The sequence below is a fragment of the Anas acuta genome, chromosome 21 (genome assembly GCF_963932015.1).
Source record: "Anas acuta chromosome 21, bAnaAcu1.1, whole genome shotgun sequence".
Lineage (NCBI taxonomy): Eukaryota > Metazoa > Chordata > Aves > Anseriformes > Anatidae > Anas > Anas acuta.
Window position 1 is genome coordinate 1,374,209 of NC_088999.1, and position 283,445 is coordinate 1,657,653.

General features: G+C 44.2%; 12 protein-coding genes and 1 non-coding gene across 29 annotated transcripts; 4 read left to right on the forward strand and 9 right to left on the reverse strand.

Moving 5' to 3' along the window:
• Positions 1 to 12,477: 12,477 nt before the first annotated feature.
• HNRNPR (heterogeneous nuclear ribonucleoprotein R) lies at positions 12,478 to 38,157 on the reverse strand. 4 transcript variants are annotated; one of them, XM_068658120.1, is made up of 11 exons: positions 37,998 to 38,157; positions 31,763 to 31,928; positions 29,404 to 29,522; positions 28,865 to 28,972; positions 28,092 to 28,205; positions 20,188 to 20,364; positions 18,303 to 18,438; positions 17,024 to 17,229; positions 16,197 to 16,346; positions 13,929 to 14,050; positions 12,478 to 13,740 (listed from the first exon to the last, which is right to left on the reverse strand). In XM_068658120.1, exons 1-11 carry the CDS (start codon positions 38,070 to 38,072, stop codon positions 13,128 to 13,130), a joined length of 1,986 nt encoding a protein of 661 aa, XP_068514221.1. In that variant the 5' UTR covers positions 38,073 to 38,157; the 3' UTR covers positions 12,478 to 13,127. The 4 variants fall into 4 exon arrangements, with proteins under 4 accessions (XP_068514221.1, XP_068514220.1, XP_068514224.1 ...); XM_068658119.1 differs by having other exon boundaries at positions 31,763 to 31,931; positions 37,998 to 38,155; XM_068658123.1 differs by lacking the exon at positions 31,763 to 31,928.
• Positions 38,158 to 45,189: 7,032 nt separating this feature from the next.
• ATP5IF1 (ATP synthase inhibitory factor subunit 1) lies at positions 45,190 to 46,075 on the reverse strand. Its single transcript, XM_068658053.1, has 3 exons — positions 45,915 to 46,075; positions 45,715 to 45,827; positions 45,190 to 45,486 (listed from the first exon to the last, which is right to left on the reverse strand). Exons 1-3 carry the CDS (start codon positions 46,005 to 46,007, stop codon positions 45,345 to 45,347), a joined length of 348 nt encoding a protein of 115 aa, XP_068514154.1. The 5' UTR covers positions 46,008 to 46,075; the 3' UTR covers positions 45,190 to 45,344.
• A 138-nt stretch (positions 46,076 to 46,213) lies between these two features.
• Positions 46,214 to 61,916, forward strand: DNAJC8 (DnaJ heat shock protein family (Hsp40) member C8). Of its 2 annotated transcripts, XM_068658050.1 has the most exons (10): positions 46,214 to 46,369; positions 47,243 to 47,344; positions 49,950 to 50,006; positions 51,713 to 51,779; positions 52,382 to 52,476; positions 53,315 to 53,386; positions 54,567 to 54,658; positions 55,609 to 55,684; positions 60,752 to 60,787; positions 61,136 to 61,916. In XM_068658050.1, the coding sequence occupies exons 1-10, from the start codon at positions 46,301 to 46,303 to the stop codon at positions 61,256 to 61,258; spliced, it is 789 nt and encodes a 262-aa protein (XP_068514151.1). In that variant the 5' UTR covers positions 46,214 to 46,300; the 3' UTR covers positions 61,259 to 61,916. The 2 variants fall into 2 exon arrangements, with proteins under 2 accessions (XP_068514151.1, XP_068514153.1); XM_068658052.1 differs by lacking the exon at positions 60,752 to 60,787 and having other exon boundaries at positions 46,215 to 46,369.
• Positions 61,917 to 68,672: 6,756 nt separating this feature from the next.
• On the forward strand, positions 68,673 to 102,689 carry PTAFR (platelet activating factor receptor). Of its 5 annotated transcripts, XM_068658115.1 has the most exons (5): positions 72,656 to 72,793; positions 77,015 to 80,975; positions 86,818 to 87,733; positions 89,084 to 89,238; positions 102,593 to 102,689. In XM_068658115.1, the coding sequence occupies exon 2, from the start codon at positions 77,073 to 77,075 to the stop codon at positions 78,117 to 78,119; it is 1,047 nt and encodes a 348-aa protein (XP_068514216.1). In that variant the 5' UTR covers positions 72,656 to 72,793; positions 77,015 to 77,072; the 3' UTR covers positions 78,120 to 80,975; positions 86,818 to 87,733; positions 89,084 to 89,238; positions 102,593 to 102,689. The 5 variants fall into 5 exon arrangements, with proteins under 5 accessions (XP_068514219.1, XP_068514216.1, XP_068514217.1 ...); XM_068658118.1 differs by lacking the exons at positions 72,656 to 72,793; positions 86,818 to 87,733; positions 89,084 to 89,238 and adding exons at positions 68,673 to 68,793; positions 99,914 to 100,005; XM_068658116.1 differs by lacking the exons at positions 86,818 to 87,733; positions 89,084 to 89,238 and adding an exon at positions 90,545 to 90,649.
• EYA3 (EYA transcriptional coactivator and phosphatase 3) lies at positions 80,923 to 140,990 on the forward strand. Of its 6 annotated transcripts, none has more exons than XM_068658106.1 (18): positions 80,923 to 80,975; positions 102,593 to 102,687; positions 106,050 to 106,093; positions 109,041 to 109,123; positions 111,010 to 111,076; positions 111,857 to 111,999; positions 117,888 to 118,025; positions 122,618 to 122,700; positions 124,204 to 124,387; positions 128,320 to 128,459; positions 130,168 to 130,251; positions 130,784 to 130,873; positions 132,634 to 132,692; positions 133,619 to 133,779; positions 135,822 to 135,936; positions 136,348 to 136,469; positions 136,741 to 136,841; positions 137,670 to 140,990. In XM_068658106.1, the coding sequence occupies exons 2-18, from the start codon at positions 102,655 to 102,657 to the stop codon at positions 137,748 to 137,750; spliced, it is 1,728 nt and encodes a 575-aa protein (XP_068514207.1). In that variant the 5' UTR covers positions 80,923 to 80,975; positions 102,593 to 102,654; the 3' UTR covers positions 137,751 to 140,990. The 6 variants fall into 6 exon arrangements, with proteins under 6 accessions (XP_068514207.1, XP_068514209.1, XP_068514210.1 ...); XM_068658108.1 differs by having other exon boundaries at positions 109,044 to 109,123; XM_068658107.1 differs by lacking the exon at positions 80,923 to 80,975 and adding an exon at positions 99,962 to 100,005.
• A 1,499-nt stretch (positions 140,991 to 142,489) lies between these two features.
• On the reverse strand, positions 142,490 to 145,879 carry XKR8 (XK related 8). Its single transcript, XM_068658113.1, has 3 exons — positions 145,520 to 145,879; positions 144,450 to 144,646; positions 142,490 to 143,570 (listed from the first exon to the last, which is right to left on the reverse strand). Exons 1-3 carry the CDS (start codon positions 145,810 to 145,812, stop codon positions 142,831 to 142,833), a joined length of 1,230 nt encoding a protein of 409 aa, XP_068514214.1. The 5' UTR covers positions 145,813 to 145,879; the 3' UTR covers positions 142,490 to 142,830.
• A 2,323-nt stretch (positions 145,880 to 148,202) lies between these two features.
• On the reverse strand, positions 148,203 to 154,308 carry SMPDL3B (sphingomyelin phosphodiesterase acid like 3B). Of its 2 annotated transcripts, none has more exons than XM_068657766.1 (7): positions 153,866 to 154,308; positions 152,318 to 152,415; positions 151,619 to 151,762; positions 150,868 to 151,040; positions 150,540 to 150,720; positions 149,841 to 149,974; positions 148,203 to 148,728 (listed from the first exon to the last, which is right to left on the reverse strand). In XM_068657766.1, the coding sequence occupies exons 1-7, from the start codon at positions 154,177 to 154,179 to the stop codon at positions 148,348 to 148,350; spliced, it is 1,425 nt and encodes a 474-aa protein (XP_068513867.1). In that variant the 5' UTR covers positions 154,180 to 154,308; the 3' UTR covers positions 148,203 to 148,347. The 2 variants fall into 2 exon arrangements, with proteins under 2 accessions (XP_068513867.1, XP_068513868.1); XM_068657767.1 differs by lacking the exon at positions 153,866 to 154,308 and adding an exon at positions 153,279 to 153,612.
• A 135-nt stretch (positions 154,309 to 154,443) lies between these two features.
• RPA2 (replication protein A2) lies at positions 154,444 to 158,934 on the forward strand. Its single transcript, XM_068657769.1, has 9 exons — positions 154,444 to 154,597; positions 154,726 to 154,820; positions 154,916 to 155,017; positions 155,132 to 155,245; positions 155,991 to 156,065; positions 156,694 to 156,807; positions 157,130 to 157,240; positions 157,415 to 157,509; positions 158,277 to 158,934. Exons 1-9 carry the CDS (start codon positions 154,582 to 154,584, stop codon positions 158,359 to 158,361), a joined length of 807 nt encoding a protein of 268 aa, XP_068513870.1. The 5' UTR covers positions 154,444 to 154,581; the 3' UTR covers positions 158,362 to 158,934.
• Positions 158,935 to 160,858: 1,924 nt separating this feature from the next.
• Positions 160,859 to 168,466, reverse strand: THEMIS2 (thymocyte selection associated family member 2). Of its 2 annotated transcripts, none has more exons than XM_068657765.1 (5): positions 168,247 to 168,466; positions 164,554 to 164,694; positions 164,236 to 164,436; positions 162,819 to 164,042; positions 160,859 to 161,053 (listed from the first exon to the last, which is right to left on the reverse strand). In XM_068657765.1, exons 1-5 carry the CDS (start codon positions 168,338 to 168,340, stop codon positions 161,022 to 161,024), a joined length of 1,692 nt encoding a protein of 563 aa, XP_068513866.1. In that variant the 5' UTR covers positions 168,341 to 168,466; the 3' UTR covers positions 160,859 to 161,021. The 2 variants fall into 2 exon arrangements, with proteins under 2 accessions (XP_068513866.1, XP_068513865.1); XM_068657764.1 differs by lacking the exon at positions 160,859 to 161,053 and adding an exon at positions 162,053 to 162,261.
• A 9,699-nt stretch (positions 168,467 to 178,165) lies between these two features.
• PPP1R8 (protein phosphatase 1 regulatory subunit 8) lies at positions 178,166 to 203,492 on the reverse strand. The gene is made up of 7 exons (XM_068658048.1): positions 203,337 to 203,492; positions 189,019 to 189,079; positions 183,659 to 183,812; positions 182,825 to 183,045; positions 182,068 to 182,212; positions 181,467 to 181,531; positions 178,166 to 180,867 (listed from the first exon to the last, which is right to left on the reverse strand). Exons 1-7 carry the CDS (start codon positions 203,396 to 203,398, stop codon positions 180,514 to 180,516), a joined length of 1,062 nt encoding a protein of 353 aa, XP_068514149.1. The 5' UTR covers positions 203,399 to 203,492; the 3' UTR covers positions 178,166 to 180,513.
• On the reverse strand, positions 185,742 to 185,907 carry LOC137843212 (small Cajal body-specific RNA 1). Its single transcript, XR_011089405.1, has one exon. It is a non-coding gene; the product is annotated as a small Cajal body-specific RNA 1 (non-coding RNA).
• Positions 203,493 to 204,487: 995 nt separating the features above from the next.
• Positions 204,488 to 219,388, reverse strand: STX12 (syntaxin 12). The gene is made up of 9 exons (XM_068658049.1): positions 219,184 to 219,388; positions 215,534 to 215,603; positions 213,358 to 213,457; positions 211,390 to 211,527; positions 210,490 to 210,533; positions 208,515 to 208,620; positions 207,944 to 208,016; positions 207,691 to 207,773; positions 204,488 to 205,926 (listed from the first exon to the last, which is right to left on the reverse strand). Exons 1-9 carry the CDS (start codon positions 219,293 to 219,295, stop codon positions 205,834 to 205,836), a joined length of 819 nt encoding a protein of 272 aa, XP_068514150.1. The 5' UTR covers positions 219,296 to 219,388; the 3' UTR covers positions 204,488 to 205,833.
• Positions 219,389 to 237,577: 18,189 nt separating this feature from the next.
• CITED4 (Cbp/p300 interacting transactivator with Glu/Asp rich carboxy-terminal domain 4) lies at positions 237,578 to 239,819 on the reverse strand. 2 transcript variants are annotated; one of them, XM_068657849.1, is made up of 2 exons: positions 239,680 to 239,819; positions 237,578 to 239,467 (listed from the first exon to the last, which is right to left on the reverse strand). In XM_068657849.1, the coding sequence occupies exons 1-2, from the start codon at positions 239,812 to 239,814 to the stop codon at positions 238,841 to 238,843; spliced, it is 762 nt and encodes a 253-aa protein (XP_068513950.1). In that variant the 5' UTR covers positions 239,815 to 239,819; the 3' UTR covers positions 237,578 to 238,840. The 2 variants fall into 2 exon arrangements, with proteins under 2 accessions (XP_068513950.1, XP_068513951.1); XM_068657850.1 differs by having other exon boundaries at positions 239,676 to 239,751.
• Positions 239,820 to 283,445: the final 43,626 nt, after the last annotated feature.

Consider the following 283,445-nt stretch of genomic DNA (forward strand, 5'->3'; position numbering starts at 1 on the left):
GAGTATACATCCACAATGCACACCTTCAAAACCAAAAAGCAAAGACACAGTAGGGAGAAACAAGTCACTGTATAACATAACAGCTGGGTATGTAAGAGCAGTAAACAATGCTGCTCACTGCAGTTTCCTTGAAAGCAGGTGGGTAACTAAAGAGGCGAGCACGATGTTCCTGCAGAACTGCAGTAAGGTACAGTTTTACTCACTTCTGAAAACTTTCCCTCACAAGAGAAAGGTGATAATTCTACAAGTTGAACTGCTCAACACATGCTGCTTTCACAGTGCTACCTTCCAGTGACAACATGAAAATGCAATGCAAACAAACTTGCCATATACCTGAATTAGCCATTTTCACATCTTCACTGATTTGGGAAGGATTTATTCACAAACTGAAATTTTCTCCTTGAGAATTACACAGAGTCCACTTCACACTGGACAGAACACAGCAGAAGGAAGAAAGTGTCACAATGAGTGGCAGGATCCAACTATCATGGCAACTATCGTGGTCCTCTGGAAACTCTCCTGGAGTTACCCAACTTGTGGGTCTCTGGATCGCTCCATATGTACCCGGAGCTCTCCACAACATGGAATTGGATAATAAGCCAGAAAGGCCGGACACTATTCTCCTATTTTGTATCTTTAAGAATTACTGCCATTCTCTATGTAAAGAAAGAGTTTCCCATTGCTAGTGAGAAATGAGTGTACTCAGCCTTTCTTCAGAATAATTTAGTGGAGAAATTTCCTCGCCAATTCACCTTAACTCTTCCCCCTCCTGCAAACACTGAAAGAAGCCTAAATCAATAGAAAATATTCACACTCAAAATGCTGTAGTTAAAGACATGTGCTTTCAGTTATAGCTGCTGCTTCATACAAGAGAAGCCTAGCAAAAAAAATGAGCAATTTTTCCTCAATCTGACAAAAAATCTCCACCTTGCAGTAAAAGTAATCACATAAAGCTATATTACCATACCTCAATCCCAATGCATTCAAATTTCTTGCTTTTATATAGTTAGAGAACAGAGAATTCTGAATTTTTATAAAAAGCTTGGCAGAAAATTAGTAAACTAAAAGGAACAGACACTCTAAATATTGCCTCTGAGAAGGATGGTGATTCTAGCTACAGAATTGAATTCTAAGCCATCAGTGTTAGACTCTGTAACACTAGAGCAATGTTTATTATATTTCTGAAATTCAGATTTAGTTAAAAATCCATTATTACTACTTCCTGGTTGAAGGAGTAGGAGGAGCACAGAACACAACACTAAGCAAAAAGTATTTATTGCTACCTGGGTTCCAGCATCCCTTGCGTCAGTCATCTCACTCTATAAGTGTCTGATGGCCTCAGGAGGTTCTCAGACTGAAATGAGTAACACAACATAACTGATAGAGCCTAGTATATGTTTCAGAACTAACAAATTTTGAAAAGCAAGTAGTAGGAGGCTCAACCATGCAGGAAAACAGAAATACTAGACAGCGGAACTAGGTGGTAAGACAGCTAATCACAGTGACTAGTAGTTGAACAACTGCATTATTTTTCTTCTGTGCATATAAAAAATGCTGCATTTCTGCAGTGCCCTAAGATCTTGTCATATACTTTAAAATCACTTTGAGATACTCAAGTACTAGCACGTTTGCATCTCATCTCAGCAAATTCTATTGATACAGCCAGTAATTTCATGTTCTTTAGCTGTTTCTATTTTAAACCTCAGTTCAGTTGCTAAAATGATTCTTGAAGCTATTTCCAATGAAATTGTGAAAGAAAGATCCACATTCTTCAAACTGCCTCTCACACCTGAACAGCCCTTTGAATTCTGGAAGATGCAGTTTTCACTGCATGTATCCTTGCTTGGTCCAGTGAAATAGATTTATTTATGACCTTTAGATTTTACATGCTACGCTGCCCACCTTTTGAACACACCCAAAGCACACAGCTGAAGACATCTGTTTGATCTATGAGGAAAGGCTAAAACTATACAACTAGGAGTGAAGCAGAAAATAAAGGGAGTGGGGAGCACATGTATTCTCTATTGACTTTAATCAGGTCTTTCTGAAAAAGCCTCAAGTACACTTCGGATATGGTTCTCAAGAGAACCAACACTGCACCACAGTGCCTATGTCTGCATAAATAGGGAAAAAAACAATGACTCTTATTCTTCTTGAAGAGGCATAAAGCAAGGTTTGTGTACAAGAGAGACCACAAGATTTATGTCAGAATATAGCCATCCTCACCAGTTAATAACTTTTATTGAAAGGGGATCAGCTGTATGTATGCTCTTGAGTTGCTACATTTCTCATTATGGAATGGTCCATAAATCTGACTAGCTAGCACCTAGCTGCAGGACCATTAATGCAAATCACTCTACCCTTCACATATACAGAAGGTAGTAATGCCCAATATGATTTGTGGTAGCCATGGCCATCCTGGCTTTTTTTTTTTGATCCTCCTTCTGTTGAAGAAGGCCTTTAAGCACGAGATTTAATTAGCTTGTAAAGATAACTAGAAAATAATCCACTGTCTATATGACATCCATGGCCAAACATCACTTACAAAATTTGATCCAACGGCACAAGCTGGGTCAAGATCTAACTTTTTGTGAACTGTCACATTTTGAAACAGGAAAAAAAAAAAACAAAAAACACTGAAAAAAGGTTAGATTAGAAGAAGCATTTTGGAGTAATCCAGCACTGGTATGACACAGTAAAGGCTGTATTCTCCCCAGCAGTGTACTCTCCTCTCTCACCAAGTCCTTCAAGACCCCCTTTTTCTAAATTAGAAATTTTGGTTCACCTAGTTCTTTCTGAGGGCACTAAAATTCTCAGTAGCCTGTTTTGATTACTGATGCAAACTATTAACTGGAAAACAGATCTGTGCAAAAAAACTGCACAAATTAACTGAGGTAGATCCTTTATTTTTTAACATGAAGTCTTTTTTTTTTTAATAAAAATATATATATATATTTTTTTAAAGGCACTGTTCATATAGTGCTGCCAACAAACTTGAGAAATTGGTTAGCCATAACTAGGGAATATTTTCTATAAGCAAGAATGGAAAGCTTTATAAAAGTATTTCAATGAGGATCACTGTGTAAACAAAAGCCCCACTCAGTCCACCACAGTCACTGACACCCACCTGCTCCCACACACAACCCCACAAGGAGTTCTCCGAAGATAACGTTTATTGCTGTGTAAATGCAGTGTACTTTGGAAAAAAAAGGCAGAGATCATGCCTGTAATCTCTCTGGGAAGCCTTTGAAACAGCACTTTTTAAGCCTTCACTTGTCCAAGGGAATGTAGCCTTTATTTCTGTCTCAGTATACCAAGGTATGGAAAAGTGTCCTCTACTGACAACATACATGGTCTGTTCTGAAAGTAGTAGGACTCATTTTAAAAAAAAAAAATATTCATGAGAATAGAACAAACAATTAGAATTTTTCAAAGTAGCACCCTTCCTCACCTACACACTGCTGCCAACGAGTTTTCCAGTTTTCATATGCCTCCAGGAACGCCTGGACCGGAATGCTGTTTAGCTCCCTCGTTACAGCCTCTTGAAGCGCCTCTACCGATGCGTGATGCTTCCCCTTGAGCGTCGATTTTATTCTTGGGAATAGAAAAAAGTCTGACGGGGCCAAGTCAGGGCTGAGGCAGCGTTGCCACCTTGTGCTGGGCAAGATACTCCACTACGTAGAACGCTGTGTGGCTCGGTGCGTTGTCATGGTGCAGCCGCCAATTGTTGACGATGGCTGGGTAGACACGAGCAATGTGTTTTCGCAGTCTTGTGAGGACTTCCACGTAAAAAAACTGCATTAACTGTTTGTCCGGGTGGTACAAACTCTTTGTGGATGACTCCATGTCGATCAAAAAAACAAATGAGCATGGACTTTTGCTTGGATTTGCTCATTCGTGCTTTCTTGGGGCACGGGGAAGCAGGGGTGTGCCATTCTGTGCTCTGCTGCTTACTCTCCAGGTTGTATTCAAACACCCACGTCTCGTCACCGGTCACTACATTGTCCAAAAAGTCGAGCTCCTCATTCACATGATGAAGAAGATCCTGGCAGATCGCTTTCCAGTTGGCCTTTTGCTCCTCTGACAACACTCGCGGCATAAACTTCGCGCACACTTTCCTCATGGCTAAGTTTTCTTTCACCATCTCAAAAACTTGGGTTTGAGGAATGCTCAAGTCATCAGCAATCATTCTGATACTCATTCTGCGATCACGGTTCAGTAAATTTTTCACTTGTGACACATTTTCATTGGTCTTGCTGGTCGAAGGGCGTCCGGAGCGGTCGTCATCTTCCACTCTTTCCCTACCTTCTCGGAACAGCTTGTGCTACTCAAAAACACCCGATCTACCCATGGCAGCATCACCATAGGCCTCCTTAAATCATGTTTTGAGTCTCTTTGGCCGTTTTACCAAGCTTTACACAACATTTGATCACGTATCGCTGCTCCAGTAAACGCTCCATGATTCTCTGTGACGAGGCATTTCGACAGGTGTTCACAGTACAAGCGACCTGCTCTCTTCAATGGCCAACAGCCGATTTTTCCCAGCATTCCCAATATCCCCCTCCACCGATCCTGCACGCACAGACCACCTCTCGTCCGCCCAGGAAAAAGCCAGTCCTACTACTTTCAGAACAGACCATGTACACAACCCGACCTACATCTCAACTTAATTCTTAATTAAATACATTAATAGGGTTCATATTCAAAGCTTTAAATGCAGAAAAGTGAGGCAAGAATCATTTCTTTTCTTGTATCTTTAAATGGTTCTGAACATAACTTGCCTCTTGCCTATCTGAAAACTCCCCAAGTTAACTTTTCTAGGTAGCTCCATGCCATTGAAAATGCCTACACAATCCAGCATACCAAGACACTGCTCCCCTTTCTCTCCAACACACTCAAAAGTATTCAGATGGAAGCTCTGAAGCTTTTGAGAAGTTAGTAGACAACTATCTATTAGCTCTTCTCTATCATGAAGGTGAACATGATTAGCAGCCGGAGAACAGGCTAACTAGTCTGTCTGAAAAACACCAAGCATGCAGCTTTGATTTTCTCAACACAGTGCTCACAACAGACTGGAAAGATACGCTGCAATCAAGTATAGCAGGGTAAAAGTCTAGTTTCAGGATTTCTTTAGTTCAATGCAATTTGTCACAAACACGACAGATGTCAAAAGCACATACACCCCTTTACAGAAATCAGAGTTGAAATGTCTCAGTGTACTAACACATGCCAGTGTAGCCTGAAGTTGTATCTTGTCAAACATGAGGGATTTCCTGTATTTCCAAAGGAAAAAAAAACTATGTTGAGGCATCACATGCAAAAGTTCATCCATAAGTTTATTTATAGATTTGCCTCTTCTGTACAAATGATTCACTAACATGGAACATTTGGATCAGGTGATTTTGTTAGGCTTTGGAAAGAAACATGTAGAATTGCCTAGCAGACTGCACAGCTGGCTCACAGACTTATAATGAAGTTATTCTCATTCTCCTGATGTACAATACATAGAACCCACAGAAAGACAACCACAGAACAGTTTGTTTTGAACTTAAAAATAATTTATTCCTTTGCACTAAAAAAAAAATCCACCTTCAGGTGTGCATCCCAACCTTCAGAGCAGAAGTTTCCAGTACATTTCTTATTCAGAGCAAGATCACAGACAAGCTTTGTAACAAAGACCTGGTGAGATCAGTGCAAGCATTTCTCTAAGGTTTATATGAAAGCAGGAAAGATTTTTTTTTTCCTTTAACCTACAGCAGGACCTCTCACAGCATCTGGTAATGAGCTGCAGGCTTAAACTTCCTCAGCTTTATCGCTTCTCTACCTTTCCTAGAGGACTGGACCTCTTCTCTATTACCTTCAGAAGAAGAAAAAAACATTTGCTCCTACTCCAACTGCAAACAACCTGAGTGCGCAGTCACAGCCAGCAAGAATGAAATTTCATGCCTCATGACTGGCAAAGGGGTAAAATAAAGTGATAAATATTAATTAATAGGTTAGACCTGCTATCTCACATGAAAAATCATTCACAGATAAACAAATATTACAATGTGAATATTTTTTGTCAAGGTGCTCGTAAACAGCTTATAAGGCTTGTTTTAGATTGTTATAACATCTTCCAACTGTTTAAAGCAGAATACTCCACACTGAATGTCTGACCTCATCCAGATTCTCTGGGAAAATCACATAAACTAAGATGGCTTAGCTATTGAGAAAAATAGTATTTCAACATAATGGCATGTTAAATTCTTGCAGATAAGTTGCATACTGGCGTGAGTAGTTGTACATTTTAGAGCAGAAGTAAAATTTTACCTAAGAGTAAAGAGCATTGCAATGTTTTTTTTCCAGCTGTGACAATTTCATAGACACAGCTGCACAATGCTGAGAAGGAAGAATTTCCTTCCTGTAATCTCAGTGTTGCTACTGCCAGCACCAAGCAGAATGACAAGGAGGAAAAAGCTCACCAAAAACAATAGGAAGAACAATGCAACTGCAACTAATTTTGTCTGAAAATGCACTTGAAAACATCTGGTTTTATAAAATTCACGTCTGGTCTTATAAAAGCAGACGTGATACTTAAAGTAGGGTGCCATCCTTTTTGGTGTTCGCTCTATAGGTGCTACCAGGAACAAGTTCCAGTTTTAACCAGTGAGGTTCTCTCTGAATGATCTCTGCCTCACTCGTTCAATAGACTGAATTTTCAAACTGGTTACTTAAAGTAGGATTCAAGATGGCACCTAACAACATGATTCAAATAATTCTTTAAAAGGAAATAGACCAGTTCCTAACCAGGAATTGGTTAAAAAAACATAGGAAACATCAAAATCACTGCCTGTACAACTTTTATTCAGTTCTGCATGCATACATCACAATACTGTCTTCAGTTCTACACTTGAACTATTTTTAATCACAGCACTTTTAGTCTACATGGTGTTTCACTTCCCCTATTTCTACAGGCATAGAAGCAGCGGAGCAGTGAATTTTAAAAAACAAAAAGACTGTTCATTGTTAAGATAGCTAAGTGTTCTACCAAATAAGTTTTGTGACAGGAAAAAATCTAATGTTATTTCTACATCTTCTCTTAAATTTAAGTTAGATATGCATTTTCTGCATGTTCAATTTGTAAAGTCTCAAGGTATGTTTGAATAATGTCATGTAAGCAGGTATAGATGCATTTGATACTCACTCCTTGAAATTAAAATATGCATATAATCACTTCTCTCAGTCTGCTGTTAAAGTTGAGGGAGGAGGGCTAATTATGTATCCCAGTTACAAAAACACTACATAAAGCTAATGAGCAAAACAGTAAGCTCACTTGTACTAAGGAAGAAAACTGAAGCTGTACTTGAAGTATATGTGCAAGAAGGGCAGAACTAAAGCTAGGTCTGCTCCTCAATCTTGACTTTTTTTCTTCATTTAATATAGTTTGTGATTATAGATCAGACATACATTTTGAATCTGTATTTTGCAGTCATAAACCTCACCAGAAGCTGATGTTTCTGCTTTCTGATAGGAATACTGCCTATTGTGTATTCCTACAGTTATCCCTAAATCCCACATATGCAAAAGCTAATTTTTTTTCCCTGTAACAACCTGCCATTTGCTTCAGGCCACCTGTGCATTTTTATGAACAGCTATTACACTTGTTACTATCAGTACTCTATGCGATTATACATCCTAAATAATTCTTAATTAACAGAAGAGATGCTCATTTGTTTAAAATCTTTAGAGTGAAACTACATCAATGACTTGGTGTGATCAAGACCGTCTTCAAATCAAGGTAATCCATGCAAAATTCACCTGGGATTAAGTAAATACTTTTTTTGTTTCTGAAATCCTTATTGATACCTCTAACTCAACCGGTTAGATTTCTTCAGTATTGGTGTCAGTGCTACAACTGGCATGCTCATCAGTTTCACAGTAAAAAATGATTGAACCAGAAATCACCTATAGCTTACTAAGCTCTTTTAACTTCTCTGGTCATTCCAAACTACTGTATTGTGCACTCAGTAAAACAAAGATCTTGGTGCAACTGGCTGAGCAAACATGCTATCCTGAGGGACTCAAAGATATCCAAGTATTTTTAAGTTTGATCTGCAATCCTTCCAAAACTTGATCTTCAGCTTTTGACATTTGTCTATAGTTCACATAATAAACCTTCCACAAAAAAAGTTCATTACTAAACTCCAGTGATTTTAACATGGCCAACTACAACTCCCCCTTGGTTTAGTGACAATTCTTTTGCAATGAATGCCTTGTAAGGGTTGTCAGAATCAAAAGATTAAAAATCCAAACCTGTGATATGCCAGTTTTGTGGGGTTTTTTTTGTTTGTTTGTTTTTCCTCCAAGATAAAGCTTTTGTGTGTGTTTTTTGTTTTTTTGTTTTTTTGTTTTTTTTTTAAAAAGACACAAACCTACTTGGACACTTTTACAGCATTTAGACTTCAAATAAACGTGCTGTAAGTTCTTCACTTTTTCATCACAGGAAAAAAATATCTAGCTTTGATTACAGAAAAAAATGTAAGCATTTAAAACCTTTTATGTTTCCAGCATCTCAAAAATAGCATCCATTTTTCTTCTGAAGTCACCTTTATTTTCAAACTAGTTTCAGTTGAAAGAACTTATGCCATGTGCCTCTTGACCATGGATGAATTTAAATTCAATCATTACCTTCTGTGCTTGGAAACTCTCCATGGTATTGCAGATTTTCAACAAAATTCCAGTGATCAGGTCTGTGGAGGTCATCTCTTCCCTCCCTCCGCCCCCAAACCCTTTAATCTTATTGAAGTAAATTAGAAAGAAAGTTGTCTTACCGATAACTCCAAGGTTAATGTCCCTTGCGAACCCCACCTAGCAAGTCGACATCATGACATGTCAGGTCAGCCTCAATCACGCTTCCCTGATAGTCAGGTAAAAGGAAGGAGTTAAAATACAAAATTGACACTTGCACATCTCTGGACATCAGAAAATGTGATGTAATATAGTCTGAACCAAGTTTCAGAGCTTCTGGTAACCTCCAATGTTCAAACATTTCTTCAGAGGGATTCTCCTATTCTAAATTTTCAGAAATTCCTGATCAAATATTGCAGACACACATTGACTGCTTTGTTTGAATGAGAACAAAAATTTAAGATTCTCTTTAAAGCAAGTGATTTTTTTTCCTACTTTACAAATCTTATCAGTCAAAGTATGCCAAACTAAGCCACTCAGTTTCAAATTATGTTCTAAGCCGATACATTACATCTAAACAGCTTCATTCAAATTTTAAGTTAACAGAAGCTCCAAGTGTTTTTTTTGTTTGTTTTGTTTTTGAAAAGCTAAACAGGAAACACAACTTGGTACACTCTTTCTATAAGGCTCTAAGTTATTTAAGTGCTTCACATGAATGACAATCCAATCTGGCAAACTTTCATTATGCAAGTAATCCTTAATCACACAAATACTTACACATGATCAAAGATCACTCATAAAAGATTTGTAGGACTGGGTTCTTGTTGTTCCACATATGGGCTGATCTCATGGTTTCTAGATTACTATTAAGTCTTGCTAAGAATTAATACATATGCATTAGGGTCTACATATAGGCCCAATACATATGCATTAGGCCTAGGTGCCAAACATGCCTTACTAGGGAGTCGAAGCTCAAATTTTTGTTCAATACCTCAAATTTGTTCTCCTGCTAGCCTTATAATAAGAGTGCTTCTGTATAGTTCAAAATACAGAAATGGGCTTCATGTCCAAATGCAGAGGGTACAAAAATTATAGTCACCAAAATCATATGGTGATATTCTACTTAGACTTCTAAGTCTGTTTTGAAAATGCTTTAAGCAATGCAGATATTCTTTCTAATAAAGAGATAATATAAATTATGGGTCCTGAAAACAAACAATGCTACAAAAATAAACTTTGTAATGCTTTGAAAAATGCAGATTATATTTAATGAATTAGTAAAATTAAAAGCTGAGTTTAGTAAATTGATTTTGTTAATTATGTGCAAGTAATCCTATAACATAATAGCTGTAAAAATCTTTTGCTCAATAGTTTTGGAATTGCTATAGATCTGGCAACCTACTTTTATTTATAAATCAAACACCTTATCAATACAGACATTTAAGCAACTGCAATAAATGAGTGATCAAATGATTAGTAAAGTCCCATTTCATGGCTCCTCCTCCAATGCAAGCAGGACACTCAAAAGTTTAATATTGGTTTGCAAGTTGAAATCCATTCTCAACATACTTTGTAAAAGGATTTTTGCTAAGTTATACTGAAGAAAAGATCAAAACAGATGCACGAGAGTAAATTTAAATTTATTTTTGCTTTGACTACGTATCAAAACTGTGCCGAGAAGGTTCTTCCCTTGAATATCTGTCACCAGGCATAGTAGATTTTTCCACTGTGCTACAGTATTTTTGTTCCATGTTTTTATCAATAATTTTGTTAAGTTCAAGTTCACTGTACACCACTACTTGTCTAAGCCATAGTACACATTACGGATTCAGTGGAGCACTGTTGCAAATTTAAACGGTAAATTTATGTATCCATCAATCACATAAATTGCAGAACTTGTTATAGCTTGTAAATATAAACTTTTACTGATTTTCATTTTCAGTTATAAGGAAGTATAGCTCACTTGTCATACTCAAAAATATTAGGATAATTAGTGTTTTTTGGCAGACACAAATACAAGATGTAGCTTTACAATTCTTGATGAAGACATTTTTTGTTACTTAGTTGTCTTATAAACATTAGAATTGGAGTTTTTCACTCCCTCACCCACCCCCCAGCTCCCCCTTCCCCTTAAGCATGCACTGGGACTTTATCTCTCCTGGGCTAACATTCAAAAGCCGCTGTATATGAGTTACTACCTTTCTTCCAGGACAGACGGTACTTTAGATTTGATTCCAATTAACCTCCTCTAAACCATATTATTCCCTGTACAATGATTAATGAAATACAAATACTTATTGGAACTACAGGGTTCTGCTCAACACCACAAAATCTATAAATTACTATAAATTCATAGTGATAGAACAGCAATCCCTTGTATTAAAACAAAATTACAAGCCAGATCCTTACCACAAGAAAAAGCCTGAAACGCATACCCAGGCAATACCCCTCTGACTTCACTGCTCAAGTAAGGAACAGAGAGGACAGGATTTGGCCCCATTAACTTTATGAAATAAAAAAAAACAAGAACAAAAAGAAAAGCTTTAACATACTAAAATATGAATTTTGGAAAGCATTTTAAATTACTTAATGACCAATATACTAAGTTGAAAGGAAGAGAGCCTGACAAGGGGGCAAACCCATTTTTGAGAACCAGATATACATCCCAATTTTAATTCAGCTCAGAAGTCAAACCATGCAATTATATACCAGGCCCACAACAATAAAGCGTGGGAAGGCTTTTTTTTTTTTCCACTAACATCCTGACATAATACAGTTAAAAGACACCAGACAGGAATAGAAGACAAAGGGAGGAGTACGACCGTTGAAGTTTAATTTCCCCAATAGCCTGTGTTTATAATGCTGTAATCAGGTATAAGCAATGTATTTGATTTGGATATTTAGAGGTCCAACAATAGTTTTCTTTAGAGAAAGTTTTAATCCTTTTTGTTTCTCTTTCTTGAGAAGCAAATGTTCTTCATTGGGGTACAGAATGGCTCAGATGCAACAGAAGAATAATGTCATAACTCGCCAGTTAAAATTGACATCTGGGAATGTCCAATACAAGGGTCCATAAAAGCAACACATAATACCCCAATAATGTAGCTAGTAGTCTCCACAAAAGATGTATTTTTTAAACAGCCTATGTTACAAGGCATGAGAATTCTACGGCAAATTGTTCATCATGGCAGAACATCAAATTAAAATGTCAAGACAGAATTAGGTAGAATATGGAGAGTATGTTTGTGTTATCTATAGCGAAAAGTTAGTTTACTGTGCCACAGCACTTAATTTGTTAGTTCTTATCCCTACTCAAACACTACCTTAAGTTAAACTAACATGCTTGAGATCAAAACCATTTCCCTACATGTTTGTACACTGAGTAATACAATGGCTGTATTCTAACAGAATACCCTCTAGAGGGACTCCATAAAACATAGCAAAAAGGAACAAAATTAACGCTATTGTAGGCTCTGCTTCCTTCTCCACGTTACATTAACAAATTATATTTGAATTGGATCTCCATGAATGTTTGGATACATTTCAACAAATAAAAAGCAAAAAAAAAGATTCAAAGTTAAATGCTGGTAAGTTACTGAACATCAATTAAACAGAGTGCCCTTTGGGCTATCTGTAATTTCTATCTGTAAGTTCAGACTGATGTCCACAGTGCTATGTTGGAAAGCACAAGAAATTTTGCATGAATTTGATCACTCACATAGGCAGTTATACTTTGAAAACAATGTTTTTCGCAAGAATTACCAATGAAATAATGTTTTAGGACACAATTGAATTTGAAATAGGTAATGTTTTGAATAGATTTTTGAGTTTTATTGAAATCTTACATGAACAAGAAATTGGAAATACAATCACATCAAGGAACAAATTGCCACGGCTTTGACGTTTTAAGCCAAACAAATTTTGTAGGGCAGATTTTCAAAAAGGTGTGAAGTTATAACAATTTAAAAACACAGTTAACCTACTTCTAGGAATGCAAAACATACAATCATGTTATTTTCAATACAAGAAAACTTAATTTGTTGTAATTTCTTAAAACTACTAAGACAAAGCACTAGCTTTTACTTTTATGTACAGCATACTCCTATGTAGTCTATCCCAAATCCAAAAAAACTGACCAAAACCAGAGGTTCTGCAAAATCATGATTGAACAGTGTGCCATTCCTGCTTTTAAACTGCTAAAATGAAGCCTAAAATGATAAAAGCATTGAAACCCCTTATGGAGTTCAGGAATTCTGCAAGCCCAATAATGTCCAAGTGCATTTATGAAAAAAGAAAACTAAGAGACTCGAGTATATACACAAGAGTGATTCTTCAGCCCAATACAAATGGCAGCCAATCGCTACTGAAGGATGAAACGTTAAGCCAATTTTGTTTTGAAGGATGTAGAGCTATAGCCAATTCTATGTTTCCAAAATTCTCAATCCCTCCTCACTTGTCTACTTCCACTGCTGCCCATAAGTATCCTGATAAAATTCCTGGTTGTCATTATTGTAACCATAGTTACCGGCATAGTCACCACCTTGCTGGAGCGGCTGTTGAGCGATGGGTTGGGAACCCCAGTTCTGCTGGTTGTTGGTCTGACGGCGCTTGGAATCAGGCTGGTTGTACCCATCTGCCTTTCTCTTGCCTCCTACGTTGCCCCCACGGTTGCCCCTGGCTCCACGAGCACCACGTCCTCTCTGCTGCTGTGCAGGACCCCCTCTCCCACCCCTGGCTCCTCTTGGTGGTCCCATGGGTGCCCCCCTCTGTGAATAGCCAGCTCTACCTCTTGGTGGTGGTGCTCCCCGCCCCCTAGGTGGTGGAGGGGCACCTCTCCCACCCCTTCCTCCTCCTCCTCTTCCTCTTATAGCATAGCCATCATCATAGCCGTAATAGGGATCTTCATAGCCACCACGGTAGTCATGATAGTCATAACCATAATAATCATCATAATAATCTTCATAGCCATAGTAATCTGGGGGATAGCCATATCCACCTCTCCCTCCACGGCCTCTGCCTCTAATAGGAGGTGGCATGCGAGGTGGAGGGTAGTAATAATAGTCTTCATACCTATTAAGAAAAAAAAAAGTGCATTAATTTATCTTGAAAAATCTCCCAAAATAAAGTACATGTTTTCCCTTGTTAATAAACAATACACAACATGGAAAAAAATGATTCAGTTTCTTCTGAACTAACTTGTATTTCACAGCAGAATTTCACTCTGCAGTTATTACAGTATTGCAAGAATGAACACTCACGCAGTACTTCTGGAGGCCTGCCTGGCAGCCTGACGTTCTTTCCTTTTCTTATCCGGTGGCTTTGCTAACACTATTTCAATTTCTTCCCCTTCTATTTCTTTTCCATTCATTTCATTCATAGCCTATATAAAAATTAGAAGAAAAATATCAAAGACTTATTTCCATTCCAAAGGAAACTAAAACTTTCTGAAAGAAACCAGTTGGTTGGGCTGTTGCAGACTGAACTATGTTCTGTACTTCATTCTCTGTGCTCCTTGAAAGCATAACATGGAAGAACTCTGTTTAAGTCCCTCTTTGCTCACCATATATTCTGAGGCAGCATTTCTTTAAAGAATATTTTCCTTGTACCATAAGGTAAAGGAATCTCAAGCCATATGGAACATCATATTTAAGAAGTGATAGTGTTGTCTGATTTTTATGTTCCTAGATTCCCTAAAAATAATTCAGAGAAATGCTGAGAAAAGTTCTCACTACAAACACTGACACGAGTATTCAGTGTACTTGCAAGACAGGTAGAACGTGCACATGCACAGGAATATGTTGTTTGTATGTGGTCTTCCTAGCTAGTTGAATGTGCTGCATGAGTGTCTCTGGGGACATCAATTATTTTGACACTCAGCTGACTGAACAATTAAGAGATTTGAGGACAAACTTAAGGGGGAAAAAAAAAGCAACACTGAGAACTGTTTATCTCAAGTGAGGCAACAATCCTCAAGAAAAAGTAATGGGCAACACACAATTTGCAATTCTTACTTGTATGTACAAGAAGAACTTAATATACATATACAAAGTGCAATTAGGCATATGCCTTCCTGTTCTTTGCCTGGAGTTACATACCTCGCATTTAATATTTCTGGGTACTAATACATGCATTAACAAAGACTTCAAACATCCTCAAAAACATTAAAGATAGTGGTTTATTTACTTGAAAGGAGCTATGATTCCAGTGCCTACTGTACTTTCAGTGAGCCAATTCCATGCATTCTATATCGTAATTCTTTCATTAAAAAACAGATGGCACACCCATACACAAAAATGACCCACAAAATTCACAAAATAATTTAGTGGCCATAAACTGGAGCATGACAGGGCAGATGTAATAGTATTCTAGCTTATTTCATAGATGCTCAACTCTACTTCATTTGGTCTATCTTCTCATGTGCCACAAGAAGTTTCTAGACGCTCAAATGTAAGAAAAGAACATTCAGAAGTAAGACCTAGTGGGATCAAGCTGGAGGTTGCATAAAGACATACTATATTAAAACATGTCAGTAGGTGTCACCAACTTACCCCTCCTGTCATAGAATCAGGCTTCCTTACCTTTTCTTTGACATGGTCTAAGACTATCCAAACTGACTTCTATATCATTAAATGAGTGACATTGATTCTAAATCCAAAGTCAGTGTATCCTAAATCCTATTTTGGTAGGCAGGAAATTTGTAAGCAATTAAATGGTTACCAGATGCTTAATAAAGTTGAGCAAGGAAAGATCCTTTGAACTATGCAACCACAGACACAATATACACCATACCATTCAGACTCCAAGGTGTAAAACACTTCCTCCACTACCCTGTTGCCTCCATGTCCTATTTCTTTCAAAATTAAAAGGAGTAACTTCTATAGAATTCAAGCCAATGAAGTGTAATCAGTATAGACTAATGTATCTAAGACCAGTTTAGAAGGTCAAAGACAGACACCTTCAAAACTTACATTAATCACCTCTAATGTTTAAAAAGTTATTTAAAATAAACCTTCTAGGGAGCATGCGGAGTTTGTTGGTGGCTTTTTGCCCCCTCCCTCCCCTTCTTTTAAAATAGTCTACATCAGGGTTGCAAGTACCATTCTTCTCCCTTTTGCAAGATACTGCACAGAACTTGCAGGGTATTTCAAAGTATTTGTCATCCCAAGAGCTACGCACAGCCTTTAAACAGGGGTCTTTGAGAGACAACTGATACCTTCTGTCAGTGTTTCCTCAGAAAAACTGTCTAGGTTGATCTTTTTTTTCCTCTTCTCTAGTCTAATCTTCTGCACTGGTCTATACCTCTTTTCCAGTCTACTTGTAAACGTGCTACAGTTTTGGCAAGTTTCACATCCTCCTAGCTAGTGAAATCATAGGAACAAAATTATTAGTGTTAAAATTCTCACAATGGAAACCCTATTACATGGGCTCTACAAAACATCTTAAGATATTTGTTAATTAAATTTCTGAAAGCATCAGTACATAAACTGCTGATATCTAATTTATTTAGGGAAGAATAACCAACCTACCTTCACTGCTGCACCTCTGTCCTCAAAATGAACAAAAGCATAGTCCTTTAATTTCTTTACTCTTTCCAGCTTCCCAAATTCAGAAAAGGATTTCTCAAGAATTTCTTCCGTCACAGTAGTGGCCAAGTTTCTTACAAATAAAACTTTCACCTAGTGCATAGGGAAAACAAAAGCTATAATGTTTAAAAGCCAAACATGAAAGTAAACTAACATTAACCAATAAGATGTTATTCCTTATTCTATGCGTTAAGGATTTTTGTCCAACCCAACAGTAAATTCTGTACCCATTTCCAAAAAAAAAAAAACAAAACAATAGTTTTATGCATTTACCTGTATAAAAATCCTACAACTTCTCTCCTTCCACACTTCCCCTCCATGACCAGAAGGATATCAAGAATATCCAACCATGACTTCCTGCTTCTGGGATGCTACAAGTCCCAGTAAAATTTTAGTAATAGACCTCAAGAGTAGTGAAGAATTATTAGCAAATCTTAGGGAAAAAAGAGCACAATGCTGCACTTCAGCTTCACATCGCTCCGAAAAATAGTCTTAAAAGATATCCACCTAGTAGACATCAGCATAAGCAGAATGTAGAATAACCATGTACACTATTAATTTAAAACATGAACAGAACAGCATGTTCCTAATGTGTTACACAGGCAAGTGATTTACAGTGACCATACCAGTTTTGATGGCTTACTATGAAAGTGTCCTCTAACTTCTTTCTGTTCCCCAAAACTAGCACTGCTCAGCTGGACCAACTCCACTGCAGCATAAAAATAATTTCTCCCAAAACAGAAGAGAATTCAAGTCCAGGTTTTACATACCTTTGCCATGACTTCTGGATCAGGTTCCTCTACTGGATCAGCCCACTCCACTGTCACAACATTTCCCCAGACTTTTACTTTCCCACTCATCAGGCGACGTCGAGCTTGTGCTGCTGACTTGTGATCTTCATATTCCAAGAAGCAGAATCCTCGATTCTTCTTTTTATCATCAGGTTGATGATACAAGATTACATCCACCAAACCCTCTGAAAAACATGTCTTTAGTATTGAGCTTTAAAAGGCAAGAAGAAAAACAAGTAATCTAGAGTCTACTCTCTAATGCATTCACTTTTTTTTGTAGCACACATCCTCTGAACTTAACACCTGAAAGAGATGGGGCAGGGGCACGAGAAACAGGGAGGAGAAAAATACATATCCATCCAATTTACCAAGAAACAGGTTGCCTACTAAATGAAATTCTCCAGAACAAACTTACCTCAAAACTATGTCCCAAAAAACATCAACATGAACAGTTCAAACATTGTCAATTTTCTATGTTTTGTTTTACCATTTTTACACTTGTGAAAAGCAGTAACATGTGGCATCTCCCATGTCTCAAGGGCAAGATGGAAAAAAATTCTTCCATCTCTCTCCAAAACAAGAGGAGATAGCAAAATGAATATTCACCTTCTGTTTTCACCACTTCCCTGCAGTACTTAAAAATAGTAAACCTAAAAAAGAAGCAGTAGGTTAAAACTCTCCTACAGGGCAATAGCAGAAGATCAAGATTTCAACCTCTCAAAGCAGAAGCATCCTTCTTGTGATAAACTAGATTGTTTTCTTCCTACTTGCTGCAGAAGAACTGGGACAGAAATTAATCTGTTATTTCTACAGTAGCATTCTCTCAAACACTTTTGTATTCCCTCCTCTATCATTCTTCAACATTTGGAGGAACAATGTTTGAGGCTCTCCAGAAACTTCTCAGCCGTGAAAGTAGAACCTACTGTAGATCCAGTTACAAATGCAGAGTCTTCAACACTAACCTAGAATGGATGACAGATTTAGGACTTCCACCACCATCTTTCAGAGTTCATTTATGCTGTTACCATCCCAAATTGTAGTCTTATATCATTAAAAGAGCAGTAAAACAGACATTAGTCCCTTTACACTCCACCACAAAGTACACGTGATACATAAATTTTTCTACCAGATATAAACTTGGAAAGTAATTTAGGATTAGATTAAATGATACCTGAGTAAGTCATGTAATAGAGATGCAAGAGAAAGGTTCAATGGTATTTCAGGATCAGTGTGACCAACTTATTATGAAGTCCTTTACCTGTGACTTTACTAAACTCTTCCAATATGTTTTCCTTAGTCTTGTTCTTTGGAATTGACCCAACAAATAATCTGTTGTTTGCCACAGAGATGCATACTCCAAGGTGCTTCCCAGGACGAATTTCATAGTTGTCACACTGAGAAAAGAAGCAGCCATTCACTTGCACTACCTGATACAAAGTGGATGAAAAGATCCCGATCCCCCAAACCATAAAATCAGCTGTTTCAGTATCTGCTATCTTTATACATAGCATATTGAATTCACATTCAATCAAGTATTGCAGTCTTAGAAACTTTTGTTGTTTCAATGTTCACTTAAGAAATTGATGTACAAGAACAATGTGCAACGTACAAGCTGCATGGGGTAAATTAATTCACCTACTGTTTATCTCAGACTTAAAAGCTATTCCTAGACAATGAATGGTGACTGTTTCCTGTGCTTGGAGTCAACATCAGTCATTGCTGCTGTTACTAAAAAAAAAAATGCGTAGAGTTACAGGTATCATGAGTTCTTTCACTTCAATTGCTTTCTTAAACATTACGCACATTTGCTTCAAGACACTCTTAATCACTGTGCCATCCCCCCCCCTTCCCACGCTTACAGCAGAGATTTTTCGGGCCCCGTAAGTGCTAGGCCTCTATAAATTTAACTTCTGAAGTTTTATTTCAGAAGCTTCCCTTGAAAACCAGGTTATTCCACTTGTTCATCACACTTGTACCCACAGTTGTATTACTCTGAACAACAATCCTGATATATGTTTAAAGGCAGGAAAGTTCAACATTTAAAAGAAATTAAGAATTCAAGCAATCTTTATCTTGGGTAGGATTTTTCAGACAGGACCTAGTGAGACAGAACGCTGATCGCTAGCCAGCTTCTGAAAAATCTCATATACTTCTGCAAATTTTTCAGCCATTTTTACCCTACATGTGACTTTGGCATACAGCTAGTAGTACAATATCCTCAAAAACCTTCATATTCAAGAACTAGAACAATGTTAAGGTACTACAGGCTATCAAATGATCACTTCAAAGATATTTTTTTTTTCCCTTCAGATTTTGCTTCAGATACAACAGTGATTCATATCACTACAAAACTTTGTGTTCAACTGCCATGAACTTTATCTGAATCTGTTTTTCAACGTGTATTTTATAAAGCCATTTTACCTAGAATCAACTCCACTCCCATTGATACCTACACATCAGAAGCAGCAGAACCCCTGATGCAGAGAAGCTAAACTTCAAAATTTCACGTTTATTTTCAGTATTAAAAGAATTCTGCTCTTCCTATCAAGGCTTAGTTTTCTTACAAAGTTTATTACACCCCATTTTCCTTTCTTCCAGTAACCTGTGGAAAATATTTCATCTAAATACAAGTCTGACCCCATTACCAGACAATGTTAAGGTAGAAGATGCATGGGTGAAGGGACTCCAGATACAAGGAATATATTCACAAATTCACTTAATTGGTGTACTGGAAAATGGAGGCCAGTTTTTCATCACTGGTGCATCACTTGATACATCTCCTGTCACTTCAGGATCTTCCCCTTCATCTCCCCCAATCAGTAGAAATTTAGAGCAACAACTCTGAGCAGCTTCAACCTAAGAGTTAAGTTTCAGAACACCTTTTTTCTTTCTTCAGTGTCAATAACTCATATCCACCATGTTCAAACACAAATTCAGGAGTAATCCATTTCAAAACCAGTAGACTACATACAAATCTAGTTTTAGGACTATAGTTTGATACTCTAAATCAAGCCAGGAGACAATTTAGGAAAGAAATATTATGAGTCCATCAATGAATGCTTTACAAACACCTCACTATCTAACAGATTCCCAACTTGCTTACAGTTTACATTATCTCATCCAGTCTGAAATAAGTTACTCACCAGTTTGACTGCTTCCTGAGCTGCATCTTTGCTACAAAAGGTAATAAAAGCATAACCTCTGTTTTGACCAGAAAGAGGATCCATCATGAGGCGCAGATCCCAAATTGGACCAGCTTTCTCAAAGAGTGGTACCAATTCATCTTCATACAAGTCTCGAGGAATCTTACCAACAAAAACCTAAGAAGGAAAAGGACACAAAGCTTTTGCAGAAATCCAGATTTATTTTTAGTACTTCAAAGTTCCTGGGAAGGAAAGTAAGTAGGTTGCAGCAGAAATCATCACAGCAGAAATGCTGTAGCCTTCACTAGGGACAACGTTATTGTATCTCCTACTAAAGTCTTCTGAAGTCACAGCGTTAGGACTAGATTTTGCATATGGAAATGTGCTTTGTAATTTGTATATAAAAGGCTGTACATCTCTACCAGTGACAAAAACAGTTCTCACCCTGTCATAATTCTGGCAACTAAAGACCTTACAGTCAGGTGTCTTGTCCAGGTGTCTCCAGGCCAAGTTTTCCTTGCTCTTGAAATATTTTCATACCATTCCCTAGTCCAATCTTGATTAAGAAGTTAGAGATTGAAAAAAAGATCTTAATAAATTACCCCAATGCACAATTTCAATTTTAATATACACTGTAGTCTTATTTCAACTTGTTTCAGCTTACACTAGCTGAATGCTATACTTGTCTAAGAAAAAGTTGAGAATTCTCATTTTTGTTCCTCATAGAGTGATGACTATTAAACTTGGCAAAAGTTTGTTAAATATTTTAGTCTGTTCAGCTGAGATATAACTAAAAAGATTTTTTTTTCTAATTCCAATATTTACAGATATTTTCTCATTTGATTGTTTTAATCACTAGTGTACCAATTACGGTGCATCCCAAGCATGGCACTACACTAATTTCTATCCAAGCTGACTTAATAAACATGTAACATTGCTTCTTCTCAAATGTACTCTCGAAAAAGGTTCTAAAGACATTTTAGAACACTGGACATTAAAGTGTGCCTTGTGTTGGTAAACAAAGTTGTCCATTTTTGCACGTCTTGGTTTTAATTGCATCACCTAAGCATTAGTTGGGCCTTCAACTTTCATATTAAAAAAACATCTCATAGAAGTTAACCTCATCCATCTAGGTAAAGCCTTGCCATAGTCTCATCCAGTAACATCTGTACTGAAGGCTTAGCAGACAATTTCAAAACTGAAGAAACTAAGAATAGCCAGAAAAGCATTGATATGGACAAACCCCACAAGGAGAAGGCAGTGACTGATTCAAGAAAAGCAGAAGGCATGATTTTCTTCCAAAGGAAAGCTAGATCCCATGTTTCATGGGATCCCATGATCCCATTCACATGTTTCTTTACATTACACAGCTATTGTGCAATTCAGTTACCAGAACATTCCTTTAACATAGCTTAGGCTCCCCACTTCAATATAAATGCCAACTGGCTATGGTTAATTTGCTACTGAGGAAAGAGAACAGATTTATTATACTGATCACAAGCTTAAATCCAGATTCAATAGGCCTCCTTTTCAGAAAAATTCAGAAATCCCTGCAATAGATGTTTCCATTGGCATTACCTAGAGCATTTCACTCCAAAACGTGTGCTTCCATTATAGTATCTCTTTCATGTCTTTAAAAATGGCACAAAACAGGACCTCCAACTTGCTATTAAGACTGTGAAACTATCAGTTGAGCTGTCCAATCTACCACACTGAAAGCTTCTCTATCCCCCTTTCCTTCTAGTTTCTTTGACTCAGTCTCTTATTACCTCCAAAAACTTGAAACCAGCATCAATTCAACAAGATTGCTACAACAGTTCAGGTAATACTCTCCAGTAGCTAAGATGATCAACAGAATTAATGATTTCCTTCTCTTACATTCATACTTGACCTATATTCTGGAATAACTTCACATCTGTATCTGAGTAACTAGATGTCTCTATGGAAATAATGACAGGAATTTAAATGAATTTGCCTTGAGCCTGTAAACTTTAATGCATTAACAAACTAAAATCAGACATACACCAGGTGAACATCTTTCAAGTGTGAGAAGAAACAAAAAAGGTTACTTTAAAAAGTTAAAAATTGGTCAACAAGCTTGGAAAGAGATTCTGAAATACTAAAGAATATAAGTATCATGCCTTATTTCATTTTTCAGTTCTACAAGACTGCAACAGAAAAGCTTCAGAAAGCAGCATTACTGTTGAAACAAAATAGGAGATCTTGTGTAAGCAGGATGCAACTGCATTGTTTCCATGCTTCCAAGATCACTGACCATTGGGCAACGTCAAGCACAAATACAGGCTGGGTGAAGAATGGGTTGAGAGCAGCCCTGACGAGAAGAACCCATGAATGCTGGTTGATGAGAAGCTCAACATAAATTGTTGATGTGTGTTTGCAGCCCAGAAAGACAACTGTTCAGGGCTGCATCAAAAGCAGCATGACCAGCATGGCAAGTGGGGTGACTCCCCTTTCACTGCTCTTGTGAGATCCCACCTGGAGCCTGTGTTCAGCTCTGGGGCACCCAGCACAAGAAGGACATGGACCTGTTAGGAGCCCAGAGGAGGCCACAAAGGTGATCAAGGGGCTGTACCACCTCTCATGTGAGGACAGGCTGACCTCACAGCAACCTTCCAGTGCCTAAAGGGGGCTACAGGAAAGCTGGAGCGGGACTCTTTGTCAGGGGGTGTGGTGACAGGACATGGGTAATGGCTTTAAACTAAGAGAGCAGGCTTAGTTTAGATATCAAAAAGAAACTCTTTACTCTGAGAATAGTGAAGCACTTGAACAGTGTGGATATTCCAGCTCTGGAGGTGTCCAAGGAGCTTCTTCAAAGCTTCATCACCCTTTAACAGTGCTCTTCATGTGCTTTGCAGTAAATCATTTCCAAATGGCAAATTTAAGTGCAAATTAATGTAGGCTGCATGACTGCTTCAACCCATCCATATCTACAATCATCATTAAAAATATACTGAAGTAAACAAAATTTAGGGTGGTGCAAGGGCCTTTGAGCCCCAACAGTTTTTCCAGAAGAGCAACATTCCATTTGCATAACACATCCTATAGAAGTTTTTTCTAGTTCAACTCCTGCTGGAGTTATTTTACCATTGGTTCTTACATTAGAAAGTTACTATGTTACCTGATTCTTCCCATTCAATTTATTACAGACAAAAGGAGTTTTAATGGCTCCTACATCCCCACTAAGGCAACATTTTGCAGACTACAAGATAGCCTCACAACCCTTCCCTAGCATTATACAAATATTGACCATGCATCCACAGCATAGCACATGGAATACCAATTTACCTTCAGAAAGCTAGAAGTAATTTTACATTTTTTTTTAAAGACATTCAAAGATTGTGTCCATCATATTTATCCAATAAATTTCAGCTCTGAAAAGGATATGTAGCTACTCCTATATAAGGATGTGTTTATGAAACAGCTTATATGCAATTGTCTTAGTATATTATGAAGAAAAAAATCTACTTGCAATATTTTTGAATTTTTATTTAATATCATTGAAAAACACTGAAATAGAAGTCTGAAGTTAGGAGTAAGGCTTACTTCACCTGGATATCTGTCAGTAAAACTAAAATCAGTGCAGCAATCGGTATAGACTCAAGTCAATTACTCCTGCTAGAAGTACTGCACTAATTTCAGGGGTGGGAGGGAAGAACAGGGTACTTTCTTCTTATGGCTATCACAGTGGAGTAGAGAGCTGGTATTTTACAGTTATCAGTGAACAGTGAAGTCTCCTGTTCTTCTAATCATGCCTTAAGATAGTACATTCATTTATACCAACAGCTGAAGGATGGAGATGAAGTCACCAGTCGCTTCCTTATTTCATTTTTTTTTAGGTGTAACATTAGTCTGGACAGGCAGTATGCACAGATTTTTATTGTTGTGGTTTTGTTTTTTGTTGTTGTTTGTTTTTAAATGCTGTCTTTTATAAAAGATTACAAAGACTTTTCAGTTTTCCTGAGTTTAACAGACAGCTAAAAGATCATCCATCAGTACACTGAAAATCACCAGAGAAAACGTATTTGCTTAACAGGTTAAAATATGCAACTCAATCTAATTAGATACTACCCCCATATTAGACAACAGAAACGTTTGTTTTACCACCCAACATTAAGCAATGAAAACACTGAATGCTTGTCTCATTTGCATGAAAGCATCATCTTGAAGTAATGGACAAATGACTAAAATTCCTTTTGTTCCTCATACTCTTAATAAGCTCCTACTTACAAGCTTTTGCTGCATTGGAAAATAAATATTTATAACATTTACTTTTCTTGTCTGCACTTAACCTCAAAAGTTACTGAAATTACTACTACGTAGGCATCCTCCTATTTTGCTGAGCATCTGGCTTTTAGCCACTTAAGAGTTCCCAATAAGATAACTTAAAATTCTGGTTATTTATACAAAACTACCCTAAAAATACTGGAAAATATTTTTTTCAGCATCACTTGTATATACACATCAGTGAAATGATAAACTACAACTAGCATGGAGAAGGCAGGCTTAAGACAACCCTAATGTACAGTCATCAGTTACTACCTTCCCATTTAAGGATCCATTCTATTTCTTCATCCCTTCAAATAACTTTTTTTTTTTTTTTACTTCTCAGAATATGCAGTTTTGCCTTTAGAAACCATCCTTCCTGTGACACTAAAGCATCTTCTTGATGGTAAACAAGTTTCAGAATTTACAAGGATGCAAAAATAATCTATGCACTGAAAAACAATGAAGAATTTAACCATTTTCTTAAACCTAATCTGATGGCTCCACAACAACTCCTGTATCAATGGTTAGTGAAAAGAGCATGGTCAAGAGTTTAGAATGAACTACAAAACAGCCTGCAAGTGACCAAAGCCTTGCCCTGCAGAGAAGGGCTTGGGGAGTCTGCTAGACATGAGCTTGACATAAGCCAGCAGTGCACACTGGCATTCCAGAAGGACAACTAAATCCTGAGCAGCATCAGAAGAGGAGCGGCCAGCAGGGAGGTAATCATTCACCTCTGTTCTGCCCCTGTGAGATCACCCTTGGAAGTACTGTGTCCAGGTGTGGGGACCCCAGCACAAGAAGGATATGGATCTGGTCCAGAGGAGGGCTATGAAGATGGTCAAGGGGCTGGAGCACCTCTCCTACAAAGAAAGGCTAAGAAAGCTGGGAATGTTCAGCATAAGGAAGAGAAGGCTCCAGGGGGACCTCATTGCAGCTTTTTAGTAATTCAGGGGGGCTTATAATAAACATGGAGAGTGACTTTTTGCTCAGATAGGACAGGGGGAATGGTTTTAAACTAAGAGGGGAGATTTGGATTAGAGATTAGGAGGAAACTCTTTACTCAGAGGATGGTGAGATACTGGAAAAGGTTGCCCAGAGAAGCTGTGGATGCCCCATCCCTGGAGGTGTTCAAGACCAGGCTGGAGTGGCCCCTTGCCAATCTGATCTACTGGGTGGCATCCCTGCCCATGGCGGGGGTTGGAATTAGGTGATCTCTAAGGTCCCTTCCAACACAAGCCATTTCAATGAAATGCACAGCTCATGCACTTGTGTAACCAAACTAAAGTCTGCCTGTAGCCTGTTAGCAAGATGCAGATTCATTCATGACCCTGAATTTCTGGATTTGTGTAGTGACTAGATTGCATCCTTTATATATTAAAAAAAATATTTAAAATCCTTCTGAACATCTTGTCTATCAGAAGAAAAAGCAGAGAAAAAGATCTTACAAGTTTTAAAGCAGAAACAAAGCAGCATAATATTGATAAGCAATTGATATCAAATATTGATAATTATCAATATTTTCAGATGCACATGACAAAGCCAGTATAAGCAGAGAAGGAAACATTCATGTAACTGCCTGAATTCTCAAATAAATGCCTCCATAAATGTCGAAGTACCAACATTTACTGAGTTCACTTTAAGCAAAACGTTTTACATTGAAACAGCAAGTCTTTAAATAGATTTTTTTTTATTAAGTTACATTATTTATTATTTTCTTCCCCAAGCTTCCACACCTTAACTACTTTGTCTCTGTTGCACAATCTCATCCCCAAAAGATCCAGCTGCTCTTAAAGCCCACCCACTTGAATACACTGATCAGGCTCACCCACATAATCCCTTCAGCAATTCACTGTGACAATCTGTAAGTGTGAATGTTTGACGTGCCCAACATCCAGTTACTTATCAATACCTCGATTTTACTGCACTATATTCAAATACACCATGAAAGAGTCAAAATTAGTTACCATGTAAAGAATTCCACTTTAAAAAAACACACAAATTATTCAATGCATAAATATTTACAGTAAAAAAGACTTGATACATCTGTTGGAAAAAAAGGTTACTTAGTAAGTATTTTCTTGGTTATCAGTAGCAATACTTGGGTATACTTAAAAAGAGGTTTGCCATCATCATCATCAGTGACAACTCTTTGGAATTGACATATCTGAGCAGGCAAAAAGCTATGAGAATTTTATTCATTTTGTTTAAAATAAGTTTCCAACACAAAAAAAACACAGTCCTACAGAATACATGTGGTATCTTTGCATATTTTTACCCACAGTATTAGAAGAGAGGCTTTTATACTCCTATATAGGCAAAATTTAAGAGTAAAAATATATATACGCGCACACACACCCCACCCCACACTTTGTTCTGGAAAGAAATGCTATAATAATATAGTCATTTTTGTTAAAAACAAAAGTGGTTTGTCTACCAAATCAGAAGATCACATTTAAAATCTTGATTACGGACCCTCATAGCCCAACAGCAACAGCAAAAGACTAAATTAAATTGCTGGATGCTTCATTAATGCAAGGTGTTCAGCATCTGAACAAGTCAAGCTGAGCAGTAATCAGTCTTAAAACCCTTCAAAATGCCAGCATTAGTTTGGTCAAGGCATGATACTTGTAACTGGTTGGCTGGGCTTTGCTACAGGCTCTCATGCTGATTCACTGTAGAAGCATTTACATTACCTTACCAGAGTTTCCTCAAGTTAACCTTTCTAGCAAGCTTCAAGAAACTTACAAGTAGTAAAATATATCCCTAATACAATTAAACACAGCCAACTTTTCAACTTTCTTGTGACTTCCTAAAGAGACTAACCACCACCAATAGGACAAAATACTCAAGTTTCCAATCAAGTATTTTCAATCATTAGACACTGCAATTAAATAACATGAAAGAAATATCATAATGTAATCACCCTAAGTTGGTTAAATGGACTTCTAAGCAACCTTTATGAATATAAAACTGTAAAAATTTACAAGAAGAAACAAGCTACTTGAACTCTTAGTGTGGTAGTTTCACTATCATACCATGAAATTATTAAGTATGCTTTTGTATAGATTGAAGTGAAAGCAAATAAACAAATACTAAGCTAAGTTCTTCTCTTCAAAATAGGTAGTTGTATTGAATAAAAAAAAAGTAAAGGTATTGAATAAAGATACTCCAAAGTCCTTTCTGCTTTTAGTACATTGCATGAAAATCTTTGTTACTGACACTCAAATTCTATTTAAGTTGTAAACAGTCAAACACTTTTCAGTCATGCTTTTGCCTATACATTCAGCTAATACCTATGTTAGTTACATTTTAAGCCATGAACCATAATCTTTAATTTGTATAGTGAAGTCCAACAATTTCATCAGTTATTTTATATTTTAATAAATTGGACATGGCTTTCCCCTGTATATTCCACCTGCTTCTTCCTCTCAACCTATTACTCTTCTTTCCTGCAGAATACCAAGGCCTAAGACTGATCAAGACACACAAACACAGAAGTAAGCTTTCTTCTACAATGCTTAAAACTTTCCTTTATGATTTCTTTTATTTTCCAGTATATCTAATATATTACTTTGCATAAACATACAAAATAATCAGGTTAGTCTGTATATACTAACCTCTGTTCCAATACCAGGCTGAACACCAGAATATACAGTATCTGGAGGAGGGCCCCCATATTTCCTCTGTCCTGTAGTTACATCCAAAGTGTAACCAGTCCTCTCTAGCAAAGCCTGAAAAAAATTGTCACATTAGTTGTATGAAGGAGGGTAGTGGGTTGAAAGTATAAATAATGAGATATCATAAGAAACATTTCCTTATTTGCTTCTTGCCACACTTGATATATACCACAACATAGATACGGACATACAGAGCCTACCAAAAAGTGTTATGTGGGAAGGGTTAAAAAACAACCACCACAAACAAAATTTCATACTGAGGTCACCAGAAACAACTTGTTTTCCTTTTCCCATTTCACTCTACTAGAACATATGTAGTACCACAAGAACTTCAGAACACCAGGCAATTCTTCTCACCCACTTTGTATTTAGGTTTTGCACAATAGAGAAACTGAGTCTCAGTGTTAGTGTATTAAGACACTAGCTTGTTGAGATGTCCAACTAGTCTCGTAGTAGCTTTGAGCTTGCAAAAGCTTTAAAGTAAAAAGACAAGTAAGAATTCTCAGATATCAAGTTCATGCGTTTTGGTAATTGTGTAATCAGGTAGATCTGCATTTCAAACAAGTACTCTTTTCAGTCTTTCTTTCATACATTCCTTGAAGCAAAGTATGAATATACTTCTCCAAGAAGTATTAATGCTTCTTAAGTACATTAAAATTACATCAGCCTATGTACACGTAGTACAAAATAAATCAGTATTTTCTAAATGTTACCTTGATCTTTGCTTCATCTGGTCCCTTTGTTGATTCCTGTACTTTGCTGCCTTGTTTCTCTCTTTGCCTGTAGGTCTTCATAACTCCACATAAAAATGCACTTTTGTTCTGTAGATACAATTTACAAAATCATTAAATCGTGGGTATGAAAAGCCCTGGAAATGCACCGAATCTTACACTCCATACTGTGAAGTCACTATATCAAGCCAATGCAGTAAACAACGTATCAAAAGAATCCTCTAGAAAAATAAAACAATTAATTGAACAAGTTTGTAAGACTGGAATTTCAAGTAGTATTTTAACCTCATTTTCTCAATAGCACTCATTTTTATTATCTATCAGCTTTTGTTTTGCACTCAAATATCCACACATTTAGGGCTTTTTTTTTTTTTTTTTTTTTTTTACACAGGCCTGTGATTTGGGTTTGAAACATTAGAATACAGGAACAAAGAATTTCTAAGTTTTAACTCTCCTCCTGCCAGTAGTGCCAGAACACTATTTATACTTATGTGCTCACATTCTTGGAGCTCTCACCTTACCTGTACATGCGACAGGTCACTTTCTTTAAACTGCTGTAATACAGAGAGGGCTCCTTCTTCATTAAATTCCCTAAGAGCATCAATTGCTCTTTCATCAAGATCGACATAAGCTACCAACCCTAAAAGTTAAAGATAAAGAAGTTACAGATTTCTATTAAACTTCATACAAACTAAGAACTATGCAGTCTGCTTTTAAAGTCAAAAAGTTACGTTCCATAACAGTTATACATTTAATATAATTACATATACCTACACAAGCATATGAAAGAATATGAGTACAACAATGAAAAAAGTTAAATTAAAATGTATATACCTAAGCATTAATTGAAGTGCAAGATTACATCCCATGTGTAACAGCTTTCTAATGTTTGAAAATCCAACAGTAAACTCTGTGTCACTTCTAATGATTTGGGTTTTGTTTGTTTGGCATTTATTTTAAGTTTCACACTTCATTCTCTTGAATAGAGCTGTTCTACAGTAAGCTGACATGAACATTACATGTATCCTACAGCACGTAAAAAGTGAGCTACCTAACTGAAGGTTAAACACGAAGCACTACAAAATATTAGTAGAATAATTTATTCACTCTTTCCTCCCAACGTTAAAAAAACAAATCAGTAGACTTCCTGTGTCTAAAAAATTATATTTTTTAATACTCATTTTGTTGCTCTAAGCAGCTTAAGAGCCAGAATTAAAAAAAAGGTATTATTTTGAGCCCTGCTGTGTACCCGAAACAGCTAGCATTAATTTTACAGGTACAGACTCCCCCAAGGAACATTGGACCAGTTCTGAAGCACTTTTTCTGTTAAAGGATCTTTACAGGTTATTTTTTCCCTTTTACAATGCACTTGCATAAGCTGTGGAGTGTGAGAACTATAGATATTAACATTTGCACTTTTAAAACCACACACAGCAAAAAATACCAAGAACTCCACACACTTTGCAACAGCTTGATCTCCAGAACACACAATTATTTAGTTACTACTTGATTTCAAAAATGCAAAGTAGTGCCAAGCCCAAGGACTACATTTCAGAAGTGATCCTGCATATTGGAAGGCACCTGTATCTTTCAGGTAAAACCTCAGCAGATTAAAAATCTCAAACTTCAACCCCAAATTTAGCTCTAGTGTCAGAAGTAGTTTTGTTCACTGACAAACCCCTGCACAATACAAGTATCTTCAGTGCATTTAAGGAAATATGAATATGTGTTTTCAGGTCACTCATGCAATGGAATTATACTAGGTAGTCAGGTTCTGGGCTGAAAAGCTTTTAAACTCCCTTGAGAACTCCTCACAACACAACCTAACATACATATTAGAGCCCCACAAGTTCCTCTGCCCAGGCATTTACACCTTCTCTCAAACCATCAAGTGCTCATCATCATGACCCATAGTTAGAAAGTGCATATCTAAAAGCTGGTAAAGTCTTGATGAAAGCTCACTGTGAATGACTTCCAAAAGACATCATCCACATGATCCAGAATGTCATACTGATGATGGTAAGATATTGGTTTTGAACTGCCTTCATTTAATCAGTGGAATTTTGACTCTTTTCAAGAAAAACTATCATATTGCCACCAAGGCATTCAAGATAAGCTCATAAAGCAGTTCTATTGCTTCTTGTACATCTGTTCACAGAACACACTCTAAAGAGGAGAAGGAAGTTTCTGTCTAAAGGACAAAATAATAAGGGTGGACAGGATGCTACAAAAATAAAATAGAAAAAAAAAAACATTGCATATAAAGAAACCTTCTCTATAGCAGTTGCAGAGACCACTTGCTACCAGCAAAGCATTACTCCATTTGCTAGATAGCTTAGTCCTTGATTTTGTTAAAAAAAAAAAGTTAGTATCAATCTGAACTTTTCAATGTAGTAACCAGCATGGATTAAAATGTCCACTCAGAACAAGAGAGAACACAAAATCCACAGGCAGACTCAATTCAAATGTAGTCCCAGGCAAGACAAGCTAGTTGCTTCCCTCACTAGGTCACCTATCCAGCCTTTGAGTGTTTAAGAACCACTGTGAGGAGTTGACAGTAGAAAAGTAAAAGCAAAATGATGATTTGGATTGAAGAAAAAACGTACAGTTTAGTATGTTCAAACATACATCTTTATTAGATAACTAAGAAACTAGTGTTCTGTGCCCTAAAGCAACTAAGATAACACATACAACGCTAAGGATGTGTCAAATACTTAGTCAATGTAAAACCCAATTTGCCTTTAGGGAAGTCAAAGTAGCAAAACATTCAGAGCTACACAGATCAAAACCAATGTATTTTTAAACCTTAATCTGTAAAAATTTGAAAATGGTATGCCCTCACTTTCATAACCAGTCAGAAACAAGAAATGCATATTATACCTGTCTGAAATATTTCATCAAGTCTCTCTGCCACCTTCTGTGGGAGGCCTGCCTCTATCAGTGTCTTGTAGTGTTCTGTGTGAGTTACACTGGAAGTATCCATTGGTTCTTCCTCTTCTTTTAACTGTACCGCATTACCATTCACCTGATTAGCCATTTTATTATGCTGCTGGAAAAAATTCAGGAGCTATATTACAATAAGCCAGGAAAAAAAAAAACTAGTTTGTAGGACAATGCATGATTTATCTAAACTAATTTGTATACATGCTGCAAATGACCTCTATCAAGTTTTATTTAGTACTTTTTGGATGCAGCTGATCTAAGTTGCAAAATAAAGTACAACCCTTAATACTGCAGAAAATGTACATGGAAGAATTTACTTTTTTTTTTTAAATGTACTTCATGTACATAACAATGTCTACACTTCAGATTGTCAGCAAGTTAACTGTTTACCATAGCAGCTAGAATGCACTGGGATACGATAACATCCTTCAGAGAAGAATCAGAAGAGCTAGTTCTATTTTCATTTCCCATTCCTCTACTTTTAAAACAATCATTTAAAATTCAGTGAACACATAACCCTGCAGGGTAGCTTAATGTATAAAAATGTCAATACTTGTTTGCTAATTTTCACTTTCTTGGCTTGTTGCCATGCCTTCCTTCAAACCCAACATACTGCGTAAGACTAGCCAAACACTTTCTCACAACACTGTCAGAGCTCTGAAAAGGTAGGAAGAGAAAAATTGCACTAACAAGCACATTAAAATTTCAAGCTGCAGAGCTGTTTCCATGCTTTCAGTTTTACTCAAATAAGAGCTCTAAAAATCACAGTACTTTTTTAGAATATATAACTTATTGGTTTAAAAGGAAGCCATGACCGCAGCATCTTCATTTAAAGACTTGCTTTCAGAATTAACAAACTGATTGCAAATATGTGCACTGAAAAATGCACAGCTATGTTCAGACAATTCCAGTGGGCTTTGCCCAATTCATTAAAAACAGTTTCCATTTCTCAATTAGCCAGCCAGCGGATGTTTAGTACTCTCAAATAAAAAGGCTGACAAAAGACAAGTCAACTACCCAGCAGAGAACATTAGGATGATCAATTTAAGTTCAGAAATTAGATGAGCCTCAGGGTTTGAAAGATAAGAAGTAGATGATCAGCAGTGAAATGATAACCAGATAGACATATGCAGCATGGCAAGAGCAATGCAATTAAGTACTGGAATACAGATAAGAAGATTCAAGAACAGTTTTGGTTGTTTGTTTTTTTTTTGTTGTTGTTTTTTTGTTTTTTTGTCAGGGTATGGGTTAAAAGGTGTTAGACTCTGAAGCCCTAAGCTATTTACTATCCTGAAAAATAAAAAAAGTCTCCAAAGACAATCACACCTACAACAGTCCTTCGTATACCCATCCCTTCTAGATGAGAACTAGTGAACTTTTTGGAAGATATCCTATGATGACTTACAAGCTCAAGCAAGAAAAAAAAGTTTTCCTTCAGACAGAAAAGTAATGATTTTTACTAAGACTGTCTTGCCTTGAAGGGCAATTTTAAAAAGAGATAATACAGCCTCATGTTGTTTCTTTAGCAGTTGTCACTTCTTTATGTGATTAGCAAAGAACGGATACAAAGTCTTTTATAGCTACATGGCATATACAGACGCATCCTGTTTCTTGACCCAGAGAAATTGCTTTCTAACCAATTCAGTTTGCTTCAAAACAAAGTTACTTAAAAGCAACCATGAATATAGCCTAACTACAAAATAAAAAAATGCTACCTGTGGACTACAGCAATGCTTACCTATCATTACAAGTGTTGACTAAGCACTCCAAGCACTAACTGAAAAACAAGTTTCTATAGGTATGCATACAAAAATCATGGAAAGAAGAAAAAAAATCAACCATGCCTGCGCTTGATAGACTGCCACTGTAGTAACTTAAATTCGAAACCATACAGGGCAAAAGGGGTTTAGTTAAACTGAAAATGCTTCAGGTCAGTCATTCTAAATCCCTCTTCTCAAAAGTGAAGATGATACAAAAAATACACACGCAGATTTCTGTTTTCACCTCCTATTTGCCTTATAAAAATCTGTTACACACACACACAAACAAGAATTGTGAAGCTAAGCAAAGACATTAACACAGAAGTATTTAAAACAATTACAAGTGACTTAAGCTGCCTGAAAATTTGCCTTTTTTGTCAAACAAGATTGTTTACAAGTGGCACATTCCCATAAATTTAGCACTGCTGAACACATTCTCGTACTTGCCTATAACTGAACAAAAGGTTGACAATGATAGCATGTCAGGTAGAAAAGCCTTATCTGCAGTTCAATAACTCATACCCATGATATACAAGATTTGCAGCCTAATGGCATGAAAAGATTATCTACCTTCATCACAGAAGAGTGTGTGGAGCTGTATCTAATGCCTAAGCATCAGATTAATACACAGCACCACAGGTGATCAAATTATTTTCTAATTAGGTTTTTAGACACAAAAATTAAATCTTGGCATGTTAATTCACTTTTTGCTTAAGAACTAGTATCCTTGTGAAGAACTAAATTCAAACGTATTCTGTGTTCACCAGCCATTAAAGTTCAGTTTAGCTGTTCAAATTTCAGCAATTTCCTGTCCCAAAAACTTAACTTAAAAAGACTTTCTTAAAGGAATTTTCTCTGGGAAGTTTTTAAAGTGACATAGCTGTCAGAATATTTGGGTCCCACCAGCATCCAGAAGAAATGTATTTTTCACAGTTATAGTAAGAAGTTCCCTGCTGGCTTCACAAGCTGGGCCAGAAATCTGAGGTTAGGAGGACTTCACACATCCTGTATGATTACCAACAAACAAAATTACATCTCTTACACCACTGAAATCCTAACTCCGAGTTCCTCAGAGATGCATGAGTGAAAGTCATAGCTGTAGTCATCTTTTTCAAGATCACTTTACTCTCCCGCTAGAGAGCATCAGCTACATGTAGCCATCAAGTTGTTTTTTTTAATTGACTTAATTAGTAAGGAAAACACAGAATGATTTTAACACTTTTTATTCTCCTCTAAAAAATTTTAAAAGTATATTTAATAAAGAGGAGCATTATCTATGTTTGTATATGCAGTGTTATCCACGTGGCTCAGCCCACCCAAGCCACACAGAAAAGCACATACATGCAGGTAAAAGTGACAAATACTTTACTCTGATATACATTAAATAACTCAAAGAAAAGATGGAGACTGGTTGAATCGCAAAGATTTTAAGTGTTGATAATAAGCAAAGAATTATGTGTATTAGTATGTGTGGGATATACATTTATTTTTAAAAACATGCAAAAAAGGATGAATTTAAAACTGCATACACAAAAACAGGCTTACCAAATAAGCAGCAGTAAAGACATATTGTGGGCAACTTTACAAATGCAAGGAGAGTTCCAGTGGTACCTGAAACAATGCCTAGCTTCACCTTCTCAGAGCTGAAGAACTGTATGTGCAAGTGGGGGGTGTTGTGAAGGCTGTCTTGTTTTAAGCTTCACACAATTGTTGACACATCATTGTCAACAATGTTTTTCTGAAGTCCATGAACACTCAATTATATCAGAGGTACTTTTAAGCCATCTACTAACTTTCACTTGGAATTTCTGGATCCTGCATCTCAAAAGACAAATCTACCAAGTGACTAGACTGTTTTTCTTTTAAGCATATTGACAAGCGGAAGGTTAAAAACTACAGATGTTTCTCAATTAGCCAGAAACAAGCTTATTTTCATGCCTAAAACAAATAAATAATATAAAATGGCTCATATTTATTTTTTCCATTTGGAAAAGAAAATCTAACTCAACACACACCTGAGCCTGGCAGCATACAGTGTCTTGAAAACAGAAGCTTAGCCTGAGAACAACAATCACTGGAACAGCCACGAGGTTACTATTTCCTGTATTTCATACCACTCCTCCAACAGAGGTTGCCACCCACAGACTAAGTATAACTCTAGCCAATTAAGTATTAACTGCAGTCTAGTTAACTGCAAAAGTGTTTAGTAACAGCTTAAATGAGCAGAAATAGCAACTTCTGGCAGAAGAAAGATACTGTAAACTACCATAACCAACTTCACAGTGATTATCAATACTGTTTTCAGCCTTCTGCTATGTAACTCCTGATTTCATGAAGTAACTGAACTGTACTTGTTTAGCTCAGGTGCACTGGAAGCATAACTAAGTCGTGCATAAAACTGCACCAAAGTAATTCCAAATTGCTTATGTTACTATTCTGCTATAGAATACGTAATTTGTAAGCCTGTAGTATCTGTAGAATCTATAAGAAATTAAAAATAGAATTGGGGTATTACTTTTTTTGAAAGTTTTGTTTGTTTAAGTGAACCACAGGAAAATGTAATAGCCACTATAAAGGTGTCTTATGCTTCAAGAAGATTCTTGCCAAAACAGGAAGAGAAGAAGCACACAAGCAAGTGGAAGGTAAGAACTCACACTAAAAATACTGAACTGGGAGCTTATTAAAACCTCACTTGTTCATAAAAAGGGAGCATACCAGTAACTTTTATATGAAAGCACTATTGCCATTTCTTTCGTACCATAGTTTATTCAACCACAGAAAGTACATTTTTACAGCTTAATCATGATATGTTTATCAGCATTAATTATGAGAAAACTTGTTTTGAAGTTATCGTCCCCTGAAAAACTTTTACATATTAGCCAGTTTCCAGACCAGTATTTCAGTGGCAGACGACCTCTACAATAATGAGTAGTTAGCACCCTCATCCCTCCAGCACTGAGTTTTCAGCCCTTCCCAATCCATAAACTATGGAATGAAAAAAAAAAAAAACGGAGAACCTCCATCATGATGCTGACCAAAAGACTAGCACAGCCCCGACAGAAACTATGCTTCATCTACACAAGTATAAGCAACCTCCCCGTCAAGAGATAACTTTACCACAGAGGACAGCAATGCACACATCTGTGCCATTAAAATACAGCTGCATGAGTAGCTACAACATGTTGCTAACCCAAAGTATAAAGCCTCACACATCCTCGTTTTTAACTGGAGTAGGTCATTTATAGCTCATCTGGTAGGTTGGGCTGTACAGAACAACATTCATGGCACTCCAGTTCAAAGTAACATTTCAACAAAAGTGAGCGTTGTTCTCACGAGTTTATCCTCAAGGAATTTTTCAGACCGTTGTCTAAGGAAGAAGGAAACATTGCTTCTCCTGACAAAACTACTAAGTTCAGTGTTAGCAGGAGGCTCAAGTATTATACCAAAACAATCGTATTTCAACAGAAAACTGAGAATCACTACTGCTGGGATCCTCTAGCACTGTGTAAGGTGCCAAGAGAATCCAAGCAACTTTTTTCAAAGAGTCATCTAGCACAGCTCGTGCATATGATGAACCAATTCAAAAATCGATAGGTAAGCATGTTGTTAAGACCCCGTAACTGGAGCCACATTTACAAAATGAAAATAACAACAACATATTTCAAGATATCTAAGGGAAACTTCTGCAGTTTTGGTAAAGACCTCTCTTAAAAGATCGTTATAAGAAAAACAACGTCCTAGCAACACACTTCTGGAGAATTTCTCCTTCACGGCATTAGCTGAGTGGCACTCTCTGAGAGTATTAAAGAGTGCACCCGAGAGCTCCGAGTGCAGGGCAGTTCTCATTCCCCACAGCCCGCTGTATCGCAACAACCGCTACCCCAGAACCGGAGCGTGCTGCGGCACCGACGGGTTTTCTGTCAAGGCCTCCTTCAGCCTCCCTCCCGCATCCCGGCCGCCAGGGCGCCTCAACCCTGACAACTTCGGCAGCCAGGAGGGGACGGGAAGGGCCCTGCCCGCGCAGGGGACGCGCCGCAGCCAACCTCGGCAGGGGCGCAGCGGGGGCAGCCTCCCCCCGCCACCGCGATGCGCCTCCCGTGCAGGGCCCAGGCCGGGCCGGGCCGGGCCGCTCCCCCCCCCCCCGCCAGGCCCGCCCCCAGCGCCACAGCCCGCGCGCGGCCCGCCCGCTCCTCCCTCCCCCGGGCCCGCCGCACAGACAGGGCCGCTCCCGGCGCCGCCCCCGTCCCGCTCTCTCCTACGCGGCGCGAGCGCCCCGGGCCCGCCTCCGCCAGCGCCGGGCCTAACCGGAGCCCGCCCGCCCCGCTGCCGGCCTCCCCCACCCCCCCCCCCGGGAGCCCTCGCCCCCTTTTCGCGGAGCCCCCCCCGCGCGAGGCGGCCCCCCGGGGACTCACCGGAGCGGGGCCTGCGCGGCGCAGCTCGGGCCCAAGCAGCGACGGCAAATGGCGCGCGCTCCTCCTTCTCCTCATGGACGGCGGCGCGACCCCGGCAACACGCGGGGTTTCCCGGAACTGTTTCCAGGGACCGCTGCTTCACCCACTCAGAACCTCCCGCTCGAGACGGGCGGCCGGGCTCGCCTATAAAAAGCGGGAGGCGGGACCAGGCCTCGCCGCCGGAGGCCAATGAGCGGGAGGCACCGCGACCAATCGCGCGGCGCCTTCAACCCGGCGCGCCGGCAGGGCCGGAGCTGGGAGGATTTAAAGGGGCAGCGCCGCTGCCAGCCGCCGAACAAAGGGAGTGCGGGGAAGGCGCGGGGCTGTCCTGCCCCTGTCGTGCGGCGGCGGCCGCCAGGCTCCGCCCGAGCAGCGGGGCGGGCCCGAGGCTGGGCTCCTGTGAGGTTGGCGGCGGAGGCCCCCAAGGGCGGGAGCGGGGAGGAGGAGGAGGAGGAGGAGGAGGAGGAGGAGGAGGAGGAGGAGGAGGAGGAGGAGGAGGTGGCAGCGGCTGGGGCGGTTCTCCCAGCACGCGTGGTTCTGGTGCCTGGCCCCGCTCAGTAACCTGCGATGAGATGGAGCTTGCTTACTGCGCAAATTGGCTTGGTCAGGCTCTTGGTGGGCACAGCCTCACAGAATCACACAGAATCTCTAGGTTGGAAGAGACCTCAAGATCATCGAGTCCAACCTCTGACCTAACGCTAACAGTCCCCACTAAACCATATCCCTAAGCTCTACATCTAAACGTCTTTTAAAGACTTCCAGGGATGGTGACTCCGCCACCTCCCTGGGCAGCCTGTTCCAATGCCTCACAACCCTTTCAGTAAAGAAATTCTTCCTAACATCCAACCTAAAACTCCCCTGGTGCAACTTAAGCCCATTCCCCCTCGTCCTGTCACCAGGCACGTGGGAGAACAGGCCAACCCCCACCTCACTACAGCCTCCTTTAAGGTATCTGTAAAGAGCAATAAGGTCGCCCCTGAGCCTCCTCTTCTCCAGGCTGAACAAGCCCAGCTCCCTCAGCCGCTCCTCGTAGGACTTGTTCTCCAGGCCCCTCACCAGCTTCGTCGCCCTTCTCTGGACCCGCTCAAGCACCTCGATGTCCTTCTTGTAGCGAGGGGCCCAAAACTGAACACAGTACTTGAGGTGTGGCCTCACCAGAGACAAGTACAGGGGGACAATCACTTCCCTAGTCCTGCTGGCCACACAGTGATGCGATAAATACGCAGTTCTGTAGGAAGACCTCTTGTTGGAGTTGATAGTGTTTCCCATAGGCCACAAAGTGTTGCAGGGTCTTCCATCTTAGCCCGCAGCTGCACAACGCAAAACTGAATTTGTGCTTGGCTGGGTCAAGCTGAGTCCCGGGGCATTGTGTGGAGACAGTCCATCCATCCAGGTGGACAGGCCTTACACCTGCTAAAGAAACAGCAGTAGCTTTCATACCCTTGGAGAAGGGCCTTTGAACTGTACAACAACAAAACAACTCTTCTGAAGGCTGCGTGCACCCCTACTGCATATTAAGTATGCATATTTCCATCGTTATTAACGTGGAGCAGGAATAAAATTATATGTGTTAGCTGTTGTAAATAAAAGGAACTTTTTGGTCCAAAAATCAGAGGCAAACTCAGGTATCAGAGGTGTTCAGTGTATCTTGCTGAACCTGTCTGGTGGCAGGCAGATGTGCTGCTTCTCTTGTGAAATCTGCACTACTTCTAGGGCTTCCAACTCCAGGTCTGGCACTATTGACAGTTCCTTGCTGATTGTAGGGTCTGTTGTCATCCGTTCTTTAACAGGATCTGGCACTATTACTTTTTCACTGTAATGTGATGCTTATACTGAAATTATTTCAGTTATAATACTGGTTCCATTAAGCAGTCTAGCTTTTTGTTGTTGTTGTTTTCCCTGGCAAGGTCAATTCATGGGACAATAGTATCAGTATTACACTGGAAAAAACAGTGTGAAAATCATCTACTGCGCACCGCAGACTGCACATACATAAGCTGTAATGGGGCTGACCAAATTCTGATGTGAAGCAAGATCTGTGTCCTTGTACGTATGTGGTTATCTGCCTATGCCACCTGGGTATGGATGACTTGGGTGAATGTCTTTGTCCCCAGCTGAAGATCTCCTTCTATTTCCATGCTTGGATGTTCTTGCCCTCCATGTTTTAGGGTTTTGCAGTCCCTTATTTCTGTAAGCAAGCTCAGCTCTGCTCTTATCCTCTTGGTGCTTCACTGTTAAAGGCAGCAGGATATCAGAAGAAGGTATCTTCTATTGTATTTTATGTAGTATAAAGGTGCCAGAGCTCCATGCTAACAGTGGAGCTCAGACATTTGGCTTACTGACCAAGTTCTGGTAGATCACTCCTGTATATACATGTATGCAGCTACTACCACCCTAGCTTCTGCACCTGCTTTGGCAGAAACTCTTTGTTCTCGTGCTCATACAAAAGCCTCAGCCTAAAATGATCTGAACATGGAATACCTTTAGTCAGGAACAAATTATGGCCTGAAGGTAGTAGCTTAGTCCAGTGTGAGAAAGGTGAGTATATCCACTAGCAGCCAAAGCAACTTCCCTGCAAACGAGGTAAAGGAAGCAGGCTTTTCATCAGGAAGCAGGCTTTTGAGCAGCTGTATGTATTTACCCTGCCACCTGTTGACATTTTCCTATTTTCTTACTGTCTGAGGGTTGAGATTTATAGAGACTCAGCCTGTTCCCATCAGTGTACTACTCCTCTTCCAAGCTTGCAGTGAAATTTGTTTCCCTATCAGTAGCAAGATAACAGAGTTGATTCTGCTGTATCTTGCATGTGAGCTGTTAACGTATACTGGAAAAAGGGATATTTCATATGCTTTAAACTGCTTTAAACTTTTTATTCTGACCAATTATCAGTGTACCCTTCATTATGTGCCATGCATGATGCATGTGCCTGGCTCCAGGAAACATCTCATAAGCTGGCATTCTGTAAGTAGCTCTTTTGTGTTTGCCCAAGCCCAGACTTCCAGGTTTAGCCCGGCTGGCAGCTAAACACCACGCAGCCATTCGCTCACCCTCCCCCTCCCTCTCTGGGACAGGGGAGAGAAATGGAAAGTGAAGCCCATGAGTTGAGATAAAGACAGTTTAATAAGACAGGAAAATAATAATAACAATAATAATAACAATAACAACAACAACAACAACAATAATAATAATAATAATACAATGGTGATAATAGTACTACTACTAATAATGTGTACAAACAAGTGATGCACAATGCAATTGCTCACCACCCGCTGACCGATGCCCAGCCTCACCCCGAGCAGTCCTACCCCCCTCCCCCGGCTAGCCACCCCTATATATTGTTTAGCATGACGTCAGATGGTATGGAATACCCCTTTGGCTAGTTTGGGTCACCTGTCCTGGGTCTGTCCCCTCCCAGCTCTTACTGCACCCCCAGCCTGCCTGTTGGCAGGACAGAGCAAAAGGCTGAGATGTCCTTGGCTTAGTATAAGCACTGCTCTGCAACAATTAAAACATCGGGGTGTTATCAGCACTCTTCTCATCCTAAGCCAAAACACAGCATTCCACCAGCTACTAGGAAGAAAATTAATTCTGTTCTAACTGAAACCAGGACACAGTGAGAGGAGGTTTGCCAAGAAAAGAAAAAAAAAAAAATAAAGAAAAAAGAGAGAGAGAGAGAAACCTACAGGCTTCATCTACCACTAAGGAACTTTCTGAAAGTCCCCAGTGTGTTCTGCACCCCATTAAAATAGAGGAATGCTGAGGAAAATTTCTAACTGTGGAGGCTGTGCTGTTTATTTTGCATTGCACAGAGCCAGTATCTTTGATTTTGAGGGAAAAAAAAAAAAAAAAGTATTTGATTTGATTTGTCTTTAATATATCTCATCCCCTTTGTCTGCTTTGGAGTGGGTAGGACTAGTATGATGAAAGGGCACAGAGAGACCAGACCAAGATTGGACAACCTGGGTAACTTGCATTGAAAATAGCTTTAGAAGAGAGAGAAAGAGTGAGAGTACAAAGGCAGACAACTTCATTTACTCAATTTATTAAATCCTATGAACATAAGTGGAGTGAGGAGGTCCTGCCAATTCATAGTTTCAGACTTTTGTCTCTTGTCATTTTTGTCCGCATTATTCAGCCAAAGTTTCTTGGCAACTTCCATCATTTTTGTGCGGTATACAGCAGGATACAATTCTTGGAAAGTAGCTTCCATTTGCTGCAGCAATAGTTACCAGGTTGGTTTTAGCTGAAAAAGTGTTATTCGCTTGCTTCTGCAGTGGTGTTGGGCAATTGACCTACAGGAGCAAGATTAGGACAGAGGATTTGGGGGCAGGGAAGAATATGCATCTCTAAGAAGCGAAGCTTTTTCTTGATGAATCCATGCTGTAGGTGACTGTTGAATATTAGGATGTTATGGATCGGATCAGTCCTACCCTGAGGAACAATAGAATAAGACGAATGCATCAGTACTAGCAGGAAAGAGAGAAGAATTCCTTCTGTTTGCACCCTTGTGCCTGCAGAACAGAAGGAAGGGCTATTCATGCCATTAGCCATTCCAGAGCAATTGAGGAAACCCTTAATAAGCCCTTCCATGGCCTGTTACACAGCTGCAGTTTGAAGGTGATCCGAATTAAGCATTTATGATACCAGACACTGTTGGTGAAGCATGCATGGGAACAAACATAATCATCTTAAATGATCTCCGCTTTCCAATAGCTGAAGTACCTCTGCTGGGAGGTCTGTCTCTAAGTCACAGACAGACAGATTTCACATTTACCTCTCTTATGTTTTTAGTAAAGCAACCCAAATACAGTACCTCCACAAAACAAGAAAACAAGATGATTTATCATCTATTGCTAAAACGCAGAGGTATTCCTGAAACATTTAGGAAACTCCAGAACCAACTTTTCTACTGGTCAGACACTGCTCAAACTCATTCTCCTTCCCCAGGAAAGAGGGAAATAAAGTTCTGCATTTAAATCTGCTTGTAAAATGTTTTAATGAGCAGCAGAATCAGTGCAAGAAAATGGATGAGGTGCTATAGTCAGGACTACAGTACAGTATGACTGCACACCTGAGTTCCAGGGGACTTCAGAAAGTCTGTAAACCTCTCCCAGAGACACAGGAGGAGATGATAGTGGTCCACATCAGAACACTCTCACCATCTCCCAGCAAATCCCGTCTAGCACTAAAAGTACATGGGCAGAGGCTCTGTGGCTGAGCTATAGGACATATACAAGGCATAGCAGTGGTTCAGTTGTAAAACAATGATGAATTCAGACCATCAGAATGACCCCATGTAGTGATTCCTAACACACCTGTCTCTAGGACTTCACACAGTTTGTGGTTTTCACCTCCTTGGGATGCCAGTGGAACGTGCTCAGAAGACCTTAGAATACAATGTTGGCCTAAAATGTCTTTCAGCTATTCCATAATCCACTGTAGCCATAATGCCAAGAAATTGTTTTTCAATTGTGACATCTCACTAGTGACTCCACAGCTTTTTGGGGAAGCCAACCAGCTCGCAGATACAGAAGGAAAAAGAGGATTTTTAAGGGGTTAAGAACTAAGATTGATAGCATACTGTTTGTCATGACACAGTTCTTCCCAGCAGGTTTCATATTGCCAGGGAGGTGGGGAGGGAGAGACACCAATGCTTCTGGCTCAGGTCAATCAGCCCCAGCTACAAAGGTGGAACCCTGCAGGCAGCTGTATGCACACCCCACGCACTGCTAACACCACATCCCACAGACTGAACAAAGCAAGACAGTTGCATACTTCACAGTGTGCAGCCTCTCTTCTGCAGTTGATCATCCAGAGTATGTTTTCATTACACAAGAGGTCATGGACTTTTCATTAGCACTACAGTCATTTACTCTGGCAATAAGGCATACCACTTTGCTGCAGCGTTTCTCTGGTGGAAGAGTGGCCCAAGGGGAAAACAGCTGATTGAGGACAAGAAGCTGTGACATGGTCAACCAGCTGGCTCTACCTTTGTCTAAGCACCTTCTATACCAAAGGCTCCCATTTGCCTTCTGCTGTTCCAGAAAAGATGGAGCTAGCTACATAATCCCCTAGTCCAGCTTCATTGCAACACTTGACAGTTTAATTTACTTTAACATAGGGGGGCTTTTTAGCAGTGATAGAAATTACAAGCCTGTTCAGGCAAATTTAACAGGGAAGGCAGTAAAGGTGAGGAAGGAAAGCCTATTTTCTTACTCATCCATTCTTATTACATACAATCCCCTTATTTTCAGGGCTCAGTGAAATAAGACCACATTGTTTCAGTAGGTATCTTGCTGATTTCTTGTAAGGAAATCTCATGTGACTGAACCTGTGTATGATGCACCTTAATCCATCTTTGTTTGAAAGAAGACTTGTATAAGAAACACCCAGAACTACAGAAAGAAAACCACCATTTGGAAAAAAAGTCTTTGGAGAAAGTAACATTTATGTAGAAGTATTTCAGCTGCGTTGCTCCAGAAATTTGCACAACCCCAAGTCAAATCACCATGATTTAGAAGTGTTTTTTTTTTCCATTTGTTTATGGCGCTAATCACTAAGTGCAACAAAATAACCTTTTATTCACACTCTGCTACTGTAGTAGAGCACTGTCTTCTCCCTGCACAACCATAAATGAATTTTCTTTAGAAAGTTATTTCTGTGTTAACAAGTCTCTACACAAATACCTTTTCACGTTTTTCTACTTTTCTTGCAGTTTTAACAGTAAAGTTAGCGCACTAACAACCCATGGTCATTTCTTTAAAAATAAATAAATAAAATCGTAAAGTTATATACAGGACTGCCTACTTAAGAACAGAAGAACAATGATGGTTTTTGTCTACTTTAGGCTAGACATCAGGAAAATGTTCTTCACCGAGAGGGTGGTCGCACACTGGAACAGGCTCCCCATGGCAGTAGTCACTGCACCAAGCCTGTCTGAATTAAAGAAGTGTTTGGACTGTGCATTTAGTCACGTGGTCTAGAATTTGGGGTAGACCTGCGTGGTGCCAGGAATTGGACTTGATGATCCTTATGGATCCCTTCCAACTCTGGATATTCTGTAATTCTATGCCTATACTTTTTCAGAAGAACTATGACGTTTAAAATCACACAGTAGATTTTTTTTTTAATTAAACAGTTACTGAGCAGAAGAGAGAGACTGAGTAGTTTATTTGACATTGTTGCAGACCACAGTACAATAGGACAAATTTGGATCACTTTGGCCAAAGCATACAGTCTTCGATGCTGTTTTACACCATAATAAGTAGTGGCCATACAAGGCAAACAGAACTCAGCAGTAGCGACAGCTTAGTCATCATCTTTAAGCTTCTTGATCTTATACTTATGACGCTCGATTTCTTTCTGCAGTCGCTCTATCTCTTTCTTGTGGTGATCGATCTCTTCCTCATGGTGCTTCCTCAAGGCAGCGAGCTGCTCCCTCTCCTTTTCCCTGCAAGAAAGCACGCCACGAGATGCCCGGCAGCTCCCGGTCACGGCAGCGCACACCCGTGGGCAGCACAATGCCCCGGCGCCGTGCTAGGAGTGTGTGTGTGGAGGGGGGGGAGGGCGGAGGCCAGGCTTCGGCCTCACACACGGCCGGTGACCGACCGGGCCGGGCCGGGCCGGGCCGTGCGGGGCGAGGCAGACCCCCGGCAGGCCCGGCCGCACCCGCGCTCACCTGAAGTACCGCTCCTCCTCGGCCGCCTGCTTCTTGCCGAAGGCGCCGCCGGCCTCACGGATGGCACCGCCGCCGCCGCCGCCCTTCCCGGCGCCTTTGCCCAGCTCGCCCAGCTGCGAGGAAAGACAGCGGTGAGGGGACGGCGGCCTCGAGACCCCGGCGGCCTCGAGACCCCCGCCGCCCCGGCCCGCCGCCCCCACCTGGTCGGCGCCCGAGCCCGAGCTCCAGGCGCGCTGCTGCTGCGCCACCAGAGCCCCGCGCAGGCCGCCCCGCAGCGCCACTGCCGCCGCCATGGCCGCCTGCCCTTGGGCCGCCGCGCGGACGAGGCAGCGGCGCGCGGGGGCGGGGCCGACGCCGCGCCCGGCCCAGGCACGTCCATGGCACCCCAGGAGGGAGGGGCCGGGCGCGCCGCTCGCGGCCGCCTGAGGGAGCTCCGCGCGGCCCCGCCCCCCCTCCCCCGCCGTGCGCGGGGCGGGGCCCGTCGCCATGGCTGCGCCGCGGCGGTCACGTGCCGGGGGGCGCCGCCTTCGCCGCTCGGCCTCAGCGTCGCGCTCGGGCGCGCGCGTGGCGTCACGCGGTGCTGGCCATGGCGGCTCCGGGGGAGCGCGGGGCGGGGGGCGCCGCCGAGGAGGCGTTCCTCACCTTCTACAACGAGGTACCGGGCCCTGCCCGCCCCGTCGCCGCCTCGCGGAGACGCTCTCCTGCCAGCGCCGGGGCATTGGCGGCGCGGCGGCGCCCGCCTGACGGCGGGGGGGGGGTGGCTCGGCCCGGCCCGGCCCGGCCCGGCCCGGCCCGGCCGTGAAGGGAAGCGAAGCGAAGGGAAGGGAGGGGCTGGGGGCGTCGCTGGGGCCGGGCCGGGCCGGGCCGGGCCGGGGGGGCCGCGCGGGGCGCAGGGAGTGCGCGGCCCTGCCCCTGCCCCTGCCCCTGGCCCTGCCCCTCAGCCTGTGCTGCTCCCCTTGGCCTGTGCGCGACTGGCGTGTGTGGAGCTCAGCATCGCCCACGGAACGGTGCTGCCGATTTAATGGGGGTTATTTGGAAAAAAAAAAAAAAAAGTGGATTAACGGGAAAAAAAAAAAAAGTAAACTGAACTAAATTAAATAATCGCTGGTAGAATGAAGCGTTTGTATGCTTGCACTGGTGTGAGTAAACGTTTAATGGGCTCTCCTGCAGATGTTGGGTTAAAATTTTGCAGCAGGTATCTGAGGGATCACGATGACAGTGCTGGTGAAGTGTAGGACTGAAATGAGGTGACAAAGCCACAGCAGTTGAGCATAAGATATGTAAGAGGTGGACAGAAGTGTTTTTTTATTATTATTATTTACCTTTAAAAGGTAACATTGAAATCACTGTCATGCTGTAGAATATGCTGAAAAAAATGTCCTGCTTGAGTAAAGTAACTACAGGTTTGGGAGATCCAAGAGGTATTATAAATTGTCGCACTGGATGGTGATTGGTATAGTGATCACACAGGAAAGCAGGTGAGCATGTTGTGATAATAAAGTTAATAAAGGTCTCTTCTGCTCTTCAGGTAAAACAAATTGAAAAACGAGACTCAGTTTTAACATCAAAAAACCAAATTGACAGGCTGACCCGACCCGGATCTTCCTATTTCAACTTGAATCCTTTTGAGGTTAGTCTGAACATTTTATCCTCCTATCTGAACATAGAGTACCAAATCCTATATCTAACAGGTATTTGATTCAGTAAAGAGACGAGCATCGTAAAGACATAAATTTCTAAATGTAGATTACAGTGCTGAAGCTTTGTAGAATACAGGAGGGTAGTGCATATGTACTTGCTCTCTTTACTGTTTTATGGCAGGTAGAAACTATTCTTTTCACATGCTCCTCTTGTGTAATGGCACTGGAAGATTGGGCAGATTAGTGCTAAGTACTTTCTGAATGAGAGTATAACAGCTACAGGTGTTATGCTGTCAGGTTCTTTTCTGACCACTCAGCATTTACAAGTGTGTCTTTTATTATGGGAGTTCATTCCACTGAACTTGTGTAGTGTATATAATGATAGCAGGGACTCTTATTTCTTATACTAGCGAGCAATTTTGGAGGGGTTCTTGTAAAACAGGTAACTCCATTGCACATTGTATTGTTTCATTCCAGCTATAGTCAGTTACAAATAAGTTTGAAAGCTTGAGGAAGACAGTGACACTTGGACAACATGGACAGCAAATGTGGACTACATTTAAATTTGATTTCCATGTAAACATTGCTAAGATTTGTGAGAAGTCTTACTTGCCTTTGTCTTGTACTTCAGCGTTTGTTTTTTTCTGTTTTGGCTGAAGTAACCATTACCAATCAGAATTTTAGTACATTTCACATCCCTGAGTCGTAAGTGTTTTCTTGGCCCACTCTGTAATAGCTGGATAGAAACATTACTGTTACAAAAAAATGTGTATATCCACAGTATTGAGAAAAGTTGCATTTCTGTACCTTCAGGAAATCACTCTGTTTTACATTTGCATTGTATGCAGTAACATTTTTCTGGTTTGGAAAAGAGTATTGTGCATACAGTTTTCTAACAACTTTTTTATGCTGCATTACTTTTGCTATAACCTATGCTGATGGCTGCTAAGTTAATGTATTTGTTTTCCCCTTTCAATAACAATGATATTTTTATTTCTGTTGGTTTTGCTCATGTAACAGTGATGAAGAATCTGGGAATATGACAATGGTGGAATAAACATTAAAAAAAATTCCTTGGTAATTTTTTTCTAAATTAAAAGTTAGGCTAGATGATTTTAGAGGTCTTTTTCAACCTAAATGATCCTATGATTCCATAAAATGCAACATATTCTGGTGTTCTGGAATAGGATTTTCCTGTGGGTATTCAGAGAATCATGGAATGGTTTGGGTTGGAAGCAACCTTTAAGGATCATCAAGTTCCAACCTCCCTTCCATGGGCAGGGACACCTTCCACCAGACCAGGTTGATCAAAGTCCCATCCAGCCTAGCCTTAACAAATCCAGGGATAGGGCATCCCCAGCTTCTCTGGGCAACCTGTTCCAGTGCCTCACCATTCTCATACTAAAGAATTTCTTCTTTGTATCTAATCTAAATCTACCCTCTTTTAGTTTAAAATCATTACTTCTTGTCCTATCACTTCACTACTTGCAGAGTCCCTCTCCTGCTTTCTTGTAGGCCCTCTTTAGGTACTGGAAGGCTGCTGTGAGGTCTTCCCAGAGCCTTCTCTTCTGCAGGCTGAACAACCCCAACTCCTTCAGCCTGCCTTCACATGAGAGGTGCTCCAGTCCTCTGATGATCTTCGTGGCCTCCTGTTGACCCACTCCAACAGGGCCCCAAAGCTGAACACAGTACTCTGTGTAGGGTCTCATGAGAGCAGAGTAGACTTCCCTCAACCTGCTGGCCATGCTTCTTTTGGCACAACACAGGTTATGTTATTGGCTCATACTCTCTTTTCCGTCCACTGAATGAGCTCCTTCCTGATATTGTCTTCATCTGCTTCTTTTTTTTTTTTTTTTAAATCTACTCAGGTGCTTTTCAAAATCCTAATTTAAGGCTGGTCAGCCAGATCAGGATCAGTCAATTTATCATGTTAGTACTTGACTTGGAGAATAAGTCATGAAGGCCATTTAAAAGTAGACGGTGGCTTTTCTGTGAAAGTGCTTTTCATTTACAGATTGTTAATGTCAGATCAGTGTGCATATGCAGTGAGGAGATGCAGTTGCTACTTAGTGCTTCTTATCAGTAAACTGATTGTCACATCCTTAAAGATCAGTAGATCGTGGGCTTGTTCACAGAGGCAAAACAGTAAGACTCTCTTGTCTTCTTTCAAAATGACAAAATAAGTAAATTCTTACAAAGTAGTGTGTTTCCTGTCTGATGTTCTCAGTTATGCATTGTCTGACAGTGTCCCAAACCACCATGTTCTTCGATTTCTGCTAAGCTAAACAACAGGTCTGATTGAAGGTTTAGTCCAAAGGTGGCTGTTCAGGGATGGCAGATGTCTGCACAACACTTGAGTATGGAAAGTACTGTGGCATAATCAATGGAATGTAGCATTGCTAAAAGCAGAATGTTCCAAATGTGGTTTCTCTTAAAATGTTTGTTTTACTAGGTGAAAATTCATGTCCTGAGAAGCGCTCTGATGGCATGTGTTTTCTGGCATTGTGTCTGTATGGCAATGTTTAAAGCTTGCTGCAAGGAACCCGAAACATGGGGTGTACCATTAAACTTCCTGTGCTGTTTTGGTCTCTTTAGGTACTGCAGATGGATCCTGATGCCACAGATGAAGAAATAAAGAAAAGGTTTCGGCAGGTATTTGGCTTTAACATTTGAAGCCTATGGAAGGAGACTAGAAGCTCTGTAGAGATTTTGCGGCTGTGCTTGGGGACGAGGAAGGTGGTAAAGTTCTATCTGACAAGTAGCCATTTTGTGAAAAAATGCATATAACAATCTTTGTATAAGTAAGGGGAGAGCTGCAGAAGGGTGCCTTGTCCATACATGATATTCTTCTCTGTAAAATGTGTGACTATGCTAATGTAAACTGAAATGCCCTCATATAACCAGTTTATTGAAGTTTACTCCAAAGAAAAGGTCAAAATCTGACAAATTAAGATCTGAGAAAATCTTTTTTTTTTCTCAAATGTATTGTCCTTGATCCAGAAGTTACCTGACTATATATAATTATTATTCCTTTTTTTGGTCATTTTTGATGGTTGGGCTACCTGGGACAGCAGCAGCTCACTGACTTTTCTTCGTTGCTCCATGCAACACAGGAAACATCCCAGATTTATTCTGCTGCCAAATCTGCGGGAGAAATTTGAGTCAGTATGTGCAACAAAAAGATGTGATATTCAGAGGGTTGCATCTTCCCACCTGATAGACATGAAGAGCTGACTTTAGACAGGAAGCTGCGCTGGCTGCCTTGTCCGGACAGAGGAACATAATGTGCGAAAGTGGTGATAGGATGTAGCCTACTCTTCATGGGTAATGGGAAGATAACCTATTTGTTGCTGAGTTCTCAATTCTGCATATTAATAAACTGGGGCTGTCAGCTTTAGGCTGATAAAATACCACAAATAAATGTTTGTAAAAAAAGTGCATGGAATTTTTTATTGAAGAAATCAAAGATATACGTGCAGAACTTGGAATAGCCAACAGAAGGAGAAAGATACTGGCTATTGCAAATCACAGAGTAAATCAGCACTATGCTCCTCTTGGGGGACAGGACCTTTTACCTGTGAAGTAGCAAGTGTTGTGGGTAAAGTTCAGGAAGTAAGTATTTTATGTTCTTTGTCACCAGTGTAGCATTGTGAGTGGTTTTGAATGTTATAGTAGGAAAGATGCAGATAAACTAGAGAGTCCGCACATCAGTGGCAAAAATAAAAGGTACAGAAAAAAGAATGTCATATGGGGAAATTTTGAAAGAGCTTTTTCATCCTTTGAAAAGGGAAGATGGAGAATGTGTTTTTTCCAGTCCATTTAAGGTTGCACTAAAGATGGTAGCAATCAGTGTCCTATCTCGGAATAGCACAGGAAGAGTACAGGAGGAAGTTTCCTAAATTTTCAGTAAAGGAGCCTAAGGAAAATCTTACCATTCTTTTAAGTAGTTTGATATTTGAATAATGTTAGGAATGCTGGAAAACTTACTGGGAGATACTGAGTGAAAGATAAACTTTGGCTGATCTTTGTAGATTTCTTTCTTCTTAAGGCCAACAGGTCACCCTATCATCCCTATGCTACTGCAGCTGAAAGGTGTTTGCGTGGTTCTGTATAACACAAGCCACTTTCTCAGATAGGCTATTTACTACAGGAGTTGTACTTGATTTTCAGTCAGAAATCTTTATAAGCTTTTACTGATGCATACCTCTACATGTTGTCAGCTGACTTGCATGTATGCAAAGGAATGTGATCCCCTGTGATTACTTCTGTCTGAGACTATTTCTCTGCTCTCACAGAAATCTCTGAAGTAGTCTTTATCTTTTACAATGATCTTGATAGCAAGATCCTTTCTCTTGCAGTTGTCAATATTGGTACATCCAGACAAAAATCAAGATGATGCAGACAGAGCACAGAAGGCATTTGAAGGTAATGCTCTCGACCTCTTCTGGGCTGGTGTGTGAGAGTAGTTGGACTGCTATTTTTCTGTAGCTGGTTTAAATGTGTATAAGGTCTGAAGGCCCCACTGAAGAACAGAAGTATTGCTGTAGAGATAGATGAGGGAACAGATATGTGGGTTGGCATTTCAGCAGCAGAATTTCACTAGGTGGCAGTAATGGCGTTATCAGATCACGATGGGGACAAACATCCATGTGTTTCCAGGATTGTTCAAGAAAAAGCTGTTTAATTTGTGCATTAGATTTTGTTAAAAAAAACATACAGCAGAAATAAGGTGTTAATTTTAGGCATCTGCTTTGCATTAACCGTGAGGATTTATGAACCTTAAACTTAACCTCATGCCTTGTAACTAAATCACTTGGTAGGACTGATGCCTTAACCTTACTAACTCCAGAGGTGTCTGACAGTCTCTGCCATTACTTCACACAAAATCCAATTTGACAAATAATATCGCTCACCTAGATGTATTGAAAAAAAAAACAACAAACGCTCCAAAAGCTTTGTAAAGAGCAATCTTGTGATGCCTTTTGAATTTGACTACTGGTGCTATTAATGTTGATGCTTTTTGTTAGCTGTGGATAAAGCATACAAGTTGCTGCTAGATCAGGAGCAAAAGAAGAGAGCCTTGGATGTGATACAGGCAGGAAAAGAATATGTGGAACATACTGTAAGTATTCCATAGCTAGTCCTTTTTAATTTTATTGTTTGTATACCTGCTATATGTTTCGGTCATTAAAAGGTGGGCTGAGCAAAATTCATGGTGCATCTGTGCAGGTGGACTCTGAGCAAGTCAAGGCATGAACAAATGTGCTTTGTCCAAGACTGCTGTTAAGCTCAGTGTGGGATAATTCAGTGAAATTCAGTACTTGAAATAATTAGGTCAGACCCCGTGATCTGACCTAAATATTTCTTTTTGAGTCTATGAATGAATGATGCAGTTCAGATATGTGTAGGTGAAAGAAAATAGGTGTTGACAACTGGAGACGGAGAGGTTTTGGGGAAAATGGCCTATAAGATAAGGAAAGTAGCTCCGATTGCATTGACCAAGAGGTTAGTTGAGTGATATGAGCATACTAAAACACAACAAACTTGAGAAAGAATATGATACGGGAGAACTCAGATACTATAAATCAAGGAACATTTTATATTCTGCTTGTTGTTGTTAGTCTTTCAAATATTACAAAGCAAAATAAACTTCCTGCTGGTTTGAATTGTACATATTGGGTATAAATATATCTTAAAAACAAACTAACTGGAAATGAAACAAAGGAATTGTGTTGGATGAATAGTATCTAATATAGTATTTTTAATTACTGCAGTTCATATGATAGTGATAACGTGTATGTTTATCTGGGCATAAGGCTGTGACGTTTTGATCTGAAATAAATCCAAATCAAGAACTTACTGTCATCTGAAGTTCTTCTACAGAATACAGAACTATTTAGATACAATTATGGAAGCCCTGTAAAATTTTGTAGATTCTTATTTTCATTCTTAATCTTAAGGTGAAAGAAAAAAAGAAGCAGTTGAAGAAAGATGGAAAACCTCCCAATGTAGAAGAGGATGATCCTGAAGTTGTAAGTTACATTCTGTTCAGAGAGACTGGGGAGTACAAAAGGTGTTTTGAGAAATTAAGAATCAAAACTGGTATGCAAGTATTTATTAGACTTGCTAGAGTGTTGCAAATTCTTCTACTTACAGAAGAATAAATTAAAAAGTCACTGTAGAAGTTCCATATGTTGAGAAATATCTAATGTCTTTAAGCAAATAGGATGACTGTAATCTAAAGAGGAAATACATTATGAGACTGTGTAGCTCAAGGTATCCAGTACTTTCCTATGAGCAAGTCTTTATTGCTTGTCCATCACCCAGTGTTTTTGAATTGAATATCTTGTATTCTGAATGCTGGAACTATGACACTCTTTACTGTTAGTAGAGGAATGTATGAGAACCCATTGCATGTTTAAAATGGACTTTTAGTGACAATATGTGGTAAGAGCTGTTTGGTCTGTTTCTTGCATATAGTGTGTGAGGACAGATTCAGTGTTCTGCAACACATCATTTATGGCGTGACATAATATAGCTGCTCTTAGCTGGTTTCTAGTCTGAAAAAGTCAAGTGGTATTTGAGGCTTTAATAGTCTTAAACATGATTTAGATGTTTCTCAAACAATGAAACACATTAGTCTTACTGTATTCACCCCTTTTTTTCCTACAAAGTGTTTTTTTTTCCACTTGGTATTGTCACAGTAACCCCAAAGCAGTCTTATTTTCTATTGGTTGTCTAAAGTCTCTTGCTGTTCTTTAATAATGAAGGGATCTTTTGTTTTAAAGTATACTGTTATGTCCCACTGGAAAGTCAGTGCTAGACTTACTAAAACACATTAAGAAGGCCTGCTGGGAAATTACCATCTGTACAGTGACCATTTTTTGTCAAATATCATGACGTTAAAGGATTCAACAGAAGACGTAAAAGAGCTTGAAATGAAAAGTTCTGTTTAGGCACAGATTCGTGAATACAAATGAAAATGTTACGTTAGTAGTTTTTTCCTAGTGGTGTTGGGGCCAGAATTTAATCAGTAGTGGTTGATAACCTATTCCATGCCTCTGCTATTAACTACAGTCAAGGCAGGATATGAGGCTATGTGAGCATACATATTCTTTAAGTTCTTTTTATGCTTGTTATATTCTTAAGTAAAATAGACTTCTCTAACTGTGTTAATGTGCATTATTTTAAGATAAGATTTGTGTTCCACAGTTCAAACAAGCTGTATACAAACAGACAATGAAGCTCTTTGCCGAACTGGAAATTAAGAGAAAAGAAAGAGAAGCTAAAGAAATGCATGAAAGGTATGAGCAGCACTCTGTTCAGTTCAGGGTCTTCTTTTCCCCTCATGCTTCCTTGGAGAATATCAGAAATCACAGAATCTGAGAATAGTCTAGGTTGGAGCAGGCATTTGGAGGTTGTGTGGTCTAACCTCCTGCTGAAAGCACAGCCTGCCTCGAATTGGATTAACAAGGGGGTCCTCTCAAACTGAGGCTCGCATACTTCAATGATGTAGATTCCACCAGTTCACTGAGCATCCTATTGGTTGTAGAGGTCTGTGCATGAGAAATTCAAATAGGAAACTTGCTCTCCAGTATTTAAGACATTGGTATATTTGGTATGTTTAATATTCTGTGGAAGCAAGCCAAAACAATCAAATGGTGATAGACTTCTGCATGTTGTTAGCATGCAAATAATTGATTTTTAATTAAGTGTCAGAAATACTCTGTGCCATATTGATCCTGAACTACTTTGTGTTTTGATCATGTGTTGCCTCAGTGCTTACTGTGGATGCACTTCATAGAGCAGGGCTTCGTTAGTGGTCAGTGAAGGCAGTCTGGGAGATGGTTACAAGGCACTACTTTGGACAACACATGAAAATTAGGGAGAAAAGTCTGTCTTTCTTACTGTGGATGCTCAAGTGTTTATTAACGCTATATTAATGTGTATGCTCAATCATTTTAGAGACTTACTGCTAGAATTTTGAAGGATTCCAACTTGTTTTGCAAGAGAAGATGACTGATTAAATACATGTGTGCTGTCAGTGGTGCCAAACCATTTTCTCTGCTCTCTCCATATTTGAAACAAAATTTTATTTGTTGTGCAATCTTAGTTGTGCATATTTATCTCTTCCGATAAGCACTTTAATCTGCCAATAAGTCAGAAGAGCTTTCTGGGACATTTTGAAAGTGTCACTGTGTTTTTTTAATATAGATGCTTGTGGTTCAAAACTTCTTTATGGTTTCCTTTCCAGGAAACGACAGAGGGAAGAAGAAATTGAGGCACAGGAGAAAGCTAAACGAGAGCGAGAATGGCAGAAGAACTTTGAGGTAATCAGCAGGCTAACTCAGGGTCACTTGCTGAATGGGCCTCAGCAATTCTTAGCCATGCTGCTGGAAATTCCCTAGCGAGAAAAAGAGAGACTTTTGTCTGCAAGTGCTGCAAGATAACTTACATAGATGCTTAAAATGTTCCGCAGAAGCCTGGGTTTTGTCCTTGTACGGTGAGAAGAGCCCACTGATAGAGCTTTGATACTGGCTTTCCAACAGGTGTATCTTAAATGAAGTTGTATAGTATTTTTCAACTCTGTCAGCAGCTTAGTCAGAAATTTGAATTACTTCTTACCCCAGGTCACTGGCGATCAGTAAAACTTAATGCAGCAGCTGTTCAACCACTGGTGTTGGATTGTGTTGATACTTTTCAGTCTGGTTGCTAACACTTATGCAATCTATATCTTATGCAGATATCAAAGACCTGAATGTCACTTCTCTTTGCCACTTCCACTCTGTATTCAAGGTTTAAGCATATCAGAAGTAGCTTTGTAGTTGGTTATCGTGCTGTTATTCTAGGTGTCAAACCTACAGCCTGACAAAACATTTAATCTAGCCTCTTACCTCATTACACACCAGGGGTAAAGTTCTGTGACATGGAGGGCTGGGTGGGTATGAAGGAAGTTAGTAGTCACGTGCAGCACCTGCTGAAAAGATGAGCTAGATAGTTCATTTAAACCAAAACCTGATCCCAGGGTATGCTCAAGAGACCTTTTAAGAGCAGGGTGTTTAAGAGAGAAGTGTATGGGCTGGGTTGGCATCCTGTGGAAAGCAGACAGTTGGGATTTTTCCAGAGACGCATCTGAGCAGAGTTTGTCTGTGTCCATATGCTATATAATATGGATGGAGGAAGCTGGATACTCTGGAAAACACTGAATGGACTGCAGCTATGTGTTGTTGTTGTGTTGAGTGTGCTATGAGGTTTTGTCATGTAATGCCAGACAAAGAAATGCATGTGCCACTGGTATTCTGCTGGCAGAAGCTCTGTATTCTGTGGCTGGAGAAGTTGGGTGTTGATGCTTTACAGATGCAGCTGAGGAAATGTGAGAAAGTATTACAAGCAAAACAAGCAAATAATGATGGACCAAACAGGAGAGCTGCAGAGCTATTGGTACTGCAGCCCTTAGTACTAGCCAGTACTCATAGAATCATAGAATATCCTGAGTTGGAAGGGACCCTTAAGGATCATCAAGTCCAACTCTTGACACCGCACAGGTCTACCCAAAAGTTCAGCCCATGTGACTAAGTGCACAGTCCAATCTCTTCTTAAATTCAGACAGGCTCGGTGCAGTGAGCACTTCCCTGGGGAGCCTGTTCCAGTGTGCAACCACCCTCTCTGTGAAGAACCCCCTCCTTATGTCAAGCCTAAATTTCCCCTGCCTCAGCTTAACCCCGTTCCCACGGGTCCTGTCACTGGTGTTAATGGAGAAAAGGTCTCCTGCCTCTCGACACCCCCTTACGAGGAAGTTGTAGACTGCGATGAGGTCTCCCCTCAGCCTCCTCTTCTCCAGGCTGAACAGGCCCAGTGCCCTCAGCCGTTCCTCGTACGTCTTCTCCTCCAGGCCTTTCACCATCTTCGTAGCCCTCCTCTGGACACTCTCCAACAGTTTCATGTCCTTTTTATACTGTGGTGCCCAGAACTGCACACAGTACTCGAGGTGAGGCTGCACCAGCGCAGAGTAGAGCGGGACAATCACCTCCCTCGACCTACTAGCGATGCCGTGCTTAATGCACCCCAGGACACGGTTGGCCCTCCTGGCTGCCAGGGCACACTGCTGGCTCATATTCAACTTGCTGTCTACCACGACCCCCAGATCTCTCTCTTCTAGGCTGCTCTCCAGCGTCTCATCGCCCAGTCTGTACATGCAGCCAGGGTTTCCCCGTCCCAGGTGCAGGACCCGGCACTTGCTCTTATTGAACTTCATGTGGTTGGCGATCGCCCAGCTCTCCAACCTATCCAGATCCCTCTGCAAGGCCTTTCCACCCCCATTCGAGTCCACAACTCCTCCAAGTTTGGTGTCATCAGCAAACTTGCTCAAAATACCTTCTATTCCTACATCCAGATCGTTTATAAAAATATTGAAAAGTACCGGCCCTAAAATGGAGCCTTGAGGGACCCCACTGGTGACCGCCCGCCAGCCTGATGCAGCCCCATTCACCATAACCCTTTGGGCCCTGCCCGTTAGCCAATTGCTCACCCATCGTATGATGTTTTTATTTAGCTGTATGGTGGACATTTTGTCCAGTAGGATCCTATGGGAAACCGTGTCAAAAGCTTTGCTGAAGTCCAAAAAAATCACATCAGCTGGTTTCCCTTGGTCCACCATACGGGTGATCTTATCATAAAAGGAAATCAGGTTAGTTAGGCAGGACCTACCCTTCACAAACCCATGCTGGCTGGGACCAATGACTGCTTTGTCCCCCAGGTGCGCCTCAATAAGTTCGAGAACCATCTTCTCCATGATTTTACCAGGCACTGACGTGAGACTGACAGGCCTGTAATTGCTAGGGTCTTCTTTCTGACCCTTCTTGAAAATTGGCACAACATTTGCCAGCTTCCAGTCTACCGGGACCTCTCCAAATTCCCAGGATTGTTGAAAAATAATTGAGAGAGGTTCTGTGATGACGTCCGCCAGCTCTTTCAGCACCTGGGGATGAATCCCATCCAGACCCATGGACTTGTAGGGATCCAGGTGGAGTAGCAAATCCCACACACGTTCAGGGTCGGTTGGGAGTTTGTCATCCCCACCGTCCCGGTCCTCCAGCTCAGGACACCTTGGGTCCCGAAGCCCATCATCGGCATTGAAGACAGAGGCAAAGTAGGCATTAAGCATCTCTGCTTTGCCTATGTCATTGTCTGTGAGGAGACCTTCCCCATCAAGGAGCGGCCCTATGTATTCTTTTAGTTCTCCTACTCAACTGCTCCTGGACAGCTGAAGCTCTGCATTTGCAGAAAAGTATCTTTCGCCAGCCTTGCTGGTGACCACTTAATCCATATGAGCAAAAAAAAAATTATCAGAGCTAGGTGCTAACATCCAAAATGGATCATCTGAATGTACAGGCATAAGAATTATTTCTGCTAGCGATCATTGTTGAGGGAAGGTAATTAGAGACAAAATAACACATGATTTCTTAGCTGCTCTTGTATGTGTCCTGACTCAGTATTTGCCTTTACAGTATATCTGAAATAAATGTGTATGATACAAATGTTATTGCTTGGAATGAAGCTTAAACCTTAAGGAAAAAAAGACTAAATTGATGTTATGCAGTTGTTTTTTTGTTTGTTTTATTAAAAAAAAAAAAAAGGAACCCCAAAGGTGCTTGAGCTGTACCACTGTACTGCTCTTCTGTGGTTTCTTGCTCCTGGTGATTCCGGTCCTTGTCTGCATATTGGATACCTAGTCTGGTTAGGTGTCCTGTCTCTTTATCCTAAAGACCTGTATGATTTGTGTATGTTCTGCAGTGTTGCTGAATCCTCATAGGAATATCTCTGAAGCTATTCATAGTCTGCTTTGAGAGCTGAGTCATATCTTGATGCACCATAGAAAAGGAACAAGTTGGAATGTGTTTCCGCCTCCATTGCTCCCAATGCAATTCAGGATACCCTTAGCCTTTTCTGCAGCAAGGGCATGTTACTTGTGGTCAACTGTGTCCACCAGGACCCTCAGGGCCTTCTCTGCAGAGCTCCTTTGCAGCTGGGTGGTGTCCAACATATATTGGTGCCTGGCGTTGTTCCTCCCCATGGGTAGGACTTTGTACTTCTTGTTGATCTTCATGAAGTTCTTACTGGCCCATTCTACAACCTGTCAAGGTCCCCCTAGATAGCAGCACCAATCCCCAACGTATCGGGGGGATCCCAGCTCTGCGTTGTTTGCAAACTTAGTGAAAGTGTATTCCATCCTGTCTTTGTAGAATTCTGCACCTGGGAAGGAACAACTGCATGTATTAGTGCGGGCTGGGAGGTGACCTGCTGGAGAGGACTCTGTGGAGAAGGACCTGGGGGTCCTGGTGGACGACAGGTTGACTATGAACTGCCAGCAGTATGCCCTGGTGGCCAAGAAGGCCAGTGGGATCCTGGTGTGCATAAAAAGGAGCATGGCCAGCAGGTCAAGGGAGGTGATCCTCCCCCTCTACTCTGCCCTGGTCAGGCTTCACCTGGAGTACTGTGTCCAGTTTTGGGCTCCCCGGTACAAAAAAGAAGGATCTCCTGGAAAGAGCCCAGCAGAGGGCCACAAAGATGATATGGGGCCTGGAGCATCTTCCCTATGAGGAAAGGCTGAGAGACCTGGGTCAGCCTTGAGAAGAGAAGACTGAGAGGGGATCTTATTAATGTTTACAAATATCTGAAGTGTGGGAGACAGAGGGATTTGGCCAACCTCTTTTCAGTGCTTTGTGGGGGCAGGACAAGAGGCAATGGCCACAAAATGGAGGACAGGAAGTTCTGCACCAACATGCGAAAGAACTTCTTTATGGTGAGGGTGATGGAGCACTGGAACAGGCTGCCCAGGGAGTTTGTGGAGTCTCCTTCTCTGGAGATACTCAAGGGCTGTCTGGATGCCTACCTGGGCAACCTGCTCTGGGCAACCCCTGCTTTGGCAGGGGGGTTGGACCCAATGATCTCTTGAGGTTCCTTCCAGCCCCTACAATTCTGTGACTCCAGATTGCTGGTAGTGACCGGCCTTCTCCTGTATGGCTGCAGAGGAAGATGGGAGTGAGAACAGCTATCCTAGCCTGAGCCTGTGTGTAGTACCACTATTCCAGGCACAGATATATTCAGAAGGACCTTGAACATGTGGATTGTACAGTGAAGTGAATCATCCCTGGGCTTGTTCAGTCCTACTGTGTAAAACCTTCAGCCTGTAGGGATTGTAGCCTGGGTTTGTGGGGTATGAGTTTATTAATTTATTGAGGGGTTTCTGCTGCTCAGAGGATAGGCTGGGAAGAGGAGAAAAGAGAGCACCATAAGAGACCTTTTTTATTGCATCTTTGTGGTGAAGCCTGTGGCAAAAAGTGTGAGAGAAGACAGCAGTATGTTTCCCTTCTCTCTTACTTCTCTCTGTCTCCAAGCTGCAGCACAAAGAGAACTGTTGCAAGGATGTGAGAGTAAGAAAATGGTGCATTATGGGCTGCCAGATTGGGAACATTCATTGGAGATAATGGTTCTTATTTGCTTTGTACGTCAGAGGACTCTCTAAACTGTAATCAGGACTGCACATTTCAAGCTGGTTGCTTTTGAAACAAGAAAACAGTATACTACTTACACTGGTGTTCATGAGCTCACGTGTGGTTGTACTGTGCTGCATCTACTGCTCCGGCTCTTTACAATGTCTGTATGTTCTGGCTGCCAGGGTGCTGGGTAAGGGACAAATTAATCTCTTGAAACTGTTACGCAAGGGATGTTCTCTGGATCTTGAACTCCTTAACCCTCTAGTTCCTCTCTGTTTCTCCCAGGAAAGTCGGGATGGTCGTGTGGACAGCTGGAGAAATTTCCAGGCAAATACCAAGGGGAAGAAAGAAAAGAAAAACAGGACCTTCCTGAGACCTCCCAAAGTAAAAATGGAGCAGCGTGAATGATCCTGGCAGCACTGCCCAAGTGCAGATCCTCAGTCCCGTCCCTGCTTTTAAGGACTCATTGGCACCTAGAGTAAGAATTGCTTTTTAGTAGACTGTTTCCAGTACAATTAATTATTGGTCAAAGTATTTTTTGTACTCTGTCCATTTGAACTAGGGCCATAGTATGAACCCAGCCAGGAACCCGCTACATGTAGAATACTTGGCTTAGGAGTGCCCCGCCATTATTGCTGTCCCATCTGTCTGCTGACCTGCAATTCAGTGTTTTGTACTTTACAGAGATTGTGCTGTTTCACCATATTCATTTCTAGTTTGAGAGCTGAACACAGTGTCAGAAATGTACCTGTCCAGGCATCATCTTTCTCAGCAAGATCAGCTTTGGAAAGGTCCAAACTGACTCTGAGAATCTGCTTCCAGCACTGTGCAGTGCAGCTGACCTGCAGTTAAAAGTCCTGCAGCTCCTCACTGAACTGAGTGGTGCTTGGAAGGACCCTTCTCCCCAAGATCTGATTTCCAACTGAAAAAAATCCCAGCTCTCAGGCTTTGACTCCTGTTAATCTCAGACCAGTTGGTCACTTTCTGTGAAGGAAAAAATAACGTCTCTCAATTAATAGTTAAGTTGCAATGGTCTGTATGTAAAATAAATTTTTACCCAAAGTAACTGTTCTTTCTGCATGGAATTATTCAAAAATACAATTGCAAGGGTGTGAGTTGAGTGATGGCCACTGAGATGTTACTCCTGCTCAGTATGAACACTTTCCTTGGTAAGATATGGTGGATTTAAGTTTTAAAATCCTACTTCAGGTGTGCATTTAAGTTTTGAAGAGATTCTGAAGTATTTAAAGGTATTCCAAGTGGAGTATAGTACAGATTCACATGTGCCTGACAATCTCCTCTGGAGACCTGTGGCTGAGTTTAGAGATTCTTCTCTTCTCTCATGATGGCAGTTCCCATACCTGGTCCTGTTGGTAGCTGCTCCCATGAAGATACAGCTTTTCTTTCTCCTCACTGCTCCCTTCACTTGGACTTTGTCATCTATACCCTTATCTTCAGTTGAGTTCAATCCTTTGTGCTGTTCTTTGTGTCTAAGGCGCGGTTGAGGTTTCTCTTGAGGAAGATTGGTTCCGCTGCCCTTGAAGAGATGTGTCCATTTTCTAAAGTCTCAACCCATAAGTTTTGATTAATAGCATTCTATTTCTGCATGCTGCAGAGGAGTGACATAAAGTTGCTGTGTTACCATACAGATTTTCCTGCAGAAAATTGCTTTTCTTACAGAAAGTAGCTTCCAAAGAAATAGTGCTTTCTGACAGGGCCCAGGGCTTAGATTAATTTGCTGAAAAGCGGCTGGTGTGTTCTCCACTTGCCTTTGCTTCTTCTTTTCCTCTAATGAACTAGGCTGTGTGACTGAATGTAAAGTGAAACAGCTTTTCCTAATAAAACTAAGGTATTTTGGTGTTTTATACATAAACTACCTCTTAAAACAGTAAAATGTGGTTCCTATTTTCTGTGTAAACAGAAGAATACAGTTCTTTTTACCTCATTTGTCCTGCTAGGTTTAACTTGATAAATAGATAGCTCAAGCTGAGCCTCAGGGGTCAAAACACAGCTTAAATAATATGTTGATGACATCTGGGTGACACACAAGAGCCAAACAGTATTTAGCAGTAGACTAAAGTGGGCTGATAGGTAAGGGAGACTTTGAACTATGCAGCATGACTGTGTTCAGGCACTGAAATTCGTTTTTGTTGGCATAGCCCATTCCCTCTTTAAGTGGGAACACTTCGGTGGGACACAACTTCTTATAAAGGCAATAGTTACACAAACTTTCTCAGGGGAAAATGTTAGTTAACTGTTGTGGTGGTATCTCTGAGACACTTCTGCTTCCTAGATGAACGACTGTAAGAAAGGAATGGTGCTGGGTGGTAACACAGAGGATTAGAGCACTGCTATGTGAGAGACTCCAGCTGGAGCCTCTCACCCAGAGGACATGCTGTCCCTCTAATTTGTCTGGCTCTGGTTCCCCTGTGAAACTACGTGTATTTTTAACTTAGAGATTTCTCCAAGTGAATTTTTCTCCCAGAGTCATTACTTTTGATATTGAAATATTGGTCTTTCTGGTAGCATTTCCTTTCATACAGTTTAATGTCTTTGCTGACCCATGGTACAGACCTTTCAGATCTCTATACATTTGTTTTTTTCCAGGTAGCTTACAATGAGCCCCACAAGAACTTAAAATGCTTTTAAGACCCATGTTAAGCTTCTGGTTTTGCTTCTCCGATATGTAGGTGGTTGAGATTTGACCAGTGGAATGACACCACAGGCTCTAAAGAGTGTAGCCTGTTGCCCAGGTCACTGAAGTAATCATTTTCTGAGCTTCTTCAGTTTGAGTCATTTTTTCCACTGAGTGTGACTCGTTTGGGGCAGCAAAACGTGGTTTATAAACAATGGTGTTCATTTTCAAGTTAGCTGTTCCTGTTTCCTTTCTTCCTGGCCTGCCTATGATATGTTTGTATGTCTGAACATGCAGTATTTCTCTGTGGTGGTTTTACTCAGGTGGGCAGCTGAGCTCCACCACAACCACTCCCCCTCCTCTAAGGGATAGGAGGAAAAAATACAATTAAAAGGGCTGAAAGGACAGGGAGATCACTCAACAATTACCGTCATGGGCAAAACAGACTCAGCATAGGGAGATTAATAAAATTTATTACCTATTACTAACAAGCTAGAGCAGTGAGAAACTAAAAGCACTTTCCCTTTACATTCAGGCTTTGTAAAAGCAAACTGTTTTGATTTTCTTGGGTGGGAAAGAAATGAATACACAATGTGGATGCCCAACAGATGCAGGCTGGGCTATTGCCTGGCCTCTGCAATGTATGCCAAACAGCAAGATAGGTTCAATTTTAATTCACTGTTTAATTACAAGACATAGAAATGATGCAAGTCCTAAAATCCCTCATATCTCCATCTTTAGAGCTGTTTTTGGGTCAGTGATCCATGTAGACTAAGTATTTGTCCTTGCTGTGTAGGACAAGAAAATACATTTGTAGGAGTAAGGATTTATTTATTTTTTATTTGGGAAGGAGAAAAGGTACCAGATAGGTATGCAAGCACCTTACAGTTGGGTCTTGGCTTTAGTTTTCTGTGGAAATAATTTGTCTTATTTGTCTGATTTCCAGAGATGGTACACCATGGTCTACCAGAGTCCGGCTCTTTTTAGAAATCCAGAAATTGTTCCTGAAGGTTTTGGTTCCATTCTAAAGTAGGAGGGTTGCCTTCCCCTTCATCTGCAATTTGTGGGGGTTTTTCTGCTGTTCAGTGATAGTGGGATGGGAAAGGGCCTTTACGAGTTTACTTGTACCAGAAAATAAAAAAAGGGAAACTGCAATAGGAACCTCCTCCCTTTTGGATTAAAGGGGACAGGGTGCAGTACTTCATGTTTGGTGCTACTTTATAGTCTAGGGATGAGTGGAGTGTCCCCCTGAACATGTAGACATAGGTCTAGATTTCACAAGATGTTTGCCAGGTAAACTAGATTTCTCTCGGTAGAAAAGCTGTTTGGTAAAGCCTAAACCAAGTCCCGATGGCTGCAGAAAGTCTGAGTGATAAGACAGAGATTAAATCCATTCTTGCTGAGACATAAACCATTGTATTACTTAACACTTATCTTAGTTTGGTGCATGCATTTGGTGCTCTAAATTAGCTGTTGCTGCTCAGGAACCATATAAATCAGAGTACAGGGGCAAAGATACAGAGTGAAATGGGAAATACTATCATCTTTGCTATGAAGCCATGTTGTGGATGTGCCTTACAGTTTACATAGATGCCTATTTTTATACGTGCTTTAGTGTATTGCCTTTCAAAATGAGTATGTGAAAACAGGCAGTGGTATGGAGGGAAACCAGGACATCAAAAGCTGTTCTTTTGCTGAACCTGAGAACAAGAGGTAATGGAGGGAAAATAGCAAGGAATTGGTTCAAAAGACACAGAAGTACTTTTTTTATGGTGGATTGCAGAACTCAGCATAGACTATCATTGAGGACAGGAGTGTTTAATAATTTGTCATCCATGCATGTGTTCACATAAATACTTTATAAAGATCCCAGTGTAACTGCTAGCTGAGGAAGTTTCTGCTACATATTGGCAGATGCTGGTAGAGTTTGATAAGGGATGCACTATACTGTGTTCACTTTCTTCTCTGATCATCATCTGTTGGCTGCTGTTGGACATGGCGCTGAGCCAGATGGCTTGCATCCAACATAACGTTTCTTACACTGTCTGTGTGGCTGTATCTTCTTCTTCCACCCTTCCTCTTTCCTAAAGAGCTGTCCTGTCTTTGTAATGCGTGGAAAAAAACTTCCTTCCACCCTTTCTCCTAGTGCTATAGCAACTCTTGCCATGTGCAATTTCTATTTCAGGAGCATAACTGTAGTTCTGGGGGATTAGCTATAGCCACAGCAGCATTGGTTAGAGGGACCCATGTGGAAAAGAGCAAGTTCAGGTGCTCTCCTCATCTTCCAGAAGAGAATTTATCTTCCTAGTACTTCTATGCTCTCTTAAAATAACTGAAAATAGAGAAACTGAGAGGCTGGGCTTATGGGGTGCTTTTACTCATCTGGGCAGCTGAGCTCCACCACAACTGCTCTCTCACTGCCCCTCCTAAAAGGGAAAGGGGGAGAATATACTATGCAAAAGGCTCAAGAGTTGAGATAAGGATGGGGAGATCACTCAACAATTATCGTCATGGGCAACACAGACCTGGGAGATTAATAAAATTCATTACCTATTACTAACAAGATAGATCAGTGAGAAGCTAAAAGCAAACTAAAAGCACTTTCCCCCATCCACCCTCTTCTACATCTTTCCCCTGAGCAGTGCGGGGGAACAGAGAATGGGGGCTGCGGTCAGTCCCTAATGCTTCGTCTCTGCCGCGCCTTCTCAGTCACTCTCTGCCCCTGCTCCCCATGGGGTCCCTCCCACGGGATGCCATCCTTCCCAAACTGATCCTGTGGAGGCTACCCACAGGCAGCAGCTCTTCAAGAACTGCTTCCACATGGCTCCGTACCACGGGGTCCATCCCCAGGAGCAAACTGCTCCAACACAGGTATCCCATGGGCAGTAGCTCCCCACAGACTCCCTGCTCTTGCCTGGGCTCCTTTCCATGGGCCGCAGCCTCCTTCAGGCCACATCCACCTGCTCCACCGGGGGCTCCTACATGGGTTGCAGTGTGGAGATCTGCTCTGTGTGGGACCCATGGGCTGCAGGGGGACAGCCTGCTCCACCAGGGGCCTCTCCACAGGCTGCAGGGGAACTGCTGCTGCATGCCTGGAGCACCTCCTGCCCTGCTTCTGCACTGACCTTGGTGGCTGCAGGGCTGGTTGTCACTCCTCACTCTCCCAGCTGCTGTTGCACAGCAGAATTTTTTCTCCTTTCTTAAACATGCTCTCACAGATGCATAAACAACGTTGTGTATTGGTTTGGCTCTGGCCAGTGATGGGTCCCTTTGGCACCGGATGAAACTGGCCCTTATCTAACATGGGGAAGCTTCTGAAACCTCAGAGGCCACCCCTGCAGCCCCTGTTACCAAAATCTTGCCACATAAACCCAGTACAACTTAGCATAGCAAATTTCCCTAAAAATGTGTTGGGCTATTGCAGTGTTGTTATCTAGACTAAATGGGCTGTCTTAGCTTCCTTTTCCTCTTAAAAGCAACAGTGCAAGCAACGCCTCCCCTGGTCAGGCAGCTGAGCTGTAAGGCCTGCAATTCACAAGCAGAAATGGGGCATTATCCCTTGCTTGGGCACCAGCAAGCTATCCTCAGGCCTGTCAGCGTGCATGGCTACATCAGGAGTGTTTGAAGTCCGTTTCTCTAGAACTCCTGCTGTGGTAAGGCTGGAGACCCCTGGCCTCTCTGGGTACCTGGCTCAGGGCTGCATGGCCCTCCTACAGAAAATTTCATCATGTCCACCTGACTGCTCCGCACCTCAGTTTGTGGCTGTTGTCCCTTGTCACACTATTTGCCACTACTGAGAAGTGTTTGCTACCACCCTCTTGCAGCTTCCCTTCCAATAGCTGCTGGCAGCCACCAGATCGCCCCTCAGGCTCTGGCCTATCCCAGCCCAGCTCCCACAGCCTTTCCTTGTAGGTTGTGCTCCAAGGCTCAGGCCAAGTGGCAGCTGCCTGTCAGTCCCACTGCAGCTTTCCATGCCCCTTTATTGCTGCAAAAACTGTTCAAGGTGAAATGTAAGTACCAAGCAGAAGGGATATTAACTGGCCACTCTGCTGGCCACCCTCCTCCTGTCACAGCCTAGTTCTCTTTAATCACAATGAGAGCATGCTGGCAGCCTTTTCTGTGGAGAATGGCTGTAATTAAGTTGATACATCTTTGCTGGGAAATCCAGGTATTTACAGTAGCTTTGCATACACTGCAGTTGGGTGTCTAGCAGGCTTAGATAGGGAGACTACAGGATGTGCAAACACCTGGTTCCTTCTAATAACAGTGCAGGTTGTATTCCTGCTCTGATATGCTTTCAGTATGCCTTTGTGTACCTACCAGTTGTGATTGGCCCTTGAGGGCTGTCTCAGCCCTCAGAAACCTCATGCCTCTTTCCTTGCAGAAACCAGTGCCAGCTCTTAACAGATAAAACATAACAGTATTTCCTTGTTAGACAACCCATGGTGAATACAGATAGCAGACAGAAACATGTGATCTCTCATTAAGATATAAGTGATTCAGATGGATATTATGCCCATAGTCTAAGTGATGCCAGTACAACATACACATCAGGGGAATAGCCGCACGGGACCCGAGCACACTGCCAGAGCTGCATGCCCTGGGGACTACAACAGAAGGCCAAGATCAAGTGGGTCCCTCACATGTCTCATCCACCCTTTCTTCCCAAGCTGGTGGAACAGAGGAGAATAAGAGCTGAGAGGGGCTTATAATGCTGCAGAGAGGACAAGGAAACTTACTGCCACAGCCTGGAATATTTTTCTGGCCTGTGTTCCCCCATACTGGGACTCCCACACAAAGCAGTATCATCTTGACGCTGCAAGCAAGTCACCAGCTACCACGGAGACATTTTGAACACAGCAGCACTTGTGGCTATGCTGGTCCCAGCCCTGGTGCCTGGGAGGAAAGGAGAGGCCCAGAAGACAGACCTACAGGGTCCCTGCTCCCCCTGTGGCCATGCCCAGCCCTGCCGCAGCGTGACCCTGCTGCGGGGCCAAGCTGCCCCTTGCCAGACCTGCAAGGCGCAGGGTGGCGATGCCCGAAGCCCTGGCTCACACAGCCATTTCCCAGCCTGCTCAAGGAAGGGCCACGAGAGTTGGTGTTGTGCAAAAGGGTGCAGCCGGGGCATGTCTAAGCCATGTCACAAGTGTCAAGAGGGAAGTGAGTCACTCACCTGCAGGCCAGCGCCTTCTTTCCTGTCCCGGTTCTCCTCCTAGACACAGACACGCTGCCAGTGCAGCCCTGCTGGTGGCTCTGCTCACGGCAGGGACCCGTTGGGCTGGGGACTGCTGGGCCAGCGGGCCCTGAGGTAAGAGGATCGTCCCCTTTCTGCTTGCCTTCCTCCCCGAGCACTGCAGGCTCTTTCTGCCTGTCCATGTCTAGGGATATGGTCTGGCTGCACAGCCCCCTGCCCCCAAGATCTCTGAGCAGTGGCATGTCAGAGCCAGCCTCACCCTTGCCGTCCCGGTGCCGGTGCCCTGGGGAGGGGTGTGTGTATTTGCGCCCGGAGCCCAGTGAGCAGGGATGAGAAGTGCTGCTGGCCATGGCATTGCCTTTGGGGCCCTGCCAGGAGGTCACCCCTGCAGTGTGGAGCTGTGCGGGCACAGGGACCCAGCTGTGGGCAGCTCAATCAGTTGCAGTTTTTCTGAGGTCTGTGTTTTAAGATGATCCCCACAACAAGATGAGGACCCAAACGCATTCTGTTTGGTCCATGGGAAGTGAGTTGAGAGAGAACCCCCGGTTTTGAGCCGCCTTGAGCTGTAGGATACAAATTCTTATGCCATGGCCGCCACGGCTTACATCCATGCCCACTGGGGCAGGGCTGCACTGGGCTCCCTGTGCCAGAGCCAGACAGAGTCAGCCCTGCTCCCCCTTCCATTCACGGCTGATGTGGCAGCTTGGCTCCTGGCAGCAGCATGTCCTGCTAGACTGGGCTATCCCAGCAGTGTCACTGTAGGCAGCCGAAGCCCTGCCCTGCCTTTCTGCAGCTGTCAAATGGCTACTGGGAAGTAGCTGCTCACTGACCCCTGAGGATCTCAGCAGTCAAGGGAAAAGTATTTTGCAGCTGAGTAAACCAAGCTCCTGGGCACATTCCAGCACACTTGGTAATAAGGTGGGGATGTGTTGTGCCAGGCTCGAAAGTGCTCGCTAAGGAAAGCTACAGAGTTTATTTAGTATTTCTTTCCTGTAATGAGCAAAAGGGAATTGTGTTGTTGTTGTGAGATCAGTATTGGAAACTCACAGAAAATAATGTTTAGCATCCGCTCACCATCCACTTTGGTGAAAAATTAACTTTACATCTTTCCAAAGACCTGTCCTGGCACTAGAGAATTCGTCACAGTGATCAGGACTGGCAGGGATCGCATTCACCTGTGTGCTTATCCAGCATGCTGCACTGCACAGCTCTAATCCTGCGGGCAGTGGCTAGTGCTTTCAGAGGCTCGGTGCTGGTATTTTGTTGTTCTTGTTCACGGCTCTTGAACAGAGCAGTTCAAAATGCATGCAAAGCCTATCCACTAAAATGCTACTCTGTACACCACAGAGAGCTTTTCTCCACTAATAAAATGTGGGTTTACTCTTGGAAAGTGGCCTCCATATATTTGCTGATAATACTGTATCTCCTAAACCAAAGAGTTTCTGCTATCTGTATGATGGGTAGCAGAAACTCTTAGTACAAAAGGGAATGGCCTCAAGCTGCACCAGGGGAGATTCAGGTTGAAAACTGGGAGAAATTTATTCTCAGAAAGAGTAGTTAGGCATTGGAACGGATTGCCCAGGGAGGTGCTGGAGTTACATGGGAATAAGTTATAGTAAAAAATATATATATTTGTTTTTATTAGACTGTGTGTTTGGTTCATAAAAGTACAGGCACATTCAAGGTTTGCTTGTTGTTGTTTTTCTTGGGACTTAGTCTTGCATAGCATTCAGTGTTGTCAGAATTTGTGTGCTTCCCTAGGACTGGATGAGAGGTAAATTACACTGAGAACAGAGCAGTCAAAAACTGCCAGTACCACTCAGTAAGCTGGACCACTGAAACAAAGATACATTTTAATACTGGATTCAAAATCACATATGCAGAAACAGGCAATGCTGCAGCCCCAGAAAAGTGAGAAATTATTTCTGATAAGAACTCCTCCCCAGCCCAAAACCTCTTGGGCTTTCATTTCCTCTAAGAACTTGGCTGCAGCAGGACAGCACACTTTGTTTTGCAGTTGCTATAGCCTTTGCTAATACTCCCCTTTCTGCAGTGACAAGACAGTCTCAATGCCTGCTCTGTCAAAAGTCATGGACTGGCTAACACCTAACGTTACTGAAATGTTCTTAGTTTGTTTTTAATTTAAGCTCCCAGGATCAGTTGTGTGGGCATAAATGGGGCTCTGGCCAGTACATGAAGGATCGGATTCCCTGGTCCATCTTTACATTACAGCAGCTGATGGAGAAGGGGGATGGAGGGAAGAAGCAGGTGATGGAGGGAAGGAGACTGCTGCAGCCTCCATTCCAGCACAGATCTATAGCATTGATGCAGGAGCCTGATCTCACCCTTCTGGTCACCCTGACACAGTCTGCCACAGACAGAACCCAGCTGCACGCTTCTCCCTGCTCCATGCTGGCAGCTCCAGGCAGGGCCCACCCTGCTCAGGCTGGACAGGGTCTCCCATGCTGGTGCAGTGCTTCCCCTGCCCTCGTGCCAGGGGAGTTTGGGTCCTGTTGGCTTCTGTGTTCCTTGGACATCCCATGCTGTTGTTGTGGGAGGTAAGGGTGATCCTGCAGCAGTTCAGGGCTCATGCAGCTAGTGCCAGCTGCCCGATGTTGCATTGCTACCTTGTGTTGCAAATGCCACTCTGTGGTGCACCCGGTCCTAGGGGCAGAAATCACCCATGCAGGGACGGGGAGGGTGGCTCAGGGGTCCACTGGCCTCAGTGCCACCAGGTGAGGCTGTGGGGATTCAGGTAAGGGCCCCATATGGCAGCTGTTCTCAGATTCACCTGCGACTGAACATGAGAGGCTCTCGCTCTTCTTTTCAGAGCCTGTGCTGTCCCTGTGCATCCCAGGGTGTTTTGGAGCCTGGGCAGGCAGGGCTCAGGGCAACAGGAAATCCTGGTTGCCAGGCTCTGCTTGGTCTAGGGCACCACGCCGAGGCGCTCTGCTCTGTAATGGCCCTGGGAGAGGCTGTCTGCACCCCAGGAGCTGGTGCAGGAGAAGATCCAGGGAGGAACTGACCCAGGCAAAGAAGTCCAGATCAGCACTGGGGCTTTGTCTGCCCTCGGCCAGGGGATACCAAGGCACTGGCATGGCAGGGGGGTGGGTGCAGGCGTATCACCAGCTGCCCCAATGCTGCACAGCCCATCACCTCAGCATGCCCATGACCAGGAAGGTCAAAGTCAGCATCTCCACAGAACAGCATTGCTGCTGTGCACCGTGTGCCATCCGCCTATGTTCCCTTTCCCTGCTGATGAGGAGGGTGGTATGTCCTGATGTTGATCCAGGGCTGCCCAGCATGGGAGCTGCAGTTTAGAATTTGCTGGCACAGCCAAGACCATGTGTCCAGCTTTGTTTGTCACTAGTGTCCCCCTGAGCACCACAGTGATTTGCATTACTGTGATGAGCGGTCTTCAGGCTGCCCCAAATCTTGGTGGTCAGGATGTGAAGATGGATGATTCAGGTGAAGATCTGCTATGCTGTGGTTTCTCAGTGCCTGCTTGAAGGTCCCTGAGATAAAAGGAGGTTTGCAATGGCTGGATTCCTGGGTCTGTTATTCCCAACACAAATGTGAAGAAGACTCTGCTAGGGAATGAGTCTGCCTGTGAGATATATGAGCTTCTTGACACTTCTTTTCCTCAAAGTTTTTAAGTCAAAACTCTTCTGGCCTCTGCCATTCATCTGTTTGGAAAAATGATGTTCAAATGCTAATCCCAGGTCCGAACAGGGATAGAGAGTGGATTCCTATTCTGCCTTTAGAGGAAAACCCCAACTTTCACAATTATCAGAAGCAGAGATACTTTGAGGAAACAGCTTTAAGGACTTTCCAGATCTTCACTGTGGTTAATTGCCTTTCCTCTACAGTTTATTTTATTTCTCATTTCCTTTGAGCTGAGGTCACACGTTTCCTCTTCGTTAGTGACTCTGCAGTCATGCTGCAGTTGCTCTCATTGGTGTCCTGTTCTTGAGAGCTGCCTGCGTGGGCACCTTTCAGACCCTTGTCAAAGAATATAACAATTGGAAGAGGACCAAGCACCTTCAATAAGACTTGTATCACTTCTCTACTGAAGCTGAAAATGGACATATTGCACTGAATCCCTTTGCCTGTGGTAAGCACAAAATAGACTTTATTGGTACTGCTGAGAAATGCTTTTGCTGATGCCATAGCTTTTGTTAGTGTGGTCTTTGCACCTTGTAGCTGTAAATCCTTATTGGGAGAGCATGGCCCATTGGAGAGACTGGGACCAGCAAAGTATTCGTCCCTGCCACACTCTGCTGTGCCTCTGGTTACTTTCATCTCTAGTTCTGTGTACAGTGGAGTTGACAGTATAAACTGCTTAGGATTATTGGTTGAGGTACTAGTGTACTAGGCAGTGGTTTGAGCTACAGATACCAAGGATTTTGGTAATGCAGTGCGGTCTGCTGCTGCAGAGAATGGGACCCACATCAGCCAGCCTACAACCCAACCACCACTCTTTTTTTCTCTTCTGCTGGCATAGAGAACATTTCATAGAACCATAGAGTCACAGAATGGTTTGGCTTGTAAGATACTTTAAAGATAATCTGGATCCACCCCCACTGCCATAGGCAGGGAACCTCCACTAGAATGGGTTGCCCAAACCCCGTCCGACCTTGCCTTGAACACTTCCAGGGATTGGGCACCCACAAATTCTCTGGGAAACCTGTTATAGTGCCTAACCATCCTCACTGTGAAGAATTTCATCCTTATATCTAATCTAAATCTGCTCTCTTTCAGTTTAAAGTTTATGTGTTTTATGCAAAGGGGAACCACTTCAATGGGAGAGAATGAGTGAGATTCCCTGTATGTTACTCCAGAATTTAGGGCTGAGGACATCTCATGAAAATGTGAACTCAAGTTCCTCAGGCTGCAGAGTAAAGTTGGCATTGAGTAAATTTAGAGGGGGAGGGTGCCATGCTCTCTTCTAGCTGTATGTTGCAGAATACCTGGCTTGACAAGCAAGAAAGGAAAAATAACTCAATTTTTCTCCTTCCCCTTTCTGAGCTTCTGTTGCTGACCCTGTTAGTACATGGTGCAGAATATGCCTTTAATCAGTTCCAGACAGATGCCCTGGCCATGTCCCCTCCCCACCACTTCCCCACCCTCAGCCTGCTGGCTGTGGGGGCTGGACACAGCCCTGATGCTGTGCCTGCAATAGGCAAAACACTGGTGCTGTATCAACACTGTCCTGGCTACGTGGGCTGCTGTGGGGAAAGAGAACTCCGTCCCAGGCAAACGCAGGACAAGTGGTCAGTCGGACTCTATGATCTTTGTAGGTCCCTTCCAACCGATCTGTTCTCTCTATTCTAATTCCTGAAGGACTGTGGCATTGACACTGCACGATCTACTACTGTCAAGACAGATGAGCTCTACCAAGTCTCGCCAGGGCTGTATAAGCATTGTCATCTCCAGTCACCCATCCTGCACCTTTGCCAGAGGTTTCCAGCAGACTTAACAATGTAGAGCATGTTCTTGCTTTCACTTCTACTGGTCAAAGTGTAGCCCCTGAGCTCAAACCTATCCTCAGGTGCACAGCTTTGCAGTGGACAGGGAAACGCAGGCTTGTGTCTGCTAAATCTGGCAGGTGATGGGCAGGCCTGGGAAGACCAGCAGTGAAGTCCACCAGAGCGCCTGTGTGCAGCACCAGAAATGGCAGGGTAGAGGGACTTCCTTGCAGCAGGTACCTACTTTGGGTATATTCAGGTTTAGTGCTACAGTGATAGCACATCTCTCATTCCAAAGATTCCAGTCCCAAACACCAAAACTATTTGCTGCAGTTGGCAGTTACTTAGAACTGGGGGTTTAGGAGGCAGATTTGAAAGAACCACAAGGTCTCTAAAGATCATAGGTAATTAGGACTTGATTTTCTTTCTTATTCTAACATCAGAATAGTGCATAAAACACAAAGGCCCCACCAGTCTTTCTTCATCCCTTCCCTTAAGCGTATGTATCTGCTAGGTGTGCCTCTGAGCTGAGAGATGCAAACCTTTCCGACTGGCTTATGTCTTTACCAGGGATGGTGCCTCAGTAAGTGGAAGAGCCGTGTCTAACAGACGTTTATTTAAGGCCATGTTGTGATTATCACCACTCTTCATCCACAAATGAAGGGGTGGAAATGGAGCCATAAGATGACTAGTATGATTTGCTTTGGGTCCTGCACGAATCAAAGTCAGAACAGGAAACAGCACAGGCCCCTGCCTGCTCTGGGACCTCTCCACAGGGCATCAGGAGCTGAGATGTTGTTCTCGTCAGGGAGGTGCCAGACCTCTGCAGCCAGACCCTGAGGGCATCCTCAACACCTGGCTACTGCCTCCTGGATCAGGTACTACCTTTTAGAGATCAGGCAGTTCTCACCAGAGATGAAGGTGAAAGAGTGCAGATGCATGTGACACCTGGCCAGCTACTAGTACTGCCACAGTTACTTGTTAACTCCCAGGCTTTGGAGTCTCTTCATACGGAAGATGGCTGAAGGACTGAGTTTAGACACTCAAACCCTGGTGCTGTCCATCAGCAAGCAGCAATGGGAAGGTCCAACAACAAGTTGTGGACATCTGTAGTTGTCACGTCCTTAGAGCAACTGTGAGGAGTAAGGAGGGACAGGCGTGGGAAGGTGACTACCACCTTCCTCTCCTAACAGCTGTGAAGAAGTACAAAAGCATTTTCAGAGTTTTCTGAGGAAAGAGAGTGTTCTTGATGTAGAGTTGACTTCCCTATTTGCAGAGGAGAATTGCAAATGTGTAAATGAGGAACCACTGGCACATGGGCACATAAGTGACTCAACTCAGAGAGGGTGACTTGCGGATGCATGTCTCTGCTGCTGGGGAAGATGCAGAAAGTTTTGAGGCAGGATGGTGCTTTCTGAGGAGGCAGTGGTCTTTGGGGTAAAATGCTTGCTGTCTATGGCACTGGCAGAACCAAGACAAGCACATTGCACTGTTCAGCACTTGGCATTACCACCACAACTTGCACAATAAATTTAGGCATCATGACTAGTGGTAAAGTGTACTCTTTCTCAAGGTAAATCACCATGTTCTACATTTTACAAACCCTTTGTTGACTCAAATTAGTTACAAACCCAGGAAGTGTGATGTGAATGAGCAACCTCGTACCCTTGCTGGTGGTTCTCAAACTGCTTTCCCTGCTTTAGTCAGTTATCTTCCCATGACTTTCAGAGGGAGCAAAAAACCAGCAGATCTGCAGATGTGTCAAGAAGAGGTGACTACCTGTCCAGTGCCACACAGGTCATTGGTGCTAAAGCCAAGAACAGGAATGTACATCCTCTGGATAGTGAAAGAAGCAGGTTAAAGTATTTAAGGGATTAGACTGAATCCCACACAAATGTGGGACAAGAACACATACAGTATTGATGATGCAGTAATTTGATGTCAAAACTGTAGGTAAAATCTGAAGAAATACTAACTGAGGTGCAGACTACTAATATTAAAATCCTGAAAGTGTCTCATTAGAGACTGTGTTTGTCAGTAGCTTCAATGACAGAAGAAAGTACAGAATTGCTGTTGCTGACAATTGCATTCATTGCAGAAATGGTAGAAAGAAAAAAGAGAGAGAGAGAGAGAGAGATTGGTTTGATGACAACCTGAATTCAAAACGATTGTACATTAGACAACAACCAGGCTTTTAAGAAAGAGAGCTGTAGCTAAGAATCAAGAATGTACAACAAAACATCACCCTTTAGAACTAGCGACTCATCTTTCACATCATTGCACTCAGTAGAGCTCTGAGAGGTCTGGCAGCCTATGAAGTCAATGTTTGACCCTGCATTGACTGTAACTAAGAAAACAAAATCTTTGCGAGTGTAATCAGAAAACACATAAAAGCCAACTCTGGAAACGCGGCACTAGTGAGATATTTTTACTAGACATTGTTTCAGTTCTGGAATTTCTAGGTTAAAATAAATATAGGCAAGTTAGGAAGCATTAAGAAAGAACCACAGGAAAAATAAGACAAATGGAAAACCTGTTTGCTTATAGTAAAAGATTTAGAAGCTCAGTCTACTTATCTGGGAGCAGAGTGATTTTATCTGTTGTAAGAACCTTAATACAGAAAACTCTTTTGAAATTAATGATCTGAGATCTGCAGTGCAGCAAAAAAAACAACACTGGATGAAGTCACAGAGGGTAGAATGGCATGGAAACAGGACAGAAGACAGGAGCAATTGGACAGGGCAGGTACCTGCAGCTTGAACCAGGGCATGGGGCAAAACTCCCGTGGTCAGCTGAAAATGAAAGGTGGACTTTGACTTAGCAATGGCACTGTACCAATCAGGTCATTTTATGCTTTATATTTTTAGGTAAGAAGAAGAGGTAGAGCAGGAAATTCTGCATCAGACGTGTCCACTCAGCAGCACAATGTCTGGAGAGGGTAAAGGTGGTGCTGAAGGTAGTGCATCCCCAATAGACTCTCCGTTTCGCTATGACCTCTTCACTGTTTTCTACAGCATCATTTTCATTCTGGGTTTTGTCGCCAACTGCTACGTGCTCTGGATTTTCAGACGTATTTATCACACCAAGAAACTCAATGAAATCAAGATATTCATGCTGAACCTGACAATAGCTGACCTGCTCTTCCTGATTACAATGCCACTGTGGATTATTTACTATCACCACAATGGAAACTGGTTCATGCACAAGGTCCTCTGTAATGTAGCTGGCTGCTTATTTTTCGTTAACACCTATGCTTCTGTTGCCTTTCTGATGGCCATCACATACAACCGCTACCAAGCCGTGACTAATCCCATTAGAGCTGCTCAGTTTACCACTCGGAGAAGGGGTATCTTTTTATCAGCAGCTATCTGGATCGTAACAGTGGGCAGCTCTTTGTATTATTTTTTTGAAGATAATACTAATGTGGAGAAAATTGGCTTGAAGAATTACACGCGTTGCTTTGAGCGCTATGACTCTACTAGCAATGTTACACCTGTTCTTGCCATTCATGTCATCATCTGCATCGTCTTCTGTATCATTTTTTTATTTATCCTAGCCTGGAACATTGTCATTATCAGGACCCTCTTCTCCAAATCAGGGCAGCAGCGGAAGAGTGCTCATGTCAAGCAAAGGGCGCTCTGGATGGTTTGCACAGTGCTTGTGGTGTTCATCATAAGCTTTGTACCTCATCACATTGTGGACCTGCCCTGGACACTGACTGTTCTGGAGCAATGGCAGAAAGAGAACCATAATTTGCGCCAGCAACTCAATGATGCTCACCAAGTGACTTTGTGCCTCTTGAGTACGAACTGTGTGTTGGACCCAGTCATCTACTGCTTCCTCACCAAGAAGTTCCAGAAGCATGTTTCAGAAAACCTGAAAAGCATGAAAGGGAGTCGAAAGTGCTCCAGGCAAACCACAGACACAGTGATTGAGGGCACCATTCACCAAGAGGATGCCATTAGGATTTAGGTCAGATGGGTTCTAATTGCTGAGACTGGGAAGTGTGAATCAGTCATTCATCTTTTCTCAAGAGAAGGCACTGAGGGACACAACAGAGGACCAGGATATTATATCCCCTTTATCCCTTAGATAGAAGAATGAATGCTCAATTGTGAAAGGACAAGAGGCAACAGGCACAAACTGGAACACTGGAGGATCCTCCTGAACATCAGGAAGCACTTCTGTGCTGTGTGGGTGACTGAGCACTGGAAGAGCCTGCCCAGAAAGGTTGTGGAGTCTCCCTCCTCGGAGATGTTCAGAAGCTGCTGGGACTTGGTCCTGCGCACCCTGCTCTAGGTGTCCCTGCTTGAGCAGGGGGTTGGACCAGATAGACCCAGAGGTCGCTGCCAACCTCAATCATCCTGTGATTCCTTCTATCACATGCATCTAGCAGAATTGGAACCTGTAATAATCTGTGAGAAAAGCACTTTCTGTCTGGGTTGAGGGCACTGACAACAGCTCAAGCAATATGCCTGAAAGAAACACGAGTGCCTGCAGTGAGCAGCTGCCCAGGTAGCACCATCCCTTGTTCTTTGCCCACCCAGCTCCCAAAAAGAATCCAGTGCCTGACCTGTATGAGGTTTCTGAAAGACCTGGAGGAACACACAGAGCTGCTATCATAATTGAGTAACTTTTCTGAGCAGCTTGCATGGTTCTGTAAAGAGTATGAGCCAAAGAAGCTCCTGAGTGGCTAGAAGGGACATAGTCCAAGGAGTTCCTCACAATACCATCAAAGAAGAGAGATGCACCTATACTTGCACAGTCCGTCGGGGTCCTTACTTCACAGATGCCTAGGAGCAGCTATTATGAACTTTTGTCTTTGCTCTCAGCTTTTGAATTAGACATGTAACTGGACAAAGGCGAGAAAAGGAAGAGAAATTGTCAGTGTCTCAGCCTCCATCCCAAATCAGCATTATGTCCAAGGGGGACTGTTGTCTGCCCTGGCTTCTTGTACGATTGCAGATTGGGCAAGTAAGTGCCCTCTTGCACAAAGTTTGGTATTTTTTGGCTGACTGTATGTGTTTGTGGAGATCCACTTTCACTTTGGAGGCTCCAGTTAACAGAAGACTGTTGTCAGCATGGTCATTACTGTGAGAAGAAAAAAGAATAAAAATACAGAAGAGTTTTAACCTTTATTTATTTAAACTTAGGATTCCAAAAAGCAGCTGTGCATAATTTCCTTCCCCCAGCCTTTTTATTTCTGTAGTGAAGAAATGAAGCTGACTGGTTCTTGATATCCTACCATGAATGAAGTATTAGTCCATTGGCCATAGCCCACGGCCATTTTCTGAGTGAACCAGTAAATGCACAGTGATGTGGTGTACCGTGTAAGTCATGCACTTAGGAAACACTTGAGACCAGCCAGCCACATTCAGGGCTTGCTGCAGTCAGTAGGGACTTAAGGCAAAATGGTTTTCCAGTGTTGCTGAGTTCTGTTACAAATCACGAGACAATTGAGGTTCCTGTTTCTGACCCAGATTGCTCAATCCAGCACAGGAAATTGGGCAGGGCAGGGCAGGGAAGGGAAGCTACTTGTTTTTTACAATCTTTTGGTTCCTCGAACTACATAGGAGACTGGCTGATGACAGGAAAAGTGCATCTGATGTTGTGATACTGTTTTATTTATATAATAAATATAAATTTAACACTCTTTAACTCTCACTTAACAGCTGAGCTTGGTAACTCTTAGAAGAAATGGGAAGGCCTTATTCTATGTGGTGATATGGTCTTCTATTGATTCCTGGAAAGCTTACAGCAGAGCTTACAGTGTAGGTTACTTACTGTTTTTAAATATGCTTTGCTCCACAGAAAGCAACCGTAAGGCAAGTGTGACCTCAGAGAACAAATATAAACTTGCTTCCGAGGAAAGGGGAAAATGGAGAAAGAACTCTGAGGACACTTCAGAAAGATATGTTGCAATCATTAAGTCAGTAAAAATGCATTTTAAAAAACAGTCTGAGCTTCTACTTTTGTTCCTGAAATTACTTCGTTTTATAGCAGTGATGCATTATAGTGCTTTAATTTGCAATAAAATTGATCCTCAAAAATTATTCTAAATAAAATACTTCTTCCAAGGGTTTTGGACTTTAAGATCCTGTCTTGTCATCTTTCTGTATTTACCCTTACGGGAAAAGCCTCAGTATCCGTAGACAACGCTGGTTTGACAGCCTATTTGTGTTCCTTTCGATTTTGGTGGTATATTTTTTTGTCCTTCTAATCACCACGTGAACTCTTGAGAAAGGTGAAAATTAAAACCTCAGCAAGTTCTGACCTGCTAAAAGGGAAGGGAAAAATAATTTCACAGGGGAAGCAACTTCTGAAAAAAGGTCTGTGCTCTCAAAAACCCTACCAGACAAAAAAAAAAAAAAAAAAAAAAAAAGACAACGACAAACACCACACTCTCTCTCTGGCTGCTCTGACGCTCAGGCTAAGAAGTGACGCGCTGTTTGCGCTATTTTACAAATAACACCCACGGCAGTGAAACTCCGAACGAGAAGCACAGCACAACAGCGGGGGGCTCCGGGCTGCCGACCCCCGCCCGCGCGACCCCGGGGACCCTCTCGGGACGCGGCACCGAGCGGCGGGGCCCCGGGGCTCCTCTAGGCACGGCCACGGCCGCCCGAAGCAGCCCCCAGCGCCGAGCCCGGCCCCGGGCCAGCCCCGCCCCGCGCTCAGGCGCCTCGGGGCTGCGGCGCCACTTCCGTGGCCCAGCGCGCTCTGGTTCCGGGTCGGGCCGCCGCTGGCGGGGGCGAGGCGCTGCGGGGCCGCCGCTGCCATGTCGGATGCGGGACGCGCTCCCGGGCCCGGCTGCGGAGCCGCCTCTCGGTAAGAGCCCGCCGAGCGGGGGCCTGGCCGCGCGCCGCTCTCCGTCTCCGCGGGGCCCCGGCGCCGTGCCGGCCCCTGCGGGCCGCGGCTCGGGGACGCCTGGGGGCGGCGCGTCCCAACCCCCCCCCCCCGGCGTAACGGAGGCCGCTGGCGGAGCGCGGCCGGGGCGGAGCACGGCACTCAGCGCCCGGCCGCCGCCGCCCCCGCCCCCCGCAGCACGGCGGGGCCCGGAAGCAGCCGAGAGCTGCGGGGCTGCGGGAAGCCGCCCGGGGACTGCCGCCGCTTCGGGGGGAGGGGGGCGGCTTCCGTGGGGTCGGCGGGGAGAGGGAGCTGGCTGCGGGCAGCTCGGGACGCGCCCGGGAGTCGGCGGGATGTTCGCAGGGCCACGAGGGGTGCGTAGCGCCGCCTCAGGGCAGCCTCGCGCAGTCTGCGGTGGCTTTGCGAGGAGGCAGTGAATGGAGCGCTTCAGTTGGAAGGGACCTGCAAAGAGCATCTGGTGCAACTGCCTGACCTCGTCGGGGTTAGCCAAAAATTAAAGCATATTATTGTGTGCGTTGTCCAAATGTTTCCAGAACGTTGCCAGGCATGGGGCACCAACCACCTCACTAGGAAGCCTGTTCCAGTGTTTGACCGCCCTCACGGTGAAGAAATTTTTCCTCATGCCCAGTCTGAACATCTCCCGGTGCAGCTCTGTGCCATTCCCATGCATCCTGTGATCAGATCGCAGGGAGAAGAGACTGGCATCTCCCCCTGTGCTCCCCCTTCCCAGGGAGTTGCAGAGAGCAAGGAGGTCACCTCTTGGCCTCTTTTTCTCCAGACTACACAACCCACGTGTCCTCAGCCTCTCCTCATAGGGCATGCCTTCCAGCTCTTGCACCCTCCTCTGGATGCATTTGAATATCTTAACATCCATAAATGTATCTGTACATTTTAGTCTGAATGCATTTAACTGTTGTTTGCGCTGGAGCTTGTGCAGTTATTTCCAAGACGATGTGTTTGAGCTTGGTAGTACCATGACCAGTTGGGCTTTATAGCTGTGTTGGACCCAGATCAGCTCTGCTGGACATTCCTGGTTTTGGGAATGCTCTGCAGAGTTGCTGAAGCTTTGTGTGCCAGGTCGGCATGTATGGAGCGCAGCATGCCTTATTGGTTTGGTCTCTGCAGTGCATGGTGTGGCTAAATTGTTTCCAGACTAGAGCTAGTCCTTAATGCAGCATAACTGTAGTAATCAGATAAATCATCAAACAGGTTATGTTGTGGTGGACCTCTCTTTCCATATGGAGCTACCTCTACTTCTGCACCTATTATGCACTTAATCCACGGTCTGGTAATTTCTGATTAGCAATTAAGTCAACTGTATTAGCTGGTAGGAGAATTTTACAATTGTCACCTGCCTCTGTCATTTGTTTTTCCTCACTTCTGCTTCTTCCTGATTATCTTAAATTCAAGATACCAAATAAGATAGGCTTTTGTTTAGAATCATGACAATTCACATACCTCAAGTCACTGTTTTTGTAATTAGCTAGTTTTAAAAATGCATAAAGACTGTAGTTTTCTTAATCTACAAAACTAATGACTTAAAATGTAGCTCAAAATGTATAATGTACTCAAAATGTAGCTATCAAATTAGCTTTTTTAAAAAAATCACCCCATGGTATATTACTTCTTAGTTGTGCAGTTCCACAATCCAGTTTTTACCACACAACCAACATTACACAGCTACATTCCCACTTCTAACCATTTACAAGGTGGCTGTGGTTAAGGTCTAGCAGTTCACAAACCATTAGAACTACTGCGCAGTGTCCTTTTGTGGCTTTAACCTCTATCTCAGCTCTTTCATGCAACAGCAGCAGCAGTTATGGCCCGTTGGTTGCTGTGTGTTGTTTGTGTGACAGATGGGATTGCAGAACTGTCACTTCCCCATCACAGATGTGTGTGACTTGTGGTAATTCCTGAGTAATTGCTGACTTCTGAAGGATTTATAGCTTCTTAAAACTTTGCCCTATAAAGACTGAGATGTTGAATGAGTTTATGTCATATAGTTTAGTAAAAAGGTTTCCACGTTTTGTGTTAGCAGGTTGGAGTACCTGTACAGCAAGTGAAGCATGCTGTGTCCTGGCTTTTGTGTACTGAAGGTTATATATGGTTGCACGTAAAACTGGATAAAACATACAAAAACATTTTTTGTATGTGAATGAAAAACCTGACAAGTAGTGCATTCTCATGCATAAGTCACGTAATACATAAAGCTTCAAGATTTACAGCAGATCTTATCTGAGGGTGGACATGAATAACTCAGTGCCTGTATTCTTACTTGTCAGAAATAGGAATATTTTTTATTTCCTCTCTGCAAGTGAAAAAGGAACTGTTAGGATGGAGATGTACAGATAACTTCTGAGTGCTGAAATGGAATCACGTGAGAATTTAACAACAGGAGGTTTCTGTATGATCTCCTACCCAGCAATGTCTACAAGCACAATCCAACTCCAGGCAATGTTGTCTCTTGTAGCATCTTGTGAGTGTTTTCTTTGGTCACCCAAACCATGACCAGTGGCACGCGCTGGTTAGTTGTAAGTTGAGGGAGGCATTTTTCAGTTTTTCCTTCCTTTGTCTTATCCTTATTTTATTCTCTCTCTCTCTTTTTTTTTTTTTTCTTTGTCATCCTAATTTGTCCGGAAGTTTTTCCTTTAATTTGTTAATGGGAAGCAAAACAAGCAGCTCTTCAGCAGTATTCTCTCTGGTGGCCCTTCTCTAGCAGTGATTAAGTCAGCTCATGTGGGTGCTGTGACTGAAGGTACTCCAGCACCTGAGGCAGGAACTTCAAATCTTTTCTTCCTTCCTGCAGCCACATCTAGAGCTTCAGTTAAGGTGTTGCTGCAAGGGGTCAGCTTCCCTCCTATTCTAATGCATTACACAAACCTGGTGTTTAGAATAGTGTTGAGGTGAGAAAACACAGCATGTCACTGTAGGCTCTTCAGTGTATGGTGTCCTTTTGATCTACACGACACCAGTCACTGCTGTGCTGTCTTTCCCAGGATGTCACCGGACAGTTCTTAACTGGGTTATATAACTGAAAAAACAGATTTGTATTTAGAAAAAAAAGCCTACTATTGTGATGAATCTGATTGGGATTTTTCTTCATCTCTTAGATAAACTACTGGGATTAAGAATATGGCTTGTCTAATGTCAGGGGCAATTGAATGGTTCTTCAGTTCTGCAGAAGATGGGTTTCTCCTCTTGAGAGATCTCCATGTCTAGCGATCTATTCTCATCCCAAGAGCTTCCTTTGAGACTCGAAGTTTGTGTTGCTTCGATTTAAATACTGATAGATCTGTTTCTATGAAAGTCATCAACTGGAACGTAACATAAAGTGTATGGCAGCTTTAAACCTTGGGTGATGGTTTATTTTTCTATAAATATCGTACTATGATGTGTAATTCCATTTTGAAAATTTTACAAAATTTTCATACTAACATCTTTTCCATGATGATTGTTTTGCGCTATTATATTTGACAGAGTTTAACAAATTCTTCCTTAGTTATGATTGATTTAAGATGAGCAGGGAAGACGAATGCATATTCAGTATTTAGTACCTGTATCATTTGAAAAAGCAGATGACTAATCACTCTTCAGAGAAGAGAGGTGACAGCTCTTTTCAAAAGTCTTTTTAAAAGAGGGAAGGTTTAGATCAGACATGAAGTAGAAATTCTTTACTGTGAGAGTGGTGAGGCCCAGGCTGCCCAGAGGAGCTGTGGGTGCCCCATCCCTGGCAGTGCCCAAGGCCAGGCTGGATGGGGCTGGGGACACCTGGGCTGGAGGGAGGGGTCCCTGCCATGGCAGGGGGTTGGAGTTAGATGGTCTTTAAGGTCCCTTCCAACCCAAAGCATTCTGTGATGATTCTATGAAAACCACGTGGAAGTATTCTGAAGTAGGCTTTATCATGGGTTTGCTGAAAAAAAAATCTCCACTCTTCTTTCCTGGTAAAGGCATAGCTGTTCTCTTTTACCTATGGAGGGAAGTAACATCAAAGGAAAACAACTCTGTGGATTCCAGGTTTTGAAATTTTATATAGAAGTCTGGTCCCATTTGCACTGTGTTTGCCTTTCTAAAAGATAAAGGGACTCAAAGATAATACAAACTACTTCTTTGTTACTTTGTTTGGTATTCTGGAGAACTGTATGGGCACAAAGGTTTTATTCTTCTTTTTCTACTGTATCAATTTTTTTTTCTATCCAGTAGTTATCTGTCATGCCAGGCCTGCTGCTAGGTGGACATTCTGTGTATGAGGAAAAAAATAATTCTTGTGGCTTAAAAAAAAGACATTATAAAGCACTTACTCTTGCCTGACAAGAAGGAAGCCAAAATGTCACCATAAGTCAATGATATCACTTCTCTCAGCATTTTAAAATTAGATGGCAAATATTGCTTGACAGTTACTTGAATTATTAAACTGTATTGTAGCATTTGAGGACCTAAACAATTTACCTTTATGCTGAAGTAAAAAACAGCAACAAGTTGTTGGCTGAGCTTCTCTAGTCTCTGAACGATGTGAACTTTTTTGTGGATGCTGTTGTAAGGAACATATGATTGTCTTTACGGAAGGCATTAGTTTTTAAAGGCTGACACTGTCGTAATCCAGGACAGTGATAGTGATCAGGAGTCACTATGATGACTAATGAGATCAGAGAAGTTGCAAATGTGTTTGTCATGCAGCTTTTTTTTTTGCAATGGTGAGAGTAAAAAGCGGACCATTTGAAGGCAGCATTTTTGGCAGACTGATGGCTTAGGCTCGACTCAAAGAAGACGGCACTTAGGGAGTATCTTGATGAGAACAGCTTTTGGAGCTAAAAGGCAGTAGAAAATACTGTGGACTTTATTTCTCAAAGGTTACCAGTTTCATGTGGTGAGCAAGAAGATAATTCCTTGTTGAGATGCAGTAAGAAAAGCCCTGAAATAAAATATTCACCATTCTCATTTTCCTTCTAATGCCTTTTGAATAAATCATCTTCTATGTTTGGTCAAAATTCACTATGCTGTCAGCTGTGCAAGTTTCTGAGATCCCATTGCAGAAGTATGTACAAGATGTCTCTGAAGAGCTGCACCTCGTTTGTGATTTGTGCCAGAAAGAGCACAAGTGTCCTGTTGCTCAGAGGATGGGAAGAGCTGGCAGTGAGCTCTCCTCTAGCCTTGCAGGCATGAAGGTGTGTGTCGCTGTTGGTTCTGCCGAAACCTGGGGCATATTAGTCACTGCTGGGAGTGGGCACTCAGTCACAAGTGTTACAGCCAGCCAGGCGCCCTGAGCAGCAAAAATGGGTTGTGCCTGCATTCATTGCCCAGTCCAATTGGGCAAAACTAATTGCAGCTTAACAGAATGTAAGGTTAAATGGTTTTTTACTACCTCTGTGGTACTTTGTATAACATGATTCACTTTGCAACTGGTTTCAGCTAAAAATAAAATTCATGATATCATTTGCTGCAACTCAACTAATTATAAATATCTTGGTAAAACAATGATGTAGTGCTTAATCCACCCAAATTCATTTTGCATTCCAGATTTTAGTCTACAATAATCAGAAATATCAGAACACACAGCACTATTTTTGCTAGGATTTATTTGTTGTCTGGTTAGGGATTAATTCTCAATTATAAGGTCTGAAGGAAAATATATCCATAGCAATGAAGATATCTTCATGATCTTGGTTGTTTCTCCCTGGAATCAAGCAACACTTGTACATACCAGAAGGTTAGAGGGCCTGTTTTATGTGATGCCTGGAGCAGTGTTCAATAATTCATACCCTCTTTTTCTTACTCTCCTGTTTGTTTGTTTGTTTGTTTTTTAAAGTATTGGCCAGACTGCACTTCTTTGCTACTTTTAGAAGAAGACTTGGAAGAATGATGCAGGGAGAAAAAGCTGTTTTTCTCAATAGTAAAGAAAAAGTTTGAAGGTAGGACAGATCTAAAGATTGAAAGTTCATGTCACCAAAATTTAGTTGTCTAGAAATATACTCTTTGTTTTCTGGAGAAGAGAGTTGATGGGAATGAGACATCACTTTTAGAAGTTACTATATTTGAGTACTCTTGAATTGAAAATAGCTTTTATAGGCTAAATATAAAACGTTATGCAATGACTATACTATTAGATAATTCAAATAATTGATGGCTTGAAAGAACAAAATGGAAATGAGAACATACGGAAAGACATCAGGGAAGACAAAGGAAATATGAATGTGTTTTTAACTGTGAAATGTTTGTTTTCCTGGCTACAAGATCTTCTGAGGCCTGTGTAGAAACTTTGTACTATTTTTGGGGATTTGTATATAGATTTTTTTTTTTAATTGATTGTTGTAGTCTGGAGAATAGGTGTGTTAGACAATAAAAGTAAACAATACAAAAACAGTAACTATTAAAAACATACAATAAATAAATAATAGCCCATTCTCTCTGTTTTTATAAAAGATAATACATGTCATCCTCAGGATCAGGTCATAGATTCTTAGGTTGCATTTGATTTGGTCACTGACAGCATTTACTAATTATGATTGATACTGAAGAACATCTGAACTAACAGGAAAGAAGGAGAGAATGGGGAGAAAGGAGACCTTTAATACAGGATTGGGAAGAAAATCATCATATATCTCTTTGCCCGGATTTTACCTAACAGAGGAGATGCTGCTTCTATTTGTGGAGTTCATTCTTCTTTGAAACTTGGCTGACCTACTAAGAGCAGAGAAGGAAAAGGATTTTGCCAGTGAGATGTGGTGAGAAGATAGAAGTTAATCTTTTACCATCTAAGCCTACGTTTGTTTGATACCTGTTGATGATAATATAAAGCCAGTTATAAGGTTTTAGGTTGTTGAATCATAAATGAAATATGTTCTTTCTTGTTCTAGGTGACTCTTCACACAACAGCGTTAACCAGTTGTAGATCCTGTAATCACACCAATTATTTTAAGTGTGGTTACAGATGTTGATTTGATACTGAGAACTACCATGACTGGCATCAAATCCTAGCTGTACTGTAGCAGGTATCTGTAAGATACAGTGGAAGGAGATCATGTTTGGGATGCAGCAGTGTCAGCTTTACAGGAATGGTAGAGTAGGGTAATATTTGGTGGGAGAAAAACACTGTACGTGAAAGACTGTATAAAGGGTAACAGCATTAAAAATACAGGAAAAGAGAAGTACGTGTTTGTATGGGTGAAGATCCCAGACCTTAAATATACTACTAGGATTATTCTGGCAACTGTTGAATCAGGACAGTGATAGTGATCAGGAACTGTTATATGAGATCAAAGAAGTGGCAAATTTACAGGAGTAGTAGTAGGAGATTTCAGCTACCTAGACAGAGACTAATTGCATGGCACATCAGGAAGAAATACAGAGTGAACATTTTTCTGACTCTATGAATGACTGCTTCCTACAGCAACCAATGTTAAACCTACAAGAGAAGCTGTCTTCTGAGTGTGGTGGTGCATAGAATCTACTTTGAGCTATAAATGGGACAGTTGTAATAGCAACTACAGTACAATTAGCTGTCACTGGGTGGAAAGGGACAGCAGACCAAATAAATTCAGCACATGGATGTTCAACTACAAAAAATTAAAATACATAAAAATGAATTAAGTTGTTTACAGTTTCCTCCGAAACTTAAAAAGGCCTGCACAAAATGTAGCCTACATGCAGCTTGAAGGCTGTTAAAAAAATTAAGGTTTGTACCCCAGAATCTCTATGTGGTTCTGTGGGAAAGCTGCCAAATAAAATTAAATAAAAATAATAATAATAAAAAAGCCATCATGTGGAAAAGATGAATGTTTCGCAAATGGAAAGAATGCCCAGGTGAGACCAAGGAAATCTGCAACATGGCAGGTGAAATGTAGACAGAATTAAAAGGGGTAAAAAGGAAATTGAAGAGCACCTTGCAAAAGGAAGCTAAAACCAGTGGTAAAATATTCTCTAAATTCATCAAAAGCAGGAAGTCAGGTAGTGATTGCGTGGGACTGCTTGGTGATCAGGGGTCAAAGAGTGGGTACATGAGGGGTGTGATAAAACCATCACAGATAAGGTCAGTGAATTCCTTGTATGTTACTGCTAAAGATGTTTTGCTTTAGATACCCTGGGAACTCACTACAGATGACTGACATCCAGCAGCAGTGAGACGATAAAGAGTTATGAAAGAAAATACGTGTTTACTGGAAAATGCTGGAAAAGTGTCAGCATGGATTATGTAGAGGAAAATTCCACCTTCTTAAACCATGGGAGTTGTGCAAGTATGTGGATAGATGAAAGCAATAGGTATAATTGATTTTCAAAAAACCTCTGGCAAAGTTGTGTTAAAGAAGCTAAGTTTTCCCAAGTTTAGAGGAAAGGTTCACTACCAATGGAAAGCTGGTGTAAGGACAGAATTACAGAACGCTTTGGATTACAAGGGATTCAGGAGGTTGCCTGCTTCAGTCTTCTTCTCACAGGAGATGGTTGTTCAGGGTCTTGTCCACTGGGGTTTTGAAAATGTGCAAGGGTGGACCCATCCATGTGGGTCACTTCTCCAGTGCAACTCACTCTCACAGTGAAGATTTTTTTCCTTAGGTCAAGCTGGAATTTTCCTTGTTACAATTTGTGACCATTACCTCTTTCTCAAGGCACTTGAGATGAGTCTGTTTGCGTCTTTTCTCTGATGTTCTTTTAGCAGTGGAAGACAGCAAGTCTGTTCTGTTACTTCCTTCAGCTTCTGTTCTTCAGGCTAAACAAGACCAATTTCCTCAGCATCTTCCTGGGTGTCGCGTGTGCCTGCCACCTGTTCATCTAAATGGCCCTTTGGCTTGACGCTATGGCTCCTTCTCACGCTAGGGAGCCAAAAACTGAACACAGTACTCCTGATGCCATCTCGCAGATAGAGCAGAGTGGTCACTTCCCTCTGCCACTGGCTATGCTGGCTTTAACATAGTCCAGCTTGAGCCTAGCCTTTGTTGCTGCAAGGGCTCACAGCTGACTTGGGTTCAGCTTCTTGTCCACTAGGATTTCCAGTTTCCTTCCTGCAGATCTGTGACTTTCCAGCTGGGTCCCAACCCTATTGCATGTGGTTGCTTCATCCCTGGTACAGCACATGGTACTTGTCTGTGTTGAACTTCATGAGGTTCCTGCCAGCCCACTCCTCCAGCATGTCATGGTACTTGCAGTTTTGCCTTTCAGGCATTTGAACTTCAGCTCCCCAGTTTGCTCTTATCCACAGATTGGATGAAGGGGCATTCTGTCCCATCATTCTGGTCATGATGAAGATGTTAATACTGCTTCCAGTAACTGCTCTTGTAGGTTGCTTTTTCTTACCAGTCAGTAGTTAGATTGTAGATCTGTAATTAGAATCGTAAAGTCATAGAATCATTAAGGTTGGAAAAGATGTCCAAGATCATCTCGTTCAACCATCACCCTACTACCAATGTCACCCGCTAAACCATGTCTCTAAGCATTATGTCCAACCTTTCCTTGGACACCCCCAGGGATGGTGACTCTACCACCTCCCTGGGCAACCTGTTTGAATGCCTGACTGCTCTTTCTTATGTCTTCTAATTTCACAGAATCACAGAATGTTAGGGATTGGAAGGGACCTTGAAAGATCATCTAGTCCAGTCCCCCTGTAGGAGCAGGAACACCTAAACCACATCAAACAGGAATGAGTCCAGGTGGGTCTTGAACGTCTCCAGAGGAGACTCCACAACCCCCCTGGGTAGCCTGTTCTGGTGTTCTGTCACCCTTACAATGAAAAAGTTTTATCTCATATTTAAGCAGAACCTCCTCTATGTTCCAGCTTGTGCCCATTGCCCCCTGTCTTATCATTAGATGTCACTGAGAAGAACCTGGCTCTGTCCTCCTGACACTCCCCCTTTACTTTTTTTTAAATATTAATAAGGTCACCCCTCAGTCTCCTCTTCTCCAAGCTAAAGAGACCCAGCTCCCTCAGCCTTTCCGTGTAAGGGAGGTGCTCCACTCCCTTAATCATCCTTGTGGCTCTGCGCTGGACTCTCTCAAGAAGTTTCCTGTCCTTCTTGAACTGAGAGGCCCAGAACTGGACGCAGTATTCCAGATGTGGTCTTACTAGGGCAGAGTAGAGGGGGAGGAGAACCTCTCTTGGCCTACTACCCACACCCCTTCTGATATACCCCAGATGCCATTGGCCTTCTTGGCCACAAGGGCACAGTTCTGGCTCATGGTCCTGGCTATCCACCAGGACCCCCAGGTCCCTTTACCCTTCACTGCTTTCCAGCAGGACAGTCCTCAACTTATTCTGGTGTCTGGGGTTGTTTTTGCCCGGATGCAAGACTCTACACTTGCCCTCATTATATTTCATTAGGTTTCTCGCTGCCCAATTCTCCAACCTGTTAAGGTCCCACCGGATGGTAGCACAGCCTTCCGGCTTGTCAGCCACTCCTTCCAGTTCAGTGTCATCAGCAAACTTGCTGATGGCGCACTCCATTCCCTCATCTAAGTCATCGATTAATATATTGAACAACACTGGTCCCACTACTGATCCTTGAGGAACTCCACTAGATACAGGCCTCCAACTCGTCTCTGTCCTACTGACCACAACTCTCTGGCTTCTTCCCCCCAGCTAGTTCGCAGTCCACCTCGCTACCCCATCATCCTCAGTTTAGCTGCGAGGATGCTGTGGGAGATGGTATCAAAGGCTTTACTGAAGTCAAGATAGACCATGTCCCACTGCCTTTCCATAATCTGTGCACCCGGTTACAACCTCATAAAAGGCTATCAGATTGGTCAAACATGACTTCCCCTTGGTGAAGCCATGTTGACTGCCCCTAATGACCCTCTTACCCTTGATATGGCTACAGACAACACTAAGGATAAGTTGCACCATCACCTTTCCAGGGATGGAGGTGAGGCTGACCAGTCTGTAGTTAACTATTTCCAACCTAAGCCTCCCCTGGCAAAACTTGAGGCCATTCCCTCTTGTCCTTTCATTGGCTATTTGTGAGAAGTGGCTGACCCCCAGCTCCCCACACCTTCCTTTCAGGTAGAGAGCAACAAGGTCTCCCCTGAGCCTCGTCTTCTCCAGACCAAACAAACGAGTTCCTGCAGCTGCTCCTCACAGGACCTGTGTCCCAGGCCCTTCAGCAGCCTTGTAGCCCTTCTCTGGACATGCTCCTTCTTTGTCGTCTCCCCCCCCCCTCCAAAATATACACTATCCCCATGCACAGTAGCACTGAGCAGCAGAAAGGATAGATTTTGGGCCCAAGAAGTTGCTTCATGAAAACAAAGCACCAAACTTTAAAAATGTTTGAGGTTACTCCAGTGTCACTTGACCATGCTAAGCAGCTCTAAAAACTTTTTCCTTCCTTCCATGGCTCTACACCTGGCACTTCACCTAGATTGAATTTGGCAGTCCAGACAGTTTTTCCTCTGCTGGGTAGTCTGTCCATTGTTTATACCTGCACAGTTTGGCTGCAAGGATTCTGAGGGACTTTGCATTACTGAAATGAAGTCAGCAGTTCTCTTCTTCCATGGAGCCCATCATTTCATCAGAAAAGGCAGTCTGGTTGGTCAGGAACCATTGGCCTTAGATGGATCCACGATGGCTCTTCCCAGCTGCTTTCTTGCCATTCACATGCATGGGAATGGTCTCCATGTAAATTTGCTCTGCAGTCCTCTGGGCCACTAAAACAACTCAGGCTGGTTTGTATTTCCCTTATTGCCTGTTTTGAAGGTGACATTTGCCATTTTTCAGTTATCAGTGACTTCCGAGGATTGATATGACCTTTAAAAAATTGATAGAGAGCACCTGTCAACCCCTAAAGAAGGGGGGCTAAGTATGGTAGCACTATTTGCAGCAGCAGTGACCTCACCAGCAAGGGTACAGTCTGTCAGTACCCAAAGGGGTGAGCAAGGCAAGCTGGCTGGTGGTTAGGCTAAGGCAAGAGGCTGCCACATGGGTCCATGGGCAGATTTGAGGTCAAGCTGGGAAATCATGTGAGGGTCAGAACGGCATTTGGAAATGGTTAGCTACTGTCCTGTGCCAGGCAGCTCCATACTGATGAGTCCGGTCTGAGGCTACCCAGAGGCTGGTCCATGGGTCATGGTTTGGATTGAAGGAAACCCATCTGGGCATGGCATACCATTTAGCTGCAGTATGGTTCAGGAAGGTGCCAAAACTGCAAGTCTCAGCTCAAACGCAGCTTGCAAGGCAGGGAGCAGTGAAGTGACCTTTGCTGAAGTCTCCAACGGAACTTTCTGGAAGAGCCATCCCCAAGGCCACCAGCTGTACCATCTGTACGTGTGGTGCTGTCCTCTTCTGCGCCCTGCCACTGGGCACCAGGATTTGGAAGACCTGAGAGCTGGCCTTGACAGTAAAGCCTGAAGTAAGGAAAACGTTGGGTTATCTCAGCTCTACCTGTGTTCTTCATCAGTTGATCACTTGCGCTACTCAGCAGCTGACCAACAGTTGTCTTGGTCTTTTGCTGCCGGTGTGCCCACAGGAGCCCTAGAAGTCCCTCTTGTTGCCCTTCAGATACGGTTTAGATTCCTTTTCCCTGGATGAATTTAGAGTAATTAGGAAAAGCAGCAAATTACTTTAAATTCATCTAGGAAAAAGCAATCTAAACCATACCTACATAAGGTTGAACTCAGAAAAAGCTTGGAGAGGAGGACCTGAGGATGGTGATGGTTCATTGAAATAATTACACAGTGTACAATAGCAGCCAAAAAAAAAACACAAAAAAAAAAACAACTTCAGCAATGTTAGCTGTTGTTAGGAAGAGCATTGCAAACAACAGAGAGACATAATTACACAGCTTTGTAAAACTGTAAAGGCACCCACATCTTGTATGCTGTACATAGTTCAGATCTCTGTGTCTTGGAAGCAGAGGGCAGGGATGACAGGGAATGCAGTGGCTGCCATATGGAGAGAGGCTGAAGACTGGGACTCTGGCTTGGAGAGTGGATGTAATCAATGTGTACAAAATGAGATGAGGTGGGATGTTGTTCAGCCTGGAGAAGAGGAGGCTCAGGGGTGACCTTATTGCTCTCTACAGATACCTTAAAGGAGACTGTAGTGAGGTGGGGGTTGGCCTGTTCTCCCACGTGACTGGTGACAGAACGAGGGGGAATGGGCTTAAGTTGCGCCAGGGGAGTTTTAGGTTAGATGTTAGGAGGAACTTCTTTACTGAAAGGGTTGTTAGACATTGGAATGGGCTGCCCAGGGAAGTGGTGGAGTCACCATCCCTGGAAGTCTTTAAAAGATGTTTAGATGTAGAGCTTAGGGATATGGTTTAGTGGGGACTGTTAGTGTTAGGTCAGAGGTTGGACTGGCTGATCTTGGAGGTCTCTTCCAACCTAGACGATTTTGTGTCCCCCTGCAGTCCTACTGTGGTGTCTGCTGGAGGGGGGCATGAGGGGTCTGCAGGGCGACCAGGCTTGAACACGCTCTCCCTGTGGGTGGCATCTGCTGTTGGAGACTGCGCTGCTCGGGCCAAGGCAGGCCGTTGGTCTGGCCAGGAGGGTGTTTTGGTGCTCCTACCTGCCTCTGCCAGCAGGGCTGGTGCCCTGTGGAGCAAACGTTGTAAGAAGTATGCTTAATTAGAGGCAGTGGCTGTTACTGAGCAGCTGAGTATTGAACACAGTCATTTAAACTGTTTTTTTCCTAGTAAAAAATCTCAAATATCCTGTACTTTATTCTTTCTTTAATTTTTGTGAGCAGGTTACTCTAGCAACTGTTGTTGCTAAGACACAAATAACTACAGATGTCCGCAGAACTGATTGCACAGTGATAAATACCATGGCTGCCTCTAATGCAAAATAACAGGAGAAATAAGTAAATTTACTATAGTTACAACCTTTTTAACAAAATAATGGTGAAAGTTAAGTGTTGAAACAGTTTCTGTCTAGCAGAAACTTAGCTTAATTTCTTGGTACTGTGTGGTAGTAGCTATATGAATTGTTTATGTGTATACACAAAATCTATTAATGAAAATAAAGTTTAGAGCTGCATAATGTAAATAATGCCTTTTTTGTGGTTAATATGATGCAGGCTTTTTGTCTGACTGATAAAGGATTAAAAAGTTCAGTATTTTGTGGCTTCAAATCTCCTAATGTGTTGAAAGTGGCATCTAGAAATGGAAATTAATATGCTCCATTGTCTGAAAGTTTGTTTTAAAAAGCACTTAAGACAAGTATCATTTTTATTTTTTTCCAGAGCTGCACCTCCAGAAATTTGCAACCCAATTATTCTTTATCTAAAACAAAAATGTTTTAGATAACCTCATTGTTATCTAAAAAAAAGTTTTAGATTTCCTCGTGAAAAGAGGAGCTAACTGACTTTTTTACTTTTCTTATGTGTATATAAATTATTGTACTTTGTTTTGTAACTAAAAGGTTAATGACACTTCTGTGTTCTTGTTCCGTGTGGGCTATGCAAATGTAAGCTCTAAGGAGAAGAAATCATCAACTTGTTTCTGGGCTCAATGGGAGTTGTTTTTCTCAAAGATGAAGTTGTTATTTCCAAATTTTCCTTTTGTGAAAACAGTTCATTTCCCCATTAAAAATTTCCCTGTTATGTTTCAAAATCGAATTTAAAAGAATTATGTAAGAACTGGGCAGCCAAGCTGCGTGTGTGTCATTGTTCAAGCTAACTGAACTGCAGACATGCTTTGTGTCAATCACACTTCAGGGGGTTAAAAAAATAACATGAAAATTCCTATTAATGAAATCCATTTTCAGCCTAATCAATGTCTATTAATGTTGCCACATTTAGTTTCAGTATTTTTCTCAATTTTTATATCCTACACTTTTTCCTTCCCTTTTTAGTTTATGAAATTTTAATCAAACCATGAACCTGATGTCCTACGGAGCTGTGTTTATGTGCTTGTCATGGCCACTTGTACCTTCAAAAATAAGGCATATAATCTGCCTTCCCTGTAACTCTTACAGTGTTTTATTCTGAGTCTTCCCTGGTTAATAAAGATGTGAAGAGAACATGGATAGGGAGCAGTAAACAATCCAGCAGATCTCACAGCAAAGGTTTATTTTCTGGTATTCTTCACAATATTTTGGAAATATCTGTGTGTGTGGGTGTGTGTATGGAGAATGAGGAATAGCTGAGTATAAATCTTTGCTGTGAGATCCACTGAATTGTTAAAGATAGGAAATCAACAGACTGGTGTGTAGCACAACTTTCATTCGTTAAGTTTATTCCTTTTTTTTTTTTTAATGGCTACTCTCTGCTGTTACAAAAGGAACATATCAGAGAACTGTGTGATGAAGGTGCAAGTAACAGACCAAAGCTTGTGTTATTGTATGGTGCCCTTAAGATGGATTTTAGGGAGAGTTTTTAAGGATTGTGCTGGAGAGCAAGACTATTGCCTGAGGAGTTGACTGTTGATAATCTTACTAAGCAGGATTTGGGGCTTTCACATTTTGAAGTTAGAAGTTTGAATTCTTTTTCCCTCTTCTTACATTTGTATTTTCAAATGCTGAAACAATGGCCATATTCTCATCTGCTTGGTAGTTGTAGGAAGACTGTCAGATACTGAATGTCTGGCCTTGATATGATACTTGTAAATTAACAAATGTGAAGATTCATAGTAATTCTTGTAGGTCTATGTGTGAAATCAAAGGATTTGGATTTTGTTCTGTAGTGGAAGAGGGCACCTAGATGGGCCTCTCCTGCTCTTTCTTCTCTGTCTTTGCAGTGGAACTGCATTAGTGAATTGAATGCTGTGACTCGCTTTTCTTCTTACTGTCTTTAAAGCTTTTTGAATTTGTATTCCAACTTACCAGATAGACCATTTGACAGGCCAGGGCATCTGTTTACTCATTCAGTTTGTTTGCATCGTGTACAACATTGTAAAAGCATTATCTTCTTTTTGCCTGAAGGAAGGAAAAGTGAAGTGTAGTACTCAAAATTGTTCAATTCCTGACAGCAGCTTAAGGAGCCATTATTTTACAAACCAACCCAGGAACCAGACTGATGCTGTCATTTTCTGTGATCTTTATTCAGGCTGTTTAAAAACAAAGTGGGAAATTCTTCAGAACTTGAGGTGAACACCTGTTCTTGCCAGACCTTCCAAAGAGACCCCGTAAAAATGGGAAGAGGTCTGGGTTTGCTTTCTTGGTGCAGACAGAAAGTTAGCTTGGCTGGTTTGGATTTCAGTTTGAAAGTATTTTGGCAGCTTGACTAATGAAATAGTATCACTGTTGGATATGAGGATGCTGGCGTGTAGGGGAAGGAGGAGGTTGTCAAGAAGCTTCCCATCGAACAAGAAAGTTCTACCCAAACAACAGCTCATGCCCTGTGTGGTGGGAGCTGGTGGCTAGCCTATTTTGTCTCAAGATTAAAACTCAGGTGATGAACCTGCAGAATAAAAAGCACTTGGTAGCTGTGCAGTGTATAGTAATGTTAGTATGTCTCTTCTCTCTTTTTCTTCCTTTTGTACTTAATAAAACTTAAAAATAAAAATAAAAAAAATGTTGGGGGGGAGGTATTCACCACATCCCACTGTGCCAGGTTCTGCTCCTCTGACCAAAGTGGGATGACACCCAGAGTAGCACAAAGTAAAAGCGTATAGCCAGGAGAAATCCTGCTCTGGTTGGGTGAGAGTTTAAATCACTTTGGCTGAACTCTGTGATCCTGTGTGTGCATAGTGTGGCAGAATGGGACAGATTGCCACGAAATGCTCCAGTGGAAAATAGAAGAAGCTTAGACTCCTCTTTTGCTTAATTCTTATATCCATTGCTCTCCGTGATAATCTGCTGGCCCTTGAGTAAATAAGGAATGGAAGTAAGTGCACAGATCACATTATTATGCATAAACGTACAAAACGTTTCATTTCAACTTTCTATTTAATAGCTTTAATTTCACTAGACCAACTAATTTTTTTTTTCCCTAAGGGAAATAGTGGCTATTTTAAAGTAATATAAAACCATATTCAAGCAGCTTTATTTCTAATCGCTATAATTACAGCTTGTTGGTTTTATCACAGTATCCTTGACTTTAATTATTTGCAGCTTGAGAGAACTGTTCCTCAGCCGAAATTTTATATTGAAAGCCAAATCAGATGAGCTTGAAAAGAACAGAATGAAAAGAACTAGCAGTCTAGCCTGATGCTAGTAGCAGGTAGCTTTTGCAAATTATATCTATAATTTCTAGTTCTAAAAAAAATAATCAAGCTAGACTTTGCATTTGGGGCCTTTTAATCCAAGTTTTAGTGCAAGAAACTGTACATAGCTTGCCAGGGCTCTTAACTGGGAATTAGTATCATAGTGATACTATGCAGAACAGAAGACACAACTAATCTGTGTAATTCTCTTTTCCATATCTATGCTTTAATGCCTTGTTTTGAAATTTATATAATATGTTTCAATAAATTGAGTGAGCAAGATAAAATGATGTGCAAAACACCTATCCAGGATATTTTACATTGTTGGTGTTCTGGGCAAGTTGGAATTAAACTAGGATCACTATTCAGCAAGTCTCAAATAAATTTTAAAATATTGTTTAAGTCAGATATTACAAAAAAAATTCATCGGATAAATAATGAAAACCATACCCTGTAGGGGAAAAAAAAAAAACATTTTGCCAGTTTTCCAGAGTATAAGTCCTGACTCTTTCATTGTTCTGAATATTTTTCATCTCACTAAGCTACATGATGCTTTGCAGCACACTCGGTTATCTTTTGTACAGGCTTTTTCATTCATAAGCCTAGTGGCCCGTGGAAGTATTCTGACATCAGAAGCAACTTCTCAGACCTCCCCTCACAAGCAATAAAATAAGAAAGAAAATACAGGTGTAAACAGAAAAAGTGACCAAACCCAGCTGTTCCCGAAGCTGTTAATCACTGATTTGTTTTCAGATGTTAGCAAGCAGTAGTGGAACCACCTGTGGGAAGTGGTGGTTTTGCATGGGAAGGGGGAGCAGAACTGGTGGCAGCCCCTGTTCCTCTGCAGAGTGATTACATTGTCACCTCTGGTCAAGGGTGTCACTGCAATGATTTGGACTTTCTGTGGAACTAAAGATACTGAAGATCTGTTTTGGTATCTCTTCCGTTGTAGTTGCTTATGGTTTAAAAGAATTAGAAACTGTGTGGTGAACTTACCTAAAACACAGATGCCTCGAGTTTTATGTAAGTTAAAAATCTGGGATTTGAGATGCTGAAAAAAAAATAATTATTTGTCTGTCTTCAGATTTTAAAAATCAACTTTGTTCAGGGAGAGCTGTTTGCCGGGTAAGGTAATAGTCCAAGGTAGTTCACACTGAGCAGGTGCAAGGTGCTGGGTTTGTTTTTGGAAACCCAAGCCCTGCGCTGTGCTGTTGGCGCTGACCCCGGCTTGGAGGCAGCTTGTAGTGCCCGGAGCTGCTTGGGGTGGCCAGAGGGCAGCGTGCTGCCCCAAGTGGGGGGATTAGCCCTGCTGGAGTGTGCTGCCAGCGAAGCCAACGTGGCCAGAACAGCTGCTCCCTGAATCCTCTTTCCTGGGGTGTCTGCGCTGAAACTGCTGGCAGCCGCACTCAGGAGCAGTGAGCAAGGCAGCTCCCTGCACAGCCCTGCGCCTGTGGGTGCCAGCAGCAGCAGGGTGAGCTCCTGGTCTGCCTCGTGGCTATGGCCAGCCTGAGAGGTCATGAAGATGTTCTGCAGAAGCTGGCAGGTGGGCAGATGATGCAGATGGAAAGGCTGCTGAGCCATAGGTATATCGCAGTGACTTAGTGTCCCCAGTTTTTCCAAAGTGAGACATAAGTGAAACAGTAAATGAAACCATGATGTCACAGTGGCTATTAATGAAAAAGGGCATTTTCCTCTACTGCTTGCGTGCTCTAGCACCTTTTCCTCCCTTGTGGATCCTCTAAGCATGGGACTGTGTAAGATTGGAGCTGGTCCCACTTGAAGTATCCGGCAGAAGTGCTGTGTTTGGGTGGCTCTTTCCTGTTTGTTTGTTTTTTTCCCTAGAACAAGATCAGATGCAGACTGCTGCTCAGCCACACAAATGCTTTGCCAGACAAAGGAAGGGATATCAGGCGAGCCAGAGTGGGTTGCTGGAGGTAAGGGAGAAGCAAGAACCCTTCCTTCAGCAGCAGTTCCAGTTTTGTCAGCTTAAATTGTTTGTGGTGTAGGAAGCATTTGCAAGAGAAAGACTCTATCACTTCCAGCTAGTGCAGGTGTAGTGGCTAATCACATCCTTGTTACCCAGGAATGCATGCTGTTTCTTCTAGTTGTTCAGCCTGCTTCTCTGTAAAAACAGCTATGAACACTAGATCTTTGCAAGAGGCCTTCTGCCCAACCTGCAGTTTCTGAAGGGATGGAATATTCTCTAGAAGGCAATGTGAAGCCACTAGAGGTAAAGTTTTCCCTTCTCATCTAAGCAAGAAGTTACTGCTCATTTACCTTGCTTTGTTCTTTTGCTTCCAGGTGCTACAAGGCGCCCATGTCTTTTGGAAAGAGTTTTGTTGAATAGTGTATCTAACACATTCCCTGCCTATGGCAGGGGGGTTGAAGTTAGAAGATCTGTAAGGTCCCTTCCAACCCAGGCCTTTCCGTGATGCGGTTCTATGTTCCAATGTGAACTCTTGGAATCTTTTTGTCTCATTACTTAGTGACCTCTCAAAAACAAAATGAAAGCACTGCTCACAGCTTTAAAACAAAATGTAAAACAAAATGTTAAAAATGAGGCTACTGCTGTATGGGTCAAAGCTTGATTTGAAATCTTTTTTCATACTGAAGAGTTTAGTTTGGGAATTTTTTAAGTAATTACACAATGAAACGGTGTCAAATAACAAAACCAAAGGACAAGGGACAGGACTAGGCTCGTTGATATCAAAATCAAACATAGTTTCAGTTGGCAATTGTATTCCACTCTGCTATTCCTAATCTTTGAACGCCACTGTTTTTTTTCTGTCTTGATTTTCCTGTATTATTCCTGTTATAATAAAAAGGAAATAAGATTTTATATTTAAAATAATAACAAAACTGGTAGGGAAAAATGGTAATGGTGACAATGGTAATTTGCACACTTTCTTGTATGTATGTAGACGCATTGGAGAAGAAACTGAGCTATTGAAATGTCTTACTGTAACTTCAGCTGTTTTACAGTTAAGGCAGTAAAGGTAAGAATAAGTAGCCTTTGATTATGGAGGTAACCTTGGAAAATACTCAAATCCTCAATGAAATTCTACCCTGGCATTTAAGACCTTTACCTTTCCTCTGTTAAGGGAAAATAAATCATACGTGTTTTCGTGGATAATATGAAATTATTCCAGCCTCCAAAGCCTCCACGTGGTTGGAGTGGAGTGCTTCACAGCAGCCGCCCAGGTCTGAGAGTGGACTAGATGTATAAGCTAAGAGTTCAGGTAGGTCTGGCAGGGGTCAGGAGAGGGAAGTAGCAGTTGTTTTGGGGACACTGGAAAATTGTTTCTGTTAACTTGTGCAATCTGTTTTCAAGGGCAGGACTTCATACTGTGAAGGTGCTTGAAAGCTCTAGACAGGATGTGAAAATGGAAAGGAATGAGAAAGCAGAGCTGAGTAAATAGCCTTTTGCATTTCCACCAAGATTTAAAGCAAAGTTTCATGGCTGGGAGGCAGGAGTAGATTGTTAACTCTGCAGAGTAGGTACATGTATTGTTGCTGTGTTTTGTTTCTTCCAAACCACTAAGTGTATTTCATTATTTTTTCTAATTGTCGTAATACATTTAGGATTTTGCTCTGTGTACAATAACAGACATGTTTCCATATGTAAGGGAAAGCTCTGCCGGGGAGGGAGCAGAAATGTCTCCTTGCTTTTGGTATGGCTGAGATAGAGCTTGCCTGAAGAGGTTAGAGTTTGTGTTTAATAAATTGGCTCTGAGAAGAGGGGGTCAAAGAAGAGCAATGGAATAAATAGGAAAACATCGTTTATGGGTAGTAGTCAGGTAGAGGAGAAAGCTGTAGAGGACACATCTTTATCTTTTGTTCAGTAAGTTGCAAAAGTTAATAAGGTTGTGACAATAACTCACAACATTTCCTTTTCACGGTTTTAAAACCTGAGGTACAGCAGCTGTTTGGTATAGTATATAAGAACTCTATGCTAGATACTACTGGGTTACTATCTAAAATAAATGTTATATTTTGGAAGCAAATGTTAATCAAACTCCTCTTCTTGAAGGATGCAATTGAAATAATAAACTTCCATTGTGAATTTGGCAATAGACAGTACTGCATGTAAATACATTTAGGTGTACGGTCTTGTCCTGATTTTTTTTTTTGTGTGTTTGTTATATAAATGTTCTAAATTAAAACAGGTTAGATTGAATCACTGTGTTTACTGACCTAGTAGACCAGACTTGATCATTTAAAGTGTCTTTAAAATCATGGTGCATGTCTGATTGATACATTAGCTTCTGTAGTCACTATGGTACAAGTGAGTGTTGTAGAAATGTGCCACGTGATTAAAAATGTCTGTTTGGATCTTGAAGCTTAAAGCTAAATCCCTTGTTTATGAAATCTTTCCATATATGAATTTTGTCTCTTACATGGGAGATGGCAACATGAGTTTAGAAAGCTTGTGGGTGGAATATATAACAATTAATGTTCTCTGATAGCCTAAATGATAAGACCCCCAAAAGTACATAAAGCTATGAACACCTTTTTTGACAGACTTTGAAGACTGCTGAGGAACACACAATTTGAATCATTTAAGCATTAAAATAGTAATACCCATGGAAGAGCCACAAGATTTACCCGAACAACCAGTAAGTACATTTAAAAATACTAAAAATGAACCTGTAAAACTAATAAGCGATCTCATAAATTCAGTATAGTTATTTCAATTAATAATAGGCAATAAACCTTATATTTACTGTATTTATCTAGAGGTGAAAAATCATTTTACTGTTAATAAAACTTGTTATGCATGTAATTTACTACACACACAACAGTAAAAAAAAAAAAAAAAGGAATAGTTTTGCATGCCTGAATTCTGTAATCTTTCTATGTAAGAATATGTCTACAATTGCTTTGCTCAGAAAATCAGACCATTTAAAGTTTTTTTTTCTAGATTAAAAACTTTGAACTCCATATATTTGTTGGATTTAAAACTGAATTAAATGTGTATAGAGAAGAAGGAATATCTGTTAATTACATCCTTATACAATCAAAATTGTCTTCATAGAACTTTATTCCTTAGGGCATAAGAGACTGAATGCAGCTTGGTTTTGGTACACGAGAGCATTATCTATAAACAGATTCTTATGTAATTGTCTGCTGAAAATTTTCTTAATAATTTGATTTATATACCTTATGCCAGTCAGTCATTCTGAGACGGAATTTGAGACTATATTGATCACAACTGTTGAATGAGATGATATTTTGAATATAGTGGCATATTCTTACAGGAGGAAGGAAAAAGTATTGTTTTGTTAGTGAAATCATTCTTTAAACAAGTTAATTTTACTAATAAAAAAGCCAACTTAATATCCTTTCTGCCTAGTAGCCCAGAATTTATATGGTACAAACTTGTTTTCTTTCTCAAATGATTTTGCTTTTCTTAATGATGGCAAGAGGATTAGTATGTTTATTCTAAAAATAATGTTTATTGCAAACTGTTGATAACTGAATCCAGAAAGGAGCCTATATAGAAGTCACCAGACTTTGAGTTTAATGTATTTTACTTCCCCCTTCCTACCCCTCAAAAGAAGCAAAGAAAAAGAAAAGCCAAAATCAGGTCATTTACTTATGTTGGTATGGACCTGTGGTAAAAAAAAAGAAAAATGGTCCAAATGTACACAGTATGTAGTTGGTAATCAAATGTTAGACTTACCCCACATACTGCTGCCATGGATGTTAAACAGGCAAGATCTTCGTGTCTGTTTTTCAAATATTTCTTCCTTTTTCAGGGCTGAACTAAAATGGAATATTTTGTGTGTGCAACTCAGTGCTAAAAAAAACACGTGCAAAGTAAGAGAGAAAAGGGAAATTTGGGGAAAAATGGTCAAAAGTGACCCACCCACCTTTCTGATGACAAAAAATAATAGTGCTATTAAGTAATAAGTGCTAAAAGTGCTAAAAGAAGTAATATTTCTATTGTAATCTCTAATGAATGCATTATGAATGCATGCAGTTGATTTTATAATGCTTTAATTTAATCCCAAATGCCAGAAAATTATAAAAATCTTTTAAAAAGGGATTGTGAACTTGTGTTACTCATTGCAGACATCCATTGAGTTGCTCAAGGTTTGGGATGACTTCTCATATTGGACAGCAATTGCAAACCAGAGTCAGTGACATGGAGAGCACATAGGGATGGCAGTTAAAATTCTGAAGCCTTGACAAGTGTACACATTCCTGACTCTGCTCACAATGGCATTGCCGTGGACTTAAATTGCTTTGGCGGTGTTTGCTTCAAGAAGTCATCATCTTGTTTGTTTGTTAGTTGTAAGTGGGGAGGGGTTCGTGTTTCCATTCTGGCTTAAAAATTAGTCTGAGTATCAGTCTGGGAATTGGATTCTATTGTACAGCAACTGTTATTTTGACAGCATGAGGAAAATTTTGTTTCCACTTCAGTTCTGACTCTAAAAGTACAACTGTGCTTTACAGCTGTTAGATCTGTGGCAGAACCAGAGTCTTCCAGCACCAAGAGTAATTTGGGCAGCAGTATTTTTATTTTTTTTTTAATCAACATAACCTCCAAACTGACAGTGGAATAGGAAGATTGAGGTGGGAGCAAAGATTTCCTTTTCCCTTCTTTCTTTTCCCTTTTTTGTTTTTAAAAGCAGTGAACTGCCTTCTCCTGCATGAAAAATTTTCAAAATGCGATTCTTCACTTGAGAGGGGACACACAAAAAAAATAGAGGTTTGTCAGGAAATGTCAGGGAAGTATGTGTGTTTTTTCTTTCAGCAGGCTTTTTTAAGGTTTATACAGGAGAGGATAAATAGGGACCTCATATAAGGCTCGAGGTTGGAGTTTGGTCTTGCAGGGCTCAGTTGGGAGGATAGTGCATCGTGACAGAGCTCTCCTGTTGTGCCCTGACATCATCCTTAAGTTGTTTCTAGGTGCTGTTCCTGCATTAAATATTTTACAACATGTGTCAGGAGAATGAAAAAATGTTTTCCAAGTCCGTGAAAGACTATGTTTAAAACCGTTCCCTCACACTTAAATTTGTAATGTAAATTGCAAGGATTAGTGATGGGCAGGAAATAGTTTTTGCATCCCACCAAAGTTTCAAGATTTGCAGAAGAGAGATGCTAAAAATTGCTGCATCCTAAGTGCCCTGCAGGAACTGGGATGAACGGAGTGCAGCTTCGGTACAGAAACAGGATAGTTGGCATCTAAAGGTGTTCCAGGGGGTTTGGAAGGCTGCAAAACTTTCTGTTAGAGGGAGGAGACAGGGGAAGTAAAGCCAGAGTATCACAGGAACACCTTGCTCAAAGAGCTACAGGTTAAAAAAACTAACCCTTTCATCCCACCCAGAATTTCAAAATAGTATTTGTAGCCTGCATGCAAGAAACCAAACTTGTGCTCAAGGCAGTACTTCCGGGTGTATAATACACTCTGTGGGAACTGGATTCAACTATATTGTTTTTATTCTGAAATGAAAATCAGAGCTCCTGTTATTACTGATATGGACAGGAAAAATATTTAAGTTCCTATCTTTATACATTACTTAAAGAAAGAGCAAGGAACAGCAGCCTTTGGCAGCTGTACCAAATTATGCAGAATAAGATTTAAAACAAAACAAAACAAACAAACAACAAAAACAACAACAACAACAACAACAAATAATTATGGCTCTTTTATCTAATTTCTATATAATAGTCCTTATCAGATTAAGTAGCTGTATATATCCTCTCCTGTTATTTATTTAAGGAACATGGCAATTTGCTAATACATTCAGTTGCAGAACTTCTTTTCTAATTTAGAAAAAGATTGTTTTGAGATGAAGAATCCATGGTTACACTGGTTAGCTCTGGAGTTCAATGCAAGGCTTTCTGTATTTAGATACTAACGCGAACTCTATAGTAACCAGTTGTGATCTGCTAATGGAAGTCTGTGTATGTGGATTCTGTCAAGGACAGCTCTTTTTAGTTGTGTCTCCGAACATTTCTGTCTTTGCAGGTGAAAAAAGCCAAGATGCAGGAATCTAGAGAACAAAGCTTGAGGTACGCAATTTTGAATTTGATTTTAGCATGGAACAATTATTAGTGCTTGTATATGATTATAAACTTCCAATTTAGAAGCTTGCATATTACTGTATTTGTCGCAGAGAGCAAATATAACTCAGTTTTGTATTGGCTATAATTTTGAGGTTAAGTTCCCAATTAAAAAAATAATAATGCTGATTGGTGTTAAGCTTTTATAAAACTAACTACAGAGAGTTTTAATTGCATCATCAAGCATCGTGTTGTTCACAGAATCTGATGAGGCTGTTGTGCACTGCATGTAACATGCATTTCTTCTGACAGACTCAATAAATCTGTGCTACGTTTCTCAGCAAAACCATGTGGATGACTGTTTTAAGAAATTAAAAGCTCTTAATCTGATAGCGTCTTTTGTTTAAAGCTGTTCTATTGCACTATTTTTGCATAGTAGAAGTTTTCTCATGTTCAGGAGTTAATCACAATTATTATATGAACAGAGAATGGCTATACTTGGTTTTATTCTGTTCCTGTGAGTAACAGCAACAACTGAAGAAAGATTTCTTTGTGGATCCTTTGACATTCCAATGTGAGTGAGGAGAGTGCGTGCCATGCATCTAGGAGTGGGTGTAGTATATGGAAGCCCGGAATTATATTAGTAGCTATATACTTATTAAAAAAAGAATATTGAAGGAAAAAGTTTGACAGGAAACAGTGAGTAAACAGTGTGTGAAATTCATTGTGTGCCTAAAAGTTAGAAACTTGAGCTAATTGCTGCAAGCTCCATTTCCAGCCAGTGTCAGGTGAGATGAGCCTAGCCTAGGAGTGCCTCTGCTCTCTATCGATGGCACCACAGCCAGGTCTGAGCGCTGGTGTGAAGGGTGTGGGTTCTCCTTTACCCATCACACCGCTTTCCTACAGACACTAGTGGCCCCAGGATTCAGCCCTATTGAGTGTAAACATCCTTGTATAGTATTTAAAAATAGAAAGGGGGATGGGGGGCATTTGTAACCTAATCGTAGTTCTGCTTAAATACTGTTGTTCTATTTTGATAAATCTATGTTTGATTGTAAGCATAACCTATGAAATACTTTAAAATAATTAGACCTCTTTCTCTACAACAGCGTGATTTTCAGCTATGTCAGTACTTTGAATTTATTTGTTTTAACTCAATTCTGCAAGTGGGGAAGGGAAGGACTGTAACTAGTGGGAATAGTCTGTCCTGCCATCCAGCTGCATAAGAGAGTTTAACCCTTTGAATATACCATGCTCTGTTTATAAGGCTGGTCTGTGGGAACCTCTCTGTGGTATAAGGCAGTTGTAGTACAACTGACAATTTCTCTGTGAGCTGGGGAGAACTGAAAAATTGTTTCTGGTGAAAGCACTTGGGATGAATGTGTCCCACAAGCACAGGTATGTGAGTAGTGGAGTAGCAATGAGAAAGAGAGGAAACATGGGCAATTATGGTATAACCAGAAATTTTATTTTATCTGCTATTACATTTTCTGTAGGAAGTGATCTCAAGAAGTAGCTCTATAGCTCTCAATCTGTTTACAAACTGCATGCAATTTAGCAGCCACTGACTTGACTATCTGTGCCACAGAATCACAGGATTGTTTTCCCCAAGAATAATAGTAGACACATGCCCCAAGTCTTCACAAAAGTGTTATTTTCTTGCAAAACTCAAAATATGTTATCGAAGTGAGTTCAGCTACTAATGTTAAAAAAATAAAAATCAAGGATTCTCATTTATAAAGTTTTTTTTTGGGAAAAAGACAGATAATGCATTTTGATCAAGCTTCATTCCTTCTCTCCAGATGAAGGAAAGAATTCTTACATGTGTGAGAAATCAAACACTCACTACTCAGCTCTTTCCATACCCTCATGCTCTACCAGGAGAGCTGTACTGCCTGCCTGGCACTGCCTCCCAGCCTCAGGGGGTTATCTCAAACCCATCAGTCACAAGGAGCAGGGCAGCAAGGGGCTGTCACAGCCAGGAGGTGGCAGTCCTGGGGTGGATGGAGCTCCATGGGCGTTGCTGGTTAATTGCTTTCTCCTCAGCTTCTTCCTCCCCTGTGCCTACAGGACCTAAGCCGATGCTGCAGGGAGTGGTGTGTTGTGGCTCTATTGTCTCAGACTCTCACTTGCAAGGGAGGTTGCCTTGTGGCTGGGTTTGGCCCTGAAGGCCAGTGTTTAAGCGTCCTTGAGATGGGTGTCAGTTTTATACTTTAGAAATGTTTGCCCAATTACTAGATTATATTGAATTTTTAATGCGATATTTTAGTTACACATAAGTGTTGGTGTTGTATGTAGAGTATGAAGAACATTTAATTTCTTAATGAAATTACTTTTTTACTTTTTTCATTTTATTGTTAATTTTATTATTTTTAGTTCTGCAACACAGCTTTTCACAAAGTTTTGAGACATCTGTTTTATTCAGATGTTTTCAGACTGCAGTTTTACAAGGTGAGGGAGACAACATAATAGGCTATTGCTCCTGAGAGGAGGAGTTCCTGCTTGTAGCTCACCCCCTGCACCAAGTTTTAGTCTATTGTCCAAGCAAAAACAACTCCATGATTTTTTGTGCTGGTTTAGCAAATTAAACTCTCATGGAAGAGCCTGGTGGGTGCCTGAACTGCAGGGTTTAGGTGGCCAGGAGGAAAGTTCATACTTAGCACTGCGGGCAGCAGCACCAAGTTGCTAGGTCTGGTGAGCTGTCAGTGAAGATACAGCCTCGTATCCAGAGATCAGTTGGTGAGTTAACATGGTGAAGGTAATGACAGTTTAATGTCTAATCAGAGTTGCAGATCTGTCTCTTAGGATGTATGTGTGCAATATCAAAGAGTGCAGAGCTAGTTTCTGTTAAGAATCAGTTTCTCTCAGTTTGGAAGGCTGAAACCCAGGGTTAAGATGCCCAAGGATGTTAATGCAAAGGTTCGTAATGCTAATGATTAGCCTTTATTTGTCCTAGCAGTCATGTGAGCAACACAGAAGTCAGCGATCAGAAACCTGAATCTTCAAACCTTGGTTCAAACCTTTCCATGTCAAGTGAGAGTAAGTATCTCAGAGTTTTTCTGCTCTTGGTGTCTTTCCTCATTTCTTTCAGTGGTCTTACTATTTTGCTTCATCAAGTACTAGCTTTGTCTCCTCCTTGTAATCTTTTGCCTGTCCTCACTATCAGTTGTAAGGTGAAGGTTTCCTGTGGTGCTAACAAAGCACTAATGCCTCTCTTTGTGTGGCCGATAGTATGCAGATACCATTTGCTATCTACCTCTGTATTACTGTCCCCAAACTTGCTGCTGGTTACTGCTATGTCTTACCTGCCTCGTGTATTGTTTTTCTTCAGAGAAGGGTTGTGTTGATCAATAATAATGCCCATTATAAAAGATATTAGTTTTATAAGTCATTATCTCTACACAGCTGTTTTTTTTTTTTCCCTAATAATGCACTATACACTTAGTCTTAGACTCTGAACTTTATCTAATGTCTGCAGAAATTCCTTAAAGTAAGTGGAGGGGAAACTGAGGCAGAAAATTAAAAAGATTGCATAGTAAGTGAGAGGTGGAATCTATCCTCCCCTTTAGAAAAAGAGGGCTAGGGCTGTTATGGAAGTAAATTTCTGTGCAGAATAATTCTGACTGCCTGTAGTTACTTAAAACTGTAAATCAGTTCAACTTAGTTGAAAATATGTAATGTATAACTTCCCATTGCTAACTGATTGCATGTTTGCTGTTTTAATCAATGTGCTGTTGCAGTTCTGGGAGTTATCAGAAGTTTTAGCCTGCAAAATCTGCTGTCTATCTGGATAAGGCATTTAGAAATTGTAGAAGTTGTATGGATCCATAAGCAGCACAGCTGTGTTTGCTAAGAATTTGGGTATGGTGCTTTTAGAACTGAACTGATAAACCCATGCACTCTAGACTTACAGCCAAAAATTATGTTTAGCTTGGAGGTGACTGCACCATAGTCCTCTATGGAGGTGTTGTGCAAGAGAGGGGCTGTATGGTGCTAGAAACTGTGCAAGGGGTCCTGCACATCCTCACTTCCCTAGTTTGATGGACAACTGAGTATTTATCGGGTGTGCTCATCTGAATTCAATATTTTTAATGGCACCCTTTTCCACCCGTGTTATCATTGAGAACTGTCTCATAAGAAGTATTCTAGAACCGTAGACAATGTTAAAAACCAGAAGCGTTCCATTACATGCAATTGTCAAATTTCTTTTGAGGTCATCCGTTTTCGGACTCTGAGCTTTGTGCACTGTGCTCAGCCCATGGTCTGTGGGATTGAGTTTGTTAAGCTGGCAACAGCTCTTCCAAAGAAAGAAAGGTTGTTGGAGCCATGCTGTGGGTACAGGCAGTACGCAGGGAAGCATGTTCTCTGCTCTTACTTCTTTGGTAGGAGTCATACTGAGTTCATGTGAGAAAATGAGCCTGCGAACTCCTGTGTAAGCAGAAAATGAGCTGTACTATGCCAGGCCTGGGCACTGCCCAGGCTTGGGGAGGGAGAAGAGAGACGCTTAGCAAAACCGACACCTGCTCAGGTGTCTGCTCCAGGGTACAGAAATGAAACATTAACCTTGGTGCACATGAAGGCCATTTGGTATGTGCAAGCATGGGGGCTGGGGTTGAAGTCGAGGTTTTGTAATGATAATTGCAAAAGCTGATGGCACCAGGTGGTAAAGAGGAAGCTCGCTTACAAAGGGAGAAGTGGTACTGACAAGCATTTACCTGCTGTGAATCAGCAAGAATATTTTTGTTATGTTTTAATGCTCCATTTTTTTTTCAGAATTCACTTTAAAACAGATATCCAAGGAACTAAAAAACTTTTGTTAAATACTGTGTGTTGGTTAAAATGGACTGTATATGGTGATACTTAATTGACATTAATTGTTGGGTTTTGAAATCTCCTGTGTAATTATATAAACTATTTTTTTCCAGTTATGACATGCACAGATTATATCCCAAGGTCATCAAATGATTATACCTCACATATGTATTCTACAAAGTAAGTTGAACAATTGTTATAAAATGTTGTAACTCCTTTCTGAAGTAATATTTTGCATCTTCATGCGTTTCTGTTATGCTTTACTTGCGCTTTCATATCTGCTAGGCAACAGACTGCTGTGGACACTGAAGCTAGTAGAAGTCACCCTTTGGCTTCAGTGGCCGCTGTCTTACCTTCACAAGGATGAAGGAGCATCTTCAAGTAATTAGCAACACAATAGTCTTGTTGAATACTGCCTGTAGTATTTGAGGAATAGGCAGACATAAATGAATATAAGGGAAGTATGAGATTTTGCTGGTTGTTTACCACATTTGGGGATGTTAATAGTTTTTCCCCATAGCACAGAATAGTAGGTCTAAATCCCCCATGCTTACTTTTGTATAGTCTCTTTGTTCCATTAGTTCTGATACATAGTGCTATACAATATTAGCTTTAGAAATCGATGCTGGGAGGCATGATGATTGAAACTAACTGCTTATGCCTATTGGAAAAGGGAGTTCTTTCTTCCCCTCTCCCCTTGCCTTCCCAGTCCTGAAGAAAGAAGTAGTGTTCTGTTGCTGTGAAGGAGAGAGCTTCCTCTGGTTTCACCGGAAGAAACAAGCAAACCAAGAGCCTGTCAGATTAGGAAACACGAGTGGGTGTTACACTGAGAGTGTGTGTCAGTGTGAATTGTTTCTTCTTTCTGAAGCAATTTAATAAGGTGTTTTCTGGCTTGGAGGTTGAAAGCTGCATAAGGTAAATAGTGTGTTTTTTTTTTTTGTTTTCCTTCTTTTTAATAAGGCCATATGCACATATTCTTTCTGTACCTGTATCGGAAACAATGAGCCCTTACCCTGGTCAGACTCAGTACCAAGCACTACAGCAATCTCAGCCCTACACGATCTACCCCCAGACCACCCAAACCTACGGACTACCTCCTTTCGGTAAGAAGTAAATTTTCAAAGACTTTTAGTGCCTGTAGTTGCTGTTTTGTGTCTCATTAAAAAGCAAATGTTAAATTTAACCAGATGTATTAGAGAGAAAAGCATATAGAAGGGCACATGCCTGGCTTAAATTGTGGATTTAAGTGAAATATGAGAAAGAGTTTTTGTGGCAATAGCTCTGATTTAGTGGGAGATACCTCTAGATGGGACTTAATATTATAAAATCCTGTTTTCCCTAAGTTGTTTTCCTGGCCAGTAATTTGAAAGTCTATCCATGAAGCTTGCCAGATGTTTCATAGTTTGGGGTCATCATTTTTTCCAGTCATAGCTGCATTTGTGCAGTTTCCAGGTCAGTGAAAACATGCAATGCCTCGTACTAGATCATCTCTGCTTGAAGATATTTTTCCTTTCCTTTTTGCTGGCCAGGAATAAGACTTTTTTTGTTATCTCATGTTTCACCAAATGCGGATTTCATGCTAAAATGTCTCTTGAGTTTTCTCAAAAAATAAGTTTGCTTAAGTTGCTCTGATACTTGAGCCCTCCCTCTATCAGCCATTGCAGTTTTTGCAAATGATTGGAGGATAAGTGTCCTGTTGTAACTGAGCATCTAAAGCGTGATGGCGAGGTTTTGAGCTATTCACCACGTGCTTCCCTTATAGAGCATGGAGAGAAAGACACACCTCCTGGGGTCTTGGTCTGTTTTAGAATATAATTGCTGTTTTTCTCTGTGAAGTATAAAGGGTGTTGGGGATGAGTAGTGCAGACAGAAACATCTACATCTGAGAGATGTGAGTTAGTGAAAGGGGCTATCTGGTCTTTTCTCATGCTCTATATGTTGAAGTGATAGATGATGGAGAAAAAAATGGTTAAGAAATTATGAAATTATGTGACTGATTATTACAAATTAACATTTAAACTTCTCTTTTCATTTTTGATCTTGCTCTGCTTGGTTTCATATATGAAAATGTGTGATGTTGCCAGCTCTCAAAAATGTGTGGTGGTGGAGGCTGTTTTGCCCCTCAGTGCCTAGCTCTAATGAGAGGGGAGAGCATCACCCTTCCACACAGGTAACACAGAAGAAAACATGTTGTCAGTGAGCTGTGCAGCTGTGAGATAGCAATGAAACGTTTGTTTTGGGGGGTTGTGGTCATATTGCATAGCTATAGCTATTTTAACAGAGCCTCTTGCCAATTTATTTTCAGTGCTAAAATCTTAGGAATTCTGGGTGTAGAACAGTGGTTTTTATAGCTGAACTAATTTTATAAAAACAAAGCAACATGTATGGCTTGCTAGCCACTGACAGAGCCAGTACTTTTATATATATATTACAAAACAACAGATATGTCATGGTATTTTTAAAAGATGGTGTGGAAAAGCAGATGCAACTGTGCTCATTCTTATTAGATATGCTACATTACCATGTGATTTGGCACAAATTGTTATCTTTATGAAAATGGTCAACATGTAAAACTTATATATGCACTTCTTCCCCTCCAGCCCCTTTTCTTCTCGCTCTCCCCCCATATAGCTGGAATTATTGGAAAGGAGTTTTTGTTTGTCATTGAGGTATCCTTAGGAATATAATGATAATTCTGTAGTAGCTGGCTCATTAGGGTTTAATCAGTGTTTCCCAAATCACATTAGCACTGTATTAATGCTGAGATATGTTGTTGTAACTGCTTGAAAGACATGAAGTAGGAGCTTTGAGGGTGTGAGAGCTGTTTTAAAGAGAGACTTGAGGCTCTTTGGGAGAAGAGGGGCATTTGGGTGACTGTTGATGTTTGCTGCTTCTGCACTTCTAGCGCAGTCCCTTCAGTAAGGTTCAAATATGTCCGTTGTGATTTCTGACCTCTCCAGTCATTCCTTCAGGAAAGCTTGTCCCTGGAAAGATGAATGAGCATGGAGAGTTTTGATGCTGATGTCACAGAATTGTAGAGTGGTTTGGGTTGGGAGGGACCTTTGAAGATCATCTAGTCTGTCTTCCATCATGTCCAGACCCAAGTCTTCAGTTGCCACTGTAGTTTGTCTGCTGTCTTTCTAAACACCGTACTCGTCTTTTTTTTTTTGTGAATTAGTGTTGGGTGTCCTCAGTCAGTCAGTTACTGACAGACAGTGCCTGACTCTGTGGTATGGTCATTGGAATGTACTCTTCTTCCCAGGGTGCCTACCCTTTGCTTTCAGGATCTTCTGGTGCATCTGAACAGTGGCTGGTGGTGTCGTTTCCTTCACTTGTTTGTTTATTGGCAGTTTGTTGTGGACAGTGCACTGAGGCTGCTTCTCTATTTTTCTGTGCTGTGTTTCCTTTTTTATGTATATATATTTTTTGGTTTGGTTTGGTTTTGTAGGCCAAGATGTTTTAAAAAGGTATTTTAGACCTGTCTATGAAATTTTTATGGTGGGGTGATAGATTTTTTTTTTTTGTGGTGTTTTGTTGGTGGCAGTGGTGGTTTTTTACCTTTTTTTTTTTTTAATTCAAAGTCTGTGGAATTTGCCAGTAATTAGTTAATTAACTGTTAATTTCTGCTGTTGCATTCAAAGTATCTTCTGAAGATCTAGGCAAGAGATCAGCATTTTCTATTAACTTCATAGCAACTTTTGTCCATTAAATATTTTTGAAATGTGATCAATTACTGAAATGCATGGGTAAAGTTTTCATGGACTACTATTAAATACCCAATTTTTTTATTCTGAATATATTATAATATAATAATAATAATAATAATAATAGGGAAATAATATTATATAAAATATTATAAAATAATAATATAATAATAATAATAATAGGGAAATATTAAAATCATACATTTCCAGTATGATTTCCATTACTAGAGTAGTACGTATGTGATCATACTGAGAAGATGGACAGGTCAGATGGAGTGTTGAGGATTAAATATGCATGATGCAAAGGAAAGTCTAGAAATTGTCTGCTCATAGTATCTCTATTGAGCAGGTGAGAACTTGGCCAGGAAGGCCAAGTGTTTTACCAGCACATCAAAGGGCCTTCTCCAAAGGTTTGTGTGTCTTATTACTGTGCATTTGCTTCTATGTCAAAAAGAAGGCATCATGGATTTCTTAACTGGAGCAAGGCAGGTGTATTTTATGCATGAAGTTGAAGCAGCTGACAAAAATAAACACAGTCCTGAGATCACTCAGTTCAGGGTGCTGCCTTTGGAGAACAGATGGCCTTCTGTGTGTGTGTGTGTATACACGTATATATATTACTCTGTGTGTGTGTGTGTGTATATACACGTGTATATATATGTGTGTATATACACACACACACACACGTATGTATGTGTACATATATATGCCTGTTTGTCACTTGTCCTTGTGCTGGAATAATTTTTTTTGTGATTAGTGCTCTGTTGTTTAGTGCTCTGCTGACTGTTGCACACAAAACATGTTTGTGGTCTGGAGAGATTTATTTAACAAAAAACAACAGATTAAAATGAGAGTAATGACATACAACCTGTATGTGCATGGCTTTAAGATTGTGTTAGAAATAATGTGGATGTGATGGTTTACATTAACTCCAGAAAAACATACATGTGGTAGACTATACTGTGTGGGGTCTTTCTGTGTACGTACATGTGTCCTATGACATTCTTCTGCCTCAGCTGCAGTGCTGCCATCAGATGTGCAGGAGTCTTACATCCATCTCGTCCTGCTCTCTTGGTCATCTTGGAGGCTGCACTAGTTTCTAAATGCAGGATGACAGGGAAGGATGTGCATTGCCAGTGCAAGAGCGTGCCTTTCTGAACAGAATGTAGAGCGTCACGTAGAAAGGCACGTTGAGTGATGACAAAGAGACGGTCGTGGAAAGCTGGGTATGACAGATGTCTTCACACACACCCTGAGTTAGCTCCTGCACTTGCATCCAACCAACCCTGTGAAAACCTCTGACATGTCTGTTTGATCTGGCTTTAAACCCAGTGTATGATGAGTATCCTACAGCATTCAGAGGTGGTTTGTGTTTCACCATCACAGCGGTTAGGTACCTTGGTGTATTCTGTGAATGTCTGATATCAATGCCCTTTGCTACTTGTCCACTTATCTCGCACTGTGAGGAGCTTTGGTTACTGTCCTCTCTAAAAATTACTTACTTAATTGAAGACTGTAGCGTTCCCTTTCCAGACTAAACAAAAACAATGCCTTCTACTCTCCTTAAAGGATTTGTTTCCCATACGTTTTGTCGTGGAATTTCTGCAATACGTTTGCAATCGTCCTTAAATCAGTTTTTCGCTTTTGTTTGCTGATTATCAAGGTTCTCAAGGTTTGAAACCATAACAAAAACAAGAACCAAACCCTGAGTGGCTATACAGATAGACAGATGGGTGAGTTAATTTGACTCATAGGTGACTGACTGATTTATCTACATACCCAATCTCAAAGAACCACTGCAGAATTTGATTCTGACAAAGCTGCAATGAGGAGTGAAATCTTGGAGATACTCCTCATCTGGCTCTAGGATCTCCTGTGACCTTCTTCGTAAGAGACTCCGAGCTTGTAGCTCATGGCTCATCCTGCTGGAGCAGCTGAAAGGCTGCAATTGTTTTTTGTAGCCATGATGCTGGTGCTTTCCTCCCTGAATTGTAAGGGGTTTAAGACAGAGGTTGATCTTTCTGCTGGCCCTGAGCTTTGTGCCTAGCTCCAGATGCCCTTTGTCCCTCTGCTTTGCACGCTCCTGCTTGTTTTTAAGTACATCTTCTGAGCTAATTCCTGCTTTTTTTACTGCAGGCCAAGGAGAAATGCATTTAACTGGCTGTAGGTTAACCCCAGGCAGGTTAGACTTTTGCCATGGGGACTGCAGCAGCTTTAACTACTAGATGTATTTCATACTCTGGGTTGATAATTTTGAGTCATTAATCCCATAAAAATGTGACCTTAGCATCCTTTTATCCCGTCAGTCTGGTACTGAAAGAATGAACACACTTTTCTTCTATACAAACTTAAAAACACAGTCCCTTATTCCAAGGGAAAATTTTTCTACTTCTTTGAAACAAATCTTGGTCCAGGAGGGTGGAAAAGTTGGAGCGTCTTGAGTATTTGACAATCATCTTTCAGACCCCAGCTGGATTCCTGGGGCTTACAATTGCAAGAAACAGAAATGATGAAATTTGAATTCAGAAACAAAAAACAAACAAGCAAAACAACAACAACAACAAAAAGTGCCTGACAAGTCCTGAAGAGCCAGGCCCCAGATGAGTTACTGCAGTCAGATGCTGTTGTCACCAGTACAGCAGACTAGGCCGTAACACAGTGCCTGAGCTAAAACCACGCTTCCTGTGTGTGCCTCGTACATACAAATTAAAAATCACTTTGCTGTATGTGTGCTTTGGCCATTATTGTTACAAATACTTTCTAGAATGGCAGAAAAGTTAGAGGAAACTTTCAGATCCCCCCCCCTTTTTTTTTCTTTTACTGACTTTTAGCTTGTTTTTAAGTATTTGACCCAAAACCCAGTGAAGCAGTAGAAGTGTTGACCTTGACATTAACTGATACCAACCCCAGCCTTGCTATGTAATGGCTGAGGTCATTTACAATGCTGTGAAACTCAGCCCAAAACATCACAGGTATTAGCAGTTCATTTATACCTACGTGGCAGTGAGTCTTACTGTTACACTAATGGGTTTTTAATTGAAAGCTTTGGAAATTGGTCTTGTTGGTGGTTTTAATTTTCTCTTTCAGCGAGTTTTGTCAGCACCTCTAACCCATGTGCTGCCTGACAATCAGGGCTAATTGATTAGGGCTAATGCAGAAATTAAACATTTTCCATGTGTGATTTGTTCCTTGCTTTTGTGACAAGCAAAAAATCTTAATCTGAGGTAGCAGCATGCTGTTTGGTCCCAGCATATTTGTTTATAACTGGTCCAATTTATCTGATTCAGGTGCACTGTGGCCAGGTATGAAACCTGAAAGTGGTTTAATTCAGACTCCATCTACAAGTCAGCACAGTGTTCTTACCTGCACTACAGGGTTAACCACAAGCCAGCCCAGCCCAGCACATTATTCTTATTCCATTGAAGGTAACTTGGCATGGTTTTTATCTGCATCTCTCTCCACCTAATTGAGTATAGATACCACAAATAGAGAGGCTTGCACGTTTGTTCTTGGTTTGTGCATGCTTCTTTATGCTTTGTCTCTTTTCTATTTGAGCGTGTGTATGTATTTGGCTTTGTATTTGCTACGTACCTCTGTATGCACCAGGCTGGCTTGTTGGTGCCATGCTGATGGACTTAACAGGGTGAAGAGCAAATGGGATGGGGAAAGGAGACTAAATGTTGTGTTCTTGCATGCCTTTACTGGGAATGTTCATGCAGCTTGTTGTTGTTGGTCTTTAGCTTGAAGTCAGTAAATGTACTGACTCAGGCTGGATTTTTTTTTATTTCCTTCTGGCAGTAGAAGGCTCCTATATTATATGTATATGCTCCCCCTCTCCCTCCACACACGCACAGCAGGATATTGTCTTGTTTGTGTGAGGCCTCCAGCTTGGAAAGTGGATTTGTGATTACAGAACTAGTCTACAGGTATTCCCACCGCCAAAGTGTCCCATCTAAGAAAGCTGTGTGCTGACTTTCACCAGCTTCCATAGCAATCAGCTTATGGCAAATATGTGCAAATAGTTATCCTTTTTTTAGACTGAATTTTTGCCATTTACATTTGGGTGATGAATTATGAAAATTTGTCTCTATAGGTTGTAGGAAGCATTTCAGGAATACTTAATCTATTTCATGTGTGATATTTTCATGGAATAACTCAGGGACTTCAGGAATCTTTAGTCCATCCTCCTGCTCAAAGAATGGTTGGCACTGAATTCAGACCAGGCTGCTCAGGGCTTTATCCATTTGGGTTTCACAAACTTCCAAGGATCGGGGTTTCACCACCTCCAGTGACAGAATGTCATCATGATTTTTTTTTTTTTATTTTTTTGTCAAGTCAGAACATCCTCTCCTTCATGATTTGACGATTTATCTCTTTCTCTGTCTGTGCACCTGCAAAAAGAACCTGGTGCTGTCTTCTTGATTACTTCCTTGTAGATATTGCAGGCTGATGTTAGGTGCCCCAAAGCCATCTCTTCTCCAGCCTGAAGAAGCCCACTGCCCCCAGCATCCCCTCGCAGGGCACATGCTCCAGCTTCTGACCATTTGGGTAGTTCTATGACAGACCTGTTCAAGTTTAGCAGCATTTTTCATGTGCTTGAGGACCAAAACTGAATGCCATATCCAGATGTGTTCTAACGAGTGCCAAGTAAAGGAGAATAATTAGATAATAGATTTCTTTAGCATGTCTTTCAGTGATAGGAAAGACATTTTATGTCATGGTACGTGCTCAGCCTTGCTTCATTGTGACGGTAAATGGCACAGTGTAGTGTTTATTCTCAATTTACTTCTCATATTCATAGTTTGTGATTAGAAGTATACCACTGGAAATCTACCATTCTTTAAATATAACTCTTCTCCAGGTACTTCAACTGGCAGAATAAATGGTAATGTTTTATAGCACTAGCCCTAACTGCAAAGGGGAATTTGTCAGAAATAGTTCTGCATAATATGACCTCAAGCAGTTTTGTCAGCTGGTGTGCTACAGCAAGCAGGTAAATCCCTGGGAATAAATGAGGTAAAAGAGATCACTTGTCAGTCCTCACTTCGCAGGAAGATTTTAAAATACTTGACCTGTACATCTGTAAGAATGTGGCCTAGGAGTCTCATTTTGTGAGAAGTTTCCCTTCGGACTGCACTTTGAAAGTGTGAAAAAATAAGTCTCTGTTTGGACTGGTGGTGCAGGGGAGGTAGTGGAGAACAGGAGCTGGAAGGATGGACAAAGACCATTGATCTCTTGAAGATCTATCTTTTTATATTTTTTTTTTTCAAACAAAACAGAGTGCTAAACAGTTGTATGGTGCTGCTGGCCCAACGGACATGTTTACAGTGCATGATCAATACAATTTAGTCTGAAGACTAATGGTGGACTGAACTAATATGATATTTAATCCCTGGTAATAGGTCAGATGATGCTTAGTTACTGAGAATTTTGTTTTTTGTACTCATGCAAGCTGTAGCTGTGATGGCAAGTAGCAGAGGCTCTGTGAAGTGCTGACAGTGACATGGGAGGGATGTCTGCTTCTTGCCTCACCTCTTTCTTCCATGTGAGCAATGCAGCCAAGTGAAATGTAAAATGCATTAATTACCATTTCCCTTCCCAGCACATGAAGCAGCTTGAAAGAGGATCTTTGAAAACAACTGAAGCAAGACAGAATGGGATGAATGAGGCAGGGGAGTTAGGGATGAAAGGTCTGAAGACAAGCTCTGAAAGTGGGGGAGAAAACGAGAAATCAGAAGACAAAAAGAGACATGGCAGCTTCAAGGCAAAGACTGCTGTTTACAGGTCCATTAAAACTGAGATCATGAAATGATCATGAAAAGTCCCTTCTGGCACATCCATGCAAAACATTTTTGTGTGTTTTTGGCCCATTTAGAGGCAAAGGTGCTGACCCCCTGTGCAGAAAGAATTGCTTGATCTATGTAGTAGAAGCCATTTATAAAGATCTGATGTGTTACATTTTACAGATACAGGATAATTAAAAAAGTAATCTTGGAATGAGACTGGAGTTAAGGTAAACAGCGAAGTTGGGGATTGGGTGGTCTGTGTTTTTAACCAGAGTCCCAGCTCTTGGAAGTTTTTTGCTATGTTTATTTTTAAACTTCTGTGATCTGTCTCAGTGGAGAAGCAGCCTCTTCAGTGCACTACAGAGGTGAATCTCTTTCTGTTTGCTCTCCATGATAATTTTGAGCGACATGGTAGAACAACTTTAGTAGTTCATTTCTTCCAGCTTCCCAGCAGCTTCATTCTGTGTTAGCAAGGAGCTTTTCAGCTTTTCTGGAGATCCATGCTTTGCAGTGCCCTACCAGGTGGCATTTTCTTACTATAGACAGCAGCTTTGATTGTTTCTGTAATACGTATAGTTAAAAGGATTTTTATTTGGAAACTATCCCTGGCTCTTCAGCAATTGCATTTGAGGAGTATCTGACAAGTCCCTGACGCTCACAGCTCCTGCTTCTAGTAGCTGCATAGCTACAACATGCACTTGAATATCTTCATTGCCATTATTACTGTTTAGTGCAGCCTTTTTTCCTTTTTCTAAATGTTCACCCCCAAAACTTCCTTCCACCTGTTTTTGAACGCTGCTGCTCCTATCTGTGAGGGGATTCCGAGGGGCTAATCACTTGCCTTTATTTTTGCTTCTGTAGAGAGGCCACTTCACATTTCCCACCTCTTGTAATTACTGTGTATCTCTGCACTTCTTTTAAGATATATTTCTTTTGTTTTTCACCTTTTTTGAGGCATATTTTGGATCGATTCCTCTTTCCAGGAGCTGTTTACCAGGTAGTACCTGTGCTTGCTGTAACACAATGTATATTGATTAAGAGTTCGTGGTGGTCTGTTCCCCTTTGCAGCTTCTCTGGGGTAGAAATACTGAAGTCTTCAGGATGTTGAGTTCTTCAGTCTCGGGGTGAATTCTGCATGGATGTGATTTGCAGAAAGGCTTTTCTCAGAGTGATGGTAAACTAGGTGATATTGTGGATTTCTGCAAGTCTTTTCATAAGTTTCTTAATAATTTTTGGTTTTATTTGTGTGTAAAGAAATTAGGTTTAGCAAAAGAAAATATTTCTTGGTGGCACTTGGTTTAGTACATGCTGGTTTTGTTCGTGCTTATTTCTGTATTTGTTTTCAGTAATCCTTGAGGTTCCTGAAACTCTGTGGAGTAAGGTTTAATGTTATGGCCTTGTCACTGTAAAATCATCAAATCTGCTAAATGACATATAGAAGATGCCATGAGTTGTTCCCGGAAGGTCTAGTTGCCTCTTAAGTACTTTAGAAGAACTGAATGCAGTCATGTGAAGAGTATTAAACATCTTAAAATTCTTACTAACAACTAGATGTCTCTAACAATTTGTCCTACATGTTGACAAATTATTTCAGAAACTCTCATCCAAAAACTAGTTGTAATCTTACAGGGATATATATGGGGAGATGTATTCGTTTCTCCACTAGGAAGCACCCTTACTATATTTTGAAATATTTTTACTCTTTCCTTATTTTTTTTTTTGATCTAATTAAACTAAACATACTAATTCCAATGTAAACAGATAAGCATTTTGTTATTGAACTGATTTAAACACACTTCATGTCTGTTGTTTATTCTGATTCATTTTTAATTGCTTATAATTAAATATCAGAATGTGATTTCTGTCTTCTCAAAACTTTTAGTAAAGGTATGTAGCCATTCTGATTAAACTCCAGTTGCTTAGCGGGCACAGAGGGGGAAAAATCTTTTTAAAAGCTCTAGGTAAAATTTCTGAAACACTTGAAAATGATGTTTTTAAAGATCACTGTGTGTCAGTTCTCCTCCCCTGTAAGCCCGGTGGAAATTTAACTGGTTTCAAGATACCCCCCAACACTTTTTTGGCCATTACAAGCAGAGTTCTGCTGGAAGCACAAATGCTTGCACCTAAGCCAGTAAGAACTTACTAACTTATTTTACATCTTAGGTTGGTCTTGTCTCTCGTACTTCTCTTGAAACATATATATTTATATGAAGTAATTCTTAATTTTACAGCATCAACTACCAATGCCAATCCCGTGTCTACATCTTCAACTGTTGTCAATATTTCTACATCAGCCGTAGCCAGCATCTCACAGGTAAAATTTCCTCTTTGCTATATTTATGTGCAGCATCTCATTCACCTTTGTTTAACACATTATTCAAAACTAACAGAAGAAAGCAAAATATTTGCACAACTTTAAGTAGAGCACAATGGTTACTAAAATTATAGGGTTCATTATGTTACTCTAAGTCAGCAAAATTGTTCTTGCTGTGTCTCTGACAATGTTGCTCTTCCCTTTGACCTTCACAGCAAACTTATTTGAGCTGTCCATAGCTCTGCCCTTATCCGCTAATCGTGTGGTGAATCTTAAACAGAGCACTGAGATTTCTTCATGAGAGACACTGGAAAAGAAACAATAGAACTAGTATTAGAACCAAACTACAGGGAGGATTATAGTTGGACATCTTTTGAATACCTTTGATTTCCCTCAGCAAGAAAAGGAATGTATGTTGTACACAATCAAAAAAGTTGAGTGAGATATGTGTTCTGATAGTTAGAATAAAACAAAATCAAAAGGCCTGAGGCTAACACAGAGCCCTTCCAGTATGTCTTACTGTGGGGTCATAACTGCTTTCTTCCTGCAGGCAGCGGTTAACTGCCAGTCTGAATATTCAGATATTACAAAGGAACCCTTCAACATCACAGTTTTGCAGAAGGAGAATACAGGAGCTGTGGGAAATCCAAGGGTTAAAGCAAATTCCTTGTATATTTACACTGCTGCTTTTTAAGGTTCTTTCGTTAGCATAAACTTGCTTAGAATTTTAAGGAGAAAATCTTGACTGGATAGTAATGCAGACTGAATTGCCTGATGCATGTTCACAAATCCAAGAAACTCCCTGAGTGAACTGGGAGTGTGCAGTGTGCCAGAAGAATGTGACGTGGCACTTAGAAGGTGGCTATTTTCTCTACTATCAGTAGCAGAAATGAAAATCCTCAAGTATAGCTTGAGTTCAGGAGCCCTCTGATTTCAGTGATCAACTCTGAAATGAGTAAATTGTCTTCAGAAATAGATATCTTAAATCACAGTGTGCAATTTAATTGCTTTCTGAAGACAGGTCATGAGTAAAGGCACTTTATCCTTTAGCTCTTGTGGCTGGGATTTTATTCTGAGCCAATGCCAGGGCCGTTCTCTATTGCTGTCAGTACATCTGGTATCAAAGTAAAATGCAAGACAAAGACACGAATTCCAGAAGATAGTGGACTGATGCCTTGGCATCAACTGGATGCTCCCCTATTACTGTCACATCATTCATATAAATTCATTTTTGAAGAAACCAGAGGCAGAGGAAAGGCCCTGTGGTTTCTGGCCTTCTGTGGGCAGAACTTCCCTGCTGTGGAGGCCATTGGGAAGTCATCTCTCTCAATCCTTTCTTGGGGATTTCCTACGTGTGTGGAAGGTAATAGCATAAAGTCAAAGTCAGACTATGCTCTTGCTGACATTTTTCTTTGACAGGCATATTCTAGTATAAAAGTCACCATGATATAGAATGTTTTCTGAAAGGAGTGTCCTATCATAACTAATCCTTTCCTCTAATAGGAATATCCTACATACACAATCCTTGGCCAAAGTCAGTACCAGACGTGTTACCCAAGTTCTGGCTTTGGGGCCATAACACCAGCAGACAGCAGCGCGGAGAGTACTGCATTAGCAACAACTACGTATCCGACTGAAAAAACAAATGCCATGGTGCCTACACGGACGGTGCAGAGACATTCCTCTGGTAATGGTTGCATCTTTAACAGGGTGGCTAATACCTTTGATAAACAACACAGTGTGCAGACATGGAGAAAACTTTATTTCAAAATGTGTAATTGAAGCACATTTGTGTGCTGTGCAATCCTGGACAGGATTCTTGTTTCCATCGTCACACTCTGTCTCACTGATGTGCAGACTATGTGGTGGGCCAGCCAGACTTATGTATTGGAAATCTTATACTACTGTGGTTTGGGAGACACACACCATATACTCTGAATGCTGTAGAGAGAGGGAATTCCAGGGGTGACTGGAAGGGGAGTTGACAGCAGCTTTCTGGGGTATGTTGCCTCTTGTCATGTGTCAGGGCTGGGTGTCCACATGGGCTCCAGGGCATCTATGTGATATCCAGCCTTGATAGCTCCTAGCTCTTTCCTTCCTGCAGCCAGGTATTCATATTACACAGCTGCCAAACCCAGGTAAGGAGTCCCTTTGGAACTTCTCATGCATTTTTAAGAGCTGTAGTTTGACCACAACCTCTCAATGAGTTGGTCTCTGATGTGCCCTGGAGCGCATCCTTTACTTTCCTCTCTTCTGTCTGCTTCATCATGTAAACCATTGAAAGCTGCTGTGCTTTGTATGTGAACAGCTCTGCATAGCATTAAGTTACGTGACACTTGTCAGGGCAGATTTTAGCTGTTATTAGAAGAAATGTAGAAAGGGACTTAACTGACTTCTAGAGAAGTCACATCTTTGGCTGACCTTCTCCACTAATGCTATATAATGTACCAGCTTGTAGAGGTATTGATTAACTAAGGTTTTTCTCAACAAAATTACAGTTTTCTAAATTTAACAACAATAAAATCAAAGACTTAGTGCTTCCTCCAGCATCTTACACAAGGTGTTACGAGATTCTGCTTCTGTTGTAGAGCACTTACCAAATGAAATCTGATGTCTGTTGTAGATTCACTTTATTTTTGTTAGTGTGCTGTGTCTGGCTGGGATGAAGCTAACTTTCTTCATAGCGGCCCTTATGGTGCTGTGTTTTGGATTTGTGGCCAAAGTAGTATTGACAGCACACTTTTGGCTGGAAGGGGACACAGCAGGGACAACCGATCCAAAGTGGCCAAATACATATACCGTATATATGTGGTATATACATGTATACCATATAACAACATGCTCTGCAATAAAAACTGACACAGAGGAAGAAGGCGGCAGGGCATTTTGGCTTCCAAGGCAGCTGTTGCTCAGAGACTGGCTGGGTATCAGCCCGTTGTGGGAGGTGGTGGGCCTTTGCAGCACCTGGTTTTGATTTTTTTTCCTCCTCTCTTGTTACAAGACAAAGACTTGTTTTTGTCTCAACCCACAATTTTTTTCACTTTTGTTCTACCTGTTTTCTCCCCTGGCCCACTAGAGGGAAGAATGAACAAGCAGCTGGGTGGGTACCTATCTGATAACCAGTGTCAGCGCACCACTGCTGTTTAAACCCTCTCCACAGCCTTTGGTGCTTGCTGGAAGTTTTAAGTTCTGGATTAGGTGTTTTAAAGAAGAGCGACTACGATTAGGTCTTCATAATGGTATTTTTTTTCCTTTCTGCTTGTTATTTTCCATAGATCTTTTTGTCCTGTGAATGATTGTGTCACAGGCTCTTAGAAACAGAACTTGCTATGTCTTAGCTCACCTACTCCCCGCATGCCTTGGGCATGAGTACACAGAGTGCACTGAGTGCACTGTAGGTCCTTGGTTCTTTAGATGCCCAAGGGAATGGAACACTGAACCAATAGTTGGATTCTTTTGCTTTAAATATTGCCTTTTTCTAAGCTTATCTCAGGACCTTTATTTTCTTAATTCCTTGTAACTTCTACAGTGTTTTCTGGGGTCTCAGTCCATCTAGTGCTTTGCTGAGTGGCTGCCCTGTGAACATGGCCTCTGAGCTATTTTTGAGGCTTGTCTCTGATAGCTGGATTTCACCAGAGCATTCTCTCCTGGAGGCATATATCCCCAATAACTTGACCTGCATTCCAGATATCTACTATTGTTTTGGCAAAACCCATCTACTAGGCAAATGCCAGATTTTGAGTGTATTCAGTCCTCCTTGCACAGAGAAGGAGAACTCTGCATGCAACATTTTGTTTTGGGAAAGCTGCTTCTGAACTGCTGTTCAGTTCAGAACAAGTTGCCTAGTTTAACCCATAGTAATAATTAACACTTTGACCTCACTACACCTGTATTCCTTGTTTTTACATGTCAATAATTGGTGTCTTTCTAAATGCTTTTTGTTTGTTTGTTTGTTTTTTCCCCTCAAAGAGAGAATACAGATATCACTACTGGATGACTTTGCTGATAATGCTGTGAGCTCTGGCTGAGCACAATTCCTGGCCAGTCCACAGGGTCCTACTGACTGGGCTTTCCCTTCCTGGGAAGTAGAACTTGGAAACAGTTACTTCTCCCCATGTTCCAGAGAGAGCTATCATATGCTCCTGTAGCTCCAAAAGGGCTCGAGTCCTTTTTTAAGACAGGAGGTGTTGTCCATACCTTTCTTGTCAACCCATCTTTACCTTGTGGGATACCACAGCAAGGTGATGACAAAAAGCATGCTGTGATGTTGTAAATCAAGAAGCATGGTGCTTCAAGTGCTTTGCCTTTTTCAGGAAGCAGTTGTCCTCTAGTTGGAGCAAACAGCAGGAAATCTACACGCCTGAATCTGTTTTTACCTTATTATGAAAGCTCCAAGCAATTGACGTGTTACTTCAAGCCACCAGTCAGAGAATGGCCCAGTTGTTAACGTTCTCAGTGACATTTTCTTAGTTCAGGAGTACTCTCGAGTTCACCATTCTACGTGAATTTTCATAGGAATTGGACAATGTTCATTAGTTGCTTCATGCTCAAGACCCAGGCCAAATTCAAAAGCTTTCGAGTTGTCTTGGCTCCAGAGTCAAAAACTGGTCCGGGCCATCCATCTGGTAACCCTGAATTGAGGACATGGACGACCCTATTCCTTTCTGCATTCCTGATAAACTTCTGGTTCTATTTCTGAAAAAGTCAGGCAGACACCTAGGATGTTAAATCTTCTATGTGAAGTGTTAATAGAGGTTTCAGAGGGTGTCTCCCATTGTCATAGTACTCTGCACATTAAAACATTTATTTACTTGGTGGTGGTGTTTTACCCTTTCCCGGTGAGAGGAGTTCTTACTGGTTGGAGAATTGGCCCTATAACGTATCCCTTTTCAGTCATGGCCATGCTGCTTGGCCAAGCCTTTGTCTCCAGGGCCAACTACATCCCTGTTTTTTTTCTGTTTTGTTTTGGGGGAATGGTTGGGCAACGTAGCTGTAGTCTGTCTTGTGTACAGTCATCATGCTATGGATTTGTGTACGATGAACATACTCCAGATAACTCCATACACTGGCTATTGCTTAACTGTTACTCTAAAGATATTTTGCAGTGGAACAGGAGGGAGTAGTGTATGCTCAAAACAGCATGTCTCATATAGGGTTGCTCAGCACAGAAAATTCATTTCACTAGCCCAGGAAATCTAGGATGGACAGGCATTACTCAATACTTTCCTTTGTACTTTCATTCCAGATTAAGAGTTTCTGACACAAACTCTCAAGAAGCATTAAAAGAAACAAATGAAGAATAAAGCAGTGCTAGGATAAGAGAGACTTTTGAGGGATTTACAGGCCTTAGGTTGAAATGTGCTATGTCTTTTACTGCAGCAGAATGCAGTAAGTAGGTCAGTCCTGACAGGTACTGAATTCAGGAGACAAAGCTATTTTGAAATGATGGGACAATGAAATCATATTTTATGTTTTAACAATGGTTCGACTACTATTGCTTCAGTAACGTAAGGTGTCTTACCTGTTGCAGGGGAAGCTTGTGGTCAAATGCTGTGAGTTTTGTGTTGGTGTCTGTTTTGAGAAATGAGGGGATGAGAGCTCTGTGATTTCTTTCTGCAGGAGATGCATCCACAAGTCCATCATTGTCAAGAGCAACAGCAAGTAAAGAGTTAGATGAGCAGGCAAGAAAAAACATCCCTGGGAAGAACAGAGGGAAGAGGAAAGCAGACGCCTCCTCCTCACAGGACAGTGAACTGGAGGTAAGTACTAATGTTTTCTATAGGTAGCACTACAGCAGGGGTACAGCTCTGTCAGCCTCAGCAGCCCTTTGCTGACTGCTCTCCAGTTTCCTCACATACCTCTTGAACAGGGGATACAATACTGGACCCAGTATTCTGGGGTGACCTTTCCAGTGCCAAACAGAGTGGAACACCTTCCCTTCATCAGCTCTTCACCATATTCTCCAGCATGCAGTTAATCTTATCTACAGGGAGAGTGCACTGCTGGCTCATACTGCACCTGGTGTCCAATGTACCGTCCAGCTCTTTCCAGCCTGGACCTATTTAAGGGGTTATTCTACCCCCACATGCAGAATCTGCAGTTACTGAACTTCTTGTAGTTCCTGCTGGCCCAGTTCTCAAGTCTGTCAAAGTCCTTCTGTACTAAAATTCTATTAGTCACAACAGCCAATCCCCTTTATTTATCTTAACAAAGGCGTCTCTGATAAACACCAAGGTCATTTACCTGTTGCTCTCTACATCATCAGCAGTAAATATCTACCCTAGCTGGGCTCTAAATTTCATTATCACTCCAGTGCTTTGCTTTTATAACTATAAAAACAGGAGAAACTTTTGAGAAAAAAATTGATCAAACGAGTCTTACCCGGAGTGTATAGTTGCCCTGTTTCAGTATATAAGCTCCACCATGCTACGCTGGAAGAGTTTAACTAATAATGTATTTAGTCTGTGAGATGAATGCTGTTGTTCATATCTGTTAAAAAGCATACTGCAACTAACTGCAAAATGAACCCTAGAAGTTGTTCCTTTATTATGGCATTGTATTTGAACTGTCTCGACTCTACAACTCTAGTTGGAGGGAAACGTCGATCTGCCAGAGGGTAGGAAGGCCCTGCAGAGGGACCTGGACAGGTTGGGTCAATGGGCAGAGGCCAAGGGATGAGGTTCTATATGGCTAAGTGCCAGGTCCTGCACTTTGGCCACAACAACCCCATGCAGCACTACAGGTTTGGGACAGGGTGGCTGGAAAGCTGTGCAGAGAAAAAGGATCTGGGACTGTTGGTTGATGCTCATCTGAACATGAGCCAGCAGTGTGCCCAAGCGGCCAAGAAGGCCAACAGCATCCTGGCTTGTGTCAGGAATAGTGCAGCCAGCAGGACCGTGGAGGTGATCGTCCCCCTGTGCTCAGCTTTAGTGAGGCCACACCTTGAGTGCTGCATTCAGTTTTGGGCCCCTCACTACAAGAAGGACATCAAGGCCCTGAAATGTGTCCAGAGAAGGGCTACGAAGCTGGTGAAGGATCTGGAACACAAGGGAGTGGCTGAGGGCACTGGGGTTGTTTAGTCTGGAGAAAAGGAGGCTCAGGGGAGACCTTATTGCTCTCTACACTACCTGAAAGGAAGGTGTGGGGAGCTGGGGTCGGCCTCTTCTCACAGGTAACTAGTGATAGAACAACAGAGAATGGCCTCAAGTTGCACCAGGGGAGGTTCAGGTTGGAAATTAGGAGACATTTCTTCTCAGAAAGAGTGATCAGACATTGGAACAGGTTGCCCAGGGAGGTAGTGGAATCACCATCCCTGGGGGTGCTTAAGAAAAGGTTGAATCTGGTGCTTAAGGACATGATTTAGTGGGTCATATTGGTAGTAGGGGGATGGTTGGACCAGATGATCTTGCAGGTCTTTTCCAACCTTAATGATTCTATGATTCTGACTTGATTTTATTCTCTACCCAGCGAGTGTTTCTCTGGGACCTGGATGAGACCATCATAATCTTCCATTCACTTCTCACAGGGTCTTATGCTCAAAAATATGGCAAGGTAATGCTGTCTTTTATGTGGAAAAAAAATCATGTGTTATACAGGAGTAAATGTTAATCTCTAGAAAAGGGATAGAAAATTCTATTTTGTTTTAAATGTATAGTATGATACTTCTAACTTGCTGCAAATTGGAGGGGAAAAAAGGAACACTAGATGTGGCTTTATACAAAGATAGATTATTGTACAAAGTTAGATTATTAACATCACAAACACTATCCTCCTAACAATGTCAGATGGCTTTTATCATTATTGGGAATTATTGAGGACATAGTACAAAAGAAGTATTTTTTCTCTTTCAAAATACATTGAAGACTTTGGAATGTATATGTTGCTTCTGAAAGTGCTTCAGTCCCTGCCATGAAGTACTAAAGTGTTTTTTTAACATTTTGAGTCAGTGTATACCAGATGGAATTACATCATTCCCGATAGACATTTGAAATTCTGTACAAAGTAACTGATGAAAGATTTGTCATAAATTGCTTTTAGCCTGTAACCATGATGAGTTTACATTTTTTTCTTTTTGTTTTGTCAGGATCCAACTCTAGTAATTGGGTCTGGTCTGTCAATGGAGGAGATGATTTTTGAAGTAGCTGATACTCACCTGTTTTTCAATGACTTAGAGGTACATGGCAAATGTTTTTTGAAAAGAAAAACTCCATATTAATTAGAGTTACACTGCAGAGTTTGTGGAGGCAGATGTGCTTCACAGCAAGTCAATAATGAATAATGCTATGCCAAAACTTAAGTGGTTCTAAGCACAGCCAAATCAAAGGGGCGTTTGTTCTCTTTTATCTGAGACAGGGGCATCCTGGACACTTCCAGTGTCATGAGCTCTCCTAGCTCTCCTATGGGTTTCTACTTGTACCTGAAAACATTAAGAGCGATGCCTACTTTGTATTATAGTTTCATTCTGGACTGGTAAGCATTTTGCTTTCGCTGATGATATATTTGAAATAGAGACCAGAGATCTGGAGAAAAAGGTGACCTGTAGGATGTTTGTTCCTGGGGCTTTGGCTAAAGAAAAGACAGTCTCAGCCAGTGAACCATTAGGTCACACTGACTGTGTAACAAATATGAAGGATGTGCTTCCACAGACAAGCAGGCTGTACCTATGGAGGTGCTACCTTCTCACAAGCAGTCTTTGCTGCTCTCCTATTCCTGTTCTTCTTGAGGGACGTCTGTTCAGCGTCCGTCCTCTTTCATGCACAACATTCTTTGCCAAATTAAATACATCTGTCTGTTCTGCACTTTCACAGAAGCTGAATATAAATCTTTCCTTGAATTATGGCAATAGCCTATGCTACGACATTATCAGATAGTAGTGAAAAGACTAATGCAAGCTATCTGGAGAGGTGTGGAATTTTGGCATAGTCTGGAATTTAGTGGTTGGAAACAGATTTCCTGACTTGCATCATCTTTGAAATTTGAGCACAAAAATACGGATTCATGAACCTAATTTGCAGAATTTTCAGGTCCAGTTTAAATCTTATGAAGGCTGAATATGAAGAGTGACCAGTTAAATGTAGATGCATCACTGGTGTACATGGTGGGAAAACACAAGATGTTTTTATTAATACAAATGGAAACTTAAATTAAGTTTACATTTATGGCAGCTGTGAATTTCATAAAAGTGGTAATGGCAGTTACATCTCTGCCGCAGGGAAAAAAAAAAAAGGTCTCTCGTACTGGAAGGATAGTCACTGACATGTGAACTATGTAGTCAACATCACTCACTGCTGCTGGTAGTAGTTGCAGTGGGAAATTTTTGAGGTGGGGAAAATTTGCTTGTAGTTCTAAGGTATTTGCAGTTTATCTCTGGGTAAAGTCAGCTGTACTAAGCAGTAATGTCAAAGCAATAAGGTATTGATATTTCAATCCAAGATTTATGCTGTGGATCTCTAGTAAGAAAATTGACCATTATGTTATTGTTTAAACAGAGTATCATCAGTCAACCACATAATATGGTTTGGGGGTACTTTTGCTTTTATTTAGCTTGTTTTTGTGAAATGGCAGAAGGGTTTCAGATGATAAGTGAATTATCAGTTCAACTTGTTCAGCAAGTGTTGAGGTTTCTTCTTTGCAGACAAAATGCTATGGAAACACTTTTTTTTTTTTAATCTCTGACCTTTCTGGTGCTTCAAATCCCTGTCTTGGCAAGGACTTGTAGGTGGTGCAAAGTAAAACAAAGCTAATGGAAGTACTGGAAAACAAAGCTAATGGAAGCTGTGTATCAGTTTGTGGAGGCAGTATAGCTGTGTTTGGTGTTGTTGGCAAATGTGAAGGGATCGTTCTGTATCATGCTTCTTTAAATCTGCAGTTTGGTATGTTTTTGGATTACAATAGTGGCTTCTGCTTTTTTTTTTTCTTTCTTGTTTTAAACAGGAGTGTGACCAGGTACACATAGAAGATGTGGCATCTGATGATAATGGCCAAGATTTAAGGTGACGTACTGAAGAATGCATGAAACGTATAGCTGATGCAATCTGGATTATTTTGCAAGGCTTCAGAAAGAAACCAAACTGTAATGGGGTTAAGGAATGGAGGCCAGCATTGTGCAGGGTCCGAAACTCTGCCAGTGCTGTTTGTTTGCTGGGTGTTTTATTTTTTTATTTTTAAGACCTACAAAAAACTTTCGGAATTATAATGGGAATTGCATTGTTGAACTGTTGAATATTACCTATATACTCAGTGATGTGTAATGAGTAGAGAATCCACATTCCAAATTGATGATTTTGACTTTTGAAAGTCTCCCTACAGTTTGCACCTCCCTGTGAGCTGATTTTATACATAGACAGGGCGATAATTATTCTGCTGCATTAGTGAGTTGAACTGGCTCATGGAAAGGTCTGAGAAGTGCCTGTCTGTCAGGGAGAAAGAAATATGGAGAAAGTGGTGAAGCAGAACCTGCTTCCTCCAGACATGAGCTGGTAAAGCAGCTCATCTGCTTGTGGAACTGTAGCTGTGATCTAGAGAGGTAGTTGTTATGTTTGGAAAATACTACATAGGGATTTATCAGTGCAGAATGAGAGAGGTTAGTGGGAAGGATGTTCTGTATTGCAGAGAAGTGAGTGAAGAGCAAAAGTTGGATTTTGTATTGGGAGTATGCAAGAGAAGTTGAATCAATAAATTTCAGTACAGCAGTTGAGAACTGAAAGCAAGTGTGGGTGGGTATTAGAGCACATTACCCAGAGTAGTTGGCCTCCACCATCAGGGGTGCAGTGGTGGTTGTGCAGAGTTCTTCATGGTGCTTTTCTAGCTGCTGTCAGAGCTGAAATCTGCAACCCAGCCATAGTGGCTCTGCTGCTGTGGCACATTTAATAGATCTGTGTGTTTTTGTTTTTTGTTTTTTTCTTTTTTGTTTTAATAGCAACTACAATTTCTCCACGGATGGCTTCAGTGGCTCAGGAAGTAATGCAAATCACAGTTCATCAGTTGGTGTCCAAGGTGGAGTGGACTGGATGAGAAAACTAGCATTCCGCTACCGCAGGGTACGAGAGATATACGATAAATACAAAACTAACATTGGAGGTGAGTGTTCCCATGCACCAGTATCTGGAGCACTAACCAGAGTTTGTAACACCAAACTTGGCTTTTCTTGGTAGCTGTTCCATACAGTAGTTCTTGCTTTCCTAAATGTTTGAACATGAAAATTAACTGTTCTGCTAATGCTAAATAAGATCATATTTCTGTGTAATCCACGAGGCTGCATCTTCCAAAACTGAACAGTATTCCAATGTGCTCTCTGACTTATGTAGATAGTGTTGGTTAGTCAACCATATATCTCAGAGAAGGGTTTGGTGCAGTGTTCCTTTGCTACTTTTGAATGAAAGGCTGCCTATCACCCTGTGTAGAACAAGCCTAAATGACTTATATAACATTCTGCTTAGGAGACCTTTTCACCTATGTCTTCAGAAAATCTTTTATTACACAATTGTCAAGAAGTAAAGTGTTCGTTCTTTTGGTTGCCATGCTTAGTTTGACACGATATCTCTAAGTCTGTTCACAAAGTCACTTAAAATCTTCTGATTTTTCCAATGCCACAGCAGTAATAAAGATGCATACTGCAATTCTATTCCACAGAAGTCAAATGTTGAGAAAGTTTCTGTTTAGTCTGAATCTTAGCATTGAGATCCTTAGGAACAGGGTGCTGTTGGAGCAGCTCATCTGTGTGACAGCTTGGTGGGTTGCAGGTTTAAGTACCCTTAGCCTAAGCAAAAGAAGCTTGATACAACGTTTTCTTTGACATACTTTCTGAAATACAAACAAAATGGGTGGTCAGAACTATAACCCTCAGCCTTAAAAGTTGTAGTAATAACGTCTGCATTTTAGTGTACCACAGTTACCTTATTTCTGGTAGGAATCAGACATTATTTCATATTTCGCATGTGGGAAACCTGGTTGTGGGGTTTTTCAGGACCTGTCTAAAGGTAAAGTAGTTGCCAGCACAGCCTGGAATGAATCCCTCTGTGGCCTCCTTGTCAGAGTACTAGAGTATATTGCGTAAAGGAGTGGTGGGGGAGGAGTGACAAGAAGGAGTCATAGTGCATGGCTAGAAATTGGGTGGAAAGAGTTTCAGACTCAAGTGGCTCTCTATTTTTTTTGTTGTTTTTGTTTTATTTAATAATGGAAGCAGAATTGACTGCATAGCCACCATTTCTGACCATTTGCAACTAGATGTTTTGAGAAAATGATGTTTAAAAGGCATTAAGTACAGCTCTGCAAAGAAGGACCTGGGAGTCCTGCTGGCCAGCAGGCTGACCATGAGCCAGCAATGTGCCCTTGTGGCCAAGAAGGCTGAGGGGATGCTGGGCTGCATTCGGAAGTGTTGCCAGCAGGCCAGGGGAGGGGATCCTGCTTCTCTGCTCGACCTGACTGAGGCCACACGTGGAGCATTGTGCCCAGTTCTGGGCTCCCCAGTACCAGAGGGAAATAGAGCTACTGGAGCGAGTTCAGAGAAGGGCTATGGAGATGATGAGAGGCCTGGAGCACCTGTTGAATGAGGACAGGCTGGGAGATCTGGGCCTGTTTAGCCTGGAAAAGAGGAGACTGAGGGGAGAGCTCATCAGTGTGTATAAATATCTGAGGGGAGGGTGTCAAGAGGATGGAGCTGGTCTCCTTTCAGTTGTGCCCAGTGACAGGACAAGAGGCACAAACTGAAGCCCAGGAGGTTCCGTCTCAATATGAGGGGGCACTGGGACGGGTTGCCCAGAGAAGTTGTGGAGTCTTCTCTGGAGATAATCAAAACCCGCCTGGATGCCATCCTGTGCAAGGTGCTCGAGGTGATCCTGCTCAGCAGCGGGGGTGGACCAGGCGATCTCCAGAGGTCCCTTCCAACCCCAGCCATTCTGTGATTCTCTGATTCTGTGATTAAGATGGGAAGGGTCCTTGGGCCTGTGTGGAGCAGGAAGTCTGACAGGGTGACTGCAGGAATTCCTTCCCTTGCTGCTGCTTGTGACCTCACATGACACCTACTCGTTTTTTGTATGAATTAGTACATTTTGTTGTATGTATCCTAAGAACTGCACAGGGCTTACCAATGCAGCTGAGAAAATGTGTTGCTTGCTTTCCAGGCCTTCTTAGCCCACAGAAAAGGGAAGCTCTGCAACGACTGAGAACTGATATAGAAGTGTTAACAGATTCCTGGCTGGAAACTGCATTAAAGTCCCTGCTACTCATACAGTCCAGGTATGGAAACTGGAAACGTGTACGTTGCTTTCTCAGTTATTTTGTCTTAGATTTGCATGCACTTACAGCAATGCCCACAAGTACATTACTGCTTCTTGTCACAGGTTCTAGGAAATGAAGTGAATGTGTGCAAGAACCCCACTCCGGAGCACCCTTTGGGGCCTTTCTATGACAACATCCTTGGCTAGGAAAGTCCTCTTAATAGGACTGTGCTCAAAAAATTACATTTCTTCAGGAGAATTTTTGTTTAAAACAAACAAATCAAAATCTTGGTCTACAAAGACTCAGAGAAGCAGGGCGGCAAAGTTCATGGCACTTTGGAAAGCTGGGCAAGTTGCCCAGAGTACCCTTCAGCACTATGAGGTGTAGGTGTGCTTTTACAAGTGTTGTTTTTGTTTTTTTTTCTTTTAGAAAAAACTGTGTGAACATCCTGATCACAACCACCCAACTGGTGCCAGCTCTTGCCAAAGTTCTTCTATATGGATTGGGCGAGGTGTTTCCCATTGAAAATATTTATAGTGCTACAAAAATAGGTAAGGGTCTGTGCTGAGACACCTGGCACAGAGGTGTCTTTTGTGGGCTAGCTAGGATTTTTACACAGGAAACACAGTTTCTGCAGCTGAGAACTGCTTGTGACTGCTGTGATGCAGCTAGCCATGTTAATAGCGGTGGCTTCTGGTCTTATGAACCAAACTGGGTTCCCAGTAAGACAAAAATGTATTTTTGTTCTGGGAAGAAGGGGTTAGTTCAGGCTTCTGTTTCTCTCTGCCTAAGGCTTATTATAGTGGTATTCTCTTCTGGCAGGCAAAGAAAGCTGTTTTGAGAGGATTGTGTCACGATTTGGAAAGAAAGTCACCTATGTGGTAATTGGAGATGGGCGTGATGAAGAGGTTGCAGCTAAGCAGGTGGGTTTCTGCAGAGGTGGGATATGGATTGATGTACAGGGAGGTTACAGTAACAGTCTTTTATTGCAGGTACTCTTTTTCCAAGGCTGAATTCTTCAGGCCAGAGGCAGAGAGGGGAAACTTGGCCTTTGCAAGAAATCTTTTACTACATTAAGACGGGAAGTTATCTGGCTCTTGAGGGTTTAAAGTTTCTGTTCTACTCTTGTCTAGGATAGAAGTTCATGTGTACTTGCAGTCTGTTAGTGTAGCACTGTCCCTGTTTTTACAGGGACAGTATCTTGATGTGGCAGGCCTTGATCATAGCATGAGTCTATTAATCAGGGTAATGTGATTTCTCAGAAGCACTGAGGGAGTCAGGACTTGATTGCCAGCAGTCAGATCAATACACAGCATCTACTATTAGTCTGAATTACAGATAAGGAGCAAAAAGTTTGATTGAACAAGCCTGAGTAGATTGCTCACTCATGTTAATTAAAGGCAGTTAGGTGCATGGATTACTGTCAGGACAGTATCTCTCAGGCGTCACACTGACTGCCATGTGCCAGAGCTGTCATCCACACAGATTCCCTTGGAGTCTCGGAGGCTTTTCATCTGAAGTTTCCATCATGACTGCCCAAAGTGGCTGATAGTGCTGGCACCCATCATGAATTACTGTGCAGATAAGATAAGGTTCTGATACCAGTATGCATACGGCTGAGATCTGTCCTGAGCATGGTATGTGCTGTTACAAATGCTGTATTGCACAACTTTGCAGGTGTACCTTGACTGCTTCCATCTAGCTGCAAAATCACTCGAATAAAACGGACTTTGTTAATCTTCTTGTTACAGCACAACATGCCTTTCTGGAGGATCACAAACCACGCAGACCTTGTGTCCCTTCACCAAGCCCTTGAGTTAGACTTCCTGTAAGACACTGGAGCAAAGGTGTGACTGCAGCAGCTCCTGCAAGCCCTCTCCATCACTGGAGAGGCAGAAATCTCATACATTTGGTGACTCAATTTTCAGCTTGATGAAGAATATACACCTAATGCAAATTGTACAGTAGAATGTGACACCAGGTCATTTCCTCAGGAGCATAGGCCCTGCCAAGTACAAAAGTCTAGTGCTATAAAGAAGCACTAGACTCAGCAGAGCTAGAGCTTGTCTGAAGAGACTCACAGAAGCCAGCTGAATTCTTCTAGCAGGTACTCTCCAGAGTGAAGGGGCAATACAGTGGAGAAGGCTCTAACAGATACTTCTGCTTTTCTATTCAGCTTAGTTATAGAACCCAAGTAAACATAAAATCTTATTTTTATAGAAAAATACTGACGGCAGAGCTGAATCTCCCTTGTTTTGCAAAGCTGAAAAGAGCTATTGTTTTTTTCCATGGGAAATACTAATGAAAATGTCAATATACCTCTACTGATGTGAAAGTGTGTCCTCTCTCCTTTCCTGGGTGTTCAAAGTAGATAATTTATTATGATATCCTTACATAATTTCTTCAGTGTGGGATTTCTGGAAAATAAAAAGATAAGGGAATGTTTCTGGGGTTCCTCATAAAGGACAGTGTTGCTGTTGGTTGATCCCATTGGCTTCTAGTCAATGTGTTTACATTGCACATGGCTCCAAACACTGTTAACAAGTAGTAGGGTGTTGGATTCCAGCAATCCACAACCCAAACTGCAGATCCCACAGATTTTCCTTATATGGGAAAACGAAACTGCCTGTGAACATTAGATACAGCACGACAATATTGCAGATAGTGCTGAGAAGTGAACAGAAACCTCATTTGGACGAGGAATAATTTGAGAGAGAACTAAATCCTCATAAATGTTACAAAGAAGGATATGGTAACTAATCTTCACCTCTGCTTTTCTGACTCCATTTGTGAGAGTATGTTCCTTTTAGTAGAATCAGATTCAATTTTCTTATATTCTTCTTTGCATTAGCCTAACTCTACATAGTTAGAAACAAAATCCTTGTTAAGGGGGGACTTAATTTTGTAAGACACTGTGACTTGCCAACCTGGGGCACACTGACCTTGGAAGTGATGGTTACACTGATACTTTTGCTACTATCTCATAAAAAAAGGCTGGAGTCAGTGACCTGTGGTACCACGAGCCAGAAATAACCAGCTGAAGACTGGGTGCTAGCACAGGGAGCTGGTTTTGTGCGAGATCAGGCAGTGTTTGGTGGTGTCTGCCACCTGTCTGTACCCTGATGGCACAAAATCAGCAGGTGCCTAAAGTTTTTGTACAGAGGCCAGATGTCTGGCTCAGCAGGGAAAGCAGAAGTGTGTAGTGGGGCTCAGCAAACACCGCAGTTGCACCCAAACTCTTCCAGATCTCATCTGCAGCCCAGCATAATTCATCTGGGTCTGGCCTGAAAGACCCAACCTGTCATGTTGGAAGGACACTGACCCACTCAGGCTGTGCCTACAGAAGCAGGTGATATTTGCTGCATTCCTTTCATGGCATTATTTACTGAGGAATCATTTCCATCAGTGCTGGGGGAGTTCCTGTGTTGGCTCAGCCCAAGCACTGTGATGTGGCCTGTGAGTGACAGGTTGGTGTCTGTCCCTGTGCTGGCTCTGGTCACCACTGCTGAAATGGTGCTAGGGCATTGGACCCCCAGAGCTGAGGGACTGAACATGGAGGTTTCTGTTTCAGATGTTCCTAGCTCCAGTTTTGGTTTTAAAAATATATAAAAATCAGAGCTTTTCTCACTTCAAGATGGCCAGGAGTCGGGAGCCATCTGTTTTCCATCCAGCTCCTTGCTAGGTGTTGGCCTAGCACTTCAATCTCAGGCTCTGGGTCTGTGTATTTTCCCAGGAAACCTCTGCTTCAGGATTGTGCTGTGTGTGTAGCACCTGCTGCCTGTGAGTAATGTGAGCTCTTGTCCCATCAGAAAACCTGAGGAGCCAATTTCTGCTTTCATGCTGTGGGTGCATGCTGGTGTTTAGCAGCAGCATGAGTGCTGTGCAGAGTGGGAGGGTGGAGATGGCACAGGGCTGAGAGTTAGGTTCATTTGAGGGCTCTGAAGACAACTTGTTACTGCATCAGAAAGAGCACATCTGGGAGGAAGGGAGCCATGTAGAGAAGCAGCTCCATTGTTTCTGAAATGTTCATAGATCAGGACATCTCTAAGTTATGGAAGAGTCCGTGCTGGTTCCTAAGTCTGTCTCTGCAGGTCCCCAGCCCATCCAAAGGTCTTGTAAGCAGGCTTGGACCTGCCTGTGAGCATGTCTTGTACTCCAGCCAGCTGAACTTCGGGATGGAAACACGTGCCTTAACCTCCCACTGCCTGGCATGGGCAAGTGGCCTCTCTGCTTCACTAACGTCTAAAGTTGCTTGCAGGAGAGCCATGTTGGTTCATGCTAGGAGGTAGGATGTGTTTTGCCCAGGCACTCACAGTGAGTGCTGAAACCAAGGTATCAAGCAGCCCAGAAGCTGGCAGGCTTTGCTTTGTGTTTGTTTACTTTTAAAATGTTTTAAAGAAACTTTAAGATGGCAGCAAAATTTTAGCTGAGTGTGGACCTATTGCAGCCAGTGACATTTCATACTGATATTTATACGATGTCTCCTTGAATGTATGTAAAGTACTTTTATAATAGGAGGTTGATGGTACATTTCTGTGTTTGTTTAATAATAAAGGTTGACCTGGCTATTTTATTTTTTTTTCCCCTCTGCTGGCTGATGTTAAGACTTTGCCTCTCTCTCATGTGGCAGCCAAGCACATGAGAACCAAGCATTGATTTGCTTCTGTGTCTCTTTGCTCTCCTGTTATTCCTGACCTGGCTGTAAGCTGAACTGCTGATAAATCCAATTACGTGAATGAATGCCCGCTGGCCTGGGTGCACACAAGCAGCTGCTGGCCTCCTCCCTGCTTTTAACTGCAGATGCAGTCTTAAAAAACAACCATCTGATCATGGTGTGTGGTGCCTCCACATGCTCTGGGGGAAATGCCAGTGTTGGCCCTCAGCCTACAGTGGTGCAGAAAGCAGCAGGAGCCCCCCGAGCCTGCAGCAGCCTTTTCTGCGGTGACTTCCCAGCGTGGTGGAAGGAGGGGAGCCCCAGGGGCTGCTGGCTGCGCAGTCGTTGCCTGTTTGTGTTCTGTGTAACGGGAGCTGTCCTATGAACTGGAAAAAAAATAAAGTCTTTATTTTCTTTATTTTCTATAGTCAGTGCTTCAGTCTGTTCTCTGACAGCCCCTCCCTGCAGTTGGTCCCTGCCCTCGGTGATGGCCCTGGCTGGGAGGCCATCAGTGCCAGCAAAGGAGTTTGGGTGACTGCGCCTCAGGTCCCAGCACAGCCCCTGGAGGCCCCTGCTCTCCCGGGGGTTCCTGCAGCAGACAGCAGTGCAGTTCCATGACCTTTGGCTCTGCTCTGCTGCCCACATAAGTCACATTGTGCTTGGGTAGTGAGGCACAAACCCTGCCCTTTTTCCCCCCCTTCCCTTTTGCACGAGTCCAGCAACCAGCCTCCTCCAGTGGCACTACAGCACAGCTGCTGCACCAGGCCTTTGCCCTGGGCTTATCTTGTGGCAGGTTCATGGGACAGGAGCAGTTCAGCTGCATCTGGCTGCCTCCCCATGCACCGCCCTTCCCAAAGCACCTGGTATGGGCCAGTCCCCTCCTGCAACAGGGGGTGGATGGGGAAGGGGCTGTGGTGGGCCATGCAACAGCAGAAGGAGCCAGGAGCTGCCCTGGAGCTTGCTTGGGCAAGCACCGTGTATCCGGGCAATGGGCCCAGGCTCTGCCACAGTTCCCATGCTGCAGCCCCATGTCCAGCCCTCACCCCTGTGCCACTGTTACAGCCAAGAAACCGACCCTGGGTTGTTCCAGCCTGGTCACAGCTGTAGTTGGTGGTGGTAGGAATGGCTACAAAGGGACTGTAAGGTGACATTTAAGCCAGAAGTGCTGAACCAAGCTGCAGCCCTACCAGCCTGTGCCCAGGGCCTGGCCCCAGCTCCCAGCTGTGCTGTGGCTGCCCTGAGCTGCCCCCAGGGACAAGAGCACGGGCACAGCGCAGGGCCTGCTGCCCAAGCGCCTCTTACCCTGCTCACGCAAGCTCTTTCTGCAAGTGCCAGTGCGGGAGGAGTGGCTTGCTGGGGGCTGCAGAAACTCCAGCACGGGCCACTCTGCAGGCAGGTGCTGCTTTGTCCCGTGCCCTCTCTGCACAGGAGCTGAGCTCCTGAAGAGAGCTGAGCTCAGCACTGCCCATCTCCCTGGACAGTGGGAAGGGCATGAAGGGGCAGTGTGAGCAGGGCCCTGTGTGAAAGTGCTCTCGCGTTTTCAGAGCGGTGAAGCCACTGCTTACATGACCCCCCCTTGCCCCGCATCCCACCCCAGGACCCCTATAACACCCTACAGAGGTGCAGGCACCCTACAACCGCTGCCCTCCCAAGGCAGCCACTCTCCCAGGTGGGTGCCAGGCTGCAGAGAGCCCTCACATTCTTCTCTGCCCCTCTCAGCAGGGCTCTGAGTCACATCTCGATACTGGGCAATTTTTGACCTTAACAGCAAAACATTGGAAGTGGGAAAACACACCAGAAACACCCCACAGCTGCTGCCAAGGAAAATGAGCTCTCTGCTACCAGCAGCCACATCCATGAGGAGCAACCTTGGCAGCAGGCACCAAGAGAGGCACAGACAAAGAGGATGAACAGTTGTTTTGTTTGTTTTTTTTTGAAAAGCCTAATAATAAATAACGAGAAAGGTTGACACAACAGTGCATTCACAATGTACTGGCCTCCGCCCCGAGCACTGTGGCTTTCCTCCAGTGAAGCAGTGGGAGCCCTGCTTTGTGCCGTGGGACTGGCCAGGCACTCGCAGATCTCCCCAGCTTTCTGCCCAGCCCCTCCAGCATCCTGGATGTAGCACCAAGCTGTCCAAAACAGCAGTCTGAGGCACACAGAGGAATAACCGAGAGAACTAGCAAACTTATCTCCCCAGCGAGTCAGACCACTTTGAGGAGGCAGGACTCCTTCCTGAGGAGCTGAAGGACCTGGCCTCAGACAGCAGCGTCAGCAGCAGCAGCCCCGTTCAGCAAGTGCTGCTCTGCCAGGACAGGTACCACGAACTGGTGCTGGGCCAGGCACTGCATCCTCCTGTTCACAAGGTCTGGCTCCAAGGCAGTCCGAAACTCCAGCCCATCGGTCCTCCTGTTGGCATCCACCTCATCATAGCTGCCCTGCTGCTGTGCTCGTGCGCTGGGGTGCAGCCACTTGTAGTAGCTGACTCTCAGCAGCAGCCCCAGAAGATAGCAGGGCAGGGCAGCAGAGACCACTGGGATGAGGTAGAAGTGCTCGTCCAAAGGGGAGTGGCACAAGAGCCAGGACAGGGCCAGCAGCGTGCTGTCCACCAGGATGAAGCCATGATAGATGATGCTGCGGTACAGTGTCCTCCCTGGAGCCACGTTGAACCAGCTGAAGTACAGGATCACAGCCACAATGGCCCGGTAGAGCTGCTCGGGGCCAGGTGACTCCATGAAGTCTGTGCCCTGCAAGCTGACCCAGAGGAACATCGCCAGCCACACGAGCAGGAAGTGAATAGCGACGCCGTAGGGCCACAGCAGGGCAAAGAGGGCGACCACGAGGATGCGGGGACAGGTGAGGGAGAGGTTCCACAGGAAGTAGACAACTGAGGAGCCCAGGCTCAGCTCATACTTGTCCTGCAAGAAGGAGCGCAGGGACTGGTGATAGTCCAGCAGAGACCAGGTCACACACAGGAAGGCAGTGCAGATCCCCAGTCCTGCAAACACAGCAGCAGAGATGCAAAGGGCAGACAGAGCTGGGATTGGCCCTGCTCCAAATATCACTCTGCCAGACATTGCTAAAACGTGCATCCCACCGGCATGCAAAGCAGCAGCTTTGGGGAGTCAGAGCATCAGCATCTCTTTTTCTTCTTTTGCCTCCCTGGCTTCCTGCCCTCCGCAAGGAGCAGGCTGGTGCTGCTCCTGGAGGACTTCTCCCTTGCCCAAACCTGGCGGCTGGACCAGGAGATGGGAAAGAGGCAACAGGACCAAAGAGCTCTGCAGAGCCCGTTTCCCCAGCCAGGGAAACCCCCAGCCCACAATGGCAGAAGAGCTCTGCCTCCACAGAGCCAGGACATGATTCAGCTCCCTGTTTCTTCACAGGGATACTTAGGGGGCTCATCCCCTTTCTGAGATAGGTACCAAAGCACCTCCTCCGTGGGCTCCGCTCCACTCTCCACACGTGTCCCCAAGAGCACCTCCCTGCTCCCCAGCATGCTCCTGACTGCTCTCCTGACCCTTGGGCCCTGGCCAAGGGCACACTGTGCTATACAGGACCACAAGGTGAGGTAGGTGCAGGGGGGGGTGCACTTCAGGCACAGCCTAGGAGACGCAGGGGAAGGATCACAAAGGTCCCCCAGGTCCCTCTCCAGGCCCAGCATAGGCCAGTGGGCCACACAGGCCCGAGTCCACCCTCCTGCATTTTCTGTCAAGGAAGCAACGGATGTGAGACATGAATGGCTGGAGAACCACAAGCAGAGGCAGAAGAACAGCATCCTGCTCGGTCCTACAGCCTGCAGACATCCTACCAGGTCCCTTCTGCGCTTCAAGCTCAAGCCTGCAGCCTCAAAACCTCTCCCCAGTTTCATCCCTCTCACCCTGGGATGGCTCTGCCTTGTTTGTCCGCAGGATAACGTAGAGGAGCAGGGTGAGCTGCGGGGTGTTCTCCAGGAAGGTCTCAAAGAGGCGTAGCATGCTGATGTCATGGGAGAAAAAGGCCAGGCGGTTCTGCTCCTCCTCCGATGCTGCCTTTGCCCAGCACACCTTCCAGCCCAGCTTCAGAGCGTGGAGACACCTGCACGGGGCCATAGCTGTGGTGAGGAGCTGCATGGGGCCAGCTGCAGGTGCCTCTGCAGCAGCGTGCCCATTGACAACCATGCACTGCCCTGGTGGGACACGTGGCACCAGCAAGTCCGAGCCTGGAGCTCACTTCAACTTGGTCTGAAGCAATTCCCTTCCCCATGACAGAGGTACATGAACAAGGTGCCAGCCCCCACCAGAAGGGTCCCACAGTAACTGCCCCGTGCCCCCTGCACAGCTTCCAGGCCTTTAATGTACAAGAGCTTCTCTGCCCCTGACATCTGCTGCATGTGCATCAGGAAAAAGAAAACAGAGGCACAGAGCAGTGCGTGTCCTCCCCTCCGACTTAACCACTGATTTCTGCAGAGGACGTTCAGCAAGCAGCCGGGTCATCTCCTTCAGTGGGGAGGCAAGGAACACCATGGCCATGCTGCCCCCTGAAAAAAGGAGGGAGCAGAAGCCAAGACAGGATCTGTGCTCTGCTCCACTGTTTCAGGAGCTGATCTTCGCTCCTGGGAACAGAGACGGATGCAGGCACTGTATTTGCTGTAAAAAAATATCGAGGCATCGTCCAGTCTCGACGCTTCTGCTCGCTGTCGCTGGTTGCCACGCCACGAAGGGCCGGCACCCAGGGGCAAGGAGAAGCCGGGCGGGCAGGGGGGTGACGACCGGCCCTGCCTCGGGACCGAAAGCGCTGGACCCGGGCCGGGACTGGGCAGGAGCCCGCGGGGCCGAGTCCGGGCCCGTCCCGCAGGAGGCGGCCGCGGCTGTGCCGGGCGGGGCCCGGTCCCACCCCGGGGCCGGGGTCGGGGGCGGCCGGCGGGGCCGCGGAGGGAGCAGAAAGCGGGGCCGTTCCCCCGGGCCGTACCTGTAGAAGAAGCCGAGCTGGAGGAGGTGGAGGGCGGCGAGCAGGCAGCGGGGCAGCTCGGGGCGCAGCGCGGCCGGGTCGGAGCGGAACCAGAGCCAGCTGCAGGCCTGGGTGGCGGCCGAGGCGGCGGCCAGCAGCGCCAGCCCCAGCGCGGCCCAGCCGGGGTGCCCGGCCCGCCAGTACCCCGCCGCCACCCAGGCGTCCGCGCACACGTCCAGCGCCGCCGCCGCCGCCCCCGCCGCCGCCAGCAGCAGCTGCAGCGGCCCGAACCGCGGCGGGCCCCGCGCCGCCATCCCCGGGGCCGCCACCGCCCGGCCCGGCCCGGCCCTCCCGGCAGCGCCGCCCCCCGGCCCCGCTCCCCGCCCGGCAGCCCCGAGCCCGGCCCCTGAGGCCCAGGGGCCCGCCTCAGAGGCGGCTCCTCGGCTCTGCTGCTCCCCCCGTGACAAAGAGGCGCAGCCTTGGCGGTGCTCGGCGGCCCGTTTTTGTTTCCCCATGAACTTTTTAGTCCTTCCCCCCACTTAGTCCGTAGGCAGCAGCTGCTTTACAGTAGGCTTGTCGCTGGGACCCTGTCACGTCCCGGCACAACTTGCCCCGAGCACACCCCAGGGCAGCTGTTCTCTGCCCCCCTCCCAGCCCGGCCCCGCAGGCACTTCTGCTGCCTCCCCGCGCTGCGGCCCCGGCCGCTTTCCCCCTACCACCCCTCCCAGCCCACTTCGGGAAGCTGCAAAACAGATCATGGGACAGACAGAAATCAGAGCAGTGGGGCTGAAGTACTGACACTTGCAATCCTGATGCAAACAGTAAGATGATTTTCAGGACACAGCAAAACCTAGAAATGCTCGCAGTCCGCTAGCATTCCCTTTCAGGTCCTGCAGGGCCAGGAGCAGGAGGGCAGATGCTCACAGAGGGCCTGGGCCATTACAAGGACTCCAACACCAAACCAGCTGTCCCAGGACTGGCTGGAAGTGACCATCCTGACAGTCTGATAGAGCAGACATCTGCATCCCTCCATCCTTGGCACCTGTATGTGCTGTGACACTGGTCCTGTATACTCCTGAGCTGTACCGGGGTAAATACCAACATCTGCCAAGCTGCAGCTTTGCAGAAGGCCATTCCTCCTGTGTCCTTGTTTCTCTTCCAACACGTGTGTTCCACTGCCACTTCTCTTGTGGGCCTGACACCACACTGTGGTGGTTTTACTCAGGTGGGCAGCCGAGCTCCACCACAACCGCTCTCTCACTCCCCCTCTCCTCAAAAAGGAAGGGGGAGAAAATACAACACAGAGAACTCGAGGTTTGAGATGAGAAAGATTTAATTAAAGGGAAAGGGAATGGGGAGGAAAAACAAACAAAAGAAACAATCAGTCCGCGCAGAAGCACAGAGAGAGAAAAAATTATTCTCTACTTCCCATCAGCGAGCGGTGTTCGGCCACGTCCTGGGAAGCAGGGCCTCAAACGCGTAGTGGTTGTTCAGGAGGAACAGCCCCCTCCCCCACGAGAGTCCCCCCTTTTATTGCTGAGTGTGACATCAGGTGTTATGGAATATCCCTTTGGTTGGTTTAGGTCAACTGCCCCGGCAATGTCCCCTCCCCATCACTTGCCCACCCCCAGCCTGCTGGCTCTTGGGGGCTTGGAAGGAGTCCTGATGCTGTGCCAGCACTACGCAGCAATAGACACAACACTGGAGTGATATCAGTGCTGTTCCAGCTACGAGTGCAGAGCACAGCACTGTGCAGGCTGCTGCAGGGAAAAGGTGACTCCAGCTCAGACAGACCCAACACACACACCCATATACCTAACCTACACCGCTCAGCTCACAGGTGACTGGTTTCATCCTTCCTTTGGCAGCTCTTTCCATTCTTCAAACCTCCTCCAGCAAAATAGTTTGCAGGTACCATGCAGACAGCCTGCAAGAGTAGCCTAGGACTGCACTGATACAGCAGGATGCTCAGTCCATATACAGCACCACTCTACTGCCTTACAAGCTCCTGCTCACTGCAGACCCCTGGAATCTGCATTTTACAGAGTATTTCTTCACTGGCTCATCCACTTGTACCTGGAAAGTACAGAATTACTTTGTATTTGTTCCCTTGTGGTTCTTATGGAAGCTGAGCAAAGCCCAAAGCGGGCAAATTACCAAATCATTAAGTCTCTCTTAACAGTGAAGTAGTCAATGTCAGTTTGCAATGCCCAGCTGAAGTTAGAAAATAAGTGTATGAGAGTTAACAGAACACAGAAGGTGCTTGGAAAAAAATAAAAATAAAATCAAGCTTATATTGGAACCATATCTTGGACACTGACATGTGAATGTCATGGCCTAAACTTTTTTGAAATTCATACACTGTAAAAGGAAGCACTAACCCCACCTGGCTTTGCTCACAAACCAGAGGGAAAGCTGCTGCTGTACAAGGCCACCAAAACTTTTCAGGCCACCATTTCTGCCATCTTTTCAGAAGAGGAGTGTTGCCAAAATGAAGAATTCAGCTGGCAGCAGGCTCCTCAGGAGCATGTGGCAGCTCACAGTTCTCATACATTCGGAAGGTAAGTTAAACTTCATGGGGAGGCCTGGACTTCATCTGATTTCTGCAACTACCTCAAAAGTCGCAGTGGAAGGAAGATAAACTCTCTGATGCAGGTCAGTCTGGCACAAAAAGGCAACACAGCAATCACGGATACATAGAGCCTTTCTAGAAGTGGTCTAATCGACATCGTAGAACTTTTATTAAAAGACGCTGATTTCGTCTTAGTTTCCAAATAAGTTCTCAATTCCAAAAGCATTCACGATTGCTAATTCACTGTGAAACTGTCCTCTCCTCATTCATTCTTGATCTAACTCATGAGACTGCTTGCTGGGGACTGAAGAGCCCCTAAGAGCAAACAGAGTAATAAAAGGCAAACACTGGTGATGGCAGTAGTAGAGCTGTTGGCTTTAACGCACTCATTGTATCTCATAAAATCAATTTCTCTGATGGCACAAACATGGTCAACACGGCAGTCCTCCCCACACAGGTCGAGGTCATATTTGACAGAATTAAACTCATAATATTGCTGTAGGTACTTTGCATCCTTCGATATCCTCTCTAGCACTGTCTGCATGGAGTGTGCAGAGCCATCTGGGATTTGGAAGGCTTTCGTCAGCCTATACTCTTCCTCCCATATTGGGCCCATCATATTGGCATGTGTTAAGTTCAAGTAGTAAGTCACCATATCCTGCAGAGCGAGAAAAACAGAACAAAGACAAATCAGGAGAGGATCAGCCCTTGAGTGAAATGTTTGCCTAGGATGCAGCCCCTTCTCCCAGATGCCAGTGCCTAACAGAGTGAAGCATATTCATAGATTGGCAGCAAGTAACACATCTCCCAGCCCAGTGAGGGGTGAGCCATCTCCCAACAGGGGCTTTCTATCAAGATGTGAACCTGGGGATAGACGATGCAGGTGAGAGCCTCCAGAACACACCACAAAAGCAGCATTATCCCATTCACTATTTCATAAAGAATGAAGGGATGGCTTTTCTCTGTCTGATTTTTATCTCCAAATATCAGGAATATTGTGCCTGGCCTACTTTAAAATCACTCTGGTATATATCTTCAACACAGTTCACTGCCAGAGCTGAGGCCTGGAGTAATGTAACTTACTGAATTAAATTATTTTCTCAAACATGAGCAATGTAAAGAATAAAGTTTTTCACAAGTTCTGTTCTCAGTCTCTTGCCCTTTTTCTCTTAGCTTCACTAGCTCCCTTGCCTTATGCAGTGTATTTTAGGACAGACAAAAATAAATTTCTTATCCTATCCAGAGCTGCTTTAACCCATTGCAAAGAAAGGCACAAAACACCATTCACAAGTAAGAGACAAATCAAACAGAAACAGACCCTGCAATTAACCTAAATTCAGATCCCATTATAAATGAATCAATTCAGCAGTTAGGAGGGACACAAATAAGCTTCTAGACAGTTCATATTTTTTCGAGGGGGGTCAACACGTCTGTCAGTTCCCAAAGAGAAGTCCTGCGATCCATATTGCCTGCATGGTAAAGCAAGTATCAAAGGAGACTAACTAAAGACACAAAGAACATAGCAAAGTCTGTCTGTGCTGGCCTGGACTGCATCCCAGCAGGAGACCTGGACCAGCTGAATGTGGCCACTTTGCCTTCACTCACTGACACTCTCACTAAAACTTTGTGCTAGCTACAAGACTGAAGTATCTGGTTAGAGGTTGTCTCTGGCAAAGCCTCTTCTATTCCGTAGTTCTGCCTGTTTAAACCACAGGGAGGAATTAAAACACCCTTCTAAACTGCAGTGCAAAGTACAAAGGGATCACCTACCTGTACTTGAAGTGTGTTGGGATCATAGTCAATCACCCGGATCCCAGGGTTGTTGGCTCCGTTGTTCACTCCAGGTAATGTTGTTTTCCAGGGAGTCACTCCAGGGGCCAAGAACATGACATTGATTGGAGAACCTTAATGAAAAGGCAAATCAAACCATGAATCTGAGACCCCAGCTTGTATCAGACACTGTCCAGACTACAGCAAGCATCTCAGGAACACATCACCCTGCAAACAGCTTTGTCACCAGCCTTAGTTCCAACAGTGCATGCCTGAAGTGTGTGCATGTTGAACAGCATGAGAAATTGAACATGGGACTGCTGCAACTAAGAAGAGGCTTTCTACAGCTGTAGAAGACCCTTATGGTGAGGGGTGCACAAGAGAACCCAGAGCACTACCAACAAACACAATGCAAAGGTTCATAATTGCTCCCTTACATCTCAGCTAATGTCCAAAGCCCATCGATATGGAGTAAGATCAGCAGCGTGGCATTGACAGGAAACTACAGAATTGAGGGGAAACAGGGAGGAGAGCAGGAGCTATAGGTTGGGGATAAGGATCGTGGCCATTGTTGTGTTTTGTTGACCAAAGCATTTTACAAATTTTTTTAGAAAGTAAGATAAAAACAAGCTTCTTCTGGCTTCCCAGCTGTATTTGGCTAGCAGTCACTGAAAAGATCTGGGTGACCAGAACCAGTACCTGTATCACTGTAAAACATCCGAAAGCTGTCTGTGTGATGGTGTCCAAAAAACTGGGCAGCAATCACTCTGTGGTGCTTCTGCACAATTTTCAAGTATCGTTTATTAAAATCACTCTGGAACCAGGGCTTGCCTCGTTTCTTCTCAAAGAAACCAGGAGGGATGTGCCCCACAATGTAGACCTACAAAAGTGAACAGACACACTGAACACAGAGCCCATACTTCCTACAGAGCACTGGCTGGCAGTGACTGAACAGAGGGGAGCATCAGGGGCAAGAAGAGCTTCCATGCTGGGAGAAGCCCTCTGCGAAGTTTGTTTATTTTAATACCATTTCTTCTGCTTTAGAGGCATTGGTCAGAGTTTCTTCCAGCCACTGAAACTGCCCTCCAGGATCTTCCTCGCCAGCTGTCTCGTTATTCTGATCATAGTACAGATTGGTATTGAGAACAATCATTCGCCCCCTTGTATTTGGGCTGGGCAGCTTCTCACTGTAGAATGCTCCTGCAAAATGCAACCATGGAGCTGGAGGTCTGGTCCAGTTGGTTATCGTGACCCCAGAACCCTGTGTTTCCACCTCTCTCAGCTCTCTTTGTCAGCAGCCACAGCAGAATCACTGGACAAGGCACCAACAGTGCTCTGACCAGTCCAAGCTGTGTACTTGGTGCAACTCTTCCCTATGCATCTCTTGCCCCTCTTAGGCCTCTCAAGAGGAAGGTATATGCTGCACAAGGACAATGTGCAGGAGCTGGGCAGCTGTAGAGAGTCACAGTGCTGGCCTGTACCAGTAGCTTTCTTAGAATACACTTCCTCCCCTTTACCCCCCACCAAAGCTTACCACTGTGCATCCTCTGCAGGGATACTTGCCAGTAACTTGAAGAAAGCAGGAGAGATTAAAGAATAAAGAAATTTATTTTCTTATATGCAGTATAACTCAGTGCTAGAAATCAGCATTAAATTGTACCCTTTCACTCAAAATACTGTTGCTCTGAGCATTAAAAGAAGGAAAGATTACTTGTGGTATTCTCTGAACCAGCCCCAGTTCTCCAGAGTGCTGCCAATACCAACCAGTGGTGCTATACCTGCTCTGAACAGGGGAATAGAAGCTTCATTCAACCAGGGACGCCACATTTCAGCTGTTTGGTTGTAGATCCTGTGCCCCTTTCCTGGGAACTGATTCTTGGGGTGGAAGTCGTGATTGCCCATAGCCGCATAGACTTTAGTATCTAGAGATAGACAAAAGGAGGCACAGAGAAGTCCATGCTTGTTTCAGAGTTCATCCTCATCAAAACTCTTCAATGCACTTGCAGACTCAGAAAGAATAGCACGGCTTGAGAGCTTTATAAGAGCATTTTCACCCGCACCTCATACACATGGTAGCATTGACGGGATGCAATGTTGCAGAGACAATCCCTACTTGGAGCAAGCTACCCAAAGACATGGCTTTACAGATGAATCAATGAGCTCTCACCATTAGTAACACTCCTCCCCCCACTGTCGAGACAGATAAAATAAAAAGAATTTTTGCAAGCTTTTTTGTCTTAATGAGTGATTACAGAAACTTTTTTTCCCCCCCTCTCTTCTGTGTTAACCAGAATGCACCAGGTGCCTCAATTCAAACATGCCTCACTCCACAGAGCAACTAACAAAAGGACAAAGGAGTCTTATCCCCCACAGCCTTTCTGGGCCCTCCCCCTTCCCTATTCTGTCATTGCTCCACACTGGTTAGTACTTCTCATGAAACTGTACTTCTCTCCCCTTCTCTTTCCCTCAAGTCCTACCTGGAAATACCTGTTTTATCAGAGAGGTCAGATTTTCAATTATGTGCAGAACCTTTTCTTCTCCAAGACTCTCGTTGGGGACATGAGGAGTATCATCTCTGAAAAAAAAAAAACAGAAACAGCATGGTCAATGCCTTTGTCTAGCCAGACATATGCTTAAAGTGATGAGCAAGGCAAAGAACTTGCACTTGTGCCCTCTGTTTTCTTTTTGTCTCTTAGAAGATAAAGCTGGAGGTTTTTGGGGGTAGGAATCGGCACTATGCTCTCTGGCCACAGCACTGAAGGAGTTTCAGGGAATCACTCAAAGTGAAAACTTGCTCCACTTTATTATACCTTTAAAAACCTGTACACAAGCATAACAAATGGAGGCTCACCCTACTTCAGAACATTTAATAGATGCTACAGCTGATCGGAGATCATAAAAGAGAAAGCATTTTGCAATCTCAGGGCAAAATTTGATCAGCAATAGGGAAACAAGTCTGTTTGTACTCAAGATAACAGCAGGATAACAACTCTTCCAGTGAAAATGAAACAAATGGATGCCTTCATTAAGACAGCAATCATTGAGATCTGGCAGATGCACACTTCAGTAGTTTCACTAATATGCTTATGGCATTTGCAGATGATGCTGGGCTATCAAGGACTACAAGCCAGCCCATCAGAGAGGAAGATCAAAACTCAAAACAATGTCAAAGAACTGGGGGAAAATTACTCTTATTCTGATTTTTGTTTCTTTTGAAGTATAAAGACCAATGACATAACTATTTCTGAGTAGGAACAATCTTCCGCACTATATAAAGCAGGAACAATGAATTCAGCAACTGCGCTGTAAATCAGGACAGTCTGAAGAAATGCCACAAGCTGTTTTCCAGCCTTCTTCTCCTGATGCCTCTAACAGGCAGGGTTTTGGGCACCAACACAAACAGCACATCCCAGACCTGCAAGTTTTTCAGGTATTCACGCTCTGTGTGAAGTCAGCCAGAGCTGGCAACAATTTAAAGGAAAAGAAACGCATGGTGAATTGCAACACCTCCCCTTCATTTACTTCGCTTCTCACTGATGGGTCTGTCGGGAGCACAGCTCTCATCGAGAGGCCTTCTCACAGCCAAACTCTCTCCCTCAGCTTCGCTCAGCTCTTCTCCAAGCCTCTGTTTTACACCATAAGACAAGCCCAGACCTCGCCTCTCCAAAACGGTTACCACACAGGCAGCCCCACGTTTGCCAAAAACCCCTTCCCGCCCGGCTCCCCGGTCTCTCCTCAAGGCTCCCATCCGAGCCCTGGCGACCCTCGGAGAAGGCGGGATCAAGCCACAAGCCGGGAGCACGCACACCCACAGCACCGGCCCCGACAATTCCTCCAGCACCTGCCGGCCTCCCCTCGCAGCCGAAGCTCCCTGCAGACGCGGACACGAGCGGTCGGGCTGCCGCGCTCTCAGAGAAGCGAGAGACCGGCCGGGGCGGCGAGCCCAAGGAGCCCGTGGCGCACGGCTCCCACCCGCCGGCCGCTGCCAGCGGGCAGGGGAGGCGGCCGCGGCGCCCGGCCCTCACCCGGTCCACAGGACGAAGTCCGGCCGCCGCAGGAGGTGGCGCATGGCGAAGACGGAGGAGTTGAGCAGGCTCCAGGGCGCATCGCACAGGTAGCTGCCCCACGGCCCCGCGCCCGGCCCGGCCTGCGAGCCCCCCGACGGGCAGCCCCGCCCGGCCGCCGCCGCCGCCTCGTACTCGGGGTCCCAGTGCAGGTCCGTGATGTGCCAGAAGCGCCCCGCCGCCGCTCGGGGCCGCCGGACGGGCAGCGGGGCGCGCTCCCTCCGCTCACCTGCCAGGGCCAGCGGCCACAGCAGGAGGAGCACGGCCGCCTTCATGCCGGCCAGCGGCTGCCGTGCCCTGCCGAGCCGAGCCGAGCCGAGCCGAGGCGTGCCGTGCCTTGCCTTGCCTTGCTGTGCCTTGCCCTGCCCTGCCCTGCCCTGCCCCGCCCCGCCCCGCCCCGCCCCGCCCCGCCCCGCCCCGCCCCGCCCCGTTCGCCCCGCCCCGTTCGCCCCCTCGCAGCGCCGCGCACCTCGGCGCGGCCGGGCAGCGCCAGCACTGAACATGGCGCTGCCAGCCTCCCTGCGGCCTCCCCCCATTGGGAGGAGCCGGAAGAAGGCAGATTCCGATTGGCTGCCGGCCGACGCAGCGGGCCCGCGGATTGGGCGCGAGGAGGGGCGGTGCGCGCGGCCTGGCGGGCCCATCCGAGCGCCGCCGCCGCCACTGCCGCCGCCGCCGCCATGTGGAGCGGGCACGGTGCGGGCCGGGCCCGGCGGGCGGCCTAGGGCCGGGCGGGGGCGGGGGGCGCCCGGGGCCGCCGCCCCTCGTGGCGCTAGCGGAGGGCGCCCCCCGCCGCCTGACGGGCTGTCCCCTTCCCTCCCCAGGTAACTTCGACGGCGGCTACGGGCCCGCGGGCGGCTACGCGCAGTCCCCGGGAGGCTTCAGCTCGCCCACCGGCACCCAGGCGGAGAAGAAGCAGGTAGGCGGGCGGCGGGGCGGCCGGTGGCCGGAGCGCTGGGCCGCGGCGGGCGGGCGGTGCCCGGAGTCGCTGACGGCGCCGCCCTCCCCTCGCAGCGCGCCCGCTCGCAGAACATCGTGCCCTGCACCGTGTCGCAGCTGCTGGCGGCCGAGCAGGTGGAGGAGACCTTCAGGATCCGGGACGTGGAGATCTCGCAGGTGGGCGTCGGGGGTGGCCCTCGAGGAGACCGGCGAGGCCCGGCGGGGAGGCTGTGAGTAGGAGCGCGCTCGCCTCGGGCCTTCCCCGGCTGACTCGGCCTTCCGCAAACGCAGGTCACCATCATGGGGATAATCCGGCACGCTGAGAAAGCGCCGACGAACATCCTGTACAAAGTGGACGACATGACGGCAGCGCCCATGGATGTTAGGCAGTGGGTCGATACTGATGTAAGCACCAGATTTGGTACTGAGGCTGCGAGGTGGAAGGCGCTCAGAATCTATGGAGAGAATAGTTTTCCAAACAAACAAAAAGAAATAGCTGTTTAGAAAAGTATTTTGGGAATAACGTGCTTCTGAAAGCCAAGAAAGATGCTGTAATAGAGATCGCTGGTGTTCTGCATGATTGTTCTCCTGTTTTGTAATTCATACGTGGTTCTACAATGAATCGCTTCAGATAATTTTTTTAGAGTTTCGCTGCTGAAGTTCAACCATAGCTGTACTGAGAGATGCATGCTCAGTACTTCTGCATAAGAAATACAAAACCAGAGAGCGAAAGAGATTCTGTATGTGACTGTGATTAAGACATGTATCAGCGCACATTGTGTCGTCTTCCTATGCATGATTCCTGAAATGCTGCTAGTTTTCACTGGAGTCTCATGCAGATATAGCAAGCCTTTAAATCTAAATGCATTTTCAAGTGAACAGCAGAGTTCCATTGAACAGCTCTGTAAGAGTAATTAAGCAGACATTGTTGGCTAAATGCATGTTTATCATAAGTTCAATTTTATGTTTATCAATAAGTTCTATTTTTCATTTACAGTTATATTTACCTAACTGCTCTAAATGGTCATAGGAACAGATACAATTTGTGTTTGCTTGAGACTTTACATCTTTCTCAAGTCATTGATTGTGATAATTGAGAAATGGCAATGTGAATAGCAAAACCTTGCTTTCTCCTTTTCCTCTCTGTAAGGAGGCAGGTGGTGAGAATATCGTGGTACCTCCAGGAACTTATGTAAAAGTAGCTGGTCATCTTCGGTCCTTCCAGGTGAGGTCATATATTACTCCTCAAGTAATAAGGCAGGAGCAGTGGCTTGAAGGATTGGTGGATCTGACAAAGTGTTATTAGGCTCCCTTTAAAATATCCAGTTATTTGTGATCTTTGATTATATTTTTCTGTGGACAAATCCTTGAATGTTTTTGCCTGTGCTGTATGAATCACTCGTTACTAAATCAAAAGGGTGGAATATGCATTTAAAATGTCACCGTTCATCAGTAAATTATTTTCAGTGGAAAAGAGTAATGGCCACCAGGTTATTGGATGCTTGCCATGTTGAGCTTAGACCATGATCTGGATAATGGGGATGCTTCCTGCAGCATATTATGTAGCAGGGTTGTCTCATAATAGTCACCCTTTAAATAATGCTGCATGTGTTAAAGCAAAGTGCAGTTAGTTACTAGACATTTAAAAAAGAAGTTGTCTTGTCCTGCACTGCTTTGCATGATCGCATATCAAAACTTAAGTCCAAAAACTTTGCTTGTTACGTGCAGAAAAACTCCCTACCTACCACTGTCCCTGATCCTGGCTGGAATGATTAAGCACATTCTGTTAAAGCTGTCATGTTAATTGACTTGTACTGTACTTGTTTGTTTTTTTTTTTTTTAATCTCTGAAAGAATAAGAAAAGCTTGGTGGCATTTAAGATCATGCCTCTGGAAAACATGAATGAGTTCACCACGCACATCCTAGAGATTGTTAATGCGCATATGATCCTCAGAAAAAATCTTACGGTACGTACTTAAAGATCATGATTCCATGCTAGCCGTTACTGGATTATTGTTTATCTCTCAAAGAGAGTGAACTCTTGGCTCATTGGGGAAATTGTATACAAGTTGTGGAGATGGAAATTCTGAAATTGTTGAAGAGCTGCAGTGAGGGTGTATCAGGAGTTCTGGCTTCCCTGGAGAGACATTGTGTTGTAGTCAATTCCCGTTGTTTTTTTTTAATAATCTGCTTTTAATTACTGTGTCTCTGATATGTAACACTGAGTCTTCCATGCCCTGGGTTTACAGCAGCCTGTGTAACCACAGTTCTTCTACTCTTGTAATGCAGGCAGCATCAAGAGCGCCTCAGTCGTTTACCTCTGCTGGGATAGGTGACATGGGGGGCTATGGTGGAGGTGGCAGTCTGCCGGTGAATGGACTCACAGCACATCAGAGTCAGGTGGGTGCAAGCAGCTTCTCCAGAGACAGCTGTTGCAGTGGATGCTGCTGCAGAGTGATGTAGGATAAAGCAGTGATTATTCTTTGAAGACTGGTAATTCTTCCTTGACCTTGCTATCTAATGCAGATAGAGAAGCTTAGCTGTGTGCTAATGGTGTAGTTCATGTTCTTCCAGGTGCTGAACCTGATTAAAAACTGCCCTGTCCCAGAAGGTATGAGTCTTCAAGAGCTGAAACTTCAGCTCCCCAATGTCAGCATGTCAACGATCAAGTAAGTGTGTAGAAACAAAGGATGTGCTCGAAATAGGGGTAGAGACTGATAAAAGGAGACAAAGAAGAAAATAGTGGGCAAGGCTAGATCCCTACTTTGTTAGCAGGGCTGGTAATTTCATGTAGTAGTGAGCCTGAGCTTTTGAATTCTTCTGTGAAATGGTTTAGAATGAGACATGGTTTGTTGAAGTGATGATAAAAGTGCAACACTCTCTGTTTTCAAAACAAGCTGTTCAGTAGCTCAGTAGCAAAGCAATAGGTAGCTGGGTGTGCTTCAGCAGTATTTTTACCTGTTCAAGGACTGTTTTTTCTCTCTCTACATCCCAAACAAAATTTTGGAATACAGTGGAGGATGGTGGTGTTTGGTTTTGTTTGTTTTCTTAGATGTTTCTTATGACTTCTTCCTGACACTGAGAAGAACAGTGAAATTTAGACAGTATTAATGTCTTATATTCCTGTGTCCTATCCTGTTTGAACCAGAGCCATAGGTTCTGCTTTTATCTGGAAAAAAAATGCTGAGAGTGGTGGCTTTCTCTGTTCTCAGAGACTGAGAATTGCTAGGGGATCATACTGACATAGCTTTCAAAATCTTTCTGTACCTACTAATTAGTGGAGCAGCTCTTTCAGTGCTAAAAAGATACAGTCACTGGGAGCATCCCTTGGAAGATGCTGGAAAGGAACAGTGGGAAAGGGGTGCTGTAGAAAGGAAATACCTGAGAGAAAAGTGTTGACATGGACCGCTTAGCAATTGACTTTTTTTCTTCAAAGGCAAGCAGTTGAATTCCTTAGCAGCGAGGGACACATCTACTCCACTGTGGATGATGATCACTATAAGTCTACGGATGCTGAGTGAAGTTCTTTCCAGCTGGATTTGTTTTTAAGCAAATGCTTGTCTATGTTTCAAGTTAACCTGTCAAGCTTTGCAATGTGGAAGGTGATCTTTTCTCTTTCTAGCCTGTAAGAGTCACAGTTATTCTGTGGGTGCCTACACGTTGGAACTGAAGGACAAGCAGAACATGTAGGAGGATTCTGTTGACTGGACTTGATTACTGTGCCATGACCATGTGATGGAAGCATAAGCGAATATGGGAAAACTGAACTGAAAGCTTCAGTTTTTTCAAAGAGCCTTCAGTTTGTTTTTGTCTCTTAGTAGAATGACTGTTAGAAAAAAAACTTTCTAATCTTGTTGTGGGCAGATTGACTTTTTTGCTCCTAGAGCTGTTTCTACTACCACATATTTCATTCCATTTAATTCACAAAGTGGGTAGCCAAGCTTAATTAATATTCCACTGTGTACAGTAATCATGACTAGATTTGTAATTAGTTTAGTTTGTGCATTTAAATCTATATTTGTACTATGAGGTAATCTCATTACTGGAGCTTTTGAATTTTATATCCAATAAAAATTTAACTTGGCTAGTCTTGCGTGCTTCTGTAGCTCTAGAGGCTTTTGTTCTTCCCTAAAGAAAGAAAACATAGGTGCTGATAAAACTTAGATGTGTGGGTAAAAAAATGGTTTAAGTTTTCTTAACTTGGTAAGTTGGTTTAAAATGTCAAACTGATATGAACATCTGGACATGAAAACATTAAATAATTCTACTACTGAAAGAAGGAACTACAAGTTGTATCAGTGTTCTAAATGGAGCCAGGATCATTTCTGCCGCCAAAAGCACTTTAGCTGAAGCTGAAATTAGTTACATATCATGTAACAAGTTGCAGTGGATTTGTTTGTTTAACAAATTACATTACAGAGAAAAACACTGAGTTAGGAAGCAGCAGTATAGATAGTGGTGCTGCATTGGTGTGGAGTTAACAAATTTGCAACTCCTTTTTCTGTACAATCCTGTTTTGCTCAGAGAGGCAGCATGCTGTTGACAGCTGCTTCAGAATATCTGTTCTACCTCCTGGGAATTGTTTTGCAATTGTCAATGGGAATGTTTGAGTAGTTAATAAATATTCAGAAGCATTGTTCACAATGAACCTATAAAGAACATAGTTGGTCTCACAAAGAGGATGCAAGGTTTCTGTGGCAAATGTGTTTAGCATTGCTGAAAAGCAGGACCTGGGATCTTTCAAGCTGAACGCTGATAAAACTGAAATGTGCTTGCTGTCCACCAGATGGGAGTCTGGTTTGCTGCACTGTGTTGACCTGTCCTTTGAGAGCTGCTTGCTGCTTTCACCATAGTATGGGACCTCTTGGAGAATTCGTGTGCAGTTGAGGGCTCGTGCTCCCTGCTTGTCAGCTGGCTTCCATGGGAGTTGCAAGCTATGGGTCTCAGTTCAGATTTTTTTTTTTTATCTGAGAGGGATGATGTGACCTGGCTTTGGAAGAGCAGTTCTTCCCTTCCTGCCCATTTGTCACATTGGCATCTGCTACTGCTGTTAATGCTGTAGCAAAATCAATGTGTCCTGTGCAGGTTCAGATGGTGTCACACCTGTAGCCTGTGGTGTACTTTTGGGGCTAAATCATACTATGGATGTGTAGCAAGTGAGACAGCTATAGAAACTAGCAGACCTAGAAGCCAGAAGTACTATAATTTCAATTTTGCAGGTGGTGTGCAGATTAGGAAGAAAATTATTATTTTTGGAAGTGAAGATGAGTGGAATTGCCTGCAGTAAAGAGCTGTAGGACTATATGAAATGCTTGTGAGTGGAGTGTTAAAATGTCTTCAGCTGTAGAGGGAGTTGAATTCTTTACCTAGGCCCCAGTTGGCTTTTTCTTCAAAGCATCAAAGGACATCTGCTTTTGTCTGGCAGGACAATTTGTTGTAGGGTTTGTATCTGTTGGGGACAGAAGTGTTTGTTGCTTTGAAAAATGCCTATGTTTAAAGCTATGAGTGAGCTAAGGGTGAAATCCAAGCTCCTGCTCCTCTCCTCATCCTCCTCAGCCATAGTTCAACAATTATTCTTTTCCTCCAGGGCAAGCAAAAATTGTGTTCTGGGATGACTGCAGTGGGTTGCTTGGTTGAAGCTTTGTACATAATATTTAGGTGCTATAAATGGTGATAGTGCTTGTTTGCAGGAGAGATGAGTTCTTGCTTTGGTGAGTATTCAGTGAAATGATCTCAACAGCAAGAGTCAGTGTCTTAGTCACAATGCTGTGATTTGAGGAGAGGACCCTGATACTGACTGTAAATCACAGGGTGAGAACAAAGAGAAGGAAACCAGCTCAAATCCCATGTAGGGCTTTAGCCAAGTTAGAACGGAGGAGATGCTGTCTGCAACTTGGTAAAGCTTCTCTAGACCCTAAGTGAGGAATGACATGAACTGAAAAACAACCCAAAATTACACTTTACTGAGATTTTTTTTATGTATATATATTTTTTTTACAACAGTTTACTAGTAAAGGAATTGAGAAGTTTGTTTTCCAGCTCTGATTTGTACCTGCTTCTAATCTGAAGTACCTAGGTCTGGAAATTGCCCTGTGTTGGTGCTGCCTGGCACTGCAGCAGTCAGGCGGGATGGCAATGCTTTGTCCAGTAGTAGGATGTATAGAAAGCTGCTGATGCTGGTTCATGCGCCTTTGGTAGATTCCAGCAAAACAACTGCAAGAGAAGAATTTGTTCTAAACTTTTCAGTTTGAAATGGCTATGAGCATGGCACATCCTTAGGATCCAGCCAAGCTATTATGCAGAAAGTATGTGGATGATATTAGTGCATAGGAGCAGAGTGAGACACATGTTCTAGGGCCCTGGCCAGCACCTCAATGACATCTTGGTGACTGCTCTGTTCCCAGGATGGTTGCCCAACTGTTTGCTGCTCTGGTGCAGTTGGAGAGTCAGATGAGTGACAGTAGAGGATGCAATCCATAGCAAAACAGCCAGCTACAGCAGAGCAGGGAGGATTTAGTCTGCATATGTGGCCATTCCTCAGGCATATGGGCTACTTGCATTCATAGAATCATATGGGGCTGAGGTTGGAAGGGACAGTAAAGATCATCTAGTTCCAATCCCCCTGCCATCAGCAGGGATGCTACCCACTAGATCAGTTGCTCAGGGCCTCATCCAACCTGGCCTTTAACACCTCTAGGGATAGGGCATCCACAACCTCTCCGGGCAACCTGTTCCAGTGCCTTACTACCCTTACAGTGAAGAATTTCCCCCTAACCCATAAGCTGAATCTCCCCTCTTTTAATTTAAAACCATTCCTCCTTGTCCTGTCACTGTCCAAGCAAAACCGTGTTCTCCATTCTCTCTATAATTCCCTGTACTGAAAAGCTGCAATGAGATGACCCTAGAGCCTTCTGTAGGCTGAACAGCCCCAGCTCTCCCAGCCTTTCGTCTTAGGAGTGGGGCTCCAGCCCCTTGATCATCTTCATGGTCCTCTGGACCCACTCTAACAGCCCCACATCCTTCTTATGGTCGGGACCCCCGACCTGGATGCTGGACTGGAGTCTTCACTAGTAGGGCCTCACAAGGGCAGAGCAGAGGTTTGACAAGCCCCTCCCTTGACCTGCTGGCTACTCCTCCGCTAATGCAGATCAGGATGCATTCAAGGAAAGGGGGGCACATTATTTGCATCATCGAGGCAGGTGGAAGTTGTGCTGTGGACCCTTAAGGTTGTATTTAGCCTTTATTTAAATAGGCTATTTAATAGCCTTAATTTAATACAAGATCTAAGAATATTCAGAGGCTGGACAGCTTCCAGAAACCAGATGATTAAAAAGGAAAAACAGTCTGCATTTTTTTAATTGTCTTTTGAATGTCTTCTTCAATGACTTCATAGTCATGTTCATCACTGCTTCTCTCCATGTCTGCAAGAGAGAAGCACAGACTATGTACATAAATGGAGCTGGAGCATGGCTGAAACCCTACAGGGAGATGCCCCTGCCTGCCCTCCCCTCCTCCCTGATGTGGTGGTGCAGGAGGAGTACCTGCACCAGGTAGCCCCAGTGAGTCTGGGGCCAAGTGCCTGCAAGGAAAAAGGCTTCTCGCCATTATAGACACTGGCTTCCAGTGCCACAGGTCCCTTGCAATTTGGGGGCAGGAATATTCTGCATTTGAGAGCAGGTCAAGGCCAAGTGCTCATGTACAGTGTTTGTTTCTCAATAGCCCTTGAGGCCAGACCTTGTTTTCCCTCATGCCACGGTCCATGTGTGAGACAAAGGATGGGACAGCCACCCACAGAAACTTAGCTGGTCTCGGGCTAACACATGGCTGGGTGCCGGTCTCCTCAGCAGAACATCCCTGCCTCATGTCCCCATGGGGACAGCCCCAGGTACCTCATGGCCAGCAGTGCCCCACGACAATACAAATACATGTAATACATGCATACAACCCGCTATTGCTACTGGGGGCCCCATGCTCTCACCTGTGTCACTGGGAACCTTGCGGGACCGGGGAGCTGCCGGCAGACGGGGACGTGGGCTGTACTCATTGGGGGTGCTCCGGTGGGTAGTACGGCTCTTCACCTTCTGGGGAAGGACCAATGGCGGCGGCAGTGGTTGAGCCAGGCGTGTCTGGGAGCTGGTGGTGGGTCTGGGGACCTGGGAGCGCTTTCCCCTGGAGTGTGCCCTGTCCTGCTCTGGGGCAGGGCGTGGCTGTACCTGCACATCCCTACTGGCCACCTTTGGCTTGGGGGGCCGTGGGGGTGGTGAGGCTGAGCCACCCGGCAGCTGCGCCAGCAGCTTGTAGTAGAAGGCCTCGGTCAGCTCCTCCACATGGGAGCAGTGCGTGGAGGGGGCCTGGGAGCAGACAGGCTCCTCAGTGAGGACAAGGGAGAGGTCCAGCCACTGGGGTGGGATCTCAAAGCCCTTATCTGGCTCCTCACAGAAGCTGCTAACCAGGAAGGGCTGGGTGATGCGGGCCTCCAGCCGCAGTGCAGGGAAGGAGCCCAGCACATCCCTCTCCAGCGCTGGGTCCGTGGCCACCACTCGGACATCGCATGGCAGTGGCAGCAGCTCCACCAGCTCCGTCAGCCTGTACTTCTTGCTGTCACACACCTCCTCCACAAAGCTGCCCCCCAGATCCAGGGGCAGCAGCAGCTCCTCGCCCTCCTCCTCCTCGCCATCCTCCTCACTATGGCGGAGGCACAGGAGCCGGGTGCTGGCACCAGCCAGTAGCAGCTGCCGGGCCTCCAGCCGGTCACCCACACTGAGCGGGGGCACGTCGTCCTCGCGGCCCTCACAGTCCTGCATTACCACCACGTGCAGCTGCTGGCCAGACTGCAGGCTGGCTGCCAGCTCCTGCACCCCTGCAAACTGCCGGGGCCGCCGCCTGAAGCGGCCTTGGTAGGCACTGGAGAGAAGGAAACGGCGGGTGCCGCTGCGGGCAGAGGCCAGGACCCTCCAGGTGTGGGAGCAGCTGTGGATCTGCAGCCGCTGTCCCTTCCGCAGGCGGGTGACCCAGGAGCTCTCAAAGATGGTGGCACTGTGGGGCCCCTCCAGGATCTCGGCCTGTGTCGGCAGCACCTCCTCCATCCCCAGCACCTCACTCAGCAGCAGCGGCCGCGAGAAGTGGACGTCCTGCGACTCCTCTGTCACATCCTCCACATCCACCTCCAACGTGGAGGGGATCTTCACCTCATCCCTTCGCACTGCAGGGGCAGAACCACTCTGATCTTGTGCTCGGCTTCTTCCCATGCGGTAGAGAACCTCACCTTGTGCCCACCCTGCCTGCAACCACCCATGCTGCCCCTGTCAGGGCCCTATCAACAAACCTGTGTAAGCCCCCTCCCCCCCCACTCTCCACCCCCCAGCACCCCTGCCTGGCCCCACAGCAGGACTCACGGTTCATGGTGGCCTGCACCTCATAGACAGGGCTCAGGAGCAGGGCGTGGGGGCCGATGGTGGGGCACCGCAGTGGCTGTGTCTGTCTGCCCCTCAACTCCAGTGCCTGGTGCAGTGTCAGGCCCTTCTTCCTGATGACCCCTGGCAAGGGTCCCTGTGGCGTGGGGCATGGCACCAGATCTAGGGCAGGCTGGAAAAGACCTGTGGGAGGGCAAGGATGAGACCCTGACAGGTGCAAAGGGCCTCCCAGTGAGGAGGGCCCTATGGGGTGCCATGGGGCTCGGTTGTGGTGGGTTGGGGCAGGGTGTTCTTGCTCACCCTTAAATGTTGGCAGCAGCTCCGTTGTCTGCCCCGTGTGCACATTCTCACAGACAACCTTCTGCAGTGTGACAGCTGTGATTTTCAGCAGGTCGCCAGTTGACAAGCAGCACTCATTGCCTGAGATCTCATACACGGACCCTGCAGGGAGAGGAGAGACATGTTGTCATTGACAGTCACTGTGCTGAGACTGGGCTGTGGGGTGCAGGTGTCCCACATGGTCCCAGACAGCCCAGCTGGGTCACATGTGGCTGTGGAGTGGCTCCAGCAACTCTGTTATCCCCTGCCTCCTCTCAGAGCATTGGGATAGGGAGCTGTCACCCATCAGTATGGGCACTTGTACTCTGGGAGTGGTGCAGGAAGCAATTGCTGCCAAGCCCATCAGCTGCTGCTTGCAATCTGTTCACAAATGGGTTTATTTCTGCTTGGCTGATTGATTTTGAGCCCACATGCTTTGATTACCAGTGGGCAGAGATTGCTCCGGATCACACAAGGCCACATTCTCTGGTACTGCTGCTGTCCTGCACAAGTGGGGCTGCAGCTGGACACTCTGGTGCCAAGTGTGGTGAAGCTCAGCACAGCTGAAGAGGGCTGAGCAACCAGCATCCCTCAGGATTTCCTGGAAGAATCTGCCTCTACCAGCATTTTTAACCATTGTTAATGTCTGTTAACAACACACAGAATGACACAAAGATGGGTTTTAGATTCAGACCTTTGAATTTCCTCTAAGCTGTCCCTTCCTGTCTCCTCAGAACATCTGCAGGTGATTGGTGCTTCCATCTAACACTAGAAGATCCTGACTGAAGTCAGAGATACACAGGAGTCCTGCGAGAGGTGGCAGCAGGGGAAGGTGACCAAAGAGGAATATAGCGATATGGTCTAGAAGGCAGGGTTGGGGTTAGGAAAGCCAAAGCCCACACGGATTATCAAAAGGGGATTATATCGTGCTTAACCAACCTGATCACCTTCTACAATGAGGCGTTAGGCTTGGTGGACAAGGGGAGAGCAGTGGGTGGTGTTTACCTTAACTTCAGTAAGGTTTTTGGTGCCAAAAATTTTGGCATGTCTCCTATCACATCCTCGTAGAGAAGCAGCTGAAGCATGGGTTAGATAAGTGCCTGCTGTGCTGGACTGAAAACTGGGTTATGGGCCCAGAGGGTGGTGATCAGTAGCACAAAGTCTACTTGGAAGCCAGTAACTGGTGGTGTACCCCAGGTGTCAATACTGTGTCTAGTCTTGCTTAACATCTTCATTAACAATCTGGATGATGGAGCAGAGAGCACCCTCAGCACCTCCAGATGACACAAAACCAGGAGGACTGGCTGATACACTGCAGGGTCATGCTGCTGTCCAAGAGAGCACTCAAGAGGCCTGACTGGGGTTGAGCATGAGCAGACACTTCAGGCTTCTCGTGCGCACACTTGGAGCTCTTTGGTTTTAACTCTTCCCATGGGCAGGGGAAACTGGAGGGAGCTGGATGGATGTGGCTGGGGTAGAGGGTGGTGTGAGCTGCCCGCTGCAGGTGGCACCAGCTTTGGGGATTATGCAAGGATCAGCTTCTTGCAGAAATGTAGGAAGTGCTTGCATGGTGTGGAAATGCTTCCAGGGCACAGCTGCTGTGCACCAACGTTCCTGGTGAAGTCACAGGACTCTAGGGCTGTGGTGGGGCTGTGGGTTCCCAGAATGCTGAAGGGGGCCATGGAGAGGCTGTATGGACAGGGAGGAGGGCTGGCAACTGCATGGGTCAGGACAGAGCTGGTCTGCAGGCTCAGTGGTGGCAGAGAGGGAGCTCAATGGGCCACCTGAATGGACTGAGCTGGCACCTCTGACAGCCCCACGTACTGGTCAAACTCAAAACACCACGGCATGATGTACTGACATACACAGCCATGTCGGCAGGCTTGCGCCAGAGGGAGCCAAGGCTGGAGACACTGCTGTCGGCTGGCTGACATCCCTGTGCTCAAGGAGGACATGGCTACAGGCACAGCTGCAGCAATGAGCATGGCTCTGCAGAGTGTAGGGGAAACAGCAAGGTGAGAACAGCCGCAGAGTGCCTGCCCCTGGGACCTCTTCCTCGGGAGAGGGAGAACCTCAATGTGGAAATTACTATGGCAAAATAACGAGGAAGAGGTGAACGAAAACTCGAAAGCATCAGAAAGTCTCTTGCAGTATGCAAGCACCAGTCCCCCTCCTCCAGCCACACTGTGACAGTATCGAGGACATGATCTGAAACTGGAGGATGCACACAGTGGGGCTGCACTGCCCACAGCACAGCCATGCCTTGTGCCATGGTGCAGAGACCTTGTGAAACCCCCACATGCCCGGCAGGATTGGCTCCCTTGGGTGGCAGTGAGACACAGGCTCTGCATGAGGAGGCTTGTGGCTGGTCCATGTAGGAACCTGAGTTACTCCTCAGCGGTATCGTAGCATCAAGCCACAGCTGTTGCAACATGAAATATTAACAAGAATGTGGAAGACATGAAGAGTGTTTGGCTGAGGGAGGAGCCTGAGAAAGGGCTGAGAGCGGCAGAAGTTTTGTTTAAGATCTTGGAGACACCCTCCCCGCCCACCTGCAGTCCCCAAAACAGAAAGCCAGAAGTAATGACAGGAAATCCAGAAACATTCAACTCAAAATGTTTAAGAAACGTTATCTCTGCAAGATAACACATCTGCAGGGTGCAATGCTGACTAACCCCTGGTGCATAATCATCTGCCTGTGAAGGTCTAACACCATCTACCAGCAGCCAAGGGAATATGTAGCTGGGAGCCTTGGAAGAGCTGGCCAAGGGGTCTTTGTTGTGCTGACACTTATTTCTAAGCAGTCAGAAATACCTAGAAGCTTGTACAATGCATGCCCTGAAAAGCTTCCAGTGCTGGTAGCAGTGCAGGTGTCATAACACAGGAGATAAACAGTGCAGAAGAGTACAACAGGAATGACTGGAGTCTGAACAATATAATTGCATGCCAAATGCAAACACCATTTCAAAGCTGTGGGAAAGATTCGGTACTTGACTACACTGCGAAGGGACAGGGTAAGTATGTTCTGGGACACTCTGCCTTTCATGGAGCAGGAGCTCCTCAGACTATGCTGTCATGCCATGATACCATCCACCACAAGCAATGACCCCTTTTGACCCTGAATTTCTGCACTCAATGAGCTGCTACCAAACATTTTGCAGCCTAAAACTTCTCCCCCTTCTGGGATGGACTCATGACAAACATCCCGCTCCGCTCCAGCCTCCTCACCACAACTACCAGGAACTGCTAAATACGTTAACTGCTGTTGTTTCAATGTATGGTGGCAGTTCTCCTCATTTAGTAAATTTAAGATGTTATCAATGGCAAAGGCTCTTTGGGAGAGCTAAGCATCCATCTCTGCTGAGCTTCAGGGAAAAAGAACACTGCTTCTGCTCTTTAAAAGTCAGTGTGACCTAGTGCTAGAAATCTCACAAGTCCTGATGGTATCTTGCACATTGGTGTTGGCACAGTGGGCAGGATCCCACTGTGCATTCCCACTTTTTTGGGAGCCCCAGAAATCCAGCAAAAACATTTGCTAATTTCTGACTGCATCTCACCACCAACATGACCATCATCTGAGGAAATTACACTGGTCCAGGTTTCATCTTTCAGGGCCAGGGGGAGGTGGCACAGCCTAGGGGCACTCCTTTGTGGCAGTGGGCACCCAGCACTCACCTTGGAAGTAGACACCAGAGCATATCCTGAGGATGCGGGGTAGGGTGGTGGGGTCCAGGGAGCAGATGTATTCCTGGAAGGAGAGGGGCTCCATGCCTGTGCTGCTGTGTGTTCCGGGGTCCTCTGCAGGGAGTGAACTAAGACAACTCTGGGCTCTGCTTTCACTTCTGCATTGTTTTCACTTCTGCTTCTAGCACTGGTAAGTTCCTGCTCCAGATACTTGCTGCTGGCAGCTCTCCAGTCTATGTAAACAGACTGATGAGCTGCTGGGACAGCCCAATTCCTGTCACCCACAGCCTGGTGGCTCCTAGCCCTGCCCTGCCCATGCTGATGGTGCTGAAGGCAGGCAAAGGCACAGACCTTGGCTCTGCCATGGTGCTGTCCTGGCTGGACCAATGCTCCAGCCCGTCCTGCCTGGGCTGTCCTCATTGCACACCTCCCATGTGCCAGCCTGCCCTACCCCAGACAGAGTGACAGTGCTGTGGGGTAGAGGCCAGGTCTGAACAGACCATGGCAGAGCTAGTGAAGGGCTGTGTCCAGGCAGCCCTCACCCCTTGGAAACACACAGGCACCTCCATCCTGCTCAACTCCAGGCATTCAGATTCCACTTGCCCCAGTCACAAATCTCTCCTGCATCATGCCCTGGCTGTGTTCAGCATGCAGAGGAGCAGAGGGGAACCAGCAGGTCCAGATGGAATCTCTGTGTGGCTGCCTCAGCCCTGGGCAAGCCAACAGCCACATTCCTGAGTCCAGCACAGGCAGCAGCACCCAGCTGGGCCTCCCATAGAGATGAAGCTGTCCTTTGCCAAAGCAGTGGAGCACAGTCCCCATGGCCACAGGCTCCACACCCCAGTCACACAAGCTGCTGAGATGGAAACATCATTTCTGAGATCTGCAGCTCCTGGTGAGCCTCAACTTTCTAACAACTTTCCTTCAACTTGGCTCATGAATCAAACTGAAGCTACAGACTAGGAACAGCAGGAGGATGGGCCTGCATGTAGAAATAAAGCTTGAAGAAAGGTATTTTTAAATAGATGAGACACAAAAAGGTGTCCTGCTCCGCTTTGACTCCATTTGCTGAACAGGAATTTCTTAATTCCTTCATAGAAATGTGTGTGTTTCCCATTGTTAAGAAGAGCACAAACCAATCTAAGGGACAGAGAGTGCTGGAGCACTATGATTCCCCCACAGAAGACAATTACAGTCTGCCTTCAAGCATGTCACAGCAGCAGAGGTATCCAAAGGATTTCAGGCCAAACTGCCACTTGGAGCTGGACTATCCTTGGCACCAGAGCAGCTCAGCTGTGCCAATGTCTTGACAACTTACAGGGAGGGAGACCCCCCCCACCTCACCAGTGACCTGTCCCCGGGCTGCACATCCCTCCCAGTTGAGATACTTTCCTATTGCTCAGCCTTACATGCCCCAGGTTGCAGGTGTGGCCATTGGCCCTTGCTGTCTTGTCTGCCACTTTTGGGAACAGGTTGGCTCCATTGCCTGTGAAACTGTCCTTTGAGTAGTTGTGGGCTGCTATAAGATCACCCTTCTCCTCCTCTTCACCAGACAAAACTAGCCCAGCTCCCAAAACCACCCCCTTTGGGTGTCACATAAAAAGGTAGTCAAATGATCGCCTGTTTCAGAGCCCTGCCAAGGACTTCTGCTGATACTGTTTTGCAAAACTGAAAGTATTTAATAAGTCAACAAGATACAACACATTCACAATTGCTGTTGACAAATATACTCATTGCAATAGCACTAACATATAATAACAGTGCTAGCAAAATACTGTCTGGGGTATTCCTCACCAAAAAGTGAAGGTGCAGAGCTTACCAAGAAGGCATTTTTGTCTTGGTGGAGGAGAAGAAGCACAGCCCTACAACTGCCTCTTCTAGGTCTCCAATCTCTTCTCTCCCCCCACCACCCACTTTTCTATTTTTTTTCTCACTTTATCTAACTAATGCTAACACTAATGATGTTTTTTCTAACACTAACAATTTTCCTTTATACTCTAAACTTAAACTTCCCCCCACAGGGTGATGTTTAACATAATTTGGATGGAGAATCAAGTTATAGCCATATATGTTTAGCATGTACTTCATTAAGCTCATTATCATATCCAGGGGTGGATACAAATATGTTTAAAAATAAGAAAACATGGGGAAAATAAATGAAATGGGACAGAAACATACAGTGGCTTAAACAGAACTGTGAGAATTCTAGTAAAGCTAACAAAATACGTTCATGTATGTATTTTAACTATTGATACCACACAGCTGCTCCCAAGCTTAGCAGCCTATAGTTTACCAAGTTAACAAACTGGTTGTAGTTGGAGAAGATACCAAAGGCTGTCCTTGGTCTTTCCTGAAGTTTCATCCCACAGACATGAAAAACTAACAGCCAAGCAGAAACAACACACAGGAAACCCAGCACTAGTGCAGCTCTGCTCATCGATGCATTTTTGCATTTTGACACTGTTGTGAGATGCAGGTCCACCTGCCCCTGATTCCCAGAGCAGGTTAGTGATACAAGGAAACATGATCAAGGGGGATGCTAGTTTGCAAGGTGTAGGGTGCAACTGTGACAAGACATTCGAGGACCTGGTGTCCAAATATCCATGGAAATTTGGAAAAACACAAGGAGTCATGGAGGTGTCCAAGCCCTGGACTTGGAAACAGCGAGCATGGAGATGGTAGGATCATACACTGGACCTTGCTTGAAAGAGGCCTTTATGAACAAGTCTCAAGGCTGCTGAATTCCAGCAATGACAAGCCAGGCCTTGGCCACAGTGAGTCAGAGCCAAAGAGGAAAGAAATAGGCCAGGAGCATCTCTTCTATTTAGGGATGTGAAGAACTGCTTGATAAAGGGAGTGAGGATAGGGAGAATCATATAATCATAGGATGGCTTGGGTTGGAAGGGACCTCAAAGATCACCTAGTTCCAATCCCCCTGCCATAGACAGGGATGCCACCTACCAGATCAGTTGCTCAGGGCCTCATCCAACCTGGCCTTGAACACCTGCAGGGATGGGGCATCCACAACCTCTCTGGGCAACCTGTTCCAGTGCCTCACCACCCTTATAATGAAGGATTTCCTCCTAACTGATAATATGAATCTCCCCTCTTTTAGTTTAAAACCATCCCCCCTTACGTGATTGAGCAGAGTCAATCTCCATCTTTTTTATAAGTGCCCTTTAAGTACTGAAAAGCCACAACAAGGTCACCCCAGAGCCTTCTCTTCTGTAGGCTGAACAGCCCCAGCTCTCTCAGCCTTTCTTCATAGGAGAGGTGCTCCAGCTCCGTTGTGGCCCTCCTCTGGACCTGCTCTAACAGATCAACATGGTGGGGGGCCCCAGACCTAGATGCAAGACTCAAAGGAGGGCCTCACAGGGGCAGAGCAGAGGAGGACAATCACCTCCCTCAACCTGCTGACCATGCCTCTTTTGATGCAGCCCAGGACACAATTGGCCTTATGGGATGCAAGCATGCACTGCTGGCTCATGCCGAGCTTTTTGTCTACCAGAACCCCCAAGTCCTTCTCTGCAGGGCTGCTGTCAGTGAGTTTTTGTCTCACCTGGTCAGCTGCACCCCATCCAGCATCAGCATACCCAGTCTCTCAAAAGCTTGTCCAAGGCTGTAGAACCCAAAACCTTGGCACAGTACCAGCCTTGCAGCCAATTCACTTGGCCCCTTTGTCTTCTTCTTCCTGGGTCCCTGTCACGAACTGAGAGGACAGAGGAGAACACTACATGCTCTCCTGATCCCTTCAACATATTTCCAAGGGACACGGATTTTTCCTTTTTGGTATTTCAGAGTTTCCTTGGTACAGCTTCATTTGATCCTACTTGAAAAAGTAGGACGTGGGAGTCTTTGGAACCCACCAGACTTAGTAGTCTCTTTGTAATACCACAAATACAGGCCCCAGGCAGCAAACCGCTCTGGAGAGATTGTCCAGATGGCAAAATGGGAGCCTCGGTGCTTCTCAGAGAGGAGTCTCCAATGACTAACACCCTTCGCGCCTTTTTTGTGGCACTAGTTTTGATGCAGTTGGGAGACTGATCCAACTTTGTGTGGTCGGCCTTTCTCAGTTCTCTTTGTTTTTTTTTTCCCGAGGTCTTTACTTGTTCTCCTGGAGTCTCCTCTCTCCTGCCTTAGAACCTCGTATCTATTGTGCAGGGGCACTTCATGGGCAGGGGGGAGATAACTCCTCCATCTCTGTTCTGAGACAAGTCTCTACTCTCCCTCGTCATATGAGTCTTTCAAATGTGCTTGTTTTGGGCTGCACGCTTGTTTCCATGCCCCTTGCCTGGACTTAAGGCAGGGAGAGATGTCCAAGTTGGCTGACAACAGCCCATAGGTCTGACTGGCTCTGATTTGGGGGCAGCAACACCCGCTGTGCTCTCATGGTAGCTTAGCCTTGAGCCTGATTTTATCTACTCAGGTTCAAGGGAGGGGTGAACAAGGCTAATGCTTTGCAGCTACCTGGAAGCATGTGTAATGGACCCATGAGGTTTGGGATGCCTGCAGGAAGCAAAGTAACCGAGCAGTTGTAGGAGGAAACGGCAGCAAACTTGTCAGGGCTCTGTGATCCCAAACACAGCCAAAACCCTGGGCTGAATAAATGAGTGGAAATAATCGAACATAATGCTTTCACTTCCTCCTGCTCTCGCCAGGCTGGAATCTTCCTGCTAGCTCTGCCTGCAAAAGGAGGAACAGGACAGAGGATGCAGAGCCCTGGGAACTGCTGTTGTCACAAATTCTACCCCCTTCCACATACAGCTCTCACTTCCCCACAGGGACCAGGAAAGGAAAGGACAAATCAGGCATCCTGAGCCTGAGGTCAGGGACCTAGGCGTGGGCTAGGCACATGGCCCCTGGGCTGGTGGCCCCTTTGTGACCACTCTCTCCACCTCTCTGAATTGAAATGCAGAGGCCTTGCAGGCAGTCCCTTCACAGGGGTACCCTGACAGTAGGACAGCACATAGAGGTACTCCAACTGTGCTGCATAGGCAGCAGAGGACATCAGAACGTGACCCACTGCTCCTCCCAGCAAACAGCACCCAGCTCCTCACTAAGGCCAGAGGCTGGTGCAAACTGTGCAGCTCAAAGGCCGAGGAAGAGGGATCACCAACAGCACTGAGATGGAAACTTCTCTCAAGGGGATCCTTCCCCCTACTTAAGCATATAATAAGGGTGAGAATGGACAGTAGAAGTAACGGGAAGAGGAAGTTACTACAATCAGAGGAAGTTGCCACAATCTCCGTGTTGGTTCAGCTCACTGACAGTAAAGTGAATGCAAATACTTTTTTTTCCCCCTCCAGCTGAGCATTTGTTTGAGATGAAAGAAAATAGCTATTTTACCTACATACCTACATCACTCACACATTTAGGTTAAAAAAAAATGCTGAAAATGATTCACAGAAATTCAAATACTGAACTGGGTGTGGGTCAACACCTACATCTTGACCAGGATTTTGGTCATCAAGAAGCAACTGATATCTACATCCTAGCGCATATTCTCTCCTGCATATGGAGTAACTGAGACAAAACGGTTAAAAGGGAACAGAAAGATATGAAGCGTAACAGAAGGGCCCAGTGATATCAAAATAGGAACAACTGTTGGCTAACAACTGCCAGCAGCCAGAGGGCTATTACAAGTTTCATCTAGTTATTTCTGCAAAAGACAGGGTGGACAGAAGCAGCCCTTTTAAAGGAAACTTTTCTTTTTCCTGGAACAGGCTTTTTTTCCACCCAAAAACCCACAAGGAAGTGATGAGCACTCAGCAAACAAGTCATATAGCTCACATGAAGTTTCTGTGCTCCTAGGCTGATGACTAAGTATGACGAGGGAAGTGCAAACATGCATTGGGCTTATAAGGCAAGGTTTTGGTAGTGAGGGCTGGGGGTGGATGGGTGGAGACTCTGTGAGAAGAGTCCAGAAGCTGCCCTGTGTTAGAAAATAGCCAGTTCTAGAGGGCTCCAAAAGGGACCCAACCACTGACCAGAGCTGAGCCATGAGCTCTGTGGAAAGAAAGGGAAAAAATTGTTATGCAACATCTCACAGGAACATACCTAACCAGTCAGTGCAGAGCTTTTGGCAGGAGACAGGTGGGCTTGATAAGGGACACCAAACCCATGGTTTTGTTTTCTCTGGTTAGGATAGGCTGATTATATCCAAAGTCTTATATATCTCTTGAAAATATTCAGAGCACCCTATAAGCTACTTGTCTGCTGCTTACCCTGGGTTGTACTTGGCATCAGATGGAGGTGACAATTCTGGGTGCTACTGGAAACTTGACTGGGCCCTTGGCAAATCCCTTAGCTGTGCAATGTTCTAAATGGTATTTTGGGATCTACACTGAACTAAAAGCCAATAGCCAGGTTCTCGAACCGCATGGGCAGTCCCTGCAAACACAGGACATACTCCACCCCAGCATGTAGGGCTGCTAGCTGCTCTCCAAGCCCCTGCAGTAGATGCTCAAGGAGATGTAATATCATCTTGTTGTGTCCCTTCTGTGCAGGTGACAGCTGGTGGATAGCTGGAAAAACACTGGTTTCCTATTCTCACAAACATGACAACAGATCATTTACGATTTGTTATTTAGTCTTTAAATTTGTAGTCTTTAAAAGCCCACCTGGGCTTGCAGCACACACTTTCTTACTCCGTCCATTTTAGCCATCAGCTTGGCCTCTGGACAGTATTCGCAGGCTCAGGTAGGATGATTAGCTATCAGCACTTTTCATTGTACCTGCTGTACTTTTCATGCTCCTGTCCTGAAGGTTTAGTCTCCATTGTCTTTATGTGGCTTGCTTGGAAGAAAGCAAAATGAAGCTGACAGAAGTAGAGGCACTCAGAGACAGACAGATGATGCCTGCGCTGTATGGTAGAGGAAAGCTCCTGTGAAAAGCCAGGAACAAGGCTTGGCCAGGTCAGCTTCAGGCCACTGGTGGGAAATCACACTGCCATGAGCACTTACAGAGACCAAAGTTGTCCACCTGCTCTTCTGGTGTCCACACTCAACTGGGGAAACCTAAAAATTGCCTAAAGAATTGCCTCACCTTGCAGGGCAGACCACTGGAGTTTCCACAGATTTTAGGCAGTTTCAAGTCATCCTGCCCTGCTTGTCATTCAAAGTCCTAAGCTTACTGTTGTTTGACTACACCTGAAATCCTGAAGTTACAACAAGCAGATCAGAGCTCCTCAGACAGAAGCAGGAATTGAGATCCCACAAGCAGGCCTCAAGGAAGACTAGCACAGGAGAAACGTTAAGTCAGCTGCTACAACCAAAGCAACAGTAGTCTGTTAGCCTGAAGTATCATCACCTTGAAGATTTGTAATGCTTTCCACAGTGGAGCACAAACCACCTCTGACCTGTCAAAAAGCAAGCAGTATCAGAGCTGTGAGGTATCTGAGCTTTAACAATAGTTCTACTGAAGCAGGCAGTGGAATTACTGGTTAAACAGTAATTCCAGGCTTTTCCTCATCTTCACCAAACTCTGAAATCGCTATCAAACTAACTGAGCACACTACTATGCTTGTAGAAGAAAGGCTAATAGAGAATGAACTCCTGCAAACTCCTGAAATCGTAAAGCCAGTATTTTCACAAAGACACTGGATAAACAATTTGTTGTGCCTCGTTTCAGTAAGGACTTGCCCTGACATGATACAGGCATAAACATACCATTGCTCACCCACCAGGAAAAATGCTTCTGGTTCTCCCTGAGCCTCAACTCAAGAGGCATGCCTCTTAGACACGCCTAGAAATAGGTGAGGAGCCTCTGTCAGGAACTGATCCACTGCAGTCCAGAAATGAGTCAAAAAAGCCCCTGTGGCCAGCTATGGCCAGCATTGATAGGTTAAGCCAGTACTACTGGCCAGTTCCTCATAACTCTGCACAGATGCTGGCAGCTTGCCATCTGAGTATCTTTGCAAGGCAGCAGTGAACAACTCTAACCATGGCAGACGTATCAGAATAACCAGAGCAGTACTTGGAGCACACCTGTTATTTAAGACTTCCTTCTCCTCCTCTACCATGTTCTGCAAGCGTGCCTGAATTTGTCAGAATATGCCAGATGATATGACATACAGCTATACACAGCATGGAGAACAGCACTGATGTGGACTCTTTAGCAGCCTCTCCCCTTCTTACAGCTTCTCTGAAGAGGACAGCATTTCCAGAGGATTCACAAGAAGCAAATGACAACACCAGAGCAACAATCAAAACTGCTGGACAGCTATTCTGGAAGATGCAGGACCCCTTGAAGGAGATGGGGAAAAGCATCACAGCTACACAGTTTGATGCACTAAGCTGTTGCCACTATGCCAGGTACCGCTTACTGGTTATGGGACTTTCAGGGGTAGAAGATGGTGACCCAAATCACACAGCTGTCTATCCCGAACTGGGCACAATCCTACTTCACCCCCTCCACCTTGCAATAACATTCCTGTCCACTACACAGCACAAGCAGCATAGTCTCAGTAGCACCACAGAGCTTGTATGAATGAGCTTTTCCTAGTGTTGAGCAGAGGTTCAAGCGAGATTTTTTTTTCCTCTTTACTTGCCACTGCTAGATTAAAACAAACAGGTTTGAGTCCAGAGAATCTACACATTATCTGACTGTATTAGTCTGCTTTTGAAAAACAAACTCTCAAGCACCATCTGACCTTTGAGACCATTAACAGCCATTACATAGCCCCAGTTCTTCAGCTTGTCCTAAGCCACATCTTTCAGCCCATCCCTCTGCTGCAGTCCTTCCCAATGACACTGTCTGTTTCAAAGCACTTGGTGTAGTTGCATGAGCACATACTTTAGCCGGAACACTCACCTGTTCTGAAATGGAAGCTGTTCCTAAAATGCCCCAGGGAGCAGTTATCTCTTCTCCAGGAGCAGTCTACCAGGAACTTCCTCACAGGGTCTAAAACACTGGTATCTTATTGCAAAGCACACTGTGAATAGATAGCTTCTGGAAGCTCATTACTTGCTCTTGGGATGGCTGCTGGGTTCTTGTTCTACTCTTCTCTCTCCTGGTTTTGAAATACAACCTCGTTACAATCTGACAAATGCTTCAGGGACAGTGTTCCTGAAAAACACTCCCATTATTATTTAGATCAATCATTTATTTAGCTCCAAACTCTTCTCCACTTCTTTATTTCCATCTCTGCAGACTGCATTAGAGTGCTTTAGATTATCATATAACTTTCCTCCTTTTTAATACTCTTCTAAGAAATCAACTGCCAGTCACCCCGACACTTAAAAAGTCAGACCACAAAGCTAATTGCTTAACCTATACCAATCAGCAGATTTCTTGATTTCTGTGAAGATCCATTCTTCTGCTGTCAGACAAAAATGAAGACACAGCTGCTCCAGATGCTTAAATATTGCTGGATTAAGAAGAAATACTAATCTATAGCCTAAATGTTACTAGATTCATTACAGTTCAGGAACCCCCTCTCAATATTACATGGCAGGAACCGTGGTTATCTTTAACCGAGTCCCAGTTTGCTGTTAATAAAGCTCTCCTGAAAGTTTAGGATGAGCTGCAGAGACACAGTGACAAAGGATGGCACATAGGCCAGAGGCAGCAATGAGAACAGCTAAGCTAGACTCTGAAACAACTTTTGCAGAGAGAGAATTCTGCTAGAACCAGAATTCCACTCAGAAAATGCCAACTGTTGTTTAAAACCCACTGTTAAGTGGCACTGTTGTGTGCAAAGTGCAATGTACTGCAGCACAAGGCAGCAAAGCAGCAGGTCACAAGCACTGAAGCTGCAGCAGTTTTAAGGGCTGCAGCCTGAGCCAGCTACTGAGCCCCTTCAGTGACATTTGCATTTTGCAATAGCAGAAATCCTTTAACAGGCCACAAGACAATGCAGTGTCTACCGCAGAAGTGTAGATTGGGAACGAACACACTATACTCTCCAAACTGGCAAAATTTGCGTTTAATTTACAACATAGTAAAGGTTACAGGTAAAAAGCTCAACAGAAAGTGTGAAAATGCCTATTACATATTACACAAGTGTACAAACTTCTGTACAAAGCCCCTCGATGTTATACTGTCCCCTCCTGTACTGGCCAGCTATGGCCTCTAAGCTCTGAAATAATGAGAGCTTGTAAAAACCCAGGGAGGAGAAGAGCTTTAAAAACCAATTTTCAGTAAAGCTTCCCTTTTCAAGAAAGTTCTTGCAAAGAGCCACTTGCAAAATAAACAAACAAAAAACCCTACCAAACCCCAACAAAAAAAAAAAAAAAAAAAAAAGAAAAGAAAAGAAGATAAAAAAGACAACCTGTTCAACTTTTACTTGCTCTAACTAGTCTTACTGTAAAGAGTTGCCTTCATAAAACTGACTGTCTGGAAAAAGAAAACTACATCTTGTAAAGAAGCAAAACTAAAAATTAAAGTGAGAAATGTTTTGAGAGTACGGAGTGTTTGAAAGAAGAACGTAACAGGACTGAGTCATTTTTAATAGCAACTATGCACAGAGTGGCATAACTATATCATGAAGAAGTTACCACATTCATTCATGTAACAGTTTGAGCTAGATATGAAGGCATGGAGAGGAACAAGCCAGTTTCTAAAGGCATCACTCTTGTGAACAGGGTAGCTACTAGCTCTTTTTTACCTCAATACCATGATAGAAGCAATCACTCTGCAGATGCAGAAGTTGCACTGATTTTGGAGCATCTGTTCAAAACAGGTCTAGTGCCTACAGCACAGCAGATGCATTATAAAACAGCACTGTTCCAGCAACCATCATATTTTCACAACTCTACATAGCCAGGCAGCTACAGTACTGTACACATTAATGAACAGCTGGATATACTACTGCCATTTTAGTACACATTTCCTGGAGGATTCCCCCAAACAAAGGAATGTGACTATGTAGCTGAACTGCATTATGCAATGTAAAAAAAAAAAAAATAAACCTAAGAAAGAAAGGGCTCTGGCCTTACCTTTTATAAAGTCATAGGGTCTGAATACGTTTGAATCAGATTTTGAAATCTGAAACTGTGGATTTGATGGGGTAAAGCAATAGTCCAAATCACATTTCTCATTTTATTCAATGGGAGAAAATGATTAAGCAGTCAAAAAAAAAAGTAATGCCATGAAACCAACTTGTGTGCTTCTTTTATTCAAAGTGAGGCAGACCCTCTACTAGGAATTCATATTCTAGCTTTAGGTAGCACTTGATTCCTACCCACTGTTACTAGCAGCCAAAAACCAAAATAGTGTGTAGATTGCAGTTTTAGTTGTTACACATATGAATCCTCTGACACTATGGCTGCTCATTTGCATGTGTGCCTTGTCACATCTCATGTACTCTAAGCTCACAAGTTCCATTTGTAAATAAAAGCAAAATTATTTAAGTTAAAAGGGCCACCAAGTTTAAAAAAAAGTGTATTCCCCTGTGTTAACTCCACCTTAAGTTATCACTACTTTGTCAATGATTATTTGTATGCTGTAGGTAGTGTCTATCCAACAGTCAAATGTACCTAGACTGGCCATGCTTGTATGCTGCCATTAGTACCAACATAAGCTCGGATCCATCCATGCGTGTACCCCTTTATCCATCTACACGGCACTCCATCGTGCAATACTGGACCCCACAACTAAGGAAGTCCATCTATTCCTTGTCAATCTCAACTCCAGGTACCCATCAACTCATAGGATGTTGTAGTGTCTTAGGTGGAAATTAAAACAAGCTGCAGCCGAACTAGGAGAAAAAAAAATGCCTCACATTGGTAGGGTTTTGAAAAGGTAAAAATAAAAGCTAGCCTGTATTTTGCAAGTTTTAGAACTCAGACCAGTGGGATTTCTGAAAGGCCTGGCCCCACAAACATTTACTTCTGATACAGCTGACCTGCTATAAGCAAGCCCAGCAGAAACAACATTACTCATAGTAAGCACGACACCTAAATACACTCATTTGCAGGGTCATGCCATAAATGATAATTAAATTGTGTGATTCTGCCCCTTCAACTTATGGATCAAAATTCAGAGTAAAGACCTCAGGGGACAGAGGCTAAGAAAAGGCTGCCAGATATTTTGGTTCAAAGGGAGATGGTAGCTATATTGCTTTGTTGTTGTTGGTTTTTTTTGTTTTTTTTTTTTAACAGATATAAAAATGTTTGAAGATAGATCTTTAAAGAATTATTTCGCTTCTCCAATCTCCATATTACATCTGGTTAGGACATTAAAATTTCAAAAGGACAATACTACACATAAACAATTTGTGGAGTTCATAACTCCCACCCTCCGTCAACAAAACCTAACTCAGATCAGTAGGGAAGGGGTTGGCTTCTTGCCCGGCCATGCCTCCTTTGCATATTTCTTCTTCTTGGGTTCATTCACAGCTTCAGGATTAAAGACAGCAGGATTTGGAGCTGGGTTCATGTTAACTGTCGAGGGTACAACAGGAGTCAAGTCCACATCCGGGGCAAGATTGGGGTAGGGCATTGGCAGACCACCAATGAGTGCTGTCCCATGGACGCCATGTGATTGGGAACCCGCCTCATTGTGAGTTGGAGGTAAGCCACCATATAATCCACCACTGTAGGGAAAGTTTTGCATACGCCGTGATGCAGAATCGTCTGTGGTCAGCGAGCCTGGATTGTCCAGTCGCTTTTTCTGTGGAGGAAAGTATTTAAAGAATTATTCAAAATATACAAAATAAGCAAGCTATTTAAACTGGATGCCAATGCCATTTTCCTCCCAAAATGCACCTCGACTAGCCACTTTAAATAAAGAAATGAGTAGAACTTTTCATATCTTCCTAGAGTATTCAAATTAAATACTGTACTGGCAACATATTTATCTTGGGGGAAATCTTAACCCTGCTAGTTCTAGTAAACAACCTTATGAAATCTTTAGCATTTACACTGTTCAACCAAATAATCTCTCATTTTTCCCTTTTTGTTTTCCATACTTCCCACAATTTTAACTGATGTCTAGAACTACCATACTGAATTTTTGGAAAGTGGTTCTTTTGGGAAGGAAAAAAAATGCCATTGATCCCATGTGTTAAAGAAAGGAGCTAAAGATGGACTTTAAGGAAAGTGGTCAAATTGCTTTTCTATACATATATATATAAATATAAATTTGCAATACTTCTCCTTAACAATAAAATACTTCCCACAGTAGGACATTATGTTTCTAAGGTGTAATCCACATGTTGAGTTCATCAATGTAATAATGGATCAAATAGAGAGTTGGAAGTTACTATGTACCTTAACAGGGACTACTGCTGTCTGTACCATGTTCCTGAAACGCCCAACAGACGGGTCCACATCCTCTGTAAAGGCAAGAACAGTGAAGCTTTCAGTAACAACACAGAAAAAGATAAAACATCTGTCAAGTAAAGCAGCCTATATGAAGAATTGGTACATGGACCTTCTCTTCTAAAAGCCAGCACTCTAGTAGCCCTCAGTAAACACAAGCATGCTTAAACAAAAAGAGGAGCTAAGTGTATGGGTGGGGACACCTAGTGGTTTTGTCTCAAGGTGGGTTCATCAGTTATTCTATTAAGGAAAAATTTCCACTAAGGAAAATGTAGAAGTGCTCTGGGGATGGACAGTCTATTTACACTGTTCAGACAGAATGGAGTTCTGGGTTAAAAGCCACTGCTGTACAAGGCAGGGAGATGAAAAAGGTAGAAGTCACAGGCTTAAGTAGGACGTGACAGCTTCTCTGAAATAGCAGAATATTCTCAAATATTCACTGTCAAATTTCTGTTCTCCTTATCTGTATACAGCCATGATGAATCTCTATGTGAACACCCGAACGAGGGCATTTATAGTCACAAACTAGAGAGTAAAGCCAACTACTTACCAGGATTGATGATTTCATCATCATCACTGAATGTCACTCTGGAATTCTTTCGTTTTCTCTTTGGTCTCTGAATATCCAAGTTTCCTTCCTCTATGGTTAGCGTGGAAATTCTTTTGTTGTGGGCTGTATTAAACTCTGTCAGGTTCTAATAAAAAAATGTGAAGAAGAAACAGTTTAAGCACCTAGTGTATGAAGTCTGTGTTAATCACTGGTTGTACCCACTGTAGGTTCAACTTTAGACTGCTAGGAAGAACAAGTGTTTCAGTGCTGGAACAGATCACCCAGAGAGGCTGGAGAATCTTGTCTGTGAAGATATTCAAAACCCAACTGACCATGGTCTTCAGCAACCTGCTCTAGCTGACTCTGCTTGAACAGAGGATTTGGACCATTATGCAAACTGCTTTTCCACTCCACTGGCTAGCTGTAGGAAACAGGGCTGCATTCACTGTTATTTGGGAACAGGGGGAAATCACCCCTGACCTAGGGCAATGCTAACTGGAGAGAGACGAGGGAGCTCTCCGCAACCTTTTGCGAAAAGATAATTGGAATAGTAGGATTAGGGCACTAATTCTGGAAAGTGGCATGAAAACAGGCTTATTGTAGTAGAATGAGATGATTTGTGTATAGTCTGAGGTGTCTTCTGCCAGCAGATATATTCAAGAACAAGAAATTAAGAACCTGAACCAGGCAAACAAGTAGGGAATGCCATTTGTTTAGATGGATATACCATCTTGGTACAACGTAACATCATACTCACATCAAGTTCTGTCTCCTCTTCCGGCAGGCCCAGCAAACCCTTGAGCTCTTCATCTTCACCACCCATTTTCTCATCTCCTTTAACTGCTGATGGCAGTGTCTGAGGCTTCTCTCGCAGAGTATATGCCCGTGTAGAAGCACCAAATGAAACTGTGGAGTCAATGGGTATCTGCTGGGGTTTGTGAGCTTCCAAACGGATATGACCCAAGAACGTGCCATGTGCTGAAAAGAACATCAGAATGGAAGATTCTGTAAGTCATCTGCTTGAGCTCACAGTATTCAAGTTTATGACTCGAGATGTTCAGAAGCTGTACATGATTGCCATGAAATACAAGTCACTGAAATACTGCTGAAAACATTAGTTATTAAGTATGTTTTACCTGATATCTCACAAACTAAGACAACTTACATCAGCCCATAGAAAACAAACATCATTTAGTTTCTGGATTCTTGCAGGTCTCAATGGACCATGTCTGGAATCATTCCCTCAATACGTCAGGCTTTAGTTCTTGGAAACTGCCCTCAGAACAGAAAGCTTCGTTATAATTGCAAAATGAAGTTCAAGTCACTTTCTTCCTCTCTCTTGAAAGGAAGACTCCTCCTAAGAGTCTAGAAATACTGTTTTCAACACCAAGTGAAGCAGAGGTAAGGTGACTGGAGCATTTATTCTATTGCTCCTAACCATTGCCAATCGTTCACTAGGGTGCTAATTTAGATTACCGCCATCTAGCCACACAGTGTAAACAACAATAACAAAGAAAAGGAATGTCTCATTCAAAGATGTTTAAGCACTGAAACATAGTACTTCTGTCTGGTTATATGTCATGTTACTTACTGCTGTTTAGATCTATGAGGAAAACCCTCTTGAGATGTTTGTGATAGACCAAGGCAGCATGGACCCGAGAGCAAGACTGGTGGTCAATGGTAAAATCACACAGATCAGGATTTCTCCCAAAGAGATAGTATTTCTTCTCATCAATTATGAGCTTCTGAGGTAGAATATCAAACAGAAGAACATATTAGACTCCTATAATCTTTTGGATCTTCCTGAAAAAGTTCAAGACCATGAATAAAGAGAGCAAATTCAAAGGAAAGCATCAACACTTGATCAATATTTCAGTTTTGCCTGAGAGATTGTTCAATACAGAAACTCACATCTACTAAAAATTGATGCAGCTGAATATGGAAGTTACCCAGTTATTCCCTTCTTTAACAGCTAATGTAAGACAGTCTGGCAGGAAGTATGAGTGTCTTGCTACAGAAGGTTCTCCCCCACATCCACTCCCAATGATTTTTATGTGTCACTTGAGGCAGATGATCTTTGGCCTTGTTGAAACCAGGAATCTATGCTAAATGATCTCTAGTCCAATATAGAACATCAAAATTATAAAATTTCAAAACAGAAATGGGCATATAGATTTAAGACCTTTATTATAAAGATGTAAAACTAAAGATGTTCTATCATATGAATCCATACTGGCCTATTCAAGCAAACTATTAATTTTTAGCCTTTCTTCTTAAAATTCATCCTAGTTCTAATATCTTCTTTAAGCAAGATCTTGCATGCTGTAATATCAGTTATGTAAAACACCTAAGAAAACCAAAGGAACATGTTGACACTGTTCTATGGTGTGTACAGCATATTCCTACTAACATACTTTACTAAAAGGAACTCCTTATGCCTAAATGCTTAAGTACCTAAGCAGTGCAGCCATCTTCCTCATTGCATTGCAAGAGCTTAATTTGACCTGTGACGCTTCAAGCTGCACAAATCAAAAGCTGGCAATCCGTTAGGTATTTGTTAACAGATGGTTTCTCCTGCTTTTCTGAAACATTCACCAAAGCCCACGCAACGTTTCAACAGCCTGATCAAGATATTAAACAGTACCAGTCCCAGGAAAGGCTCCTGAACGGCAATGCTCGTCATCAGCCTCCACCTGAGGAGACACTGACCAAAACTCCCTGGGTGCGACCTTCAAGCCAACTCCTTGTCCACTGAATGGTTGACCCATCAAATCCATCTCTCCAATCTGGAGATCAGGATGTCATGTGGGACCATGTCAAAGGCCTTACAGAAGTCCAGGTAGATGACATCGATCAGTCTTCCCTTGTCAACTGATGCAGTCACTCCATCACACAAGGCCACCAGATTGCTCAGGCATGATTTACCCTTGGTGAAGCCATGCTGGCTGTCTCAGATCACCTCTTCATGTTGCATGTGCCTTGATGTTGCTCCCAGGAGGATCTTTTCCATGACCTTGCCAGGCACAGAGGTGGTGCTCACCGGTCTGTAATTCCCTGGCTCCACTTTTCTACCCTTTTTAAAAATGGGAGCAATGTTTCCCTTTTTCCAGTCACCAGGGAGTTCGCCTGACTGCCAGGACTTTTCAGCTATGACGGAGAGAGGCTTGGCAACTGCATCAGCCAATTCCTTCAGGACCCTGGGATGCATGGCATCAGGGCTCATAGACTTGTGCTTGTTCAGTTTCATCAGGTGGTCTTGGACCCGCTCTTCGCTTACGGTGGGTGGGACTTTGCTCCCTCAGCCCCCATCTATGGGTTCAGGGAAACAAGAGAGGTGGGAAACCTGACTGACAGAGAAGGTCCAGGCAAAGAAGTTGTTGAGTACCTCAGCCTTCTCCATGTCTGTTCCTACAGTTCTCCCTACTCATCCATCAGTGGGGGAAAACTCTCCTTGGCCTTTCTTTTCTGAGCAATGTACCTACAGAATCCCTTCCTGTTAGTCTTTGCATCCCTTGCCAAGCTCGGTTCCACCTGTGGAACTTACACTCATTAAACAGCGTTTCAAGACATTTTGCAAAGATTGAAACAAATTCATAAATTTGAAATATTTCAACAAATCACCAATAGCAAAAATCATTTTATTGGCTTTACTTCAGTATAACGTTTCTTACAATTTTTGTGCCTCTGAGCTATAACCCAGTGTCATCCTTTATACACTGAGCTTAAACACTTCATGGTTTGTTTTAATGTTGCACTTTTCAGACCCAGCAATCACAAAGTATACCTCAGACCTCTATACAAGACCTGGGATACAGATGGCTCGGTTAGTATCAAGTGCACAATAATCACAAAGATTTAAGGATGTTCTTAGTTGGTTACTACTGCCTACTATGAAAGACAAAGAACAGTAAAACCATTTACCACACATCCCAAACCAAAACCAGAAATAGATGTATCAGATCCGAATTATGCTCATCTGTTGAAGAGTTCCCATACATATACACAGTACATTATGATGACTTAAGTTCTCAATTATGGTGATTACAAGAGACAGTGTACAAGGCCACCAAACAACCATATGAGCAAGCAAGCATTGTACATGAAACAATCTGGTAGGACTTCCAAAACTGAGCCAGCTTTTCTCATCCTCCCTTTAGCAAACAGAGCGCTAGAGGAAGCCAGATACACACACAGGTGCCTGTACCCAGTCAGCACTTGCTATGGCACTCACCACATGGTACACACTGTATGGCAGTCAAACTGTACCTCACTGAGATGCTTTGACACTGATAACCAACATCAGATACTAAGGAGATAAAATACAAACTCCACAGTCATTCCTGATCTCTGTGCTATTACATTCCCCAGTGAACCTCAGAGTACTTGGATAGCAGACTAGCAATGGCTGCTAACACTACGCTTTGTAATGGCAAAAGAACTCCTTTTGGTTATCAAGATAGTTGATGGCAGGAAAAAGGAATTCGGATGTTTGTTGTATCACTTTTTTTTTTTTTCCCCCCAATACAGAAGGAGATGCCAGGCTTACAAAGCCAACTTGGGCCTTATGTAGATCCAAAAGCTTTGGTCCACACAGCCTAACTACCCCTTCTCAGATTCTGAGGACACCAGGACTGCCAGTTTATCAACACTGAATTTGTTTGTCCGTTGTCAAAAGCAATGATGAATGCTCAGGATCCATATAGCATTTTGTTGCCTTTTTTCATTCCCAGCTGGGTGTCCCATGGTAGCCTTTATGGATGAATTTAGCAGAGAGCTCCATATAAACTCTTTCATCCTAAAGCTCTCCATTCTCCAAAATCCAAAAGAAACATGGTAAGAAAAAGCCGGTCTCATAGAGTAAGTCTCGAAGGTGGGAAGGCTGCATTATGTTTGGCCACCTGCCACATGCCAGAAAAAACAAACAAACAAACAAACCAACCAACCTAGGCTTTGCTCACTATCTCATTACGTGGCCTGAAAGGAAAAGTGGAAAACCTTATGCCAAATACAACCCTTACCCCAGGTGCTACTCGTAGGATGGCAGTCGGAAGGCTGAGCTGAGAAGCTGCCCTAATGCAGCTCTCTAACTTCTAAAAATGTTTCTGAACCTATAACAGTACCATGAGAAGCTGAATACACAGGCTGTGGTTTGAAAACAGAAAATGCAATGGGGTTGAAAGCCATAGGAAGAGCTGGGGAGGGATAGCTACAATGCAGTCCAAGTGGCTGGTAGGAGCCAACTCATTCATGTCTTGTATGATCTAATGAAGTACTGTGAAGATGTGATAAACGTCTTAGTATCTAGCTGGGCAGCCTGCTCAAAGGAACCTGCTTTAGCAGGGGGGCTGGACCTGATGATCTCTCGAGGTCCCTTCCAACCCCTACAATTCTGTGACTCTGCTTTCAAACTAAGGCCGAGTAAAGAACTCTTATAGGTCAAGGCTAGCTTTGCCAATTGTCTGTGTCTTCAAATTTGGACTAGGAGTACTCTCTCAAAACAATCTGTAAAACCAGCAGTTATGGACTATTTCACTAAAAATAATCATTTTACTGGTTTCGGGCCTGGAAAAATACAAGGTCATTTGCAAGATCTCCACTTTCCTTTGCAGAGCATATTATGCTCTCTTAATCAAATTTTAAAGAGGAAATCTCTCTACTAGACACTAGAAGGAATACTTGCTACTTTCCGATGCTCCTGTGGTAGCATACAGCACAAACCAGGAAAGACAGAAAGTTCACAGAATCATAGAATGGCTTGTGTTGGAAGGGACTTTAAAGGTCACCTTAGTTCCAAGCCCCCTGCCATGGGCAGGAATGCCACCCACTAGATCAGGTTGGCCAAGACCCCATCCAACCCAGCCTAGAACACCTCCAGGGATGGGGTTCCCTAAGTCCTTCATCTAACATTGAGCTCTTAATTTTCCAAACTTCTGCTCATAAGGGTTAACTCAACTTTGTAAGCTTCTGTAATCCAGAAACTTTTGTCTTTTTCAGTCAATCAAAGGTTAGAAGTCTCTTAATGACTACAATAGGGTCACTGGCTTGCATCCTCTCTGTCACCAAAGGTATAAGCTTCCCCTCCCCCTGCTGCCTTGTTTTAATTTATTATTTTTGATTGAAAGATCTCCTTTTGAAAAATCTGAATGTCAATCAGTACAACACCAATAATATGACTCAACAGGGAGAGCTAAGACAACACAAAATAGAGGAGAAAGACTCCTTTGCAGTAATAAAAATTGTTCACATCTGTGTTCACTTAGATCTAGAGCATGGGATGAAGATCAAGCTGTATTTCATGCTATAGGACAGGGCAACAATCTTGTAAAATACGGGATGTCTAGTTAACCTTACTGTAAAACAACATAAAAACGTGAACTGACCAGATGAGTACCTCAAACTAGAGCATAACACGAACTTTTATTCTTAGTCTTTTCTATTTGAGATCTCTTTCCCCATGTTATTCGACTTCCTGCTCCTGAAATTCCTAAGACAATGTGCCTTCTGGCTCCAGTCTGATACTACATAAACAAGTATATTGTAGGAAACAAAATGGCAACTTTAGTCCAAAATTAAGTTTAGAAGCAATAAGCCTCTGCCAACTACTGAGTTCCCTCACAAACTTTTTGTTTTTTCCTCTCTTACTAGGACAGGGTTAGTATTCAGAGATCAAATTATCATTGTTTCAAAGCTGAACACTGCAGTTTTGCATCCCTTCAAACATTGCATCTAATAGGAAGATAACTGATAAAAGCACTGCATAGGTAGAGACAATACAGGCAAAGGAAAACACTTCCACTTCATTCAGAAGTTTCAGAACATAACAGTGATTTGAAAATAACGAACATCAGAGAGAAGGGAAATACTTCTAAGTGTGGAAAACATTGGAAAATTTTCTACTGTTAGTGCCCACATATATGATATACCAAACTCATACAACATCTACTTTCATACCTCAATGAGTTTGTCTCCTTTGACTACATCCAGATGTAAGCCAGGTGGAGGTTTTCCTGCCCTGGAAAACAAAGGAAGTTAAATATAGCATCACAATATTTGGTAAAAGGTTTATCAGTATTAGAGCTAATACTGCATTAGATCTACTGACTAAACAAAAGGAAGCAGATTTATTTTAGGAAAAATATTAAACTACCAAAGATTGTCTTTTTCCTCCCTGCAGATTCCTTCTGACTACAAACAAACCATGTATTTTTATGGTAGGATTTAAACTAACAGAACACGAAGTATTTCAAGCTTTACTTCTCCAGCCAAAAAATAGCTAATTTACAAAATTAACAGAGCACCTCCTAACAGGAAGGTCCCAACAACTAGAGAAGAGGACAGAATGTACCTGTCCACTTAAGGACTTGCTTGAGGGCTCCATTTGCTCATGTTACCTTCAAAGGAGTAGATCCCTTAGCTGTGGAGAGAAGCTGAAACTTCTACCATGCTCATCTCTAGAAATGGTAATGACCACAAGCCTAAAGGGGGCTTCCTGCATATTAGTAACAATATAGAAAAATGTTGGCTGGTGTTCTTTCACGCTCATCCTGTAATCAACCTTTCCTACCAACACAGGTAGCATGGAAGAGACCACAGCATTAGACAGCAAAGGGACACTTATCCTACAACTGTACAGTCTTTCTCCACCAAATTCTCAAACACAAACAGCTAAGTTCCCCCATCCCTCTGGCTCTATCCCTCCTCACCCTGGGAAGCAGATTTTCCTGTCAGCTTTATTTCCACCTGGGCAAAGGGAGCACAGAGGCACACAGGACTCGGCAATGCACAGCAAAGCAATGCCAACACATATCTGAACACAAAAGCATTAGCAGCATCAGAAACACGCTTGGCATTCTGTGGTCACGACATGCCTGTGGTATCGATATGCTGCCCTTCACAACACAAGATCTTTGGCTGCTCAGAGCAAACAATCTTTTTCTGCTCAAACCTTTAAAAAATCTGTATTTGTAGTACTGCTTTACTGATAATATCACTGCTGCTTGTCTCTGTCGCTGCATTAGGCTTTCTATGGAATAGCGATGACCCAGTTCTCAGCTGCATTGCTGCCCTTCAGAAGAACCACAGAGATCACATTCCCATTTACTACTTTTCTTACTGCACACAAGCCAAGAGAATGGTGACAATGGGCAGTGACATTCTCAACATGGTTGCAGAAGAAAGGTCCCCTGAAAGTTGTTTGAAGAGGTTAAATATAGACGTTTCTGTTCCTGGGGTGCTTTGAAGGTCTATTCTATGTCAGTTGGTTACTACACCAATGCTCTCCTAGATACTTCATACATGAACACGGTCCTCTATTATTCCTACTTCGTTTCTTTCTCAAGTATTGCACACGCATTTTTCATTCTTGGTTCAACTCCATTATACCAGCCTGCTTAGATCTCTCCCTGGCCCTTCCTGAAAATGCCAGTTGGACTTTCACAAGTTTTTGTACCAAAATAAGATATCAAAGATGGATATAGCTGGTACTTTCTTATTCTTTTGGACAAAAAACAAACGGCAGCATGGAAATGTGTAGAATAGTAGAATATCTGAGTTGGAAGGGACCCACAAGGATCATTGAGTCCAACTCTTGGGTCCCCAAAGGACCACCCAAAAAATCAGACTGTGTGTTTGCTTGTTGGCAAAATGCTTCTTGAGCTCTGGTAGACTCAGTGTTGTGACCACTTCCCTGAGGAGCCTGTTCCAGTGCTTGATCTCCCCTGTGATCTGGTGAAGAACCTTTACCTGATATCCAGCCTGAACAACCCCTGTCGCAGCTTCAAGCTGTTCCCTGGGTCCTATTGCTGGTCACCAGAGAGCAGTGCCTGCCCCTCCGCTCCTCTTTGTGAGGAAGCTGTAGACCACGGTGAGGTCTCCCCTCAGTCTCCTCTTCACCAGGCTGGACAATCCAAGTGACTTCAACTGCTCCTCATATGTCTTCCCTTCTAGACACTTTACCATCTTTGTTGCCCTAAGCAGACAAATCAAGGTTCCAAGGGCAGTCTGCTAAAATGGTGACTATCTCCTAGGAATGGGATTCTGGCAGTGTGGGGAAAGACCAGCAAGTAAAAATGCCCCCAATGAAGCTACACTATGTGGATGTTTAGTTTTACAAAGATTGAGTCTGCCAAGCACTCAAATACAGCTAGGGGACCATCTCCTCTTAAATATTCCTGTAGGACCACATAGCCAGGCAAAGCGCTCTCTCCCTGTGCTGCTCTAAGGTCTCAGCTCTCATTTTTTATTGTAAGACAGATTTCATTCACAGATTTACTCCTCAGGTCCACTTCTCAGTGTCTCTTCTTTTTGCCCTCCAGCACTGGCAAACTTGTTTTTCTCCATTCCACTGAAATTGCCAAGTTCTAGTTACTCCGCAACATAACTCCCCTTGATAATTTTTGCAAAGCCTGCCTTACTTGCATGATAGAAAAGCTGTCACACCTCCTTTAAAAATCAGTAAGCCTTCCAGCTAATAACCTCTACAAGCAAGTCCCCTTACTCAGTCTTGCCTCTGCTTCCCCCTCTTCAGTGAGCTCTTCCTGGTTCTTCAAGGGTCTGCATGTCTTAAAAAAAAGATTTTAGCGACATCCTCAACCTACCTGTAGCATCATGAAAAATGTCACTATTTTAAATCTGCCTTTACCTTCACCTTTACTTTTGAACTCGTAAAAAAAAGCCTAGTAGCAACAGAGGGAGATGTTGTCCTCAGCTGTGAATTAAGACGCTTTAAAAATTTATCCATTCTCTAGTTTCTTACGGAATGATAATCCTTTGCAGACAGTAAACTCCCCTCTCTACCTGTGCCTATAAAAGACTGAACACAGTAATGCGGTAAACACCAATTGGCATACTACCAAATCAAACTCAGAAATCACTTCTGGTAAGAAAAGCCCTTTAGAAAAGACTACATCAATGTCACTCTAAGGTTGCTGAAGTTTGATTCCTGTAAAAACCTTAATAAAAAAAAAAGTTCTATGTTCTAAACTAATTAATTACAGTCACTGAGTATCAGTATTAACAGCTCTATCTGGAAGTATCTACAACCCTCATATGCTCTGCCCTATCAGACCCCCAATCTAATGGAACAAGGAGGTAAAACACTGAAAAGAAACCACTTGCAAAAATCTACTGGAAGAAAGTTTATTAGAAAGTTGGTACTGTGCGGATTAGAAGAGAACAGTCTTCCCTCTCTCATTTTCGATACAAAAACGTTCTCTTTCTCCTACTGACCGATGTGTTAAAATATCCACTAAATTATTCTTCCTACACTGCTGTGAATGATGGAGAAGTTACTTGAGGTCTACAGAATCTTATCTCCATAGAGCAGGTATGAGCAGCCTGGCTTAGCACTGCTATGAGACAAGGGATCTCACTTCACAAGTTGGCTCCATCAGCAGTGCTTGCGATTGACAGAGAAGAGGTTGTTCTGTACCTTTCGGATCGCATATCACAATCCCCACTGCCTGAGCACCTTCTACTCTCTACAGGCCAGCATTCTGCATATGACCTTAAAATCAGACCTGCAAACGGACTGTTACTGACCATTAATTTAATAATTCGAACTGAAACAAAATATACTTAGACTGGATCTTCCAAGGCTTACTTGGAAGAAGAGGAGCCTTCCACTGAATTAGCACAGCTGATTGGAAAGGAGAATATGACAGTATCATTAAATTAATTGTCTAAGAGGACACCCTACACTAGAATTTTTCTTCACTGAAAATGAGTACAAGGAACTCAAGTTAAGTGTCAGTAAATGAGAATTTATGGCAATTTGTAGAAAGGAGTAATGAAATGCAAAACCCAGATATTTAGCCAAATATTCTAAGTGACTCCAAGTATCAGTCTTCTACACTTAAGAGTTCAGCAATCTATTGCTTAAAATACCCTCAGCTCTCAGATAAATTAAGGCATCAACCAATGATACTAATTTTAAAACATATTTCATGGGCAATCTGGGAACTACAAACAGTAAATTCAAATTCTGACTGGGAAATAGGTGGAAAACATTACAAAAAGGATCTAGCAGACACAGGAATTGATTAACAGTCTGACCACAACAGTCATCTAATCTGTACTCCAATATTCAACAATATTTTCATTTGGAGATATGTGACCATACATGGGGCATGACAGTTCTTCCAATGCCAGGGAAGCATTTTTCTTGTTTTAAAGAAGGGCAATTCTTGCTTTGAATTACACATATTCTGCTCCTTTCAGCATCTGTAATAATGCAAAGACAACTGCCATGCTGAAGGAGCATCTTAGTTTGGGACAATACAACCAAGCACTGAAGTGGCTTCTTTTCTACTTAGGTGAGCATCATGAGAAGGAGTTATGAATGTGGCATGTTAAAAAAAACATGATACTTACCAGCCAAATCATTTGGCTTCCTGCATATATTCATGGACTATGACAAATGAGCAGAGAAATGAGACTAAAAATGTTACCAACAGACAATGAAACAAAAGTGCATGCTATTCACTACCTGTAGAATAGATGGGGAGTTACAAAATGGACTGCCTTCACACTCAAAATATTCGCAAATGGATTAATGGAATCTTTTATATATATTTTTTCCAACACTGCAAGGTGAACTTTCCTTAGAATTATTCTCTTCAAAAACGCACAAAAGATGTGTACTACTTACACAGTAGTCCAAAAATACTATATTCAAGTTCCTTTAGACTGCTTCTCTGTAAAACAAGAGTGCTATCAAGAGTCCATTGCTGTTTCTGTATGATAAACATTAAGAACTCTATCTCTTGCATTCCTATGGAATTGTGTTGGGCAGACCAAAGTGACAAAGAGTATAGAACCTTTTGCAAAAGAAAACCATCTCCAGTAACCAATATGGGATGCCTCACACAGCAACACTTTCCTGGTTTCCAACAGTTGCCAGCTCAAGGAATCCTGTGGCTGCTATCTGTACACACAGGTATCCACATAAATTGCTCTGTGAACCTCTGTAAACTTAAAGCATTCACAGAATCTTACACAAATGGTTTCACAGATCACCTACAAAGAGCTAAAGCACCATCTCCACTTCTTGGCCACAAATCTGCTACTAATTTCATCTTACAACCCCTGGTTATTCTGAAAAGGACAGCAAATACTTGTCTTCTACAGATTTTCTGTACACTATTCAAGATATCCAACGTATCCTTCAGTTGTTCCTTTTCCAAACCACAGAGAAGCCTAAGCTAGCCATCTGTAGTACAGCTTCTTCTATCTTTGAGATAATACTTAAAAATAATACGAGAAAGAAATCACATTCTTGAATTTTGAAGAGGCAAGTAATATCTCAGTGTACCAGAATTACTGGAGACAACTAAGATGACGTCAACAATGGTATTGATGTAGTAGACCATCATTTTTAAAAAGCTTTTGACAAAATTATCAAATGGTCTTATGAAAATTGAGGTGTGACAGGGAAAGGATACAGTAATCCACAAGGGAATGTAAATGATCAAAAGTCAGGGCTCTGTGATGTTTTTATGCAGTCTGGAAAAAAGGGAGACAATGAACAAATGAGATAAATCACTTAGGAAAACCACTATGTAAGAAACTCAAATTGTACTACAATACTGCAAATAAATCCTGTGATACAGAACAACTGCTTCAGAAGACACTCTGGGGGGAAAGAGTAGGAAGAAAGAGTACTCTTGACTGCTTATACATGCAACAGAGGAAGACCACCTCAATTATACATATGCAACTATGGCCTCCAAATTCCTTATTGCCACACAGGAAAGACCTGGAGCCATCATGACTTTGTTCAGAAAGAATCAGAAGAACACTCCTCAACAGCTGACAAAAAACAAAAGACATCACAAAGTATAAACTACAGAAATAAAACATTTTCCGATCTTGAAAGCTCTTTTTACCCTGTAGAGAAGGGAACAAGAACAATAACCAGGTCTTGCACAAGGGGAAAAAAATAAACAGGACTACCTGTCTTTAGGGGAAAAAAAAAAAAAGCAACACACAAGTATTTATTCTCTTAGTCCTCTTAATGAATGCTACAAAGCTAGCATATTTATTATTTCTTGAAACACAGGAAACAAGGAGACTTGAATTTGAAAACAAGGAGAGCACCTTTTTTAACATTTGCAAGATTTGCAGAAAGCACTGTCACTTGATGTTGTGGAGTTAAACTGTAAGATAACAAAGGAAAATTAGAACATTTGTAGAGATTAGGTCTGGTGTTAGTTGTTGAACATGACCATCCAGACACAGTATTCAGCTCACAAAATCCTTAACTTCTGGTAGCCAAAAGCCAAGAGTGTAGTCAAGAGGTCAGAATAGACAGGGCTTGTGCCTAAGTTATTGGTCACTATCATAACAGGAAGCCATCTTGGCTGATGCTTTTAATTAGTACTACCATTCTTAAGCTCTTTCCCATGGAAAGAAATCAGAATAAAGACCCCCCTCTTATCAAAACACAGGCTGATGTTAGTGATCTTGTGTATCAGCAACAGAAATAAGTCATATGCCTTTCTCAAAGCTTGACAAAAACACCACAGATGTTGAGACCAAGCTAGCACTGTAACTTGGTTAGGTGACTTAATACAAAGACGTGCTATAACAAAGTTAAGGCCAATATATTTTGGGTAATTATTTCAGCTCACACATAATGGTTTCTCCCAACTTGGATGAAGAGGGTTGCCAAAAGAGCTGACCAGTAATCCTGATCCAACCTCATTCAGTCTGGAAGAAATATAACAGTTAGGGCTTTTCAACTTTCAATAATACAGGTTGCTAAGAAACATTTACGGTTTCTTCTATTCTTAGAAGCATTAAAATGTTTCTCGCCAAATTTCCAGCTGTAAGAAATACAGTTAAAAAAACCTTCAAGTTTGAACTTGATGACCTTTCCTGTGTCAGTAGAAGGAAGGGATGTCATCCGAGGGGACCTGGACAAGCTTGAGACGTGGGCCCACGAGAACCACGTGAGGTCCTGGGCAACCTGGTCTGGTGGGTGGCATCCCTGCCCATGGCAGGGGTTGGCACTAGGTGATCTTTAAGGTCCCTTCCAACCCAAGCCATTCTATGATTCAAAGCATTTGCCCAACTTCACCTTGGCACCTTATTTGCTTTTTACAATGCACAGTTACATGCAATAAAAGATTTTACTGGTTCACTCTGGTTCCCTTGGTTACTTATACAGAAATAAAGTCTCCATGGAATACAGTGAAATTTGGAAATCATACACAGAATTTAATTCCTGAGAGCAAAACCATAAATGTGCTATTAGGGAGAAATAACGGTTTGATGACAGAAAGCTGGGAGGAGTGGTTGATACCCCAGAGGGCTGTGCTGCATTCAGAGGGACCTTGACAGGTTGGAGGGTTGGGCCAAGAGGAACCTCCTGAGGTTCAACAGGGGCAAGTGCAGGGCCCTGCACACAGGGAGGAATAACCCCAAGCACCAGCACAGGCTGGAGGTGACCTGCTGGGGAGCAGCTCTGTAAAGAAGGACCTGGGAGTCCTGCTGGCCAGCAGGCTGACCATGAGCCAGCAATGTGCCCTTGTGGCCAAGAAGGCTGAGGGGATGCTGGGCTGCATTCGGAAGTGTTGCCAGCAGGCCAGGGGAGGGGATCCTGCTTCTCTGCTCGGCCTGACTGAGGCCACACGTGGAGCATTGTGCCCAGTTCTGGGCTCCCCAGTACCAGAGGGAAATAGAGCTACTGGAGCGAGTTCAGAGGAGGGCTATGGAGATGATGAGAGGCCTGGAGCATCTGTTGAATGAGGACAGGCTGGGAGATCTGGGCCTGTTTAGCCTGGAAAAGAGGAGACTGAGGGGAGAGCTCATCAGTGTGTATAAATATCTGAGGGGAGGGTGTCAAGAGGATGGAGCTGGTCTCCTTTCAGTTGTGCCCAGCGACAGGACAAGAGGCACAAACTGAAGCCCAGGAGGTTCCGTCTCAATATGAGGGGGCACTGGGACGGGTTGCCCAGAGAAGTTGTGGAGTCTTCTCTGGAGATAATCAAAACCCGCCTGGATGCCATCCTGTGCAAGGTGCTCGAGGTGATCCTGCTCAGCAGCGGGGGTGGACCAGGTGATCTCCAGAGGTCCCTTCCAGCCTCGGCCATTCTGTGATACTGTTTCATGGCATCAGAAATTCAATTTGAACTACACTGAATTAAACAGAAATTCATGTTCATTCAGAGCAACAATTGAACAATTATTTGATAAAACTATACCTACATTTTTTGAGTGAGAACAAGTATGTTGAAGGATAATTTCCCTGCAGCAATCAGAGGAAGAAAAGAAAGGACCTAAAATATCAGCAAGGTTAGCCACTGCTCTGGCAGACCATCCTGCTGTAACCACTATGCTTACCAGACAGTTGTTCAAAAGCCTTGTTACTTGGATAGTTTCATTTATATCTTATTTTTTCATCAATTTTTTTTTCATTTCCATACTAAATTTGTTTATTGTTCTTGTTCTTTAGCTGTGTTTTGTTTTGTTTTAAATTGCCAATACCATCCCTCTTGTCCCTCTTTCAAAATATGAAGCCAGTGAACACCAGCATTGTTTCTATTTACAGGGCAACTGGAGCTCTGTTCTGTCTCAGTAAAATCTCCATTTTCCATTTATGAATTTGGACATTGCACCTATTTCAATCCAAACAGAGCTTTCCTAAATGCAGTTAACAGAGAAGACACTTTTTCATAAGTACCTTCTTAAAACAGCAGTGCCACCTCTTTACAGAGATACATACTACTACACATTAAGTGGAGTACTAGTCTTTTTATTTATCTATTTATGAACAATGATGTTACTAGTCAATGACAGTCACTCTGTGATTAACCTATGTACTTGCACTTTATCCTTTTATTTCTGAATATTAAGTTTCTGGCTTTTAGAGATTCCTAACTTAGGCAGTTAGAGATCTGGGCAAACTGCAGTGTATGAAGTTTAACAAGAGCAAGTGCTGGATTCTGCACCTGTCATCAGCGTGCTCTGGCAGCCAAAAGAGCCAACCATATCCTGGGGTGCATCAGGCACAGTACTGCTAGCCGGTCGAGGGAAGGGATCGTACTGCTCTGTGCTGGTGCGGCCTCACTTCGAGCACTGTGTGCAGTTTTGGGCACCACAGCATAAGGACATAAAACCATTAGAGAGCATCCAAAGGAGGGCTATGAAGATAGTGAAGGGTCTAGAAGGCAAGACACATGAGGAGTGGCTGAGGCCCCTTGGCTTGTTCAGCCCCGAGCAGAGCAGGCTGAGGAGAGGCCTCATGGCGGCCTGCAGCTCCCTCACAGGGAGCAGAGGGGCAGGCGCTGAGCTCTGCTCTCTGGGGACAGTGACAGGACCCAAGGGGACGGCATGGAGCTGAGACAGGGGAGGGTCAGGCTGGATATCAGGAAAGGGCTCTTCACCGAGAGAGGGACTGAACACTGGCACAGGCTCCCCAGGGACATGGTCATGCCACTGAGCCTACCGTTGAGTTCAGGGAGCATTTGGACAATGCTCTGAGATAAGGTTTGATTTTTGGGTGGTCCTGTGTTGGACAAGGAGTGAGACTCAATAATCTTGCTGGGTCCCTTCCACCTTAAAATATTCTGTGATTCTACTGTCCACCCTACACTTCTGTATTTTGTCTTATTTTTATTGTTCTCATGTTCAAATTACACTGAATTATACCAAAAGGACTGGATAGTACTCTGACATCTTTATGTTGACTACACTTGTCACCAGTTTTTCTGTATTAGAAACTAAACAATGTTTTTCTTCGCCTCATACTCTAGAGGCACTGTGTTATGCTCTGTGTTACGCCAGGATGAGTCTGAGGGATTTGTATAGATGATCTCTGCCCTTGATGGCAAACCAGCTACTGCAGAACCATACAGTAATGGAAGGAGGAGGTATGGACAGTCAAGAACATGAAGACAAGCCTAGGCTGAGCTTAACCATGGAAGGGGCAACAAGAAATGAAACATTTCAGAAAAAGTGGACAAAGCCACTAATGCTTTGGGATGTGATGCTAACTAAGAAATGCCAAATAATGGAACTGAAGTCAAACAAATGAGCTGACAGTAACTTTTCAACAACTCTAGGGTTCAGTGTTGACATACTAGCAGGGTTACAACACCTATATCCAGCTGAAACTGAGCAGCCTCACTGAAATCAAGTCCTATCCAGCCTAAAGAGAAATTTTGAGTTTTAGCTGTTAAGGACATAGACAGGACAACTTTAATCTTATCGTGTTAGTTTAAAATCAGGTCAATTATTTAGGTTTCTAAATGTGGACTCAGAAGCCTAATTTAGCCAATTCCTAAAACGTTGGCCTAGGTGACTACCATGCACATCATCATGCCCAACTTCAAGGACAAGGTAGAATTTCCAGAACTCTAGAGCACGCCCTGTCCAGGGATCTGTGTAAAATAATTTCCAAGAACAGCCTGTTCTTAGCTCAGAGAACTGAAGAGATGCCACTGTTACTTTTAAGACATAGTATTTTTTATGTATGTACATTCTAGAACAGGCCTGAAACCCCAACTACTGGTTTGTCCAGACAAAGTAAGGAGAGATTCCTGATCCCAAATGCAGGTTAAACCAGGAGAAAAGGAGGGATGGACAATAACCATTTAACTCATGATACTCTCATCAAAAGCAGACCCGGATCATTTATATCTGATATAAACTACTGTTACTCGTTAGAGGTACCTCAGAAGGTATGCTAGTGTGTTAGCAAAGCCAGGATACGTAATTGTTTTATAAGGACATTTTCTAATCTCATGATATGCCTAAATTTAATCCACAAAAAGCATTTTCAACATCTTTATAACAACTTCATTCCAATTTTAAAATGTATAGTCTATGTCTTTACTAATGCATATGGAAGAATTACAGTACATGCATAAGTAAAAAACCTAGTTGGAAATCACAGAATCAGAATCACAGAATCACAGAATTTCTAGGTTGGAAGAGACCTCAAGATCATCGACTCCAACCTCTGACCTAACGCTAACAGTTCCCACTAAACCATATCCTTAAGCTCTACATCTAAATGTCTTTTAAAGACTTCCAGGGATGGTGACTCCACCACTTCCCTGGGCAGCCTGTTCCAGTGTCTAACAACCCTTTCAGTAAAGAAGTTCTTCCTAACATCCAACCTAAAACTCCCCTGGCGCAACTTTAGCCCATTCCCCCTCGCTCTGTCACCAGGCACGTGGGAGAACAGGCCAACCCCCACCTCACTACAGCCTCCTTTAAAGTATCTGTAGAGAGCAATAAGGTCACCCCTGAGCCTCCTTTTCTCCAGGCTGAACAAGCCCAGCTCCCTCAGCCGCTCCTCGTAGGACTTGTTCTCCAGGCCCCTCACCAGCTTCGTTGCCCTTCTCTGGACCCGCTCAAGCACCTCGATGTCCTTCTTGTAGCGAGGGGCCCAAAACTGAACACAGTACTCGAGGTGTGAAATAATACTTTAAAATATGTAATACTTTAATATAATTGGAAATAATACTTTAAAAAAAATGTAAGAAAGAATAAGTATGTTATGAACTATGAAGAAGTAACCCATACCAGCATGAGAACTAATCCCAAGTCCAACATTTAAGCCAATAAAACCTTTCAGTCTTCTCTGGAAACTGGATACTAAAACATTATCCACGTTAGGGGAGAACAGATAAAACAATGAGAGCAGACATCAAAAGCATGGTCAATAACTTAAAAACAAGAAAAAAACTACTTCTAATTATGTTTAAGATATATTTCTCTTATGATGGGTGTTCACAGTCCCCATGGCAGTTACAGTTGGAGGCAGGAAAACAAATAGATAGGTAAAGTCTATGATTTTGATTTTAGTGTAGGTTAATTAGACTGAAAAGAACTCACTGCAGAAGAAGCTGCTCCTCACCATGAAGATCCCCTTTAACTCAATGGTTATCTCTCTCTCTGCTAAGATCTATGCTGCTACCTAGACAAAAGATTTTTCAATGCTCATGCAGCTTATGTATACACTGAGATTTTCTGGAAGTCAAATAATGATACCACTGCTCCAAGCCTACTACTGCAAGCTATTTTCACTCTAGAGAATCCTAGCTATGAAAGACCCATCACTTATTCAATGTCACATCTGTGTGCTTGTTGGTTTGCCCTGGAGGAAATAACTACTTTCAAATTGTGAGAATCTGTAATGCAGTAGAAGCCAAGGGAAGTCACATAAAGCTTTAACAATAAATATATTCTACTCTCTTTCCAGAAAAGAAAAATAAACCGTAAGTAAATGAATCGAACAAGCGAGGAGAGCTCCTCCCTCCTAGTGGATGAGACAGTAGAATACCACTAGCCATGACTGCCTAATATTTTCCATTTTGAGTTGCCTGTACTTTTAGCAGAAAACAAACACACTTGTACTGGTAGCTATCTGTATTGCTTTCCTGATCCAGATTATTATTATTTTTAGGTTTATGAAACAACTTACCTGTTTCAAAACAAGCGTTAAGCAAAACTTTTTTTTTTTCCACAAAAAGGAATCTTTCACTGACTTTAATTGTCACACTTTTGCATGACAATTTGAGTAAGATCAAACTGTATCAGGTATGCCTTTTAGTGTCCTTGTGTAAACATACAGCTTTTACTAACTCAGTACCTAAAATATTACAATTTGCACCTGTACAATAGAGGAGTAAGAAAAATAAAGAGCTCCCTTAGAATGCACAAGGAGAGCGTACACATAGGAGCTCTGGTTTACCTATGAAGTACTTTAGGAAATTATGGTAAAAGAACATACAGATTGCAAAAAAATAATCACCAAAAAGCTTGGAATTGTCAGAAAGAAACAGGCCTGAACAGTTCAGTGCCTGAACATGACCTCCTTTCTTCTGGGCGTGAAAACTCCAGCTTGAATCATATTCCTGACTCCCATCTCATTGCTTTAGTATTCAGTGCAATGGATTGTGCTTTAAAAACAAGTAAGGTCAGCACCAGCACAATGAAGAAAGCTGTCTGTCTGTAAGACCCTGTCCTGTTTGTAGCGGAAGTTAGAAAGTACGTAGCTGAAGAGGCCCTCACAGTTATAGTCTATATAGTCCTGCCCTCCAGATGGTATTTATTTAGCAATTCTTCTGCAATAGCTTGCAAATGACTGAAACTAGGTATTTAGCAAGCTATACTGTTCCAGCTGTTCAATCTATGGCTTTCAGAGGCAGAAATTGTTCAGATTTACCACCAAATATAATTAAGTTGTGAACACTATTGTATAAAAATGCTAAGAAAAAAACAAAACTATGTTTCAAATTTCAAGTTGAACATACTGAACATTTTTTTTTGTTTTTATCTAACTCTATCACATCACTATTTTACAACCATCTTGCCTCACACAGATACTTGATATTGTACACATTCAGTATACTTTTTATTTAAAATTTAAATGACTGTACTAACGGAAGCAGGCACTTATAGAGCGTGTAAAAATTTGAAAGCACATTCACTAAGCATCTATGCATTAAGCACTGCCATCAAGCACCACAAAGTAGGAGATGTAGTAAAATCCAGATGACTATGCAATTAAAGGCTGCAATCATGAACAGGTATCTGTGGCTAGCTTGTACAAGTATATAAGCCCTTGCGTTTTCAGCTTTAACGGTGTGTCACTTTCTATGTGACTTAAACTAAAACTACACACATCCCCTGAATAATCAGCGATGTGGCACCTGAAGGAGATGGCACAGCAGAGACCTATTATTAGTCATCTATTCAGAAGTGCTAAGCAAAACAGGGCCCCAGACAGCCTCACCTAAGGCCCTGTTTTCAAAAGAAGGCCGGGCCAGATGATTCCCAGAGGTCCCTTCCAACGGAGCCTTTCCTACGATTTTAAAATCAGCAAAATTCACGTTCCTAAGGCTGCATCTCCAGCTCATCGCTTTGCCCTGGCTTCTTAATTCAACACAACGCAAAGCCAACAAACGGGCTGGTTTCAAGCTGGCAGATTTCCCGTGCTGCACACACAGCACACCCCGCCAACGCCGCTCGGACCCTGGGGAGGAGGCGCAGCACCTCCACAGCGCCGAGCCGCGGGTGAGGGACGCTGATGGCCGCAGAGCCGCCCCGCCCGCACCGCTGACAGGCCCGGCGCGGCCGCCGCTGCCCGCGACCGCCTCTGCGGAGCTCGGGAGCTCGGGCCCGGGCCGGCGGCCCCATCCCCGCGCCCGTCAGCCGCCGCCACCGGCCCGCGGCCCGGCCCGCCCCGGGCTCCCCACACCCGCCCGCCCGCGCCAGCCCCGGCCGCGGCGCCGCCCCCTCGGCCCCGTCCCGCTCACCAGCTGGGGCACTCGAAGAGCGAGAGGCCGCCGCCGCCGGCCGAGTTCGCGTTCGCCGCCATCTTGCGTCTGCCCCATTCAGGCGGGCGGAGGCAGGCTGGGAAGCGGGAGGACCGGCGCGGGGCGCGATCCCGGCGTGCCCCGCGCGGCGCCGGGGGCGGGGCCCCGAGCGGAGCCGCGGGAGCGGAGCGGGAGCGCTGCGGGCGGCCCAGGGGCGGCCGGCGCCAAACGGAGCGGGGCTCCCAGGCCTCGCTTTAACGCGTGCGGCGGCGTCTCGCCTGGCAGCGAGCGGCAGAGGACACAGCAGATGGCAGCTGGTACTCGCCACGCACCGCCTTACCGTTACCAGTACCTGGAGCTGGAGGGATGGGCAGCGGGCGGCTCTGGAGCCGCAGCTCCAACAAGAGCTGCTCCTGCGAGGGGCAAGCGCCCAGAGCCCTGCAGGAAGAGCGGCTGCTCCCACGAATCAGCTCGTCCCTTCCCCAGCTCTCTACGCAGCACAAGCCACCCGTGAGCCTGCCACACGTGGCCCCAACCTGCTCCTGCTGCAGCAGAGATGCGCTTCTCACTGCAACTCCTCGCTCAGGATTGCTGCTCAGAACAGCTCCTGCAGCAGCTACACAGCTAAGCTCCACAAAGCAAGGAGGACAAAGGAGTCAAGCAACTGCAGCAACCCTAAGTCCAGGGAGCTGGGTTAGTGTTCTCAATTCCCACTGCCTGAAATTGGCTGGAAATAAGGCACCCAGGCTTGCCTTAAAGCAGGGGAGGGGGAAGCTCTTTCATTTCTTACAGAGGTGTAAGATCCAAAGGAATCTCCCCCTACAGCAGACGATGCATGAAGCACCAGGATCTATTTTTAAATAAGAAGCAGAACAACACGTAGTCTGTTTCCTTGCTCTCAAGTAAGATTTTACAGTACAGCTTCAGCAAGGACTTCAAGTTCTACTGCTCTGCAAATAATCAAGGTTTACCTGCATCAGATTCAATTTTCTATCAGCTACTGTGGTTTATGTCCATGTGAGAAAATCAGTGGTTTCAGCTGTTTCATTCTGAAGAATCAGGGACCACACAATTAACATCAGAAGAAACACTGCTGTTGCTTAAATAAAGCAGGGTAGGTGTCTAAATCATGAGAGAAAGAAGCTGTGACAAAGGCTTTTAAAAGTGTTTATTAACAGTTATTAGATGGAATGATGGCGCAATAGTGCAAACCACTGTGCAATTGGGAGAACATCCTCCCTTCCCAGCTTTCACATTTACTTTATTATACAGGAGACATGGAATAAGGATTAAATACAAAATGGGTCAGTATGATGCATTTACCACACTGTGTTGGGCTTTGGACAGATTGCTGTTCCCTCAGTGCATGTCAGTTCAGAGCTACACAGTGAGGAGTGCTTGCTACATTCTGTCCAGCTCTGCTAGCAAGACAGTTGGAACCAGCAATCTTTTTCATTTGCACGCTCATCCACAGTCTCAAAAACCTAGCACTTCACCCAACCAATTTCTGCACTTTATTTCATAAATAATGGAAAATACCAAACATTCACAAGCCATACGATATTTGCTAATACACTACAATAATCTTCAAGATGCAAGATTTCACCTATAACTCATCTGTCTTGCTGGCTTGTAAACCTGGAAGTGCCCACTTCCTTATATTTCCACAGTTTTCTCCCTGAAAAAAACAATTAGGACCAAGCAGCTAAACTGTGTATTTTAGTGCTTTGAGTCAGCATTGGAAGAGATTTATTTGTCTAATAACAAGTCAGCTAGTTTCTCTAAGGAAGCTGCATTGACAGACTGTAAGTTAAAGGACATCCCTGTCCTCAAATTATGTGTTCCAAAAAAAAAAAAGCCATGCACAAAAATTAAAAACAGTGAGCCTCAAGGCCAAACTGACCAGTTACTAAGTACACAGTGGTTCCAACTATCATCCATACATACTTCTCCTTGCCTTTCAGATCTGCAATGGCATCTCTTCTTCAACTGAATTTAGAACACAGCCACTTGGAGACTAATAAAAACCATGGGGCAGATGCTGGAGACTTTAGAAACTGATGAATTAAGGTAGTGCAAATTATTGTTGTGCCCTCTTTGAATGTCATTCTTATTCCAGTCCAACAAGTTACCTACACATATAAAAAGTTGAGATTGTGCCACTTGTCAAAAAACAAGACATCTCCAATTATTGATCACACTTCAGCATACAGTTGGGACAGGGAATAATACATTACAGAAAGCAAAACCACAAGATGTTAGTTACATAAAACAATATAATTTGTATATAAACTGATATATACTGTCTCCATGGTTCACTAATTCCAAATACTAGTTATCTGCACATTAGTTGCTAATATTAGTTGCTATTACTATAAGTAGTACCAGCTTGTGCTCTCTCAGGGTGGTCAATTCATTTCTGAGACTAGTCAGCCTGTTCGTGCTGGGGGGAGGAGAAGGAATTCTCAGCAATGAGACAAGGTTCCATGTGAAGATTTCAGTTTTTTGCCCGCCAGATAATCAAGACTATGATTATAGAAACCACAGCAAGACCAACAATCAGGATACAGATCTTCTTACGGGATTTCTTCTAATGAAAGAAGAAAAAAAGCCACTTATACCAAGAACAGATGACGACAAAAAGCAAGAGTTTTATCAGTTAATGTAACTAGCTTCAGTGAACTAGAGTACTCAATATCCATACTTATTCAGCGGAAGTAACCAGAGCAGTCTGTACACTTTCATGTTCCTGAAACAGCATGATCCTGCAGGTAAATGTAGCTAGCTTAGGAGCACAGTGGTCCAAGACAGGCAATTAAGTCAAAATGCAACAAGATTTGCTACTTTTATGGAAAACACGAGCTTTACTTCAAGTTAGCTACAGAAAGGGAATTTAACGCCTACCATGTATTTTTCATACAAAGTGATGCCCCCATGACTTCAAAGGAAAGCTAACCATCTCTAGCTATTTGGATTTTCTAGGTAAAACAAATGAAAACACTAGTCCTCAGATGCAGTCTCCACATAGCAATTTGGAAGTGGTGCAGAGGTATCATCACATTTCTACAGTTTAAATGATTTAATATATAGTTACTGTACCTGGACTTTACAGCTTTGATCATCTTATTCATCATAGGAAGCTACAGTCTGTCTACATACACCAAATATTTATAACTTTAAGGATTTGAGACTAGTTATAATACTTAATTTTCTGTCCAGAAAAACACATCTAATATATGCCTAATAGCTTCCAGACTTGGATTTATTAAAAGTTTTGAAATATCAGTAAGAAAGCCATGGAGACAGGGAATACTACATGTGGCCAGGTGGCAAAAGCTACTTTCCCCTCCTTGCAGCTTCAACAGCTTTCCAGCATCTCCCCACTCAATAGCTTGAGAGCGTCCAGTTCTCTCCTTTGTCTGGGAGTCTGAAGTCCCAGCATTGAAGCGTTTATAGGACTGACTCCAGCAGAACCCTTGCTCCTTCACAGAACCGAAGTTCACACATAAGGTACAACAATCACAGAATTGTTGTGGTTGGCAAGGACCTCTGGGTCCATCTGGTCCAACCACCTGCTCAAGAAGGAACACCTACAGCAGGGTGCCCAGGATCAGGCTTCCGAACATCTCCAAGGAGGGAGACTCTACAACCTCTCTGGGCAGCCTCTTACTAGCACTCAGTTACCCACACAGTGCAGAAGTGCTTCCTGGTGTTCAGATGGAGCCTCTTGTGTTCCAGTTTGTGCCCACTGCCTCTCATCCTGTCACTGGGCATGCACATCCATGAACAACAACGAACAGATGCTACAGAAAACTATGAGCATTGTAAAGGAGATTTAAGCAGCAGTGAGAACCACTGCAAAAGAGTGAATGGGACAGGAAGGTCGGACTACAGGATAGAAACTGAGCAGTTAGAAAGTTGCTGTAAACCCCAGTCATCAGAAATTTCCTTAATCTGGGCAAAGATTTTATTTGTTTTTGCATCTTTACATGTAATTTTGGCTTGGCTGATGTTTACAAGATGGGCACAACATCATAATTTGTTGTTAGCAGAACTGTTCTGCCCTCTCCTGAGAATGGCAAAGAGATGAATATTTAACTTGCTAAGCATATATAGAGAATGCATAGTCTGTCTGTTCCTTCATCTGAATTAGAATGCTAAATTCAATACTATTTTTTTTGACTTAAGCGCTTTATCTATTCCTTTCAGAACTATTTTGTGTGAATGCCAGCTTGCACACGCTGTTCTTAAATAGCTTGTTTGGTGTGATACAATCCTTAATATGTGTCCTGCTACGCCTGTACCATTATTCCTCTCCTGTACATTGATACTAATGCAAGCACACAGAATTTACCTGATAATAGGCAGCTCTCTGTAACTGCTCGCTGGCTCTTTCCACATGAACTTCTGCACTTTCCACATTTGCCTCTATGCTATCTATGGAAAAATAAGAGAACGTGTTGCAAAAGAATTCAAAGCTTCACTGTTTAGAAAAAAATATCAGAAATATGATGATACTTTTTATACAAAATATCAGAAAAATTGAACTATGCAGGCAGATGATGCAATTAAACTAAAGAGAAACTTCCTATTATCCAAACACTTACCAATCATATCTCCCTGGTCATGAATCATCATGGCTAAATCCTTAAATATCTGATTGACATCCAAAATATCTGCCTGAAGACAAATTTGACAAGTTACAACAAACACTGATTACAGCTTTTCTAAGCCTCATTCTTAGTACCTCTTCTGAACATTGCTTGAAATAACAGAATAGATACCATCATTTACTGACATAAGGGACTTGATGCCACTGTTGATACAACTCAGGATTAACACCAAAGCCTGCTCCTCTAGTAGTGGGAGTAGTTCCCACTACTCACTATTTGTTTCATGCCACTAACAGTTAGCACAGTAGGGAATTGAGATGGACATTGTGACATGAGTTGCTTCTACCACCTCTGAAGGATCACCAGGATCTTTCCTTTCACTGAAGGAAAATATACCTAGTCTCCTTCAACAGGAGCAGGGAGATTGATCTTGGCATCAATCCTCCCTACAAGGAACTCTGTTCCTGCACCTTCAAGTCTCTTCAGCCCATCCCATTATTTAGCACTACACAACTTCTTTGGTTCATCTCCAAATACTGTTAACCATGCAGAATCTACTGTTCACCTCTAACTGCCTGATTGCTGTTTCTCTTTCTTTAATAAGTTCAAGGTCCTGTTCAGTTATTGCCACATCTTCTTCCTGAGATTGCATTTGATTCCAATCTTCACCACTAGGAAGAGATGGAAAGAAAGTAAGACACTGTTTGTTCCAGCAAAGGCTTATTTCCATACTAAATTTATAAAAAGTAACAGTGAATTGAAGTTGAAAAGACTCCTACAAAACAACCTCTCAAGTTCCTGGTCTTGCAACCAGATACAGAGGCAGATTTATGACAACTACAAACAGAAACAACTGCATAGTAGGGACAGGCCAGGAAATGTGAAGGAACTGGAAAACAGTACACGCATATGATATTCTATGCTAGGATGTGACCATTGCCTATAATGTTATAGAATTATTATTATTTTTTTTATTATTTTTTTTAATATCTACCATCCTTTCCTCTTACCATCCACCCCAAAAAAGGTGGGATCAATAAAGGTGAAATTCTTGGTGGAAAGTAGCCTGCAAACACAACACTATCAGAACAAAAGAACACCTGAGAAGCATGTCAGTTCAAAGATGCTCACTTGCTATCTGGCATTTGGAGATACGAATAAAGAGTATATTTTAATTAGTTTAATTAAGAACTGAAAGTTAAATCACACACCAAGAGAGACGTTAAGAAAGAACTCTGCACCTCATCTACCCCTATCTTGATTTCAGCACTTTGTAACTGTACGTTACACAAACTTTTGCAGTGAAGGCAGTATGCATAATACAAGGTCATCTCCATGTTCTGCATAAGAAGTTCAAGTGTAGCATCAGGGAAGTGATGAAACTACCTGAAAACACTAATGTCACAATATGCCTGTTGGGTATAGAAATCTAAATCACACAACAGATAAAAAAGAAACCAAATCAAGCTACATGACTAGATCATAGACAGCTGAAACATTGGAATTCAGCTCTGAGATGACTGTAGGGTTTTCAGGTATTTAAGGCAGAAGTTTCTGACATGTAGCACATAAGGACAATTTTAAAAGTGGAGTAGCTGCTGCTACATGCTCCTATATCTCAATGCATCTGCATGAACAGGTACTTAGGTGGTTCCCCTTCCTTTAGTAAGCAAGGCCTTCAAACTCATCACAGCATATGTATAACTGAACAACGTGGGGTCTTCAGTTCTGACTCAGTACATGGAAACACAGGGCTAACAAAGGGGATGCGTACCAAACAGCTGATCAGATGCAGCACAGTTTGCAGAGGGAGTGTGGGTAGATGAGACATGTAAGCTAGGTCTCGAGTTGGAACACTAGGAGGTTTATACAGATAGGGCCAACATATTTCACTCTGCATTTCTAAAATACATATAGTGGAAACTGACACAGTAATCACAAACTTTCGGAGTGTCTGAAGTTCACTTTACTCACTCTAGAGAGTTGATAAAATATGCTGCAAACTTACTTGCTATGCAAGCGCTGTTACTGCAGAAACTATACAAGCATCTGATGCTACCATAATTTTGAGTTGTGCATCACAACATCAATTTGTTATTATGTCCAGGGCTTCAGAATTTAAGACAGCCTTGTACACTAGTCTGTAACAGCTCTAACTTAGCTGCTAGATAATACCCAAACCTATAGAATAGGTACAGAATAAGCTCTTTGTGGAGTCATGGTGACAGAAAACATGTCTGGTAATCTTGTGCTCACAGTCCAGAAAACCAGAAGCTCCAACTGCTACGTTCTAGGGACTGTACTATTTCCATTGGGGCAGTAATCAACAACCTACATTTAAGTATAGTAAAATACTGTCATATGCACTTAGTGTTTTTTTCTATACTGTATATTACAAGTACTGTAATAATTGCATTTCACATCTTTTGGCTTTTCATTTAGCTAACAGAGCTTTGCCCAAGTTACAATAATATACCTTACCACAATGATTTTAATTATACATAAGTAACAGTAAAAAACAAGAATGCAAGGAGTGTTACCTATCAAATGAAACTAGCTGTTCTTCTCTGAACCGCTCATCAGCCTGGAAGAGATAAATGAGTTATTAGACTTGTAGACTACCAAAAGTAGCAGCAAAACCAACTGACATATCTAAAAGACAAAGGCATGTACTGTCCAGACAGTTCTTTGAGAATGCTACTGTCACTTCAACTTTCAGATTTAACTTAAGTTAATTAAAACTAGACGTAGATTCATCTTCAGATTTAATTTTTAAATTTAGATTGTCTCAGCAAATATCAGATGCAACTGAGAGATGAAGAGTGAGTCTGTTTACTCAGATCAGGTGTCATTGTCTGTCACTTATTTTTTAAGAGCACAAACCAAGTGAAAAAGGTATTCCCTTGTATAAGTTAAGAATGCATACTTAACACAAAGACTTGGGACAAGGGGAGAAAAATGCTTTCACTGGTCTTTTTATCAAGACTTCTTAAGAGCTACAGGAGCTCTTGTAAAAACATAACAGGGAGAATATTTGAATATACATTGGAGACGCTAGCAAGACAGAAGCTACGATAAAATAAAGCGCAAAGTTAAAATGTAATTTAAGTTACGGTAAGCTTCCAATCAACCTTAATCTTTATAGCCTAGGGCTGATGTCAAAGACCAGCCTTCAAAACTAAGCTATTAGCTGTACTTTGACTTCCCATCCCATCCTCCACAACATTTGCAACTACAAGGATTCCTTCCCTCTTGTACTAACGTTGAGAAGAAGCACATTATAATGAATGCCTAGTAATTATGACATCTGGAATGACAAAATAATGTACTGAGGCCTCAGTTATGTGTCAGTAGGCAGATATGAAGCTGATTGGCAAGTAGAAATCTCTGAAAACACTTGTAATTCTCTATTTGTAGGAATTTTGTAGTGACGTACTTACAGAAATACGGGATCCAGCTCTTGCCCTTGCTACAGTCTCTTTTTCCTTCTCTGATACTCGTCTCTGTATTGCCTGGAAATTATTTAAGGCTGCGGAGAAATCATTCATTAAACGTTCTTTCTGAAGCCTCTGTTGACGCTGAAGAATTGAAACAAAAACAAGTGTTCAGATATTCCCATTCACTTATTGTAACCAGACACTCCAAAACATCAAAAAACATGCTGCCATTCAAGTGATCTTTTGATTCCACCATTCTGGATCTGGAACTGGAGAGAACAAAAAGCCCATGATATTTTCATTTGCTACACCAAATGTCTATGCCTTGTTAGTGCAGAAAAGTTTTGTGTAACACAAAACTAGATTTAAATCAGAGAATTAAGACTGAACTAGAAAGGAGTTCTACACTATTAAGTTTATTAAAAACACATGCCAGTAATCTACCTCATTTAATTACGTACCTTTTGGATACTTACAAACTTTAACCCTCTATTCCTTTACTTAGCCAATTTGTCTTAATACTCTCTTTTCCCAGTAAGGCTATCACCTTAACTTTCTCACAAAGGAGGCCTGAGCACAGCAGAACAACTCTGGATGTGTGGGGCTGTCTGTTCTCAAGAACACGCCCCACTATCCCAGCTTTGTGAGCTGTCTCTCTCAGCCATGCCACACAAGCCTGCTGTTATTTTAATCAGAATATCCGTTCTGATAGAATAACAATTTCAGTTTATCTTTTCTTTAGTATCAACTTATTTAGCTTCCCTAGATCACCTCCTTTGAGTGTTGTGACATCCCAGTTATGGGAAAAATGAAGTTGTGGAAAAAACTTGTCCCAAGGACAGTTAATACTAAGGCCAATTATGTTTTCCATTACAGAGATTTCCAACAGCTGTCTCAGGGCTCCAGTATTCTAGAACAGCTGTTCTCAGGCTTTCTAGTATTGTGATCCTTCAACAAGCTTGTATCAATTCAACAGCAATGTCTAAGAAAAAAAGTATTTTCAATGAGTTCTCCCCTGCATAAGCTGCTACAGCAGCCTTATAATACTCTGCAGTTTTCATCTGAGCTGTCTGGAAGCAATAGCCCCTCTGCCAGGAGAGATCCTCAACACTATACAAGCTCCTACAGATTTTGACTGAACAGCTCCATCAGGTTTGATTTACCTTCAGAAGTTGCTGCCACATTCAGCAACATGCATAGGTCTGTAGTTTGCTCACCAAAAGGAGATTAACTGAGAAATACTTGCTGAACAAACATGCATAACATGGCCATGCTTACAACTAGCATTTAAACCTTTAAATACAGAATTAGATCTACTAAGAAAACAGCTGCTGACCACAGATCATCCCACGAGAGTATCACAAAAGCATATAAATCAATACCACAGTACTGATTTAAAGTAGCGTTGAGAAAACTTCAACAGCAGAGGACTGTCCTTTCCCACAGGGAGACCACGAAGGACTGTTTAGCAATCATAATCATTGCCTCACCAAATTTATTCAAACATGAGCAACGTGAGAGCCCCCACCCCCAGTACAGCCTCCCCCACCCCCAATACAGCTAATGAATCACATGCAAGGGAAAACTTTTTGGCAGGATCACACTTCATATTGACATGCAGTTTGCACTAAGCTCTTCTCCTAAAACACCCTCATGTCACCAAACACTTCCTGATCAAGTGTATTTTTCAGAAATTTACTCAGAAAAAGAACTACATATGCAGGTCTCCATAAACATTTACAGATATTTGCCGCTGAGAAGTGTCATGTTGTTCCTCCCCCACCTCAATGTCATAGAGTCAGGACATAGCCAGCTTAATTTATTTTCCCACTTCAAGAACTGTCTTCACTCTAGAAGGCTGCTGTCTTTTCAGCTGTGCCAATTCAAGCTCAATGAACTTGTGTTCTAAGTTAGCTTAATGAAAAAAGGGACCAAAAAAACCCATCCTCCATGTAAATTCTGTGTGCATACCTGTTCAGAAGCAGACAGAGGAAGTGGCAGAGACCCCAGCTCCTTTAGATATTCATTGGTCTCTTTGGCAAGGCAGTTTGCAGAATGCTGTAGCTGTTGTCTAAAATAAGAGTTCAGAAGCAGTTATACAAGTTTCTTCCGAAAAAGCGGTCTCTGAGCATTTCAGTTTTCACAATATCAACCAAGAAAGCATTCTGGGATCACATATCTTTATGGATCCTTTTTCAGTAATGGAAACAGCTTCTACTTTGAGAAATGCAAGGCCTTTCCCAAATAAAGGCCTTAAACCCCCCACTCAGTCACAACATAAAGATTCAAAGCTATCAGTGCAAAGGATCTACTGAAGCAGCACCTCCATTAGTACCGCAGTTACAGGAAGCCACTGGTTACACGAAGTATAATGTTAAGACATCATCTTGTACATGAAATATGTGGTTTATTAGAAAGATTAGTGCTTCTCAGAGAACAGAACTGTAAGTTTCATTTGGCAGCCATATGTGTATATGTAACAGCAGAGACCAAGAAAATACAATAATAAAGCAAGGATCAAGTTGTACTGGAATTTAATAGGTATAAGATGTGTCAACAGATATGGGTACTCCACATGCACAGCAGCACAAGTACAATTTAGGACAGGTAAGACAGATGCTTTATTAACTATGGCCATAATGAGAAAACATTCAGACAGCATCTCTCTCTCCCTCTGCTACCTTGTTCCATGCCAAGCAACTGCAGACATACAACCTATATACTGTTTTAGGAGGGAAAAAAAGGAAAAGGAATCGCTTCAATATTAACAAGCATGTTATCCCCCCTTGGAGGGATTGACTCCTTGAGTAGCCTGTTAACTGCCACAATTCTACAAAGCAATCAAACAGAAAATATGGAGAGATGCCTCTTGGTGGAGCCTATAGGAGTAGCACACCCAGTATTAGGTTAGAAATGGGGAGTTTGAAACAATCAGACTTCACTTTTTTTTTTTTTTAAATAGAAATGTTCCTTTAGGATAAACTTTTCAGCCAGACCTCTCAAATCTTAATAATTCTATTCTTACACCACATATGTTTAAGTGAAAAGCAGCTATTTAGCCCAACAGATAACATGAATTGGCATGTTCAGGCTGCATTACTATCTAAGTTGTCTAGCAGTAGATGAACTGCGTAAGCCACCCAAGCCTTTTGTATTAAATTTGTATGGCAGCTGACAATTTGTGGAGTACAACCACTCACATCTTAGTGAAGAAGAGCCATTTCCGCAACAGAATTAGAGTGGAAATACGTTAATTTGGTCACCAGTGATTAGTTCTTTGATCTACTGATTAAGTACAGGTTAAATCACCTGAACAGCTCAGGAAAGCAGATTCCTTTTTCTCTTTGACTCTGATCACATCCTCCAAATGCAACGTACATTAGCATGAACTATCACCATGAGTCATGCATTTATCCAAAAATCCACTATTAGAAAAAAACTGGTATGTTGGATATTCAGAGTTTCAAGGTGCAGTCACATGAGAGATAATGGAAGAACTCGCTTTCAAGTTTCCTTACTCCAAAAATTGTTCTTCTCATAACTTGCTATTTATGCTTTTCAAGTTTGTAAAAGATGCACAGACATACAGATTCCCTGTACAGTCTCTCTCAGAGATATTTTAAACTGTATCTGTTAATACATTTTCTATATTGTTCCACAATAAGAATTTCCTAGTGAGAAGCTTTATGTGGCATTTTGATTGCCGTAGAGGATTGCTAATCTTTCCAGTACCCAACTCCTTCTGTACTAAAAGATACTTTTTCAACAAGTGTGGGTCTTCTTTGCTGCTTTTTACTGCTCTTACGTGAGGACTAAGTACCCAGTATGCCATTCATTCCTTTTAAACCACAAGTGAAGCTATTAAGACTAGTCCTCAGTATATTAGCCATGCATTAGCTGTACTTTACTACCCTTTTTAGATACTCTATACCAGTTTCTAGTCAGTCCTATCCAGCAGCTTAGAATGGCTTCTCCAGAGTCCTGACGGCACACGCCGCGAATTACTTAACACATCTAGTCTTTTTTTTTTTTTTTTTTGGTAGGACTACATTAAATTGCATCTGCCCAAAGCAAGTTATTCTGTTTCTCTAAGAATACAGAGGCAACTAAAAGAACCTACATAAAAGTTAACTCAGTTAATACTTACAAGTTTTCGTGGAGCTTGCTGGAATCCTGCTTGGTTCCCAGCTGGCTCATCAAATTCTTTATCTGCACAGCTATGATAAAGAGATCACAAGATTAGTTAGTAAGGCAAGTTCTAGAGTATTTTATTCCTTTATGAAGTTATTCTTCCAGCTTCTCCTAAAGAAGGATTTCTTTTAACATTTCAGTTAACTCAGGCTGGTAAAACAACACTTATGCTTTGCATTTAAAGCAAAGAATGCATTTTAAACATCCCCATTTAGATGCATTCTAGATTATTAGACCAACTTTTCATCTAAGAACATGATAGAGAGGTGTACATATCCTGAAGGCAAATACCTGTAGCTAAAACCATGCCATGCTCCTCTTTCTTCACTCTTTTTGGAACTAACAAAGTTGTTTGTTTCTACCAACCTTATTTCAGCATTTTAGGCCATACTTCTCCTACAAAGAAAGGCTGAGAGAGCTGGGCATGTTTAACATGGAGAAGAGAAGGTTCCAGGGAGACCTCATTGAGGTCTTTCAATATTTTAAGGGGTCTTATAAAAAAGATGGACTTTTTACCTGGGTAGATAGTGATAGAACAAGGGGGAATGGTTTTAAACTAAAAGAGGGGAGATTTAGATTACAGATTAGGAGGAAATTCTTCACTCAGATGATAGTGAGGCACTGGAACTGGTTGCCCAGAGAAGCTGTGGGTGCCCCATCCCTGGAGGCATTCAAGGCCAGGCTGGATGGGGCCTTGGCCAACCTATTCTAGTGGGTGGCATCCCTGCCTAGGACAGGGGGTTGGAGATAGATGATCTCTGAAGTCCCTTCCAGCCTGAGCCATTCAATGATTCTATGACTGTGTTGCCACTTTCACATATTGTAAAATTGCTTAATATATTAGTGCTCTGTTTTAAAAATTGCACAGGTTGCTAACATTTATATATATATATATGTATGAATTATGCTACTCATTATAGCCAAAACTTGCTGCAGCACTGGCACAGTCTTTCAAGTACAGCAGATAGCACTGGTGTACAGTTATCTTACATCAATTTGTGCTTACATCAAGCACAGTTATCTTACATCAATTTGAAATCAGGTTGTAGCCAAAGAGATGTTCTAGCCCTCTTCTTACCCTATTACTCTCTTTCGACGGTTTCCCTTGTGCAGGCACTAGGTATCATGCAACCACAGTATGAATAGCATCAAGCTGTTAACCTTTCTGAAACACAACTACTGCTTCTTCTCTACCTCAGAAGATTATACTTGAACAGATCAGCAAGCTCATTTGCTGTAGCCGCACATTTTTTAGCATTATTAAAATAAAGATGTTAGGAGCACCATTTACGACAGCAGTACAGTGCTTGGTTGGCTCAGGTTGATCCTGACATCATATCCTATCCCCTCCAGCAGTGAGACAGGCAAGATCAAGAATGATCGACTCAATATAGTTCTACAGACAGCTTAATGGTGTTGAAATATCCAATGAGTTTAACAAAATTTACTTCCAGTTCAGTGAGATCCTACCATTGCAAGTTCTGTTTTTAGCCTGGAGCATGCCACTGCAGTTATCAAAAGGCATTGCTGAAGAAATATCAGGTTCCTACAACAGCCAATTCTTTTAAAGGGATGTCCAGCAGCTTATAATAATGGCAATTCAGATGGGGCTACAATATGATTTAATCAGTATTTAGGCAAGGATTTTGACTTCTGCATACAGCGAGCATAACAAGTTTCTTGGCTTCTGTTAGCTCATACAGCGAAGAGCTGTTTAACAACAAACACACTGAGACAAACACAACTTCTAGCAAGACCACAATAATTTCACAGATCTGTTGGCCACAGGTGGGTCACAAATTGTTAGTCAAGTTAAACTGACAAATAACACACCAACTGTGTTCTGTGTATGGATATCAAGGACCAGGCAGGTGGCATTTGTAACATCTATAACATCTAGATACTTTTGCTATTTATTTTTTCTCTCCTTTGGAGGAACATTCCTGTTCAAGTCTCACTTCCATGCCAGGCAGTGTGCTTTTTGTTCTCCTCTTTGCCAGGTTGATCAGTCTGCTGTGCTTAGCTTATTTCAGCCAACAGCAATGCGCAGAATCTACATGAAATGACAGAAAAGCCCCTAAGAGGCCAAAGAACGAGGCTGGAGCTCTTCACCTGTATTCTTTAGATGGTGGGTGTAAGTATCAATATAGATAGCCTCCTCTGCCAATAGTTTTCAGTTTAAAAATACTTTTTCAGGCTGTAAAGTCTTCCATATACAGACTATTACGCATTTCAGATTATTTACAGCATTTTAATCTCTCCTCTAGATGTTTAGGTAACACAGAGCCTTGCAAGGAATAGTTTTACCGGCTCCCTCCAACAGTTCACTGTACATTTTGTGTGAGGTGTTAATTCTACTGAGTTTCCCAAAAGGAGTGAATAAAGTTCAGCTGTGTCCACTGTTTGGTTGCTGTTTTTCCCTACAAGGGATAAAATGAGGAATGCGAAAGCTTAAGGCTTCAGTTGCTCTTCTCAGGTTTGAATGGAAGTCTTTTATAAATGCAGAACACAGTTAATTACCATAATAGTAAGTCAGATGTTCTGTGTGCTCCCAAATACCTTGATAAAAACTGTAAGGCTATTTGTTTCATTTGAGATAGGCAGCACCCTGAGATAGGAAGGCTGCTGGTCATGAGACAGTGGAGTATTGTACAATAAATAAGAGAAGCTGAACTAACTAGAAGATCATAGAGAAGTCCCATGGAAAGGAAAAAAAGAAAAGCCATGTTATCTGGCAAACTAGGGAGCAATTTTACAGGCAGCCGTGGCTATACCAAGAGGAAACAAACATGACCAAGGAGAAGCAAAGCAGTCTCAGCAACATTCATAGCTTTGTGTAATCAAACTGGAAAAGTCATCATCTTACAGTAGAAAAAACATTTTCAACTGACCTTGCCTCTGTGTGCATACATTTAGACAGCTAATTCTATTTTTTAGAAAGGCAGCATGTTTAGGAAGGGGTTGTATCAATAACTCTTTTGGAAACGACTCAATTTGTAAGCAGTATTTCAGTGATCAGTAACAGAATTTCAATGACTACCTTACCACATTGATAGCACTCTCTAATAACAAACCTATGCCCAAGAAACTGCAACGCCATTTCATTAGCGACACTGTTCAGCAGCAGAACATTTCTTTGCATAATTCTGCTCAGTAATTTAAGAGGAAGTCGCAAGTAAACATAAGCCTTCAGGAACTCCTGCGGCAGCAGCTTCTCCAGGATGCCCGGAACGAGGAGGGGTGAGGACCTCTGGCTCCCCACTTCCACACGGCAGCGTCACACCCGAAGCACCCAGACACGGAGCAGCAGCCCAAGGGCGACAGCGGCTGGGCTGGGCTGGGCTCCGCGGGGGGCTCCCGCGGGTGGATAAAAACGCCACGACCGTGCACGCTGCCCGGGCTGGCGGCAGCTGACAAGCGCCAGCTCTCGTTAAACCCCGGCGAGGCGGGTGCGGAGCTGCCGGTCCGGCCGGCTCTCGGCCCCCGGCCCCCGCCCGCTCTGCCGGGACCCTGCCGGGGCTCCCCCCGCGGGGGGCTCCCGGTGAGGCGCGGCGGCCGCCGGGCTCCGCTCCCCCCCCCCACTCCACGGGTCCCTGCCGCACTCACTGTACTGCGCGATGCGCTGCACGTTGGCGCTGCATGTCTGGATGATGCCGCCGAAGTCCCGCGGCGGGGGCGGCGCCCCGGGCCGGTAGGTGTCCAGCGGGCCGTACGACATGGCCGGGCGGAGGCGGCGCGGCTCGGCCGGGCCCAGCTGCCAGCGCCCCACCGGCCCCTGCGCACGCGCGGCCGCCGCTGACGGGGCCCCCGCCTGGGCGTGAGGCGCCTGCGCGCTCGCGGCGTGGCGGGGCCGCCGGCTGCCGTGGCGACGGGGCGGCCCCGAGGCGGGGCTGTGGCTCCGGGCAGCGCGGCCGCAGCGGGGGCTGGCTGAGGGGGGAAGCCGCGACCTCCCTGTGCCCCTGCCGGGGCTCGTGCTGGTGCTTGGGCTGGGCTGAGGGAAGGGACGCCTCGGTTTTGTCAGATCGGACTCGTGCTGTGGCCAAGCGCCAAAACCTGCAGGAGAGAAGGAGGGGGGTGTGTAACTGCAGGGCCGGGAGCAGGGGCAGACCAGCCTTTGGGCATAAGCTGTGCTCTCGTGAAAGCAGTGCAAAACAAGACCGTCAACATTTTAGGCCTTGGGAGATGGGAAGAGTTCTGCTGTAGCATCTTTGAAAGGCAACGTGTGATACTGACTTTGTAAAAGGCCTAGAATTTATACAGCTGTGGTTTAAAGCCAGCAGGTGGCTCAGCACCACCACACCACTCTTCAACTCCCCTCCCTCAGAAGGACGGGGGGGAAAAAAAAGATGAAGAAGCTCATGGTTGAGATAAGGGCAGGGACATCACTCACAAATTACTGCCGCAGGCAGAACAGACACAGCATAGGGAGCTGAATGCAATTTATTGCCTATTGCTAACAGACTAGAGCAATGAGAACGAAAAGCAAACTATAACCTTCCTTCCATCCACGTTCTTGTATCTTCTCCCCGTGAGCAGTGGAAGAAAATGGGGGTTGCAGTCAGCCCATTACACTTCATCTGCTGCTTCTTCATGGTCACTCTGCCCCTGCTCCAATGTGGAGTCCCTCCCATGGGATGCCGTCCTTCCTGCATGGGCTTCCCACCAGCAGCAGCTCTTCAAGAACTGCTCTGACATGGCACCGTACCACAGGGTCTGTCCTTCAGGAGCAAACTGCTTTGGCATGGGTCCCCCATGGGTGGCATCTCCCCCCAGATCACCCGCTCCTGAAGAGACTCCTCCATGGGCTGCAGCGTGGAGATCTGCTCCCCTGTGGTACACCATGGGTTGCAGGGGGACAGCCTGCTCCAGCATGGTCCTCTCCATGGGCCACGGGGGAACTTCTGCTCCTGTGCCTGGAGCACCTCCTGCCCTTCCTGTTTCACCAACCTTGGTGTCTGCAGGATTCCTTCTGTCTCAGTTTCTCAGTCCTCTCTCCCAGCTGCTGTTGTGCAGCAGTTTTTTCCTTTCATAAATATTATCTCATGGAGACACAACCAGCATCACTCAGTGGCTCAGCTTTTGCCAGTGGTGGGTTCTTTTTGGAGCTGGTTGAAACTGGTCCCTATCTAACATGGGGTAGCTTCTGGGCTCTTCTCACATAGCCCTCCCCTGCAGTGACCTGCTACCAAAATCTTGCCACGTAAGACCAGTACCTTAGTCAATAAAACACAGGGAGAATAATGAATAACTGTTTAAAAGTAGAGCATACATAACAGTTCAGGATTAAACTTTATTCCTTATCTTTCCCTTATTATAGTGTTCTCAAAGACAATTATGAGCACCCTCTCAGAATCACAGAATGGTTGAGGTTGGCAGGGACCTCTGGGTCCATCTGGTCCAACCACCTGCTCAAGAAGGAACACCTGCAGCAGGGTGCCCAGGACCAAGTCCAGACGGCTTCTGAACATCTCCAAGGAGGGAGACTCCACAACCTCTCTGGGCAGCCTTTGGTACAAAGGTTTGCGGAAAGGTTGTTCCTTTCCGCAAACAACTGCTTATAATTGCATCTGAAAATATAACGCACACATACTGGCTCCGAGGGACAGCCTGTTGTCAAGACAGCAGAGCAATTTAAATTGAATTGAATTGAATTGAATTGAGTTATATCATTTGTTTGGACAACTAATTTTATTCAAACCAAGGCTGTAAAATTAGTTTGATTTTTTTTTTGTTCTGTTTTAATTTTTGCTATAAAACCCCAGACCTGTATGTGCAATAGGCACTTATTTAAGCTGAAGCATGTCAACAGTTTGTCGAAGTTGATTTGACTGCTCATTTGCTTGATGCAGCACACAGACAAATGTGCAGATTCTGAGTGGTAGCACACGCATTGACATTTGACAAGTCAATGTGTCTTCAGTGAACACAAACAGGACTTAAGACAAAGAAGGCAAACAATGGAGAACGCACTGAGGGTAGCACAGTCATTTCCCAGATTGACTGTTTGTAACAGAAATTAACTTGACATAGAATATAGTAAATTCAAAACACAGTAGAAGATATAATCCTCCCTGCTGCCCCCTGCAAAATTATATTCCTAAAAAAGATCTATTAAAGTAAATTGAAGAAAGGGAAACATATGGATGTGCTGGATTGTGGTAGGAAGTAACTTGTTCTGAAAGTGTTCTCTTTTAAATACACTAAATAAGCAAACCATTGTCAGGACATGAAAATAAACACTGAAAAAGAGAAGCAGCACTTTAATATATATTATATATATATTTCTTTCCCACATAAGTTTACAATAATAATCCAGATCTCTGTGTTCTTGACTGAAACAGATTCACGGCTTCCAAAGATCTATGATGACAATGGAATTGCTTGGCTGCAGCTGAGATGTACAGTGTACTTTACTGGGTGAGCTGCTTTTCTGAAAGAACTTGCATTTTAGTGTGGTGCATTTGATGTTTAAAATCCCACACTCCCTCTGTCCTTTGAGGAATAATGACACTTATATACAAGAAAAAGCGATCCTTTTCTTACTCTTTTGTTCTGTTTTGCCAGTGTCAGGTCTGAAGGGGTGACAGACAAAAAGCCAGTCACTTGAAGATGGATATGCTTTGTTGTGTAGATTTCTGAACTGATAATTTACACATCATATTGTCTGTTGAAAGCAACCAGCATCTTATCTAGTTGCTTTTATGCCCTGTGAGATGTTTTTATTTAGTTATTTATTGGGGGTGGGGGACATGTCACCAATAAAAATGTTAATTACAAAAGATGGGAATCTGTGGGTCATGAGACTTCACTGCACACATTGACTGATCCATGGGGGTGGGAGGGAGCACAGCTTAGGCTTCCTGATGCCATATAATTCCTACTCTAAATACAAAGGTTTTCCATCAATGGTAGGCATAACTGTTGACTGTAAAATCAATCCATGTTGTGTACCAAGATCTCCTGCCTCCAATTCTGTCTATCCATGTAGAAAAAGTAAAGCCCAGTTATAAGAAAAGGTTTACAGCCATTTTATGTAAGCACAGAGTGGGGAATTCTTCAGTGTTTGAAGAAACAACTCCTCAAACATGCAATCATTGCCATTATCTTGTTTTGCACACTTCTTCAGTGAAGTGGGACCACTATAGAGAAACCAAGACTGCAGATCATATAAGTGGTAAAAAAAGACCATGCAGGCAATCCCTTGGTTCTGAGGGACCTTGTGGCATATGTAGCCTAGGGCAGTGCACAGGTTCTCTGACAGCACTTGCTACTGCCCAATAGGGATTTCACCTGCACTGCAGTTTTACCTATAGACTCATCAGTGTAAATTCATCCTAGTTTCTAGATGTATCTAAAAAAAATATCTCCAGCCCTCCAAGGAAGATTAGTCCTATCTCGGTGGCATGCTTGTCATGGGGCTGAAGGAACAATACTCCCCCCCACACCAAAAAAAAAAAAAAAAAAAAAGCTGTGGGAAGCAATGGATACAGACAGCAGAGAGAGCATGCATATATAAGGAAGCCTTGACTGGATTCAAGCCCAGCTATCTGTACGCTGTATTACCCTAACAAAAGTCACTAGCTTACATGTTGCTACCATGAATTTAAGATCTTTCTTCATTGGCTAAATCCAATAATGTACAAAAATAACTACCACATCCAGAGTGCCTGCAGTGATGATGGAGTCTTCAGAGATCTATTAAACATCTTCATAAACAGAAATTTAATCTGGAATTATCTCTTGAGAGGGAAACAGGATGTGGAATATGTCATCTCAGTCTGGTTGGATGCATAACAGACCTGTTTAGCTGCTGACTGGGTTAAACCACAACACCTGTCAACTGAAAGAAAGATTTGTAAGCAGAGAGGATACAGAGAAAGAAAAATACAGAGATCAGCATCAGGGATTGTCACAACTGAAGTGATGCCTGGAAGCCCAGCAAACTGCAATTCTGTCTACTGTTTTTGCTTCTGAGACTGCAGATGTGCATAGGTGCAAAATGGAATTGCTAGTGAACACAGCCCTTTTGGCAGGTGAAGAGGTCACAGTGTTGCTTCTGAGGACCGGTTCTGCTCTAGAGGTGATTACACATAATTGCTTCTTACTGTTCTTGATCAGCAGTGCGAAGTAGCTCATTTCCAGGCAGAAGTGCTCTCTGGCTGGAAATGAGCAGGTCATGGAGGCTGGCTGTTAGAGAGACAGCTGTTCCCTAGGCACATGTAATCTGAGCATTGAGAAGTGGGTCTGGGAAGCCCTGGAAGTCTTTTTAGGCATCATGCACTCATTCCTGCTTGGGTATGTCACCTAAGCACAACATGTGTTTCTGCTCTGTCTTCAAATGACATGTAAAATCTGAGCTGCTCTGAGTTGGAGGATCTTCCTGACTGTGCTGGAGGTGGCTGTAGGTGCAGAAGAGCTGTATAGTGGAGCTCTACAGGAAGGTCCCTCTCCAGGATCCTAGGCTTCAATGGCTATCACCAGTGGAAGCAGAGGACAGGACGCTGGTGACAGCATGGCTGACCACCTGGTGTGTGCTGGCACAGAGGGCTGTGTATGTCAAGCTTTGGCAGAGACCTCACTGCCTTCATTTTCTGTGGTACCACAAAATGCTTGGGAAGTTTCTAAAAGTCCAGACTGTTCTGGAGTCTGTGTGGATGAAATGGAGAGGGGATGGAGTTGTCAGCTGTCTTGGTGCCTTTGTACCAGACAGTGTCCTTGCACCCAGGCAATCTCCACCAAACTCATAGTGTGGCTTGGTGAGAACTCTGTGTTCCCACTGTGCTTATAGCAATATCCAGTCCCAAGACCAGGCAGAAAAGAAGATTGTTGGCCTGGATTTATTTCAGGAAAGGCTGCAGCAGTGTTGATTAAAGGAAAGTGCGAGAGCAGAGCCCATGGCAGGGTACCAGGACTATTTCTGCACCAGTGGTGGGGAGATAGGGCATAGGGAGCTCATGGGGTAGAAGCGCAATTTTGCAGAAGGTGTTAAGCTGCCAAAACAGCTTTTAGGGCAATCCCGTTCACAGCAGTGTGCTTGCAGTGCGTCCTGCCTTGGTGACAAGGAGGATTATCAGGGCCCTGGCTGCTCACTCTGATTTTTGTGGGTGCGAAATGCAGAGGTGTCACTGCCACCACACACAGCCCAAGCCGGCCACGGGAAGGAGGGGGCCAGCACCCACTTCGTAGCGATGACGCAGGGCACCCCCCCAGCACCCAGTTCCCCCAGTGCCGCGTCTGGACTGGGCTGTGATGCTCAGCAGGGCCACCGGGGGGCAGCAGCGCCCCGCGGGAGTGCCCTGGTGGCCGCGGGTAGCCGGGCCGGGGGCTGTCCCGGTACCACGGCTGGCGTGGTGCCAGGGCCCCGCTTTCACCTCTGATGGCCCCTGAGCCTCCTCTGCGTCAGGCGCCACATCCCCAAGTGTCCCTTCTTGCAGCATGTCCCTGTGCTCCTCAGCTTCACGCTGCCGACTACTGAAAGCCAAGTTGCAGGCCCTGGGCTGGAAGCAGGCCCAGGGGCTTTGCCTCCCCTCTGTGGTGGGGGTGGTGGGAGACAAGAGCCAGAGCCAGGCCACCCACCTGTCTGGAGAACCCTCCTGTCTACTTCCAGCCCCTACCCCTCAGGCATCAAAATAGTCCCTTGCTCTCAGAGCAAAGGGAAAGCCAGGATCTGCTTTTCAGAAGGTGCCAGGATTTCAGAAACTGTTTCTTTAACAGAGAGGCCTGTGAGCTACTTTGACTTAAACCAGGTCCTTAAAGAAGTTCCTGCATGGTGCTCCTGGGGTCAGCTGCTGCTCTTGGATCAGGAGCAGCAGGATCTGTCCCTTTGCTCCTGGCTTACCCATTGCCACTCTCCCACTACATTTATTTATTTATTTATTTTTCTGGGCATACTATGTATTTTAGCCTATGTTCCAACTCATGTGACCTGTGAAGGTCATTTAATGAAAGGTCGTACCCTTGCACCATGCATACTCTTCCAACATGCTCATGTTCCTCAGAGATCTCACAAAACCCTGGTCAGCAGTGCAGAAATTAAGGAACTGATTGAGCATCCTGCTTTAATGAGCCTCCCTTCTGCCCAGTGGCTGTGTAAAAACTGCAGCGAATGCTTTTGTGCACGACGTGAACCAGTGGGCTGGGGGCTCCTGCTGCCTGCGTGCCCTGAATGCATGCGCCTGCTGAGCACACTGAGGCAGATGCAGGGTTTTGCATACTGAAAATATAAGGAGGGCTTTTTCAGCTCTGAAAGCTGTTTATTCTTTAGAATGTACTGACACCAGAACGGAAAGTGCCTTTTCCTGAAACTGGCTATTTATAAACAGCCTGCTCTGCCGAGCCTTGTCGTGCAGGGGGGCAGGGACTCTTGCAGCTTTACTTTCATTGTCTTGAATTCACCCACAGGTCCTTCAGACAGGAGCAAACAGAGCAGATCTTGCTGACCATCTGCTGGGGACACGATACAGCACTGACAGCTTTTAATAACTCTTTGGAGTTACCAAACTCCAGTGATTATCTATTTCAACCTTAAACACTTTGTGCTGTCAGCATTGTCTACGGCCCTGGATTTTTGCAAAGGCTTTGCAGGAGAAATTAGTCATTTGTGGCAGTCATGCTTTTGACATGTGCAACAGTTGTGCTAGTTGGAAGAGCAGGATCCTTGGGGTGTACTGGCAGAAATCAACAGCAGTTCTTAGCGGTCTTTTCAACTCAATGAGCAATGTGCAGTGTTCACTGCATGCACACACTTGTGGTAGGATTTGTCTGCTCTGAGATGTCTAAAACATAACCTCCAAGTCTTAGCTTGCTTTTCTTTCTTGCCAAAGGAGGGAAACAGGTACCTTCAAATCTCATCTCCATGAGGTGTCTTTCTTAGGATGTTATATAATTTCATTTTGAAGGGACCCTGAGCAACACGCTTCCTAAATTCCCCTGTCCCACTCCAGCAGACCAGCAGCTCTGTGGGGCAGTGCTGAGTTCCTCTTCTTCCAGGGACACTTTTGAAACCCATCAGAAGCTCCAAGAAAGCTAAGAATATGTTTAATTATTAAAAATACTGCTCCTTCCTCATCCTAGCTGTGTCGCCTTTGCAAACACAGTTTGCTCTTGGCACTGCTCAGAGTACAGCATCGCAGTATTACTTTGATTTTTCCATCAGTAGTGATGTGCTTCCGGCTTTTGTGATCTGGCTCTCAGTAGCCTCATGCAGATGACCAGTGTGGCTGCCAAAACAATACACAGGTGCTCAGCTGAGAATAAAAGAATGAAATAAAATTCTCTCTCTCCTTCTTATGGTTTGTATTGGATTTGTATTGGTTTATCTTGGATGTTTATATCAGAAAAAGGAAGAGCTGTGAGCAGGATTGGGAGAGGACTACACAGCCCTCCAGCCATGCAGGAAGAGACAGATTTCAGTGTGGTTCTGCACAACAAATGCAGGTTGGAGAAATGCAGGTGGAGAAATGAGGATGAACACGTATGGCTAGGAACCAATGAAGACCTTGGGGGGAAAAAAAAAAAAAAAGAGAGAGAGAGAGAGAGGGAGAAGATCAGAAAACCATTGAACTGAGGAACTGAGGTCTTTTCACCCCCTTGATATTTCAGTGGTCATGAGTAAGACATGAACTTTTGTAGCAGGCTGAACTTGCAGAATTCACTGGAAATGTGAACTTGGGGATATTTGTGACAAATCTGGAAAAGAATTAATATACATTCCTGAGGCTGCAGAATGCAGTATGTCTCTCTTCAGACTGAAAGTTTTCACTGTATCTGAGCTACACACACACACACACAACTGACACTAGGACTTGACCGACTTGTCAAAACTTCTTTCAACTCACTAATGCCCTGCAACCGTCTTTCCTATTTACAGTTGAAACAGGAAGAGCAGGACTTGGTCCATACCTTGGTGTAGCAATTATGAAGCAACCTAACGGCAGACTGTAACCAGCATTTGAAAATTGTGAGTGTCGTAATGTGCCATGAAAATCTACATGCCCCAGAAGAGACCCTTATCTTACAAATACTGCAGAAAGACAGATCACAGAGTTCCTACTGTGTTTTCTAATCAACAGTGTTTTATCAGAAACCCAAGATGCAGATTCCCCCTTCTCTCTTCCTCCTTCAGGGCAAAGGTTGAACTGGGAATCAGGCTGGGATTAGATGCTTGCAAAAGCAGTCACTTGCAAAGCTTTTATTATGGGCTCAGCCCTTTGGCTCTGGTATATCGCTTAAATTTGGCAAAGAACTGCTTTTCCTAATCTCCATTCATGCAGGGACATGTGGAAGCTCCTGGGAATCCCTACCTCAGTTGGAGAACTTGGGTTCAGCAAAGTGGGACTATTCCCCATGAATTTTCCACAGTAACATTCTCAAGAGATTGCAACCTGCCTGCCTGGCTCAGTTCAGTGATGCACAGCCCCTCCGTGTTTCTCTTCTTGCCTGTGATGCCCTTCCCCATGATCCAGAGACCAGAGAATACATGAGGCTGCTGACCCAAAAGAGAGATAAAATTTCAAGTCATCAAGCCAACAGCTGGTGCTTTCAGACCCTCTTCCATCTCTGTGTGCATGACCCTGAGCCCATGGCTGGCTCCTGCGGATCCAGATGGATATGCAGATGAGCTATGGGAGGCACCCCACTTTTTCCCATGTCCTGGCTCGTATGGGGGTACTTGTGTGTCAGCTCTTCTTTTTCACTCCTACTCAGTGCCATTAGCAGTACTATGTACATCACATGAGCTAGCAGATGCCTAACTGCCATTTCCTGCAAAGCCCCAAGCCCTCCAAAGAGGGCATTTGTAGAAGAGGACAAAAAAGCCTCCAGCATCATTTGCTACAGTCACAGATCTCCTATCCCACTGGTCTGCCTATCCTCAGTGCATGTAGGGTAGGGCTCGGTCAGCAGTTCTTCTTTCCACAGCTCTCAACAATGAAATGAAAGCAATTCTCTGAGAAATCTTCAGATGGAAAAGAAAAGCCATTTCACCAAAGCTGTCATTCCAAGCCCAGCAAGTATATAATATTTACATGTGCACTTAGTGCTGGTGCCTGTTCACGAATCTGAACTTTCTTCCAGATCACAGCAGCCTGTATCTGGGTGAAGGACTCCTGCTTCTCTACACATCGTCTGAAGTTGCCTGCCAGACCTAGGATCAGTATTTCTCTCAAAGTTGGTTCGTTTGTTGTATTATTTTGTTTATGTCCACAGAAGGATTTGGCTTGTCCCCTTATATACAGAACAGTCACCTGTATGAAGGTAGGCAGCTTCTTTGTGGAAGCTTTGTGCACTGGATAGGAATCCATAATTAATTGAAGTTAATTGCATTATCACTTCCACCCTCTTACCCAGGAGGCTTTATCTCCTGTGCAGGCCAGCAGAGAGCATGATATACAGCAAAAGTTTTTTTAGGGGATTCCTAGTGCCTTGGCTGTACAGTGCCTACAAAACTTCCTTATTCTGAGCAGTGACTGTCTCATATGCTAGGGGAGGATTTTAGATCATTCTCAAATGCATTTGTGCAAAACTTGTTTCTTTCTCTCCAGAGAAACAAAGTGATATTTCATAATTTTATTGCAATTTTTTTTTTCTTTCAGTTTCCTTAGTAGAGAACTCTAGATCTGTTCATTCATTGATGTTTTGCTCATTTGTTCTTGTTGGTATGTTGGTCTCATTTCTGGTTTCACTTCTACACTCTTACTGGGAGAGTCATGTAATTAAGAAACAAATTAGGAAATTTAGAATGGAAACTACTGTTTGAAACTGCTGATGTTTGGAAATTTGGTGTTGTAGTGGATTTACTGTATAAGTCTGCCGAAGACTGTCAGTTCCATGTGCATCATAAATGTCACTTGAGATCTGTGTATCTTAAGCCCTTCTCATATTACATATTAGAAGGGATTACATATTAGAAGAGATCTTTAACCTGACAGAACAAAAATAATTTTCATGGACTTGTCACTAGTCTTCCCTGGACTAAAACACCTTGCATGAGGTTTTTTGAAGCCAAATCTATCAGATAATAAGATGATCTGTGGAACATTTGCTCCAGGTTCCCTTTTATCCACAAAAGAATTATAGACCTAGATGTGACAGACCCCAAAGGTTCCTTAAATCACATCTGAAAAGCAGGAACGTTGATGTCTCAGCAGTAATAGAAACAACAGATTTTATTTTAAGGTTTACCAACCTCTATATTAGACATTCCTCCTTTGAAGATATCCAAGTAAGACTTGACCTGACATCTTCTTCATCTGATAGCTTTGTGGATACTGGAATTCCTTAAAGCCTATCTGTTGTCATCTACATACAGATGAAACTACACTCACGTGGCATTACCTTTATGTAGAGGAGCTGTGTGCATTGCAATGACATTTGCCCATGCCTTGTTTTGAATTTTCACTAGAATTTATCTTCAAGCCAACAGACTTTTTCACTATAAGACTGATGTTTTGACTGTTGGTCTGAACCCTAGGCAACACCTTAGCTTAGTTAGCAGAAGAGAGTGTGAGCACCAGCACTGCCCATTCCTTAGACCCTAATTTTGCTCACTCTTTTTGGTTGTGGGCAGGTGCCACGGTAAAGCACAGATTTAAGTACACATTGGAGAATATGCATGACTAGTCATAGAGCAAGCTCTGCCCACAGCTGGAAATATCTTACCTGGTGCAGTGTGTTCTGAAAAAAGACTGCAAAGTAAGAAGGAAAAGGAGCTACTGGAGCAAATAACTTGTTCGTAGCAATGTCTATAGCTGGAGATGGGAATGTGCTTCAGGTCATTGCACTGGGCCAGCTTTAACTCTCTTAGTTTCTCTTTCTGGGGTGCACAGCTCAGTGTGAGCTGGTCTGGAACCGCAGTTTGATACAAAACTGCTGCTTAGCAAGTTCAATTACAAATAAAGCTGTGGGACTTCTGAGGTGATCCAGAGTGATTTGAAAAGGGATAGTCAGCTGGATTCAATGTGTTTCATCTGTCATGCCTCTTTGACAAGAGGCCTAAAGAGTCTGTGGCTTCACTTCTCTCATATACTGACTAAGCAGCATCAGGAGTAAGGACGGTGAGTTCCTCTTAGCTCCTCACTCTGCATAAGGGAAGGAGCATGTTGGGATGTGGGAACAGAGACTTCTTAGCCTCCTTTCAAACATCAGCACCAAGCAGCAGACAGCTGATGTTCAGTGGTGTGTGGACGATACAGTATATATATATATATATATAATATATATACACAGGGCATGTCAAAAGAGGACTTCTGGATCTGCTAAGGGACTTGGGAACTGGCTTTGATCAATGCCTTGGAAGAGGTTATTGACTCTTCTTCTTTCAGGCAGGCAACACCATCCTTCTTAGACATATCCTCATTGGCAGGTGCTTGTAACTTGAGGATCCAGAGCAGGGGTTAACACCAATGTTTCTGGCATTCACATAAGCAGGCCTAAGTCTAGTTTCTGTTTGCTAAAAGCAGAAGCACCAAATCAGAATTAAAGAAGCACCAAATTATCCTGGTATGTTTGATCCCCTGAAGGGTCAGGCTGCAATGCTACATAAAGCCAAAGTGATTCTGCCCCATTGTGGCAGCCGTGAGGCTCTTACTCATGTGTTTGCAGTTGGCTGCCTTCATCCAAATCAGTCTTATTTCTTGACAATGCAGTGAGGCAATGTTATTGTGAGGGAGCCTATGCGAACAGGCAGTGATCAGGTGCACAAGTGTTGTCCAAACACAGTAATGGCTTTCTTGGGAGGCACCAGCCCCGCAGCTGATGCATCTCCCTGCCTCTTTCTGTTGCCATATACCATGGGAGGAGAGCTGGGACCTGAGGAAGCACTTACCTATACGATGGGATGGGAGCTAATGTTCAGAGCATTGCATTAAACCCTGTAGGTGTGGTGCTCTTCGGGTGAGGGGTGTCCTGAGCACCCAGCTTGTCCTTTGAGGCAAATGCTGTAATTTGTTTTGGAAACTGAACAGGATAATATTGGGTATAACTATGGTTTTATTTTTTATGAGCCATGAATGCTTGACTAGTAACATTTACAGCATGGCTAGAGAAGAAAACCATATCTGAGACAGTTCTCTCTTGTAGCCAATATTTGACTGAATATTTCTTACTAAAAGTGTTTTGGAAGTGTTAGAAGATGAGGAAAATTGCAAAATCTCCTTCCTTCCTCACCCCTCTGATAGCCCAGAGGACTCACAAGCAAAGTCAAGATGTCTCAAGAGCAAATTGTATTCTTGTCCTGTGTGTCTTTAGTAGGAACAAACTGACCCCAGGATTGTGCTGCAGAGGAGCTGAGCAAAGCCTATTCCTGCAGTTTTAAGATCAAGAAAATTCAACCTTTTTTTTTTTTCTAAGGGGAGAGGGATGCAGAATCTGTGAGCGCCAAGGTTAGAAGGCCTGAAAGTATGGAGAAGAGAAGATAAGACTCTACACCCCAAACTTCTGAGGCAATTGCAAACTCAAAGATACAAGGCTTAAGAGAAAGGTGAAAGAAAGGTGAAGAAACAGAACCCTAAAACTGAAACCCAGCCTTGAGTTCAGGGCAGTGTCACCCTGAATGTCATGTGTATGATCGCTTGTGCCTTTAATAGATGTCAAATGATGGAAGCAGACTGGAATCTCACAGGGAGATAGCAATGTCTACTGATGTGGCCTTGGTGGAGGGGATCAGGGAGGAAGGTTCATAGTTAAGAGGCTCATGGAGAAAATAGTATATCAGATCATGGGCAGCAAGGAGGGCAAAACATCTTATGACATGATGGCATCAGTCTGTACAAGTTGGCAGTTGTAGTGTACATAGGACAATGACCCTATCGAGAACACCCCTGGAAAGTATTTGAGATGGTGGGAGAATGAAGGGATGGTGCTTGGTTGCAGTTTTTAGGAATGAAGGCATTTGGGCAACAATCACACTAGTCTTTTACATGCAGAGGTGGTCTTCCTCAATCTCCTAGGCCAGTACTGCTCACAGGAGAGAGAACCACAGCAGTACATGCAAAGGCCACTACACATGTGATACTATCCTCTGGGAGAGATATATGGAGTCCCTGCATACAGATCTCTGAAAATAGCAGGTCAGTGCTTGTGCCACCCTGCAAGCAACTTGAAATAGAAGAAATCAGGAAAGAAATGAGAGCAGTGCAGCACTGAAACAAGGGTCTGGAGAAATCCCATCCTCCGAGGATTTCAGTATTTGACTGGATAAGGCCCTGAAAAATCTGATCTAGTGAAGACAGTCCTGGCTGGAGCAGGAGATTAGACAAAATGACCTCCAAAGATCCCTTCCAGTCTAAATCTTTATGTGGTTCTTTGATGAATGAATGAAAAATAGAACAGCCAGATCTAATTTTAGCATTGGAGAAATCCATGATGCATCTATGGTTTAAACTACTGCTGTTTCTTATGCCATCCTGTAAAACTAGACAGGACAGAAAAAGGTGGTAGTGACAATCTACATCATGAAGTGATTATTGAATGAGAAGAGGCTCTGTAAGGAACATCGAAGAAGCTATAAAATCATTATTGGTGTGCAGCAGATGACTATGGAATGATTGGGAATTAGGGCGCACCCAACAAAATAAGTTGGTGGCAGGTTTAAAATGAAGAGGAGCTTACAGAGCTCAAATATCTTAGCAAGAGCTTGCTTACGCCTTCATAATTCCCTTGCAGATTTCATTGGCAAAAGATGTTGCTGAAGTAAAATATATCAAAGAATTAAAAACTGAATGTATGTTTAGGTGGTTAGGTCCACAGCTGTGTATTTAACATGGTAAAGACGTAACGGGTGCCTCAGGAGCTCCTCAGACCACTACTTTCCAAAACCTGTGAGGGAGCATCAGAAGGACCATGTACAATCACCCGATTTTTCAAATTTCCTCTCCAGGGCTAGATAGACTTTTGCCTTGGCCTTCCCCAGCAGTTATCATCTTAAGTCCTCAATCCCTTTGGCTGCAAATGGGACATTGTCTCTTTTTGGCGGTGTAATTCTGGCCCATGTCCAAATTTCTGGTTATGGACAGTGAGGGATGATACACACATGGATGGGTGACACACTGGGCTTTGTCAGACCGTAGGTTCCTGGGGTACACAGCACTGCCTTGAGGTGCATCTGACAGCAGTGCCTAGGGCAGAGGGAAGCCTGGCAGGCTTGCAGTGCTCCTTCACTCTCTGGCATCGAATGATCTGTGGCTCAGAAATATCCTGGATCAAAACCAGGACCTTTATTCAGGTGGATTTTTTCCTTGATTTTTTTGTCTATCTGCTGTTTGAGGCCACGTGTCTCAGCACCTATCACATCTTGTGCCATAAGAGATATCCTGGGTCAGGCAAAACACTGTCTAGTTTCATATCCTGCCTCCAAGACTGTTCTCAGTGGATGGCTTTGGAAGAACACAGGCATAAGGCAAGCACACATGTCACTGCCCTGGCCAGTTTTCCAGTTCTTAACCCTCTCTTGTTTGCAGCATCCTAAGTGAGACATTTTTAATGTGCTTACAAACCCTCTGTGGATTTCTTTTTCAGGAAGCTGGACAGCTGTGCCTCAAACCCTCAGCAACCTTGCATATCTGCGATGTCCTGTTGATGGGAGTACCACAGCCCAATTACCTGCTGTAGAAAAACCCACCTCCTTCAATTTGCTTTGGACCTGTAATTTGCCAGGTCTCCTTTAATGCTTGTTTCTTGTACATGTAGAAGAGTGAACAACGGCATCACTTCTCAGATCCTTTCTGAACAGTTCTGGTTAGTCGGGCCTGACACAGAAGCTGCCCCACAACTCTGAACACCCTAGCTGCCCTTCTCTGAACCTTTCCCAGTTCCACCCTCTCTAAGCCAGGGAAGCAGTAGGAGAAGGACAGCACACGGTGCCCAAGTTGGAGGTGATCCATGCAGACATACAGGGATGGCTTCTGTGGAGCTTCCTATTCTGCTCTTAACAGTTCTTAACCGTCTGCTGAGTTTTTGATCATACGAAAGAATTCATGTTACGTGTGTCATCCTCTCCCCCCACCACCCAACCAATCACTTTCAGGAGGAGCTTTACTGTTTGAGCTACATGTTGCATGAAGAGATACCTCTGCTCACTCAGGTGTCAACCTGGCCTCCACTACCTAAATTTGCAGAGATCAACTGATACCTTTCATTACACTTGGTGAAAATCATTCCCCACTCACCTTCCCTGTTACTTGTTCTATAAAACTTTGCCACACAGTCTTTTGCCTCCCAGTTGAAGAGTCACAGTGTATTTTTTGGCTTTTATTTTTATTTTTTTTTGTGAAACATTTATCTGCCTCAGGTGTTTTCCCTTTCTCTACAGCTTCTCTAGCTTTGTTATCTTGTTTTTTTTTTTTTTTTTTTTTTTTTTTTTTGTGATAATAAGGACAGCATTTGGGACAACTCACTAGTACAGACAGTACACAGGATGCAGCTAAATTGTGTATTTATACTGTAGGACACTCATTGTTTGATTCTTCTTTTTATTTCTCTCCTAATGGAGAGAAATTACTTCCAGCCTTCCCGTTGCTTTTCTGTCTCCTGCTGAACAGCATGCTAAGATTTTTTCATAGCAATATTCATTATAACACTAAGATCTTTCCTGAGGGACTGTAGCTAGTTTAAGAGATCAGCACTGTGTGTGAAGTCAAGAAAGATCAATTCTACACATATCATTTAATATTTACCAGTCATTGCTCATCCTGTCGCCCAGTCAGTCACTATTAGCAGATCTTTCTCCAGTCTTCTGCTACTCTGAACCACCAAGCATTATCAGCAAACTCCGTCACCTTGAGAACATGTGTGGTCAGACAGGGATGTATACGCCTTTCTGCACTTTCATGCTCACGTACTGCCAGAGGCTGCCTCAAGATCCAGGCTTCATGAGCATAATTACAAAGTCTATTTGGATTGTAACAGAGGGTCCAGCCAAGATCAGAGGTGTTTCACACCTGTTTTCTGTGCACACAAACACACGATACAAGGAGTCGTCTTTGGGTTGGAAGAACATATCCTGCATGGAGGCCACTTTTGTCCTCAGTGTCCAGACTGATTGGTGCTGTCCTTCAGCAATGGTTTGCAGTGCTCTGTGGTGCCTGCCAGCCCTCTACAGACATCAGTGCTTTGGACCATCACCCTGCTGCCCTCCTGCTGGATGAAAAGGTCAGTGACAGCTTGTTGAAAAAGGCAGAGTTGAGCACAGATGCATTTTTGGTAATCTTGAATGACTTCAAGAAACTAGTCTGCAGACCCAGGTAGCTGGGTCTCCCCATTATGCCACCTGGCACCTCTCACTGCACCATGCCAGCCACCCTGTCAGGAAACCTGGATGGCCAGATTTCCCTGTCAAGCAGGGTGGTGAAGGAGAACAGAGCAGCCCAAGCTGCACTTTGTACTGCTGCAGCAGGTCATGTGTGACTAACACAAGGCATACAAAGTAGGCAGCATGAAGAAGTGTAGTTGAAACTGCACCTAAACCAAGAAGGCATTAGTAAGGAGGTGATGGCTGGACTCATCCAGTATACCCCAGTGAAAACACCTAGTAATAAACCACTAGCAGAAACCATACATGGTTTTGGCTTGAGCTGTCTAGGAAATCACACAGGCTGACCATAGCACTATATTTTTGGGAAAAGCAGAGGTAACACACTTGAGGAATTCATTCCTGCTCTGAAGTCTGCATTTGTAAAACAAAACAAAAACAAAACAACTTGGCATTGAAATAAACTCAACTGAGCTTGCTAGGACAAATTCCCAATACAATTCTGACTGGGATCCTACAGTCACTCTGCATCTCTGGTAGTTTCAGCTCCTGCGCTCTGATTTAAACCAACATTGCACTGCACAGCCTTCCAACAGGATGTAGAGACAGAGCCAAGAGGATATGCAGACATGTCCCTCTGTCCAGATTGCATCAAATGCCAAATATTTCTTACAGAGAAATGTGTTCCTGTTCCTGGGAAACCACTTCACAGAATACTGAAGTTGACAGTCCTGCAGCTGTGGGGTGGATACGGTTCCCTGCTTTGTAGCTGTAACACTACAGGCCATGATAGCATATCACACAGCCTGCTTGCCCCCCAACTACGCCTGACAGCCTAGAGCTATTGAACCCCCAAATTAACATTCTGAGGAATAAAACCAGTCACCAACTCCTAGCCACTTAACTACAACCTCTGTGAAGAGAAATCAAAACTCTTCTTCATCTTAAACAGCCCAAGCAGTTCTCGCTGCACCTGCAATACAAGTCCTGCCATTTACTTTTTGACAGCTCTCCATCTTACACAGGCATAATCACCAAAAACTTGGTGATTATGCACAAGGAGAGGACAGGACTTTAACACTTGCTATTGAGCTCTACAAGGAACAGGGCCAGGGGACAGTGACAGGCAATCTGACAATCTGAAGTGTGGTCAAAGTTATCTAGCCACTTCAATAACACCATCCACTGCCCCATCCCTACAAGGCAGTAGAATATCCCTGGAATATTCCTGAATTGCAAGAAGACTGGTCAGCAACCCTTTAAAAAGAAAAATCTCAGCTGTGGAGGAATAAGAGATCCCAAAGACTGTCTTGAATTTTAGAGCCTTTGTGGTATAGAAAACAGCAGCAGAGATCTCTAAGCATAGCTGCAACCCAGCTGTTAGAGTTGCACTTGGTCTGAGAGAAGCATAAGGAGTCACCATCCTCTTGTCTGGGCACCTTGGATCAGGCAGGAACAGGACTGCACAGCTTGCAAGCAGCAGCCACCATGATAGGGTAACCACCATCCACATTGGGAAACTAGCCTCAGCACAGAGGAAGCACATCTCATCCTCCCAGTCACACTTGAAGGACTGACTTAGTTCAAGCATTAAACTACAAACAACCCCTACAGCTTAGGTGTCAGGTTGGGAACACTAGCGACTGAATTCACAGCCCACAGATGAGAGCAAAAAACAAGAAAACAAACCACTTCTCCCCAGTACTCAACACTACACCTGTGCCAGAGACGAGCATTGAACAAATGCACACTGGAGATGTTTCAGCTTTTATTTGCAAATTCATCTGTACATTCTCACTTGGTCATTGAGTGACAGCCGCCAGAAACTGTCAGCAGCAGGGGGCAGCAGCAACTAGGAGTTAACAGGAGCTTTCCACAGTGCCTGGAAACAAGAGACAGCAGAGGAAACAAAACCCCACTAGCTTTTACATTTAACCTTTTCTGAGTAAGAGAATTAGGAATCAAGTCATCTTTATCACATTCAGAAGGGTGTTGGATTTACACAGCCCTGTGTGTTCAGCATAAAGACCTTGTATTGAAGTGACTGCCTGAAGAGCAGCCTGAAAACTATCCCGGGCTTTCTTTTTTTCGAAGCCAGCATCTTAAAGCTGCAGTACTCTCCATGCATCATTCCCAGCGGTCCCAAAGCCAAATAACAAAAGGAGCCCTTTGCAAATAAATAATCATAGGAAAAAATAAATAAGATTAGATCTGGAATATACAGTTGCATGGTCTTTATTTGGTTTCAGAGGTGGAAAAAAAGTGGAGCTAGACTGCAGCTTTAAGCCTTATGCCCAAATCAGCCCAAACACTCAGTAAATTTTACAGCTGATTAGCTATACGGGTTTGGAGATCTGAAGTATCACAGAAATGAACATTCAGGCACCTATGCACACCCTTCCCCAATGCATAGTTTATTTTTCTCAGCCAGTTAGGAAAAATAGCTTGCTGGAAGGGAAGTAACCCCTTTCTGAGCTGAACAGACAAGACTGAAGACCTTTTTACTGTCACAGTAAGAAGTCCCAAGAAATATCTAACCCCACCCATGTTTGCAAGGGGAAATTGTTTCAAACCATGCACCAGGCATGGAGACAATCCTCTCTCAGGGGATCCTTTAACTTTGCTGGCATGACAGAATCCTCCAGCAAATCCAGCTACCAGCAGGGTTGCCAGCTGCCCATCACTTCCTGTGCTCAAAGCCTAGTTGTGGCAAGTCATAAGTTCATTATTTCTACTAAGCCAGAAATCCTGGTAAAGCCATTTAGAGGCAGCTCTACAGCAAGAGCTCTTGATCTGTTCTGTTTGGGGTACACACCCCCTCCCCAGGAACTCCCAAATGAAAAACCACACAGAAGAGAAAAGCAATCCATTGCAAGCCAGTGTCCGATGATTGTCTCCTTGGGGAGGTCAGGAATCCAGGACAGGGCAAGGCATGGGAAGGGAGGAGGATGGCAGGTGGAGAAGGAAGTTATAAACAAACTCAAAACCACTAAGACACAAGGAGGAGCTCAAAACCCCTCAACAGCTGATGGCACTGGGCTGCTGTTTGCTAACAAAGTCTGAAATGAAGTCGAACTCGTTTTGTCCCAAGAACAGCTCTGGCAGCTCCTGAATCCGGTCCAACCCCAGTTCCAGGACAAGGGACGTCAAAACCTCCTCATCTATGAGATCAGTGTCCATAACATTCAAGGTCAGCGCTGGTGAGGGCATGTGCTGCATGCCTGGGTGCTGGCTTGGCCCCACTCTGTACTGCTGAGCACCAGCTCCCATGGGCCCGTTGCTCATACCCAGCGGGTGACCCTGGTACTGGGTGTTGAGTTTTTGTAGGTGCATGCTAGCCATGAGCTGCTGGGTGCCCACTGGCCCCATGTATTGCTGCTGCTGGCTCGGGCCGTTGAACATCATCGCGTTCTGCATCTGGTGGTGGTTCATCTGTCCGCTGAGGTTGGGTCTCGGCCTCATCACACCATCCATTCCAGCCCCTCCGTACGGCATCATCTGGCCAGCTGCGGGTAGCGTCCTCAGCACGTGCTGCCCGTGCTGCGGTGGTCCCTGCAGCCCACTCACACCCATCCGGTAGCTCTGCAGCCCGGCGCCGCCGTGGCTCACGGACATCATCATGTGCTCAGCCATGGCTCCGGGCCCCTGCAAGGCGACACGCGGCTCAGGGCGAGGCTCCCGCGGGCAGCACCGCTCCCCGCTCCCGTCCCAGACGGCTTCCACCGAGGATCCCGGAGCACCCCCCACCTTCGCCGCGGCCGGCGGGCGCAGCGCCGCCCCGCCCCGGCGAGCCGAGCCGCGGCCTCCCCGCCGCCGCCCCGGGGAGCCGGGGTCTGCCCGCGCGGGTACGCACCGACCTGGGGCTGCACAGGGTCCGCGCTCCGCCAGCGCCCGCTCGGCCGCCTCAGCTCGCCGGGCGCGGGGCGCCGCTCTCCGCTCTTATGGAGGCGCTGGCAGGGGCGGGCCGCCCGGCCCGGCCCCCCGCCACCCATTGGAGCGCGGCCCGCGGCCGCCCGGCCCCTGACGGGGTGGGAGGGCCGCGCTATGGGCGCTGCTGCGGCGGGCGTGGGGCTGCCCGAGCTCCGCGAGCCGTGCTCCGAGCGCCCCGTGGTCGCGACATGGCGCGACTGGAGGGAGGGAGGGAGGGGTGCCGGCTGCCTCCAGTGTGGAGGGCGCCGGAGTTGGCACATCCTAGCTGCTCGGGTGGCCCCCCTTGGGTCCGAGGTGCTGGCTCCTTGGGCGGGTTGGGGAGGAAAGGGGTGGGTGGGCTCCAGGGCCGCCAGTCCAGCAGCCCCCAGTGTCCTGCGGGTGCTCTGCTGGGGATTCTTAACCCGTAAGGAGGCCTTAAGGCAAGTTCTGCTTCTGAGCAGGATGCCAAGATGCAGCCGTGCTGCCTGGTGTTACGGCCCCCACAGGCGGTGCGTGCTCGATCCTGGTGTGCATTGATACCAACAAGGGCAGAGGTTGTGGAGTGGCTGAGCGGGAGCATGGGAACAACGGAGTCCCCGGTGTGTGGGACTGGGGAGCCCTCAGTGTGGTACAGGTGCCACAGTTCCTCCAGGGATCGCAGACTGTAGAAAACGTGGGTCATCCCTGCTCAGTACTGGGCTCATATGGTTTGGGGTAAGGACTGGGCCTGGGGTGGCTGTGGAGCCTCACGCAGGTCATTTCTGTTCCCAGCCCATGCATGTAGGGAATGGTGGTGCACTCGTGAAGCATTTTGAGCTGCATTTGCTTGCATTATGTTCTCTTGCATTTGACATAGTCCTCACCTGTTTCCTGGGCAGGAACATTGTTTGCCTTTAATATTGCCAACAGTGTAAGATCAGCTCTCAGGAGGGAGTCACCCCACCAGTGCTTTCCTCTTCTCCAGTGTCCCTCTGAAAAAGACTTCCTACCTGATCACATGGCTGGCTGGGGGTGCAGGGATCCGTTTTGGTGGCTGTGCTGTCTTTCTTGGTCGTGTCAAAGGATGTGCATGCAGATGTCTGTCGATGGCTGCAGCACACTGGCCCCTGTGAGTGTGCACCCTGGTGCAGGAGGGTGCTGGCTACTGTGAGAAGGACCCTTGCTTGATGCCAGCTCTGGCTCTGTGGTCAGCAATGGGGTGCTACTACTGTGCAGCATTACCAGCCCAGGTGACCGAGATCAGTTCTTAGTGGCATTGACTAGGTGCCTTGATTACTCTGCCAGCGGTGTTCTCCTAGCAGGTATGCACCAATATTGTCTAAGCAGAGCTACCAGCACATGAATGTTACAAGCAGAGATTTGCTAGTATAACTTCCTGCAGTAGTGTCTTTACCTCGTTAGCGCAGCTTTTGATTGCTGTGTCCCAGTGGAACACATATGCTCATCCAGAGACCCATGTTAGACAAATTATTTTACCATGGACCTACAGTGACACTGATGCTCTCTACAGGCCATGACACTTTCTATTAGCTTATAAAAGCACAGTGGTGATTTTCCCCCTTAATTTTTGTGTTGTGAAAGAACCCAGAGAATTCTTTCTTGAAGGTATTAGTGTTGCATGGCTACCCACTTGGAAAGCAGGTGATGGCAAAGTTAAACTTGCTTCCCCAACTTCATCCCATTTCTGTTTGTTCCACTTTTCAGGAGACTTGGAGCAGGCTGTTGCATTGAGCTAGGTAGCATTTTTGTGTTCTGCACATTCATTATGATCACAGACCCCACAGAGCAGAAGGAAGTGCCAACAAAGCTTTTCAAAGGTTGCTGAAGAGGTTTGTTTTTAACTGCATTATTGGAGAAATGAGGTCTAAGTATATACTATCATAAAGGGACTGAAGTTAGGCAGCACAGGCATCTCAGGTGAGTGCCTAATCACACAGCACTGACCTGAAGGGTTACTTGTATAGAATAGAATATCTCTGTATCAAAACGCCTTAAAGCAGCAGCAGCTTAGAGCAGATAATGCCCAGAAGCCATCAGCTTTTAGACGTAAGCAGCCAGGAACAGAAAGTATCTTCCCTTACCAGGACAGAGCACAGGGCCATTAACCTCAGGACATTCTGTGAGCTGCTTTTGTTTGTCACCTTCTGCCTTCTTAAGTGGCTGGGATGAGTTTCAGGTGTTGTTGGTGAGCCTCTAAGTGATGAATCAGTTGTTTAATTGTTTAATGTAATTATGTAATGATTGTTTTTTAACTCTAGAGATTTTGACAAATGCATTTTTAGTGCTAATAAACATATGCTCACGTACATATACCTGTCTGACTGAGAGTTCATATGCAGAAGCACACCCAGGTGAGAAGCAAACATGAGGGGAGTGTCTGCCCTCATCTTTGCAATTTTTTCCAGACAAGAAAGCCTCTCTGTCTCGGAGGAGCGGTGCAGTGTGGAGTGCAAGTTCTGGTCGGTGGCAGGAATTCCTGTACAAGTGTAACAGGGAGAAGGGGCTCTCTGCATTTAAATTACAGAATACCCCAAGGGTGGTAAATAGCTCATTCACTTTGGAAACAGGTTGGCAGATGAAAGAGCATGCTTACTGTACATGAAGCATGAAAATGTATTCCCTATTCACACTCATTCATGTCCCTTCTCCTTCTGGAAGGAGAAGCCAGATCAGCAACTCATCCAGACTGAAAATAATTTGACCAGAAATGGAGCTTCCTCATCTGATATCAGCTGTCTGATCTATCTTGTTACGTTGTCCCCTGGATGTTTCACTGGCATAACCTGTGGTGATTTGAGAGGAACTGAGTGCCTGCAAGGGAAGGGTATGGGGGTGGGAGGCACTGCAATAGAGAGATGTGTGTCTGCCACACTGCCTGCCATTGTCCTGTGCTCTGTGTCTTGAGGACCTCCCATTCACTAAGCAGCAATGTTTTATTTCACAAAGACCAGCACAGACCTGTTTGATGCACTTCATGCTGCCCGGTAGTCTTTTTGGTGCAGAAGAAGCAGTGTTTCCTTGTCACATTGAGTTCTCAAGTATTAAGGACCCAAACCACTGCAGCTGTATTTACATGGCACTTCATATGACTTGGTATAGCCCCAGGTTTGCAATCTCTCCTCCATCTCCCCATGCCCTGCCATTTGTAATGAGCCCATGGACAGACTCGCCTTTCCGGGAAAGCAGATAAATTGTCTGCATATCAGATCCAGCCTGGGGGCTGTCGCTTGGCCATCTCTGCCTTAAAGTCATCACATAAGCCACCCCCAGGAGTGTGTCATTCACAGCTTCCTTGAGATGGGACTTCCCCAGTCTGTCTATACTGGTGTCATCAGCCCTGTGCTATGGAGGGTGGATTACCTGGTCTGGGAATTAATGAGATTGCTGCTCCAGAGGCACTAGTTTGGCTCTGCATGACTTGGAATCTGGAAGTGCCACCTGTGTGTTTGTGTCCCAGGTCAAGGCACACATGTGGGTGGGCATCAGTTAGCAATCTGACCACCAGAACATTGCAAAATTTTCTTTTCATTCTTAGGAAGGTGCTTGCAGCCTGTTTTACAGCTAGCTTGTATTACTTGCAGTTTTGCTTATAGATGATGTTCCCTCCCCATATTTTATCCTTTGTCATCATGCATTGACTGCACAGCTCCAGTGATATCACTGTGGCAATATCTGCATGTTCCCAAAACCCTGGGGACAAGAGGTGGCATGGACAGGAGCTTTTTGTAAGCAGAGACATGAACACTTTTATTTTGCAATGTTTTAAATGTTTTGCATATGTGGCAACTGTTTCTTGCTAAATCCAGTCACTGACCTACAGTCCAAGATCTATCTCTCTTTCTCTCTCTCTCTCTCAAAGTATGGTTGGGGGTAGAGGTGGAGAGTGGTTAGAAGTAGGATGTAGGAGGTACTGATGGATGGAGACCAGGCACAGGTTATTTTGTGGAATTTCCTCTGACCAAGCAATTCCCACTATACATTTCATCTTACAACCCACCCACTGCTATATGGTGTAATTTACCTTTGCATGGAGACTGCAGAACAATTTGAGTAACCATGTGAGCCATATATTTGAGTGTCAACAGAAGGATCTGAGGAACCTCATAATTCAAAAATTCTTGGATTGGAGTCTAACTCCATGTTTGGCTTTGCAGAGCTCCTGCAAGTTTCTAAGCAATTGAGGTGTGCAGATAGAAGCTAAAGCAATTTGAAATAATATCTGTTAAGGACAAAGCTTGTCTTTGAAGGACAAACATCCAGAAGAAGTCCCTTTGCAGTCCCCCACTCACTGAAGGACAAAGATAGAGAGCAGAAATGTGGAGTGGAAGGCTGGAAATATGCAGAGGTGTGACCTAAGTTGAGATTCATCAAGTAAAACTGTCTCATGCTGCTGTAACTGGGTCCATGGTTGTGGGCAGATGCAGGGCAGCAGTGTGCATAAATCAGCTCCACATCAACTTAATTCCTCATCTGAATCACAAAGGATTCCTGAAGCATTTTTCCCCCCTAAAGTACAGAGGATGCCAGGCATTGGAATAGCTGCTCCTCTTGCATTCTTTTGGCTTGCAGTACCTCCCATGGGCAAAGCAATGTGAGACATGGGTGATTGACTCTGGCATTTGGGAAGACCTTGGGTTGGACAAAGCCAGATCTGAGTCATGAAAGCAAGCACTGAGTTCCCTGAGGTGCAGAAAATGGCAAGGGAACATTGTGTGCAGGAGGGACAGCTATTAAACAGCAAGGCAGTCATAACATCTGCCACACTTCTCCCATGCAGTCATGAAGGACCATGCAAACAATTGTGGTGCGCAGCTGCCCACATGCCACTGCCCTCCCCTCTGGCCCATGCACAACTGTAGGTTGTCTCCTGAGTGTTACTCATTCCCCTTCTCCCAGTACCTCTGGATGTTCACAGTCACTCAGCACAGCAGCTGATCAGCTGTGCAGGATGTCCAATGCCTCTGGGAAGTATTGGAGCTGCTCCCGGCTGTATGCTGTGCGCCAAGCCCAGCTCCCAGGGCTGGGAGCCCCACAGGATGTTTGCTACAGCTTGGTCTTCCTGGGTGCTCTCAGGAGCAGGGAGCAAACATTAGGGTGGTGGCAACCAGCTTCCACCTAATTCTTTCTCTGTGAACCTTCTGTCCTCACATGACCCCCTGCAATCATGCAAAGATGGCACCTAAATTTTAGGAATTTGAAAAAGGGGGAGTAGGAAGGGTCCCTGAGGAAGACACCAGTAGGAGTGGGTTGCAGCTGACAGAACAGTTCACCAAACCATAGCCAGCTCCTTACCAGTGTGACAGCGTCCTGAAGAGAAAGAGGAGGCATGAGCCAGGCACAACATGGCTAAACAGTTCTTGCTGGACTTGAGGTGGCCCAGATCCCAGGTTGCCCACTCACAGTGCCAGAATTTGCTAGCTGTTTTTCCATTTTTGGTGAAAGGATTCCTCATGGTCCAATTCCTACATGGTCTCTCTAGGAGAGCACATGCACTGCCTCTCCCTGCACTGCCAAGGAGTTAAAAACTTTTCTACTCAACATCTGACTATGTCGGGACATCCAATTTAACGAAACATTCACTCTCAGCTTCTAGAGTTCTCTGTGCCATATCTTGAAAGGATCCAGTGAATTTCTGCTGCACGTGTAGTGCTTTCCAAGCAGATTCATTTATTGGCAATTGGGAGAGGAGAAAGGAATGCTGAGAGCTGTCATTTTTTGTTTGTAAGGATGATCACAGTGGTTTGAAAAACTCTACTTTGAAGCTGAGAAATCCAGCTGAAGCAATGGTGCTATAAACACTGAACCAGGAGCAAATTCCAATGGAGTTTCTCCAATTTGTCTTTAAGTAACTATGTCAACAAGCAAAGATTTAGAAGTTCAATTAAATATTAAGCTCTTTGACACAGAGTGTAGCTCTGTCTCACAGGAGTTTCTGACAAAGGGGAGTACTGGCCAACAGCAGCTTATTTTAGAGATCTAAAATAAGAGCCTATCTTATCTTAAGAGCTTATTGCTTGTCTCCAGATGGGTCTCATGTTGACAAGCAAGGGGGCAAACACCATTTCCCCATGCAGGACATGGGGAATCTGACTGCACGAGCTGGGCAAACCCTCCATTCCAAACTGTGGCTGTGTCAACCCTGAAAGAACTATAGTCTCTTAAAAGCACTTTAATTTGAATTCAAGCAAGTAGAGATCCAAAGAGAGCATGGAGTGGCTTCTCTCCAGGGCATGGACCATGATGGTCTGGTGGCTAGGCAGAGTGGTGTTAGGTCTGGTGGTAGGCAGAGACTAGCAGTGCAAATGTCCCAAGGAAGTGGGGTGAAGGACAAGGCTGCTCCCTGATAGCCCTGCTAGAAGCATGGACTGTGCATGCTGAGAGCAATGTATGCAGCTGGTGGCCAGCTACAGGGAAAGCAGGCTCTCCTTTAACTTCTTGGGGTTTGGCAGCAAAGATGCTGGGGGGGGGGTGGGGAGGCTGTGCCTCCACATGGCTCTGCTGCAGATGGTTGGCCTCTCTGTGGCCAGGTGTGCAGGGGTTCACATGCAAGCTCCCTGCATGTACCCTGGAATGCACGGCTACCTGCCTGCTCTTATAGCGACACAGGACCGGGCACCGCCAGCAGCATCGCACTCATCAGGGCTGCTAAGTGGTGCAAAGGTCTGAGGCCAGAGCAAGGCATTGAGGAGTTTTGTGCTTCTTCTGAGGTGGCAGATGTAGCCAGGCCAGCGGCTGACCCCCGCATTGGTGTGCTCCAGCCACTGAGCTGGCTGGCCTCAGCTTGTAAACAGCTTTTTTTTTTTTTTTTTTTTTTTTTCCCTCTGGGCTAATCTTGTTCTGTGGGGGCAGATAACATCGCTGGAATTTTTCTGTTGTTCTTTGTAAGCGCCTCCTGCTTTGGACTTTGGCTGAGACGCACACAACTGAGACATGAGCTTCCTCAATTGCATTCTCTTGCTTGCTTCCCTCTGGGCCCACAGCACACCCCGTGTGCTGGCTGCTTCCTGCTCTGCTCACTGCTTCACACTTCCAGCCTAGGGAAGGTGGCAGGGAGGTGACCCTGGCACAACAAGGTGCCTCCCTGGGCTCACTCCTGCTTTGCTCCTGTGTGCTCTTGGGGTCTGCCTGCAGTGGGGACCACCAGCACTGCACACCCCAGCTTGGAAATACCAGCGGTGGGGCTGGGGCCAGGCTGCTGGGCCAGAGCAGGGGGCAGCAGGTCTGGCTTCTTCTCACTGATGCCTGCAGAGCAAGTGTGGGGCTCAGCAATGTCCTGCTCAGCATCCCAGGCTCTTTGCCCTACAGCTTTGCCCTTCTCTGCTCTCTACTGCACTTGTGCCGTTGTTTTGGGTTCAGACCTGTTCCATGGCGGGTGCTGACTGCACCAGCAGAGCCAGCCCCAGTACTGCTGGTGCAGTGCCCGGCCCCCAGCCATCCAGCTGCCTCTCCCCACCCTGCCAAGATTCCACTTATCCCTCTTAACCCCATGGAGAGCTCCTTTGTGCGGTCTGCTTTGGCAGCCAGAACAGAACCCAGCCACCCAGGTGCAGCCTGGACCTGGCTCACGGCTGCTGGGAGCTGCTGGGAGCTGCTGGGAGCTGCTGGGAGCTGCTGGGAGCTGCTGGGAGCCTGCCAGACCGGTTTACCAGCACAGCCTCCAACGTGGTATGGGACGTGCCATGCACGTCACCAGCTCCTGCCCCAGCTGCACGTGTCCCCACTCACCTCCTCCCCGTGCTGTCACCCCTCCCAGCTCAGTCCATGGCTTGCTGCAGCCAAAGGAGCTGAGGGCAATGCCGGCTCAGGTCTCTGTGGAACAGAGCCTTGTTCCACCAACCCTGTCCTTCTGCTGGCCACAGGCTGGGCCATCAGCCTTGCAGAGATGTTGCTGGTGCTCTCTTGGTATTTTCTGTTCCTATCCTTCTTTTCCACCTTGAAGTCTTTCAGGTTTCCTGTCAGCTGGTGTCTGTGGTCCATGGACTGCAAGCTGGTGCACCAAGCCAGCTCTGGTGACAAATGAACAGTCCATGTGTAATAACATGGAAATCTGTTCTTACACAGTTCCTTCAGTCTCATGATGTTCCTGCCCAGGTTCACAGCGTGTCCCATTCCCTGTGCAAGGCAAGCCAAAACACTAATGCCCTCTCATGCCAGGAACCCACGGGTCTGCTTCAGGTTAAGTAACTGCTTAGCCCAAGGCCTAGCTCTCCCTTTGTGTTTGTGCTCATGTGGCCTCTCTGGATGTCTCAGTCTGATTTCCCTCAGGCTGTATCTGTAGCATGGAGCAGCACTTCATTTCTCTGTCTATAAGCCTGTTCAGTTAGGGCTCTCATTTCTAGGCTGTGTCTTCTCCGGACCCCGTCTGAAGCCCTTTCCCTCTGTCAGTTCCTCCCAGGATCATCCTAGCAGGATCTGGTGTGTGGCAGTGGGAGCACTGGATCTGGGCATCAGTGGGGACTCCCCAGATGACTCCCCAAATGCCCCTTGGTCCTGCAGGGCACAGCTTGCAGTTGTCCTTTGGGGCATGAAGTCAGAGACATTTAGGTTATTTCTTCTTATCTCTTAGTGCCTGCATTGCTGCTGTCTTCAGGCAGATTAGCTGCTAGTGGTTTCTCTGGCCTGCCGAAGTTGCTTCATGCAACTGTCTTGCGTCTGGAGATGTGGGGCAGTCAGGGCCTCAGTGGTGAGTCTCTGGAGGGGGGCAGTAGCATGGTGTTTCTTGCATTACCATCAGAAGTAGCTGTTGCTATTTATCTGCCCTCTCTTCCCTTCATGTTATGCAACCTCTTTTTCAAATGGCAGTGGTTGTTTTCCCTTGGTTGATGTAGCAATGATGCTCTTCCTGGTATTTCCAGACCCTCATGGCTCTGACAGTACTTCCTCTGCCCCACTCCTGCTCCATCTTACGCCCCGGAGTGCATTAGGATGCCCAAGTGCTATTTCACCTACTAAGCAGTCTGAGCATAGACTGTAATGACGGCTGTGATGAGCCCTCAGAAGCCTTGGTAAGATGTGAGGTTGCCGGTGGGTTGGGTGCCCAGCTGCTCCGGTTTGTAAGGCCAGCAGAGGAACAGGGTGCGTGACTCGGGACAACCGAAAGTTTTGTTCTGGGAGAGCTGCCTGGGATTCAGGTCACCAGGACCTGTTTCTCAGGTTCCTATTTTTGTTATTCATCAGCTCAGTATTCCTGAAAACAAATCATGTTGTTGTTAGCTAATTGGCAGCACATGGTGACAGAGTGTGGAGGTGTCCTGTGAGAGTGCACTGTGTGTTTATGTATCTGGATTTTGGCTTTGACGTGCCCACTAGTACAATCAACTACACCAGCAGGAGCTACTTACCTTAGGCTGTGCCACTGGGGAACAGCCCCTGTGCTGTGTGGGGTCATGCTTTCAGACCAGCCTCCTCCAAAGGCAGGGCAGAACATCACAGCCATTGCAGTCAGATAAGATGTCAGGCTGTGTAACACGTGGCTTTGTACGTGGAGGATTGTCAGTGTTTGGTGGCTGTTGGCTGAACTCACAGCAGGCAGTGGCTTTTCCAGGCTTTGGAGATAAGCCTCTGGGGTTTGGTCCTAAAGCCAGATCCCCTTCTATGTCAGGGAATGAACCAGGAAGCTCTGCTGAGCCCTGGCTTGGGCTGTGGACTGATGAGAGCCACTGGGTCGGGAAGGACAGGACAGAGCTGTGTGCATGAGTCACTGCTGCGTGAGGGCTGAGAAACTGCTGGTTACATAAAGAAGGGAAAGATCTGACAACAGACTGCTACAGGGGCCCTTGACACAGCCTGAACCACCTGGGGAGGCTATAGACACCTCTGGGGAGAAGATATCTGCAATGGCCATTGCTTTTTCCTTAGTCTGCAACATCTTCCTGGATCTGGATGGGACATTTCTACTCAGGCCATGCTTCAGCAGAAAAAACTGCTAGCTAAGCCAAGGATTTTGCTGATAAGTACTTTTTTGTTTAATGGAAAAACTTCTGCATGAAAAAGTTTATTTTATTTTAAGCAAATAAAAAACAAACAAAAAAAAATCTCACATAATCCATTATCCTTTTTATCATAGTAAAAGCTTACAGGGAGCAGTACCTCTTTCTGATCTCAAAAACAAAGAAAACATTGGTTGGTATTTGAGGTGAAAGAACCATTGCTGTACATATCTCATGGAGCAGCTGTCCTGCTGCTACCTGCCTGGATTTTAGCAATCTTGTTGTGTCACTGGCAGGGCAGTCAGTAGGCTCTAACAGCACTACTGGTCTGGTACAGTGGACATGTGCCAGGTGCCTGGAGGCTGGCCAAAGCAGTGGGGCTTATGGCCAGAGGATGCCCAGTTTTCATGTGGGTATGTTTTGTTCTTACATGAAAAAAATGGACTGGATGCATAGCTGAGTTTTATCAATTAATTGGGAACAATCAGAGAAGAAGATGTGATAGCCTAAAATGTATATTTTGGGCCAGTATCTACTGAAATCCATGGGAGCTATTGGCACATGTAATGTTAGGAAAACAGTTGCTGCTGCCGTTTTCAGGATTAAAATGCAATTGCCCTTTTTGGGAACACTGATTGCTGAAGGCATCTGTTGTGTAAGGGACAAGCTGCTGAAAGTAGCAGAGTGCCAGGTGGAGGGAGAAACCCTCCCGTATGCCAGTGGCCATGCTGTGTGCATTTGAGAGGCATTTTTAGTTCTTTTCTCAGCATTGTGTTCCCTCAGTCTGGGCTCCAGGGAAGGTGATGTTGAGGTAGTGCTTGTGGGCATGGGGTGGGCTACAGCAGAGGTGGGAACAGCTGGTACCAAAGCAGTGCAAGGAAGTCCCTGCCTCGATGCTGGATGCAGAACTTGGAGTCACGGTATGGAGTGAAGAATGAATGAAGGAGAATGGAAGCCAGACTCTGTGGCAAACCTCCTGTCTGTGAGACCTATTTGGCTGGCATCCTATGGGGAAGCTGCAGAGAGCCATGGGTGCCCAGTCACATAGAAGCTACAGCAGCACCCAAGGCAGTGCCTGGTGCCCTGGAAGACCTGAAAGCATCCCTCCTTCCTGCCCTTTACCACCTGCCCTGTCTCTCACTGCTGTCGAGTCTTGCACGCAGGGGTCACACACAGCCTGTGTAGGATCATCTAAAGGGAGGCGTCTGAGTCTCTCTATGGATCTAGTGGCTGTGGAGACATGAGGCAGGGTCACTAGTACTCCGGCACCCTTTAAAGATATAATTTCCTGACACAAGGTAAGGTCTGAGAGGGTAACTGGACTCTGCAGCCTGAAATGAATTTAGAGAAAAGGTTAGAATCTGAAATGGGAATCTGTCTTAGAAAACCAGAGTCCCTTGTGAGGTGCCAGCGTGAGGCTGGGTGACAGGTCTGCATGGTTACAGATACCTTCACCTGAGACAGCAGTGGAGGCCCTGGGGGAGATTTAGGCCACCACAATTCCATCTATGTCCCAGTATGGGTGCCTGTGGCTTGCTCATGGAACAAAGTTTCTCCAAATGATTCAGATCAAGGCCTGATCCACTTGCAAAGGTGGAAAAGATGCTGGGAGACAAATGAACATGCTGTTTGTTACATGCTGTTTGTTACAGCAGCACTGTGAAGGCATTCCCATCTCTTGGGCTGAGCTAGTAGTGTTAGTGTTGTCCTTAGAAAATGAATGCATTTTTGCAGGTAGCTGAATCATTTTCTCACTGTGAGTATCTGCTGTTTTAGGGAGGGGTCTAGCGAGTGCTGGAGCTGGCACTAGGTAAGCAAGGAGGAAGGGGGTTGGTATGGGAAGGAAGATTTCCTTCTTGCTGTGCATATGTGGCATTAATTTGGCCCACTGTATCTCATGAAATGCACCCTCAACCTTGGATAGCAATTTGCACCAGCTCTCAACCCCACAGTCTGATTGCTCTGCAGTCAACTGTCAGCTGTACTTTGGCCACAAGAACCCCAAGGCAAAGGTCCAAAGGGCCCTGTGCTGGGACCCCTGGAGCTGGCTCCCCAAAGGCTAAGCAGAGAGGAGCACTAGGCTGCTGGGACCAGGGTGAGAACAAACAAGCTGGAGCCAAACTGCAGCCAGGGCAGTACAGCCCAGATGGTCCCTGAGCTCTCTTCTGGGCATTTTCAGCTGGAGATTGTCAACTGAAAAGGTGCTGGGTTTGGACTCAAGAATATAAGTACATTAAAGGAAGCTGTAGCGAGGTGGGGGTTGGCCTGTTCTCCCATGTGCCTGGTGACAGGACAAGGGGGAATGGGCTAAAGTTACGCCAGGGGAGTTTTAGGTTAGATGTTAGGAAGAATTTCTTTACTGAAAGGGTTGTTAGGCACTGGAACGGGCTGCCCAGGGAGGTGGTGGAGTCACCATCCCTGGAAGTCTTTAAAAGACGTTTAGATGTAGAACTTAGGGATATGGTTTAGTGGGTACTGTTAGTGTTAGGTTAGAGGTTGGACTCGATGATCTTGAGGTCTCTTCCAACCTAGAGATTCTGTGATTCTGTGAAGTCTGGAAAGGTCCAACATGGACATGAGGCCTTCAAGTAGCCCATGAGGGCGCAGACATGCTGTTGATCTTGTCACCTGAAGAGCTGATCCATGTTGCATATATTTCCCCAGCATTATCCCCAGTTAAGATTTCCTTTCTCAAAGTTCTGTGAGCAGCTGCAGTTTTCCTTTCTGAGGTGTAGGGAGTAGGTGACACCCTTAGCACATAGACTTTGCCAACACTCCTGGAATGATCACTCTTTGCTGTAGATCGCATGTTTCGTGATACACATGTTTCATGGTTTCATCTAGATCTTGGTGTGTTTCACAGTCTCCATTTCTTGGTCACTGAGGAATGCTTTTAAGCCTTTGGTGGGGTAACCCAGTGTCACTGCTCAGGAATGTGGCAGGTGTTGCCTGTGTTTTGGACTAGCCTGTACAGTATTTGGGTTCCTGAAATTTGGGTATGTGGGACAGCTGGACCACATCATGCTGGGGAAAGTGAAGGCAATGTAATTGAGGGGGATCCTGCACTGGTAGCCCTTATAGCTGAATGCCCTTGCTGCTCCTGTGTGGCTGGGCAGTCAACAAGCACCCACTCGGCTGTTCTCCCCAGGACAATTGCTTCAAGATGCTGTAGCTGGGGAGCAGTGAAGTCTGGCTGGATCCTGAACAGGTTGGAGGCCTCTGGCAAAAGCACTGTATTAGAACAAAGTTGCTCCAAATGATTCAGATCAAGGCCTGATCCACTTTCAAAGGTGGAAAAGATGGTGGGAGACAAATGAACATCATCTGAAATACACAGGGGTGTCCCTGTGTCAGCATCATGTGTCAGGCATGGCTCATGGAAGAGGCCTACAGGCATTCGTATCCATGCACACTGCCTGAAAGACAAGGGAAGGTGTGGACCATCCATCTATGATGATGTCTGTGTGTCTATGCTGCTCACAGGGACTTCCCACACTTGCTATCACAGCAGGACTGGAAGTGTAGGTCTCACAAGTGGCCTCTGCAGTGGCAGCTTCTTACAAGCCTGTAAGTCACTCACCTCCACAAACTTCGCTGTGGCATCACGGCCTTGTCTGTTGTATTCTCTCCCTGAGCCAGCAGGCTCTGGGCCAGAAGGTCCTCACTGGCTCTGTACTGAGGGGCATGAAGATTTCTCAGGACCCCGTCTGAGGCAGCTGTGTGATGCTCAGTCAGGTGCTGGTATGGACAGGGCTGTCCTGTGTGGAGCTGGCTTTGTCCATAGGCTCCAGTGGTGAGGCTTTGGTGACAAGAAAGTGGTGCACTTGCAGATCACCTTCAAAACAACACGAGTGTCCTGCAAGTCTGGCATGGGCATACAGGTGAGGTTGTCCCATGCCATATTACCAGCATGAGTGCCAAAGCCTGGGGAGACTCTGATTCTGTTGTGCAAAATGTTGGCCTTCCTCTTCAGTGCTGAAAGGTCCGAGGTTTCTCAGTTCCTCCTCATATGAAAGGTGCTCCAGTCCTTACGTCATTTTTGTGGGCTTGCACCTCACTGCAGGAGCAGTACTGGAACAGTGGCCCTGCTCCAGTAAGTCCGTGTCTTCCGTGTATTGTAGTTTGCACAGTGCTTGCTAGGTGCTGCTTCTCTGAGACTTTCTTGAGATCTCCTTGAGCTTCCAAGCACTTTGTCTTCCTGTGGGGAACTTCTTGGTGTGTTCTGCTGCTGACTGACATCTCCCTGTTACATTTTCAACCTGTGTTGCATTTTTTGGACTCACCATGGGTTCACCAAACGCTGAGAGAGCTTGGGTCTGTCTGTACTGGGGCAGACTTGAACCAGTGCAGGCAGTGCAACTGTCTGTGCAATGGGTGAGCAAAGCATGGAAATGGGGGAAGGGAAGAAATGTGGCTGTCGCCTGCTGGCTGCTGTTGTGGGGTTAAAAGTAGGAGCAAGTTTTGAAGTTGGTGACAGGAAGGAGCAGGAAGAGATGTGAGGGGTTATAAATATCTGACTCTCAGGGGGGCAAAGTAATGAGATACTAATTTCCATGAACAGGCTCTTGGAGTGTGACACCCTTTTCCCTCTCTTGTGTGGTTGTGCTCCAGATAACAGAAACCACTGCTGATTTCCTGGACTCACTGTCTTTGTCATAAAACCTCCCAAGAGCAGCAGTTTATAAATAAAGCTTAGAGAAAAAAAAAAAAATAAAAAAGAAAAAAAGAAAAAAAAAAGCTGCTATTCTGAGACGCAATGAAACCAGCAGCTTTTCCAGCTCAGCACTTCAGTTCTAGTTCATAAGAAACTCAAGCCACTCGAGACAGAAAGCTGTGCTTTCACAATAAGAAAGGAAAGTGGGACTGGGCTGTAAAGGAAGCAGCAGAATTGCAGCCTCAGGACCTGCAGAGACGTGGGGTCCTGGTGCCAGGGCTGCCTCCCTCCTCTGCTTTTGCTGACTGCATGCTGCACTTATCTCTTCCTCACAAGCTTCACCAGGGAACTTACCTGCTTCCTGGGAAAAGCCCACAGATCCAGCTACCCGCTAGACCTGCTGCTCCAGAAAACACATTGCTGCTTATTCACTCTGCTTTGTGCAACCTGGGACCTTTCAAGGCCCTAGGCTATACACTATTATCAATGTGTATTACTCCACCTGGCACCAAGTTGTGGCCATATGTCTTCATGTTTCAAAGGAAAACAACAAGACAGCAGGAGCTGAACTGAATGCAGGGATGTCTGCTAGATGTCTTTGTAGAATTGACCACAGGATGAAATCTGTACTGGGATTTCTGGATGCTGCTGCACCTTCCCTATGGTGGGGTATGAATCTGTGTCTAACAGGGGTAGCTAAGCTAGAACTGCAGTGCTGAACACCCACAAATGTGAGTGGTGAAGTTTGGCTAACTGTGTTCCTGGCACACCTGAGCAGATCTAACACAGTGGTTGTGAACAGTGAAGTCTTAGGGGAACATTTTCATGGAGCTCCAGCACTCCAGGAAAGAAGTGAAGCAACTAGAGAGTGTTTGAGATGAGAAAACACCAGCAGAACCCTGGTAACTGGGTGTGCTGGGAGGTTTATCCTGGAGAAGGGACAACTGGTGCAGACAGGAGAACAGTCTTCAAATAGAAGGTCTGTTGTGAAGGTGAAGGGCATATCTCTCTGCCTTGTCCATAGTGCCTAGCAGATGTCCAAGAATGTTCAGCTGCAGGAAGGAGGATTCACATTGGAGCCAAGAAAGATCTTCCATCTGAAGACAACTCTTCATCTTGTAAGAGTTTTAAAACAGGAGAATGCCAAGTGTAGCTGAGCTACCTGGGGTTGGAGACCTGTCTTTGCCCAAGGTTTCTTCTTGTCCCAGGGGGATGCCAAGTCCAGCCTATGAGCTTATGTGCTCCAAGAAACTAAGGTCTGTTGGAAAAGGAAGGAAATGAGGCCCACACGACCATGCTGAGTTTCCAGCATAGAACATCTGCACTTTTCTACTTAGTCTGGAAGTTTTGCAGTTCAGGGCAAAAGAGGACAAAACACTAAGCTGACTGCTACCATATGGAGCACTAGGCATCCTGTGGGACTTTTCTCCAGGGCAGAGTAAACCACTCTGCACAAATAGCTGTGCGGCCTGCAACTTGTCAGTATTTGCACTCTAACAAAGCCATATATCTTGGTGGTTCCTACAGTCTGGGCCTCACACTGCTGCACCCTGGTAGCAGTTGTCTGGCTCATGGACCTTGCCACAGACAGAGGCTTTGGGTTTCCACAGGAGAAGACTTCAGGTGCAGAGGCTTTTGCCGAAAGCACGGTGAGGCCCAGGCAGTCTGGGATACAGTTTTATGTTGTAGATTTCCAGGCACAGAATGTAATAGGGAGCAGAGCCACCTCTCTTGGAAAGCAAATCACCCCCATCCCACCCCCACCCCTGCATCTCCAGAGAGGAGTGAAGCCTGGCAGAGTTCCACCTAGCAGCAAAATGGCCCCTTCTCTTGGTGCAAGAACAGATGATTTCCTAAAAGTCGCCAGCTCCAGCTGTGCAATCTTTGGGCTTTTGCAAGCTACAGTATTGACAGAACAAACAGTTAAACAAATACTATCTTCTGCTTCGACGTTTGTTATTGTAGGCCACAAACCACAGGCAGCTTGGCGTGACGCCAAGAGAGAGACCTGCATAAATATTCCCATGTTAGCAGTTATCTTCAAGGTGCAGCCTGAGCTTGGGTCTTTCCCAGAAAGCATGGAGAGATAATAGTTTACAGGCAAAGGCAGATCATCCCAGCTCACTGCCAGCAGAAGATAGGGCCATGAAAAGCTGCTCCCTGGGCTCGAGGGTTTGCTCTTCAGCTTCCAAACCCAAGAAAGATTTTTCAGGTAACACATATGCATGGAGAGAGGGGCAACAGGCCAAACGAGGGTGTATGGTGTATTTGCTGGTAGCCCCTGTGGGCTCAGCTTTAAGGAGTGACAGTAAAATGGCAAAATCCATGTGGGTTTTGAATTATCTCACATCAATAACTTTTCCCACGTTCTCTGCTGGAATATTGGAACTTGTCTCAATACAGCCAAGACATTGTGTTCTGCTAATCTAAAAAGGTCCTAAATATACAGCTTTAGCAAAGATTTCATACATTGTGCCTATAAACTAAAATGCTGTTTGGTGTAAGTCCTTCTAGGTTACCTTGTTTATGCCCCTGACACTGCATAGAAAGGGAGATAGGATAGGATGGGATAAATGGATAGAGAGCATGTGGATTTAGTCATCTGCTAGCTCCTTTCTCTGCAGCAAAATGAGATGCTGAGACCTCAGGGCTTCCTTTGCTTGTGCTTTCAGAGGAATGCATGCAGCCCTGGATGCTCTCCCTGAGATTATGGCCACTCTTTGTGAATGACCATTCATAACAACTGAGGAGGAAGTACTCAGACAGTGCAGATAACCAAGGATGGCTCAGATTTAAGTGTGCTGGGCCCATGCAGAAGGTTGTCCAGCTTTGCCATGTCTCCATGCTGCTGAAGGTATATAATGATTGAGCATGCAACTCCTTATCATGCTTTAGTGGCCCTGTGGCAGTGATGTCAGAATTGCACAGCTATGCAGTTTAAGGCAAGAAGCCCCAGTGCTCAGCAGTTACCTAGATCCTCTCACGCATTGAGCATTTTGTAACATGGGAATGGAAACCTTGTCCTGCCTTGAAGAGATACTACAGCAATAGAAGTATTTATGGTTGTGTGAAGATCCAGCTGTTGCTGGTGCAGAGGAGGGTGCAGATCTCTGTGCACCATGCTGCCTGCTGTACCCTTGCAATGCAGGGCTGAGTGCTGTGATTGTGTCACACTTTACCGCTGCCCTCCGCAGGAAACATGTTATGAAAGAATCAAGCCGTTATAGTTGTGTTCATTTGACTGGCACTCAGGTTGCATTGTTTTTATGTTCCTGATTCCTTTCCTGCTTAAAAAAAAAACAAAAACACACACACACAAAAACAAACAAACAAACAAACAAACAAAACACAAAAACGAACAAAAAAACCCCTGATTTCTCTCTCTCTCTCATCTCTGCTGATCCTATGAATGTATTTCCTCCCCAGACACGTGACCAGTAACCAGTTCTGGGCTCAAAAACAATTGAAAACTGCATGCAAGCAAGGTTGAAGACTGCAACCCTCCAGAAATAAAACTGCTTGGACCTGGCCTGATGAGCTTTTAGTCTGCTCTGTTTTCATATGAACATGGAAGGCTGTTGCAGTTGTCCACTGAACCAATAGCACATCTACAGAACTGGCAGTGCTGTAATTATTTGTGTTAGACGCCCAAAATCAGCTCTGTGGCCCCTCTAAAATGCCTGTGGGTGGGTAGCGAGTGCTGCATTAAGTCTTGCTGTGTCCATGCTTCTTGTATGCAGGCCTGTATGCTCTCTGTCTGTCTGCAGCACCAGGAAGCAGCCCAAACTCTAGTGGCTAGAAATGCTAAAGGGATGAATGGGATGGATGTTGATCCCTCAAAGCAAAGCCTGGCTGGCCTCTGCAGGGCATGGGCATAGCTCTGGAGCAAATCTCTGGCTAAGCCTCCCTCTGCTCTGCTCACTCTGCCCTGCCCTGGAAGGCAGAGGGGCTGGATCGGGGCACCACCCTGCTATATGAAAGGGAAGGAGCAGATGGTGTCAATAGATCCATGAGAGTTGCGAGAAGTGAGCAAATGGTCTTAAACAACACAGTCATGACAGCTGCATACGGAGACTATTACTAAATGCCAGGTCTCAGTCAATCCTGCTGACTTCTTGGAAGTTATTCCTGACCTGGGAGAGGAAGATAGTTTTTTTTTCTTTATCCCATCTGTTCCACAGCAAATAACTTGAAAGTCATGCGGGCCAGATCGTACCCTTATTGGCTTTAGATGTCATTTTAAAAGAGTAAATTCAAGCCTTGGTCACTGCCTTGTTCGCTGCACTGCTGCACAGGGATTGCTGTTGCTGTCTCTCTTGGGGATGATGTGTGTAGACCTTCCTCTGACTGCATACTCTCCTTAGAGCTGTGCTGCAGCAGAACTGAAACACAGGAGGAATTGACAAAGAGCATTTTTCTGGACAACTGAATTTTCAAACAGAGTGTGTTTGCTAAACATGACAGCCATGTCTGCCAGAAATGGGTCTGATTTAGGTGGAACAGCTCCATGAGACATGAAGGCCCATGGCTGTGGTGATCACAGTCTGTGCTGCTGGACTTTGTGTTACCACTTCGGTTAACCCTAGAAGTGAAGATAGCTTCAACTGGCAGCTGGCAGCTGGGATCAGTGCCATTTCTGGCCAGTAAAAGGTGTATGGGTGATCCCAGGCTCTGATGAGGACCTACCACTTGGAGGACAGTTTCCCACTTCCCCAGATCCCAATTGCTAATAGTTGCTCAGGGTAGATGGAGACCTGCTTCTAGACAACGAATGTGTGCATTCAGACCATTTCCAGCCTTGTTGGAAGAGCCACTTCCATGTTTGTGATGGAGGAACAAGAAATAAGTGGTCTGTCTCCTTTGCTGGGGATGTAGCCAATGGCCTATTTTCCTGTGGCTGAGATGATAATTGGTGATGTGCTTTTGAGGCATCAGCAGCCCTTCTTGACACAGAATCAGCGCAGCAAGCCACATCTGGGTCACCTCAAGGCTGCTTTGCATGTCTCTTCTTCATGAGTGTCACCCTTGGGATGGATGTGGCAGTTCCTCCAAGCCACTCTGAGCACGTCCAGGCTGGGCTCTGTGTGGCCCCAACATCTGGCGAAAGGTAGGAAATATTCAGTGTGCCTCTCCCATTCGAGGAGAGGTTTGCTAGGCAACTTTTGCCAGCAGTAGGGATGAAACGAATGATTTGTGGTGAAGTGCCAAGGAGATCATCACCTTTTGTGTTTTATAGGTTGCTCAGAGGTCTAAGTGCAGCACACAGCTAAGGGTGAGGGTACCTCCAGACCAGTTGGAATTGAACTGAAACATTTCTAGGCTTGGAAATGGACTTGTGTTAGGGTCAGAACTGGGACGCATACAAATCTACCAGGAAATCACAGAATTGAGGCCAAGTGAAGCAGAATTCATCCAGGAGATAGAAGTTCAGATGTACCTTTAAGTGATGTTTTGAAATCTCAGTATTTTCCTGTTTTATGTGAGAGTAAGAAATAACTTAAAATTCAGAATAGAAGCAAAAACTTGGAAATACTTAAAATAATGTATGCATTTTTTTTTCCATGTCTTTTAGCCTGGTAGAGACCAAAGACAAATTATGACATCCTGAAATTCCTCATAGAAGGGATCTTTTCACTCTGCATGGCTTCCCTACAGCCCAGAATGCATTTGTCCTTGACTTTCTCTGACTGTTCTGCTGGTCTTTACCCTATGCAGAGCAGCAGGTTTTGTCCCTCCCTCCTCTGAAGCACTGCTCTCTGCATGTGCATGTTTGTTTTCCTTCTTCAGAGCATCTGGCTGGACGGGGAACAGCTGCTTTGATCACAAAGAGTGGAGAAGAGTGGAGAAAGATGGAGGAGGGAGGAAGAGAGATTGGGTGGTGGTAGAGAGATGGAAGGAGGCAAGTGAAGAGGCAGCAGCAGAGAAGAGCAGAAATAGTCCTGGGAAAGGCTCCTTATCCAGTCTGTACGGGGGACTTGGTTCTATAGCCTCCTCCCCACGACATGTGTGTCCACGAGTGGACTGAGAACATCTCCCACTCCCAGTGTAGCACTGGGTGCACAGAGGTTGTTAGAGACTGAATGTAGGTTTTTCCCCGAGTTTGTACAAGATGCTCTGAGAGAGATCTATAAATACCGCAGTGCTTCCTGTGTGGCTCTGCAAGGAGGAAGCTGCTTCCCCAGCAGGGGAAGGAGGCAGCGAGCGTCCCCATGGGTGCAGGCAGCTGTGTGTGTCGGGGAGCAGGGAGGGAGGGCTGTGGGCAAGAGCCCCCCTCTTCCTGAAGTGGGACAGGGTGCTCTCATCCAGCCTGGGTGGCAGAGCCAGCATCAGACAGGGCCAAGCCTTGTTGCTCTGTATCAGACTGGATAGATCTTTGGTGTCTCTAGAAAGAAGCACATGGGGAAACCCTGGTGGGATTTCTGGGGCCAAGGCAGGATGAGGAGTCTGAGGAGCATTCAGAGTCTTGTGCTAGGAACCAGTGGTCCTGGAGCAGACATACCCAGACCCTTTGTGGATGAGGTCTGCTTGGTGAGGGAATGCTGCTTTGACTGATGCAGGAGGTGATGCTCCTGGAGAGGGAGTCTTGGAGCGGGTCCAGTGGGTTTGCACCCAGTGAGATCTCTAGAAATGTGAGCAGAAAGGGCACATCTCATTCCACTATCACTCCCCTGGCTCTGCTGCCCAGCTCTTGCCCACAGCCCCCAGGACAGCAGAGCTCTCATGGCAGAATGGAAGATATGTCAGGGATGATTGTACCAATGCACAAGTAGGTGAAGTACTTGGTGAGGCACCTGCAGGATGTCCAGAGCTCTCCCCAGCAGGCTCCATGACTGCCGTAAGGTCTCCGGGGTTATCTAGCAGCATGAAGACTCCAACCAATCTCTGGAGTCTCTCTGAGTTCTCCTGTGGCTGCTTCCAGTACCTAGCATCCTCTCTTTGGCTTTCCAAATCTATTTCTTTAGTGATTTCTCGGTGAGGGATGTAGGTACATAAACGTCCATTGGGGAAGTGGGGGGAAATGGACAGTGCCAAGCTGATGAACCCTACTTTCCCAGTGATCCCAGCTAGAACTGGGGAGGTTTATTCATTTGGAAATGCATTTCGGTCACATTGATTGATTTGTAACGTTAGGCTGCAATTGCCAAGAGTTTCAACTGAATATGAAGCATGGGCAGACTGGGCATAGGAGCAGGAGAGGAGAGACATACTGTGCCCCTACTTTCTCTGCAAGGACCTTTTTGTCCTCATGTCCATGGTCCAAGCTGCAGAAAGCAGGAGACGGGAGGCTGAGCTCTCTCAAGGCCTGTTGATGTTCTTATTTCACTTTGTGTAAAGTGCATAATATTCAATGAAGCAAAGAGACAGTGCCTGTCGCTGGGTAACTAGAGGGGTGAGGTGAGTATGCTCCAGTGGGTCCTTAGGAGGACAGTTATGCACAGAGAGGGAAGAGAACAACATCTCTTTGATTCGACTTATGTTTTGTGTCCACCTTGCAAAGGGACTTGGCTACCCTTACCACAGACACAGACCATAATTTTTGGGGGAAATGAAAACCATTCCTCAAGCTTCCTTGCAACTTTACAAGAAGCCCAGCCACAGAACTGCACCTGCACCTCTGTGGGTTCCCCGTCCTCCTTCCTTCACCTTTCTGTCTGCTTTTCCTTTCAGATTCCTTTCCCTCCCCTTCATCTCTCGCAGCCAGTGAAGATCTGCCTGGTTCATTTGAGGCTACCACAAGAAACAATATTTTGCACTCTTATAATGCCTCGTGCCTTTGCAATGTTTCTCAACAACCTTTGTTCCAAATGAGCAGTGTTGCAGCTTGGGAGAGTGATAAAATACCTACACCTGACAGCAGCTATGAGGAACTTGTCTGTTTGGGTTGCTCTTTCACATTTTTGGCAGATCTGGAAACCTTGGGTGGTATGGAGCAATGGGTGATTTGTAGAATCACCGAAGTTCTGCTGGAAGGATGTCTGGAGCTCTCCAGGCATGGACTCACCATCACCAAGTATGGCATAAAACAACTTTCCTCAACCGGCTCAGCCTTGTTCTGTTCTGCTACTGCACTCTAGTTTGTGGTTTGCTGTGTGTGTGTGTGAGCTCACTGCTGGTTTCTGCTGTATAAGGCAGAGCCTGAATCAGAAGGAAGCAGCAAGCCAATGTTGCATATCATTTTGTGAGGAACTTGCCTGAGGTTTTGCATTTGGGAAGCCCCAGGGCTCATACTGAAAACAAAATCGGTACTCATGCAAGTTCTTGTCCCTGAGGAAGCTCTATCCATGGGAGATGTCAAACAGAATCTCAGCTGCCACTTAGAAAAAGAGTCTTGTGTAGAGACACTCAGATTATTCAGACTCGGACATAGAGAAAAAAGCATACCAACCTAATTTTCCCCATGATTTTTAACAATTATGCTATAAAATGATCATTAAAATGTTCTTTAAGCCAATTTGATATTATGGGAGACTTCAGATTTTTGTTTGGCTGTGAGTGGCAGCACTGTGTTTGCAGTTAAAAACCAAACTGTCCTGGGGCTAAAGATCAGGAGAGGCTGGGGGGGGGGGGGACGGAGGGGGGGAAGGGGGGGGGAGTTGATAGTTTTTTAGTGGAAATTGATGTGTGTCTGTAGAGTGTTCCTAAATTATAGATATTGCATTTCCTAAGACAAATGCACGGGGAGAACTAGCACATACAGAAAAAGCTCTTCTGTGTGGTCCTTCTCATGGGAAAATGGTTCCTGTGGGAATTTTCCATCTCTTTCCAACTCCAAAGTTACGCAGACAATGGAAAGGCAGCCCCTTGGGAGGCCTGTGGGTACTCCCAGAGGTTTACTCGCTCTGTCTGCTGCCCCGGTGAAGTCGAGTCCCCCTTGGCACTGCCAACAGGTGGCCATGCCTCTGAACCATTTGTGTCATGTTTTCCCAAAGTGGGAGAGGCAGCTGGGGGGTGGTACAGCCCTGCATTTGCTTGCAGGGGGTACGAGCATGCAGGTATGTTCTCAGGCAGCAGCCAGATTTGAGTGTTGTCCCAGCTGGCTCTGCAGTGGGATGGCATGGCCCAGAGGGTCTCGGTGCTGGGGCTGCAGGCATGGCTATACTGCGATCTCACTGTGCTTCCCTGTGAATGGTCCATCTGGGACCAATGCACAGCATGGAGACAGGAACAGAAGAGGTGTAAAGAAACCCTCAGAAATCTTACACTCAAGAGGTATGGCTGGACCCTTTTCTTTTTCTTTTTTTTTAATTATTATTATTATTATTTTTTAAATCAAGAATAGAAGCTTTTCTGAACCCTTCATTGAAGGACGTTGCTTTCTGATGAAGAACTTTCCTGCCAGCTAAACAAGCGTGCTAAGCAAAGCGAATGAAAAGCAAAACAAATAAAAAGCAAAGAATGAGAACAACTGCAACTAGATTTCCTGGGATGTGTAGCAGTGCTTGCTCTCCTCTGCACATGCAGCTGAATTTCTCTGCCAACCATAGTCTCTTCTTTTCAGATTAACAAATGGAAAAATAGTACATGGGAGATCACTCTTGGATTCCCCATTGCCTTGCAGGAAAAGGGAAGAGCTAGAAATAACTGTTGGTCAGCACAGAAGTTTTCTTGGGAGAATATCTCCAGCATTAAGTGATGCCTCAGTTTTGTAAGAAAAGGCAGGACATGGTCCAATGTTTGTCAGCTGAAACCTTCACATGGGAAAGCAGGCCCTGATTTTAGGCAGTGTGAATCACCAAACTCTGAGAGCCACTGCTGGAGCCAACCGAGAGAGGTGGCTTTTCCACACCTCTGCTAATTGTCTGATACCTCCAAGGACCAGTGCTTTGTCCAGGACCATGTCTCTGGGTCGACCACGTCCTACAGGAAGTCAGACCAGCCAAATTCAGCTCCTTACAGCCTTGTTATCTGTGGATCTCTGAGACACTGCAAGGCTCCCCATATTTATCTGCTGTAGGGTGCTTCGTCTCAGGGGAACAGTTGTGTGCATGAGCTCAGGGAGACCTCAGCGGCATGGTGCTGAGGGACTGTGTTACAACCTGAGTGCTGACAGGCCATGTCTCATGAGAGGGGCTTTCCCAGGGCAAGACAAATCCAAAGAGGGAATGCGGATGCATGCTGTGTAGGGAATGCTAATGTGATGAGGTATTTGCAGAAGCTGCAGTTTCTGGCTCATACTGCTTGGAACAAGGACACGATTCTCCCAGTAGTTAAGAAATAACACGAACCAGTAATCACAGGAGAGCCTTGCTAATGAACCCAGGAAAATTCAGCAGTTGGGGTTGCCTGGGCAAGAGCCAGTGTGAGCATAGCAAAGGGGCTGCACAAACCCTGAGTGCACAGGTACCTTCCAGGGCGTGGAGGCAAGAGGCAGAGCTGTGGCAGAAACTCCCTCTTCTGTGTGGGTGCTGGTGGGGCCTGCTCTGGTGGAGACCAGGACATGCTGGAGGGAAAGAAGGGAAGATGGGTTGTGGACAAGAACTGGGAAACAGACTAATTGGTCCTTATTCACCTCCCTGTATGGTCACTGAGACAAATGTTTGGAACAAGAGATACAGCTTGACCAAAGGGCTGATCTGAGCATATGGGTGCTTAGTTGATGTTTCCCTGAACTCCCAATAGTTTAGACACAGAGAGCCTCCACTGCACTGTTCAAGATGAGTCTCATACCCGTTAAAGGATGTGCTTTGAGAGAGCCAGCCAACTGCAGTGTCTCTTGCAGGAAAGCTCAGTGCCTACTTCTGGTCCGTTTTTTACCTTGATGGAGCTCACTGAGTGAGAATCAGCCTGAGCATATGGTGGCTCATTCATGTGCAGGTGAGCAACCCCCTGGAGATGAACAGTTTGTTCTGCCCCATGGATGAATGCAAATATTTTCACATAATTGGAAAGCAAAATGAAAAATCATCTACTTCCAGAAATAACAGTTCGGACTGGTGCTGAGGTAATAGCAGCCTTTACGAGTTTAGGGCACAGTATAGTCCCAGGGTCTGTTTGAAAGCAATGACTTCACTTGTTCAGTGTAGCACAGTCATCCAGTTGTATCTGCAAGCTCTTGCTCACCTGCTGTTTTATGTCACATTATTGCTCCCCCCAAAATCCTGCTCTGTGTCCATGTCTCCAATTGAACCTAAAGTCATCTCAATGTAGCTCACATCTATGTGCAAAATTTTCCACAGCCATTTAGTCAGATTTGTGGTCCTCAGGGACAGGACCTTTTATAAGGTCCCCTCATCTTGGCACTAATAGTCTAAAGGCTTTTACCCCTGCTTTCACTGGCTGCTCCTCATATTCCTATAAAGCAAGAGGGAAGCAGGGTCTTTATCCCTGCCATGGAAAGGGGAGCTACAAGAGAGGGGGAAATAGAGATGTGGGAAGGAGACCCAGGAGTAAAATGAGTTTAAGATTTCAGTGGAATTCGTCATTTGTGACAGGCCAGGGGAGACCCTAGAAGAAGAGGACCTTTGAGAGTGTCTAGAGCACAAAGATGAAGGTGATGGAAAGCAGAAACAAATCTCAGGCTCCTGTTGGACACACAGCCCCACTTTGTGTGGTGTGGGGGGGGGAAAGAGAAGGCTCAGCACCAGCTCTGCTCACCAACATTTGAGCAACATGCAGAGCTCCCTACCTTTTGTACCCATGCTTGAAAATTCAGTCTCCCCCCACTGAGTTGTGCACCTGCCCAGGAAGGTTGTTGCTGCACCTCAGTCATGCCAGCCTTCATTGCTTGCCTCTTGCTCACTGTTTGGCCTCTAATCACCCTGCTCCACCAGGGATACTCAAGTTATTCTGCACGACCACAACATCCAGACTTCGCTATGTCCAGCCTCAGTTTCTCCTGTCAAGGAATTGCTTCAAACTTCAGCACCACACAGCACAAAAACCTCCATTATTGGGTGTTTGCATTAAGGTGAATGAGAAGGACCTTCTTTGACAACCCAGTACCGGAGCAGAATGGCTGACCTCCAGATTCCTTCTGCCTTGGCCTCTAGCCCAAGTGGTCCAGGATGCTCTCACCTGGGCAGGTCTATGTTCATCTGCTGGGGCTCTGGGTGGATTCATGTCACTGCTTCTTGTGAGCTGAAAATGTTTCAAGAAGCTCTGTTCCCTCACCCTCTGTCTGAGTCTGACGTGCAAAGGACACACTGCGCAGTGCAGTGCTCTGCAGGATGTCTGCTGATCTGTCTCCTGGGGATGGACCTTATGGGAGATGAGGACTCTGGTACAGATTCTGCCTCCTTCTTAGTGTCACAGGGCTGTCTGGCACTTTTCAAGAGGAAAAAAAATATGTGTCTGCCACTGTAAAGTACAGCTTGTGTTATACCAAGGACAGAGGGAAGAGAAGGAACACAGAGTGCAGGCAGAGAGGAGGCGAACTGTCCGTTACACAGGGATCTGATCTTTCATGCATCCATTTCACAGGCTAGGGCTGATCTAAGTGGAGGTTTCTGTGACCCTGCTGTGGCTCCTGCCCTTGGTGGCATGTTCTTGTTTGCCTCTGTGCCAGTGCTGGCTGAGCTCATTCAGGGAGTTAATCAGCCAGTAAAGTAACCCTGCAAAAACTGCTTTGTGTTCAGCTAAATCAGCCCTGAAAGTGGCTGTTAGTACGACTAGAATCAAAGCAGGAGCAAGGGAAGGGGCTGCGAGGCAGCAGCAGGGGAAGGGTGGGCCCTGCACCTGCCCTCCCAAAACTGGAGGAGCTTGGAAATTAGATGAGCTTGAGTTGCATGAGGACCATGTGTGTGGGGCTGAGGGGAAAGGGAAAGAGATCAGTGCACAAATCCCCTGGGACTCGTCAGCAGCCAGCCCCCTGATTCCTGACCTGAGCCCAGTTTCCAGCTCATGTGAGCTGACATTGTTTCCCCTGACCAACGATGTGCACCTGGCTTCGAGGTAAATATCTTCTGCCTTTTTCTTGGGTAATTGGTCCAGGTCAGGGCCCAGAGGAAGCCTGCTGGTGCCTGTGTGGGTAGGCTGCACCAGGGCTGGAGCCGCAGTTTGGCCGGGATGCGTTGGGAACTGTTTGTCCTGACAGTGCAAGTGGGCAGATCTGGGATCAGGCTCTGCTGATTCTGCTCTGAGGAACAGGAGGGAAGGAAGCAATTTCTGTAAATTTAGTAAGAAAGTCCTTAAATCTAATTGCTGGAAGTGGTTAGGGAAGCTGACAGACTATAATCAGCATCGTGACTTTTTCCGGCTCATCAACAATGCCAGAGCTGCTCGGCTGTGCTCAGCACAGCTCTGGTGCAGCCTGGTGAGAAATGACAGAAAACCTCACCTGATGCAGATCAATTCCACCTGCAAGGAGCAGCACAGTGCAGACCAAACACAAACGTGAAGTGTTTAAAGATCTCTGGAGAGCAGCCAGAACTGTCGGTTTAGACGGGGTGGCCCAGATTTGAAAATTGATGATAAAACATTTTCAGGGGCTAATTATGCACAAAACAACCATATCAAATGGGAAACTAGGGGCTAAAGCTAGGTTTAAATTGCAGTGGCCTTTCTGAGAGATGAGCTTTCCTAATGACAGTGCTGTGACTTTGTGTTAATTGCAAATAAGAAGGGGTGGCACAGCTCTGACAGACAGAATGAGTGATAGCTGTCGCAGAGAGCAATAGGCAACCAGCTCCATTATTTCTGAGAAAATGTTCTTGAAATGTAATCTCTCCCTGAGACTTCAGAGAATTTCACCTGTATTAGAGGCTGGAAGCATATTCTGTTTCAGTGATGTAGTCTGCTGGGGAAACATTACCTGATGCTGGATGACAACTTTCATAAAGCGTTCTCTCTGCATTAATGTTAACTCTTGTTCTATCAAACAATTTTCTTGTAAATTCTCAGGAATTTCATTTTGTACCTTCAAAATAGTTACTTGGAGAAATACTTTAGTATTTTCACAACATTCTGTGTTCTTCATATGTCACCCATACTTGACCACCTGCCTTGGGAGGAGGGAGGACTGTGTTTCAGCCTCAATGACTGAATCACCAGGACACAGCTGCTTTGTGATCTGACATAATGTAGGGTGACATCACATGACATAATGTGACATAATGCAGCATAGCATGACATCTCATTTTTTTTATTATGTGGGTTTTTAATGCAGAAGTTATGTGCACGATGAACCTCATTTGCACAGCCAGCATGTAGCTGTCAGTGGGACTGATCACCATGTGAAAAGCAAAGGGCTTGTTCACATCTCTGGGGAGAAAAGTCATACACTGCTCCTGTATTGCTGAAAAAGGAATTTTCTTCCAGGAACCAACAGGTTTGAATTTCAGTGGATTTTGGACTTCCAATTCTCCTGACTCACTTAAAAATCCTGGCTTTAATGCCTTAATCGCTAGTCATCTGAAGTCCCTTAGTTTAGTGCTGCTGAGAAGCAGAGCAGAAAGGGGCAGCTGTTTATCAGGTAAGTCAGAAAAGGCAGGATCATCCTGGACAAGTTGAGACACCAGCAATGTGCAGGGAAATGGGGGTTATTCAGGTTATTCACAGCCCACCCATTGACTCCTTGAATCTTCAGAAATGTACAATGATGTGTGTCAGTGGGGGAAGTGTGAAGCAGCCAGGCCTCTTTGGCAAGTGTTTGATCTCTGTGGCCCATGGTCTCTTGTGACAGAACTTGCAGTGCATTTATGAAGCATGGGCATGGTGCTGAAGGATGACCTGAACCTGAAATCCGTCCTACTCTTGTTAAGATGAGGTGAGGCTTAGAGTGCTAGTCCCTTTTCTCTACCATGGCCACCATCCTTCATTTGACCTCAATACCATTTTCTGCTGTCCAAAGGGGAGCTTGCACCCTGACCCCGAGATAAACTTATGATTACAGACTGAGTCAGCCAAGCACTACCGAAAGATATTATCCCTGGATGCACAGGCCTAGACAAGAAAAGACTTTTCCTTGTAGCCTCCCACAAATGCTGGCTCCTTCCACACTGGGCTGACGTACTGTACTGTGGCACTGAACCATAGCTCCTTTGGCAATTGTCTTAATGGCAGAGGAAGGTTACAAGGCAACGGGGAAGGTGGACATTGCTCCCTACTCAGGAGCAGCGGCACTGATCAGAGCAGGGAGAGGTCCTTTCATAGACTAGCCATTAATTCTGAAGTCAAGGGCAGCCACAGTCTGCTCTGTCCTGCACAGGAGGTGCCCAACACCTTCCAACTCTCTGCTTCTGCACTTTGCCAGATGGTTGCACACTGTTTTCCCAGTGCCTTGAACAGACCCTTGGTCCCTGAACCATTGTGAGGGCTTCTCTCCTCTAACTGCAGGATGGTATTTTTGGCCATTGCTGCACATGAAGTTGCCATCCCAACTGCATGATGCTCCAGGCCCATTCCTCAGTTATCCTGTAAATTCAAATGCCAATTACTCTGTCCTTTGGCTGTCAGTAATGAAATACACGTGCTATTGCCTTTCCCAACACTCAAATCAACTGGGACTACACCAATGCCTATAGTTTTCCCTTTCATCACCCTAGAAACCCACTTGCAGTAGCTTGAATCATCTAAAGTGATGGTTCAGAGTTTGGATCAAGCCAAAGCAATGCAGAGGTCTAAGATCTCCAGGGCCACATGTCCAGCCCCCTTTCTCTTCTGCAGCACTGTCTGGTATCTTGCTTGCCCCATTGGAAGTGGGATACAAAGTGAAGACCTGGCTCCTGCCTGCTGGGCAGGTGGGGTGGGTGTGGGGACAAGTGGGGGGCAGAGCCCACCCAGAGAGGATCAGCTTCTGTTCTGCTGAAATCTCTAATAAGGGCTTTAACTTCATGCAGTTCAGCTGAATGGCAGCTATTTGCAGCTCCAGGTAAACACTGGGAAGAGCTCCAAGTACTCACAGGGCTCAGACAGAGACCGCTGTGAAGGAAAAGTTTTAGTCCCTTAGGGGCAAGTTCCCATTAAGATGGAATTCAAAGAGTTTCATTCTGAGCTTGTAACAAACACAGGCAAATGTGGTAATTCCCCTAAATGGGAAGGAAAACCCTTGGGACTGGCTGAGGTAGAGAAAGAGTTTGTATACCACAGCAAGCCAGGTGAGGACTGAACAGATCCTACAAAGGCCAGAGGGGTCCTTGTGGTACCTTGCTTAGCAAGCACCCTGCACTTTTTAAATACAAAGAAACACCCCATGTCTTGGCAGTTAGTCAGCATGGAGACTGTGGCAACAGTGAATGTGAATAGGCTGAGTCAAAAGGAAGTGGTGTAAAGCTTGTGATGGGGCATCATGGCTGGGAGAAGGTGCTGTGATGGAGGGGGGGAGCAGGGAGGAGGATCATGGCTGTCCCCAGTGACACCAGGAGAGGCCTGGAGGGCCACAAGGGCCATTTGGGTTGCTGGGAGTCTGGCTGAGCAGAACGAGGAGGGAGCCCTTGGGAGTTAGATGGGAACATGGGTATGTATAGCAGAAACCTCCAACGATGGTCACACTGCAAAGTGACCCCTGGCTGGCATCCAGCAGTGATCCAGTATGTCCTAGCAGCTGCTGGGATCAGTGGCTAACATGGAGCAGCCAGGCAGCAGCTGGCATGGCACAGCTGGTGTGGTTCCCCTGGTTCCTCCACAGCCCTGTGTGAGTCCCATCACAGCTGCTTTCTTGTGAGATGTGTTTTGCTGGAACATGCAGCACGTGGAGCTGCCCTGGGGTGGTTCACTGTGGCAGCAGACGTGAATTTGTTATCAGCTCTGGTGAGAAGTTTGCAGGCTGATCTTTCTGTCCTGATGCCCCAGTAGCCTGCTCCCAGGCACAGGTCACTGGTGAGGCGGGGAGACCTGCTGTACCCAGCAGAGTCACTGGTCACATCCTGCAAGATGTAGGACCCCCATCTGCACCGCTGGCAGCTCTGTGAGGTGGCCCTGGGTGATATCCCAGCAGGAATTTGGCTGGTATGTCAATGGAGAGGGGATGCAAAACATCTCTGGGGCATCCAGAGGCTGTGCCATTATCAGGGCACAGAGGAGGAGAAGAATCTGGAAGGATTTTCAGGGTGCAGCATGTCCTGGGTCTCCTCTCCCTGCTCTCACACATCCGGGGCCATCTTCCCTGGCAGTGAAAGCAGTGAGGCAGAGCATGATGCCCCCTGCACCCAAAAAATACAAAAGCAATTATAGGGGTGTGCTTGGAGGTTAAGCAGGACAGAAAACCCCTGTTTGTGGGATGGAGGTACTAATTTCTTCCTTACTTTTTCTCCACCTGGTTGTCAGGGCTGAGCCACCTTTTCACAGTCCTTGTCATACAGGCAATTTCTCTCCAAGTTCTAGAGGAATCAATGGACTCCACCTGCTAGCAGCAGATCCACCCATCCCCAGGCCAATTTGATGTTTGTGCCCCAGGCTTGTTTATTCTGTGTCTCACGGTGCAGGGCTGTGCACTGCCACAGGGACTGGACACCAGCTGTGTGCTTGGATAGATGTGGCCTGGGGCTGAATGACTCCCAGGGTGACTCCACTGTGACATTAGGCCAAAATGCAAAGGTTCTGTCCTTGGGGAACATCCTATGGGTTAAGCAACGACCTGTTGTGACCATCTGACTTGAGGCCTGCCATGGACTGGCTTGGGCAAGAAAGAGCCAGAGGAGAGGTGGATTCCCAAGTGCTGTGCTGTGGAAACAAGCATCCTCTTTTTTCTTCAGTGAGACAGTGAAGCTGGATTTTTTGATGAGCTCACCAAATCAGTATCGGCATCAGAGAACCCCACCCACCCCACACCCGCCCCCCGCCCCCCCCGCTCTGTGCCACCAGCTGACAGGAATGTCCAGGGTTTCCACGTGAACTTTCCTAGGTCATTGCGCCATGTTCCAGATGGCAGCCACATTCCCTTTCAGGGCTGTCTTAGGAGACAGTCCTCAAGAGATCTTTCAAAAAGACCTACAAGACTCATGCACAGAACCTTCAGAATCTTAAGTTCAGATTAGCATTTCTCCAAAACAGTGAATTATTTTTCCCATTTTCAAGAGACAGAGAAACTGATGCATGCAGAGGACTGGGGTTTGTCCTGTTGCATGGTCCCGGTATGATGAGCCCAGTGCCCATATGGGACCATTGTACTTTGCAAAGCTGCTGGGTCTACACTGACCACCTTTGCCACAGTGTGCTTGATGGGATGCATGTTTTGTATTCCTATCTAACCGCCCCCCTCCTCCCCCCAGTTAGCCCAGTGGTGGGGATAATCATCCCCCAGCCATCTCAGAAGGGCTGAATTCCTTGTGTGGTGAGAAAGATGATCTTGATTAAAAGACCCCTGGCCTTTTGACAGAGGGCCTTGACAGAGGGCCTTCTTGGCTCTCCTGGGGCTAACCCTATGCAGCTATGCAGCTGCAGCTGATGCACTGCATGCTGGTATTGGCATGCTAACCTGAGCACAAGCAGAGCAGGATGAGAATGAGTGGGGACTCAGTAGGATTTATATTGGCTGTATCCACATAGGCCAGAGTGGAGTAGTCACATTGCTACTGTGCTGGGCATATTCTCATTCTTCCCTTGCAGAAATGAAGACATATTTATTACTACATCCCTGGTTCTATGATGTGCAGCCTTTAAAGGTTCTGCAGGGCCCAGAGCCACAGGGAATTAAGCTCCCTGAGACAAACACCACTAGGTCTTTCTCCCCTTCAATGCTCCGGTGCTGCCTGTGGAGTGGGGAGTTGTAGGGCTGCTGCAGGATCCGTCTGCGGGGCAGCTTGAAGAGGAGTTGTTGTGACATGGTCAGTCTGACTTGATGCCAGGCCTGTTCTGCCAAGCTGGGAGCATGTATGCTCCAAGCAGTATGGGCAGTCTTTGGTGTGTTGCTTTGTGTCTGCAGGATATACTTCTTCAGGTTTATTTTGCTGCTGTTCCCCTGAAGTGCTTGTGCATTACATGTGATAAGAGAGAAGGAGATTTCCAATCCTCTGTGGCTGGAACTGGCATAATCCATGGGAAAAGACATCAGGAAGCCTCTCCAGGTGATTTTAGTGATGACAGGCTCTAGTGATGACCAGCACCAGGGCAGAAAGGGCACACAAGAGGCTGCAGTTTGTCAAGGCTGCCGCAGGAAGCCACGTGAGGCAACTGCTGCTCCCTGTCTTCAGGTTCAAAGGTTGGGTTCAGCCCATTGCTCCTTACCTCTGTGGAGCAGACCTCCTTCCTGTACACACAGCCCATGGGCACATCCCTCACTGCTGTGGCGGCTTGGTTTCCAGGGCAGGCAGGGAATGGCTGTGTCAGGCAGATCTCCTGTCTGTGTTTGGGGACGACACAGCAGAGTGTGATGGCACAGATCACGCCTGCTGCTGGGAAGGTCCAGGTGCTTGTGGCCAGTTGGACCTGTCCCTTTGGCAAGCACTGGGGGAGGATCTCCAGGAGAAAATTGGTGACTTTAAAAATGTACTGTGTGCTCTTGTTCCTGGGTTACACAACCCCTAATTTGGCCGGAGGAAGTAGCAGCTTTCTGCACGGCTGAGATAATAGACGTTCAATTCCCAGGCGGGTGTTTGAACTCCTAATTTAGGCCCAGATCTGCAGGTCCAGCTTCCTGGAAGAGTGCTGGGATTAGTACAGAAACAAGGACCTTCTCTCTTCATGGTGCTGGTCACTGCTCCCCACGTACCCCTCCAGTCCTGGAGCTGTGCTGCTCCAAATGAATGCAAACACATCACAGTGACTTATATCTTCCAACCAAGCATGGGCAGCAACTGCAGATGCCACAGAGAATGTGAAGGGAGCAGAGAACTGCAGCAAGGGGTTGTGTCCTTTCATGAATGGAGCATTCCACTGGGTGACTCAGTTTTACAATGCAAGTCCCCATACTGTCCCTGCTGTGTTGCTCTTGAACTGTGAGGGTGCAGGCACAAAGGAGACACACAGGGTGTGACTCTGAGAGCAATCAGCTCTCCATCTGCATAGTTTTGCATTACATCAGATCATTTTTACAGTCCATTTAGTAGGAGCTTGACTGGGGCAGTCTTTTGTCCCTGGAGGTCCCAGCTTCCCTGTGGATTACTGGCCCCATAGCTTCAGCTCTGCAAGGGATCTTGATGAGAGAGATCAGCTCTCTTGAGAGATCAACTGCTTGAGGCCATTTTTGGGACATGCTGTTTTAAGCAAGGGGTGAGGTCAATGGGGAACAACTGGCTCCCCCTCTCAGCTCTCTCTAGGTGCCTGTAAATGGGTAGTAGACTGGTAACGGCATGAGATGGTCTGGAACACACCGAGTGGTTCTGCCATTGCTAGAGTGTAAGTTCATACCTGAGCTATAGAAACATAGAGACAATTAGAAAGTTTTTTCAGCTTGAAGTATACAGTGGAAATCAAAGAAACCTATAATTAAATGTTAAGTGTTGTAATTAATACTGACTATATGAGTATCTCAGCTTCTTATGGAATCCAGACGTTCCCTGCCGCTCCCTGTTCCCATGGGGCGGGCAGAGAGGGCAGCAATGGTTGCAGGCAGGCAGCAAGCTGTGAACCGGCGGTGCCAGTGCGCACACCCACCGGGGCCCTGCAGGAAGCTGCTCAGACACATGTAGCAAAGACATACACAATTAACTACCTCTTTGTGGATTTGTTCTTATGACATTCCAGACTTCATGCCACCCATCTGGTCACACCAAGCCATGGGTAGGTGGGGAATGGGTATGTATGTGCTGGGCTCTGCCTGGTCATCAGTGTCAAGAGCAAGTCAGTCACCTGTCTCTGAAGAGTAGGTCTGGGACATGCTCAAGGTGGTACAGCTGTGATAGGTAAAAGGAGTCAAGGGATGTCCTTAATCATAGAATCATAGAATCCCTGAGTTGGATGAGACCTACAAGGATCATCAAATCCAATTTCTGGGTCCCCAAAGGACCACCCAAAAAAATCAGATCATGTATCTGAGAGTGTTGTCCAAATGCTTCTTGAACTCCGGCAGACTTGGTGCTTTGACCACATCTCTAGGGAGCCTGTTCCAGTGCCCAACAACCCCTTTGGAGAAGCACCTTTTCCTGTTATCCAGTCTGAACCACCCCTGCAGCAGATTCAGGCTGTTCCCTTGGTCCTGTTGCTTGTCACCTGCCTCTCCACTCTCTCTCATGAGAAAGTTGTAGACTGCAATGAGGTCTCCCCTCAGTCTCCTCCAGGCTGAAAAATCCAAGTGACTTCAGCATGTTTTCCCCTCTAGTTCCCCCTACAAGTTTCTTGAAGACCTCAATGGATGTTGACTTAACCACCTCCCTGGGCAGCCTGTTCAATACCTCACAACTCTTTCAGTGAAGAAATTTATCCTAATATCCAACCTAAACCTCCCCTGAACAACTTGAGTCATTTTCTCTTGTCTTATCATTTGATGCTTGGGAGAAGAGCATGACCCCCACCTTGCTACAACCTTCTTTAAGAAAACTGTAAAGAGCAATAAGGTCTCCCCTGAGCCTTCTCTTCTCCAAGCTAAATAACACCAGCTCCCTTAGCTGCTCTCATATGACTTGTTCTCTAGACCCTTCAAGAGCTGTGCTGTGATACCACCAGTATAAGCTTCTTGATGCATGTGTTGCTTTGCAGTTGACCTGTGAAGTGCTTGTAAGAAAGGAAGCTCTGAGTAGGTGCTAAGGACTGGATGACACTTTAGTGCATTCACTTGGAAATCAGCATTAACCCAGATTATAAAACTGAATTTGTGAATGTGGGTAAATAGAACCATCTTCATTTAACAGTGGGGGGGGGGGGGGGGGGGAATGGAAGTGTGCAGGAGGAAGGTGACTGTATCATTCTCACCCAACAAAATGTCGAAAATGACACCTTCTCTGCCCTCAGCAGTTCCCAGGCATCCTGGTTCCAGTTCTGCACTGCAATCCCCAGATAAAAAAGCTCAGGGGGCTGAAACAGGGAAACTGAGGCAGAATAAAGACAGAAATTGAGACTGAGGCCTGATTTTAGAGAGGAAAAATGATCCGTTTTTGCAAGGGGCAATAATGCTGAGTCCAACAGAGGTGCCTTATGCAATTTATGCAGGGTTGATTTTTGGAGGTATGTTAACCTGCGCACGAGAATCGGTGTTCCTTGTCCTGGTTGTTAGTGCCAATCAGCAGTGTGCTTTGTGTGAACCCAGCATTCTTGTACCTTTGTCCTTTCTTGTCAAGGTGGAAAAGGGCCATGGAGGGTAGATTTAAATCTGAAGGTAGTGAATGGGGCTTTTTTGCAGAGAGGCTCTTTACACACAGGACTGTAACTCCTGGAGCAAGATATGATCTGTCCCAGCAACACAAAGATTATGCTCTGCTAAGTGACTCATCGTGGTGGAGTGCAGTCCCTGCCTGAGCACTCTCCCAGCTAAAATCATGCTGATGTCTTTCAGATGCTTTTCATTTGAACTCCCAGACCTCCTTCTGCTGATTTCCAAAACAAGAGGACAAACTTGCTTCCTTAACAGTAACCAAAACCTCCTTACCACACTAAACTTCCTCAGCACCCAGGCATGAAACAGTCTGTTTTCCTTTCCTGTTATCTGTTTTCTTGGCTATGTTTCCCATAAACTACTCTTTCAGGGCTGCTTTCTGTACAAAATTAGCTTCTGAGAACAAGTGCTCAGATGCACTGTAAGCAGACTCACTGGTGCTCCGGAGTTGCAAAGTTAAGCGTGTGTGCATGTCTTTGCTACAGCAGGATTTTTGTTAATAAGTCCCTTTGTGTACAACTGGGATTTCTGTTAAGTTTCTGCTGTTCTGCCTAAATGAAATTTCTCCTAAAAATTCATCTGCTTGATATGAGCAGCAGTTTTAACTACTTTATCTCAGGAAAGTTTTCTCTCACTTAAGTAATTTAATTCTTTTCTAAAGATTCATGGGATCCTGTTTTACCAACAACTGCTTCAGCATCTTAAACACCTTGGTTATGAGGATCAGTTTCCAAGTGTTAGCCTGCCCTCATCCCCTGGTGCCTTTCTGTCTGTGATTTCCATTTTTCCTTCTTGCATCATTCACCCAGAGCCCTGACCCTCCCTGCACTGTCTGCAGACCACAAGGTGGGACAGGGCAGAAGCATTCAGGTCATCAAACTCCAACTGGTGGAGAGACCACAGAGCTGAGCTCTGCAGGGAGGAGCAGTGGAGGCTGTGATCACAGAGGTGTCATAAACTGGGAGGAGAAGCGATGTCTTTTGGGTCATTGAGAAGACATCCAGAACGTCCAGAAAGTACCTGCCTTTTCCTTGGTGCCTTAGTCTCTGGAGGTCACCCTGAGTGCAATTACCTTCTCCAAGTGCTATGTGAGGAGTGTTGGCATAGCTGTGAGTGACTCACAGAAGGGCATTATAACCAGTGTAATCCTGCCAACTCTGAGGTGACCTTGCTGTGACACACTGTGCTGGCATCTCCACAGTGCTTAGGCCAAGAATGGTCAGCAAGGAGCAGATCCAATCTCTCGTTCAAGGACAGTGCAGCACTGCCTCAAGCTAAACATATGGCATAGGTGTTGTTCACAGCAACCTGCTGTATATTTTGTGCAAGATATCTTGCTCTTCAAGCTCCTTCTGCCTTATTTGTGGCTGCCACTACCTGGTCCTTTCTAAACAAGTCCTTTCTGAAAACTCCAGACCATCACAGGCCAGATACAGGCTGAGATTTGGATCAAGTCCTTAGGCTGCTCCACGTGGCAGGTACTTCTAAATGACATCCTGTGAAGCTGTAGCCAAACAGATGAAAGGCCATCCAGCCAGCCAGTTATGCAGACAGACAAGCAGGGGAAGCAAGAAAGGGAGATCTTGTCCTGGTACTCTGCTGTGTTATAACAAAACTTACAGATTCATGTTCCTCCTGTGGCTAGTGTTGTTGATTTAGTTTATTTTTATTTTTTAATGAGAGCATGAAAGAGTATGAAAACAAATTAAAACATGTTAAGCAGTTAGTTAGTTCTCAAGAGACAAATAAAATTATAAAATTAACCATCTGGTGTTCATCCAGTAACCTGTGCCCTGTGCAGGACACCTGGCCCAGAGCCAGCCCTACCAGAATGGCTCGTCTTGAATGCCGGCACTGAAAACCCATTGGACTTCATGTGCTACTGTCCTGCTTTTGGTCAGTGTTGGACTTGAAGATGAACTGAAATTTCCATACTAGCAAGGAACCCAGGCTCCCTATGAATACTGCTACAGCCATTAGGAGCTGAGAAGGGAGCTTTTGGACACTGGCTTTGCAGATGTGAGCACTGTCCTGAGCTTGGAGTGTCCCCAAGCAGGAGTGTCCCCAAGCAGGAGCTCTTGAGGGACTTGAAGATGGAAACTTCTCTGCAAAGACTGACACATCTGCAACTCTTGCCAGCTGAAGAAGCATTGCTAACGCCCTAAAAGCACAAGCAAAGTATGATTCATGGTATCTTGCCTGGCATTTTTGGACCTAGCCCTGGACTGGAGGCTCATTCCATTATTCAGGAAACAGCCATGTGCACTGGGATTCACACCAAAGACTTCAGCTGGGGAGCATGGAGACACTCTTCTTCTCCCCTTCAGATCTCCAATCACCAGCAGATGTGATCTGCCAGCAACTGAGCACCTACAGGAAGATGCTCAGGTGTTTATAACTCCCTCTTTGCTTACAGTGAGGTCTAGGCAGGTCTTCTTTAAGGCTTGGTGAGAAATGATAACCAGAAGCGTTTTGGGAAAGAGTTTGTCAGGAAGACAGACCCAGAATCTTCACAGTGTTGCATGACAGAAGGACAAGAGAAAATGGAAACTGAAAAAGAGAGTTTCAGAAGATATGAGGAAAAACATTTTCACCATGAAGGCAGCCAAGAATTGGAACAGGTTGCTCAGAAGTTGTGCAGTTCCCATCCTTGCAATTTTTCAAGACAAGACAAGCTGTGAGCAACATGATCTGATCCCATAGCTGACCCTTCTTGGAGCAGGAGATTGGACTAGAAACCTCCAGAGTAATTCAGGCCTGAATTATCCTGTGATTCTGTAAATCTAAGAGCAGAATGAGGCCAGCTCCTCAGAGATATACCCAAGAAGGGTGTGGGGTCTGGGGATGGATTTCTCTATATAAATCTGCAGATGGAGTTCAGAATGAGACAAGATGCAGCAGGTCAGTATAGGAAACAATAGGTATGTATGTCTGGGGGCATGTGTGTGCGGGGTGTTCTGCCTTGCTTAGTGCTAGTGGCTGAGCAGGCCTGAAGGCTGACTGCATGCTTTGGTGCATGTTCCTCCTTGATCCTCTATGCACTTTTGTCTTCAGTGCTTTCTTTGATGGATAATCCCAGAGTGAATTCAGTGATACTGATAGCTTCGCATACCTTTGCAAGATGTCCCTTCCTTGCCAAGTGTGTTCTTTGTGGCTCAACTGAGAGCAACTAAAGACACCCAGAAGTCATTGTATAATGTATGCTGCAACAATAATCCAGTAGCAGCATGCTGGGAAAAGGCTGTAAGTCAATACTGTGCAAGTGAATAATTGCAATGTTGAAAACACTCCCTTTTGTTGCATTCAGGAATTCCATGTGCATTTGATGATGCTATGGGTTTGCCTGCCGTCTGTTCCCAGGAAAACACCATATGATTTTTTTAAATGAGAGTTTGGACCAAAATGTTCACAAAATGTTCAAAACTGAAATAACCAGTGTTTCTTCCACACCCGCCCCCCCCCAGTGTGAAAAATGTGCCTTTTAAAGAATCAATAAATTTAAATGCAGATTCCCAGCATATGAATAATTAATTGCTATAAGAAAGGCGAAACACTATAGTGTTTTGATTATGCAGTTGTTTTAAATAAGCAAAATTAGTTGATAATGAGACCCCTATGAATATTTAGGAAAGCTGAATAATTTATTAAGAACCAAGAAGTAACAGATAGAGTAGGGAGGGGAAAGCCAAGCAGCTCTTGTGAGATCGATTGTGTTACTGTGCTTGGGGGAGAAGAGGGCACAAGTTAACCCCTTTTAAAATAAAACTCAGCTAATGCACATACTTTCATGTAGCAGCTCTGAAGAAAAATCAGGAGATGCACTTGCACTGGGCAGAGCCAGACACTTTTACAATAGTGTTATTAATTAAGGCTAATCATTAGGTAGCTTACCAGCTGCTGGACAGTTCAGGACCCTGTAGCCCAGGATCATCCACTTCATTAGAGTTTGTAATTTATGACCAGTGTGATGAAGAAAAATACAGTTTCAAAGGCCCCAGATTATAAATGCTGGACAGAAGTGGGAATCTTCTGGCCAGGGAGAGAAAATGAAACCAAATGAAACCAAATCAAATGAAACCAAATCAAACAACAACAACATATATATATATACATATATATTCCCCCCTAGGATTTTCTCCTAACAAGGGCTAATTATTTCCAGTGAAGCTCTTCTGTGTTAGTATTATCTATACATATCTTTATCCCTTTGTCTCCCATGCTCAAGCATGCTGGGGAGATGTGCCCCTACAGTGGGAGCTGCAGGCACATTGAATCACAATGCTCTTTGGTATTGCTGCAGCTTTTCTGGGGCAGGTCTAATACCTCTGGTTAGCCCCACTGTCTCTCTCTCCTTTTCCCATTGAAGCTTCCTGTTCCTTGGAAATCCTATGAGGGAGCACAGTTTAACTGAGCTAGTCCATAGACAGGAATGGTGGCTTGTAATGTGGACCCCCATGATGGTGCATCCTTGGATGGGACACACCAGCACTTGTCTAGCTTGGAAATTCAGAGATAATTCAAGATGCAGCATGTTTGGTGGAGGCTTGGGCAGAAGAAAAGCTGTGACCATTCTTGTCCAGTTTTAGGGCTGGAAAAGTTCAAAAACTTTCCTGAAAATCTAGATTCTGTGCCTTTGCTGCATTTTCAGCTTGGAAGGTGCAGAGTCCATCACTGATAACAGCTCCTACAGCCCCTCAGGCTACCAGTCATACCTTCTCTCTGCCTCATTCTGTAATGCTGTGAGTTTCTTACTGTGAGGAATTGGGGGATCAGAAACACTTTGAATGGCTGGAGGGAACATCCCTGTTTCATCTCTGTGGCTGTCAATGACTGTGGCCTTAATTTGAAAAGTCTGCCCTGAGCTCCCCCACACTGGGGTCCTGCTGCAGGTGCTCACAACCAATGGATGCTCGAACCAAAGCTTCTAAACTGATGCTTTTGGTGCAGAAATATCCCAAAGGTGGAAATACAGGAAACCCAAAACACCACAGATGATCCCTCCTTGTGTGTCTGTTTGCTGCAGCATGGCCTTACCACATCAGAACCCCAAGCTGCCTGCAGCCCAGAGTCTGCCAAATTCATGTACATTGGATGTACATGAGGATTTTCTATCAACAGAGCCTGCCATGGTGCCTCTTAGGAATCCAGCTGTGCTGTGCCTTTGCATGGCTCAATGTGTTGTTCCAGGAAAGGTGCACTAGTGGAGAGAAATGGGCCCATAAACTTGGGGAAAGGACAGATCAAGTGACTTACCAAGAGGTAGCCCTTACAGGAGCTGCAAGGGAGCATGGGGGCAATAGGAGACATCTTCTCCATGTTGGCATGGCTATCACAGCTATCTGTGCTGGTGGCTGAACTGACGGCTCATTTGATCGTGATCCCTGTAGTATAGTCACTCTCTGAGCATATTGCAACTATGGATAATGTACGGAAGTGACCAGCTTTTGATTTTAGGGATTTGTCCAGTTTCTTAGTCTGCCATTAAGATGCTGGGAGATGTTCACAGCTCCCATGAAGTGGGCTTTTCATCAGAAGAGAGTAGCTCGTGCATAATGCTGAGCTCCCAGAAGACTCCCTTGATGTGCTCAAGGCCATAAGCCTGGTGGATCCACCATGCGGGTGGAATGCAGAAGCAGGTCATGATGGGCAACCAGTGTAACCACCTTTCTTTGGGAATAGAGGTATCAGGAATCCTTGCCATGTGTCAGCCAAAGAGGAAGCAAGTAAGTGAGCTTCAAGTGCTGGGTGACAGACCAGGTCCTTCAGCAGCTGCTCCTTGTGGGACATGGCAGGACCAGGTGCAGGGAGTTCCTGAAAGTTGTCTGCTCCTGTGGGAGTTTATTTTATGAACTTTGGTCATATCAGGGAGCCTCTCACCTGTGCGAGGGAGCTTGGCATCACTGTTCTGAACACCAGGGAGCTTAGCAACATTGCTCTGAGGGCCAGTTGTCACCTGTACAGGAGCAGCTCAGACAGGGCAGAAGGGGATGGACAGCTGCTCTCTGTATACTGACAGCTTTGCCAAGCACCATCCCTCAGCCCTGGAGCTGACAACTGCCCTGGGACAGAGCAGATGCCCTGTTGGGAAGCTCATTGGGCCCCAGAAGATGGAGGGCAGGAACTGGACCTCTCCAGGTGGAGCTTCACCTTCCTGGTGTTCCCTGTGGTGAGTGAGCTCCCTGCTCCACTTGCACAAGTGGAAATAGTGGCTTCAGAGATTGCCTGGGACCTGCTGAGCTGGGCTGGTGCCTGGGCATGCTGCGTGCAGGCTACAGGTGCCCTCAGCCCTGGGGAGGCTTGCAGTTGGTTTGCACTTGAGATGCTAAGGGAAACTGTTTTCTCAGGGAGGTGACGTTGGACTGAGGGCTAAATTGATTTCCATAAATATTTGAGTAAGGCTGAATTATTTATGACCCTCTGGTGACACAATAGAAGGAGCCGGCAGAATCGTCTGTGAATTTTCCAGATGATTTAGTTTTAAAATGCTGCTCGTTATTATTTATGTGGGTCATATCCCCCTTTGCTCCTGGCCAGGCCTTGCACAAGTTACATAAACACGGAGTCAATATACAAATCTCTCCCTTTATCTATCTTAGTCTGCCAGTCAGTAAGTGAGCAGCAGCCTTGCTGCCTGGTTCCTCAGAGAGACTGTAATCAGAAACCTTTGTCATTCTAATGAATGCAGAGAGGAGAGAAAGAGAGAAAGAGAGAAAGAGAGAGAGAGAGAGAGAGAAAGAGAGAAAGAGAGAGAGAGAGAGAGAGAGAGAGAAGGAAGGAAGGAAGGAAGGAAGGAAGGAAGGAAGGAAGGAAGGAAGGAAGGAAGGAAGGAAGGAAGGAAGGAAGGAAGGAAGGAAGGAAGGAAGGAAGGAAGGAAGGAAGGAAGGAAGGAAGGAAGGAAAAGACAGAGATGGCCAGACAGAGAATGTTGTTTGCACACAGGCTTATTATTGCATGCTGGGAAGCAGGAACCCTAACAGAATCACAGAATCTCTAGGTTGGAAGAGACCT

Coding starts and splice junctions, on each gene's coding strand:
- PPP1R8 (XM_068658048.1), bottom strand. CDS start 203,398: ATGGCGGCGAACGCGAACTCGGCCGGCGGCGGCGGCCTCTCGCTCTTC. Junction 183,813..189,018: donor AAGGAGACAAACTCATTGAG/GTATGAAAGTAG, acceptor ATTCTACCTCAG/AAGCTCATAATTGATGAGAA. Junction 182,213..182,824: donor AAGAGGAGACAGAACTTGAT/GTGAGTATGATG, acceptor TTTTTTTATTAG/AACCTGACAGAGTTTAATAC.
- XKR8 (XM_068658113.1), bottom strand. CDS start 145,812: ATGGCGGCGCGGGGCCCGCCGCGGTTCGGGCCGCTGCAGCTGCTGCTG. Junction 144,647..145,519: donor CAGCTCGGCTTCTTCTACAG/GTACGGCCCGGG, acceptor GGCCCCGTGCAG/GTGTCTCCACGCTCTGAAGC. Junction 143,571..144,449: donor CAAGGCAGAGCCATCCCAGG/GTGAGAGGGATG, acceptor CTGTGTTTGCAG/GACTGGGGATCTGCACTGCC.
- DNAJC8 (XM_068658050.1), top strand. CDS start 46,301: ATGGCGGCTCCGGGGGAGCGCGGGGCGGGGGGCGCCGCCGAGGAGGCG. Junction 50,007..51,712: donor TAAAGAAAAGGTTTCGGCAG/GTATTTGGCTTT, acceptor TTTCTCTTGCAG/TTGTCAATATTGGTACATCC. Junction 53,387..54,566: donor AAGAGGATGATCCTGAAGTT/GTAAGTTACATT, acceptor TGTGTTCCACAG/TTCAAACAAGCTGTATACAA.
- SMPDL3B (XM_068657766.1), bottom strand. CDS start 154,179: ATGAAGGCGGCCGTGCTCCTCCTGCTGTGGCCGCTGGCCCTGGCAGGT. Junction 151,041..151,618: donor TATTCCCCTGTTCAGAGCAG/GTATAGCACCAC, acceptor TGCATTTTGCAG/GAGCATTCTACAGTGAGAAG. Junction 150,721..150,867: donor CCTCTAAAGCAGAAGAAATG/GTATTAAAATAA, acceptor TCACTTTTGTAG/GTCTACATTGTGGGGCACAT.
- EYA3 (XM_068658106.1), top strand. CDS start 102,655: ATGGAAGAGCCACAAGATTTACCCGAACAACCA. Junction 124,388..128,319: donor GGTGCAGAGACATTCCTCTG/GTAATGGTTGCA, acceptor TTCTTTCTGCAG/GAGATGCATCCACAAGTCCA. Junction 130,874..132,633: donor TGTTTTTCAATGACTTAGAG/GTACATGGCAAA, acceptor TGTTTTAAACAG/GAGTGTGACCAGGTACACAT.
- PTAFR (XM_068658118.1), top strand. CDS start 77,073: ATGTCTGGAGAGGGTAAAGGTGGTGCTGAAGGTAGTGCATCCCCAATA.
- ATP5IF1 (XM_068658053.1), bottom strand. CDS start 46,007: ATGGCGGCGGCAGTGGCGCTGCGGGGCGGCCTGCGCGGGGCTCTGGTG. Junction 45,828..45,914: donor CGGGCTCGGGCGCCGACCAG/GTGGGGGCGGCG, acceptor CTTTCCTCGCAG/CTGGGCGAGCTGGGCAAAGG. Junction 45,487..45,714: donor GAGGAGGAGCGGTACTTCAG/GTGAGCGCGGGT, acceptor GCTTTCTTGCAG/GGAAAAGGAGAGGGAGCAGC.
- THEMIS2 (XM_068657764.1), bottom strand. CDS start 168,340: ATGGAGCCCCTCTCCTTCCAGGAATACATCTGCTCCCTGGACCCCACC. Junction 164,437..164,553: donor GCTGCTGCCAACATTTAAGG/GTGAGCAAGAAC, acceptor GCCCTCCCACAG/GTCTTTTCCAGCCTGCCCTA. Junction 164,043..164,235: donor GGTGCAGGCCACCATGAACC/GTGAGTCCTGCT, acceptor CTGCCCCTGCAG/TGCGAAGGGATGAGGTGAAG.
- STX12 (XM_068658049.1), bottom strand. CDS start 219,295: ATGTCGTACGGCCCGCTGGACACCTACCGGCCCGGGGCGCCGCCCCCG. Junction 211,528..213,357: donor CTCTGTCTGCTTCTGAACAG/GTATGCACACAG, acceptor TCAATTCTTCAG/CGTCAACAGAGGCTTCAGAA. Junction 205,927..207,690: donor AGAGAGCTGCCTATTATCAG/GTAAATTCTGTG, acceptor TTCTTTCATTAG/AAGAAATCCCGTAAGAAGAT.
- HNRNPR (XM_068658119.1), bottom strand. CDS start 38,072: ATGAGGAGAAGGAGGAGCGCGCGCCATTTGCCGTCGCTGCTTGGGCCC. Junction 29,523..31,762: donor TGATGAAATATTTCAGACAG/GTATAATATGCA, acceptor TTTAACTTTTAG/GGTTGGTAGCTTATGTCGAT. Junction 28,206..28,864: donor CAGATGAAGCAAAGATCAAG/GTAACATTTAGA, acceptor AATTTTTTTCAG/GCTTTGCTAGAGAGGACTGG.
- CITED4 (XM_068657849.1), bottom strand. CDS start 239,814: ATGGGTGGCGGGGGGCCGGGCCGGGCGGCCCGCCCCTGCCAGCGCCTC. Junction 239,468..239,679: donor CGGACCCTGTGCAGCCCCAG/GTCGGTGCGTAC, acceptor GTCGCCTTGCAG/GGGCCCGGAGCCATGGCTGA.
- RPA2 (XM_068657769.1), top strand. Junction 156,808..157,129: donor TCCTCAGAAAAAATCTTACG/GTACGTACTTAA, acceptor CTTGTAATGCAG/GCAGCATCAAGAGCGCCTCA. Junction 157,510..158,276: donor GTCAGCATGTCAACGATCAA/GTAAGTGTGTAG, acceptor TTTTCTTCAAAG/GCAAGCAGTTGAATTCCTTA.